This window comes from Oncorhynchus clarkii, chromosome 16 (genome assembly GCF_045791955.1).
Source record: "Oncorhynchus clarkii lewisi isolate Uvic-CL-2024 chromosome 16, UVic_Ocla_1.0, whole genome shotgun sequence".
Classification (NCBI taxonomy): domain Eukaryota; kingdom Metazoa; phylum Chordata; class Actinopteri; order Salmoniformes; family Salmonidae; genus Oncorhynchus; species Oncorhynchus clarkii.
The window spans coordinates 30,079,629-30,367,986 of NC_092162.1; the positions used below are offsets into that span (position 1 = coordinate 30,079,629).

A 288,358-nucleotide genomic window follows, 5' to 3' on the forward strand; every position below is an offset into this window, starting at 1 on the left:
TTTAATAAACAAAAAATGTGCTTTGCTTCTAAGCAAGGACATTCTTAAATGACCCCAAACTTTTGAATGGTAGTGTATACCAGGAGATGTGCCAGGCCCGCCACGTCTGTTGACTCATCCAGCTGGTTTGAGAATTGAGTATGCCTACGAGGCTGAGCTGGCCAGCACTTCTTTTTCTCAGGGAGTCCATTTATACACCTCCCCTGCTTTTAACTTACTATTTATAAATCAGCCATTGCTTTAAAACCATCCTAGCTCCGTAAAGGTTCCATCATAAGACTTCAAACTCACTATTAAAGGGAAACTCCAGTCTCACTTGAATAACATCTAGCCTAGTTTAAATCTGGTGTTTCTAAGGTCAGTTCTCTGAACAGGAAATAAGGCCTAAACTGGCTAGCCCTTCCATAAATAATACCTCAGAGGATATAGATTGCACAAGTTTCTGACCTTCATCACATCGCTCTAAGCCAGACAGAGGGTGTTAGATGTTCAGGGTTGGCTCAGTGCCATTGTCACCCATGACAGTATGTAGCATTTGGCAGCGTCAATTAGCCTGGTCCTCAGATGACCAGACAGATTTTTTGCGAAATAACTGAGTTCTAAGACTTATTTGCAAATAATGATCAACATAACATTAATGTGTAGGACATTTACTGTATTACAGAGAAGAATATCAGGTATATTTTGCTCCAGAGAAGTAGCTCATTGTTCCCTCGTTGGTGCAGACGCTAGCCTAGCATCTAACTAAAGTTAGCTAGATTTCAAGCTAGCCAGGTTTCCTTAGCAGCTTGAGGAGTAAGAGTAGCCTACGTTACTTCCATGACCAAAGCTGGTGGGAGTACCGTTAAGGGCAGTGGTGTCTCGCTATCACAGGTGAAGGTTCTTTTGTTGAGTTGTTACGAGAAATACACTACATGACCAAAAGTACATAAGACACACACTTGGCAAACATCTCATTCCAAAATCATGGGCATTAATATGGAGTTGGTCCCCCCTTTGCTGCTATAACAGCCTTCACTCTTCTGGGGTGGCTTTCCACTAGATGTTGGAACATTGCTGCGGGGACTTGCTTCCATTCAGACACAATAGCATTAGGGAGGTCGGGCACTGATATCAGGCGATTAGGCCTGGCTCGCAGTTGATGTTCCAATTCATCCCAATGATGTTTGATGGGGTTGAGGTCAGGGCTCTGCGCAGGCCAGTCAAGTTCTTCCAAACCGATCTCGACAAACCATTTCTGTATGGACCTCGCTTTGTGACTGGGGTGAAACAGAAAAGGGCCTTCCCCAAACTGTTGCCACAAAGTTGGAAGCACAGTATTGTCTAGAATGTCATTGTATGCTGTAGCGTTAAGATTTCCCTTCACTGGAACTAAGGGGCCTAGCCCGAACCATGAAAAACAGCCCAGACCATTATTCCTCCCTCACCAAACTTTACAGTTGGCATTACAGTTGGCATTGGGACAGGAAACATTTTCCTGGCATCTTCCCGAACTCGGTAGAGTGTTGCAGCAGAGGACAGACAATTATTACATACTACAGCACTCGGCGAACCCATTCTGTGAGCTTGTGTGGCCTACAACTTAGCGGCTGAGCAGTTGTTGCTCCTAGAAGTTTCCACTTCACAATAACAGCACTTACAGTTGAGCAGGGCAGCTCTAGTAGGGCAGACATTTTACAAAATGACTTGTTGGAAAGGTGGCATCCTATGATGGTGCCACATTGAAAGTCACTGAGCTCTTCAGTAAGGCCATTCTACTGCCAATGCTTGTCTATGGAGATTGCATGGCTATCTGCTCGATTTAACACACCTTTCAGCAAAAGGTGTGGATGAAATAGCCGAACCCACTAATTTTAAGGGGTGTCCACATACTTGCGTGCGTGTATATTGCCTCTGCCATTAGCTATCTTGATGCAGTGACATTTTTATAAACATTTTTAAGCTGGGGAAGTCCCAGTCCCTATGTAAACAGACATTGATTTCACATAGGCCTAACTAACGAAAAGGCTATACTTTGAAGTGTGGTCCGCTGTCAAAGTAGCCAACTTGGCTGCCGAGTCACCACAGTGGTACCAAAGTTTTTATAAGTAGCCCAAGATAGACCAGAGCCTGTAGTTTCCAATGGGAGTAAATTAATTCTAGTGGGCAGAATAAACAAGGTGGGCAGAGCCAAGCACGAGCTAGTAAGATCCTATAGGCACGTTCTAGCATTTATTTGCATATTTCTATTAGGGAACACCTACTCTGAAGTGCCTTGTGCAGCAACTCAATTCGCCCTTGCACTCCTAAACAGCGAAATGTATAGAACTTTAGCAAGGGTAATGTCTACAAAACGCAGTCCACTCTGTTACAGATTATAGTTTAGAGAACAGAAAACTGTATGGAGATCAAATGTTTCATAAATGAGAAAATGTGCAGAATTTCAGCCAAAATCCATCTCGCTCAATCTTCTCCCACTGCAGGCCACTGTGATTCCTCGCATCACCATATTCAGTTGTAAGCGAAAACGCAAACCGGATGCTTTAGATTTTAACATCCGGTGAAATATCTGGTTCATTGTTCCATCTGCGGTGGTAACACAGATAGAAGAACGATTTAAAGTTTTTGGGGGTGCTACCGGCGTTAGCTAGCTAGTAAGGTTAGCTTGATGTGCTTGACTAGCTAACGTAAACAATATGTTTAACTATGAAGTTGTAAACCATGTGTCAAATAACATGCCAAATATTTAACTACATAAAGTTAGCTATGTGTCTAGCTAAAATGATGTGATGGCTAGCTAACGTTAGATAGTGGACTCTTTGCTATGGAAAATGGCTGGCTAACAGTTAACTAGCCAGCTGTCAACGACGAGGCCTTCACAAAGGACAGTAAAATAAAGTTGACCCAGCGATTTTACAAATCAACATTTACCATGAGAGAAGTTCCCCTTCTCATTTTTACAATGACGGCTACCACAGCGGTATCCGTCATCGCCCCCGAAATATTCCACTAATGTGTAGGACCTACCCGCTGACATATCCGACAATAGATTTGCAGCAAACCACCTGGCGTTTTTAGGAGCAACAGAGCGAGCTGAGCGTGAACACCATAGAAGACCGAAATGATTACAAAGATGGAAAAGGCCTATTGCACCCGTCTCCTAAGGAGTGGGAATGCACCTTAGCACTATAATAAACATATTACAGTATGGATAAATTAGAGTACTCGGTCTCTACTTTTGTTTGATGTTCTAAATCAATAGAGTCCCGAGATTCAAGTTCAATTATTACATTTTCCACAAAGAGGAAGAACCCATAGTGGTTTATTGTATATGTACAGTAACAGAAATATGTAAATGCAGTATATGAGGATATTCCAAGACGGAACCTGAAAACTGTTTACTTGAACAAAGATTATTATACATCAGAGCCCATCATTCAGAATTATTAAAAAAAATATATGGCTGTGAGAGTAAAACAGGCAGGGATGTTTGTGAAGTCCAGTTTTCCAACTAACCTTTTTCAAACCTGTTTTGAGCAATGTTTTCCTCGGGACCAAACACCAAGTGTGCAACTCTATTGTCCGGACCTAGTAAATAGTCTAACTGTATTTGCATAATAATGGAATTCAATCTAAAGGGAGCATGAGGTTGACATGTGCTCAGTGTCATAGGGGCAGATAGAACAGTTTGTGCTGACATGATAACTCACGTGATTTTAATAACAATGCTCTATCCTTTTTCTCTGACACATAAAAGGCTCTGGGATGAGGACAGGCCTGTCCTGTTGACCTCCACAGTCATGATGGGTAAGGTAAGCAGAACATATAATTTTCCAAAGAAAAAAACATTACAGACCGCCTTTTCAAGTCTATTGCCGTTCCATTTCAGATTTAGTCATGAGTTTTGGCTGAAATCATAATTGTAGTATGAGCCCAGATTTTTTTTTGCCTGGTTCTAGATCTGATTGTGCTGTATAACCAACTCCTGTGGCCATTGTTTGGCATGACATCGACAGTGACAATAGGTGTTGGTGAGACGGCACATTCAGATCTGGGACCAAGGCTAGGAAAATAGGTGTTCTTCTATCCTTTGTGCCATTCTCAAATATATTTGCAGAGTCAATTTAATGTGTAAATCCAAACACAGGGGTGTTTTTCACCCAGAAAGAAGGTTCTAAGCTAGTTTGATTAAAATGTAGAGATGTGCTTCTGCCTGTATTCCCATTAACTTTAGAAGCTCTCTATTCAGATCATCTTCTACGAGGGCAGGAATTTTGAGGGACGCCACTATGAGTGCAGTGGTGACTGCACTGACATGCACTCCCACTTCTCCCGATGTAACTCCATTCGAGTGGACAGTGGGTGCTGGATGGCCTATGAGAAGCCTAACTTTTCTGGGTACCAGTACATGCTGACAAGGGGGAAGTACGCTGACCACCATCGCTGGTCCGGCTTCAACGACTGCATCCGCTCCTGTCGCATAATCCCAGCTGTGAGAACAGCTATATCTTCACCGTCATGACACAACATAACACAAACAAATGCTCTTGAATCTGTTTTACCTTTGTAAACATTTATAACAGCTGGTATAAGTGTGACATGGTTATAGGCAATTGACTTGACACAAACCAATATTTAGGAATGTTTGTAGGAGGTATGCCTACAAAGTTTTTTTGCGAGCCCAACCCAACATTGCAGGAGATATCTTTCAGGTGGAAGCTGTCAGATGTTCTCAGATTCAAGATTCCCATAAGCTTACATCAGCTGTCATGACTGTTTACAACAGCTGTTACTTAATTAATTATGACAATATTCTGTGTAGCTAGGGAGTTCATGTGAAGTTTCCCAAACTTTCCAAGCCTTCATACAACATTCAGGCCTAAAAGTCTGACATTGAAAAAACATTATTTCAGTTCTATGAAGTGAATCAATTTTCTCATTGCACAGTACAATGGAAACTACAGGATGAAGATCTTTGAGAGATCAGACTTTGGGGGAAAGATGATGGAGCTGAGCGACGACTGCCCCAACCTGCAGGACCGCTTCCACCGGAGAGACATTTCCTCCTGCAATGTTATGGAGGGCTACTGGATCCTCCACGAGCACCCAAACTACAGGGGCCAGCAGTACTTCCTGCGCCCTGGCGAGTACAACAAGCATAGTGACTGGGGCAGCATGAGCTCTACCATTGGCTCGGTGCGTCGCGTCACAGAGCTGAAGCAAAACAACCAATAAAGCGGTCTCTAGATCGCTCCGTCTAGCCAGGCTAGATCTGTCCGACAGCCTGCAGAAGTCTATACATATGTAGAGGGGATGCCAACATGAGTCAATCTCAGAATATGGTTGATATCAGGGAATAAGGGGATTGTCCTTTAGTAATTAGACCACTTACTGAGAATATGGCTGGGCTGAAGAAAGCAAGCAGTGGATTGGAATCCTGGTGTAGATTTGTATACAAGAACATTTAAAGGGCTTTATGCAGACAGTCGTCAATTTATACATACCATTTCCTCACATTGAATAATAAACCAGTGGACTGAAGGGACAGTATATTTAATTGTGTCACTAATGCAGCAGCAAAGACAGTTGCAATTTCTTTCAACTGAGCCTGCTTAAATTGGTGTTTTTTAAAACATTATTCTGACCTATATCGAAACACGTGAACTTCATGTGTCTATGACAAAGTAACTTTGTTAACTGTAGCACTGTTTGGAATATAACAAAATCTTACTGTATGTGGTTTGAGACAATTCAATGTTGGTGTGTTGACGTTCACTACAAGTAAATCAAGTTTGAGCAAATCAGGTATCAATCACAATAATTATTCATATCAACAAAAATATTTATCTCACTGTGATTGTGAAACAAATGTGATTGACAACATCAAGTACCTAACTGTACATCATATTTATTATTCAAAGAATCTGTGGCATGAGGAACCAAAGATAACAAACTTTCACTATGGACCTGTACTGACACCAAACATGTGACCATAAACATGAAAAACAGAAGGGGAAAAAAGTTTATATATAAAAAAAAATGTCAAATCAAATAGGGCCAGTAACCAATCATGATTACAAATGATTTTACCATAAACATTTGAGTGGAGGGGGAGGCACAAATTGCACAAAATGTCCAACCTCTGTGGTCACTATACAAAACATTCTGCCGAGACCTAGTGCAGGGGATTGTCAGACACACACGGTGAATGGATATATACACTGAACAAAAATATAAAAACGGGGCATGTAAAGTGTTGGTCCCCTGTTTCATGAGCTGAAATAAAAACTCCCAGAAATGTTCCATACACACAAAAAGCTTATTTCTCTCAAATTGTGCACAAATTTGTTTACATCCCTGTTAGTGAGCGTTACACCCTTGACAATATAATCCATCCTCCTGACAGGTGAGGCATATGAAGAAGCTGATTAAACAGCACGATCATTACACAGGTGCACCTTGTCCTGTGGAAAATAAGGCCAACGCTACAGAGGTCTCAAGTTGAGGGAATGTGCAATTGGCATGCTGACAGCAGGAATGTCCACCAGAGCTGTTGCCAGATATTTGAATGTTAATTTCTCTACTATAAGCTGCCCCCAACATTGTTTTAGAACATTTGGAACTACGTACAACCGGCCTCACAACCGCACTCCACGTGGAACCACACCAGCCTAGGACCTCCACATCCGGGATCGTCTGAGATCAGCCACCTGGACAGCTGATGAAACTGAGGAGTATTTGTCTGTACTAAAGCCCTTTTGTGGAGAATTTTTTTTTCTTTCTGATAGGCTGGGCCTTGCTCCCCAGTGGGTGGGGCTATGCCCTCCCAGGCCCATCCATGGCTGCACCCCATCCCAGTGGGGTGCAGCCATGGATGTCATGTGAAATCCATAGATTGGGCCAAATAAATGTATTTCAATTGATTGATTTCCTTATATGAACTGTAATTCAGGAAAATCGTTGCGTTTAGATTTTTGTTGAGATAAATATGTGTATATATATACACACACAGTACCAGTTAAAAGATTGGACATACCTACTCGTTGAAGGAATTTTCTTTATTTTTACTATTTTGTGAAGACATCAAAACTATGAAATAACACATGCACATGTAGTAACCAAAAAAAAAGTGTTTAACAAATCAAAATATATTATAGTTTAGATTATTCAAGGTAGCCACCATTTGCCTTGATGACAGCTTTGCACACTCTTGGCATTCTCTCAACCAGCTTCATGAGGAATGCTTTTCCAATAGTCTTGAATGAGTTCCCACATATGCTGAGCACTTGTTGGCTGCTATTCTTCACTCTGCAGTCCAACTACAGTCCGTGGTTCGAATCCAGGCTGCATCACACCCGGTCGTGATTGGGAGCCCCATAGGGCGGCGAACAATTGGCCCCGCGTCGTCCGGGTTTGGCTGTGGTAGGCCGTCATTGTAAATATGAATTTGTTCTTAACTGACTTCCCTAGTTAAATATCTATATTTTTTAAATTATAATAAATAAAAAGTACAATCATAAAAACCATCAAATGCTTTGAGGAAACTGGCTCATGAGGACTGCAACAGGAAAGGAAGATCCAGAGTTACCTCTGCTGGAGAGGATAAGTTCCTTCAAGTTACCAGCCTCAGAAATGGCAGCCCAAATACCAAATAAATGCTTCACAGAATTGAAGTAACAGAAACCTCAACTGTTCAGAGGAGACTGCATGAATCAGGCCTTCATGGTTGAATTTCTGCAACGAAACACCTACTAAAAGGACACCAATAAGAAGAAGAGACTTGCTTGGGCCAAGAAACATGCAATGGACATTAGACCGGTGGAAATCTGTCCTTTGGTCTGATTAGTACAAATTAGGTTTTTGGTTCCAACCGCTGTGTCTCTTAGACTGCAGAGTGAAGGAAAAGCAGCCTTCAAGACTGTTGGAAAAGCATTCCTCATGAAACTAGTTGAGAGAATGCCATGAGTATGCAAAGCTGTCATCAAGGCAAAGGGTGGCTAATTTGAAGAATCTAAAATATATTTAGATTAGTTAAACTTTTTTTTTTTTATTAATACATGATTCCATATATGTGTTAGTATTGAGGTCTTCCCAATTATTATACAATGTAGAAAATAGTAAAAAATAAAGAAAAGGTCTGTCCAAACTTTGGACTGGTACTGCCTGCATGTACAGTTGAAGTTGGAGGTTTACATAACCTAGTTTCAATGACTCCAACCTAAGTGTTTCAACCACTCCACAAATATCTTGTTAAAAAAGTTTTGGCAAGTCAGTTAGGACATATACTTTGTGCATAACAAACATTTTTCACTTATAATTCACTGTATCACAATTCCAGTGGGTCAGAAGTTTACATACAGTAAGTTGACTGTGCCTTTAAACAGCTTGGAAAGTCCAGACAATTATGGCATGGCTTTAAAAGCTTCTAATAGGTTAATTTACATAATTTATGTCAATTTGAGGAGTACCTGTGGATGTATTTCAAGGTCTACCTTCAAACTCAGTGCCTCTTCGCTTGACATCATGGAATAATTCATCCTTGGGAGCAATTTCCAAATACCTGAAAGTACCACGTTCATCTGTACAAACAATAGTACGCAAGTGTAAACACCACGGGACCGTCATACCGCTCAGGAAAGAGACGCATTCTGTCTCCTAGAGATTAACGTACTTTGGTGCGTAAAGTGCAAATCAATCCCAGAACAGCATCAAAGGACCTTGAAGGTGAAGGTGCTGGAGGAAACAGGTACAAAAGTATCCACAGTAAAATGAGTCCTATATCAACATAACCTGAAAGGCCGCTCAGCAAGGAAGAAGCCACTGCTCCAAACCGCCATAAAAAAGAAAGACTACGGTTTGCAACTGCACATGGGGACAAAGATTGTACTTTTTGGAGAAATGTCCTGGGGTCTGATGAAACAAAAATTCAACTGTTTGGCCATAATGACCATATATATATGTTTGGAGGAAAAAGGGGGAGGCTTGCAAGCCGAAGAATACCATCCCAACCGTGAAGCACGGGGGTGGCAGCCTCATGTTGTGGGGGTGCTTTGCTGCAGGAGGGGCTGGTGAACTTCACAAATTTGATGGAATCACAGGGAATGGAAAATTATGTGGATATATCGAAGAAACATCTCAAGACATCAGTCAGGAAGTTAAAGTTAAAGGGTCTTCCAAATGGGCAATGACCCCAAGCATACTTCCAAAGTTGTGGAAAAATGGCTTAAGGACAACAAATTCAAGGTATTGGAGTGGACATCAAAGCCCTGACCTCAATCCCATATACAATTTGTGGGTAGAACTGAAAAGGCGTGGATGAGCAAGGAGGCCTACAAACCTGACTCAGTTACATCAGCTCTGTCAGGAGGAATGGGCCAAAATTCACCCAATTTATTGTGGGTAGCTTGTGGAAGGGTAACCGAAACGTTTGACCCAAGTTAAACAATTTAAAGGCAATGCTACCAAATACTAATTGAGTGCATGTAAACTTCTGACCCACTGGGAATGTGAAAAAATGAATCCTTCTCTCTACAATTATTCTGACATTTCAAATTCTTAAAATAAATTGGTGATCCTAACTGACCTAAAACAGGATTATATGTCAGAAATTGTGAAAAACTGAGTTTAAATGTATTGGGCTAAGGTGTATGTAAACATCCGGCTTCAACTGTATGTATATCTTCACACACACACTACATGACCAAAAGTAAGTGGACAACTGCTCGTTGAACATCTCATTCCAAAAGCATAGGCATTAATATGGAGTTGGTCCCCCCTTTGCTGCTGTAACTGCCTCCACTCTTCTGGCAAGGCTTTCCACTAGATGTTGGAACATTGCTGCAGGGATTTGCTTCAATTCAGCCACAATAGCATTAGGGAGGTCGGGCACTGATGTTGGGCAATTAGGCCTGGCTAATTGCAGTCTGCGGTCCAATTCATTCCAAAGGTGTTCGATGGGGTTCAGTTCAGGGCTCTGTGTAGGCCAGTCAAGTTCTTCCACACCGATCTCAACAAACCAATTATGTATAGACCTGGTTTTGTGCAAGGTGGCACTGCTGAAACAGAAAAGGACCTTCCCCAAACTGTTGCCACGAAGTTGGAAGCACAGTATCGTCTAGAACAGGGGGGTGGGGGGGCGCGTAATCTGCCCCCCGGAACGTCATTCCAGCCCGCAAGACATAAAAATTCTCCAATTTCGTGGTATCCAATTGTTAGTTATAGTGTTGTCCCATCGCTGCAACTCAGGAGAGGCGAAGGTCGAGAGCCGTGCGTCCTCCGGAACACGACCCAGCCAAGCCGCACTGCTTCTTGACACAATGCCCGCTTTACCTGGAAGCCAGCTGCACCAATGTGTCGGAGGAAACACCGTACACCTAGCGACCGTGTCGCAAGAGCGCGATGGGACAGCAAAATCTCAGCCTGCCAAACCCCCTCCTAACCCAGACCACACTGGGCTAATTACCACGAACAGTGCTTGTGCAGACGTGCTTCAAGAGGCAGTTTGGAACTCAGCATGGAATGTTGCAGGACAGAAGATTTTTACGTGTGAGGCCTACCACATCGCGGCTGAGCCGTTGTTGCTCCTAGAAGGTTCCACTTCACAATGACAGCACTTACATTGCTCTAGCAAGGCAGAACGTTGACGAATTTCCTTGTTGGAAAGGTGGCATCCTATGACGGTGCCACATTGAAGGTCACTGAGCTCTTCAGTAAGGCCATTCTACTGCCAATTTTGGGCTATGGAGATTGTATGGCTGTGTGCTCGATTTTATACATCTGTCAGCAATAGGTATGGCTGAAAAAGCTGAATCCACTCATTTGAACAGGCCTCCACATACTTTTGTATATATAGCGTACACACACACGTATACTTTGACCATTTTGCTTTCCTGTGCAACCGTTCACCACCTCTTCATTAATTTCCAGGTCATCTTAATGCTTTACACGCTCCGACACTGTAGCAGATACAAAACAGCCTCCTGCTGCTTTCATGTATGTGGTATCTGAAAGTGGTTTGTTGACCCCCACAGTCACATACAGATCCATATATAAGGTTGCAATTTAAGCCCTACTCATAAAAATGAACTTTAAGGTTTTCACTTCCCACTTTACATGACAGTTCCTGTATTGGAGCGTTCTGTGACTGACTGTGGTTCCTAGCTGGGGAATCTCTGAGGAACAGGGATGTTCTCATGAAGGTACTTCATACTGCCCGTCTCTGAGAACTCTGCCACTGTGTGCCCCTCACCCCGGAGGACCCACTTGGTGGTCAGCAGCCCCTCCAGACCCACTGGGCCCCTCGCATGGATCCGAGCTGTGCTGATGCCAACCTCCGCACCTGCAACACCACAATATGGATCAGGATGTGCTGGTCTAGACACTTTATAATAACTGTTTATCATGAATATGAATTAATAATCTAACAGATAAAATAAAAAACTGTACTCAACATGAATACACATTTATAAGCATTATAACAAACTAAGCATTACAATTCATAAGTATACAACATTTATACATTTTTAAAAAGCATTTATAACTAGATTTACTGTTATATTTTTGTACAATAAAATTATTTGTACTCACCAAGACCAAATCTGTATCCATCAGCAAAGCGAGAGCTAGCGTTCCAGAAAACACAGGCACTGTCCACCTGCTGCATGAACTGTTCAGCTGTATTCTCTATGCAGAAAAACATTACAATATATATTATTCTAGGAAGCAGTTAGTGCATTTTAAATAATTTGACATCAACAACACTTTTTTGGAATCCTATAGTGTAAACATAAATGTATTTTGTTGTAAATAAATGCATGGTAGGCCTATACACTAGGACAGGACAACATTGGAACGTTGACATGCAGTGCTACAGAACTCATTGAAAACGGTGTTTTTATTTTATTTCACCTTTATTTAACCAGGTAGGCTAGTTGAGAACAAGTTCTCATTTGCAACTGCGACCTGGCCAAGATAAAGCATAGCAATTCGACACATACAACAACAGTTACACATGGAAAAAACAAATAACAAATCAATAATACAGTAGAACAAAAGAAAACAAAAAGTCTATATACAGTGTGCAAATGAGCTAAGATAAGGGAGTTAAGGCAATAAATAGGCCATGGTGGCGAAGTAATTACAATATAGCAATTAAAAACTGGAATGGTAGATGTGCAAAGAAGCAGGACAAATAAATAAATACAGTATGGGGATGAGGTAGGTAGATAGCCCATCTGTAAACAGCCCATCTATGTACAGGTGCAGTGATCTGTGAGCTGCTCTGACAGCTGGTGCTTAAAGCTAGTGAGGGAGATATGACTCTCCAGCTTCAGAGATTTTTGCAATTCGTTCCAGTCATTGGCAGCATAGAACTGGAAGGAGAGGCGACCAAAGGAGGAATTGGCTTTGGGGGTGACCAGTGAGATACAGTGGGGCAAAAAAGCATTTAGTCAGCCACCAATTGTGCAAGTTCTCCCACTTAAAAAGATGAGGCCTGTAATTTTCATCATAGGTACACTTCAACTATGACAGACAAAATGAGGAAAAAAAATCCAGAAAATGACATTGTAGGATTTTTAATTAATTAATTTGCAAATTATGGTGGAAAATAAGTAACTTGCACAATTGGTGGCTGACTAAATACTTTTTTGCCCCACTGTATACCTGCTGGAGCACGTGCTACGAGTGGGTGCTGCTATGGTGACCAGTGAGCTGAGACAAGGCGGGGCTTTACCAGGCAGAGACTTGTAGATAACCTGTAGCCAGTGGGTTAGGCGACGAGGATGAAGCGAGGGCCAACCAACGAGAGCGTATAGGTCGCAATGGTGGGTAGTGTATGGGGCTTTGGTGACAAAACAGATGGCACTGTGATCGACTGCATCCAATTTGTTGAGTAGAGTGTTGGAGGCTATTTTATAGATGACATCACCGAAGTCGAGGATCAGTAGGATGGTCAGTTTTACGAGGGTTTGTTTGGCAGCATGAGTGAAGGATGCTTTGTTGCGATATAGGAAGCCGATTCTAGATTTCATTTTGGATTGGAGATGCTTAATGTGAGTCTGGAAGGAGAGTTTACAATCTAACCAGACACCTAGGTATTTGTAGTTGTCCAGGTATTCTAAGTCAGAGCCGTCCAGAGTAGTGATGCTGGACGGGCGAGCAGGTGCGGGCAGTGATCGATTGAATAGCATGCATTTAGTTTTACTTGCGTTTAAGAGCAGTTGGGAGGCCACGGAAGGAGAGTTGTCTGGCATTGAAGCTCGTCTGGAGGTTAGTTAACACAGTGTCCAAAGAGGGGCCAGAAGTATACAGAATGGTGTCGTCTGAGTAGAGGTGGATCAGAGAATCACCAGCAGCAAGAGCAACATCATTGATGTATAGAGAAGAGTCGGCCCGAGAATTGAACCCTGTGGCACCCCCATAGAGACTGCCAGAGGTCCGGACAACAGGCCCTCCGATTTGACACACTGAACTCTATCAGAGAAGTAGTAAACCAGGAGAGGCATTCATTTGAGAAACCAAGGCTGTCGAGTCTGCCAATAAGAATGTGGTGATTGACAGAGTCGAAAGCCTTGGCCAGGTCGACGAATACGGCTGCACAGTAATGTCTCTTATTGATGGCGGTTATGATGTCGTTTAGGACCTTGAGCGTGGCATGACCTTGAGCGTGCATTCATGACCTGCTCTGAAACCAGATTGCATAGCGGAGAAGGTACGGTGGGATTCGAAATGGTCGGTAATCTGTGTGTGTGTGTGTGCATTGCAGGATTTGCTCACCATTATCTGTAACAATGACATCTGTGTGGGAGCTGCCGTATTTGTGGATGTGGTCCACGGCGTCCTGCATACTATCCACCACCTCAATGCAGCACTCCAGGTCCCCGTACTCTGTCCTCAGAGACTTCACCTCAGATGGGCTAAAAGTCAGGTAGGAGGCAAATCTGGGGCCTGCATGGATCTTCACCTGTGGGATGACAAAAGACATTACATTTTCAATGATGACTTTATTTGACCATGTACACATCTCTACTGTGTAGTTAAAGGGACATAACATTTCAAATCAAAGCAGGATGTGCGCATACAGTATCTCAACATTAGAATACTTTTTACCAATATCCCATTAAACTGACCAGGTAGATGCTTCACCGATTTAAATAAAAAAGACAGTAAGCCTTCCCCCTTACAATTGGTCAGATAGGGTGGCAAGGTACTACATGAATAAGTTATTGTTGGAAAAATGAACTATTCTGCTGTGGGGTTCTCCGGTAAATGTATTTGTGAATGGCTGCTTTAGAGACGACAATGCTTTGGATGACAACACTAAAAGGTCTAACAGAGTGTTGGCCCGGTCTCTCCATTTATAAATTATGTCTCTATATAGTGTGTTAATGCTCTGGATTATGTAATGTCTGTCATCTGTATAAGTTACTGAACAAGCCACAGTATGAGTATTGTCTACATGGAGAGATGGTGGGTGTATGCACGTCTCACCTGTTCCACTCTAAGCATATCTATAATCTGGTCAAACAGAGGTGTCCTCAGTAGATCTCTGTGGAGGAGTAGGGTCTCCATGGCATTGCAGGCCGCAGGGTAGTCACATTTAGAGTCTTTGACTGCAGAGAGAACATTTATTAGACTACCGTTCACTTAGAGCAGGTATTCCCAGGGGTACGCGCAATGCCGTATGGGGTACACCAAATAAAAATGTGATGCACATAAAAAAATACAAATATTTTTTTAATTCACATTTTCAAACAGTACATTTTTGTATTTTCCAACGGGGCTATACATTTGGGTGAGTTTTTTTTCCCCCTCGCCTAATTAGCCTCATTTCACTGCCAAAAATTACATTTAAAACCACCTAGTGTAGAGCGAAATAACATAACGTCAAATACAGGTAGCCTAGTCAAATAATTAACATCCAATCACATTAACCATAACTCTCCAGCAGGAAACCTGAACTTTAGCGCAGACATTTAGAAATGAAACATGACAATTTGAAAAATAAGCAACGGGAGTTTGAGTGAGAATAAAGACCACTTTCGAGTAGTAAGACGTATAAAAGCAACAGACCATTAATAAGAAGGGGCTAGAAGCATCTTATATGGTGAGCTACCGAGTGGCTAGGACAGGCAAGCCCCGTACTATTGTAGAGGATTTAATTATTCCTGCTGCCGCGGATATGACTGGGACAATGCTGGGGGAATATCCTGGCAATGCCTTCCTCAAACAACACTTTCATGATGCATCAGTGACACGGCAGGAGATGTTTTGAAACAATTACTGCTTTGCATACAAGCCAGTGAATTATATGCGCGAAAGCTGGATGAGTCAGACGTGGCGGGCCTGGCACAGCTCCTGGTATATGTCCGTTACGTTTATGGGAGGTCAATTAAGGAAGACATCCTCTTCTGCAAACCACTGGAAACGAGGACAACATGAGGATATTTTTAAAGTACTGGACAGCTTTGGGCCATCAAATGGACTTGTGGTCAAGATGTGTTGGTATGTATACTGATGGCGCAAAAGCCATGACAGGGAGACATAGTGGAGTGATAACGCGTGTGCAAGCAGTTGCTCCCGACGCCACTTGGGTACACTGCAGAATCCACCGAGAAGCTCTTGTTGCCAAGGGAATGCCTGACAGCTTGAAAGACGTTTTGGACACTACAGTGAAAATGGTTAACTTCATTCGGATAGGGGGCTGCATTTTCACTTTTGGATGAAAAGCGTGCCCAGAGTAAACTGCCTCCTACTCAGTCCCAGATGCTAATACAGTGGGGCAAAAAGGTATTTAGTCAGCCACCAATTGTGCAAGTTCTCCCACTTAAAAAGATGAGTGGCCTGTAATTTTCATCATAGGTCCTGCCTTGGCAAATCACGCTGTTAAGACACTGATGCCCTTTGCAACCACGTACCTATGTGAGAGTGGATTCTCGGCCCTCATTAGCATGAAAACTAAATACAGGCACAGATTGTTTGGGGAAAATGATTTAAGACACTCTCTCTAATACAACCCAACATTGCAGAGATACAGTTGAAGTCCGAAATTTACATACACTTATGTTGGAATCTAGAGGTTGACCGATCAGCACGGACGATTTCAAGGTTTCATAACAATCGGTAAACGGCATTTTTGGACGCCGATGATGGCCGATTACATTGTTTTTGCATTATTTAAACCAAATTGAACATGTTTCATTATTTATTTGAGACTAAATTCATTTTTATGTATTATATTAAGTTAAAATAAGTGTTCATTCAGAATTGTTGTAATTGTCATTATTACAAATATATATAAATAAAAAGCATCCGATTAATCGGTATCGGCTTTTTTTGGTCCTCCAATAATTAACGTTGAAAAATCAGAATCGGTCGACCTCTATTCGAGTCATAAAAATTCGTTTTTCAACCACTTTACAAATTTCTTGTTAACAAACTATAGGTTTGGCAAGTCGGATTGGACATCTACTTTGTGCATGACAAGTCATTTTTCCAACAATTGTTTACAGACAGATTAACTCCAGTGGGTCAGAAGTTCACATACACCAAGTTGATTGTGCCTTTAAACAGCTTGGAAAATTCCAGAAAATTATGTCATGGCTTTAGAAGGTTCTGATAGGCTAATTGACATCATTTGAGTCAATTGGATGTGTACCTGTGGATGTATTTCAAGGTCTACCTTCAAACTCAGTGCCTCTTTGCTTGACATCATGGGAAAATCAATAGAAATCAGGCAAGACCTCAGAAAAATGTGTAGACCTCGACAAGTCTGGTTCATCCTTGGGAGCAATTTCCAAATGCCTGAAGGTACCACGTTCATCTGTACAAACAATAGTACGCAAGTATAAACACCATGGGACCATGCAGCCGTCATACCATGCGTTGTCTCCTAGAGATGAACGTACTTTGGTGCGAAAAGTGCAAATCAATCCCAGAACAGTAAAACGAGCCTTATATCGACATAACCTGAAAGGCAGCCCAGCAAGGAAAAAGCCACTGGTCCAAAACCACCATGAAAAAGCCAGACTACGGTTTGCAACTGCACATGGGAACCAAGATCGTACTTTTTTTTTCTCTTCCGATGAAACAAAAAAAGAACTGTTTGGCCATAATGACCATCGTTATGTTTGGAGGAAAGAGGGAGATGCTTGCAAGCCAACGAACACCTTCCCAACAGTGAAGCACGGAGGTGGCAGCATCATGTTGTGGGGGGGCTTTGCTTCACAAAATAGATTGCATCATGAGGAAAGGAAAATTATGTGGATATATTGAAGAAACATCTCAAGATATCAGTCAGGAAGTTAAAGCTTGGTCGCAAATGGGTCTTCCAAACGGACAATGACCCCAAGCATACTTCCAAAGTTGTGGAAAAATGGCTTAAGGACAACAAAGTCAAGGTATTGGAGAGGCCATCACAAAGCCCTGACCTCAATCCTATAGAAAATGTGTGGGCAGAACTGAAAAAGTGTGTGCGAGCAAGGAGGCCTACAAACCTGACTCAGTTACACCAGCTCTGTCAGGAGGAATGGGCCAAAATTCACCCAACTTATTCTGGGAAGCTTGTGGAAGCCTACTCGAAAAGTTTGACCCAAGTTCAACAATTTAAAGACAATGCTACCAAATACTAATTGAGTATATAAACTTCTGCCTCACTGGGAATGTGATGAAATAAATAAAAGCGGAAATAAATCCTTCTCTCTACTATTATTCTGACATTTCACATTCTTAAAATAGTGGTGATCCTAACTGACCTAAGACAGGGAATTTTTACTAGGATTAAATGTCAGAAACTGTTTAAAATGTATTCTGCTAAGGTGTATGTAAACTTCCTACTTCAACTGAATGTGCATCCTTTCAAACACACCCTTCTCATTAACCTGTGGTGAGTTTGTTCCTCAAAAATGGTGAATAATAAGGTTTTATATGTAAGATGGCTAAATAAATAAAAGATCATTATATTATTATTTGTGCCCTGGTCCTATAAGAGCTCTTTGTCACTTCCCATGAGCCGGATTGTGACAAAAACTCACACTCATTCTCATGTTTAATAAATGTATCGTAGTGTGTGTGGCAGGCTTACAATGGCGGCAACATTTGAGAGTGCGCTGACCCTGATGCTAGAGGGGGTACGCAGCTGGAGGTTGAATGTTTGAAGGGGTACGAGACTATAAAAAGCTTGGGAACCACTGACTGGGTGTATGAATGACTAATGAATGAGTACATAATTTAATGTAAACTAAAGCCGTCTGCTGGTTTTTAAGACCTAGACAACCAGCTGAGGGGAGTTCCTTACCAATCATGACCTTAATTCATCAATCAAGTACAAGGGAGGAGTGAAAACTGGCAGACACTGCCTTCTGCAGAACGAGTTTGACACATGCCCTAGACGCAAGGACTGACAGTTGATGACATCCACAAGATAGCTTCACCATAAGTTGCTTATAAACAATGAGGTAATGAAGCACTCACTGATGTCAATAGCCTTTTCGATGCAGGCCTCAGAGTCGATGTAGACATGGCAGATGCCCTCACTGTGTCCCAGCACAGGGATGCCCTTGGCAGCTCTCTGGATGTCTCTGACCAGCTGGGATGAGCCTCGAGGGATGATCAGGTCTATCATCTTATCTAGTCTACACAGGTCCTCCACCTCCTCACGGGTACTCACCTACATGTTAATAACATACTTTACTATGATGCCAACTAAAATCATATGTACCTACAACAGGGCTGGGGTCAATTCCATTTTAATTCAGTCAATTCCAATTATCTTCTCATAGAGAAGGATTGAGGAAAATGTGAATTTCTAATTACGTCCTAAAATGACTGAATTAAAATAGAATTTACTCCAGCCCTGACCTACAGTACAAATGTACTGTTGTTCACACCACACAAATTATTTCTCCTATCTGTAAAGTATCTAATAAAAGTGTTATGCATAACCTAAAACTCAACTCCTGCCTCAAATGTCCCATTGATTTGGATCAAGCTCTTACCAGCTGAATAGCATCCTTCACCCCGTGGATAGAGAGCGCCTCCTGGGTCAGCTGATGCAAGATACGGTTGGTGTTGGCCGCTTCTTTTCCCCCCTTCAGTAACAGAGCATTTCCACTGGCAATAGCCAGAGCTGACACCTGTATTTCATATCGGTACAAGTCCATACGACACTTCAGTCACACATCAGTACTATCATGTCTCTGAAAATAAAAGACAATAGGGTGGAATCTCAAATCAACCCTTAGACCATATGTCCTGTGTACTTAAAATCTGTGTAAATCTGAGAGGATGTGAGGCCTCCCGAGTGGCGCAGTGGTCTAAGGCACTTTTGCAGTGCTGATGTGCCACTACAGCCTCGGGTTCGATCCCTTAGACCATATGTCCTGTGTACTTCAAATCTGTAACTGTGACACCCATGGGGCAGCTCACAATTGGCCCAGCGTTGTCCGGGTTAAGGGAGGGTTATGCCGGCCGCGATTTCCTTGTGTCATCGTGCTCTCAATCAAATCTTATTGGTCACATACACATATTTAGCAGATGTTATTGCGGGTATAGCAACTGCTTGTTGCGGGCTGGGCGCCTGCAAGCTGAATCCGGTCGTCAGTTGGATGGTGTTTCCTCCGACACATTGGTGCGGCTGGCTGCGGGGTTAAGAGAGCAGTGTGTCAAGAAGCAGTGCGGCTGGGCAGGGTTGTGTTTCGGAAGACACGTCTCTCGACCGTCGCCTCTCTCGAGTCCGTAGGGGACATGCAGCGATGAGACAAGATCGTAACTACCAAGTAGAAAAAGGGGGTTAAGAAAAAGGGGGTAAAGTAAAACAAATGTTTAGATAACTAATAAATTAGAGAGGATTTGACAAATGTAAACAATATGGTAATAGCCCATTAGAGAGCAAGGTGAAGCGATGTTAAAGTTTCACCATATTGCTTATTTTCCAATCAAATCCTCTCAGATCTCCACAAGTGCCTAGGGTGAAGGGTCTAGGGGTCCATTTGGGATTGGACCCAGGATGAGCCTTGTGGTTTAGCAGCATGGCCACCATCAGGTGACTGACCTGAGGAAGGCAGTCGGGTCGGGACTCAAAGATGACCAGCAGGACCCCGATGGGCACAGTGATCTGTTCGAGCTCCAGGTTGTTGGCGACTCTGGTCCTGCGGAGCACCTGCCCCACGCTGTCCCTGGACGATACAGCAATCTGACGCAGGCCTATGGCTAGGCTGTTCAGCTTCGATGTGGACAAACTCAACCTTGCCAGCAGGGGTTGGGAGAGACGGCCTAGAGGGAATCACACTAAAATATAACACCAACATTCTTATGGCTTTTATCAATTGCTGATATCGACAGACAGCTTCTGTCAGCAATATTAACAATATCTGGTATGATCCTAATTTGTGAGGCCATTGTGACCTGATGAAGCTACATTGAGTACCTGATGATGCTGCAGTCTCCATGTCTCTCTTGTTGGCACTGAGGATCTCATCCTTCTTCTCTGTCAGCAGGTCAGCCAGACGGCAAATTATCTCTCCTCTCTGGTTGAGTGTGAATGAATACAGACGTCTTAAAAAGATTACTAAAGTACAGCAGAGATAGATCACACATCAGCTCAGATGGGCACTCTGTAACCAGGCCAGTCAGTATAGCTCGGCACAGCTCTGTAGTGTGAAAAGGGTAAAAAAGGGAACGCTCACCTCATCTGGGTGAAGAGTGGCCAGAGTCCTGCCTGCCTGCCTGGCCATTTCTGTCTGCTGCTCCACAGTGGGACCTGTGTGTCACATCCCACAACAACATGAACCTGAGTGGGGCATCTCACCAACTGTTTCAGTGACACTTTATAACCATTTTCATACATGAGCCATTATAAATGCTTTTTGAAATGCTTATAAATCCTTTATACATTATTATAAATGTTACAAATGCTCATGAATTGTAATGAACTGCATTTTTACAAATAATATAGTTAATTAATGAGTGTAACTACTGCTTCTAATCTACTGTAGGTTGGAGTTTATTTCTCTACAAAGGTATCAGTGACTCACCAGCAGGCTTGACCTCAGAGAAGAATGTGCCCACTTTCTTTCCCTCCACTATGTCTGTGATGACGTGGCCCGTGACTTTGGGGTCGGTGCCATTGGCAATGACGACCGACGTGCCACCCTGAAGCGCCCACAGAGCAGACTTCACCTGGGTGAGACATGGTTCTAATAAACATTTACAATGAAACATACCCCGTACAGCCTGTGGAGGGTGTGTCCCCCATCTGGCCCTGGTTCCTCCCTAGGTTTCTTCTATTTAGGGAGTATTTCCTTCCCTCTTTCTTTCTGCTTGCTTTTGACTTTAGGGCCTTAATCCGAGTTACTGTAAAAGCACTTGTGACAACTGCTGATGTAAAGGGTTTTATAAATGAAATTGATTGATTGATTAAACCTTCTTTCAAACAGCCAACCACACTATTTTAATACTTGGAGTGTAGCTGGTGGTTGCTTGCCACTAACCTTTGCCTCCATGCCCCCAATGCCCACTTTGGACTTTGAGCCATATCTGATAGACTGCTGGTCTCCGGGGTAGAAGATATCGATGAGTTTAGCGTCATCTGTTCCTGGGGGGCTGTCATACAATCCTGTGGGATACAACATGGTCAACGCAAATACTTTTTATTTTAGCTGAGAGTAAATGAACAACAACGTAGCTAATTTCGAAATGCATTACATACCTTCAACATCAGATAGAGCAATAAGAAGGTCTGCTTTCATTTCAACAGCCAGTCTTGCAGCCAAGCTGTCGTTATCCTTGATGTGTATTACCTAAAAATGCAAGAAAAAAACATAAAAAAGCATGACCCCATTTAATACATGCAAACAGCTCATCATAGCCATGTATCATAACTATGCAATGTACCCTAGCCTAGGATGTCATTTTAAAGTAAGAGCAGCTTGCTGTATAAAAACTTGCTACAATAGGCCCCTCTATACTAGCATTGGCTCTGACTTCAACATAAGTCATATACTAACTTCCACATTAGCCAAGTTTTCACTTAGGTTTGCATTGGCATCAATGGAAGACTAAGTGGAAGTCCAGATTCGCCCCTCAGATGCATGAAGCAGTACTAATAAAAGTAGAAATCGTCAAAGCTAATTACATATATTTTCAAACAAATGCTAAACCAAAATGAAATATTTGTGTGGGTGGAGAAAGTAAAAGAAAATATATGCCTTATGTAATAAACCATCACAACCACACTACGCATTCCCAGCATGCCCTTCACAAAGTACCCACATTTACCCCCTGAAGGTCACTGTTTGGAACAGGGGGCGGTACAACTGCGTCATTGGTGTTGATGATGGGCACTATGTTCATGCGCAGCAGCTCGTGGAGGGTGCTGTTCAGGTTGCGACGCTTCTGCTCATCGTGGAAGTCGAGGTTCGTCACAAGGATCTATTGAAGAGGTATACGAAAGATCTCAGTATGAGGGTTTAACGTAGGCATATAGTAATTCTAAAAACATGTACTGGGGCCAAGCTTCCTACCATCCAAAACCTCTATACCAGGCAGTGTCAGGGGAAGGCCCTAAAAATTGTCAAAGACTCCAACCACCCTAGTCAGATTGTTCTCTGCTACCGCACGGCAAGCAGTACCGGAGCGCCAACTCTAGGTCCAAGAGGCTTCTAAACAACTTCTACCCCCAAGCCATTAGACTCCTGAACATCTAATCAAATGGCTACCCAGACTATTTGCATTGCCCCCCTCCTTTACACCACTGCTACTCTGTTGTTATCATCTATGCATATTCACTTTAATAACTCTACTTACATGTACAAAATACCTCAACTAACCGGTGCCCCCGCACATTGACTCTATACCGGTACCCCCCGTGTATATATAGTCTCGCTATTGTTATTTTACTGCTGCTCTTTAATTACTCTGTTACTTTTATTTCTTATCTGCATTTTTTTAAACTGCATTGTTGGTTAGGGGTTCGTAAGTAAGCATTTCACTGTAAGTTCTACATTTGTTGTATTCGGCGCATGTGACAAAATAACATTTGATTTGTCAATATAACTTTGGCTAAGAAAAGGAATAGAAAAACAATACATGAATGTAGTGACATCAGACACTATGCAATTCCATCTGCAAAGAATGATACAGTAATTATTTTGTATGTGTGTTTGTACCTGTGCAGTGCAGGTGCTGTACTGGGTGAACATAGCTTCATACAGAGCCATCAAGCCACTCTGTCCAGCAGCTGCACACGCCCGGGCCTCCAGAACTGGAAGTGACTGAAGCGCAGAGAAATAGAAATCATTAGTAAAAGCCAATATGCCAATAGTTATTGATCTATTGTCATCCAATCTGTTGTGAGGAGATTTGGTATACCATTTCTTTGAGTTGGTTCTGTCCAGAGTGCAAGGCTTGTCTGACGCTCTGAGATAGCAGGATCTCGTGTCTCAGTCTCTGCCTTCCGAAAGCAACGGCCCCACTGGTGACAATCATCATCTCCCTGCCTTGGTTCTGCAGCACGGCCACCTAAGGGACAGACAACAATGAGCTCTTCTTACACACCACTTAGTGTAAGTGTTCTCTAAAGACCCACCAAACATGTAACTGAACATTACCTCAGCAGTTTCTCCCCTTAAATTTTAGAAGGTACCTTTTAATGACAATCAAAACCCACATAATCATGTCTTCAATTACAATATTCTGGAGTCTTCTATTTCTACATTATTTCTGGTTCTCATTAGTAGTTCCTGGTCATTACAACTTATGTAATTAATGACCGGGTTGTGACCTCACCTGCTCCACAATGGAGGCGAGACGCCCGAGGGCCAAGCCACACTCATCTCCCCGCGTCACCACAGCACTGCCCAATTTCACCACAATGCGCTTGGCCTGTCTGAGCTCACTGCGGTGCGCTGCTGACTTCCCAGGAGAATGGGTGACAGGGACTGCAACAGATAACAGGACATTCATTTAACACCAGTCATGTTCATTAGGGTACACCGTAGCAAAACATTACGCAACGAAAAACAAAAATGAAAGTTTCTTAGTTCAGACAGTACCCTCATATTTAACTTGTTTGCTTCCGTTTCATGCCTACTGAACATGACCCAAAATAACTTTATCCAAAACGTACTGAACAGCAGTTCTCGTCGTAAACCTTGGGTTGTCTGACAACAGCATATGTTAGGCTATTATATGGGCATACATCTGAGACTGCCAAAGAGGTGTGTTAAGCGCCAAGTGTCATCTGTAGTGGGGTGCACCAGTGCAGTGTGTTTTGGAATGGTGGAATGGGGTTGGCTACTTACACTTGGTTTGGGACACTGCCCTGGCAAAGCGTGGGCAAACATTTGCTTGCAGGCTCCTGGAACGTAGACTGGAACACAAGGCCAGCCTCTGCAACATCATGGCAATTTGATCTGAGGACAGTACACAGCTATTTATAAATCAAAATAAAGTGGGCATCCTTTAGGCTGAAATACAGGTGTACATCTGCTTGAGAGTATGCTAAACCAAATTGTCTCGTTGTAGATTAATTGGTAGAAAATAGCTTGGTGCACCAATTGTTGTCAACAGTCTAAAGCGCTGAAGTTAGCCAGCTATACTACACACAACAAAAATATAAAATGCAACATGCAAAGTTTGGTCCCATGTTTCATGAGCTGAAATAACAGATCCCAGAAATGGTCCTTTCGCACATAAAGCTTATTTGGTGCACAAATTTGTTTACATCCCTGTTAATGAGCATTTCTCATTTTCCAAAACAATAAATCCACCTGACAAGCGGCATATCAAGAATATGATTAAACAGCATGAGCACTACACAGGTTCCCCTTGTGTTGGGACAATAAAAGGCCACTTAAACATGCAGTTTTATCATACAACACAAAGCCACAGATGTCTCAAGTTGAGGGAGCATGCAATTGGCATGACTGCAGGAATGTCCACCAGATCGGTTGCCAGACAATTGAATGTTCATTTCTCTACCTCCGTGTTTTCGAAAATTTGGCAATACCTCCAATCGGCTTCAGAACCGCAGACCACATGTATGATGTGTGGGCCAGCAGTTTGCAGATGTCAACGTTGTGAACAGAGTGCACCATGGTGGCAGTGGGGTTATGAATGGTATAAGGAAGGTTAAAACTACAGACACAATTGCATTTTATCAATGCATAGAAATACGTCTGTGGTATGTCTGGGTATGTCTGTGACCAACAGATGCATAGCTGCATTCCCAGTCATGTGAAATCCATAGATTAGGGCCTAATTTATTCATTTCAATTGACTTATTTCCTCATATGAACAACCTCGGTAAAGTATTTGAAATTGTTGCGTTTATTTTTGTTCAGTATAGTTAGTTGTGTTTTTTATTTTTTACTAAGGATTGATAGCTGTAGTTACAGAAATAGTGCAAATTCAGTGCACACTGCTTATCCTACGACTAGCTAGGCTGGGCATAGACCTCCACCGTCGCGTGGCTTGATGTGGCCAGCCAGTAATACACGTGACCCCTTGACCGGTTCGTACTTAACACTATATATTCAGGCTGCAAATGTTTCGATTTCCTCAGCAACTTTACTTAATGACGAGAAAACTGGGGGGGACGACAAAATATGCGATTAACGTTACTACAATATGGCCGCTTCTAGCGGACGTTAGCTACTAGCTGACTAGCTGACTAGCTAGCGATAGACTAACGTTGAGGTAGGCAAATAGAGAATCAAAATAGAGAATTAATTCAAAAGATGTCTCACCAACAGTCAGTACTTATAAAAGTCGAAGGTTCCCGCTGCAGAAAAATTGACAACTGCTGAGCAAAGACACGTCGTCAGATTGCCACATCCACAGGCAGCCATAGACCGTGTTCCCGAAACGTGTGGGTTGTGTTGTGAACAACATAACCGTGAATCAGCGGTTCGCTTTCAAAATAAAGGTACCCCATTGAAAGTAATGCAAACAGATACAAAAATGTTGAATCATCCAAGAGCCATAGTTAAGGATGTACATAGCAATATGAATGTCCGATAAGACTGAATGGTGAGGGGATTTCTCACGGTTAAAGTCCCGTTATAAGAGCTACGACGCTAATATTTGTGTAGTCTTTAGAATTGTAATCTATGTGTAGCACTGAGTAAAATAATACATGTAATGGACCCAAAACCCATACAGTAGCTTGCAATATGAGTATGCCCCCAATGCAATTCTGAAGTCTAATACATCCACAGTGCCATTTCAAGATGTTTTACTGTCTTTTGATGAATCCAGTGGTGGTCTGTGCCGTTTAAGGTTAGGGTGGATGATACATTTTTTTATGAGCACAGACTTATTTATATTACAGCATATGGGATGACTGTCAATCATATTCCAATCACCCAGCTCAATGTAACATTGATAGGTTTAGGCTACTGATACTCGAATTTGCCCTATAACCCCTCATGAGGTTGCTACAACCGAGCCTACAAATTAAAGTTTATAACGTAGGTGCACAGATCGAAATAAAAATTGGAGTAATCAAGGTGACAGAAAGTGAAACAGTAAATACCACCTAGCACACTCTTGCCTACATCTTGCTGAACTAGGGTGTAATCATTAGTCCAAACGTTACGTTTTGCAACTAAAACGAGAGATACTATTGGACAAATTCAGGTAGGTCCATTCCAGTTTCGCTCCATTTGCTTCCGTTTAAAAAACATTTCTCAACTGAATTGGCTGAATGAACACTCCCCTGATCACCCATCACATCTACGCTCTCCTCCTCTCACATTTTCCCTTCACTTTTGGAATTCAATGCACAACACAACAGTGGTCTGATCAGGTGAAAAAATTATCTACACACAGCCTACATTGTTATCACCATATTAGCTAATGTCATAGTCAACACATAGCTACTAGAACTAACGTGTTAGTAAACTCACAATCTATTCCATTTATAAAATCACGCAGTACAGTGTAAAGCAAGAAGTTTAGCATTTACACAGATGAGCCCCAGAGGCAATAAATTAATAAAACCAAAAGCCTTACCTTGACTTGGAAGAGTTGGAGTAACTTGTTTCAGGAAACTAGGCGTATGTTACGGGTCAATACTTCACAGGAGAGCCATTTGAACGAAAACCTTTTTAACTTAATGAAAATTTGTTTTTTTTTGTAAAAATGCTTTGTGGAACATGTGAACTTTCATATTCCTTAGTAACAGGCTTGTATGCCATCTGTAAATACAACTATAATTGTTAAATTACGAGCCTAGTTGGTTAAGCCACAGAAAAAGTCAGCAACCTTCCCACTAGGCATGGGGGGGCAGGTAGCCTAGTGGTTAGAGCTTTAGGCCAGTAACCAAAAGAATGCTCGAGCTGACAAGGTAAAAATATGTAATTCTGCCCCTGAACAAAGCAGTTAACCCACGGTTCCTAGGCCATCATTGTAAATAAGAATTTGTTCTTAACTGACTTGCCTAGTTAAATGAAGATTAAATAAAAAAATAGAAAGCCATGATTGGCTGAGATAATGAGTGGGCGAGAGACGAGTTCAGATTGGTCTGCCATTCTGGCTTCTGCATATTTGAGCAGCTCAGTATGTGTATGTAATCCAGTCTAATGCATATTTTGCAGAAATTTATAGCGTAGTAGAACTGCATCAGTGTTACTCTCCACTTTCTGGAATTAGAGTATGATAGCTAAGGAGATGGAGAAAACACCTGTCTCCGGATTACATCTTCAAACTCAGGGCAACCATGGCACCCGTGACAGGGAGAAGTGTCCATCCATGATGTACAATACCAGTCAAAGTTTGAACACTCATTCTAGGGTTTTTTCTTTATTTGTACTATTTTCTACATTGTAGAATAATAGTGAAGACATCAAGACTATGAAATAACATATATGGAATCATGTAGTAACCAAAAAAGCGTTAAACAAATCTAAATATATTTTATATTTGTGATTCTTCAAAGTAGCTAGCCTTAGCCTTGATGACAGCTTTCCACACTCTTGGCATTCTCGCAACCAACTTCACGAGGTAGTCACCTGGATTGCATTTCAATTAACAGGTGGGCCTTGTTAAAAGTTTATTTGTGGAATGTCTTTCCTTCTTAATGTGAGTGCGCCAATCAGTTGTGTTGTGACAAGGCAGGGGTGGTAAACACAAGATAGCCCTTTTTGGTAAAAGACCAAGTCCATATTATGGCAAGAGCAGCTCAAATAAGCAAAGAGAAACGACAGTCCATCATTACTTTAACAGGGATTGGGCTGGCTGTGGTCTGTCCTGGGGCTACACTGGGCTTTAGCACTGCTGTAGGCTTCTCTGGACCTGCTGAGGGTTTGACCGGTGTTGGTTTTGGCTTGGGAGTTGCAAAAGTGGGCTTGGGACCAGTAGTCGGCTTGGTACCAGCATCTGTAAGGGCCACAGCTGAAAAATGACATGGGAAATTCAATTGAATACAGCTTCAGTTATCCCCTCGGGATAAATTATTAAGGCCTCTTGTTAACTTGTTGTCCATACAGGCAGTGGTCAGAGATATGATATTTAAGGCTGACCTGTGGGCTCAGCACACCCCCTGACGTCACAGTGATCCCACAGCAGCTTCTGGCCTCTTCCTATGAAGCACCATGGCTGAGTGTCAACATCTGTGTTTCTGGACCAGAGTCAATGCACAACAGTGAACAGTTGTGGGTCTATGCAACAATGTGTTTAAATGTGAGAAAGTATATAAGGTGTCTTTTTATACAAATACTCTATGTATTGTGTGACAAATGTATTTATTTGTCTTAAAGGCAATTTAAGTGTTGGAGTGCTGTTCTAGGATCAGCCTCCCCGTCCATATAATCAAAATAATTATTATCTAAAAGGCAAAATTTATCACATATCAGTACTGATACTCTGACACTCATAGTGAATATGTGACCTGACCTGAAGATGTTATGAGGGCCCAGTCCATCGGCATCCTCAAAGTCATTGAAGGGATCAGCGCCTTTCTCCAGGATAAAATGGGAGTTCCAGTGGAGACATTAATCTCCATCGTCTGTCTAACTCACATTGACGCGATACGACATCCTGTCATACTTGAGCTTGTAACAGTTGTCGTGACTTTTACTTTAATTTATCTGATGACTGTTATTTATCTGATCAACTAACTATGCTTAATTGTTACCCAATTAAATTAATCATGTAATAATTAACTCATTAGGATTTGGGGCACCACGAGAGTGGTTCTTTAAAGGGTTACCTTCTCCCGAATTTAACTCTAGAGGTTTTTACCTATCACATCCATAAAACAGTAAATGTATGAATCATAAACTCGTATCATATCATCATTCTGAACAGTCGTAACCTCCTGCGTCTGCAAAAAACCCAGCCTTATGATTCAGTACTACACAAATTGGTTTCATTATTTATTTCCTAGCTAACAAATTGATGAGACAGAATAAACATACACACTTAATACATGAGAAAAGGTCCCTAGTGGACTGACATAACATATGGTGGAGGGAGAGAAACAGACACTTATTGTTGATACATTTGTGACCCAATTCATGAAACTAGGCATATGTCGCAAGTCACGACTTCACAGGAGAGCCGTTTGAACGTAAATATTTTTTTTAATCAAAATGCATTTGTTGGCAGAAAAGCCTTCTTGAACATGTGAACTTTCATGTGCCTTAATAACAAACGTGTATGCCATCTGTAAATATGAATACAAATGTTAAATTACGAGCCTTGTTGGTTGAGGATCAAGCTTTGAAATCAATTAAATTATAGTATGATAGCTAATGCCGTACCCTAACTGGCCACGCGCCATCATGCGCCAATTGATTTTTTCCCCCCACAACAAACGCGATCACAACACGCAGGTTAAAATATAAAAAAAACTGAACCAATTATATTAAACATTAGACATTTAAGGCAATTTAGCTAGCTAGCTTGCTGTTGCTACCAAATTTGTCCTGGGATATAAATGTTATTTTACCTGAAATGGACAAGGTCCTCTACTCCGACAATTAATCCACACATAAAACGGTCAACCAAATCATTTCTAGTCATCTCTCCTCCTTCCAGGCCTTTTCTTCTTTGGACTTATATGGCGATTGGCAACTAACTTTCATAACGTGTATTACCACCACTGACCTCCGTTCATCTTCAGTCACCCACGTGGGTGGGTGGCGCGTGGGGAGGAGGAGATGAGATGGCGCGTGGGTATCCGCTTCTATAAACCAATGAGGAGATGGGAGAGGCAGGACTTTCAGCGCAATCAGCGTCACAAATAGAACTGACTTCTATTTTAGCCCGTGGCAATGCAGACGCTAGTTGGCGCGCGAGCAGTGTGGGTGCAATAATTGAATTTTGCAACGCGAGCGCACGCAACGCAAGCGGTGTAGTCAGCATGTAAAGAGATGGAGAAAACACCTGTCTCCGGATTACATCTTCAAACTAAGGGTAACCGTGGTATGGCATTCCTGACAGGGAGATGCATCCGGCATCATGCATGATGATGTATACAGGTAAGATAGTCTAGCGTTAGCTAGCTACATTTTCAGATATTACACGTTTCTAATTTTGACAGAAAGTGTACTGTTAGCTGGCTGGCTCCTTAGCTGACGTTATTACTTGTTTCCCAGAGCCGTTTGCTTTTCTAGTTAGAGCCTAATGTTAGCTAGCTAACATTGGACCTGGTTGGTTAGCTTCCAGCACTGTGGCATTGTTGGCACTTTATTTATTGTTGTTTAACTAGCTAACGTTAACTGGCTGGCTCATTAGCTAACGTTACATGACATGTGTGATCTTAAATGTTGTTCATTATTTACCTAGCTAGCTATATGTCTTATGTCTTAAGCTAAAGTGTACTGTTAGCTAGCTAGCTAACGTTAGATGGCTGGCTCCCTAGCGGACGTTATTATTTGTTTCCCAGAGCTGTTTGCTTTTCTAGTTAGAGTCTAGTGTTTGGCATTGCTGGCACTTTGTTCATTGTTGGTAAACTAGCTAACGTTAGCTGGCTGGCTCTTTAGCTAACATTACGTGACGTGTGTACAACACCCACTGAATATGGCTGGTGTCAGTAAACATCTGAAAAAAAGCGTAATGAAATTGTTGCCAGCAGAGCTGGTTAGGCTGTTTTCATGTTATTGAGAGGTAAACTAAGCATCAGCCAGAGCATCAAGTGTACGCTCCGAGAGTGAAACCAGATGGGTGGGGCTAAAGCATAAGAGGGTGTGATACCAAAACATTCAAAGGCGATTTTCTCAAAAGTGAGTTTATAAGTTGATCAACTTTCAAATCACCATTACTTTCCCATTGTTCCTCTGAGTCTCTACTTTTATCCAATGTAAAAAATCGAATTTCACATTTGAATCCAGGTGGTGAGTCACATTTTAGGAACTATTCTCACAGTAATCATTATTTTGCACATGAACTGCCGCCCGTTTGGAGTAAGAAATCATGAATGCATTTACTTTTAAATGTCTTCGTTCGCCGTGGATCTCTGTTGGAACCAGCTCTCCTTAGGAAGGGTGTTGGGCCTTTCAGCGGCACGGTTGTAAGGCTCTGATTGTCCAAAAGGGGTCACCCCTCCCCAGTCTTCTACTGTTGTTCACTCTGGAAGATGCTCGTTGGAAGATAGGCTAGCCAGCGGTGTTGACGGTTCCCATTGGTGATACTAGTAGTAGAATACAGTGATTCGAGAAGAGTAGTAGAATAGGATGGTTTGAAGAGTAGTAGAATGGTCCTACTTAAATTCATTTTTCTAGATATTTAACTAAGGACAGCTAATCAGCCGTACTGTGATTGTCCGGGAGGCGAGCTTCTTGCGTCTTTCGGGGCTTGGATACCTACTGTGCAAATTTTATAGAAGACAAATGATCTCTTAAAATCACATTCTTATCTTAACAAAAATACTTAGAAAATGTTTCATATTTCATATACGAAGTATAGGATGGAGACTTTGTACATGTAGTGTATACTGTATATACAGTATTTCCTTTATAACCTTTAATGACATCACAAAATAACAACCTATATGACATTATTATTATTTAGATTACCACTGACCATTCCCCACGTTCTTATGTTAGAAATATTGTTCCAGTATTCGCTTTAGAATGTGGTAGAGTTTCGGGTAGACAAAGGAACATTCCTGCGTGGATTTGGAGAGGGATGTTCTCTGGATTTCCTCTCCTTTAATCTACAACAGGGCGGAAGGTGTCAACCCTCCACCAGCTCCCTCCTCTCCCCCTCTATGGGTGAGAGAGAGTCTGGTTACTGTCATCCATTGCACAGCTGATCTGACCCATTAGGATCCTCACAGGACAGTCATGACAGTCTCCCTCTGGTAGGTTCAATCTTGGAAGGATTCTGCAAGTTGAAATTAACACAAAAATGACAACAGGATGTCCTGGTTTGTGGATCATCGTGGTTTACCCTGGTAGGATTTCTGCAAGCTGCAGACCACCACAAGAATGGCCAGGGGATGTCCTGGTTGCGGATCGTCGTTCTGGACCCATCGTCCGGTTGTCCAGGCTGGTGGATCTAGGCAGTAACTTAGATAGATGTTAATAATGCAGAACACTCAAGCAATACATCATTACATTTCTTCTCCAAATGAGTGGCGTTGTGGCACTAACTAGTGGTTGTATGGGGAACTTGTTTGTGGCAGTATCACTTCCTAAGTGTCAAAGAAAATGAAACAAAAATGAATAAAAATACAGAGAAAATATATACAAAATATAGTTACTACACCCTAATTATCTAATTGGACCATATTCTATATACGTCCACGGTCTTGCTAAATTCCATTTTCATGGCATTTTATCTAATGTCACATCTACAGTACAGCGACTCTACTTAGTGGTGTGTTGCTGAGGGCACTATCGTAAATTGGTAACTACATGATAAGTCTACAGCTGTAAGGCATTAGCTTCGGACAGTCTACAGGGATGACCTATGGACCCCTGGGAAGAAATTGGTGATTCATGTAGCTGTGGAGTCAAAGGGGCGTCAGGGTAAATGTTAAATTTTACCAGGGCTGGTATTTTGCTCGTACCCTTAAGTGATCCTAGTATAAATCCTCATTAAATGTTCCATTGTGCATGTGTAATTATGCTTAGACAAGCGCACACGCTAAGGTAAAGAAAACCAAGTATCCTGGTAAGCTGCAACCTGTTCAGAATGAGTCTGACGTCATCAGATCATTTCCATGCCAATGACCAGTAAGTCAGTAAGAATTGGTGCCGACCTTAAAACCTGTTGTGACTAGGGGGCAGTATTTTCATTTTTGGAAAAATAATGTTCCCAAAGTAAATGGGATATTTTGTCAGGACAAGATGCCAGAATATGCATATAATTGACAGCTTAGGATAGAAAACACTCTAAAGTTTCCAAAACTGTAAAAATATTGTCTGTGAGCATAACAGAACTTATATTGCAGGCGAAAGCCTGAGAAAATCCAATCCGGAAGTGACTCATGTTTTGAATGCTCTGCGTTACGATGCGTCCCTATTGGGCTATCAACCAGATTCCCTTTTCTACGTATTCCCCAAGATGTCTACAGCATTGTGACATAGTTTCACGCCTCTATGTTGAAGAATACCCGTAAGCGGCTCCATTGCGCAAGTGGTCACCTGATGGCTCTCAGAGTGATTCTTGCGTAAAATACAGAGGTAGCCATTCTTCCTCTCGCTCCTACTGAAAAACCAATTGTCCCGGTGGATATATTATCGAATAGATATTTGAAAAAAACCTTGAGGATTGATTATAAACAACGCTTGCCATGTTTCTGTCGATATTATGGAGCCAATTTGGAATGTTTTTCGGCGTTGTCGTGACCACAATTTCTGGTCGATTTCTCAGCCTAACGTGAAGAACAAACGGAGCCATTTCGCCTATAAAAATAATATTTTGGGAAAAAAGGAAAATTTGCTATCTAACTGGGAGTCTTGTGAGTGAAAACATCCGAAGCTCATCAAAGGTAAACGATTTAATTTGATTGCTTTTCTGATTTTCGTGACCAAGTTACCTGCTGCTAGCTGGACATAATGCTATGCTAGGCTATCGATAAACTTACACAAATGCTTGTCTTGCTTAAGCTCTAAAGCATATTTTGAAAATCTGAGATGACAGGGTGATTAACAAAAGGTTAAGCTGTGTTTCAATATATTTCACTTGTGATTTTCATGAATAGGAATATTTTCTAGTAATATTTATGTCCGTTGCGTTATGCTAATTAGTGTCAGATGATGACAATGATCCCGTTCACGGGATTGGAGTTACAACAAGTTAAGCCATATGCCAAGGGGACCTGTAGTGGTTTTACTACAAGTCAATGTGTCTTACACCATTCTAGTGGCGATAGGTATGAAGGAGTCTATTTCATAGATATGTTATCCACTAAGTGATCATGGTGATCATGACTTCAATAACTTTCCTCCTGAATGGAGGGTTCTATTTATTAGCGGCTTGTGTGTTAACCATCAGAAGAGTGTTTTGGAGATTCACTTCCACGTGTTGCAATCTGAGTGACTACTACATCCTCTGTCGCTGTTATCAAGGGCAATTTGAATTGTTAGGTCTCTAACCTTCTTACTGATTGTGGCTGGACTGATTGTTGCTGGCATTGGTACTGGTTCCCAAGGGGACCAGCTATCCTACCGATTTATTCCGAAATGTTATCCTACCGGAACACATGATTAGAGCAATTTACTAGTTGCATTGTAGTTGAGACTGCACATGGCAAGGAATGATTATTGTTACAATTTTTGGGGGGAGAGATGGAAAGTCCACTGGACTTCTTTTACGACCAGTGTGGGACACCACAGTGATATCTCAGATATATTCTAAGGTTATCCCCATCGAGGGGCTTGTCCACTCCTCTCTGTTATCATGGGGAAGTTTACAACTTGATTTGTTTCCTGATCGGGCGGCTACGTACATTGTTATATGTAGTCTCGACCCCCCCACTGGCCTCGATGAGGCTCATCATGGGCCTGGGCTAGTATTTCTCCCTTTTGTGTTTCGGAACCTCCCCACCAGTGATTGTTGTTGGTGTCCGGGGCACAAACACAAAAGGTCTGACCCTTTGTACGAGTTGCCAGCAGCTGCGTTGTTAGTAGATTAGCTATAACCTTTCAACCAAATCTCCTGGTGTTTGTGCTTCAAAAAGCTCAGTGACTGTCATGGCCTGCCATTCACCACAGCGTCCTTGTGTGGCAAGCATTCCAGTACCTGCAAACTGAGACGAGGATATCTTTCTGCGATATCACACAGTGTTTCACCAGTGTGAGTCATCCGGTCAGTGGCGTGACTGATGCCGTTAGTTTCACTGTAAGGAGTTTCAGTCCCCCTTAAAGCGGAAAATTTATCATCGGAAGCAGAGACCAGTCTGAACATTGATACATTATTTCCTGAGACTGCCGTGGTGCTTGCGGAAGTGTCTGAAGAACAAGAAGTTAATCTTAGCTACAGTATCGCATGACTCCAAGGAGGAGGGAAGTTGCTCACTCACAGAGACTACTTGCTCGAAGTCATGAGAAGAATAGTCAATCAAATTTGAATGTGACAAGATATCGTAATATCCGCTTGAATCAGATTCTGCAAAGAGGTTTCGAAGCGTCTTTTTCCCAAGGGGTCCTTTCGACAGATACTCCTTGTGGATGACTTTGTTTCACCCAGCAAATTACTTGTGACTATACTTAGCGAGATAAAATGATCCATCAAGTCTGCTCCGAGTAGCAGGTGTTCAGTTTCGAGGCTGGTAACATACACAGGGTGAACAAGCGATACGTTTTTAGAAGTGATGATTCAGCATGAGTCGCATTGGGAGAGTCAAAGTTTAGTGTCGCATCGTTTTGTTTTTAACCAACGTTTAGCTGGATGCAAAGCCCTTTTGAGATCATTGAACAATGTTTGAGAGATGAGCAATATTGTCGAGCCTGAATCAATTAGCGCATCATGGATTAAGCAGTCCTCCAGGACTGGTCAATGATTTGATTATCATTGAAACCTTTGTTAGCCTTGTTACACTTTGTGTGGGTTGGGTGCAGGAACATAGTGATCAGCTTGATTGTTGCGGTACCTATGTGGTTGGCCACGTTCTTTATAGTTATTTTGACAGCATGGCTATTGGTATCGTGGTTTCGTGGTAGAGACCGTTGTTGTGTGACATCTCTCAACACTCCTATTGTAACGATTCTCGTTGGTGGAAGGAGAGGAAGACCAAAATGCAGCGTGGTAAGTGTTCGTCATATTTTAATTAAAAAACTGAACACTACACAAAATAACAACGAAGAGAAAACGAAACAGTTCTGCCAGGCGAACAGACACTAAACAGAAATTAAACACCCACAACCAAAATGGGGAAAACAGGCTACCTAAGTATGATTCTCAATCAGAGACAACGAACAACACCTGCCTCTGATTGAGAACTACTAGGCCAAACACATAGAAATATAACAACATAGAAAAAAGAACCTAGGCTACCCACCCCAACTCACGCCCTGACCAACCTAACACAAAGACATAAAAAAGGAACAAAGGTCAGAACGTGACAGTACCCCCCAAAGGTGCGGACTCCGGCCGCAAAACCTGAACCTATAGGGGAGGGTCTGGGTGGGCGTCTGTCCGCGGTGGCGGTTCTGGCGCAGGACGTGGACCCCATTCCACCATAGTCTTTGCCCGCTTAAGTGGTGCCTTTGGAGCGGCGACCCTCGCCGCCGACCTCAGACTGGGAACCCTTGCAGCGGGCCCCGAATAGATGGGAGACTCCGGCAGCGCCGGACAGGCGGGAGACTCCGGCTGCATCGTAGTGGAGGGCGACTCCGGCAGCGCCGTATTGGAGGGTGACTCCGGCAGCGCCGTATTGAAGGGCGACTCCGCCAACTCCGGAGTGAAGGGCGGGTCCGGCAGCTACTGACTGACGGGTGGCTCCGGCCGCTCCTGACTGACGGGCGGCTCCGGCAGCTCAGGACAGACGGGCGGCTCCGGCAGCTCAGGACAGACGGGCGGCTCCGGCAGCTCAGGACAGACGGGCGGCTCCGGCAGCTCAGGACAGACGGGCGGCTCCGGCAGCTCAGGACAGACGGGCGGCTCCGGCAGCTCAGGACAGACGGGCGGCTCCGGCAGCTCAGGACAGACGGGTGGCTCCGGCAGCTCAGGACAGTCGGGCGGCTCTGGCAACTTAGGACAGACGGGCGGCTCTGGCAGCTCAGGGCAGACGGGCGAACCTGGAGGGAGGAGATGGAGAGACAGCCTGGTGGAGCCTGTGGCAGCCCCACGCACCAGTCTGTCTCTCCGTCTCCTCCCTCCAAGTTCGCCCGGGCTGTGGGTGTGCACTGGAGTTCTGGTGTATACCACTCTCACCTCTCCCTTAGGCTCAATGCCCACATTCGCCCGGCATGGGCGGAGCGCTGGCATAGGACGCACTGCACCCTCCCAGTGCCCCGGAGACACAGCACGCAGAGCCGGCGCAGGATATCCTGGTCCGAAATGGCGTACCGGAGACCAGATACGCTGAGCCGGCACAACACACCCTGGCTGGATGCCCACACTTGCATGGCACTTGCGGGTGGCTGGCCTATAGTGCACCGGGCTATGAGCGCATACTGGCGACACCGTGCGCTTGGCCGCATAACACGGTGCCTGACCAGTACTGCGCTTCCTCCGGTAAGCACGAGGAGTGGGCTCAGGTCTCCAACCCCCCCCCCCCAAATTCTTTGGGACTCCCTTTCGTGCCTGTCGCGCTGCCGCGCTACCTCCTTATATCGCCGCCGCTCAGCTCTCGCTGCCTCCAGTTCTTCCTCGGGGCGGCGATATTCCCCAGCCTGTGCCCAGGGTCCCTTACCGTCTAAAATTTCCTCCCATGTCCATGAGTCCAGAGAACGCTGCTGCTCTATACCACGCTGCTTGGTGCTTGGTTGGTGGGTATTTCTGTAACGATTCTCGTTGGTGGAAGGAGAGGAGGACTATAACAACATAGAAAAAAGAACCTAGGCTACCCACCCCAACTCACGCCCTGACCAACCTAACACAAAGACATAAAAAAGGAACTAAGGTCAGAACGTGACACCTATCCCTGATAACGCACCCCCTACCTGGAGTGAGTACTCCTGTTCAATGTTCAAAACCGAGATGCCAGGGCTCTTAGCGTGGCTCACTTTTGATGCCTCAAAAGCTGTGCTCACAAGCTCTCTGAGTTTTGAGATTGGCAAACCAACGTGGGCTGTAGGGCCCAAGTAGTTAATGAAGTTGAGGATACATGTTCGACAGAATTTTTTCGTCGCAGAACCTCTGAAATCTATTTTCAAAGCCGTGGCAAGTTTCGTATAGTGTCTCGTATAATGTCTCCGTGTCATTTGGCTTCCCTGGAACGGGGTCAAAGGTGTGGAGGTTTTTGCCGATTTTGTCATGGTGTTCCTTGCAAAGTGCGCAGAGAGGGTTGGCTTCATCCTGTGGGGAAGTATGGGCCGAAAAGCCAAGAGGAGAAGCCAAGCTTTGGCATTGTTGGCAAGGAGGCGACATATTACTCTGTGCCGAATGGCCAAGAGGAAAAGACTGAGGGACACCTGAGAGAGGCAAAGTCTGAAACCTTCTATCGTCTACACTCCTTTTTGTACCGAGCTCCAGTTGCGATTTTGATTGGGTAGGGTAGTCATGCTGTAGCGCGTGACTGTTCTGGAATTCCTCCAGATGGTACCTAAGGGTGGTATTCTGCTAAATCGCAGGGTCCACTTGGGTGCTTAGAGTACTTATTTTAGACATGTGAGTGTCGCAGTTGCTCCTTTCGGTCTCATACTTATCTGTCATGGTTTGCAGGTAGAAGTCTTGAGTGCGGAGCAAGAGATTCAGTGATGAGATGTCCTCCGCTTGCTTAGAGATCATTTTGTTCACCTGGGTTCTCTCATCGTTCATTTGGTCAGCGACTTCAATGAGTTCAGCGGTTTAGTCATCCAACTTGGTTATTGTGTTCATAAGCTGATCGTCTTTGGTCTGCAGCATTTGGACTAGAACATTATTGCTTTGAATGTTGTTTATCAAAACTGCATGCATTCTATCAAGTTGCGCGCCCCTGTTCATAGATAACTCAACAGATTTATCTAGTTTGAGGATTGTGTTCCTGCAGAAGATGATTTTGTTGAAGAGTTTGTGCTCGTTCGTCATCATAAGGTTTTGCTATTTCTTTTAAATGTTCCGTTTTCAAACACAGTTCCTTGGATAGCGGTATTTTCCCCTTTACTGCGGTTGTCATTAGTTTCCTGGTTCTCTCCACCTGTCCCTTCATGTCAACCGTGTTTTGCTCGTGCTTCTGCTGTGGTACTGGAACAATGTTAATCTCTGCTGGCGGCCATGTATCAGGGCTGAACTGGAGAGAACCTTTACAAGGCTTGCGCCCCGCCTCCCACCGGGGTCCATCCATTAGCACTCATGGAGCTCACCCACCCTCTTTATGGAAGTAAATCGCTACCAAGAAAGCCACCTTCATAAAGAGGTGTTTCACGGAGGCAGACTACAACGTTTCGAAAGGCAGCTTTGCCAAAGCTGAAAAGACCACATTCAAATCCTAGCTCGCCATTGACCAGGTCCTAGCTGGTCGCAGGCGGCGAACCCCCTTCATAAACCTGGAGACCAAGGGATGGCGCCCCACTGGCATGTCCATCCACCCCACATGGCAAGCAGATATAGCAGGCAAATACCCTCAGTGTAGAGGCTGCTAAGCCTTCATCCAAGCGAGACTGCAGGTATTGGAGGACATACTGTACCCCACATGACTCAGGCACCACCTCAATACCAGTGCACCAAGAGCAGAACAATCACCAGCTCAACTGATATGCCGCGGTTGTATCCGGTGCCCTTGCACTCTGAATGGAGTTCATTACACCCTCCTGTAGTCCTAACATGGACCATTGGCATCGTTCAGTGGCCAAGCCCACCGACTGAGACAGCAGGTCCGGTCTCAGGGGAAGTAGCCAAGGTGTCCCAGACAACAGGGACAGGAGAAGGCTGAACCAGGCTTGTCTGGGCCAGTATGGGGCCACCAAAAGCAGACGATGCTCTGCCATGCTGGTCCTGTCCAGCACTGCCTGGAACAGGGGAAAAAGGGGGGAATGAGTAAAGCTCCAGCCTGCGCCAATCGTGAGCCAGAGCATCCAAGCCCAGAGGCCCAGGTGGCTCCGACATGGAGTACCTCAGGGGGAAGTGCGCATTGTCCAGGGAGGCAAACAGGTCCACCTGCGCCCTCCTGAACTTGCTGCATCACCTGGGGATGTCGGCTCCAGTCCCAAGGTGGCGGACCCTCCCTTGGGAGCATATCCGCTGCCACATTCAGGATGCCAGGTACGTGCGCTGCGCGTAGAGACGCTAGACATCCCTGAGCCCAGAGAAGGAGCTCACATGCCATAAGGAGCTCACATGCCATACCATGTAGGCGGTGGTACTTTAGTCCACCCTGATGGTTGATGTAAGCCAATACTATGGTGTTGTCTGTTCTCACCAGGACATGTCTTCCCTTCAGATGTGGAAGGAAAGACTGCAGGGCCAGCAATACAGCTCGGAGCACTCGTGTATTGATGTGCCTGCCGCTCCAAGGGGGTAGCCAACATCCTCTGACCGACCTGCCCTTGGGTGGCGTCTGTGCTGACCTGTGCTGACCAGCTCCCGGCAGCACATCCTCAGCATCTCCACCCCACCTGAGAGAAAGGGGTCACAGCGCCACCTCAACAATACCATGAGGCACTGTGTGGTCATCCGCAGCTGGCGGTGACAGTTGCGCTTCGGGTGCAGCCAGTGGGAGTTGAGTCACTGTTGAAGAGGCCGGAGATGGAGCAGGCCCAGGGGAATCAACAATGAGGCCTCTGTCAGCAAGCCCAACAGGCTTTGGCAGGTTAGGGCGGATACCACCCGCCCCTGTCAAAAGTGATCGAGGCAAGGTGAGATTGCCTGAACCCTTCTGGTGGACAGGCGTGCTCTCATGAGGACTGAGTCCAGCTCCATGCCAATGAAGGCCACCCTCTGGGTGGGCGTCAGACGACAGTTCTTGTCGGTTACAGTAATACCCAGCCCGCCGATGTGGGTCAGGAGCATGTCTCTGTCTGATAAGAACTGTGTCCTGGTCAGGGCACAAATCAGTCATTCGTCCAGGTAATTGAGAATCAACACTTATTGAAAGTGCGGGGTGCCAAGACCCGTTCCTTCGAAAGCGAATCGGAGGTACTGCCACTGAGCTGGGTGAACAGGAACATGGAAGTATGCAACCCTCAGGTACAGCGTCACAAACCACTGGTCCCTGGACACGGCCTGCAACACACGGCTGGGGACAGTATGTGGAACCTCAGTAACTTTAAGTACCCATTGAGGTTCAGAATCGGTCGAAATCCTCTGTCTCTTTTTGGGACCACAAAATAAGTGGTCAGAGTGGGGTGTTCTCTCATTATGTGTCTGGAAGTAGATAGCAAGCCAGCCAATGTTAGCCAGTTAGTTTGGGTGCTTCACTACTGTGAGGTCAGAACGTTCTGATCAACCCTACTCATCGGTTATAGCGTCCAGTGTGCGCTCTGAATGCTCCGAGAGCGAAACGCTCTGAAGAATGGACAATCTGACAGCACAGTTGCAGTCACCAAAGCTCTGGATAACATAACCGCCTAACCAGCTCTGCTAGGGCGAGTAATGTTGAGTGAGCTGTTCTCTCATTTGTGTCTGGAAGTAATTAGCAAGTTAGCTTGGGTGCTTGATTGCTGTTGATAGTACAGAAAGCTTGGATCAACCCTTAAAGAGATGGGTGGGGCTAAAGCTTAAGAGGTTGTGAACGATGCCGAAGGGGTGTTGACAAAGAAGGGCTCTCCAGTAGTAGTTCCAAAACATTCAAAGGACATTTTCTCAAAAGTGAGTTTACAAGTTTATCAACTTTCAAAGCAAAATTACTTTCCCATTGTTCCTCAACTGTAGTGTATGATATACCATTTTGTCTCTACTTTTGGACATTTTCTCAAAAGTGAGTTTACAAGTTTATCAACTTTCAAAGCAAAATTACTTTCCCATTGTTCCTCAACTGTAGTGTATGATATACCATTTTGTCTCTACTTTTATCCAATGTAAAAAACGCAATTTAAAATGTTGCTACATAAGCCCGATTTGAGCCTATCGGTCACATTTGTGAATCACAAAAGACAAAAGACATTGGTTTGATTCATTCTGAAAAGTGCCACATTCAGTTATTCAAGGGAAAGGGGATACCTAGTCAGTTGCACAACTGAATGCATTCAACCGAAATGTGTCTTCCACATTTAACCCAAGAGGTGCGTGGGATGCCTTAAACGACATCATCGGCACCCGGGGAGCAATTGTTGTTGGGGGTTAACTGCCTTGCTCGAGGGCAGAATGGCAGATGTGTTGTTATTAAGCCTACTGACTGTCAATACTGATAGTGGCTAATATTTAACACAATAGAAATAGGAAACAGAGAAAGTTAATTAATTATTATAATTAAGATATTCAAGAGGGCCCATCCCTGCAAGTTAAAAGGCTGTACAATTAAAATTCTGCATAATGCATTTCATACTCTTTAATGTGACAAAGTTGATATATCGATATACTTAATTTTGTTGCCATATGACTGGTTTCACAATTGTCTCCAGTGATTATAAGATAAAATATATCTAAAACAAGTATCATTAATATTTACAATCCCCTTATCCAAATGGATTACTAATTTACCTAGCTCTTTTCAATAGCTCTCATGAAATTGTAAATTACACTGCATGGAGAATGATGTTATTTCTATCGGAAAATATTAAGTAGATACTTTTTCCTCTTGCGTAAAGGTGGCTGAATTATTAGGACATTAAGTCGATGTGAGAATATGGCATATCTATAGACACCTCTGCCACACCTTCATTAGATATTAGATATCCACCCAAAAAGAAAAGCAGGTGAATAGTGTGCTATTCTCATGCCTAAGTTCAAGGTCAGAATACGTGTTGAGAGAAAATCGCTTAAAAAGGGAATCATCCCCTTTGAGTATCATAAGGAGCAGAGTCAGCATTCTTGGGCATTCTGGATAGAACTAGGAGTTGGAGGTGCGTTACAGATCAAAATTGGTTTGGCGTTCGTACCGTTGTGGTCGTGACCTGGGCACAATGCCAGGTGGAGACAGTCCTTGAACGCCCCCACACAAAACGAGAACAGAGGGGTCATGCTGTCCGCCCCCAGGAAAGACACTAGGCCCGCTGGGAAACTACACAGGACCCCAATACGGCTTAAGTGTTTCGTGACAGGCAGCTGGTGGGGCACCCCACCATGCCAGGCTGTGTACTCCCCGTCAAAGAATTCCATGGCCCAGGAGTCAGAGCCGCGACCCAGCCAGCAGTCCTCGGCCCGGCCCTTGCGGGAGATGGTGGGGTAGGTGAGGCCCAGCTCCCAGTAAGTCTTCCCAGCCACATCTATCTCCCAGTAGTGACGCCCGGAGCTGAAGCCCTGCAGGCTGATCACGTTGAGGGTGGTGTCAAAGCGTCCTGGGAGCTCTGGTAGTTCCTGCCAGGTGTCTGTGTAGGTGACACTGTCACCTTGCAGGGAAATGACCAGCTTGGGGTGTGCTGTCTCTGGGTCCAGGGACACCTCTGTAGAATCTGTTGACAGAGGTGTAATTTTCCCATGAGAAAATACTATATTTAAAATACTATATTATAATTGGCTGGATGTTTCAAGGCATAACCACTTTCAAGGCATAACCAGTTTTAATAACATGCAGCATGTTTTTAAGTACAAAAACATGCTGTATGTTATAACGGCTTACCTTCACTTATAAATTATAGATGTAAGAAATGTATCCATAATGAAATACACTTTTTGAATTGTTTTAGAATTTCTACAGTATTCTGATAGACCACTAGGTGTAGAGGATCCATGGTACAAAAAGATCCTGCCTATCTCTCCACTTCCAGTTGTACTTAGCTATGTTTCCATTAACCTGTCCAGTAACTTTTTTTTTTGACATTTAGAAAGATTGCATTGAAAATAGATGCAACAATTGCCTGCTACGGTGCGTTTCCATTGAACTATCTTGTGTCAATAAAAACAGCTGGATGTAATGATGTCACCCCCCCCACGAAAGCCACATTTGACATATTCTAATAATTCTCATGTGCCAACGTATCGTCACGGTCCATGCCATGGTGAAACTTGCACTCCTGTAGATCTGAAATAATTGGATCATGAAACTTGCATCTAGCCAACAAGAAAAGCAAGAAGAAGTAATTCAGATATTATTGAAAGTCAGGACAATCCTTGTCCTGCAAAGAAACATATATATTTTTTTATAGTTTACAGCAGTATACATTTAGAATGAAATGTGGAGTGGATCTTTATAATTACATGATGGCATCATGTATTCCGAATACCTTAAAAATGATTTGGCAATCATCATTTATTTGAAAAACTGTTTCAATCATTATTTGTCGCAATAAAGAAACTTAGACAAAATAAAAATCCCCCCTGTCGAATGGATACAAATGTTGTATCTTTAGAAAATGTCTCCTATATCTGCCGTTTACATTACACATGTTGCAAAGATTTGTTTTGCGACATTGCTTTTGTCGAAAAAACCTGTGTCAATGGAAACCTGCCTAGTGACATCATAGCATTTTGAGATTTAAATCATAAAGTTGAAAGATGTCATGGATTACTAAGGGTACTCACAGCTCTTGATGAGTCTCTTGGTAATGGGGGTCTGGGAGTGGATGAGTAGCAGCATATTGTTGGTGAGGGTGAGAATTTGGTCAGCTTTAGGCTCATCCAGGTTCACTTTGCTTGGGTCTGTCCTGCTCAGCAGATCCATCACTCTGGGTGAGAGAGAGGACAATTACCAACATTTAAAGCCTGGTTTCATAGACTAAATGTAACATAGTAAATGTAAATCAAATCAATCAAATGAGTATGATATGTTACGTTTGGTATGGTTAAATAAGACAGATGGTTACTTAAGGCAAAAACAAAAGTAGGGTGGATGGGTTGGCGTATAATGCAAACATCTAGCAACTGAAAGGTTGAGAGTTTGAAATCTCATCACAGACAGTTTTAGCATTTTAACTAATTAGCAACTTGTCAACTACTTACTACTTTTTAGCTACTTTGCATGTTAGCTAACCCATCTCCTAACCCTAAACTTAACCCTTTTAGCTAACCCTTCCACTAACCTTAACCCTTTCACATAACTCCTAAACTTATCCCTAACCCCTAGCCTAGCTAAATTTAACTAGCTAGCTAACGTTAGCCACCTAGCTAGAATTCGTAACATATCATACATTTTGCAAATTTGTAATATATAACACAATTGTAATTCGTAACATGTCATACGAAATAGGTAATGGACATCCACAAATTAATACATACCACGCCATTCGAAACATATCATACTAAATTGAATGTTCCGGATATACATACAGAATAATATGAAATGCTCTGAGACCAGGTTGCCATTTACTGCAGTGGCTCTCACATGAACAGTAGGCAGGTTTCCATTGACCCAAAAAGACATGTGTAATGGAAACGGCAGATATAGGATAAATGTTCTAAAGATTGATAACATTTGTATCTGTTCAACAGGGGTGGATTTTTCTTTAGTAGAACTTTATTGCGACAAATGATGGAAACTGTGTTTTTCGAATAACTGATGATTGCCGAATGAATCATTTTGAAGGTATACGTAATTATAAAGCGCCACTTCACATTTACTAAATGTCTACTGCTGTAATGGCTTTCCTCCTCTTCGTCTGAAAAGGAGAGGCGAGAAGGATCGGAGGCCCAATATGCGGCGTGGTAAGTGTCCATGGTATTTATTTAAACACATAAACTGAACACTCCATGCAAAAACAATAAACTCTACACTCCATACAAAAACAATAAACGTAACGTGAATAACCGAAAACAGTACCATGTGGTGTAAAACGAAAACAATCACCCACAAAACAACAGTGAAACCCAGGCTACCTAAGTATGATTCTCAATCAGAGACAACTAACGACACCTGCCTCTGATTGAGAACCATACTAGGCCAAACACAGAAAAACAACCTAGACACACAAAACATAGAATGCCCACCCAACTCGAGTCCTGACCAACTAAAACAAACAATTAACACAAATACTAGGATCAGAACGTGACAACTGCTTGCAAAATCACATTTTTTTCAAGTATATAAATAATGTTTCTTTGCAAGAAAAGGATTGTCCTGACTTTCAAAATTCCTGAAATTCTTGAAGGTATATTTGTCAATTATTGCATTCTGTCCATGCTGGCTTTCGCAGGCTACTTGAGACATGAAACAGATAGGTGGGAGGGCATACAGGCTGTCTCCAATTTATTAATGCGCAATTTGCCTAAATTGGTAATGGAAATATTTCAATTTATGATCAATAATGATGATTGTAAACATCTTTGTCAATAAAATGATTTATATAAAATATATGTGCATGCGGTATTAGAAACAACAAATGTATTTGGATCAAATTACATACCTGCCTTCTATCTCTGTGTCCTAGAGTCGATGTGGAGGAATAAAGAGTGATAGTGAATACAACAGCATCAATATCAATTAAATTAGTTTATGTTGAATAGAACTGAAGAGCCAAATCACCATTGTATCAGGCAGAATAATGTCCTTCTGGGCCAGCTCAGTGGTGAGCCTGGCCAGATCCTGCTCTATCTCCTGGATGATGATACAATTATTTTCCATCAGGTCCTCCAGGGCTGTGACTGCAGCTCTCTCCTCCATCTCCAGCTGGGTCAGAGTTATCCTGAGGTCCTCATTCAGAACCCTCTGGATGTCCTCATACTTCTTCTTTATACTCGCCTTCATCGCTGAGGACTTTTTCTGGTTGTGGGACACAGAACCAGTCAATGCGAAAGTCATTGCAACATTTCACATCTTAGAGTTTATATGTTACCATGTTGTGCATGTTTTTCACCACAAATAGATGCCATAGAAATATAAATGTCAGATGTGACCATAGAAATATAATTACTAGAAGGGCCAAAGCCCCTCAGACAACTTCAATTTGACTGGAACACTCATGTGTGCATTCAATATGTCTGACATGTTATTGTGATGCTTGTGACCTCTGTTCACACAGATGAAGCCCTGTGCTGTTTACTTACAATGATTTCAGTTTGCTTTGCACTTAGTTTCTTCATTCGGAGCTTCACAGCCTCTCTTTGCCTCTTCAGACATTCCTGGTGCTTCAACTGCATCTCCTGAGGAGTGAAAAAAAAGTAGCACACACCTGATCCTGAGTCTTCATCTTCAAGGCCTTACTCTAAGTGAGATGATCAGTTATACAAATGAAGAAAAGCTGACGTAATTGCAAAGGGAAGTTGTAATAAACCAAAGACTTCTAGTCCTATGTCAATGAGCCTTAAATCAATATAGACTACCTGGCACTCTTTAACAATACCACGCTTCTAGTTTCACAAGCTCAGGTACTAGAGTATAGTGGGTAGGGTTGTGTCCTTAGAAATACGGGGATGGCCCATTCAATGAGCCATATTGGGTGTACCCATGAGGGTGCAGTCAAATTGCTGTGGTCTGAGGGGATTGTCCTTTCTAGTTATTATATTTATATGGTTATGTCAATGAGGCCCTTCATTCTCCCCTAGAAAGTATTCACCTTGACTCCACAGGTACATTATCCATTAAGGAAAGGGGGTTTTCGAGTCAGTTGTACAACTGAAATATGTCTTCCACATTTAAACCAATCCCTTTGAATCAGAGAGGTGCGGGGGGCTTCCTTAATCCACATCCATATCGTCGGCACCTGGGGAACAGTGGGTTAACTGACTTGCTCAGGGGTAGAACGACAGATTTTTACCTTGTCAACTTGGGGATTTGATTCAGCAAACGTTTGATTTACTGTCCTAACGCCCTAACCACTAGGCTACCTGCCACCCCATTATGTACCTGTAGGCTGCCACTCAAAAGAAGAAGAAAACAACCCCAGTAAGAAATACATACATAGTTTAAGTGATAATAAATTCTGTATCAACAGGAAAAGAAAACCCTCCCCATACCACCCCTTCCACATGGGCCTGAAAGCAAAGAACATAAAAATATAAAAAAATAGGTATATTTATATATATACCCAGCACAAGTCAAAAGTTGGGACACACCTACTCATTCATTCAAGGGTTTTTCTTTATTTTTTTACAATTTTTTACATGTAGAATAATAGTGAGACATCAAAACTATGAAATAAAACATGGAATTATGTAGTAACCAAAAGTGTTAAAAAAATCAAAACATATTTTATATTTCAGATTCTTCAAATTGGCCACCCTTTGCCTGGATTACAGCTTTGCACAGCCTTGGCATTCTCCCAACCAGCTTCACCTGGAATGCTTTTCCAACAGTCTTGAAGGAGTTCCCACATATACTGAGCACGTGTTGGCTGCTTTTCCTTCACTCAGCGGTTCAACTCATAACCAAACCATCTCAATGTAGGTGACAGGTAGCCTAGTGGTTAGAGTGTTGGCCTGGTAACCAAAAGGTTGCAAGATCAAATCCCTGAGCTGACAGGGTAAAAAGCTCTTGTTCTGCCCCTGTTCCTAGGCTGTCATTAAAAATAAGAAATTGTTCTTAACTGACTTGCCTAGTTAAATAAAGGTAAAATAAAAAAATTGGGTTGAGGTTGGGTGATTGTGGAGGACAGGTCATCTGATGCAGCACTCTTGGTCATATACAGTGCCTTGCGAAAGTATTCGGCCCCCTTGAACTTTGCGACCTTTTGCCACATTTCAGGCTTCAAACATAAAGATATAAATCTGTATTTTTTTTGTGAAGAATCAACAACAAGTGGGACACAATCATGAAGTGGAACGACATTTATTGGATATTTCAAACTTTTTTAACAAATCAAAAACTGAAAAATTGGGCGTGCAAAATTATTCAGCCCCCTTAAGTTAATACTTTGTAGCGCCACCTTTTGCTGCGATTACAGCTGTAAGTCGTTTGGGGTATGTCTCTATCAGTTTTGCACATCGAGAGACTGAATTTTTTTCCCATTCCTCCTTGCAAAATAGCTCGAGCTCAGTGAGGTTGGATGGAGAGCATTTGTGAACAGCAGTTTTCAGTTCTTTCCACAGATTCTCGATTGGATTCAGGTCTGGACTTTGACTTGGCCATTCTAACACCTGGATATGTTTATTTTTGAACCATTCCATTGTAGATTTTGCTGTTTTGGATCATTGTCTTGTTGGAAGACAAATCTCCGTCCCAGTCTCAGGTCTTTTGCAGACTCCATCAGGTTTTCTTCCAGAATGGTCCTGTATTTGGCTCCATCCATCTTCCCATCAATTTGAACCATCTTCCCTGTCCCTGCTGAAGAATAACAGGCCCAAACCATGATGCTGCCACCACCATATTTGACAGTGGGGATGGTGTGTTCAGCTGTGTTGCTTTTACGCCAAACATAACGTTTTGCATTGTTGCCAAAAAGTTCAATTTTGGTTTCATCTGACCAGAGCACCTTCTCCCACATGTTTGGTGTGTCTCCCAGGTGGCTTGTGGCAAACTTTAAACGACACTTTTTATGGATATCTTAAAGAAATGGCTTTCTTCTTGCCACTCTTCCATAAAGGCCAGATTTGTGCAATATACGACTGATTGTTGTCCTATGGACAGAGTCTCCCACCTCAGCTGTAGATCTCTGCAGTTCATCCAGAGTGATCATGGGCCTCTTGGCTGCATCTCTGATCAGTCTTCTCCTTGTATAAGCTGAAATTTTAGAGGGATGGCCAGGTCTTGGTAGATTTGCAGTGGTCTGATACTCCTTCCATTTGAATATTATCGCTTGCACAGTGCTCCTTGGGATGTTTAAAGCTTGGGAAATCTTTTTGTATCCAAATCCGGCTTTAAACTTCTTCACAACAGTATCTCGGACCTGCCTGGTGTGTTCCTTGTTCTTCATGATGATCTCTGATCATCATGGTGCATTTATACGGAGACTTGATTACACACAGGTGGATTGTATTTATCATCATTAGTCATTTAGGTCAACATTGGATCATTCAGAGATCCTCACTGAACTTCTGGAGAGAGTTTGCTGCACTGAAAGTGAAGGGGCTGAATAATTTTGCACGTTCAATTTTTCAGTTTTTGATTTGTTAAAAAAAGTTTGAAATATCCAATAAATGTCGTTCCACTTCATGATTGTGTCCCAATTGTTGATTCTTCAGTTTTATATCTTTATGTTTGAAGCCTGAAATGTGGCAAAAGGTCGCAAAGTACAAGGGGGCCGAATACTTTCGCAAGGCACTGTAGCCCTTACACAGTCTGGAGGTGTGTTTTGGGTCATTCTCCTGTTGAAAAACAAATGATAGTCACACTAAGCGCAAACCAGATGGGATGGCATATCACTGCAGAATGCTGTGGTAGCCATGCTGGTGAAAACTAAAGGACAGATTTACACCTGTCGAATGTCCATTGCTTGTGTTTATTGGCCCAAGCAAGTCTCTTCTTCTTATTGGTGTCCTTTTGTAGTGTTTGTTTTTCAGCAATTCGATCATGAAGGCCTGATTCATGCAGTCTCCTCTGAACAGTTGATGTTGAGATGTGTTGAGATGCATTTATTTGGGCTGCAATCTGAGGTGCAGTTAACTCAAATGAACTTATCCTCTGCAGCAGAGGTAACTCTGGGTCTTCCTTCCCGTGGCAGTCCTCATGAGAGCCAGTTTCATCATAGCACTTGATGGTTTTTGTGACTGCACTTTCAAAGTTCTTGACATTTTCAGGATTGACTGACCATCATGTGGGACATGTAATGATGGACTGTCTTTTTTCTTTGCTTATTTGAGCTGTTCTTGCCATAATATGGATTTCATCTTTTACCAAATAGGGGTATCTTCTGTATACCACCCCTACCTTGTCACAACACAACTGGCTCAAACGCATTAAATAGGAAAGAAATTTCACAAATTAACTTTTAACAAGGCACACCTGTTAATTAATTGAAATGCATTCCAGATGACTACTGCATGAAGCTGGTTGAGAGAATGCCAAGAGTGTGCATAGCTGTCATCAAGGCAAAGGGTGGTTACTTTGAAGAATCTCAAATATAAAATATATTTTGATTTGTTTAACACTTTTTTGGTTACTACATGATTCCCTATGTGGTATTTCATAGTTTTGATGAGGTGAGATCACCTTACCTGTTACTTCTAGTTATTCTGAACAGAACAGAGCCGGTATTGCCTGTTATTACTATGGCTGAGGGATTGGCATATACTGTAGAATTTGAATCATATTAATGAAAACAGAGCCAAGTACCATGTCACAAAACCAGCCAAAGATATGACAATTCTAGTCTATCAAAAGCTTTTTCTGCATCGAGAGATAGAAGTGCCCAAGGAGCTTTGGTTTCTGATGAAGCATGTAAAATATGTATTAGAAAATAGTTTAATATCTGTGTTTATCAAAGAAAGAGGGTGATGAGAGAACTGAATGGTTTTTACCTTTTAAAGAAATTGCTAAATTAGTCCTGCATTTACATCCCTTCCAAAATGAACCTTTGTGAACGGCTGTGTTAATCATTGCAAGTATGACGTAATTGGTTCCACATTTTTAAATAGACCTCAGGAGGTACCAGGTGATTTACCTTTATTCATGTTATCCAATGACCTTTTGAGTTCATGTAGAGAGATTTAGGCTCCCAGCAAGCCGGCTTCGTCAGTTGCGAGAAGAGGAGATATCTTTTAAAAAGGACTTGATCTGGCTTGGTGTTTGATTTACAATCAGAGGTGTACAATTCTTTATAGAAACTGGATAATTTTTGGTTGATTAATTTGGATTCAACAGTTGCAATTTTCACTAATTGATCATTAATGAAAAACTTGTTAGCCAATAGACGACTGGGTCGATTACCATGGAAGTAATGGTTAAGTCTAACCCGAAGGATGGCAAATTCTCCTCTCTGTCTTGTCAATAGATTTAGTTATATATTTTAGTTCTCTTCTGACTTTGAAGAAAGTAGTTGTTACCTCGTCTGAAAAAAGTGTTTGTTGACAACTTTTCCAATTCTGATATCTTCTTTATGATTCATTCCACCCAGATGCAAATGCAGTTGCATTTTTTTGTTTTTTTAAACCTTTAATGGCGTCCCATAAAAATCAGAGGATCAGATTTAATTTTTGTTAATCATTATAAATTCAAATTGTACAAAACGTAGGATTTTGTACTAAGGAAGCGTTAAAGTGCCATCTTGTGGTTATTTTAGGAAATTATGAATCTGTCAGAAGCATGATGATCAGATAGACTCATATGTCTAATTTCTATTTTCTTGATTAAAGAAAATAGAGTAGATTCTAGTAGGTTGGGGAGAATGTTTTGTGCCTGTTTGAATAGAAAGTGTGCTCTTTTGCTTCAGGGATATGAGCTCGCCAGGCATCAAGGGTTGTAATCAGAGAGCATATGTTGGAGAGCCTTGGTTGCTTTTGGCTTGTAGTTGGTCTTATTAGATTCGTCCCGCATATCCAGAATGGCATTCATGTCTGTCCTGATAACCAGTTGGAATTCAGTTAATTCTAACAATAAGCTAACAGAAGTTATTATCCAATTTGATACATAGATATTTAGCAATACTGTATTTCCTCCATTCATACCATACTTTAAAACTATAGGCCTATTATAAACCTGGGTGTTTGTGTATCAGTATGTGTGTGTTTGAGAGAGAAAGAGACAGTTCCATGGGTGTCTGCCTCTTTATTGGCTGAAGTCCAGGAAGTCAACGGAACACACTGTCTGATTTGTTCCATCAAACTTGACAGGAGAGTCCTCATATTACATTACACACTGTAGTTCCTTGAACAACATATATGAACCACAGTGTTTATTATAGTTTAATAGCTGAGAGGAGAACAGGTAAACTACTACCTTTGGAGTAGCCGAGGATTAACATACACAGTGATTTAAAGCTTTATTTTTTGCTTATATTTTAGTACAACAAATGGCAGTGTGGGTTTCATTTATAAAACAGTCATTTCAAATAGTATTTCATTTTTATTTTTTTACATTTAATGTGTTTGTTAGTAAAATAGGAATTGCTACTCTAATGGGAGCCTGAGAGGCGAAACTGAGTCGAACTCATTTGGCATCAAACCAAAGAAAACAGACTGAAACAGGGAGGGACTACTTGGACTCGTCCAATAACGAAGGCTCATTTCTGTTTTCTGTTGAAATGCAGTTTAAAATGTTTTCCGTTTCATGCCCTAAAGAATATGACCTGGATCTATACGTAAACCACATTATATTGTTTTGAATAGCAGCTTTTCCAGACTCTGATGCCAGTGAGAGTAACATAGTTAGGAGCTTAGGCTAGCTGGTATGTACTAGGGCCATAAAGAAATGGCAAGACCCAATATTTCCCATGATGAAGACAACCATTTGATTTGACTTGATAGCCCAAATAAGGGCAAACTGACCATTGACATGTGAAGCTGACAGACATTCAATTTTTGCATGTGAACAGCATGTTTCATATGGTGCCATGAAATTCTACTAACAAAGTTCCACAGGAATCAACAGCAACAAATATGAGGAAACAAGCAGGTCAAGGAAAGCAGTTCCATTCAAAGCAAAGCCAGAAATTAAAACAAGCGCAGCAATCAAAAAGAACATGACTTAATTCATAATTCTTTCTAATTTTTGAACATGGAAGAAATTGTTTTATTTTCTTTCCTTGTAGCCTTTCAAATGTATCTATTAGTAATCATATCATGTATTCAGTCTGCAGAGGAGGCATCGTGAAAAAAGAAAGAAGAGTCCATTGCCTTCTTGAACATGTCAGAAAAAAAGATTGACAAAAATCGAAACAAACCTTACATCTATATTACAGTGTAAAAGTAGAGTGCTATCTGAAAGGATGGGATGAGTGCATTCTGCTCTGACTGCTAGAAGAGATTGGCCTTCTTTTTCATGTTGTTGCGTTTCCACAGTGGAAGCCTGTCAAACTCCTGGATCTCCATCCCAAAGATGTCAAAGAACGTTTCTGGGGCTAAGTGGCGCTAGAGTGAGAAGAGAGGTTGAGAAAAGAAGGAGGGGAAGGGGGGATGTTGTGGTTAACATTTCCGCTCCTATATGGTCATTGAAAAACTCAAGAAGCTATATGGATCTATGGATTCTGTACTTTCCTTGCTAAGTATTTGTGTAGCATTCATGCACACACATGCAGAAATCAAATGATACCTCCAGTCTTGTTCTGTCCACCTCCCTGGGCAGTTTAGCTCGCCCTCTACTGGTTATCATGAGCATTTCATATGGTACAACCTTCAAAAGGGAGACACTCATCAGTAAAGGATGTCAATACTGAATTAAGCTTCAAAAGGAGATTGTTGAAAGATGGACCCTTGGGCCACCAAAACGGACTGAGGACCCAATTCAATCAAAATTGGATACTAGGTTTTAAGATACAGTGCACTCGGAAAGTATTCTGACCCTTTGACTTTTTCCACATTTTGTTACAGCCTTATTCTAAAATGGATTAAATAAAACATTTTCCACATCAATCTACACACTAAATACCCCATAAATCAAAAACATTTTTTTTTAAATGCTTGCACATTTATTAAAAATAAAACATAAATACCTTATTTACATAAGTATTCAGACCCTTTGCTATGAGACTCAAAATTGAGCTCATTGATCATTCTTGAGATGTTTCTACAACTTGGAGTCCACCTGTGGTAAATTCAATTGATTGGACATGATTTGGAAAGGCACACACCTGTCTATATAAGGTCCCACAGTTGACAGTGCATGTCAGAGCAAAAACAAAGCCATGAGGTCGAAGGAATTGTCCGTAGAGCTCAGAGACAGGATTGTGTCGAGGCACAGATCTGGGGAAGGGTACCAAAACATTTATGGAGCATTGAAGGTCCCCAAGAACACAGTGGCATCCATCATTCTTAAATGGAAGAAGTTTGGAACCACCAAGACCTTTCCGAGAGCTGGGCACCCTGCAAACTGAGCAATTGGGAGAGAAGGGCTTTGGTCAGGGAGGCGACCAAGAACCCTATGGTCTCTCTGACAGAGCTCAAGAGTTCCTCTCTGAAAATGGGACAACCATCTCTGCAGCACTCCACCAATCAGGCCTTTGTGGTAGAGTGGCCAGACAAAAGCCACTCCTCAGTAAATGGCACATGACAGCCCGCTTGATGCTTGCCAAAAGGCACCTAAAGGACTCTGACCATGAGAAACAAGATTCTCTGGTCTGATGAAACCAAGATTGAATTCTTTGGCCTGAATATAAAGTGTCACGTCTGAAGGAAACCTGTCACCATCCCTACGGTGAAGAATGGTGGTGGCAGTATCATGCTGTGGGGATGTTTTTCAACGGCAGGGACTTGGAGACTAGTCAGGATCGAGGCAAAGAAATGGAGTAAAGTACAGAGAGATCCTTGATGAAAACCTGCTCAGGACCTAAGACTGGGACGAAGATTCACCTTCCAACAGGACAACGACCCTAAGCACACAGCCAAGACAACGCAGGAGTGGCTTCTGAATGTGCTTGAGTGGCCCAGCCAGAGCCCGGAATTGAACCCGATCGAACATCTCTGGAGAGACCTGAAAATAGCTGTACAGCGACGCTCCCCATCCAACCTCAGAGCTTGAGATGATCTGCAGAGAAGAACGGGAGAAAGTCCCCAAATACAGGTGTGCCAAGCTTGTAGCATCATTCCCAAGAAGACCCGAGTCTGTAATCAGTGCCAAAAAAACAGTTTTTGCTTCGTCATTACAAGGTATTGTCCGTAGATTGATGAGAGGCAAAAAAACAATTGAATCAATTTTACAATAAGGCTGTAAGCAAAGGGTCTAACAAAAGTTCTTAATATTTTCTGAATACACTGTATATCCAAAAAGGGGAGTACATGAATCCACACATTCATCGCTGCAGACAACGCATTATCATATTTGAGATCCCACGGAAACCAGGTATCCAAGTTTGATTGGACAGGGCATCGTTTTTACAGTTATAGCATGTTCAAAACTGATAGTCTTGACTGAGACAGGGGAACACTGGGTAGGGACAACAAGTGTGACAGGAGATTGTGAGTGAGGGCTGATGGGGCTATAGACCCTGGGAGCTCAACTATAAGGGTATCAGTTGGTGGGGAGGTGCATGATGCCATTATCGTTGTGTAGGTACGTGCATTACTGCGCTCATTATTACCAAAACATCTACAATGAGTGTACAAAACATTCAGAACACCTGTTCTTTCCATGATATAGACTGAACATGGGAATCCAGGTGAAAGCTATGATCCATTATTGATGGTCACTTGTTAAATCCCCTTCAGTGTAGATGAAGGGGATGAGACAGGTTAGAGAAGTATTTAAGCCTTGAGACAATTGAGACATGGATTGTGTATGTGTGCCATTCAGAGGGTGAATGGTAAGACAACATATTTAAGTGTCTTTGAATGGGGTATAGTAGGTGCCAGGTGCACCGGTTTGTGTCAAGAACTGTAACGCTGCTGGGTTTTTCATGCTCAACAGTTTCCTGTGTGTATCAAGAACGGTCCACCACCAAAGGATATCCAGCCAACTTGACACAACTGTGGGAAGCATTGGAGTCAACATGAGTGAGCATCCCTGTGGAATGCTTTTGACACCTTGTATAGTCCATGCCCTGACGAATTGAGGCTGTTCTGAGGGCAAGGGGGGGGGGGGGGGGGTGTATATCAGTTAAAATGTGAATATGTTGGAATATCTGACCAGACAAGATTAGGCTTACAGATCGACATTTTCAAAGAACTGTGGCCCTAAAATAATGTTAAGTTACAAAATAGATACAGTACGGGTTAAACAATTTGTTTAAATGAAATTGTCAAGTCATAGATCGAGTCATGGGAAGCAGCTATACTGTGGGATTTACAGCAAACGTATGTTAGGCCCAGTACACAAACACACCTAGATGAGATCGATTGAAATTTAGAGGAAGAGTTTTGCAAGATCTTATTGAAATGCTCTAATAAGCAACCAGGGGAGTTATTTGTGCTTTTTTTCCCGCCCTCTATCTGATCAACTCATAGTAGTCAAACCAGTCATGAAAATCCAACAATGAAGGTGTCTCTCCTTCATTAAGTTGTATCAAAGACACATTTGGTATTGGATTTTCCACTGTATGTTACATACAGTCTGTATTGAAGCCATGTGCGAATGAGCATGGAGAAGCCGGCATGCTAAGCGAGAGGTGACTCAGTTCACTAGCCCCTGTCTAGACTGCAGCACAGCCATAGCCTCATGGGAGATTTAGTACTTTAGAGGGGCTGCCTTTGGTTACAGGAACCCATGAAGGGACTGACTACCAGCTGCATACTGTAGGTAGTTAGTGGTGATATGAGACACCAATCATATACAGTTGAAGTTGGAAGTTTACATACACTTAGGTTGGAGTCATTAAAACTAGTTTTTCAACCACTCCACAAATTTCTTGTTAACAAACTGTAGTTTTGGCAAGTTGGTGAGGACATCTACTTTGTGCATGACACAAGTAATTTTTCCAACAATTGTTTACAGACAGATTATTTCACTGTGTCATAATTGCGGTGGGTCAGAAGTTTACATACAATGAGTTGAATGTGCCTTTAAACTTCTTCAGGCTAGGGTCTATTTTTATCCAGTTCCCGTCTGACTGACGTGCCCAAAGTAAACTGCCTGTTACTCAGGCCCAGAAGCCAGGAACTGCATATAATTGGTACCATTGGATAGGAAACACTTTGAAGTTTGTAGAAATGTTAAAATAATGTATGAGACTAAAACACAATTGATATGGTAGGAGGAAATCAAAAGAAAAACCAACCAGGATTTTTTTTGAGAGCCATGCTCTTTCAATGGAAAGTTATGGGTCCTATGAAATTCCAGCTCCCGGATTGCAATTTCTATGGCTTCCACTAGATGTCAACAGTCTTTGTTCAAGCTTTCAGGCTTGTTTCTTCCCAAACAAGGAAGAATTTTGAGTTTTGGTACTGGGAGTCAGAGTTGGAAATCAGTCTGTGTGTGCACGACAGAGGACGCACACTTGCTAATTTTACTTTTCTATTGAACAAACTTCTTTCCGGTATGAAATATTATAGTTAAATTACATTTTAGGGTACCTGAGGATTAAATAGAAATGTATTTTGACTTGTTTTAACAAAGTTTAGGGGTAGCTTTTTGTATTCCTTTCTCTGCATGTTGAACGAGTGGACTACTCAAAACGATGGCGCCAACTAAACTGACTTTTTGGCATATAAAATATTTTATCTATCAAAACAACCATGCATGATGTAGCTGGGACCCTTGGGATTGCAAATCAGAGGAAGATTTTCAAAAAGTAAGTGAATATTTAGTTGCTGTTTGTGATTTTACGAAGCCTGTGCTGGTTGAAAACAATTTTGATGTGGGCGCAGTCCTCAAACAATAGCATGCCTTCGCTGTAAAGCCTATTATAATTCGGACAATTCTGTTAGATTAACAAGAATTTAAGATTTTAACTGACATAAGACACTTGTACATACCTAGATGTTTAATATTCATAATATCTTCCAATTTCACCGGAAGTTGTCAACAGGTGTCCCGCTGGCGGGACGCCTATCCTCGAGAGGTTTTAAACAGCTTGGAAAATTCCAGAAAATGTCATGGCTTTAGAAGCTTCTGACAAATGATGTCAATTAGCCTGAGTCAATTGTAGGTGTACCTGTGGATGTATTTCAAGGCCTACCTTCAAACCCAGTGCCTCTTTGATTGACATCATGGGAAAATCAAAAGAAAATCATCCAAGACCTCAGAAAAAAAATTGTAGACCTCCAAAAGTCTGGTTCATCCTTGGGAGCAATTTCCAAACGCCTGAAGGTACCATATTCATCTGTACAAACAATAGTACGCAAGTATAAACACCATGGGACCATGTAGCCGTCATACCGCTCAGGAAGGAGACGTGTTCTGTCTCCTAGAGATGAACGTACTTTGGTGAGAAACGTGCAAATCCATCCCAGAATTGCAAAGGACCTTGTGAAGATGCTGGAAGAAACAGGTACAACAGTATCTATATCCACAATAAAACGAGTCCTATATTGACATAAACTGAAAGGCCACTCAGCAAGGAAGAAGCCACTGCTCCAAAACCATCATAAAAAAGAAAGACTACGGTTAGCAACTGCACATGGGGACAAAGATTGTACTTTTTGGAGAAATGTCCTCTGGTCTGATGAAACAAAAATAGAACTGTTTGGCCATAATGACCATCCTTATGTTTGGAGGAAAAAGGGGGAGGTTTGCAAGCCAAAGAACACCATCCCAACTATGAAGCATGGGGGTGGCAGCATCATGTTGTGGGGGTGCTTTGCTGCAGGAGGGACTAGTGCACTTCAAAATAGATGGCATCATGAGGTAGGAAAATTATATGGTTACAGTGGGGCAAAAAAGTATTTAGTCAGCCACCAATTGTGCAAGTTCTCCCACTTAAAAAGATGAGAGAGGCCTGTCATTTTCATCATAGGTACACTTCCTCTATGACAGACAAAATTAAGGAAAAAAAATCCAGAAAATCACATTGTAGGATTTATAATGAATTTATTTGCAAATTATGGTGGAACATAAGTATTTGTTCACCTACAAACAAGCAAGATATCTGGCTCTCACAGACCTGTAACTTCTTCTTTAAGAGGCTCCTCTGTCCTCCACTCGTTACCTGTATTAATGGCACCTGTTTGAACTTGTTATCAGTATAAAAGACACCTGTCCACAACCTCAAACAGTCACACTCCAAACTCCACTATGGCCAAGACCAAAGAGCTGTCAAAGGACACCAGAAACAAAATTGTAGACCTGCACCAGACTTGGAAGACTGAATCTGCAATAGGTAAGCAGCTTGGTTTGAAGAAATCAACTGTGGGAGAAATTATTAGGAAATGGAAGACATACAAGACCACTGATAACCTCCCTCGATCTGGGGCTCCACGCAAGATCTCACCCTGTGGGGTCAAAAATCCCAGAACCACACGGGGGGAACTAGTGAATGACCTGCAGAGAGCTGGGACCAAAGTAACAAAGCCTACCATCAGTAACACTACGCCGCCAGGGACTCAAATCCTGCAGTGCCAGACGTGTACCCCTGCTTAAGCCAGTACATGTCCAGGCCCGTCTGAAGTTTGTTAGAGAGCATTTGGATGATCCAGAAGAGAATGTCATATGGTCAGATGAAATCAAAATATAACTTTTTGGTAAAAACTCAGCTCGTCGTGTTTGGAGGACAAAGAATGCTGAGTTGCATCCAAAGAACACCATACCTACTGTGGGGGGTGGGGGTGGAAACATCATGCTTTGGGGCAGTTTTTCTGCAAAGGGACCAGGACGACTGATCCGTGTAAAGGAAAGAATGAATGGGGCCATGTATTGTGAGATTTTGAGTGAAAACCTCCTTCCATCAGCAAGGGCATTGAAGATGAAACGTGGCTGGGTCTTTCAGCATGACAATGATCCCAAACACACCGCCCGGGCAACGAAGGAGTGGCTTCGTAAGAAGCATTTCAAGGTCCTGGAGTGACCTAGCCAATCTCCAGATCTCAACCCCATAGAAAATCTTTGGAGGGAGTTGAAAGTCTGTGTCGCCCAGCAACAGCCCCAAAACATCACTGCTCTAGAGGAGATCTGCATGGAGGAATGTGTGAAAACCTTGTGAAGACTGACAGAAAACGTTTGACCTCTGTCATTGCCAACAAAGGGTATATAACAAAGTATTGAGATAAACTTTTGTTTATTTTCCACCATAATTTGCAAATAAATTCATTAAAAATCCTACAATATCATTTTCTGGATTTTTCTTTCTCATTTTGTCTGTCATAGTTGAAGTGTACCTATGATGAAAATTACAGGCCTCTCTCATCTTTTTAAGTGGGAGAACTTGCACAATTGGTGGCTGACTAAATACTTTTTTGCCTCACTGTATATTGAAGCAACATCTGAAGACATCAGTCAGGAAGTTAAAGCTTGGTCGCAAATGGGTCTTCCAAATGGACAATGACCCCAAGCATACTTCCAAAGTTGTGGCAAAATGGACAACAAAGTCAAGATATTGGAGTGGCCATCAAAGCCATCACAATTTGTGGGAAGAACTGAAAAAGTGTGTGCGAGCAAGGAGCCCTACAAACCTGGCTCAGTTACACCAGCTCTGTCAGGAGGAATGAGCCAAAATTCACCCAATTTATTGTGGGGAGCTTGTGGAAGGCTTACCAAAACATTTAACCCAATTAAGCAATTTAAAGGCAATGCTACCAAATACATATTGAGTGTATGTAAACTTCTGACCCACTCGGAATGTGATGAAAGAAATAAAAGCTGAAATAAATCATTCTCCACTATTATTCTGCCATTTCACATTCTTAATATGAAGTGGTGATCCTAACTGACCTAAGACAGGGATTTTTTACTCTGATTAAATGTCAGGAATTGTGAAAAACTGAGTTTAAATGTATTTGGCTAAGGTGTATGTAAACTTCCGACTTCAACTGTACCTCCTGTTATCGGTGCCGAGGTTTACCTCACTATTCCTTCTATTATATCACCCAATGTTTGCGGTGGCTCCGATGTGCCAAGCTCACTTGAAGCTCTCTTTACTGACTCAGCATATTTGTTTTTGTAGCGTACACATTTTTGTAGTAAAGTATAAATTCAAAAAAACTTGGAATGTCAGTCAAATATACTAATAAGGATAGGGCACATACATCAGGTAAATTCAAAATCTTTATAAAGAAATTATAGGAAAAAAATAAAAGATACTTGCTTTTGTTTCCAACATATTAGGCATAGACACTCCCCTGTCCATTCTTGTTACTGCAGCACTGCCATCCCTAATGTGCTACAGGATAGAACATACAGTACACACACACACACATGTAATATAGTGGTATGGAACTGAGATATATCTACCATCGCTATCTACTACTATCCCAGCTACCGTATCTTATTCCTATCATATAGAGCAGCATACTGGTACTTATGGTCACTGCAGTACTTTTGTCTTTCGGTAATAGGTCATGGCACTCAAAGATTGGCACTCTTTTAATACAATTACTATCAATAGCATCTTAGGTTACCTACACTTGTGACACCTCGACCTCACAGTGAAGCACTGTTACAGTTTAAAATTGAATATGTAAATAAATGAGACATTTAGTGACAACTGGAGACATTTTGCAACAATAAAACAGGCAATGATACAAAGATCATTCTACGTTGCATGTACAGTACAGTGGTTCCATCTAGTCACAGTGAGACTGAACATGTCTGAGCAATGTTGTATGTGGTCCTTGACAAGAACATGCAGGGTCACTGCAATGCATTCACTACAGTTTGGGATAGCTAATAGTGATGCAGGCATTTATCAGGAGTGGGTTGACATTCAGGATAACATGAAGTTTGTGACCCTAGGTATAGAGTGAGCAAACGCATGCAAAATGAAATTGCATAATGAAAGATATTTGTGGATAAGCAAATGAGCGACATACCTGAAACTCTGCAAGACAACATGGGACAGAAAATGAGACTCAGTTAGATTTTCCTGTACTATTTAAATCTGAAAGATATACATTATTTCCAAATCTGACTGTTCAATAATTGGGTCGCTTATTTACAATGTATTATCAGTTAAAGGTACAATCAAATCAAATCAAATCAAATCAAATCTGGGAGGGGTTACATTTCCCAAGCCCCATTCCTCAACTGTATATCAAAAGTAGTGTCATTTTGCTGAAAAACAAATTTCTAGATTGTAGTTTTAAGAATATTGAAATTGTATGTAGATGTAGAAGTAGCTGTGAACACAACCACAGCTGTATTTGTTGAGCAACACTCACCTCTTCCTCCCCCACACATGTTGCCATGGCTGTTGTAAGGAGTGAAATCTGCGGACTGAGGCTGTATGGGCAGAGACAGTATTGTAACAGCGATCACATGTGTCTATGAACAATATGATCAACAACACTTTGTCAATCAAAGCCTATAAGGGGAAACCATCCACATTAATCAATAAGTTCGATTTTAATGTTGGAGTGAATAAATAGTTGTGATATCTGATATGTGAAGCATCTGATCTTACCCTGTGTAATCCATTCCGTCCATAACCAGGCAGCGATGAGGTTTTGGAATTATCTGAAAAGTTGAAACTAAAGTAAGCATAATTTCGATGAAACATCTAAGATCGATTTGGCTGTCCAATAGTTTGAATGGTTCATGCTGTTTATTTGATAGGGTTGCTTTTGAGGTTGGATCTGACCAGGATATTATGTATTGGTGCACACCATATCAAAAGGTTTCAAAACGTTTTGCGGCAGAAAACCAAAACATTTGTGTTTGTTATGTTAATAGAGGTAGGTATTGAGAGGGTTGGAAGATGCAACCATCACTCTTATTAACTACGTCCTTAAACATCTTGAGGGAAGTAAGACCCATGCCAAACTACTATCTGTTGACTTCTCTTCTGAAGTTAATTGTATACAACCGCTAAGCAGAGGCTTTTGTCCAATTTTGATCTTGATTTTAACATACAGTACAGTAGTCAGCTGGTTGATTGACTTTAACCAACCGAACTCAAAGGGTGAGAGTCAACGGTTCCCTATCTGGCACAGTATCCTCCTGGGGGTATGTCTTTTCCCTCTGTTGTTAGTATTGTGCACTGATGATCATGACTCTAGGCATACCATTACGTTTGCAGATGACTCAGTTATTGGGAGTCATTTACCGGATGAAGAGGTGAGCCATGGCCCAGTGGTGGAGTATGTTGGATGGGGTGACCGCTCCTTTTAAGAACTTAATGTCAAGAAAACCGATGATATCGCTATTGATTTCCGGAGGAGCTTCCTGACACCAATGCAGACTGATGGTGAGCCAGTGGGGATTGTTGATCAATACAAATACTTTGGCACTTCCCTTGACAGCAAACAGAGTTGAGGCTAATGTGGAAGCTATCTGTGAGACGGGAAATCAGCACCTGTTCTTCCTGAGGAAACTCAGCAGTTTCAGGGTGGATAAGAAGCTGATGACCATCATTTACAGATTGTTAATTGAATCCATTTTAACATTCAATATGATCTGCTGTTTTGGTAATCTTAGGGTAATAGGCTGGATAACAATTTATTTATATTTCACCTTTATTTAACCAGGTAGGACAGTTGAGAACAAGTTCTCATTTACAACTGCAACCTGGCCAAGATAAAGCAAAGGGACAAAAACAACATAGTCAATAACACAATAGAAAAATCTATGTACAATGTGTTCAAATGAAGATGAGTAGGGAGGTAAGGCAATAAATAGGCCATAGAGGAGAAATAGTTACAATTTAGAATTAACACTGGAGTGAGATGTGCAAGTAGAGATACTGGGATGCAAAAGAGCAAGAGGATACATAATATGGGGATGAGGTAGTCGGGAGTGTCATTTACAGATTGGCTGTGTACAGGTAGAGTGATCGGTAAGCGGCTCTGACAGCTGATGCTTAAAGTTAGAGGGAGATATAAGACTCAAGCTTCAGAGATTTTTGCAATTCGTTCCAGTCATTGGCAGCAGAGAACTGGAAGGAAAGGCGGTCAAAGGAAGTGTTGGCTTTGGGGATGACCTGTGAAATATACCTGCTGGAGCGAGTGCTACGGGTGGGTGTTGCTATGGTGACCAGTGAGCTGAGATAAGGTAGGGCTTTACCTAGCAAAGACTGAAAGATGACCTGGAGCCAGTGGGCTTGGTGATGAATATGTAGTGAGGGCCAGCCAACGAGAGCATACAGGTCACAGTGGTGGGTAGTATATGGGGTTCTGGTGATAAAACGGATGGCACTGTGATAGACTGCATCCAATTTACTGAGTAGAGTGTTGGAGGCTATTTTGTAAATGACATCGCCAAAGTCAAGGATCGGTAGAATAGTCAGTTTTACGAGGGTGTATTTGGCAGCATGAGTGAAGGAGGATTTGTTGGCAAAATAGGAAGCCGATTCTAGATTTAATTTTGGATTGGAGATGCTTAATGTGAGTCTGGAAGGAGAGCTTACAGTCTAGACAGACACCTAGATATTTGTAGTTGTCCACATTCTAGGTCAGAACCGTCCAGAGTAGTGATGCTAGTCGGGCAACAATCGGTTGAAGAGCATGCATTTAGTTTTACTAGCATTTAAATGCAGTTGGAGGCCACGGAAGAGGTGTTGTACGGCATTGAAGCTCGTTTGGAGGTTTGTTACCAGTGTCCAAAGAAGGGCCAAATGTATACAGAATGGTGTCATCTGCGTAGAGGTGGATCAGAGAATCACCAGCAGCAAGAGCGACATCATTGATATATATAGAGAAAAGAGTCGGCCCGAGAATTGAACTCTGTGGCACATAGAGACTGCCAGAGGACCGGACAACAGGCCCTCCGATTTGACTCACTGAACTCTGTCTGAGAAGTAGTTGGTGAACCAGGCGAGGCAGTCATTTGAGGAACCAAGGCTATTGAGTCTGCCGATAAGAATGCAGAGATGAGAGGCTTGGCCAGGTCGATAAAGACGGCTGCACAGTACTGTCTTTTATCAAAGGCAGTTATATCATTTAGGACCTTGATCGTGGCTGAGGTGCGCCCGTGACCAGCTCAGAAACCAGATTGCATAGTGGAGAAGGTACATTGGGATTCTAAATGGTTGGAGATCTGTTTATTAACTTGGTTTTTTAAGATTTTAGAAAGGCAGGGCGGATATACAGTTGTTTGCATACACTTAGGTTGGAGTCATTAAAACTCGTTTTTCAACCACTCCACAAATCTGTTGTTAACAAACTATAGTTTTGGTCGGTTAGGACATCTACTTTGTGCATGACACAAGTCATTTTTCAAACAATTGTTTACAGAGATTATTTCACTGTATCACAATTCCAGTGGGTCAGAAGTTACTTACACTAAAGTTGACTGTGCCTTTAAACAGCTTGGAAAATTTTAGAAAATGATGTGATGGCTTTAGAAGCTTCTGATAGGCTAATTGACATCATTTGAGTCAATTGGAGGTGTACCTGTGGATGTATTTCAAGGCCTACCTTCAAACTCAGTGCCTCTTTGCTTGACGTCATGGGAAAATCAGAAGAAATCAGCCAAGACCTCAGAAAAAAATTGTAGACCTCCACAAGTCTGGTTCATCCTTGGGAGCAATTTCCAAATGCCTAAAGGTACCACGTTCATCTGTACAAATAATAGTATGCAAGTATAAACACCATGGGACCACACAGCCGTCATTCCACTCAGGAAGGAGACGCGCTCTGTCTCCTACAGATGAACGTACTTTGGTGCGAAAAGTGCAAACCAATCCAAGAACAGGGACCTTGTGAAGATGCTGGAGGAAACAGGTAGAAAAGTATCTATATCCACAGTAAAACGAGTCCTATATCGACATAACCTGAAAGGCCACTTAGCAAGGAAGCAGCCACTGCTCCAAAACCGCCATGAAAAAGCCAGACTGGGGTTTGCAACTGCACATGGGGACAAAGATTGTACTTGAGAAATGTCCTCTGGTCTGATGAAACAAAAATAGAACTGCTTGGCCATAATGACCATCGTTATGTTTGGAGGAAAAAGGGAGAGGCTTGCAAGCCGAAGAACACCATCCCAACCATAAACCACAGGAGTTGCAGTATCATGTTGTTGGGGTGCTTTGCTGCAGGAGGGACTGGTGCACTTCACAAAATAGATGGGAAAGGAAAAAGATGAGGAAAGGAAAATGATGTGGATATACTGAAGTGACATCTCAAGACATCAGGAAGTTAAAGCTTGGTTGCAAATGGACAATGACTCCAAGCATACTTCCAAAGTTGTGGAAAAATGGCTTAAGGACAACAAAGTCAGGGTATTGGAGTGGCCATCACAAAGCCCTGACCTCAATCCCATATAAAATTTGTGGGCAGAACTGAAAAAGTGTGTGAGAGTCAGGAGGCCGACAAATCTGACTCAGTTACACAGGCTCTGTCAGGAGGAATGGGCCAAAATTCACCCAACTTATTCTGGGAAGCTTGTGCAAGGCTACCCGAAGCATTTGACCCAAGTTAAACAATTTCGAGGCAATGCTACCAATGGGAATGGGAGTGATGTTGTGTGCTGCAGGGCCTGGGTTAACCTATACATCAGCAGAGGAGCAGAGGAGGAGTAGGATAAGGGTACGGCTAAAGGCTATAAGAACTGGTTGTCTAGTGCATTCGGAACAGAGAGTTAAAGGAGCAGGTTTCTGGGCACGGAAGAGTAGAATCAAGGCATAATGTACAGACAAGGGTATGATAGGATATGAGTACAGTGTTGGTAAACCTAGGCATTGAGTGACGATGAGAGGTTTTGTCTCTTGGGGCACCAGTTAAGCCAAGTGAGGTGTAGCCGAGTGATCATAGTGTCCAATGAGTAGCAATAGATGAGTCAGGGAGCCAGATTCCGTAGTCGCTGCTACGCTAGGCGAGCTGGAGTCATGGCGATTCGCAACGGAAGAGCCTGTTGAGACCACCTCGGACGGTTACGTTGGCAGGGGCTCCGTGTCGGCAGTAAAGGTTCCAGGCCAATTGGCAAAATAGGAATTGTAGCCCAAGAATTGGCTGGTGGACCTCTTTGGCTAGCCGGGAGATGGGCCTAGCTCGAGACTAGCTCCAGGCTAACTGGTGCTTGCTTCGGGACAGAGACATTAGCCAGGAGTAGCCACTCGAATAGCAGCTAGCTAGTTGCGATGATCCGGTGTAAAGGTTCAGAGCTTGCGGTAGGAATCTGGAGATGTGGCAGAGAAAAAGCAGTCCGATATACTCTGGGTTGATATTGCGCTGTGCAGACTGGCAGGAATTGATCGGGTTGAGGCTGGCTGATGTCCGAGTTAACGGTGAGGACCGTAGATGGGAAGTGAGATTAAAATATATACGAAGAAAACAATATATACATGGGACAGGACGGGACAAGACAGACACACGTCTGACTGCTACTCCATCTTGGAAGTGTCACGGGATCCTTCCTGGGAAGGAGAGGAGGACCAAAATGCAGCGTGGTTTGTGTTCATCTTGATATTTAATAAAGAAAACACTGAACACTGAAACACACTATACAAAAACAATAAACAAAATAACGATCGTGAAGCTAATGAGAACTGTGCTGACACAAGCACTCAACATAGACAATCACCCACAAACAAACAGTGAAACCCAGGCTACCTAAGTATGATTCTCAATCAGAGACAACTAATGACACCTGCCTCTGATTGAGAACCATACTAGGCCGAAACATACAAATCCCCAAATCACAGAAAAACAAACATAGACTGCCCACCCCAACTCACGCCCTGACCATACTAAATAAATACAAAACAAAGGAAATAAAGGTCTGAACGTGACAGTACCCCCCCCCCTCCCCCCCAAAGGTGCGGGCTCCGGCCGCAAAACCTTAACCTATAGGGGAGGGTCTGGGTGGGCGTCTGTCCGCAGTGGCGGACGTGGACCCCAATTCACCATAGTCTTAGTCCTCCTCATTGTCCGCCTCCGTGGCTTCCTAACCACGGCAACCCTTCTAAATGACCCCACTGGACTGAGGGGCAGCTCGGGACAGAGGGGCAGCTCGGGACAGAGGGGCAGCTCGGGACAGAGGGGTAGCTCCGTACTGGCTGACGACTCTGGCAGATCCTGGCTGACTGGCGGCTCTGGCCGATCCTGGCTGACTGGCGGCTCTGGCCGATCCTGGCTGAATGGCGGCTCTGGCCGATCCTGGCTGAATGGCGGCTCTGGCAGATCCTGGCTGACTGGCGGCTCTGGCAGATCCTGGCTGACTGGCGGCTCTGGCAGACCCTGGCTGACTGGCGGCTCTGGCAGATCCTAGCTGACTGGCGGCTCTGGCAGATCCTGGCTGACTGGCGGCTCTGGCAGATCCTGGCTGACTGGCGGCTCTGGCAGATCCTGGCTGACTGGCGGCTCTGGCAGATCCTGGCTGACTGGCGGCTCCTGGCTGACTGGCGGCACTGGCGGCTCCTGGCTGACTGGCGGCTCCTTGCAGACTGGTGGCACTGGTGGCTCCTTGCAGACTGGCGGCACTGGCGGCTCCTTGCAGACTGGCGGCTCTGGCAGATCCTGGCTGACTGGCGGCTCTGGCAGATCCTGGCTGACTGGCGGCTCTGGCAGATCCTGGCAGACTGGCGGCTCTGGCAGATCCTGGCTGACTGGCGGCTCCTGGCTGACTGGCGGCACTGGCGGCTCCTGGCTGACTGGCGGCTCCTTGCAGACTGGCGGCACTGGTGGCTCCTTGCAGACTGGCGGCACTGGCGGCTCCTTGCAGACTGGCAGCACTGGCGGCTCCTTGCAGACTGGCGGCTCTGGCGGCTCCTTGCAGACTGGAGGCTCTGATGGCGCTAGGCAGACGGGTAGCTCTGGCAGCGCCGGACAGGCGGGAGACTCCGGCAGCGCTGGAGAGGAGGAAGGCTCCGGCAGCACTGGACAGGTGGGAGCACCTGTAGGGAGGAGACGGAGAGACAGCCTGGTGTGGGGGGCTGCCACCGGAGGGCTGGTGCGTGGAGGTGGTACCGGATAGACCGGACCGTGCAGGCGCACTGGAGCTCTTGAGCACCGAGCCTGCCCAACCTTACCTGGTTGAATGCTCCCGGTCGCCCTGCCAGTGCGGCGAGGTGGAATAGCCCGCACTGGGCTGTGCAGGCGAATCGGGGACACCATGCGCAAGGCTGGTGCCATGTACACCGGCCCAAGGTGACGCACTGGAGACCAGATGCGTAGAGCCGGCTTCATGGCACTTGGCTCGATGCCAACTCTAGCCCGGCCGATACGCGGAGCTGGTATGTACAGCACCGGGCTATGCACCCGCACTGGGGACACCGTGCGCTCCACCGCATAACACGGTGCCTGCCCGGTCTCTCTCACCCTCCGGGAAAGCACAGGAAGTTGGCTCAGGTCTCCTACCTGGCTTCGCCATACTTCCTGTGTGCCACCCCCCAATACATTTTTGGGGCTGCCTCTCGGGCTTCCTTGCCAGCCGTGTTCCCTCGTATCGCCGATTCCTCTCTCCGGCTGCCTCTGCTCTCCTAGCTAGCTCCACCTGTTCCCATGGGAGGCGATCCTTTCCCGCCAGGATCTCCTCCCATGTGTAGCAACCCTTTCCGTCCAAAACGTCATCCCATGTCCATTCCTCCTTGCGCTGCTCCTGCTTCCGCTGCCTGTCACCACGCCGCTTGGTCCTGTTGTGGTGGGTGATTGTCTATGTTGACTGCTTGTGTCAGCACAATTCTCATTAGCTTCACGATCGTTATTTCGTTTATTGTTTTTGTATAGTGTGTTTCAGTGTTCAGTGTTTTCTTTATTAAAATTCAAGATGAACACAAACCACGTCGCATTTTGGTCCTCCAATCCTTCTCGCCTCTCCTCTTCAGACGAAGAGGAGGAAGACCGTGACAGGAAGTGGTGTTGTGAAATAAAGTAGCAGCATCAGGTTGAAACATTCATGGACATTTAGCTAGCTAGCTTGTTGTTATTTTACCCGAAATGCACAAGGTGCTTTTTTTCTGGATCGTTGTTGAATTGGGACCTATTTTGAGTCACAAAATCATATGTTCTCTAGGTGCATTACCGGTACTAACTGGACACGAGTTTATGCTCCTAAAAACCAATGAGGAGAAGGGACTTTCAGCGAGTCAAGTATCAAAAATAGAACCTAGTTCTATTTTAGTGCCTGGCTACGCAGACACTCGTTGAATTGCGCAAACTTATTAACGCGGGCGGTATGGTCAGCATGTTAGGCACAAGTCAGACTCAAGGTGCAATCCATTCGGAGAGACTCACAGCATCCCTTATATGATGAATTTACAATGCTTCCCTCAGAGGGCAGATACAGGCTGCCTAAGTTTAAAACAAACAGGTCTAAACTGTCATCCCAGCTGCTGTCAGCTTCCACAAACAAACTGTATCGTGTGCTGTGTACAGATTGCTGTATATACTGGTTTTGTTTTTGTGTAAATGTATTGTTATGTGCTCATTGTGTTTTGTTAGCTACGTGCTGCAAAATGAATTGCACCTCAGGGATAATAAAGACTACTCTATATATAGAGGTACTATTTCAATTCGATTCTGATCGCTTTCTTCAATTTGGTGCCTAATGAACACCACCATAATTTACAGCTCTTTTGATGTGGTTCTTCTAAACAATGTGCTAATTACTATATGGTGAGGTTGGTTAGAACATACCTCCATCACAGTTCGTCTGCTGGGGATCATAGCGCTGAGCTGATTGGCTGCGTTCCCTGATCTGCTCCTTCTCATTCTCCTCCTTCATTATCAGCTTCCCCAAACCAGACTGGATCTGTGGACCCACAGAACATTATGGTAAAATGTAACTTAAAGAGAAACTGTCTATAAAAAGCAATACATCCTTTTGAAAACAGCCTACGTGGCATCAATATGAGTCAGAAACAGTTATTCTAGTATGTACAATGTAATAAAGTGTAAATAAGATAATTTGGGTCATAGTCAGTCTTGTCTAAAACGAAGTTTGGAACATCCGTGTGACACAACGGGTAAATGAAGGTTGGGTTTTGATTTGACGTACATTTATATTTGCCCACTAAGATGGGGTGAACAGCTGCGGTGATTGCTCTCTATCCAATAGCATAGATAGAGACAGACCTGCCCAGCAGCCTGACTTTGTTTACATAAGACAACAAATTGCACATTTTCTACTTGAGAAATACTGCACCAAACACCTTAGTTAGATGTCCATTCTGTGGATATTGAGTAAGTGAAATAAGCTTCTGCGTCTACAGTGCCTCATGGGGGAGACAAATCATTAACCAAATGCGGAATCGGTCAGGAAACACACCCCCAAGACCGAAATCTCGATTTTCAAATGAGCAACAGAAAAATACACATGCCAAACGGCGTGATCAGTGCCTTTTTAAAGCCTGTAGGTATAATGCATTATGATCAAGTTATAACGCACTATAACACTTGTCCTGAGCACGTATGACCATCTTCTGTTTTTTGATCTCATAATGATCCTTACTAAACACCAGATATTTTGAGTCAGTTAAAATATTGAAACATAACGTAGTGTAAACATTATTATGAGACAGTATGAAGGCTTGATCATGCTTCGAAGCAATATACCTGCAGGAAAAACGTTTTTCAAACATACTGTACAATAGTAGGGCAGAGCTGCCTATCTGGGCCAGTGTGTGTTTGTGGGAACAGGTTATTAATTAATGTGCCTTCTCTAACCTTGTTGATATGCTCCTCCTGGAGCTGCTTTCTCTTCAGGGCCTCCTCTTCCTCCTCTTCCCTAGACCATCTCCTTCCTCCTTCTGATCCTAGGAGTAGCATACACAACCCACGAATAAGCCAACAGAAAAACATGCAGGCACACTGACACACAGGTCCATATCTATCAAGGCACAAGGTGAGACACAGATGCAGACTCAGGAGGCAGATGGTTGGAGTCTTACAATGTTTATTAATCCAAAGGGGTAGGCAAGAGAATGGTCGTGGACAGGCAAAAGGTCAAAACCAGATCAGAATCCAGGAGGTACAGAGTGGCAGACAGGCAGAAAGGTCAGGCAGGCGGGTACAAAGTCCAGACACAGGGTCAAAGGGTCAAAATCGGGAGGACTAGAAAAAGAAGAATGCAAAAAGCAGGAGAACAGGAAATCCGCTGGTTGACTTGGAAACACACAAGAGGAACTGGCACAGAGAGACAGGAAACACAGGGATAAATACACTAGGAAAAATCTGCGACACCTGGTGGGGGTGAAGACAATCACAAGGACAGGTGAAACAGATCAGGGAGGGACACCCCCCTCCCCCCAGGGACGCCTCCTACCTGGGCGCATACCTGGCTGACCGGGGTGTCGGCGGTGGAAATCGGCGATGAGGGCCGGGTCCAAGATCTCTTTAGCAGGAACCCAGCACCTCTCCTCCAGGCCATAACCCTCCCAGTCAACCAGGTACTGGAAACCCCTGCCCCGAGGTCGAACCTTCAGGAGGCGTCTCACCGTATACACTGGCTGGCCATCGATTACCCAGGGGGGCGGGATGGGCCTGGAAACAGAAGACAAAGGACAGTGAGACACAGGCTTAATTCTGGACAAATGGAAGGTAGAGTGGATTTGGAGTATCAAGACGGACAGCAGTGGAACTCACGACTCTGGAGATGGGAAAAGGACTGATGAACCGGGGAGACAATTTGCGGGACTCTACCCACAGGGGCAGGTTCCAAGTGGAAAGCCATACCCTCTGCCCAATGCGGTAGCGGGGAGCTGGGGTCCGGCGACGGTGCGCTTGTCGACGATACCTGGAGTTGGTCTTGAGAATTGCCGCCCTGGCTCTTCTCCAGGTACGTCGACAGTGTCGGACAAACATCTGGGCCAGGGGTACGCTGACCTCCTGCTCTTGTTCCGGGAAGAATGGAGGCTGATACCCCATGGAGCACTCGGAAGGGCAGAGTCCCGTGGCAGAACAGCGAAGGGTGTTCCGGGAATACACCACCCAGACTAGTTGGCTCCAGGTAGTGGGATTGGTTGAGACTAGGCATCTAAGTGTGGTTTCCAGGGCTTGGTTGGCTCGCTTCGACTGACCATTGGTTGGGGATGGAATCCGGATGAAAGGCTGGCCGATGACCCAATAAGGGTGCAGAATGCCTTCTAGAGCTGAGACGAGAACCCCGATCAGAGACCATGTCTACCGGGAGTCCATGGATCCGGAAGACATGCTGCACCATAAGCTGAGCCATCTCCTTGGCAGAAGGTAGTTTGGGGAGAGGGATGAAATGGGCAGCCTTGGTGATTAGGGAATGGTAGTGGCTGCAGGAGGCCAGAAGGAGCTTGCCGTGGAGTCTTGTTTTGAGCACACACTGGGCATGCGGCAATGAAGGCAGAGATGTCAGGAACCATTGTGGGCCACCAGAAGCATTGTCAAAGGAAAGCTAGTGTACGACAGGACCCTGGATGACAGGTCAGCCTGAAGAAATGAGCCCATTCCAGGACCGGATTGGATTATGGACAAACAGCCGGTTTGCCGGGCCCCCTTCAGGTCCAGGCTAGGAGCGTTGTGTCTCGCGGACCAGGTTCTCAATACCCCAATCCAGTGGCAGCAAAGCAGCAAAGGTAGGGATAATGGTTTCAGAGGTCAAGGGTGTGGCAGAGGAACTGTATAAGCGGGAGAGGGCTTCAGGCTTCACATTCTTTGACCCTGGATGGTAGGAAATGGTGAAGTTAAATCTGGTGAACATGAGGGCCACCGGGCCTGCCTGGAGTTGAGGCGCTTGTCTGTATGGAGATATTCCAGGTTTTTATGGTCGGTCCAGACCAGGAATGGCTGTTCTGCTCCTTCCAGCCAGTGCCTCGACTCTTCCAACGCCATCTTCACGGCCAGGGGTTCATGGTTGCCAACATCGTAGTTCCTTTCAGCAGGATTGAGACAATGGGACAGGAAGGTACAGGGATGAAGCTTCTGGTCCTGCGCAGATTGCTGGGACAGGATGGCCCCCACTCCAACTTCTGAAGCATCCACTTCCACCACAAATTTAAGCGAGGGTTCTGGATGGATGAGGATGGGTGCTGTTGTGAACCGATGCTTCAGATCCACAAAGGCTTTGTCGACAGCTGGAGAACATTTAAACGGAACCTTGGGAGAGGTGAGTGCCGAGAGGGGAGCCGCCAGGGTGCTATAGTCCCGAATGAAACGGCAGTAGAAGTCTGCAAAACCAAGAAACCGTTGCAACTGCACCCTGGAAGTTGGGTGAGGCCAATCCACCACTGCTTTCACCTTTCCAGGATCCATCTGAACATTTCCCTCATCAATGACATATCCCAGAAAGGTGATTGACGAGCGGTGGAACTCACATTTCTCGGCTTTCATGAACAGTTGGTTCTCCAGGAGGCGCTAACGGACCTGTCTGACATGAACATGTTCCTCTGCGGATTGGGGAAAAAAACAGGACGTCGTCAAGGTACACAAACACAAACTGGTTAAGCATGTCCCGAAGCAAGTCATTGATAAATGCCTGGAAAACATTGGGGGCGTTGGTGAGTCCAAATGGTATGATAATGTCCACTGGCTGTGTTGAAGGCTGTCTTCCACTCATCCTCCTCGCGTATCCGAACCAGGTGGTAGGCATTACGAAGGTCCAACTTGGAAAATATGGTGGCCCCCTGGAGAGGTTCAAACTCAAACACTGAGGAGAGGAGAGGTAGGGGGTAGCATTTCTTGACAGTAATGTCGTTAAGTCCCCGGTAGTCAATGCATGGACGCAGGGTCTTGTCCTTCTCCACAAAGAAAAGGCTGTGCTGATCGGAGGCAGTGGGAATGGCAAAAAGGACTCCAACCGAGAATGGAGCTTGTGGTCTAGTCAATCACAAGATTGTGCTTTTGAAGCCAGGAAAATCCCAAAACAACTGGAACATGGGGAGATGCAATGAGGAGGAACTGTATGGTCTCACTGTGGTTACCAGAAACTCGTAATTGAATGGGCACAGTACTATGGGTGACTTCCCCTAGAGAGTGGCCGTCCAGTGCACTAGCATCCATGTGAACAGAGAGAGGCTGAGTGGGAATACCATGCTCCGAAGCAATAGTGGCATCCATAAAACTTCCATCAGCCCCAGAGTCAATGAGCACTCAGAGACTTAGATTGGTCTCCCCACAGTACAAGCACAAAAAAAGGTGTGCAGGTGATGGGAATTAGGGAAATCCCAGTCTGACTCACCATGGTGCTGGTACCCATTAGAGACAAGGGTTTCCTAATAGGGTAGCTATAAAAATGTCCTGCCCCTCCACAGTACAGACAACAGTTACTGTTCATCCTCCGTGAGCGTTCCCCAAATGATAACCTAGCTCTTACCAACTGCATAGGCTCAGGAGTATCCAACTCACCCATCGTAGATTCACGAGAGGTCTCGGGTGGCTTCGAATCCTCTCGGAAGAGAATTCCCTTGGAGGTGTACACACTATAGCGGGTGCACGAGTGTGCCCGAGACCAGACCTCCTCTCACTCTTGCGTTCCCTTAGGTGTCCATCAATTTTAATGGTTAGGGCGATAAGGGAGTCAAGATCCATCGGCAATTCCCGAGCAGCTACCTCATCCTTTACCTCAGATAATCCGTGCAAAAAAGTATCGAAAAGAGACTCCGGATTCCAGGCCCTCTTGGCGGCCAAAATGCGAAAATCAACCGCGTACTGGCTGTCTTTCTCCCAGAAACGGGAGATTCAAATACCTTTCTCACTTCTGCCAAATTCCTCCAGATGACCACAAATGGCAGATTGTTGCTCCCAAACTGCCATAGCCCAGAGGAGCGCCCTTCCCGACATTAGCTTAATAATATACACCATCTTTGATCTGTCTGAAGGAAACAAAGATGGCTGTAGCACAAAAATAAGCTAGCACTGAAATAGAAAACCCCGGGAGGTACTAAGATTCCCAGAATATCGCTCCGGAGGTGGTAAGCAGGGTTCTCGGGGAGCCGGGATAGGCTGTACAAACTCACTACAGATAAGGGAAAAATTACTGGGTGATTGTGGTTTTTCCAGAGTTGACAGGCAACCTCTGAGCTAACTCCCCGATTTGCTCCATAATAGCCTTTAACCCATGGTCATGGCGTACCGTCAAGGACCTGAGCCCTTCCAAATGGCCCTGTACCAACTCCTCATTTCTCCTAATGATAACTTCATGCAGGTAGACCGCGTGGCAGAGCTGGTCCAAGTCTGCTGGGTCTGTCATGGCCAGTTAGTACTATCAAGGCACAAGGTGAGAACCAGATGCAGACTCAGGAGGCAGATGGTTGGAGTCTTACACTGTTTATTCATCCAAAGGGGTAGGCAAGAGAATGGTCATGGACAGGCAAAAGGTCAAAACCAGATCAGAATCCAGGAGGTACAGAGTGGCAGACAGGCTCAGGGTCAAGGCAGGCAGAAAGGTCAGGCAGGTGGGTACAAAGTCCAGAAACGGGCAAGGGTCAAAACCGGGAGGGCTAGAAAAAGGAGAATGCAAAAAGCAGGAGACCGGGAAAACCGCTGGTTGACTTGGAAACATACAAGATTAACTGGCACAGAGAGACAGGAAACACAGGGATAAATACACTAGGGAAAGTCAGCGACACCTGGAGGGGTGGAGACAATCACAAGGACAGGTGAAACAGATCAGGGCGTGACACTTATCACTGTGTGTGAACTACGGACATCTTGACCAAGGAGCAGTGCTAGAAACAGTAAAATGAGACTGTCCAAAACTATAACAGAATGCATAATAGAATGCTTCCATCTGTGGTCATCACATTCACAAAAGTACTGTCCAGGATTTTTAAATGGATTTACAAAAGTACTGTAGGATTTATCTTTCCAGCCATTTCAGTGGGATTGAAGAACAGGAGTGTGGGAGAACACAAATGAGAGACATAGTTGACTAGACATAGACAACACCAGGGCAGTACAACTACTCAGCTGCACTGAATGTTAATGGAGACATTACAACAGTCTTCACAAGATGGACTTTCTACTATTAGTTTAATACACAGAAAAACAGTGTAGGAAAACAGGTTAGTTTGAGACCAGTCTCAGTTACAGTAGCTCTGTCCAAGTAATTTGTGAATGGTGTAGAGACAGGTAACAGTCAAAATAAAGGAAACACCAATATAAAGTGTCTTAATAGGGCGTTGGGCCACCACGAGCCGCCAGAACAGCTGTAATGCGCCTTAGCATAGATTCTACAAGTGTCAGGAACTCTATTGGAGGGATGCTACACCATTTTCCATGAGAAATTCCATCATTTGGTGTTTGGTTGATGGTGGTGGAAAACGCAGGCGCCGCTCCAGAATTGACCATAAGAATTCAATTGGCTTGAGATCTGGTGACTGAGACACACACAGCCCCTTCAACAACAGAAAATACTAAAATTATAATGTGCAACTGGGCATTTTATACATGACCCTAAGCATGATGGGATGTTAATTCCTTAATTAACTCAGGAACCACACCTGTGTTGAAGCACCTGTTATCAATAAACTAAAAGTGGTTCCATTATTTTGGTAATTACCTGTATATCAATCAATTGATTGATTGTATAGGTAGCTGTAAACGAAAGTAAAACTGGTAAGCAAAAAGTGACATGACGCCAACAACAACAGCCTTTCAAGGAGACACTATTCAGCATCAGCAAAAATAATTGTAAAAGTCTCTGTTCCAGAGTCAAATTCTAGTGAGAGCAGGGATGCAATAAAACTTAGTGGTGGGGTTAAGCTACAAGTGCATAAAAGTGATATTCTGCCCTATTCATAAAGAACCCCAACCACTACATCCTAGACACTTGTTGAAATCTGAGAGAATATGACAGAAATTATACCTAGTCTATCAGAGTGAGCTATTGGCATATTGCTCAAACCTATCAAATCCTCTTGGTTCTCCACAAATGTCTAGGGGGTAGTGAGCCTCTAAGGGGTGGGAGGTAGGGCAGTGCAAGCATGCTCATAGGGAGCCTACTGTACCTAAGGCAAACAGGGCCAGGGAGAGAGCGCAGGGGGACCAGTGGTCGCTCTTGCTCGGTGACGTGTCATCCAGAGGGGGGACATGGGCAACAGGAAACGTAGCGGATCTGATGATTTCATCAGCAGACTTTCTTTTTGGTGCAGGTGAATCTAGGTTGGAAACCAGGGGAACTGGACTATCAGTGTCTGAGTATGTCCTTTGAAACACAGCTGAACATTTCAACATCTGTCTGAAATGTTGTGTGACAATCTCTACACGGTAAAGATCAAAGTAATCCCGCAACCTTACACTTACGCTTGTACCTAATTGTACATAGATTATATACAGTGCATTCGGAAAGTAGTCAGACCTCTTGACTTTTTCCACATTTTGTTACATTACAGCCTTATTCTAAAATTGATTAAATTGTTTTCCCCCCTCATCAATCTACACACAATACCCCATAATGACAAAGCAAAAACTGTTTTTTATACAATTTGCTGTTTTTTTAATAAAAAATAAATAAAATACAACACATTTACATAAGTATTCAGACCCTTTATTCAGTACTTTGTTGAAGCACCTTTGACAGCGATGACAGCCTCGAATCATCTTGGATATGACGCTATAAGCTTGACACACCTGTATTTGGGGAGTTTCTCTAATTCTTCTCTGCAGATCCTCTCAAACTCTGTAAGATTGGACGGGGAGGTTTGTTGCACAGCTACTTTCAGGTCTCTCCAGTGATGTTAGATCAGGTTCAAGTCCAGGCTCTGGCTGGGCCACTCAAGCACATTCAGAGACTTGTACCAAAGACACTCCTGCATTGTCTTGGCTGTGTGCTTAGGGTCGTTCTCCTGTTGGAAGGTGAACATTCGCCCCCGTCTGCTGTCCTGAGCGCTCTGGAGCAGGTTTTCATCAAGGATCTCTCTGTACTTTTCTCCGTTCATCTTTCCCTCGATCCTGAATATTCTCCCAGTCCCTTCCCGCGGAAAAACATCCCCACAGCGTGATGATGCCACCACAATGCTTCACCATAGGGATGGTGACAGGTTTCCTCCAGACGTGAAGCTTGGCATTCAGGCCAAAGAGTTCAATCTTGGTTTCATCAGACCAGAGAATTTTGTTTCTCATGTTCTGAGAGTCATTTAGGTGCCTTTTGGCAAACTCCAAGCGGGCTGTCATGTGCCCTTTACTGAGGAGTGGCTTCTGTCTGGCCCCTGATTGGGCCTGATTGGTGGAGTGCTGCAGAGATGGTTGTTCTTCTGGAAGGTTCTCCCATCTCCACAGAGGAACTCTGGAGCGCTATCAGAGTGACCGTCGGGTTCTTGGTCACCTCCCTGACTAAGGCCCTTCTTCCCAGATTGTTCAGTTAGGCTGGGAGGCCAGCTCTTGGAAGAGTCTTGGTGATTCCAAATTTCTTCCATTTAAGAATGATGGAGGACACTGTGTTCTTGGGTACCTTCAATGCTGCAGACATTTTTTGGTCTGTGCCTCAACGCAATTCTGTCTCTGAGCTCTACGGACAATTCCTTCGACCTCATAGCTTTGTTTTTGCTCTGACATGCACTGTCAACTGTGGGGCTTTATATAGACAGGTGTGTGCCTTTCCAAATCATGTCCAATCAATTGAATTTATCACCGGTGGACTCCAATCAAGTTGTAGAAACATCTCAAGGATGATCAATGGAAACAAGATGCACTTGAGCTCAATTTCAAATGTCATAGCAAAGTGCCTGAATAATTATGTAAATAATGTATTTCTGATTTTTATTTTTAATACATTTCCAAAAATGTTCTCTGTTTTCGCTGTAACGTAACAAAATGTGGATAAGTCAAGGGGTCTGAATACTTTCCAAATGCACTGTAGATAGTTGTTGTGTGCACCGCTGCAGGGGTGCTCCGTCCTAGGAGTTCAATGTTACAATGAAATCTTGAAAGATGGTTCAGGATGGCAACTTAGGCCTCGATGCAATCAGATTGAGCGTTAACCCGTGTTGGACGACATCCGAATTGCGGATGTTTTGGCGGTGTTGGTGAGCGGCTACTCTTGTGTGTCAAGAACCAGTCCCTTCCTTATTATCCCTACTGCGTTAGAAGTTCTAAACGGCAATATAAATTGTAGGCTCTTATTGATGATAGAAATAATGATAGGTTAATGCATGTTTCCATGTTAATTTGGATGGGGGGGATTTATAACTTATCAGTGTAATCGAGGTGTAGACAATAGAAGATCACGCATTTAAGTGTTTGAACTTGTAACACGGCTGCGTGGGATTTGTCTGAAATAAAGTTGGATGTGGTTTCGCTGTATCCAATGGCAGTGTCCATGATAAGGTAACGCAAGGAGCCGTTTGTTGATTTGACAGCTCTAACGCAGTTCCACCTCAGTCACCATTAAAACAACCTCCATGCAGAGGTCGGCTAGCGCGGATCTGATAAAATCTAGACCTTATTTCCATTAAATATTTATTAGTGTTTCGAAGCATACTCATTTGTAAATGCACCACTAGTGGGGAAGGAGCAGGCTTCAAAACATGTCAGGATTAAGCATTATTGAAGGGAATTAAGTTGCCATCCTGAAACTTATTTTTAGATTTTTGTATATGATGTAGGCTCACATGCCTTGATATTTTGCTTAGGCGTTAGATGCTCAGAAGAGAGACTTCAAACAGTATTGACACATTGGAGGTGGTTACAGTAAGGTGGTGTACAATCAGAGATCAACGTGGTGATCACACGATTTCAATCCAAACAAATAAACCATAATTGAAAGGACCCTATACCTTTAAAAAGGTTAGGTGCTGCTTTGTATAGCTAATAATGATGTGCGGATCAGGTGTTTGTTCACCTACACCCGCCCGCAAATTGTTAATAACACATTCGCAACCGCCCGACTATATGTGATAGTGAAAATCTGAGGCTTGCACCCGACCCTAACCCGTAAATATAGAAAATGCATTGTACAGTCAAAGATGTCTTTACTTTTTTTTTGACATTTTTAGATAGGCCCATGTTTCTGCTTATAATTTCAAACATTTTGGTTGGCTATTTGTTAGTCAACTTGTCTATAATTAGATACATGCAGCTTCTCTTCGGTCATTCGTTTTTGCCCTAGAAGACTAAATAAACCCTATGTCAAAAATCACTAGAATGAATGCTTCAATCTAGTTGACATCGGTAAAGTTTGTTTTCTCTTTCATCTCCGCAAAGATGTTTATAGGGACTGAAGAGAAAAAGCACAAAAAAAATAAAAATGGGAAAGATCTTTCGTGCTAAATTTCCAAATTACAACAGTTTGACCAGTTTTAAGGAAAGTCAAAGCTGTTAAAATGACCCAACATGTTTTTGATAAAATTTCAGTTTGGCTTAGATACATATTTTATGTGGTTGAAACCCTCAGCTTTTAGCCTACATTTTCTATATTAGCGGGTAAGGGTCAGGTGTGGGCCTCAGATTTTAACTTTATCACATATAGTCGGATTGCGGGCAGGTGAACAAACAGCTGATCCACACAGTATTTAATGACCCTAAACCCGCCCCGCAGATATAACCGCGGGGACTGAGGGTTATGAGTCAACCCGCGCATCAATAAGCTAAGCTTATCGATTTGTTATAGCCAATGAGGCTCATGACACTATTTGGGAATAATAGTATCAGTATAAGTATTCATAACAATAATGATGCTGTTAATGCTGGTGAAACCAGGTCGGGGAGAGTTAATGTACCGTGTTGTTTGTAGATGGGTGGTTTCCTGTAAATGTTGATCCCCTGATCTGAAAGGATACAGGGAGAAAGACAAAACTCAGTCTTTTGCATTTCATGTATACGTATCAAACACTTTTCCTGTGACACAGAGGGCATTGTGAAATGACCAATGAAAAATACCACAGAAGTAGGGTGTCTTCACAATCACACACTGTAAACCAATAAACATCAGCATTTACATTAAAATTTACATTAAAATCAATTATTATTTTATACAGAGAGTCTTATATTTGTGATGTGTCTGGTGAAAAGAGCACACTAAGTGCCAGCATCCTTTAATGGAATGAATCAAAAGCATTATTGAAATGGAAAAAGTGGTAGACAGAAGTGGTGAGAGAGCGATAAGAGAGAGATATAAACGATCTCATGTGACCAGTAGCAGTGACAGTGACAGGGTGCGCTCCGTGTGTCTCGTACCTGGGAGGTGGAAATGTTTAGGGGTCAGAGAGAGAGGCGGAGTGACAGGCCGGCTGTCTGGCCTTTGGGGTATAGGGGAGCTCCGCCTGCTATGTGGATCAGTGCCTCCAATGAGAAGAACCAAGAACAAAACATAAGCAGGGCAATGATACGGAAAACATAAGTTTGGAAAAAGCTAATCTTGCAGAGCCAGACGAGGGACTATTGCATATAGCTGTAAAGTCTGGCATGTGAGATTAGGATAAAGCATAAAAATGGACGCAAGGAGATTGAAAGAGTAATCTAATTTTGAGAATTATTGAATAATCCTGTGTTAGCAAATCAGTTAGTCACACTATGGAGCTCAGTTACATCTAGAGCTGTTACGGTATTACTGCCACATCGGTGGTCACGAGTCATGACGACAGTCAAATTCCATGTGACCGTTTAGTCATGGTAGCTAGGCTTCTCCAAATCTGCGCTCTGATGCCGCTGATGGTCATTAGTAGCCTACCAAACTTTCTAACTGCAAGTCGCTAATGGCCTGGTACTCAGCGCTCTATATAAGCAATAAGGCTCAAGGGATTTTATTACCAAAGTCCGCATCACTGGCTTGCATGGAAGCCAGGAGATGCTAAATGTGTTTATGTTAATTAATGGTCAATTACCATAGCCTAGTGTATCCACGGCAGGTAGCCTAGTGGTTAGAATGTTGGACCAGTAACCGAAAGGTTGCTGGATCGAATCCCTGAGCTGACAAGGTAAAAATATGTAATTCTGCCTCTGAAAAATGCAGTTAACCCGCTGTTCCCCGTTAGGCTGTCATTGTAAATAAGAATTTGTTCTTAACTGACTTGCCTAGTTAAATAAAGGTTCAACTAAAAACATATTTTTTTTTTAAATACAGTGAGACTGGCAGTTATTTGCATGACAATAACCGGCTGATGAAATGTAATGACAGACCTAGTTACATCCTGTATCCATGAGGTAATACAAGACCTATCACTAGCATGCAGCCAGAAATAATGGACATTGATCATTAAACAGGCAGAATGCCAGTAACATTTAAGTGCATGCATGGCCATCACCACTGCCAAATACAAAAACTCAGAACAAAAATAAAATATGACATGAACCAAAATGTCCAGAGGTCCAGTAAAGGTCTCTGGACACTTGGTTGGTGTAAGTGAGCTGGGCTGCATGTCTATGTCATCTTATGACTTTGACAGCAGATGAGACGTCTCTAGCTTGGTCCCAGATCTCCTTGCCAGCCTATGGTCAGTTGGCAAGAAAAGCACAAACAGATTTTGGACCAGGTTACTCAGCTTCTGACAGCCGTTTTACATCAAATGTGCATGGCTACAGTATATAGGGGCTGTAGAGGAGGGTAGGAACATGAGTTAAGCCATAGAGTCTGAGGCAGTAAGACTTGAATGAGGTGACATAGCTTGCCTGGGGAGTGGGGACAGTGACGGGACGATGGGGTCTAAGGCCCTGTCTTACCTTGGCTATGGGGAAAGGAGTGGTGTCTGAAAGGTGAGGTGGGACGGGAGTCACTATGGCTGGAGGAGCCAATACTGTTACTACACAGGGCGGAGCAGAGCTTCTGCATGCCTGTCAAAGCTTCTGCAGGGGAGAGGGAGGGCAGGTGGGACAGAGCCGTTGGGGAGACATCATTAAGATGATGTGGAGGGGAGTTGGAGGAGGAAGACCGAGGTGTGGATGGGAAAAGGGAGTGAGACAGTCGGTAGACACACCATCACAGATAGACACAAGGAGGCAGGGAGGGAGGACCGTAGGAGGGAAGAGTTAGAGGATAGGTAAGAGAGGAGACAGAGCCAGTGGATACACACCACCACAGTTAGGGAGGGAGAGGAGGTGAGGTGAAAGAGGGTGAAGAAAAGAAGGAGAAATGGGAGAAAATCAGAATCATGTCAAAACTAGAAATGAAGAAACTTCAAACGAGGAAGAAGGATTATTTGAGTGAGATGGGGATAAGGAAATTGGTATTATCTCTACATTAAAGTGGAACTGACAGCATTTTAGCAATATGAATGACACATTTTTCTATAATTTTTTTTTACAAGCGAACACTTACATGGTCATTTTCACATTTTCATACTTTCATAGAATGTTTGGGAATGACATAGAGGCAAGGCATTTGTGAAAATTTGATAGCAATATAGAGTGGGAAAGCAGATGTGCGTTTGGACAATTAACAGACATTGCGGTAAATAAAAGCTAATAAAAACATCTGTCTTGTCCAGGACCGGACTCAGACCGGTGCACCATAGTCTGTGCACCACACAGACCGGTGCACCATAGCCAATCAGAGCTACAGTAGGCCTATATGCAAATAAGCCATTACCCACATGGGCCTGCCATCATTCACTTTGAACTGGACTGTGTGTTCACAGGCAGTAGCAACAGTGTGACTTTAGATAATAAGAAAGCATTTGCCAAAAGCCACAAAATACATGTAATACCCTTGTTAGAACCAAGTATTTCGTTTATTTGTTATAATTAATCGGTCATGTATAAGTGAATAGGTTGGTTTACTTTTAAGTTTAAGTTTTGACCAATGAGGTCTCTTGTTAATAAGCTGTGGCCAATGGGAGTGGACCTTGTTAACGGAGGGCCTGGGAAAAAAGAGAGGGAGGGAGACGTTGAGAAAAGGATGGGCATTACATTATCACCGTTGGTGAAGAAAAATGATAAAAGAAGACAATAAAAATAGAACAAAACCCATACCTGCCGAGTTTTGAAGGGAAATACCGAATTTATTTTATAAGAGGGTTGTTATAATTTTTGTTAAGAAAGACTTAGTAAAGACTGAAGCTACCATCTCATCGTGGAAGTATTTGGCAGCCTTGAGGTTAGCCTAGCATTGTGTGACACCGAGAGAGAATTGCTAGGGAAAGATTAACAAGTTCATGTTTCCATGGGATATCGGTTACTGCGAAGGAGTACTGTCTGCATTGATAGCTTGCTGTGGATCTTGTGAGGAAACCTTCACGGAACTGCCATACTTCGCTGAGGGAAGAGTAGTGAGTAACCACAGCGGTTGCTTTGGGACTTTATGTGCGTCGTCATTTTTTTTTAGCGCCAACAGGTTAAGCAAGCTCAAAATCATTTGGAAATGGGTTGTGCACGACTCATTGGCGTTTATTATTTTTATTTATTTTGATGTGGTGCTTTGAAAATGTAATAATGCACATCTTGAACCTTATGTATGTTGCCTTGGTGCAGTCATTTCCTGTTTAAATTTAATTTAATGCATGGGAAAGCATATCCTTATACAATAACAAAAATCTATAGTCATTCTATCTGAAGTTAATACCCTAAGTTGTCATCACCCTAGATAGTTTACAATAGGGATTCTTATTGGAGATGTCCTTCTCACCTAACATCCCATGCGGTTGAGATATTCTATGTAATGTAACATTGTGAGAGTCAAATTCGAGCCTGGTGAGAGGGTTACATACATATTTGCAGAAATCCATGTGAAAATACCACAGTCCTCTTACATTTGGAAACTTTACAGTCCTATTGATCAAACAACCACGAACAGGTAGGCTATCTATCTCTGTTACGTATGCACATCAACAACAGCAAGATCAACAACTAATGCTAGCAAGAGTGAGATTCGCTCAAATCCAACAAGGGAACAGTAGATAAACCCTCTCAAACCTTTTCGGCATGATAAATGATGGGAAAAGCAGCCTGCTCGCCTTTCTGCAGCTTGCCTGCCAATGCATGCTTGTCCCAACCCACATTTTGAGTCATTGAGAGATATGCTAACTGTGGATAACAGTTGTTCAAGTTCAGCATAGCTACCTAGCAAAGTGATTCACATTTCTTGTTAGCTAACCAAATGACACCTACATCTCAAGCTGTAGACAACAAAAAACTATATGGGGTGGGCACTCACCCACTCGTCCAATGACATGACATCCTCCCAGCAGCTAGCTAGCTAACGTAAGGCTCCGTGTTTTCAGCTTGCTAAATAAAAGCTAGCCTATTAGCCACATTATGACTGGCTTGTGATCATTGCAACAAAGCCTCCTTAACTCATGCCGCCAAACTTACCCTAGTAAAACTGACTATCCTACCGATCCTCGACTTCGGCGATGTCATCTACAAAATAGCTTCCAATACTCTACTCAGCAAACTGGATGCAGTCTATCACAGTGCCATCCGTTTTGTTACCAAAGCCCCTTATACCACCCACCACTGCGACCTGTATGCTCTAGTCGGCTGGCCCTTGCTACATATTCGTCGCCAGACCCACTGGCTCCAAGTCATCTATAAGTCTATGCTGGGTAAAGCTCCGCCTTATCTCAGCTCACTGGTCACAATAACAACACCCACCCATAGCACGCGCTCCAGCAGGTATATCTCACCTCCTTTGGCCGCCTTTCCTTCCAGTTCTCTGCTGCCAGTGACTGGAACAAATTGCAAAAATCGCTGAAGCTGGAGACTTATATTTCCCTCACTAACTTTAAACATCAGCTATCTGAGCAGCTAACCGATCACTGCAGCTGTACATAGTCCATCTGTAAATATCTCACCCAATCTACCTCCCTCATCCCCATATTGTTTTTTATTTACTTTTCTGCTCTTTTGCAGACCAGTATCTCTACTTGCCCATCATCATCTGCTCATTTATCACTCCAGTGTTAATCTGCTAAATTGTAATTATTCCACTACTATGGCCTATTTATTGCCTACCTCCTCATGCCATTTGCACATGCTGTATATAGGCTTTCTTTTTTCCTATTGTGTTATTGACTGTACGCTTGTTTATTCCATGTGTAACTCTGTGTTGTTGTTTGCGTTGCACTGCTTTGCTTGGCCAGGTCGCAGTTGTAAATGAGAACTTGTTCTCATCTAGTTTACCTGGTTAAATAAAGGTGAAATAAAAAAAAAAAAAATAAAAATAAAAATTGCCCTTGCTAGTTTGATTGTATTGACATTCCCAGTCTTCTTTACATTTGTCAGATTTTGCCAAAATATTGATTCATTGAAACTGAAACAGTGTTTCCCGAATGGCTAGAGGCAGCAAACAATGTACCAGGACAGCTGTGATTTAGAACCTGATAGCAATATTTGTTGGACTACCAAGAAAAGTATTGGTGAATAATATGAATCATGCATTGAACTGCATCCATCTATTCTGCCAACATGCATTACTCTACGTCATGGATTTTCTTGTCAAATATAATCTTTTTTTTTTTTTTTTTTTTAACATAAACTGGGGATTTTATATTTTTGACTGATGTTATGATTTGTTTGTCTGTTTGTTTCAAATCTGCAAAGGAGTTAAAACACTCAGTTCCACTTCAATAATAAATATTTAATTATTAGATTATACACCATGTTATAGCATTTATAGGCTGTCATTGTAAAAAATAATTTGTTCTTAAATGACTTGCCTAGTTAAATAAAGGTTAAATAAAATAAAAATAATACAAATAAATATAATGGCTTATTCATGACAGTTATTATAAAGTGTTATCAGAGTGGTCAGTGAAGAGTAAAGATATTGGAGGACAGCAACAGAGCAGCTGCAGTGGGAAGTTAAGATTAAGGTGGGGTTAAGAAAGAGTGACAGGCATGAATGATACTCCTGTGAGATGTGAACAAGTGGTATTATGTTATTGTTAAAATAGTCAAGGAAGAGTGTTGAGGCAGTGCCTACTGTACATCTCAGACTATTTTAAATGATTTTCAAATTACTTTTCTGTGTAACCTGTAAAGACTAACAATACAAACCATACATGCATGCATGCGCGCACGCACACAAAGATGCGTTCGCACACACACCTCTCACCTGGTCTGTGAAAATGCTGTGGTGAGCGTGACAACGGGGTGTAACTATGACGATTGTAGACAGGTGAGCCGATGGAGCCCTGACTGGTAGACCTCTGAAGGATGCGTTCTCTTATGTCATAGCAACTCTACAGGGACAACACAGTTACATCACCTGTCAATCACTATCAACCCATAGTCAAGAGCTTCCTTTCTTTGTAATTCGATCTGAACGTTTGCAGCTAAACATGTACAGTGTATTACTGTGTAAGGCAGTACCACCTACAGCAGATGGTGTAGGTGACATGTTTCTTGAGGACTGAAAGAGAAAAAAAATTGTGTCTTTTTTTCAAGCTAACTTAATCCTTACCGTAAGCAAAGAAACGCCATACAACATACTTTAAGCACACACCAACACTATGTTATCATCAATGAGAATAGTTGGTGGTTGTCTTACCTTGTCATCTGGCATGGGGGAACGCTCCCTTCTCGCAGTATGGAGCTGTAGACACAGAAAAATTACTGAGCACTCTCGTGTCAATAATAGGTTTCCTTTATAAGGGTGAGTTTGCCATGAAACTGAGTGTGTCAATAACACTACACTTTGGATGCTTGAAAAAGTGCTGTATAATTATAATGTATTATTATTACTAAATACGAAATGTACACAAAGTGTTTGCCTTCCACCCTGCAACAACGTATATATTTATTGCCTGACACATGACTCTCTGGGGGGGAGAGATGGAGAAAATGGATATGATTTAGGATAATATAATTTATGCATCACAGCTGTTTTCTTTCAAACCAATACTTACCCGGCACAGCTTGCAACTTCAGAATGAACATTTCAACATGATGCGTCACACACGCACAAGCACATACACGGTCATGCATGGTTGCATGCTAATTACCTCTCCCACACTCTCCTTCCTCTCCTCCCTCTCATCAAGGGACAAGGTGTACAAAGGCTCGTAGGTAATCAGATCAGGGCGGTCTATATCATAAATGGCTTTGACTTTGGGAATGGCAGCTAGGTCCCTGTATTCAAGGATCTCATTGTCTACTTTTGCCTAGGGACACAGACAGACAGATAGACAGATCGATACATACATAGAGACAGAGCGAGAGAGGTTATACATGACTAAAAGCACACCTCTACTAGCCAGTATTAGGGCAGCTAAAAAGTTCCTCTATAGACCCTGACCACTGGGGTTGCAAAAAAACAACAACCCCAGTTGTCAGTGTCTATAAAGGAACTATAAAAGAGTCTGATAAGCATAGGGCTCCTTCCACTTTAGATGTAAGGCTGAACAGAAAATGTATGTATCGGTAAGAATAAGGTCTACGACTAACATGCTGACCAGACCGGACATTTCGCGTGCACGAGCATTGCAAAATAAATGTACACATACATGTTATTCAATCATACTGCTCGCGAGCGTCTGCGTGGCCAGGTGCTAAAATAGAACTTGGTTCTATTTATGACACTCAACGCGCTGCAAGTCCTGCCTCTCCCATCTCCTACCCACGTACCATATCCTCATTGATTTTTAGGAGCATATACCCATGTGGGTGATTGCAAGATGAACTGAGGTTGACATTCCAGTCGGTTGTGGTAATGCACTTTTAAAGTCCAAAGAAGAAGAAGAAGCCTGAAGGAGGAGCAATTACTATTCTGTGGATTAGTCTGTGCTTTTCTGGTAAAATAACAACCCAATGTTTATATCCCAGGACAAATTAGCTAGCAACAACAAGCTAACTAGCTAAATTGCCATAAATGTTTATTGCTTTTCAACCTGTCCCAAAATGTATATAATTGGTTCAGAGTTTGTTCAATTCAACCTGCGTGTCCTGATGGTGTCTGGTGTGGGGGGACAAAAACAACATGCGTGCAATGCTACACGCGATCTGGTCAGCATGTTAGACAAAGTTTACACATGGAATGACAATTTATCTTAAGCTTCCCTAGGGATGTGGCCTATAAAAAATATAAGCAGTACATCCAGCCCAGTATGTGTGTGAGTGTAGTTGTATGGTAGACAGAACTCACATATATGGTATGACCTGGTGAGCCATGTATGCTTGAACCAGGTCTGGAACAGATACTCTCGGATGACGACCTTGAAGGCTGCAAGAGGAGAACAGAAAAGGAAGTCAAGACAACATCCCAACAACCTCTTGATGAGTTTTATAGGTGTTGGATCAAAGTTGCTACAGTATTGTGTTCGCCTCAATTTGCAAATGAGGAATGAAATTTGTCACTCAATCACTGCTTCATCAAAAGGAGGGGGAAATAAGAATTCATCATTTTAAAGAACTTGTTCTTAATTAACTCGCCTGGATAAATAAAGGTTCAAGAAAGAAAATACAGTTTAACACCTAACTTTGTTTTTGAAATTCCACCACATTGTAGCATGACAAGTAGATTCAATCTTGAAATAAAATACAAACACATTATCTTGCAATGACGTCATTAATTTGCCTCTTGCAAAGTGAATGAGGGCATTTGCATTGTGACTTAGTAATATCCTTAACACTGTAAATACCACATGCATTCCCATGGGAAATGCACTTCAGATGGAAACAGTCCTGAATTCATGTATTGATTGACATGAATAATGTTTTCACAACCACATGGTTACTATAAATGGAGGCTTTGTAAAGAGTTTTAGGGTGAAAACAACCATCACTATATATCGTTTGATATGTATCTTCATGGTTCAAATTACAGGGGTGGTTGGGTGCCCCCATAACAAATCGGGTATCCTCAAGAGACATTGGGCATCCCCAAAAGTTAATGTATAATTTGAACCATTTTTATGTCGACTTCTCAAATATTTCCTTGTCTTTAGCCTTTACTCTTTCCACATGAGTGTGTCTGAGAGAGGGGGCTGTGCTGTTCCTCCTCTCCAACGTGACTTAGATGGAGCCCATTCAGCGGTCCAAGTCACAGCTCACCAGGGATGGTGTCAATTCCATTTCAATTCAATCAATTACGGAAATAAACTGACATTTTAATTCCAATAAAAAAAAGATCAATGCTTTTCAATTGGAATTTCAGTTAATTCAATACCTCATGAATTCACTGAAATTAAATGGAATTGTCCCCAAACCTGCAGCTCACACGCACACAACCACTACAGAGTGAGGGACACACACTAAATACAGAGGTAGACATAAGACGGACAAAGATTAAAGGGGAGGTGTCTGTAGGTGTCTGTGCAGCCTAGAAACACATTTTAGCCGCCTAAAAACCAGTAACACAGACACAGCCAGTCTCAGTTTGCTCCTTACCCGTTCCTTTTAGCCCCAACTCTTTGATTTTTGCAGATCTGAGAGGTCTGGGTAGGTATAGGCTGTGTAGTGGTGGAGCTTCCACCATACTCTTCTGTAGGGCTGCATCACCACCTGTTACGGAAACTGCATCGCCATCAACCACATGGCTCTTCAGAGGGTGGTGCATCACGGGGGAACGCTGCCTGCCCTCCAGGACATTTACAACACTCAGTGTTGAAGGAAGGCCAATAAGAACTTTATTAAAGACCTCAGACACCCAAGCCACGGTCTGTTCACCCTGCTACCATCTAGCAGACAGAGACGGTACAGGCGCATCAGCCGGGACAGAGACTGAGAAACAGCTTTTATGACCAGGCCATCAGACTATTGAACAACCATCACTAGTACCTGTCTGGTACTCAGTCCTGCACATTGAGACTAATGCCCCATGTATAAAGTCATTGAATGCTGGTCACCTCATTCATTTAATATACTGTTGTTTACTCACTCTGTCTGTATATACTGTATTCTCGACATAGCTCATCCTAAATATACTGTACCAACTACTGTACATACCATTATCTTTTCAAAATTATATATTGTCTATAGCCACCACGTATTTACAGTATATTCTCAAACATGCTCACTCTAATATATCTACTTTGGATTGTTATTTCTTGATTTTTTGTTTTGATTTTTTTTTTGTATTTGTGCATTTACGAGACATTCTACTGTACTATTGGAGCTAGTAACATAAGCATTTCGTTGGACCTGCTATAAGACCTACAAATCTGTGTAAGCGACCAATCAACTTTGTTTTGATTTATTACTTACACATCTGCACACATCGAAGGTTTAAGTCCAATGGGAAGGGGTATTGGGAGCAAATTGGGACTGGCTGACAACAGAAGAGACACTTGAACAATGCAAACAAGGTCAAGGTACAAGAGGTCATTCATGTCTAGATAGATTCCTACCTGTTCCCTCTGTTGCTCCTCTGTTCTGGTTGTGTTCTTACAGCCAGGGTGCCACACAGTTGATCCTGTGGAACAGAACAGAGACAGATGGTCTTAGAGAACAAAGACATCCAAACCTAACCTGATCCCAGATATGTTTGTGCTATCTTGCCAACATGTATGTTCAAACATAAAAGTTGGCTAAACAGCAGATCTGGGATCAGCCTAAACCAACCCAGCTATACTGTAATAACACTTAAAATGCTTCAATCATAATGTCAGCCCATTTAGCTACTTACCTTGCAGGTACATCTCTTCTCCTTCTGTGAACATCTGGTTGCACCTGCTGCATCGTGCACAGCTGGGATGGTAGTGTTTGTCCCCTGCCTGGAAACAACACACACACACAAAACACACACAGATATCATTAAGGACTGGAATATATGACCCACCTGAGGCCATGCAGACTCACTATTCCATCCAGGGCATGGTTTAGTGTAATGTCCAGTGTATGTACATTTCTTTGCAAGAGCAGTCAAGAGACATTTACATTACATCAATGTAGTATACAAACTGTATACAGTTAACTGATTAAATCAACCTTTCATTCACCCATTAATCCAGGCACACTACCAAGGGTTCACTGTCAAGCGTGATCATTCATCCTGCCTTCAAATATAGGAGCGGTCTTCCCTTTGTACAGTACTTAAGTCAAAAGTATCCTCCCCTGAAACTGCATAATGAGGTGCTTTGCATACACAGCGACATTTCACTAATGCATTTAGGAACGGGACACTGTCCAGAAGAGATAAATACCCAAATGGAGCAGCAAACAGCCTTTACCAACCACCCTTCCCACTCACCAGCACTCTAACAGACAAGTGTCACGGATATGGGGCTATGGCCTGGGAAATGTGTCTTTAACCATCCCTGTTGGATCAGGACCACCTTCCACATACACACAAACTGCACTAATCAAAACTCTAGTATCGATGTGTTTACACAAAAACAATTCATATTTAGCAGAATTGTGAAATGCTCTTATGTAATCTCCTGATTAATCTTCTGCACACACACTCTGTAATGGTCAAATCCCTTGGGAATGGAAGAGTAGCAATAGCTCCATTTCATCAGTGTATCCAGAATTGAACAAAGCAGCATATCTGTCTGCCTCAATGTAAGTGACACAAATCCTTCTGCTTGCCCACTCTCTCATCTGCTGCTGTTATTCCTCTCTGTCTCTCTCTCCCACTCCTCTCTCTCTTTCCTGCCATAGCAGGTGTCAGCATGTCTGCAGACAGAGATGCAATCAGACTATGAGTTATGGGAAATCAAATATTTGGATAATGTCACTGCCTTCCAGGCTTACAGTAATCGTGTCATAAGGCTTCTCTTGGTGATAGATAATAGGAAAATGTCTCATCCCTCTGTGTAGCCAGTGGATAAACAAGGCTAAAACACTCATAACCCATTAGTGAGGGCCCATACCCAGTAACACTCATTGGCCTGAATGGCATATTGTCTGCAGCAGCTAAGGCCATTCTCAGAGCACAATGTAATCGTGATAATAAAATGACTCTTTAAACATTACATGTCACCTGTTGCTAAAGAGGATCTGAAAACTTAGAAAACCAGAAGGGTCTAATATACCCCATGAATACTCTCTCATTTACTGTATTGTCAAAACAACTCTGATTTTCAGGGTCACTTCCCTTCAGGTAAAAGTAGGTATTGGAAAAATAGTAAAGGATACACAGAGAGAACAGAACATACTGAAATGTATATCAAACAATAAGACCAGACTAATGCCCCAAATAATAATTCAAAAATAAAGAAAACAATATTCAGAATGCAATTTACTTTAAAATATCTATGCCCAGAGAATCAAAAACGACATAGTTCACTCACCACATAAATAATGAAATACAATAGAATCTGGAAATAAGTTACTGAACACAAAATCATATACAGTTGAAGTCGGAAGTTTAAAACTCGTTTTTCAACCACTCCACAAATGTCTTGTTAACAAACTATAGTTTTGGCAAGTCGGTTAGGACATCTACTTTGTGCATGACACAAGTCATTTTTCCAACAATTGTTTACAGACAGATTATTTCACTTATAATTCACTGTATCACAATGCACATGGGTCAGAAGTTCACACACTAAGTTGACTGTGCCTTTAAACAGCTTGAAAAATTCCAGAAAATGATATCATGGTTTTAGAAGCTTCTGATAGGCTAATTGACATCATTTGAGTCAAATGGAGGTGTACCTAAGGATGCATTTCAAGGCTTACCTTCAAACTCAGTGCCTCTTTGCTTGACATCATGGGAAAATCAAAAGAAATCAGCCAAGACCTCAGATAGAAATTTGTAGACCTCCACAAGTCTGGCTCATTCTTGGGAGGTACAAAAGTATCTATATCCACAGTAAAACGAGTCCTATATTGGCATAACCTGAAAGGCTGCTCAACAAGGAAGAAGCCACTGCTCCAAAACCGCCACAAAAAGCCAGACTACGGTTTTCAACTGCACATGGGGACAAAGATCGTACGTTTTGGAGAAATGTCCTCTGGTTTGATGAAACAAAAATAGAACTGTTTGGCCCTAATCACCATCGTTATGTTTGGTGGAAAAAGGGGTAGTTTGCAAGCCGAAGAACATCATCCCAACCGTGAAGCACGGGGGTGGCAGCATCATGTTGTGTGGGTGCTTTGCTGCAGGAGGGAATGGTGCACGTCATAAAATAGATGGCATCATGAGCTAGGAAAATAATGTGCATATATTGAAGCAAAATCTCAAGACATCAGTCAGGAAGATAAAGCTTGGTCGCAAATGGGTCTTCCAAATGGACAATGAACTTACGCATACTTCCAAAGTTGTGGCAAATTAAGGACAACAAAGTCAAGGTAATGGAGGGTCCATCACAAAGCACTGACCACAATCCTATAGAAAATTTGTGGGCAGAACTGAAAAAGCGTGTGCGAGCAAGGAAGCCTACAAACCTGACCCAGTTACACCAGCTCTGTCAGGAGGAATCGGCCAAAATTCACCCAACTTATTGTGGTAATTTTTACTAGGATTACATGTCAGGAATTGTGAAAAAACTGAGTTTAAATGTATTTGGCTAAGGTGTATGCAAACTTCTGACTTCAACTGTATAAACATGTATTTCTAGTACTTATAGTACCAATCAAAAGTTTGGACACACCGACTCATTCCATGATTTTTCTAAGTGTTTTACTATTTTTTACATTGTAGAATAATAGTGAAGACATCAAAACTATGAAATAACACATATGGAATCACGTAGTAGCCAAAAAAAGTGTTATTATATATTATATTATATATTCAAGATTCTTCAAAGTAGCCACCCTTTGCCTTCATGACAGCTTTGCACACTTGGCATTCTCTCAACCAGTTTCATGAGGTAGTCACCTGGAATGCATTTCAATTAACAGGTGTGCCTTGGTAAAAGTTAATTTGTCGAATTTCTTTCCTTCTTAATGCGTTTGAGCCAATCAGTTGTGTTGTGACAAGGTAGGGTTGGCATACAGAAGATAGCCCTATTTGGTAAAAGACCAAGTCCATATTATTGCAAGAACAGCTCAAATAAGCAAAGAGAAATGACAGTCCATCATTAAGTTAGAACATGAAGGTCAGTCAATACGGAAAACTTCAAGAACTTTGAAAGTTTCTTCAAGTGCAGTCGCAAAAACCACCAAGCCTTATACTGAAACTGGTTCCCAGAAGGACCGCCACAGGAAAGGAAGACCCAGAGTTACCTCTGCTGCAGGGGATAAGTTCATTAGAGTTAACTGCACCTCAGATTGTTGCCCAAATAAATGCTTCACAGAGTTAAAGTAACAGACATCTCAACTACGTGAATCAGGCCTGCATGATCGAATTGCTGCAAAGAAACCACTACTAAAGGACACCAATAAGAAGAGACTTGCTTGGGTCACCTCTTCTTTTTCTCTTTCTCTCTTTTTCTCTCGGTTTGGCATGTGGCATCTTGTTCGGGTTTGTCCTTCGTTTAATTACTTGTGACAGTGTACCAACCTGGGTGATACTCGTATTGCGGTGCTGAGGGTTGGTTCTAGTTGTCTTTGTCTTGGTTTGTCCACCGGTACTCTCCCGGTTTTTGTTAAGCCCTCAGGCTCCACGCCTACCCTTGCCAAGATCGAGATGCTTTGTATGTTTCCCTCGTGCGGACTTGCAGCTCTCCCCGGTGACGCAAGGCGTACCACGTTTATCTCCATGGTGAACAAGCTATGCAAAGTAACTAACTTAATGAGAGTTGACCATTGCAGGACTAAGTACTAAGTTGCTAAACATACTTCCCTTACATCCTGCCAACTTGAACCCCAACAAATAAGCAAGAATAAGCTTATACGTGGCGTGAGTTTACAGCCGACCCACACATGTAAAGCTAGGACTAAGCTATAAACAAGTGTGAGTTCCCGTGCTCTCCTCGCACTGTCAGGCAGTTCACACTCCATTTACATCTCCTATACTTCAGATAGTGTATGACTCAAGGCAGATACTGTAGGTATGTAGTAATCTTGAGTATTATACAGTATTGCACAGTGTGTACTATAGACATAGTATATTACACTCTTGGCTTAACATTTCCAACTTTGGATGACTCGTGGAGAGCGGTATAAAGCAAACAGATACAAACATCCATTGAAGTATAGTCAATGTGTTCACAGAGATGGATCATTTTTACATACGGTAGCCAGGGAGAGGTGAGGAGGGTAATGTGATTAGTCTAGATCGGTTGTCTCCAACCTTTTCTTTCAAAACTCTAGCTTTGATAACAAAATGTATCAGATGGTGTAGCACTTTCGAGGCACAGCTAAGCATACATTTTAATAATTTGCAAATAATTATCTGTTGTATTTTACTGGACTGGTGGTACCTGCATCTAATGGTCATGGTGCTTTCATGGTGCTGGGAACTCTGGGGAAAAAGGTAAAATCATGAAGTCAGTGATCTTCAGGTCGGAAAGTCGGGCCTCTAGAAAGATGCCAGAGTATCCGACTTGGAATTCCGAGTCGGATGACCCTTCAAAACGATTTTTTCCAGTCAGATCATTTTTTCCCCCCGGTGTTCCAGGTTGTCTTGAACGCATTAAAGTTGGAAATCAGAGATTTCTGAGTTCCCAGTTGTTTTGAACACGGCATTACTCTCAGCAGAGGGAGGGAGAGAGCAGCAGAGGATCTGCCTCTCAGCTTCCCTGCTCTCTCCTTTCTTTCCTCTTCATTAAAATAAAAACACAGGTCTATCGATACACTTGGCTAATCATTCATTGCAGCTGCAGCGCGAGTGGAAGTAGGGAGGAGTGTGTTTTATGTTTTATGATTAAAGCTATCCGATTGGCCAGAGCATTAAGCGCACTCGATTTAGACACAGATCTCCCCGTCTGCCAGGTAGTTGAAGTGTCTTTTCAGACAAATTAAACGGTTTAAAATGGGAACACTTTGCCTACCCGGTTGCCTTGTCTTCTGAATCAAGTGCACCTACCGCAAACAGTTAAATTCAATTTTATTTTAAAGGAATGAAAGCCTTTATCGTTAGCTTTTCTACAGAAATGTTTGGTGATCGTCTAGGAATGCCTTGACTGGTCTAGATAGAACACCATTTCTTAATCCTGGTCCTGGGTACCCAAAGGGGGGCACATTTGTTTTTTTTTGCCATAGCACTACAATGCCGATTTAAATGATCCACTTATTATCATGTGTTGATGATTTGAATCAGGTGTGTAGTGCTAATGCAAAAACAATATATCTTCCTCCACTGTCCCACACTGGGCACAAACCAGTTATCCTCTGCTCGCAAACACACAACTGTCCTCCTTGACAACGTACCAACAGTTTGAGCCACAAATTGGATGGCTTCATCCGCAACATTTCAAGCTAGCTGCAGAGTGAGCTTACAGCACATTCTTAACACTGTTACACGTTTGTATGTGATCACGTATTAGTATAAGTCTGCGATTCCTCTCGTGACCCATCTGCCCTCAGCACTACTCATTCATGTCACCTCTCTCTTAGACCATGGTACTGTACTTGTACTCTTGCCTTCTTTCCCTTGGACCTATTCATCCAAGACAGGCCTCTCCAGATGAAAACTGAGGGGGGAGAGAGAGATAGATTGACATTAGAGGGTGACCGATTAGATCAGCATGGCCAATTAATTAGGGCCGATTTCAAGTTTTCATAACAATCGGTAATCTGCATTTTTGGACGCCGATTATGGCCTATTACATTGCACTCCACGAGGAGACGAGGAAACTCCAGTTTGGGCCGCCTGGCTCTTTGCGAACTGTGTGAAGACCATTTCTTCCTAACAAAGACCAGAATTTTACATAATTATGACATAACATTGAAGGTTGTACAATGTAACAGCAATATTTAGACTTATGAATGCCGTATTTCACTGAAAGAATAAACGTTTTGTTTTTGAAATTATAGTTTCCGGATTTGACCATATTAATGACCTAAGGCTCGTATTTCTGTGTGTTTATTATATTATAATTAAGTCTATGATTTGATATTTGATAGAGCAGTCTGCCTGAGCGGAGGTAGGCAGCAGCAGGCTCGTAAGCATTCATTCAAACAGTACTTTCCTGTGTTTGCCAGCAACTCTTCGCAATAATGCTTGAACCGCTCTAGGTCGTGGATGTTATCGTTTGGGACCGCACCGGTTATGGATCGTATGAATTAGTAGCAACATTGTTGCGAAGCTTTGACATACAAACCAACAAACCATCAGGTGATCAGACAGTACAAGCTGAAGACAACAGCTAAGATCTCTCTTGTTCTCTTTCTCTTCCCTCTATCGTTCCAGTGCTTTACCCTGCAGCAGGCTTTCTATTTTTCAAATGCACTTTCCACTGATGTTCATTAGAGCTGGATTATTATTGTCCTGTCGGAAGTATTTGGTTTGGCATTTTAGTTAAAAGGGAGACTGCTTGCAAGTTGAGTATTGTTATTTGAACTGTATTGAGGTGGAGTGTACTAATGACCTGTGGCCGAAAAGATTGTGGACATTTTTTTAAGGCCTTATTTTGTCTATGAACACCCCCCACATTCATACCCTTTGCACTCCTCCACTGGAAGGTAATACAGAATATTGCAAATCCTCTGTTGATGACTGGGTTCTTTCTTCTAAATTGTTTCAATGAAGTTGCTGTTCAATTGCTCTGCCATTGTTATTATTGTATGAGGTGTTATTGGTGGGGTTACCCCTGTGCTGTGACGTGGGTTTATAGGTGTATCTTTTCTTTTCTCAGGCTTTCACAGGCTATACTCTAGGCAGTCTCTTCTGCTGATGTGTGTGGGTCGGGTAGTGGTACTCTCTCTATTCTACTCTTTTTTTTTTTTTCCCCGGCATGGTTAATGCCTGCCTGGCGCCCAAACAAAATCTTTCTTTACCCCTCTCTAATAAATACCGCTACAACGTTTACTTCTCCAACACTGTTTTTGCATTATTTAAACCACATTGAACACGTTTGATTTATTTATTGGAGACTAAATTGATTATGTATTATATTAAGTTAAAATGATTTCAGTATTGTTGTTATTGTCATTATTACATGTATATAAAATTGGCCCATTAATTGGTATTGACTTTTTTTGGTCCTCCAATAATCGGTATCGGTTAAAATCATAAATTGGTCAACCTCTAATTGACATGGTCTTATCAGTAAGGCATACCAGTATAAATACAGGTATTCTGTTTTGAAATGGGGTGCTTGTCGAAGCAAGGAATGCAAAACTAAACATTATAAAAGACATTGAGGAGCTGAGGGGAGGATTTTCATATCTACATGGAGAGGAAGCCATAGGTGGAGTTGACTCCGTACGTCTCCTAGCTGAATATCTCACTGGCATCCCAGCCATTAGACTAACACAAGCCATTAGACTAACAGAGAGATGCACGGGAATGGTGGTAAGTGTGTGTGTAACCAGAGTGGTATACTACTCAGGCTTTTATAAAGCTATCGAGCTTGTTAATGTCACATTCCAGGTCAGGTTTCATCCATACTACGACAGTGGATATTGCTTGCCCGCCTGCCGTTAACTCTAGCAGGCTTGTAACTGCGTATGCATTTTGCACATGGCTAGTCGAATGAAGAACTCTTCTTCATTGAATCCATGGGCGAGTCAGCGCCACATTTTTATTTATCAAAAAATCTTATTGAAAGAAAAGTTATCTTGCAAATTCAGCAGGCTATGGTGTGAAATAGGCTTTTAAAAGTGACATCTTTATCTTATTAATTTTTAATGCAGTCTTTGGTGTGGTTATCAATACACTATCACCTTTTCCCCACTCCAATTGCTCCTATCTGTCGGACTGCTTGTTGCGTTGTGACTATTGACATATAATCCATACAAGGGTTTTGGAATCATTTATCCTGGCAATTTGACTTGCTTGGTTAAACGTTGAATTTAGCGGTAGTAAGTAGCCACCTAGCTAGCTAAATTCAACGTTTAACGTTGTTAGCTTAACAAACAGAACAATGCATAGAATGATCTGCACAAAAAGTCAACCAAGCAAGGTCTATTAGTTGACTAACCTACATTAGTCTAGCTAGCAAGCTAACGTTAACAACAGTCACTGCCCAGAGACAGTTTCAAGAAACAAAGCAACAACTTTTTACCTTAGATAATTCTTACCTTAACAGAATAGCTAGTTAGTAGTGATGTTACGTTTGATACTGGAACTCCGAGGCATGCGTTGAAATCACTAAGAAGCTAACTTCGAAGCAGTGTGCCTCCTTCGTGTGGCTTTTCGGCAGACTAGACACTGTTGCGTATTGCTGCCTTTCACAGTTCGGAGTGTACATTTTCGTCACCCCAAAAAAAGGGGGAAAGGGAAAAACTTTGCACCACCATTTAACACTATCCCCCAAAATCCACTACCGCATATCGCTACATTGCCCCTAAACCAGGCCATTGGCCTGGGAGGATGGAACCCCTTCTCTCAAACGTTCCTGTCGATCTTCTACACAAAAATCTCTCACACCCAAATATTTCTCTGCTGCTGCAACAACCACATCTATCTTCTTTGATTTCCGCTCCATTAGTGCAGTGCAGTTGATCACCATGGCTATAAACACAAGAAATCCAACCTTACTAAAATCATCCTCTCTGGCTCCTTTCTTTTCAGGCCTACTCACCGGGGGCCTCCCAATCGACTCACTCACCCTTGGGCTATTTTCTACTCTCTTCACTGCCTCAGCATAGGCCACTTCCTGCCCCACTCAAATTCTGGCAATCTCAACTTTACTCTCTCTCTCACAGGGCACTTCGGATCCCCAGCTTCATGGGCATCCCACAGTTAACACAGGGCTTTCTCTATTCCAACTGTACACTTCCTCTAATTATGCCCTCCTGCACATTTCTAACATTGTGGGACCTCCCTTCTACACACTGCTGCAACATGTCCGATTCCTTGGCAACTAAAGCACCGAAGCGGGTTCGGAACATAAGGCTTAACAGAATAACAAATATAATCTAACCTGACATTATCAGGATGAAACTCTGTGTCAAAGCTCAACAAGACAGTCTTGCCATTGCCACTAGGTTTACGTCTCACTAAATGGCAGGCTTCACAAACAAATATTCCTTTTAATTTGATCCACCACTACACTCAACGCTACCCCACAAAGCACACCACAGGTTGACCCCGGGCCGCGTGACTCGAAGAACATGTTTCCTCGGAGTCGGATAGACAAAAAAATCGAAACAATTCCACTTCTCAAAATGCCGCCACCTACTGTACTATAGTCAATCACACCATACAGACTAAATTAATTAAAAAAAACATGCATTAAGAAAAGCTACCCTCCTACCTAATCCTGTACTACTACCATTTAAAAAAAGCCCTACTTACTATCTTCTAACAAACTCTCTCTTCCACATATCGGTACTTACAACAACACATCTTCACGATTTCATCAACCATACACTCCATACACCAGGCCTTTTCAACTATATTCTTCCAGGGGCCAGATGTAAACACGTTTAATTGCAGGGAGGACAGACATTTTCCACGTGTGATTATTCTTCGGAAGAACTGTATAAAAAACAGAAAAGCAACGAGCACGCACACACCAATAAAGCACTTTTATTAAAGGAAACAAACATGAGTCAAACAAATTTGATAATCATTGAAAAGGAAAATGCTAATTAATTTTGTCAAAATTTAAACATCTATTTAAAAGCTCCTTAAAAGTAATTGGGTAATTTTAAAATAATCAAAAAACTAAGCATCGCAGTTAATAATACAGAGATATGTAAAATCAGGTAATGCCAAATTCCAGACTGAAGGAAGTATGCTTTGAATTAATTTCCCTCAGTCATTAGGTGCATTTTGTCACACTCCCATCTAACGAGTCCTTGTGAGCATCAGAGACGAAAACAGAAGGCACGTACATGTTCTGACAGTCATAGCTTTCAGGAATGGGGTCATAATATTTTGTAGCTTAAAGCGTTTAAACACTAGAGCCCAATTCGACATACCACATATTCGCTTGAAACCCAGGGCCGGCACCAGAACAAATCATTTGGAAAGTCCTTTGATTTCCATAGGCGGGCACGTTTTTTCTTGAGACCTCCTTTGTGCATGGGCTGGCGCCCATAAAGACCATAGGCAGCTGGGGAGTTTTTCAAGATTGGAGAAGCTTACAATTTGTCCCGATCTGCGTGCCAGTTATGACTATTTTTATATGCGCATTTCCGTGGAACAGTTTAATTTGAATTGTTTTTGTTTGTCAAAATCATTGTCACGTGGTTAATCATAAAAATCTGAAGTACAATGATGTATCTAAAAGTTAAATTTCAATTATGGCGAGAACATCAGCCTCTGCCATATGGACACGGTGATACACTGTGATCCATTGGCGGCTAAAGAAATGAGAGCATAGAACTCAGAGATTGCCTATAGGCAAAGGCAGCAGTAGGCCTATAACTTCCATTGTCAACTAAGGAAAATACATAGGCCTAAAGCCCAAAAATAAAAACAGTAGAATATATTGGGTTCTTTCAATCACATTAATCTCTGTGACTCCCTTTCTCTGTCTTGACTTTAGTTATTGCTAGTGAAGCGCTACGTGTCAAATCATCCCTGGGTCCTGCCCAAAGCAGGTCGCTAGCGAACTTGCCACATTGAATCAACTAGCCTATTCCGGGCCTTCCGAAATTTCTGCGGTAATTAGTTTGGGACAGTTTTTAAATTATGTTTCCACTGGATGTATGATATCATCAGATCAGAGTATTTTGCTCTTGGTGATTATTGAGGCCCGGAGGGCTGGAAAGGTTTTTTGAAATACTGAGGAACTATCAAATCGCAATGGATGTTACACAAGTTAACGAAGTCTGTTTTTTTGAGGCGAAGAAAACATGACCGAGAAGCTCAGGTGTACGTGGTGAGTTAAGACAATCAGACATTGCCAAATGGCCACTTTCCTACATATGCATGTATTCTGGAGAGAGACACCATATCTTTGCCACACACCACTCTTCTTGATGCAACATAAGTTATACTCGAGACACATTATCTTCACACACATTTTAGACGCTTTTCACTGACAACCGCAACTCAATCAGCTAGACTTATTGCCAGGTGCACTATCCAAATGTCAGGCTTCCCATTTTTAAAGAAGCTAATGATCCTCTGTGGCTAAGTCATGCTCCCTGGTGAATAATTTTGAATAATTTTGCTTAGACAAGAGTAATTATATAATTTTGGCAAAACATCAATTTACTTTATGTAACGGTCTGAGTGTAGTGGGTGAGGAGTCAGGCGCAGGAAGCAGAGAGTTCAGGGGAGTGCTATTTTAATGCACTGAATAAACGCTGAACATAAGCCAACCCTCACAAAAACACAGGGCGTACTGAACAAACAAATGCCCCAAACAGGGGGACTTAAACTGTCCGGGGAAAAACCCACAAAATGGGAAAACACAAAACCCAATAGACGTGCACACAAGTACACCAAACAGACGATCACAATAATTAATCTCGCACAAGGAACCCTGCGGGCCGGGTGACTAATAAAGCCTACTACCTAACTCAAAACAGGTGCACACAATCAACACATAAGGAGGGGGAGGAAATAATCAGTAGCAGCTAGTAGGCCGGCGACGACGACCGCCGAGCGCCACCCGAACGGGAAGGGGAGTGTCCTTCGGTTGGAGTCGTGATACTTTAGGGCAGTCCAGCATCCTAACTGTGCACTGTGCAACCGGCAATTTTACTTTCCAATTCGCTAGAGGCGGAAACCAGATATCTGTATATAATGACGAGATGTCTCCGACCTAATTTATTTCCTTCTTAATGCATTTGAGGCAATGAGTTGTGTTTTGACAAGGTAGTGGTGGTATACAGAATATAGCCCTATTTGATAAAATACCAAGTCCATATTGATGGGTTCTGAGTTCTAAATGTGAAAATATGAAGTATCCTTATCCATGACAGAGGGAGAGAGGCCAATGTAGAACGTTTACATTATGGGGAGGAGTGAGGAATTTGGAACCGAGGGCAGATGAGGTGAGGAAGAACCGATATCTCTAAGGTTCTGTCTAGCAACGGAGATGTATTGGCTGTTCAGATGTGTAGAAGGAGACTCAGCATAGGAGAAAGGGTTAAAAAGCAGTACTTGTGCGAATATGTTTTTCGTCTGTTCAGCTGTCCAACCCTTTGGGTGAATAAACTTGGTTTGAGCATTTATAGTTCCCCGTCAGTTCTTACCTAACAATATTATGTCAAGAACAGCTGAAATAAGCAACGAGAAATGACAGTTCATTAATTTAAGACATAAAGGTCAGTCAATCGGACAATTTCAAGAGCTTTAAAGTTTCTTCAAGTCGCAAAAACAATCAACCGCTATGATAAAACTGGCTCTCATGAGGACCGCCACAGGAAAGAAAGAGCCAGAGTTACCTCTGCTGCAGAGGATAAGTTCATTAGAGTTACCAGCCTCAGAAATTGCAGGCCAAATAAATGCTTCAGAGTTCAGGTAACAGACACATCTCAACATCAACTGTTCAGAGGAGACTGCGTGAATCAGGCCTTCATGGTCGAATTGCTGCAAATAAACCACTACTAAAGGACACCAATAAGAAGAGAATTGCTTGTAGAAGGTAGTTACTAAATTGTTAGTAGTTACTATCTTGTCTCATCGCTACAACTCCCGTACGGGCTCGGGAGAGACGAAGGTCGAAAGCCATGCGTCCTCCGAAACACAACCCAACCAAGCCGCACTGCTTCTTAACACAGTGCGCATCCAACCCGGAAGCCAGCCGCACCAATGTGTCGGAGGAAACACTGTGCACCTGGCGACCTGGTTAGCGTGCACTGCACCCGGCCGGCCACAGGAGTCGCTAGTGCGCGATGAGACAAGGATATCCCTACCGGCCAAACCCTCCCTAACCCGGACAACGCTAGGCCAATTGTGCGTTGCCCCATGGACCTCCCGGTCGCGGCCGGCTGCGACAGAGCCTGGGCTCGAACCCAGAGTCTCTGGTAGCACAGCCCTAGACCACTGCGCCACCCGGGAGGCCCATGGGGATGTTTTTCAGCGGCAGGGACTGGGAGTGTAGTCAGGATCGAGGGGAAGATGAACAGAGCAAAGTACAGAGAGATCCTTGATGAAAAATATATTTTTATTTGCTTACTACATGTGTTATTTCATAGTTTTGATGTCTTCACTATTATTCTACAATGTAAAAATAAAGGAAAACCCTTGAATGAGTAGGTATGTCAACTTTTAATTGGTACTCTATTCGTAGTCCATGTATCTGATGCTGTCTGGCCAGAAAGAGTATGTCATGCATACTCTTTTGGACCAGACAGCCTTAGATACATGTTCTAAGGCTGTTTCAGCGGCAGGGACTGGGAGAGTAGTCAGGATCGAGGGAAAGATGAACGGCGCAAAGTACAGAGATCCTTGATGATAACCTGCTCTAGAGCGCTCAGGATCTCAGACTGGGGCGAACGTTCACCTTCTAACAGGACAATGACCCTAAGCACACAGCCAAGACAATGCAGGAGAGGCTTCAGAACAAGTCTCTGATTGTCCTTGAGTGGCCCGGACTTGAACCCGATTGAATATCTCTGGAGACACCTGAAAATAGCTCTGCAGCGACACTCCCCATCCAACCTGACCGAGCTTGAGATGATCTGCAGAGAATAGGAGAAACTCCCCAAATATAGCTGTGCCAAGCTTGTAGCGTCATACCCAAGGCTGTAATCGCTGCCAAATGTGCTTAAAAAATGCACGGAGTAAAACATCTGAATACAAAAAAGTTCTACAAATTCTAAACCTGTTTTTCCTTTGTCATTATGTGTAGATTTATGAAGAAAAAAAGATTTCATAAAATGTTTAAGGCTGTAACGTAACGAAATGTGGAAAAAAATCAAGGGGTCTGAATACTTTCCGAATTCACTGTATAAGTTATATTGTATAATAATCAATGAGTGTAAATCATTTAAAGTTTTAAAAAATGATGACAGATTGACGCTTTAATATCAGAACTGCCGGAAAACGTGTGGCGAGACCACATTTGCCCATTACTTCTCACCGCTTTCAAAGAAAGCATCAGTACCGACCGGGCCAGTACTCTGCACATTTTTGCATTCCAGTTCAACATTTACCTGATCTGTCAGTCTACATTGAAAACTACATGTACAAAAGTTGTGCCATTTGTATTTGAGCAATATAATTGGATGTTCATTCCAGCACCACTACGTTCCCGCAAGTGACAACTTCTAGATCACTTGAGCATCACAGAAATTGAATTACATTAACACAGCACGCGCTAGCTGTCCTGAGTAAAAAGAAGCGCCCATCAATCTCGCTGAGTTGATTTATTTTAGGGAAAGTGATTTACAAAAGTAAACCTTCAATAGTGAACATACTGGCAATATGCTGGCTACTGTTGATAGTCTACAAAAAAGCTAAAAAAAAACACTTCAGCATTTCTCTTGTCTAGCCTACTGTAGCCAGGTCTTTTGGAATGAAGTTCTCTTTAAAGGGGCATCGTCCTATTTTGAGATGTGAAAGAACTGTTCTCAAAATGACATTTTAGAAACAAAAATGAATGCAATTAATAAACTCAGCAGAAATGCCTTTCAAAGATAATTCGGAAAAATCCAAATCACTTCACTGATCTTCATTGTAAAGGGTTTAAACACTGTTTCCCATGCTTGCTCAATGAACCATAAAAACTAAATGAACATGCACCTGTGGAACGGTCGTTAAGACACTAACAGCTTACAGACGGTTGGCAATTAGGGTCACAGTTATGAAAATTCAGGACACTAAAGAGGCCTTTCTACTGACTTTGAAAAACACCAAAAGAAAATGCCCAGGGTCCCTGCTCATCTGCGTGAGCGTGCCTTAGGCATGCAGCAAGGAGGCATGAGGACTGCAGGACTGCAGAGATTGCAATAAATTGCAATGTCCGTACTATGAGACGCCTAAGACAGCGCTACAGGGAGACGGACAGCTGATCGTCCTCACAGTGGCAGACCACGTGTAACAACACCTGCACAGGATCGGTACATCCGAACATCACACCTGAGGGATAGGTACAAGATGGCAACACCAACTGCCCAAGTTACACCAGGAACGCACAATCCCTCCATCAGTGCTCAGACTGTCCTCAATAGGCTGAGAAAGGCTGGACTGAGGGCTTGTTGTAAGGCAGGTCTTCACCAGACATCACCGGCAACAATGTTGACTATGGGCACAAACCCACCGTTGCTGGACCAGACAGGACTGGCAAAAAGTGCTCTTCACTGACGAGTTGCGGTTTTGTCTCACCAGGGGTGATGGTTGGATTTTCATTTATCGTTGAAGGAATGAGCGTTACACTGAGGCCTGTATTTGGAGGTCAAGCGTCCGTCATGGTCTGGGGCGGTGTGTCACAGCATCATCGGACTGAGCTTGTTGTCATTGCAGGCAATCTCAACGCTGTGCATTACAGGGAAGACATCCTCCTCCCTCATGTGGTACCCTTCCTGCAGGCTCATCCTGACGTGACCCTCCAGCATGACAAAGCCACCAGCCATACTGCTAATTCTGTGTGTGATTTCCTGTAAGACAGGAATGTCAGTGTTCTGCCATGGCCAGCTAAGAGCCCGGATCTCAATCCCATTTAACACGTCTGGTACCATTTGAATAGGAGGGTGAGGGCTAGGGCCATTCCCCCAAGAAATGACTGTGAACTTGCAGGTGCCTTGGTGGAAGAGTGAGGTAACATCCCACAGCAAGAACTGAAAAATCTGGTGCAGTCCATGAGGAGGAGATACACTGCAGTACTTAATGCAGCTGTTGGCCAAACCAGATACTGACTGACTTTTGATTTTGACCCCTCCCCCCCCTTTGTTCAGGGACACATTATCCATTTATGTTAGTCACATATTCGTGGAACTTGTTCAGTTCATGTCTCAGTTGTTGAATCTTATGTTCATACAAATATTTACAATAAAAATAAAATAAAAATAAACGCAGTTGACAGGGAGAGGATGTTTCTTAAACAGCTTCATAATAACCAAAGGTGATGGCAGGTTGTCATGTTCTGACCTTTATTTCCTTTGTTTTGTATTTATTGAGTATGGTCAGGGCGTGAGTTGGGTGGGCAGTCTATGTTTGTTTTTCTAGGATTTGGGGATTTGTATGTTTCGGCCTAGTATGGTTCTCAATCAGAGGCAGGTGTCATTAGTTGTCTCTGATTGAGAATCATACTTAGGTAGCCTGGGTTGCACTGTTTGTTTGTGGGTGATTTTCTATGCTAGTTGCTTGTGTCAGCACAGGTCTCATTTGTAGCTTCACGGTCGTTATTGGTTTATTGTTTTTGTATGCAGTGTTCAGTACTTTCTTTAATTAAATATTCACTATGAACACATACTACGCCGCATTTTGGTCCTCTGATCCTTCTCGCCTCTCCTCTTCAGATGAAGAGGAGGAAGACCGTGACACAGGTAGCCTAGCGGTTAGTGTTGGGCAAGTTGTTCGAATTCATGAACTGACAAGGTGAAAAATCTGCCAATGTACCCTTGACCAAGGCACTTAACCCTCATTGCTCTAGGGTTGCTGTTAATAATGGCAGACCCCACACTCAGGGAGAGTTGGGATATGCAAAAAACATATTTTCATTTCACACATGTGCATTAATGTGAAATAGTGAAATAGGCCAAATATAAGCCAAATATAAGCACCAACCAAATGATTTTATTTATTTTTTATAAATATAGCATATTAATAACTGCATATAGAGAAAGCAAGCCAAACTATAGGCCCTGCACGACTCCAATGCATGACTCCAATGCATGTCCGGGCCAGTAGATTTTTGTCGAACTGGCCTGGTTGTGCCAGCGAGGAAAAAAAGTTAGCGTCGGACCCTGTCAGAGTGTACGAATACGATCCAGAGGTTTACCTGACTAGGCCATGAGATGAGGAAGAAGTCCATGTTTAGCTTCAAAATAGAAAATCAAATTGTATTTGTCGAATGTGCCGAATACAACCTTACCGTGAAATGCTTCCTTACAAGCCCTTAACCAACAACGCAGTTCAAGAAATAGAGTTATGAAAATATTTACTAAATAAACTAAAGTAAAATAACGCAATATAGAGTGCAGGGGGTGTTGGTACTGAGTCAATGTGTGGGGGTGTAGGTTAGTTGAGGTAATTTGTACATGTAGGTAGGCGTAAAGTGAGTATGCATATATAAATATCCAATAAATGTCGTTCCACTTCATGATTGTGTCCCACTTGTTGTTGATTCTTCACAAAAAATACAGTTTTATATCTTTATGTTTGAAGCCTGAAATGTGGCAAAAGGTCGCAAAGTTCAAGGGGGGCGAATACTTTCGCAAGGCACTGTACCTTGGCCATTTCCAATCTGAGTAGGCTTCTGTGTTAGGCTATGTCAAATGTAGGGTTAAGGAGCGCTTTTGCGGCCATACACTGAACAAAAATCATAATTTCATGAGCTTTAGTAAAAGATACCTAAAATGTTCTATATGCACAAAAGTCTATTTCTCTCACATTTTGTGCACAATTTTTTTACGTACCTGTTAGTGAGTATTTCTCCTTTGCCAAAATAATCAATTTACCTGACAGGTGTGCCATATCAAGAAGCTGCATGATCATTACACAGGTGCACATTGTGCTGGGGACAATAAAAGGACACTCTAAAATGTGCAGTTTTGTCACACAACGCAACAGATGTCTCAAGGTTTGAGAGGGCATGCAATTGGCATTCTGACCTCAGTAATGTTCACATGAGCTGTTGCCAGAGAATTTAATGTTCATTTCTCTACAATAAGCTGCCCTCTAATGTCGTTTTAGAAAAATTGTCAGTACATCCAACCGGCCTGACAACCGCAGACCACGTGTATGGCAAAGTGCGAGGGAGTAGTTTGCTGATGTCAACATTGTGAACAGAGTGCCCCATGGTGGCAGTGGTGTTATGGTATGGACAGACAAAAGCTATGGACAATGAACACAATTGAATTTTAGCAATGGCAATTTGAATGCAACTCATGTTTCAGCATGATAATGCAAGGCCCCAAGTCACAAGGATCTGTACACAATTCCTGGAAACCGAACATTTCCCAGTTCTTCAATGGCCTGTGTACTCACAAGACATGTCACCCATTGAGCATGTTTGTGATGCTCTGGATCGATGTGTACAATTCCAGTTCCAGCCAATATCCAGCAACTTCACACGGCCATTGATGAGGAGTGGGACAACATTTCACAGGCCACAATCAACAGCCTCATTATCAATATGCGAAGGAGATGTCTCGATGTGTAAGGCAAATGGTGGTCACACCAGATACGGACTGGTTTTCTGATCCACGCCGCTACTTAAAAAAATATATATATATCTGTGACCAACAGATGTTTATCTGTATTCCCAGTCATCTGAAATCTATATCTTAATGAATTTATTTCAACTGACTGATTTCCTTATGAACTGTTACTCATTCAAATCTTTATTGTTGAATGTTGCATTTATATTTTTCTTCGGTATAGATTACACCTAGTCCTGAACTAGAAACTAGGCTGAAAATTTTCCATTGATCTTGGTTTTTAGTCCAGGACTAGGTTTAATCTGTGTCCAGGAAAACATTCCCATAATGTTTAAATTAGTGGAATCAGATTGTCTTGCATGAAAAAGCAAGTTTTCATTACCAAGTAATGGAGAATGTATTAGGCTGTTTGAGAGGAGGCTTGAAGGTTTGAGTACATCTGTTGTTGAAGTACATTAGATCAATAAAGCTACATTATTCTAGCAGTAGCCAAGCAGCTTATGCTGAAAAGTCTTGTTAGTGCATAGGTCAAATTTCCTGTATTTTTTAGCTTTAGACAAAAGCTAATATTTTTTATTTAAAATGTAATTTCAATTGAGAATATCTACAAAAGAAATTGACCCACCCTAATTGATAGTGTTTCAGGTGACATTACTCACACAGTAAGCATACTTCATCTTATTTATTTCTAACCAATATCAGTATCATTTCAACTAACCTGTGTTGGGGAGTAGTGAACTACATGTAGTTCAACTAGTAATTTAGCTACATTTTGCAGTAGCTTGGTGGTAGTTGAACTAAATTCAAATCTAGGTAGTGTTTACAGCAGTTTTTTTGTTTTGCCATGTAGCGTTGTAGCTAACAACTGGAACTACACACTCCTTTTTGGGAAATAGAAAATAAAATGTGGGTGATGTAGACAATATTTCCTTTCTTTTTCAGCATCACCCATGTCTAATTCTCACTTGAAACAAAGTTTTTGTATTTAATATGCTAAAATACACATTCTGTTAACATCTTACTCCAGAGTTATTTATTCTTGCAATTTGTAGTCAATGACGCATCTGATTTAGATATGATAATTTATTACGAAGTTGTCCTCTTCCTATGTACTATGTATTTTTTATATATATATATATATTTTTTTTTAGGGGTGGATCAGCTTAATATTGCTGAAATAATGTTGCTTCCATCAATGTAATTGTCTGCATCCTTTCCAATCCTCCATATATGTTTTTGGTAAATGTATATATCCATATACATACACGCATGCATACATGTACACATATATACATACCTACTTTTTACCTACATACACATACTTTTTTTCAGAATATACCTTTATTATTCCCCGCAAACCCTACCACCCTTCCCCCAATTGGAGAAAACCAATAAACACTTAGGCTTCTACATTCAGTTTATATATCTTATACACATTTTACAGACACAATCTATTTTACAATAGTTCTTTTTTGTTTGTTTTTAGCCCTTCCTCCATTTCTGATTTCCATCCAGTTTGATTTCTATTTGTAACTGTGCTATTTCACAAAAGTTCTGAACCTATATACATTTTACAGACCCCGTATGTTTTACATTGGTTCTTGTTATTTGTCCCACCCTTCAGCTCCATTCAACCCCTCCCATCAATCTATCAACATCATCCATTTTGGATTTCTATTTGCCATATATTTTTCAACTGTACAATGATGCTTCACAAATGTATTGAACCTTTCTATTCTCATAGCTTCTACAGATTGTAAATTAAAAGTACATATTCTTGCTAAAAAAAATATTAAATTATTGACTGACTGGCTTCTCAAATCACCCAGTATTGCTATCTGCAGCATTAGTTCTAGGCAAGTGTTGCAATTCTTCAGCCATTCCTGGACCTGTGACCAAAAATTAGCTACATATGGACAATGCCAAAATAAATGATCTAATGACTCTGCCTCCTCACAACAGAATCTGCAGATCTGGGAAGATTGTATCCCACATTTATATAACATTCTATTGGTTGCAAGAATTTTTGTATAGTTATTTAAATTGAAAAATGTGAAGTTTTGAAACTGGTGGTGTTTTGCGTATCAATTCATAAACCATGTGCCATGGAATGGGTACATCGCAAATCTCTTCCCAACTATTTTGCAATTTATATGGCACAGCTGTCAGTTTTTTGGTCTTTGAATGAAATTGGTATGTTTTTATTTATCACACTTTTCTTTAACCTTTTATGTTCTTTAATACAGGGCCGACATACAAGTTCCTTACTTTTTTCCCCTTCTACTTGCCTCTTCCATTTTTGTGATGATGCTGCAATCAATTGGTTGTAATTTTGGGTAGAGCAGACATTTCCATATGTCTGTGTGACATAACTCCACCAGTCCTATTTATGATATCATTCCCCAAAATTATACCTTTTTAAAAAAATTATTTGAAAAATGTTTTTTTTTTTTATCGATTCGTATATTTGAGTTTAACCACAATATTTCTGATATTATTTGGTCTGTCTTTTCAGGTGGATTACAATGAAATTGCAACCAACTTTCTAAGGCTTGTTTAAAAAATAATGATATTTTGGAGATAATTTCCTTTTCAAACAACCGAAAGTGAGCAGGTGTAATCTGAATAAAGAGAAAAATGCCCTTCTTGAACATAGCATGAGACATTCTTATAAATTTACTAGAGAACCAGTTTGGATTTAAGTATAACTTTTGCATGACTGAAGCCTTTAGTGAGAGGACTAATGCTTTAATATTTAATAATTTCTGCCCTCCGATTTCATATTCGTTATTTGAATAGGCACTTCAATTTTGTCTGGCTTGCCGTTCCAAATACAATTGAATATTTTTTGTTCATATCATTTAAAAAGCAGGTCACTAAGGTGTAGGCAAAACCATAAGCAAATAGGTCAACTGTGATATGACTAAAGAGTTAATCAGGGTGATTTTTCCACAAATAGACAGGTATTTTCCATTTCATGGTAGCAAGATCTTATCTATTTTTGCTAACTTTCTATAAAAATGTAATGGCGTGAGATAATTTATTTTGGGATTTGTATACTGAGTATGTCCACATCTCCGTCAGACCATTTAATTGGTAAACTACATGGTAATGTAAAATTAGCATTTTTTTGTGATCCAAAACTTATCGTAATTTGGTTTTAATCCAGAGAGGATAGCAAAAGTATCTAGGTGTCACGTTCTGACCTCTATTTCTGTTGTTTTGTATTTATTTAGTATGGTCAGGGCGTGAGTTGGGTGGGCAGTCTATGTTTGTTTTTCTATGTTTTGGGGCATTTCTATGTTTTCGGCCTAGTATGGTTCTCAATCAGAGGCAGGTGTCATTAGTTGTCTCTGATTGAGAATCATACTTAGGTAGCCTGGGTTTCACTGTGTGTTTGTGGGTGATTGTTCCTGTCACTGTGTTTGTTGTCACAGGATAGGACTGTTTTGCGTTTTCACATTTCTTGTTTTTGTTAGTTTGTTCATGTGTAGTGATTTATTAAAACATGAATAACCACCACGCTGCGCTTTGGTCCGCTTCTCTTCCTCCTACAGACGAACGCCCTTACAGAATCACCCACCGCAACAGGACCAAGCGGCGTGGTAACGGGCAACAGCGGCACAAGGAGGAATGGACTTGGGATGATGTGTTGGACGGCAAGGGTTGCTACACATGGGAGGAGATCCTGGCGGGAAAGGATCGCCTTCCATGGGAACAGGTGGAGGCAGCGAGGAGAGCAGAGGCAGCCGGAGAGAGGAGCCGGCGATATGAGGGAACACGGTTGGCAAGGAAGCCCGGGAGTCAGCCCCAAAAATTTCTTGGGGGGGGGCTAACAGGGAGTATGGCTACGCCAGGTAGGAGACCTGAGCCAACTTCCTGTGGTTACCGGGGGGCTAGAGAGACCGGGCAGGCACCGTGTTATGCTGTGGAGCGCACGGTGTCCCCAGTGCGGGTGCACAGCCCGGTGCGGTACATTCCAGCTCCGCGTATCGGCCGGGCTAGAGTGGGCATCGAGCCAAGTGCCATGAAGCCGGCTCTACGCATCTGGTCTCCAGTGCGTCTCCTTGGGCCGGCTTACATGGCACCAGCCTTGCGCACGGTGTCCCCGGTTCGCCTGCATAGCCCAGTGCGGGCTATTCCACCTCGCCGCACTGGCAGGGCAACCGGGACCATTCAACCGGGTAAGGTTGGGCAGGCTCGGTGCTCAAGAGCTCCAGTGCGCCTGCACGGCCCGGTCTATCCATCACCACCTCCACGCACCAGCCCTCCGGTGGCAGCTCCCCGTACCAGGCTGTCTCTCCGGCCCATCCTTGCAGGGGCTCTCTCCTCTCCAGCGCTGCCGGAGTCTCCCGCCTCTCCGGCGCTACCAGAGCCTTCCTCCTCTCCAGCGCTGCCGGAGTCTCCCGCCTGTCCGGCGCCGCTGCCGGAGCCTCCCGCCTGTCCGGCGCCGCTGCCGGAGCCTCCCGCCTGTCCGGCGCCGCTGCCGGAGTCTCCCGCCTGTCCGGCGCCGCTGCCGGAGTCTCCCGCCTGTCCGGCGCCGCTGCCGGAGTCTCCCGCCTGTCCGGCGCCGCTGCCGGAGTCTCCCGCCTGTCCGGCGCCGCTGCCGGAGTCTCCCGCCTGTCCGGCGCCGCTGCCGGAGTCTCCCGCCTGTCCGGCGCCTCTGCCGGAGTCTCCCGCCTGTCCGGCGCCTCTGCCGGAGCCTCCCGCCTGTCCGGCGCCTCTGCCGGAGCCTCCCGCCTGTCCGGCGCCTCTGCCGGAGCCTCCCGCCTGTCCGGCGCCTCTGCCGGAGCCTCCCGCCTGTCCGGCGCCTCTGCCGGAGCCTCCCGCCTGTCCGGCGCCTCTGCCGGAGCCTCCCGCCTGTCCGGCGCCGCTGCCGGAGTCTCCCGCCTCTCCGGCGCTACCAGGGCCTTCCTCTTCTCCAGCGTTGCCGGAGCTTCCCGTCTGCCCAGCGCCAGCTGAGCTTCCCGTCTGCCCAGCGCCAGCTGAGCTTCCCGTCTGCCCAGCACCAGCTGAGCCTCCCGTCTGCCCGGCGCCGCCAACGCCGCCCGTCTGCCCAGCGCCGCCAGTGCCGCCCGTCTGCCAGGAGCCGCCAGTGCCGCCCGTCTGCCAGGAGCCGCCAGTGCCGCCCGTCTGCCAGGGGCCGCCAGTGCCGCCCGTCTGCCAGGAGCCGCCAGTGCCGCCCGTCTGCCAGGGGCCGCCAGTGCCGCCCGTCAGCCAGGGGCCGCCAGTGCCGCCCGTCAGCCAGGGGCCGCCAGTGCCGCCCGTCAGCCAGGGGCCGCCAGTGCCGCCAGTCAGCCAGGGGCCGCCAGTGCCGCCAGTCAGCCAGGGGCCGCCAGTGCCGCCAGTCAGCCAGGGGCCGCCAGTGCCGCCAGTCAGCCAGGGGCCGCCAGTGCCGCCAGTCAGCCAGGGGCCGCCAGTGCCGCCAGTCAGCCAGGGGCCGCCAGTGCCGCCAGTAAGCCAGGGGCCGCCAGTGCAGCTGCCCCTCTGTCCAGAGCAGCTGTCGCCCCTCTGTCCAGAGCAGCTGTCCCTCTGTCCCGAGCAGCTGCCATCGCCCCTCTGTCCCGAGCAGCTGCCATCGCCCCTCTGTCCCGAGCTGCTGCCATCGCCCCTCTGTCCCGAGCTGCTGCCATCGCCCCTCTGTCCCGAGCTGCTATCGCCCCTCTGTCCCGAGCTGCTATCGCCCCTCTGTCCCGAGCAGTTGTCCCTCTGTCCCGAGCAGCTGCTTCACCTCTGTCCCGAGCTGCCCCTCTGTCCCGAGCAGCCCCTCTGTCCAGTGGGGTCATTGAGAGGGGTGGTCATGGTGAGTAAGCCAGGGAGGCGGACAATAAGGCGGACTAAGACAATGGTGAAGTGGGGTCCGCGTCCCGCGCCAGAGCCGCCACCGCGGACAGACGCCCACCCAGACCCTCCCCTATAGGTCAAGGTTTTGCGGCCGGAGTCCGCACCTTTGGGGGGGGGGTACTGTCACGTTCTGACCTCTATTTCTGTTGTTTTGTATTTATTTAGTATGGTCAGGGCGTGAGTTGGGTGGGCAGTCTATGTTTGTTTTTCTATGTTTTGGGGCATTTCTATGTTTTCGGCCTAGTATGGTTCTCAATCAGAGGCAGGTGTCATTAGTTGTCTCTGATTGAGAATCATACTTAGGTAGCCTGGGTTTCACTGTGTGTTTGTGGGTGATTGTTCCTGTCACTGTGTTTGTTGTCACAGGATAGGACTGTTTTGCGTTTTCACATTTCTTGTTTTTGTTAGTTTGTTCATGTGTAGTGATTTATTAAAACATGAATAACCACCACGCTGCGCTTTGGTCCGCTTCTCTTCCTCCTACAGACGAACGCCCTTACACTAGGTCCTCTGAGGCCGTGGAGAGATTCTAATTGTGGTTTTAAGAGAACATGAATCATCAGCATACATTGACACTAGTTTTTAAGACACATATTTCTAATCCCTTAATATTATTGTTTGATCTAATTTTATCAGCTAACACTTCGATGGCAATAATAAATAGATATGCCAATAGTGGACAACCTTGTTTTCCATCTCTAGATAGTTTAAAACTTTCTGAGATGTAGCCATTATTTACTATTTTACACCTAGGGTTAATATACATAATTTCAACCCATTTTATAAGAGATTCCCCCAAAATTAAAATATTCTAGGCATTTATATATAAACTCCAGTCGTACTTTATCAAAAGCCTTTTTAAAATCAGCTATGTAAACCAGGCCTGGTGTCCCCAATATTTCATAGTATTCTATTGTTTCCAGGACTTGTCTTATATTATCTCCAATGTATCGTCCATGTAAAAAACTGTCTGATTAGGATGAATAATATCTGACAATGCTTTATTAATTCTATGCGCCAAACATTTTGCTAGGATTTTTGCATCACAACACTGAAGTGTAAGAGGTCTCCAATTTTTTTTAAATGGACTGGATCTTTATATATAGCATTTGGGTCCTGTTTCAGTAATAATGATATCAGAGCTTGTCTGATAATCTACCATTTATATAGGAGTGGCTAAAACATGTTATTAATGGTCCTCTGAGTATATCAAAACATTTTTGTATACTTCCACTGGTATGCCATCCATCCCTGGAGTTTTCCCATCCTTAAAGGCCCCAATTGCATCAATAAATTCCTCTGTCATTTGGCCTTCACATGAGTCTTTCTGTACAGATGTTAATTTTACATTATTATTAGGAACAAAATCCATACAATTCATTTTAGTTAGTGGAGATGGAGGAGACTGAAACAAAAATATATTCTTAAAGTACTTCCTCTTTCAAAATATCATTCAGTGAATCATGCGTGACTCCATTTGTAACAAGTTTGAATACATTTTCTTCGGTAGCATTTCTAAATTGAAGATTGAAAAATAAGTTTAATTTTCGTCAACAGGTTTATATAGTTGTGAAAGAAGGGAGTGTTTCATAGTTTACAACCAATGTCTGTTCACTTGGGCGGGGCCTCTGAGTGAGCAGAGTTTACGCTATGACAACCAATTCTCTCCTTTAGAAGCGAAAACTACATTTCATCTTTTCACAAATAGTTTAATATTAAACATTTAAATTTCCCAACATTTCCATGTGAATCTGATAACTAGAATGTGTAGACTTTCCCAGATACAGTTTGTCGTCCTATCATCAGTAATAATGTCTCAGACGCCAACTGATCTGACATCATATTCATTAAGTACCAAAGCATATTTCCAACCGGTTGGATTACTGAAATATGGTTCCGGCGGTGGATATTTATGGGGGTCATAAACCTCCCCCAATAGGCCAACGTCATGACACCCCTTTTGAATTTCTTTACCCACCCCCAGTCCATTTTCCACAAAACTTAATCTAAAATTGTTGAATGGGTTTCCTGTAAACAATATATATTATATTCCTTCTCTTTGAGCCAGGTAAATACTGATCGCCTTTTCTTATTATCTGCTAGGCCATTACAATTGTAACTGGCTATACTTATTTCACCACTTACCATTATGAGACACAATTTTCAATTTTATTTATCAAAATATATGTTTGTAAACGTATCATTAAAAAGTAACATGATTGAGTGTCTATGATATTTGCATTGCTACTAAGTAAATTAGTGGTCCCCACTATTCCACCTTCTAAAAGCCCTCCTCATCCTGAGGTGGGTTGTCATCCCAATGCCCGGCATACACCCCCCCCCCCCCCCCCCCACCACCCCGTATCCCATAGCCCTGAAAAGACTGGGATCCATCCTTCTGCCATTTACAGAACAGAATTAGATCAAATGCCAAATGCATTTCCATCTCCCTCACCTCGATTTGTATTATATATAGCCATAAAAATATATATATTTTAAGAATCTTGTTTCTTATTTTGCATAATTTGCTATTCATATTTGTAGTAATGTAGACCATTTATGGAAAGGATTTTACCTCTCACCAGTCTCGCCATTATCAAAATTACATTATCACAAGCAATTATTATATTAGCAAACAATTGTTGTGAATCATCCTTTATTGTCCCTAACATATTTTACTCCTTCGCAACAGTTGTGGGATACACACATACACACTTAACCCTTTCCCCCCACACAACCATAGGCTCACATTCTCAACAGTTGCACCATCCCAGAGCCCAACTCAAGAAAGGTCTCGATTTACAGTTGCAGCAAGTAAGGCTTCTCTCAGAACGGTGATCTCCTTTTTAAGTTCATTCATTCACATTCACCGCCGATATAGAATATTACGTTTTTATCTTGAGGTGCTCTACATAACTTTGTTCAGTCCGCCAATACCTTTCTCAGTCCCGCCTCCTCCTCTCTCTCCTCTCACATGATGAATGTTAGGTGATTGGTTTACCTCCAGCACTTTGCCTGTGATAAACTGCTGGCATGCCTCGCACTGGACCCCAAAATGGATCTGGTAGTCCTTCTCACAATAGGGTGCGCCATCCCTGAGCAAAGAGATAGGAGAATACAGAAAGACTGCATTAGAATAGGATAAAATAGAATAGTATATTTCACTGTGTCTGCAAGTATGTTGTGTGTATAAAATAATAGAATAGTGGGTTTTACTTTGTCTGCAAGTACACTGTGTATTTCATTATGTGTGTAAGCATTTCATGTGTATAATAGTTGTTAGACTTACTTGCTGATGTACTCCCCAGTGAGGACTTTTTGACAGGCCTTACACTTAAAGCAGCCCAGGTGCCACTGTCTCTCCAGTGCTAAGAGAGCCTGACCATTCTTAATGTCTCTACCACAGCCCGTACAGCCTGTAAAACACACACACGCACAAACAATAGTTTTCATCTATTCAAAACCTATACGCTAGATGGTGGCAGAGGGTCAACAGCCATGGCTTATTAATGGGTGTTTCAATCTTCCGTTAAGGTATATTTAAGTGATAATGCTGAGAAGCCTGTGTTTGTTGGATATATTGGCACCAAAGCCCATCTCATTCCAAACAGACGAGAACGGTCTAAGGGTATGTTGTTCATAGCCTGTTTGTGTTATTTCTAAGTTCACTTGTAATTAGGCTACTGGAAAACAATATTATAACAATGACTTCGTCTCGGGCCTAACACCCATGCCAATATATCCAACAAACACCGGCTTCTCGGGCATTATCGGGCATTATCACTTAATTACCAAAAGCTTATCCAGGCGATCTACAAAGAAATAAATCACCTCTTCCTAAGCTCCCAGTCATGTCATAGGATCCCAGTGTCATCCCATGACATGTGTGATGACACACTGAGTATAAAGAGCTTGAAATGATGACATGAGGAGAATCAGCACCCTTATTTATGGATACCCCTGTATATAAGCTAACTGGCAACACAGAGAGAAACCAGGGTCGTGTTCATTTGACACCTAACAGAAGAAAACAAACAAACAGGAAATCACTGCCTGGACTTGGTACACTCAGCTCTTTTTAAAGTTCCAATGCAGCCTTTTTTAATCTCAATATCAAATCATTGCTGTGTAACAATTCGCGTTATGCATGCCCACTAGCCTATGTATTTCGGCAAAAATTACAGCTAGCCCTTGATTACCAGTATTACGCACTCATCATCTTTGATACAATAGCTAGCTAGCAAGCAGGAAAAGCTTAAATTGTCAGCCAAACAAATCTTATATTTTTATTAGTACCGTTTGTTATATATTTTTGTTCCATTATAGCCTAACCTCAAATTAGTTCAAGCAAGGTTTTTTACAATTTTACGACATGAAGGTAGCAGTACAGCTGAGCATTGCTGTGTCCCACTGTGTGCGACTTCCTCCAAGATATATGTTGAGCTTTCACACCTGCACTGGAAAATTTGATGTGAGATTCAACATCACCTCCCATACAAGGGTCTGCAGCTGCCACTTCCAAAGTGATGACTTTATCGAGCCTTTAACCCCCACTGGACGTTGGCTACTCAGGAAGGGAGCTCTCCCCACCCTGTTCCAGTGGAATGACTATTAAGTTACAGTGCCAAGACCTGGGGTATGGCAAAGGAGAGAACAACCAACTTATGAGCTGGCTCAGGTGGATGAATGACTTCCTCCACCTGTATCATGATTATTGTTCAGCTGCTGACCTGGCACTGGAGCAAGGCAAAGATCTTCATAAGGAGGTAGAGAAACTGAGGAGACATTAAGGACACAAATTAAGTAAAAACCAACATAAATAAATACTTTGTTTAATAAAGGCTTTAAAATGTTTGCACAAAAGTATTGCCTTGATCTTTGTTGTAGGTAACAATAATATTTTCTTTTCTCATCATTCCTTAATTTATCTAAATTTGTCTGGTGTTATTTTGTTGCCCTGGTGGCAGTAAAAGGATCTTGTGTCTTACGCCTCGATCACACCGACAGTGTCATTGCGTTTTGGAACACCAGAAGTACATTCATTTCCAATGGAACACTGTGTTTGCTTTGCAGCATTGCGTTGCAGTGTGTTCTGTGTGGTGCATACTGTACGTTGGATTTGTACAGTATGCATCAAATTGTGTGCGTCGATGAGTTGACAGAAATGGTAGCAGAATGTGAATGTTGAACTTTTGTGGTACACATATCCAGGTGATGCTGAGTACCATTTTGCGCAATGATGCTGTAGGTGTTATTGACGCGTTATATACTCCTGGGTAGTACTTCCCTCTGGAGGCAGTAATAGCACCTAGGATTAGATATAAATTACGTCATTCTTCTCATTCATCATATTTCCCACTTCTGACATATACACTCACAGGCGAGTTTCTTAGGTACACCACCCCGTTCACGAAAATGCATCGCATGACAACAAGTTCAGTTTACTTGAGTGGCCTACACAGTCCCAAACCTCAACCCAATAGAGCATCTTTCGGATGACAGAACGGGCTGTTATCAGCGTGAATGTACCACCGTCCAATCTGAACCAACATCCCTGTGGAACATTTCCGACACCTTGTAGAATGACCCAGTACTATATGGGTGTACCTAATAAACTGAGTATAGGTTTGCGAAGTATGCCCACCTAATGGCCTCCCGGAAGCTCATCGAACCGGCATCCCATAACATGGTACGTGTGACCATAGCAAGGGCAGCTGCAAAGAGGAATGAGGTCACACTACTTGAATTTACTATTTACCAGGAAATGCAGTGGTAATCATCAAAGCTACAACTGACCTTAGACAAACACAGAAGGGCTAAATGCCACTTTGACAAGCTTGATGCTACTTGAATCTACTTTAAGCCATTAAACCAATCATGATAATGAATCTTTTAGGGAGGGAAGATACATCATAAACCTATAACAGTGAATCATTTCTGCCCTCTGGAGGGTTGATCATTTTAGTTATAATTTAGCATTTTCATGCATCATAATCCTTTTTTTTTCATAATCCTTTTTTTCTGCAGTCCATATACATGTTTTCCTTTTCATGACCTATCTTTCACTGAGTCTGAAGTAGAGGGATCCAGCCCACAGATTCAACATCCACCAGTCGACTGTGAGATGCATCGTAACAACATGGGGCGACTTTCTTTACACAATTCTTGGGTCAGTGTGTATCTGGATGTCCAAGGAAGCAGTCAAGGCTCACCTGCGAGAGGAATTTAAGGAATACACAGACACACGTGGTGATTAGCAACACAACTCTGTGTAGTCTAACACGATCTTCTCTCCTGCTTCAGAATGAAGTCCCACTGCACTTTCAAGGTGATGATTGGCATGGCACCACATAGTATAGGGCTGCAACAAAGGTGTTTGCACTGAGGTTCTGTAAGTGACAAGGAGATCCTGAAGCAGTCGGGTATCGTGCCTGTGCTGAAAGCAGAGATAATAATCGTGGACGACTGTGTGCCCTGCAAGGTCCTACGACCGGATTTCCTCTCAGAGGGTACAGATGCCAGCAGCAGAAGTCAAGGAGACGCAAGCCATTGCTCAGATGAGGGTCCATGTGGAGCGACTGATTCGCAGAGTGAATGAGGACAAGCTGTTTGACATGGTCATCCCTCTCTCCATCACTGGGCGCATCAACCAGCTCTACACCGTTGCCTGCCTCCTCGTCAACTACCGGAATGGGCCCTAGGTCAAAGCACTGGCAAAGGACTAGTGATGCTGTCAATTTCCGTACAATTAGACTGGTAACTGATTGCCCTGTTTTTGCCTCTGATTCAAGATAACGGTGCATTCGGAAAGCATTCAGACCCCTTCACTTACTTCATTTTGTTACATTTTTTTATTATTTTTATTTCACCTTATTTAACCAGGTAGGCTAGTTGAGAACAAGTTCTCATTTGCAACTGCAACCTGGCCAAGAAAAAGCAAAGCAGTTTGAAACATACAACAACAGTTACACATGGAATAAACAAAAATACAGTCAATAATAGAGTTGAAAAAGTATATATACAGTGTGTGCAAATGAGGCAATAGATAGGCCATGGTGGTGAAGTAATTACAATATACCAATTAAACAATGGAGTGATAGATGTGCAGAATATGAATGTGCAAGTAGAGATAATGGGGTGGAAAGGAGCAAGATAGATAGATAAATCAATACAGTATGGGGATGAGGTAGTTGGATGGGCTATGTACAGGTGCAGTGATCTGCGAGATGCTCTGACAGCTAGTGCTTAAAGCTAGTGAGGGAGATATGAGTCTCCAGCTTCAGTGATTTTTGCAGTTCATTCCAGTCATTGGCCGCAGAGAACTGGAAGGAAAGGCGGCCAAAGTAGGAATTGGCTTTCGGGGTGACCAGTGAGATAGACCTGCTGGAGTGCGTGCTACGGGTGGATCCTGCTATGGTGACCAGTGAGCTGAGATAAGGTGGGGCTTTACCCAGCAGAAACTTGTAGATGACCTGGAGCCAGTGGGTTTGGTGACGAGTATGAAGCGATGGCCAGCCAACGAGAGAGTACAGGTTAGTGGTGGGTAGTATATGGGGCTTTGGTGACAAAAAGGGTGGCACTGTGATAGACTGCATCCAATTTGCTGAGTAGAGTGTTGGAGGCTATTTTGTAAATAACATCGCTGAAGTTGAGGATCGGTAGGATGGTCAGTTTTACAAGGGTATTTTTGGCAGCATGAGTAAAGGATGCTTTGTTGTGAAATAAGAAGTTGTTTCTAGATTTAATTTTGGATTGGAGATGCTTAATGTGAGTCTGGAAGGAGAGTTTACAATCTAACCAGACATCTAGGTATTTGTAGTTGTCCAGAATAGTGATGCTGGATGGGCGGGCAGGTGCTGGCAGAGATCGGTTGAAGAGCATGCATTTAGTTTTACTTGCATTTAAGATTAGTAGGAGGCCACGGAAGGAGAGCTGTATGGCATTGACTCTCGTCTGGAGGTTAGTTAACACAGTGTCCAAAAGAGGGCCAGAAGTATACAGAATGTTGTTGTCTGCGTAGAGGTGGATCAGAGAATCACCAGCAGCAAGGGCGAGATCATTGATGTATACAGAGAAGAGAGTCTGCCTGAGAATTGAACCCCGTGGCACTCCCATAGAGACTGCCAGAGGTCCGGACAACAGGCCCTCTGATTTGACACACTGAACTCTGTTTGAGAAGTAGTTGGTGAACCAGGCGAGGCAGTCATTTGAGAAACCAAGGCTGTTGAGTCTGCCGATAAGAATGTGGCGATTGACAGAGTCGAAAGCCTTGGCCAGGTCGAAGAATATGGCTGCACAGTAATGCCTCTTATCGATTGCGGTTATGATATCGTTTAGGACCTTGAGCGTGGCTAAGGCGCACCCATGACCAGCACTGAAACCAGATTGCATAGCGGAGAAAGTACAGTTGGATTCTAAATGGTCGGTAATCTGTTTGTTAATTTGGCTTTCGGAGACCTTAGGTTAGGTTAGGACATACTGTATAGGTCTGTAGCAGTTTGGGTCTAGAGTGCCTCCACATTTGAAGAGGGGGATGATCGCGGCAGCTTTCCAATCTGGGAATCTCAGACGATATGAAAGAGGCTAGTAATAGGGGTTGCAACAATTTCGGCAGATAATTTTAGAAAGAGAGGGTCCAGATTGTCTAGCTCGGCTGATTTGTAGGGGTCCAGATTTTGCAGCTCTTTCAGAACATTAGCTATCTGGATTTGGGTGAAGGAGAAATGGGGGAGGCTTGGGCGAGTTGCTGTGGGGAGTGCAGGGCAGTTGACCGGGGTAGGGTTAGCCACATTACAGCCTTATTCTAAAATTTAGTAAATTGTTGTTTTTTTTCTAATTAATCTACACACACTATCCCATAATGACAAAGCAAAAACAGGTTTTTGGAAATGTTTGCAAATTTATAAAAAAATTAAAAACAAATAGCGTTCAAAAGTTTGGGGTCACTTTGGGTCCTTGTTTTTGAAAGAACAGCAGATTTTTGTCAATTTAAAATAACATCAAATTGATCAGAAATACAGCTTACAGATGGTAGGCAATTAATGTCACAGTTATGAAAATTCAGGACACTAAAGAGGCCTTTCTACTGACTCTGAAAAACACCAGAGAAAGATGCCCAGGGTCCCTGCTTATCTGTGTGAACCTGCCTTGGGCATGCTGCAAGGAGGCATGAGGACTGCAGATGTGGCCAGTGCAATAAATTGCAATGTCCATACTGTGAGAAGCCTAAGATAGCCCTACAGTGAGACAGGACGGACAGCTGATCATCCTCGCAGTGGCAGACCACGTGTAACAACACCTGCACAGGATCGGTACATCCTAACATCACACCTGCGGGATAGGTACAGGATGACAACAACTGCCCGATTTACACCAGGAACGCACAATCCCTCCATCAGTGCTCAGACTGGACTTGTAGGCCTGTTGTAAGGCATGTCCTCACCAGACATCATTGGCAGCAACGTTGCTTATGGGCACAAACCCAATGTCGCTGGACCAGACAGGACTGGCAAAAAGTGCTCTTCACTGGCGGGTCGGACTGAGGTTATTGTCATAGCTTGCAATCTCAAAACTGTGCTTTACAGGGAAGACATCCTCCTCCCTCATGTGGTACACTTCCTGCAGGCTCATCCTGACATGACCCTCCAGCATGACAATGCCATCAGCCATTCTGTGTGTGATTTCCTGTAAGACAGGAATGTCAGTGTTCTGCCATGGCCAGCGAAGAGCCCAGATCTCAATCCCATTGATCATGTCTGGGACCTGTTGGATCGGAGGTTGAGTGCTAGAGGCATTCCCCCCAGAAATGTCCGGGAACTTGCAAGGTGCCTTGGTGGAAGAGTGGGGTAAAATCTCACAGCAAGAACTGGAAAATCTGGTGCTGTCCATGAGGAGGAGATACACTGCAGTACTGATTGCAGCTGGTGTCCACAACAGATACTGACCTTCTTTTGATTTTGACCCCCCCCCCCTTTGTTCAGGGACACATTATTCAATTTCTGTTAGTCACATGTCTGTGGAACTTGTTCAGTTTGTTTCAAGTTGTTGAATCTTATGTTCATACAAATATTTACACGTGTTGATGAAAATGAACACAGTTGACAGTGAGAGGACGTTTCTTTTTTTGAGTTTAGTTGAATATCTGGGGTATCAGCATTTGTGGGTTCGATTACATGCTCAAAATGGCCAGAAACAAAGATCTTTCTTCTGAAACTCGTCAGTCCATTCTTGTTCTGAGAAATGAAGGATATTCCATGCGAAAAATTGCCAAGAAACTGAAGATCTCATACAATGCTTTGTACTACTCCCTTCACAGAACACCGCAGACTGGCTCTAACCAGAATAGAAAGAGGAGTAGGAGGCCCCGGTGCACAACTGAGTAAGAGGACAAGTACATTAGAGTGTCTAGTTTGAGAAACAGACGCCTCACAAGTCCTCAACTAGCAGCTTCATTAAACGGTACCCGCAAAACACCAGTCTCAATGTCAAATGTGAAGAGGCGACTCCGGGATGCTGGCCTTCTAGGCAGAGTTCCTCTGTCCAGTGTCTGTTCTTTTGCCCATCTTATTTTTTTTTTTATTGGCCAGTCTGTTATGGCTTTTTCTTTGCAACTCTGCCTAGAAGGCCAGCATGTTCCAAGTCTACAGCCTGTGTTTAACAGCTACCTTCAGACCCTCTCTTCAAAATAAATTGCATTATGTTGGCCTGCACTCAACTATTTTGTCCAGTGTTCTCACTAACAAACCAACATGTTTCCCCAAAATATTGCTGTACTTATTACTGAATACTTTATATTGGTTACTAGTATTTTACAGAGTTCTGGTGGTTATCACAGACAATGGGTTACACACATCATATGAACTCAAATAAATTGTTTGGTACATTTTTTTTAGTATTTGAGTTTAAATATTAGTTCAATGTAACTACAGTACTGTAAGTATAGTGGAGACAGAGGCTACTTACAGTTGGAGTCGATGAGGTCTTTGCCAGGTCCTGGGGACGTGGGCTGGACACAGTACTGACACAGACAGTCTTTGCCATTGAAGGTGACCCTATCCCCAGCAGGAAATGGTCGTCTGTGGGAGAGACAGAAAGATACATGGACTAATGATCAGACACCAGACGGATATAGACAGATGTGTAGCACGGGTCACATTAGGGTACATCAGTTTGGGAATATTCAGTGTATTGATTAACAGTGTATGATGAGGTGAATGTGTGTCAGCATTGTTGGAGTGAGCAGATTAACCCATTTGAAGACCAACGCAATCAATGCAGACGAGGATGCAGGCAGGATGATAAGAGTAAAATGAATGTGAACAATAAGAGTAATGAGATGGATAATGAGTAATTCTGCTAGCTCTTGACCAGGGCTCCTTTGAAAAGGAGATTCTTACTTGCAGATGGTGCAGACAAAGCAGGCAGGGTGGTAAGTCTTGCCTAGGGCAGTGACCACCTCTCCCTCCACAAAGTCCCTACAGCCGTTGCAGCGTGTACCGTGCATTCGCTGGTAGTCCAGGGTACACAGGTAGTCTCCATTTTTCATGAAGAAGCCTCCGTGAGCCAGGTCACAGCCGCACACTGCAGGGACGCAACAGAAGTCAGTAAGTCATGCTATTCATCTATCCTCCTTGCATCCATATATATATATATATATATATCTATCTATATCGCCGTTGTAAATGAGAACTTGTTCTCAACTGGCCTACCTGGTTAAATAAAGGTGAACAAAAAAAAATATCCATCCAATCATCTGTGGTAGAAATACAACATTATGTTAAGCACATTACTTTTATATTAGAATGTATTCCTATTTCCATTCTCACTGCCTTTTTCTGAGATGAGCCTCTGAGGTTTAACACTAACAGTCGATATATGATGGTTTGGTGAGAAGACATGAGCAGTGTCTGTGAAATTATGATCTGTCTGCCAGAGTGAGGAGAACCCTCCCTCTAGGTTATTAATGAATACTGGACTTCATAAATTTAAGGGAAGGACCTAGTGTCCCATGTTGTATTAGTAGTTTTGGATATACAAGTAGTAAATGACCTAGAGATGGATATTTGGCACCATGTAAATATCTTGTAAATATGAGCACACAATGTACCTGTGTATAATTTCACATATGTTTTTTGTTACGAGGACTGAGGATGACTATAAAGAGTTGTTTCCGAACCCTGCTTATTTGGGCTTTAACGGTCACCCAATGGTGTAGAGTAACGCTCCATTACTGCACTAATTATTCATAAAGTTTGATGGTTTTGAGGAAATCTGAAAATCCATTTGTTGATCTTCCATGTGTACGACTGCAGGAATGTGTGTTTGTGTCTCCATTTGACAAAGGGTATGACAACAAAACAATCCAAAAAATAAAATGCCAACACCTCTGTGGATATGTAAGGTTAAGTATTTGTTGTATTTCCAGAGACAAGAACAATATCTTCCACCTTCAAATAAATCAATTATTAAGATGCCCCCTCCTGGGGTCTTCCCCTATTGGATTGCTAGCACTGCTGTATTTTGCACTTGTAAATAATGTATTATTTTTACACATGTATGTCTTGGGATGTACACTAGTGTCTATTAATAACAAACTGTTGTAGCCCTTTCCTGCAGTCAATGACCAAATACACCCTCTTCTGTTATTTATATTTTTAATTATTTCATAATTAATAAAGCTTATTTAAAAAAAACTGACAAATTCAGTGTTTCTATGTCGAACTGTTTTGCTATATTTCAGTCTTCTGTGATGTATATAAAGTGTAAAATTGTGATGCTAATAAAAAACGTAATACATTTCAACTACAGTGGGGAGAACAAGTTTTTTATACACTGCCGATTTTGCAGGTTTTCCTACTTACACAAGTATGTAGAGGTCTGTCATTTTTATCATAGGTACACTTCAACTGTGAGAGACGGAATCTAAAACAAAAATCCAGAAAATCACATTGTATGATTTTTAAGGTGTAGTAAACAAAGAAAAAATAATTATTAAGAGGGAAAACCATGGGTGGAGTAGGCATTGTGGTGCTCATGTCATTTTCCTTTCATTATACTCTGAAAGTGATTACACAACATTATTATACGCCAGCAGAGGGCCTGTGCTACTTCTCCCCACATCCTATTCATCCACCTCGGTGGAAACGACTTGGAATACAGCAAGGTGAATTTAATGGTGGTCATCCAAATGTTTTCCGGGACAACGGTGGTTCCGTAGGGGTGGAGTGCATCTGACAGATGAGGGCAATGCTCTCCTCTGTAGCAGCAAGATGGAGAAGGGTGTAATTGCAGCCCACAATTCAGGGCATTCTTGCATGTGGAATGCCCACATTCCTGCACCCGAGGAACCCCTCTTCATACTTCTATTGATCCATTTTTACGTTCGGACTTTTTAAGCTAGTTACACAGGCAGGAGCACTCCAGTGCAATAGGTGGCGGTAATGCACCATAACGTTGGATACCAACCTCCTTTAAACCCCATAGAAGAAGAGGTGGGGGCAACAACGCCGGTAGGTGGCTAGCTAGCTAGGACAACGGTAGTCCTTACTGGCTCACCTTAGTTGGCTAGCTAACTGGCAATAGTAGCCAAGGATGTTAGCCATCTTATTTGTGCTTATTACACACAGGTGTCAAGTGTCAAGGCCAACAGTTTACACAGATGACTTCATCCATGTGAAAAACCTTCCATAGCAAAATATAGCTAGATTCCTTTCCTTGTAGTTTGCCTCTAATCCAACTGGTGTTAGCTGGGAACTAGCACTGTTGCTGTGCAACCCAAGTGCTTTGTTCCAGTTTTAGAACTCTTGAGATTCAGCTGAAAATATGTTAGCATTGTCAGAAATGCTACGAAAATGTAGCACATCATTGGTTCTCAATGGACGGAAATGTGAGATCGATAAATTAATAATGTAATAAAAACTGTTGCACCTACAAACGTATTCAGTCCAAATGGATCCAAGTCTAATTGTTACCTTATGGACGCTGTAGCCTCGTTTTAATCCGCCGTCTAGAATTTGAGCTAAGTTTGTGCAAAAAATTGTCTGACGACTCTAATGCTAATGACCCTGTCAAAAAATACAGTATAGTGGTTCTCGGTAACTTCTGAACTGATCATGACGAGAGGTGGGGAGTGTGTTGTGTGGGTTATCGTCATTGGAGACGACATTGTGATGTGACATGATGGCACACAAGAACGGTCAGTGACATCCCGAGTCATTTTAATATTTCTATTTGCTATGGCCTATTTCAATAAATATGGTATACCGAATGTAGTCTAGACAGAGCGGAGAATTCCACCAAAGCAGAGAAAAATGTCCCGTCAGAAAATACATCTCTCGGGCTTATTCGGACACTTCCTAACTTTCTTGTGTTTAGCTGTTTAAAAAACAGAGACTATATACCCTTCTCTCTCCCTTCGAAAGGTTTTGACTATAACTTGGGGCTATATGCTTTCATCGTTTTATCCATCGAACAATGAATTAATCTGGAGTTACATCTCAAAAAGTTGTTTGCATAGCCTAAAAACATAAGGTAGCAAGGGGACTAATAATAAGAGAACAAACAACATCAATAGCCGATAGAAAAATCATTGTGAAGTTTAAGCAGAGTGCAAAATATACAGTGCATTCGGAAAGTATTCAGATCCCTTCACTTTTTCCACATTTTGTTACATTACAGCCTCATTCGAAAATTGATAAGAAAAATATATATTTAATCCATCTACACACAATACCTCAATGACAAAGCGTAGATCCTTTGCCATGAGACTCAATTGAGCTCAGGTGCATCCTGTTTCCTTTGATCATCCTTGAGATGTTTCTACAACTTGATTGGAGTCCACCTGTGGTAAATTCAATTGATTGGATATGCTTTGTAAAGGCACATGCCTGTCTATATAGGCCCCACAGCTGACAATGCATGTCAGAGCAAAAACAAAGCAATGAGCTTGAAGGAATTGTCCGTAGAGCTCTGAGACAGGATTGTGTTGAGGCACAGAACAGGGGAAAGGTACAAAACAAATTCTACAACATTGAAGGTCCAAAAGAACACAGTGGCCTACATTGTTCTTAAATGGAAGCATCATGCTGTGGGGATGTTTTTCAGTGGCACGGACTGGGAGACTAGTCAGGATCGAGGGAAAGATGAACGGAGCAAAGTACAGAGAGATCCTTGATGAAATCCTGCTACAGACTGGCGTGAAGGTTCACCTTCCAACAAGATAATGACTAAGCACACAGCCAAGACAACGCAGGAGTGGGACAAGTCTCTGAATGTCCTTGAGTGGCCCAGCCAGACCTCAGACTTGAACCCGATCGAACATCCCTGGAGAGACCTGAAAATAGCTGCACAGCGACGCTCCCCATCCAACCTGACAGAGCTTGAGAGGATCTGCAGAGAAGAATGGGAGAAACTCCCCAAATACAGGTGTGCCAAGCTTGTAGCATCATAGCTAAGACTAGAGGCTGTAATTGCTGCCAAACGTGCTTCAACAAAGTACTGAGAAAAGGGTCTGAATACTTATGTAAATTAAATTATTTTTTTGCAAAAATTTCTAAAAACCTGTTTTTGCTTTGTTATTATGGGTTATTGTCTGTAGATTGATAAGGAGGGGAAAACAATTTAATCCATTTTGTAATAAGGCTGTAACTTAACAAAATGTGGAAAAAGTGGGGTCTGAATACACTGTACCTTGACATTTGGGGGTCTTTATGCTTTAAACGGGACATCCTGTTTGTGCAGGCCCTTACACTTATTTTTATGGGCCTAATGGTAAAGACATGTAATTTAACACAACACAATCTTTTGTTTTGATTCGTCCAGTTGTAGTGCGCTATTTTGCGCTATAGCTCAACGCTGCTTTTAATTTTCTTAAAAATTAATTGGCGGTTGGCCAATAAGGGGCAATACCATTGTACATAACCACAATGGGACAACGGTTGACATCACCCAACCCTATATTGTACTATGCTACACTGAAAAGAAAGTGTCAATAATCTGAATCCCAATATTGCCCATATGAGGAAAGTTCATTCCAGAACATCAAGGTTCCTTCGCTGACAATTTACAGATATTGCTTATTGTATTTGTAATTCTGCATTCCAATTGGCCTCCATTACTTATTTAGTGCAGTATTTTTGACCAGGTCCCATGTCAATGTAGCCTACATAAACTCATCCTCACTCTGAATTGACTTTCACATACAGCTTAGTTACTTTCAACTAAAGTTAGTTACATTCAACTAGTCAATGTTATTTAGGTAGTCTACGCAAATGAGTATGGACGCTGATCAATGTCTAAATGTGTTGACCTGATATCTCAGTTGAAACGAACACAGCTTGTTTCCAAAGCTAAGCAGGGTACATAGAGGTAGGTATTTGGATGGTAGACTTGTTCTCACTGAAATACAGTACATTATCGCTCATTATCTCTCACTGTTCAGGCAGAAATCATTGGACTGTGGCTTCACATTCTATTTCAAAATACCTCTTTATTTAGGTTGATAGTATGACGTTGTTTCAAACATAGGAGAGAAAAAAGAGGAAACCCACACACTGCTCTTGATAGTATCACTGCTCTTTAATAAGCTTTACGTATCGGCCTCGCAGCCTTCGTCAGAGCTTTATGTTTTATGTATCGGCCATGAGGCCCCTAAATACTGTAAGATCTGGTGCAACCAAGTACCTTCAGAAGTCACATAATTAGTTAAGTCAACCTGTGTGCAATCTAAGTGTCACATGATCTGTCTCATGATCTCAGTATATATACCCCTGTTCTTAAAGGCCGCAGAGTCTGCAACACCACTAAGCAAGGGGCACCATGAAGACCAAGGAGCTCTCCAAACCAGTCATGGACAAAGTTGTGGAGAAGTACAGATCAGGGTTGGGTAAAAAAAATATCCAAAACATTGAACATCCCAAGGATCCATTTTCTAAAAATTGAAAGAATATGGCACCACAACAAACCTGCCAAGAGAAGGCCGCCCACCAAAACTCACAGACCAGGCAAGGAGGGCATTAATCAGAGAGGCAATAAAGAGACCAACGATAACACTGAAGGAGCTGCAAAGCTCCACAGCGGAGATTGGAGTAACTGTCCATAGAACCACTTTAAGCCGTATACTCGACAGAGCTGGGCTTTACGGAAGAAAAAAATAAGCAAATACATTTGGTGTTTGGCCAAAAGGCATGTAGGAGACTCCCCAATCATATGGAAGAAGGTACTCTGGTCAGATGAGACTGAAATTGAGCTTTTTGGCTATCAAGGAAAATTATATGTCTGGCGCAAACCAACAACTCCCCCCAAGACACCATCCCCACAGTGAAGCATAGTGGGGGCAGAATCATGCTATGGGGATGGTTTTCATCAGCAGGGATTGGGAAACTGGTCAGAATTGAAGGAATGATGGATGGCGCTAAATACAGGAAAATTCTTGAGGGGAACCTGTTTGTCTTCCAGAGATTTGAGACTGGGACAGAGCTTCACCTTCCAGCAGGACAATGCCCCTAAGTATATTTCTAAAGCAACACTCGAGTGGTTTAAGGGGAAACATTTAAATCTCTTGGAATGGCCTAGTCAAAGCCCAGACCTCAATCCAATTGAGAAACTGTGGTATGACAAAGATTGCTGTACACCAGCGGAACCCATCCAATTTGAAGGAGCTGGAGCAGTTTGTCTTGAAGAATGGGCAAAAATCCCAGTGACTAGATGTGCCAAGCTTATTGAGACATACCCCTAGAGACTTGCAGCTGTAATTGCTGCAAAAGGTGGCTCTACGAAGTATTGACTTTGGGGGGTGAATAGTTAACCACACTCAAGTTTGCATTGTTTTATTTCTTGTTTGTTCCCCAATAAAACATATTTTGCTTCTTCAATGTGGTAGGCATGTTGTGTAAATGAAATGATACAAACCCCCCAAAAATCTATTTTATTTCCAGGTTGTAAGGCAACAAAATAGGAAAAATGCCAAGGGGGGTGAATACTTTTGCAAGCCACTGTAATTAAATCTAAAATTCAACCACCCACTTGAATTACATTTCTATTTGGAATTTAACACCATTTCAATGGTTACATAGTTCTGATGATTTTGTTGAAATTATATTGATGAAACAACCTGTTAGTCAAGTTAAAGGAAGACTCAGCAAAATGACGTTGCCATAGCAGATATTGAGATGAGTGAGATGCAAGACTTCGCTCAAACACACAGTATCTACGCATGTGCACGGGTTCACTTCAAGCTGTTCACATTGTGATAGCCACTCGACCAAAAACAGCAATGAAGTTGAGCCTCATGCTTTAACGCTCTTAGTTGTTGCGGAAATTTACCTACTACGCTGTTTACTTTCTGCATTTATGCCATATAACTGAATCTAAGTCCATGTATATAAATTGAAGTTTTACCCTAATTTCAATGTTTACAACACTGGTTGAAATTAGATGAAAACAATACTGGTTAATGACTTTTTCAAATCCAATGTATTTACCATGATGATTCCACATCACAATACATTGACAAATTATGTTGAAACAACGTTGATTCAACCTATGTGTGCCCAGTGGGAATTGAGCCTGGGGACGAGGTTATCTCCAACTAGGAGTGTCACAACTGCCACCATTCACTTAATGAATGACAGTTAAACCTCAAGGTACTTATCTTGGACCAGCAGCTCTGCATACTCAAAATAGACTATCTGTGGCTGGGGATTTACCATGGCCTGTTAGTTCTCAGTCAGTCAGCACAGCCCAGACCGCTACAGTCAATACAGCCTGCTGGTCGTCAACAGTGTGAAGGAAGATCTATGGCCCCGCACACACTCAGGTTTCACAATTGGATGTACAACTGATTTTTTTTGTTGATACAATAGAGAGTAGGTCTGCACAAAAATCTTTACACAACCATTGTGTGGTGTCTCCACAACGTTTATGTAATTATTTGTGTGCAGCTCTGTTGTATGAAAACAGTTGCGTCAAATGCTGTATACATCAGTGGTAAAAACAATGTGTGGGACTAGATCATCCATGGCTCTCCAACTAGTCTCTTTCCAACAGACGTCTTAAAGCAGCACGCTCTGAGACTGCATGCAAGGCTACTCCCTACCAGCACCTATACCCAGATATCCTTACATGGCTTTAGTCAGTGGGTTTGATGATTTCAAAGAGGAAGTTCGATTGCCCATATCACTCCCATAGATTTTTAGCTAGCGGTTTGTATTGGTTGTTTTCGGTGGTCCCTTAACCTAACATCAAGTTGTAAAACCCTGAACTTCCTCTTTAAATGGTCCAACCACAGAGGTCTGAGAGGACCTATGGTGCTGTTGTATTTCTATCTGTTGTAGGATCTGATCAATTACCATTGACCTATATCCCATCATGGGTCAGCTCCCTGTTATCCTCAACTTGAAGATCACTGATCTGTTATTATGTCACAATATTATGTGACCTATTACACTTATATTGCACTTTGTTTTGCATATTTCATTAGTATGCAGAGAGGTTGAGTTGTATAAATGTGACAGAATAACAGTTCTGTGTTTAATAAAACTCTTTCAGTTTAAAGAGACAGTGTTTTGGCAGGTCGGAGACAACTTAATTATAGCCATACAATTACCATATGAGTAATGTACAATTACAAAAGAGAGCATAACAAAAGTCCTACCGCATTGGAAAAAGCCAGAGAACTGAGGACTAGGAGCCTGGGACGGTTCAATGCTTGAGATAACTAGGTCTAATCGTCCTTATGCAACGAGCCACATTCAATCCCAGGGATGAATAGGACAGAGAGAGAGAATAACGTTTAATTGGTTGGATCAAGGCTCAGAGTTGCGGGTGTGACAAGATTAGTTCTTTACCAAATCGATTTCAGTCAGAGGTACAGTATATGTGTGTGCCAAATGACATCCTATTCTCTAGTGCACTACTTTTGACCAGAATCTAAAGGGCTCTGGTCAAAAGTGGTGCACTATGTAGGGAATATGGTGCCATTTGGGACACACAGATATTTAATTGGTCCTCAGACCACCTCATCTAAAGTAGGTTTAGGCCACACAGGCCAGGCTGGTTTGCATGCCAGGTAACGGTGTTTGGCGTTATCATGGCTTGTGTTTGACTCCCTATGTGAGAAGCTGCGAGTTATAAACCATTCGTATTTGAAAGTGAAATGCATGCACAGTGCCAAGATTAGCTTTTCTCTGAGCGCAGCATGCAATGAGTTCCTTTATAGACAGTCACGCACAAATACCATGTGGGGTTTGTGTCCTGTGTCTGTGTGTACGTGGACACGTGTGCATGTGAACAGTATTTGCATGTGCAGGAGTGGCACTGTGGGAGTATGTTACAACCAATTTTTCTGGAGACAACACATCAGAAAGTACTCTATCACAGAGATCTCAATAGAGCCATGCACACATTTTTAGCATAATGAGTATGTCTGGCTGACATACGTGTAGGAGGGAGCATGTTGCAACAACAATGCAAATTAAGTTAAAGTGGGTGTCCCAAATGGTACCCTATTCCATATATAGTACACTACTTTTGGCTAAGGCTCATAGGGCTATGGTCAATAGTAGTGCACTGTGAAGGGTTTCAACTGTTTCAACAAGTTTCAACTGTTCTGCCTGCGGCTATGGAATCCTGACCTGTTCACCGGATGTGCTACCTGTCCCAGACCTGTTTTCAACTCTCTAGAGACAGCAGGAGCGGTAGAGATACTCTTAATGATCGGCTATGAAAAGCCAACTGACATTTACTCCTGAGGTGCTGACTTGCTGCCCCCTCGACAACTACTGTGATTATTATTATTTGACCATGCTGGTAATTTATGAACATTTGAACATCTTGGCCATGTTCTGTTATAATCTCCACACGGCACAGCCAGAAGAGGACTGGCCACCCCTCATAGCCTGGTTCATCTCTAGGTTTCTTCCTAGGTACTGGCCTTTCTAGGGAGTTTTTTCTAGCCACCGTGCTTCTACATCTGCATTGCTTGCCGTTTGGGGTTTTAGGCTGGGTTTCTGTACAGCACTTTGATATATCAGCTGATGTAAGAAGGGCTATATTTGAGAGACCTAAGACAACATGGCATGGTAGCAACACATGACAACAACATGGTAGCAACACAACATGGTAGCAGCACAAAACATGGTACAAACATTATTGGGCACAGACAACAGCACAAAGGGCAAGAAGGTGGAGACAATACACCACGCAAAGCAACCACAACTGTCAGTAAGAGTGTCCATGATTGAGTTTTTGAATGAAGAGCTTGAGATAAAACTGTCTAGTTTGAGTGTTTGTTCCAGCTTGTTCCAGTCGCTAGCTGCAATAAACTGAAAAGACCCAGGGATGTGTGCACTTTGGGGACCTTTAACAGAATGTGACTGGCAGAACGGGTGTTGTATGTGGAGGATGAGGGCTGCAGTAGATATCTCAGATAGGGGGGAGTGAGGCCTAATACCCTGACGACACTGCTCGCATCGCGTGAGCGAGCATTGCAAAATAAATTTAGAAATCTATGTTATTAATTTACTGCACCCACACTGCTCACCCGCATCAGCGAGCATCTGCGTTGCCAAGGGCTAAAATAGAAGTCCTTTCTATTTCTGACGCAGATCGCGCTGCAAGTCCTGCCTCTCCCATCTCCTCATTGGTTTATATAAGCAGGTACCCACGTGCCATCTCCTCATTGGTTATTCCCCCCTGGGTGATTGAAAGACAAACTGTTTTGCCGGTTGTCGTGGTAATACTATGAATGTTTAGATGCCAATCACTATATAAGTTCAAAGATGAAAAAGCCTGGAAGGAGGAGAGATGACTAGAAATGATTCGGTTGACCGTTTTATGTGTGGATTAATTGTCAGAGTAGAGGACCTTGTGCATTTCAGGTAAAATAACAACCTAATGTTTATGTCCAAGGACAAATTAGCTAGCAACAGCAAATTGCTAAATTGCCATAAATGTTTAATGCTTTTCGACCTGTCCCCAAATTAATGTCATTGGTTCAGAGTTTGTTTTGATATTTTAACCTGCGTGTCGGGATCGCGTTTGGTGTAGGGGGACAAAATAAATGTATGCACGATGGCGCACGTGCGCAGCCGGTTTGGGTTCCGTGTAAGAGTGTTTTATAAATTAACATCAACCAGTGGGTCTTGCAATGGGTTTACAGAGTTTACAGAGTATAGAGTGCAGTGATGCTTCCTATAAGGGGCATTGGTGGAAAATCTGATGGCCGAATGGTAAAGAACATCTAGCCGCTCGAGAGCACCCTTACCTGCCGATCTATAAATGATGTCTCCGTAATCTTTTTTATTTATCTAATTTACAACTGCGACCTGGCGTAATCTAGCGTAGGTAGGATGGTCATTGAATCAGGGTTAATTTGGCAGCTGGGGTGAAAGAGGAGCGATTAACATAGAGGAAACAAGTCTAGATTTAACTTTAGCCTGCAGCTTTGATATGTGCTGAGAGATGGACAGTGTCTAGCCATACTCCCAAGTACTTGTAAGAGGTGACCATCTCAAGCTCTTCACCCTCAGAGGTATTAATCACACCTGTGGGGAGAGGAACATTCTTCACATGACCTTTGTTTTGAATGTGTTCAGAACAAGGTTAAGGGTAGAGACACTAAGAAAGCTTGGTTGTAAAGCATTTAACACAACATTTGGGGAGGGGCGAGCTGAGTAGAAGACTATAATTTGCATATAAATTGATGAGAGAGCTTCCTACTGCCTGAGCTATGTTGTTGATGTAAATTGAGAAGAGCGTAGGGCCAAGGATTGAGCCTTGGGGTACTCCCTTGGTTTTCTGACTTTATACACTACACTCTTTGAGAGAGGTAGTTAGCAAACCAGGCCATAGAACCCTCAGAGACACCAATACTCCTTAGGAATGGAAGGGTCTACCATATCAAAAGCTTTGGCCAACTCAATAAAAATAGCATCACAATATTGCTTAAAATCAAGGGAAATGGTGACATCATTGAGGACCTTTAAGGTTTCAGTGAAACATCCATAACCTGAGCGGAAACCAGATTGCATACCCGAGATAATAGTATAGACATTGAAAGCCAGTCAGTTGATTATGGACAAGTTTTTTTTTAAACTGGGCAAAATAGGCCTATAACAGTTAGGATCAGCTTGATCTCCCCCTTTACATAAATTACGAACCGTGGCTGCCTTCCAAGCAACAGGAACCTTCCCAGAAAGGAGAGACAGGCTTGGCGATGATATGGTCAGCAACCTTAAAGAAGAAAGGGTCTAACCATCTGACCCAGATGTCTATTGGGGGTCAAGTTTTAGGAGCTTCTTTAGCACCTCAGACTGCCTGCAGGGAGAGACTTTGTTGCGGGGCAGAGGACAATGAGGGAAAATCATCAGGCATAGTCGCATTAGACGGGGTGGGAGATGAGGAAATATTGGACGGGCAAGGAGGCATGGCTGAGTCAAATAGCAATCCTGACTTAATGAAGTGGTGATTAAAGAGCTCAGCCATGTGCTTCTTGTCAGTAACAAGCACATCATCAACTTTAAGGGTCATTATTAGTTGTGAGGAGGAGGGTTTATTCTCCAGGTCTTTAACTGTTTTCCAGAACTTCTTGGGGTTAGACCCACAGAGAGAACTGCTCCTTAAAGTACCTAACTTTGGCCTTCTGGATAGCCTGAGTGCACTTATTTCTCATTTGCTTGAACGAGAGCCAGTCAGCCTGAGTATGGGTGTGCCAAGCCTTTTGCTAAATGCAATTCTTGAGGTGGAATAACTCTGCAAGATCACGGTCGAACCTCGGGCTGAACCTGTTTTTAATTCTAATTCTCTTTATGGGGGTGTGTTTGTTATCAAAAAATATCAAAAAAGAAGGTCCATGCTGATTCTATACCATTTTACAGAGGCCAGTTCATGAAGGAAGGCTTGCTCATGAAAGTTTTTTTAGCAAGCGTCTATGACAAATCAGGACAGGTCGTTTCACTGAGCAGCCATTACGAACACAGGCTGTAAAACAGGGATCACTAAGGTCATTACAGAAAACACCAGACTGATACCTATCACGATTATTTGTGAGGATAACATCAAGGAGAGTAGCCTTTTCTGCGTGTTTGGAGTCATTCATTATGGAGTCCCATTGCTTTAGGACTTGGTCAGGTGGTTTAAGCATGTCCCAGTTTAGGTCACCTAGCAGGACAAATTCAGACTTAGTGTAAGGGGCCAGGAGAGCGCTTTTAGGGCAGTAGGATCTGATGACCTGGCTAGCTAACTAACTAATTGGTAGTCTCGCTTTCCGGACTCAGTGCGCTCCATCCCCTGTATGAGATGATACAGCAGCTGTGGGAAAAGAGTAACTAATTGGATGATCAATCTGTTTACTATCAGATTCACATCAAGGCACTTGTCACCTTTACACAACATGGGATAACAGGCCATCACACAGTGTAGTCCTCTGGAACTTGGGTGAAGAAGCACAGACTGTGATCCATTGGGAACAGACGGCTTTAGTGACTTTGCACAGGGCTCACACTTGGGGCAGGGCTCACACATTAGTGACCAGACAATTTCAATGGAAGGAGGAGACAAGGACAAACAGCGACTTAACGGTCGCCGATGAGAGGACTAGCAACCATAATTGAAAATGTCCTAATATTATTCACTTCTGTGACACAACCACACGACAGTCGATCGGGAGAGGGAAGCTTGTGCTAGCTAGCTTTGACATTGGCTAATAGTGCTGAGCGATCATTTTTGGATTCTTAAACAAGCAATTCACTGACATCGGTTAAATTTTTTGTGAGCTCAATGCATAGTTTCTCTAGAGTTAAAACAGATCAAGCCCAAACTGTGATGTAGTGGGGAGTTGGTTTCCAACAGGCCAATATTCCAAATAGTTTAGAGCAGAAAATGTGGTAATTAACTACAATAACCATAATCCATTGTGCACACACTTGTCCGGTCTGTGTGTCTTTCACACCTGCTAAATAAAAGAGACAGAAGAATGCAGGATCAAGAGGGATAGAGATCAGTTGCTGCTCATGGTATGTCTACCTGAAAATACTTGATCTACATGATTGATAGTTGGTATTCAGCAGTCATAAAAGTATGCCTTATTTACTTAGAAAAACTACTAAAATAGTGATTTAGTCAGACAGCATAGGCAGCAGCTCAATTAAGATGAGATGAGGAATTGGAAATAAAGAATAAAGTAATCAAATAAAACAAATGTAATATACACAACTTAAATATTTTATTAAAGTAATTCTGCATTTAGACTAGGGACGCAAAACACTTCATACTATTTGGTATAGCGGAACAAGAAAGCAAGAAAGAGATTGATGGCAAAACCAAGCCTACACGACGATATGCATTGCTATGGGGATTTCAGTAAACGAACAGTGCAAATTAACATCCGGTAGAAAACAACGCTACAGTAGAAGGCAAAAGTTTAAATGAAATTAAATCTCATTTTATTTGTCACATGCGCCGAATACAACAAGTGTAGACCTTAAAGTGAAATGCTTACTTACAAGCTCTTAAACAACAATGCAGTTAAGAAAATACCTAAAAAAAGTAAGAAATAAAAGTGACAAATAATTAAAGAGCAGCAGTAAAATAACAATAACGAGGCTATATACAGCGGGTACTGGTACAGAGTCAATGTGCGGGGGCACCGGTTAGTCGAGGTAATTGAGGTAGTATGAACATGTAGGTAGAGTTATTAAAGTGACTAAAAGAGAGTAGCAGCAGCGTACGAGTGGGGGAATGGGGGGAGGGGGGGGGGGGAATGCAAATAGTCTGGGTAGCCATTTGATTAGATTTTCAGGAGTGTTATGGCTTGGGTGTAGAAGCTGTTTAGAAGCCTCTTGGACCTAGACTTGGCGCTCCGGTACAACTTTCCGTGCTTTAGCAGAGAGAACAGTCGATGACTAGGATGGGCCTTTTAGGGCCTTTCTCTGACACCGCCTGGTATAGAACTCTAAATTACTTGAACTCTGGCGGGAAGTTCCGTCTACTGTGGCAGCTGACGGCCTTTACCGTTGTGCTCTCATTGAAAACAAAAAAAAATATTGAATAAATTTTTTTTTTAAAACGTATGTTTAAAAAAAGAATCGTACCGAAACCAAACCGAACTCAAAAAGCACTAATCCCTCAGCACTATTGTCTAACAACACAACTGCCATCATGCATGCTGTTTGAAGGCTACACTCACCCTGGGAGAGCTCAATGACTTGAATATGGATTATCGCTAAATCGGAGTCCCCCGTTACTGTACTTAGACCCTCAAATGATCTCCAGGGTTTGGTACTGTACTTACCTTTACAGGTGAAGCACTTCAGGTGGAAGTGCTTGGACTGGACCCGCAGCACCTCACCCTTACATGGCTCCCCACACTTGTAGCACTGAATCAGAGGCTTCTCATTGGAATGGTGTGTGTCCTGCGCATGTGCCACTAGAATAGAACAGAGATAGACATGAACCACTATAATCACACACATTATAGGTCTGGTTTCCCGCACACAGACTAATCCTAGACTTAGATTTAGAAGCATGTATAATGGAGATTCTCCATGTATTATGCTTTTTAGTCCAAGCGTGTAAAGCGTCTCAGTGCTAAAAGTGCTAGATCCAAAAGGCAAAACTGATCCTACATTAGCACTCCTAGATGCTTTAAGAATACGAGTCCTTGACTAGGCTAGGGCTGGGTGATATATATATATAAATTAATTCAATTAATTTGAATTTACACTACTGTTCAAAAGTTTGGGGTCACTTAGAAATGTCCTTGTTTTTGAAAGAAAAGCACATTTTTTGTCCATTAAAATAACATAAAATGTAGAAATACAATGTAGACATTGTTAATGTTGTAACTGACTATTGTAGCTGGAAATTAACTGACTATTGTAGCTGGAGATTTTTATGGACTATCTACATAGGCATACAGAGTCCATTATCAGCAACCATCACTCCTGTGTTCCAATGGCACGTTGTGTTAGCTAATCCAAGTTTATAATTTTGAAAGGCTAATTGATCATTAGAAAACCCTTTTGCAATTATGTTAGCACAGCTGAAAACTGTTGTCCATTAGAGTGTCTAGAAACAGACGCCTCACAAGTTCTTAACTGGCAGCTTAATTAAATAGTACCCGCAAAACACCAGTCTCAATGTCAACAGTGAAGAGGTGACTCCGGGATGCTGGCCTTCTAGGCACAGGTGCAAAGAAAAAGCCATATCTCAGTCTGGCCAATAAAAATAAAATATTAAAATTGGCAAAAGAACACAAACACTGGACAGAGAAACTTCAGTGCTGTTTACGCTGTGCACCTTCCTACTCACTCAGACACCCCTCCACCTGCCACCCACAACACAGATGAAAGATCACTTCTTCCTCTCTGACAACAAGCAGTTTTAGCTCAAGAATACCAAAGTAACCTGTTTAAATGACAATTACCTGTAGCACTCACATCTGTAGCCATGAAATGCTTTGAAAGGCCGGTCTTGGCTGACATCAACACCATCATCCCAGAAACCCTGGACCCACTCCAATTCGCATACCACCCAAACAGATCCACAGGATCCTGGACTTCCTGATGGGATGCCCCCAGGTATTTTGTATTTATTATGGATACCCATTAGCTACTCTTCCTGGGGTCCAGCTAAATTAAGGAAGTTTATACAATTTTAAATACAATACATTGACTGTGTGTCCTCAGGCCCCTACCCACCACTACCAAATATAAAGTACAAAATCCATGTGTACCTGTGTGTATAGTGCGTATGCTATCGTGCATGTGTGTGTGTATGCATGTGTCTGTGGCTATGTTTGTGTTGCTTCACAGTCCCCACTCTTCCATAATGTGTTTTTTTGTATCTGTTTTTTAAATCTAATTGTAATGCTTGCATGAGTTACTTGATGTGGAATAGAGTTCCATGTAGTCTTGGCTCGATTTAGTACAGCACCTTCCATAGTCTGTTCTGGACTTGGGGACTGTGAAGAGACGTCTTGTGACATGTGCATGGGTGTCCGAGCTGTGTAGTTCAAACAGACAGATCGGTGCATTCAACATGTCAATACTTCTCATAAATACAAGCATTGTTGAAGTCAATCTCTCCTCCACTTTGAGCCAGGATAGATTGACATGCATATTATTAATAAGTAGGCAACAACACATTTGCCGTGCTTACTTCTCTCCTGTACTACCCATTCACCTACAACTATGTGTCCACACCATCAAGTTTGCTGACGATGCAAAGGGGATAGGCCTGATCACTGTCGACTGATCGTGGACCAGAGGAAACGGAGGGCTGAGCACACCCCCATTCCCATCTATGGGGCTGTAGTGGAGCGGGTCAAGAGCTTCAAGTTCCTCAGTGTCCACATCACTAAGGATCTATCATGGGAAAAACACAACACGGTTGTGAAGAGGGTACAACAACACCTCTCCCCCCTCAGGAGACTGAAAAAAATTTGCCATGGGCCCTCAGATCCTGATAAAGTTGTACAGTTGCACCATTGAGAGCATCTTGACTGGCTGTATCACCGCTTGGTATGGTAACTGCTTGGCATTCGACCTGTAGTGCGGCCGGCCCAGTACATCACTGGGGCCAAGCTCCCTGCCATCCAGGACCTCAATACCAGGCGGTGTCAGAGGAAGGCCTGCACGGCAAGTGGTACCGATGCGGTCTGGAACCAACAGGACCCTGAACAGCTTCTACCCCCAAGCCATAAGACTACTAAATAGTTAGTCCGTGTAGCTATTTGGTTTTTTTGCACTACCTTTTTTGACTCATCACATAAACTGCTGTTACTGTTAACTATCTGCCACTTTATTCCTAGTTATATGTACATATTATTGCGAATTTTTCAGTACATAAAGTGCCTTGCGAAAGTATTCGGCCCCCTTGAACTTTGCGACCTTTTGCCACATTTCAGGCTTCAAACATAAAGATATAAAACTGTATTATTTTGTGAAGAATCAACAACAAGTGGGACACAATCATGAAGTGGAACGAAATTTATTGGATATTTCAAACTTTTTTAACAAATCAAAAACTGAAAAATTGGGCGTGCAAAATTATTCAGCCCCTTTACTTTCAGTGCAGCAAACTCTCTCCAGAAGTTCAGTGAGGATCTCTGAATGATCCAATGTTGACCTAAATGACTAATGATGATAAATACAATCCACCTGTGTGCAAGTCTCCGTATGAATGCATCTGCACTGTGATAGTCTCAGAGGTCTGTTAAAAGTGCAGAGAGCATCATGAAGAACAAGGAACACACCAGGCAGGTCCGAGATACTGTTGTGAAGAAGTTTAAAGCCGGATTTGGATACAAAAAGATTTCCCAAGCTTTAAACATCCCAAGGAGCACTGTGCAAGCGATAATATTGAAATGGAAGGAGTATCAGACCACTGCAAATCTACCAAGACCTGGCCGTCCCTCTAAACTTTCAGCTCATACAAGGAGAAGACTGATCAGAGATGCAGCCAAGAGGCCCATGATCACTCTGGATGAACTGCAGAGATCTACAGCTGAGGTGGGAGACTCTGTCCATAGGACAACAATCAGTCGTATATTGCACAAATCTGGCCTTTATGGAAGAGTGGCAAGAAGAAAGTCATTTCTTAAAGATATCCATAAAAAGTGTCGTTTAAAGTTTGCCACAAGCCACCTGGGAGACACACCAAACATGTGGAAGAAGGTGCTCTGGTCAGATGAAACCAAAATTGAACTTTTTGGCAACAATGCAAAACGTTATGTTTGGCGTAAAAGCAACACAGCTGAACACACCATCCCCACTGTCAAACATGGTGGTGGCAGCATCATGGTTTGGGCCTGCTTTTCTTCAGCAGGGACAGGGAAGATGGTTAAAATTGATGGGAAGATGGATGGAGCCAAATACAGTACCATTCTGGAAGAAAACCTGATGGAGTCTGCAAAAGACCTGAGACTGGGACGGAGATTTGTCTTCCAACAAGACAATGATCCAAAACATAAAGCAAAATCTACAATGGAATGGTTCAAAAATAAACATATCCAGGTGTTAGAATGGCCAAGTCAAAGTACAGACCTGAATCCAATCGAGAATCTGTGGAAAGAACTGAAAACTGCTGTTCACAAATGCTCTCCATCCAACCTCATTGAGCTCGAGCTGTTTTGCAAGGAGGAATGGGAAAAAAATTCAGTCTCTCGATGTGCAAAACTGATAGAGACATACCCCAAGCGACTTACAGCTGTAATTGCAGAAAAAGGTGGCGCTACAAAGTATTAACTTAAGGGGGCTGAATAATTTTGCACGCCCAATTTTTCAGTTTTTGATTTGTTAAAAAAGTTTGAAATATCCAATAAATGTCGTTCCACTTCATGATTGTGTCCCACTTGTTGTTGATTCTTCACAAAAAAATACAGTTTTATATCTTTATGTTTGAAGCCTGAAATGTGGCAAAAGGTCGCAAAGTTCAAAGGGGCAGAATACTTTCGCAAGGCACTGTATGTTGCAATTATTTATTTCAGAAGGAGCCAGAAAAACTAGTGCACTAGTTTTGTGCTCTGGGTCATTAGACACCATTAGACCTGGCGGTTGGACACAAATGTTGTTATTCCTGTAACTGTTATGGCCAACTATGTGCTGTTGCTATGGTTATACCTCTTGTTTTTTTTCCAGAACAGGGGTGTCCCTTTCAGAGGAGTTAGCATGATGGCATGTATTGGTTATTCTTGTAGAGGGCCAAGGTCTGTTACTATGTTCCTACATGCATGAAACTATTTCTGTGACTCTACAGGTTCAATGTCCTAATATGAAGGCAATATGATAACAGTGGCTAAATGCCAGAGGTGATGAGCCATTAAGAGGATTTACTATGAGTATGACGCAAGGAGGATAAATGTATAAGAAGCCTGTGCCAAGACTGGAAGGGAGTTACTTCATGAATTAGCTCAGTTTTTGTTATATTGATTAATAAAAGTCTATTTGAACACACCTCAGAGGTAGGTCACCGAGGAGGTCTCTCCCAATTTGACGAACCAAATAAATATTGGGAACTTTTGAGTTCAATGAAATGCATGCTAAATATTGGGGGTAAAATACAGCTTTTGAGCTTGCAACCGTGAATATAAGTATAGTAATTTGTGTATGACCATTGGAGAGGGAGAGTTGTGTGCACCATCTGTTTTGACTGGTTCAGTTGGGTGGGGTTATTCATCTGATTTGTTCAGATGGTTCATCTGACCAGTTGTTCAGACTGGTTAAGTCGTGACTATGTTGTCTGATTTTGTTTGGCCGGGATATGTTTGATTAGACCTGTGTGAGTTGCGCGCAAACTCAGCCCATTTGTCTGATTCAATTGGTCCTTGTCAGCGGGTCATTCAATTTGTCTGGCTCACGCAGTCACTCAGCTGGGGAGGGTGATCGGTCTTTTTCAAGTTATCTGTCTGCCCTGTTGACAGGTCTGTTCAATCTAGTTTGAGGTGACAATTGTCCATATGCATGGTCGAATAAAATTAAAGAGCGCTTATCGTGTCGTGGAAGTGAATCAATGAGGACAGCCAGAAAGTGAATTGGAAATGGCAAATTAAAATCCTGTATACTCAGGTGAAAGATCATTTAGGAAAGTGTCGCTTAGGAAAACGTGAAAAATCACTTAGGAAAGTGTAAGAGAAATACTATTAGATTACGTATCGTGTTGAGGGAGTGTATCGATAATTAATTAAATAAATGCAAATCCGGTATACTCAGGTCGCTTAGGAAAGCGTGAACGTGAGTGTGACAGTTCTCTGCTGTTGTGGGACAAAAGGTTGCGTGCCTCTCTTGGTCTGACGAAGGGGACGCAACCAGTTCTGCACTAGGGGAAGTGAATGTGATTGGTACTGTCACGTTTGTCGCGTCAATGAGACCAAGGCGCAGCGTACATTTTAATTTATTAAAAGAATGAACACTGAACAAACTAACAAAATAACAAAACGTGAAGCTATACAAACAAGTGCTGACAGGCAACTACACATAGACAAGATCCCACAAACACCAAAGGGAAATGGCTCCCTAAATATGATCCCCAATCAGAGACAACGAGAAACAGCTGTCTCTGATTGGGAACCATATCAGGCCAACATAGAATACAAAAACCCCTAGACCTACAAAACCCTAAACATACAAAAACCATAGACAATACAAAAACCCTAGACAATACAAAAAACTAGCGTACCCCCATTAGTCACACCCTGACCTAGCCAAAATATAAAGAAAACAGAGATATCTAAGGTCAGGGCATGACAGGTACATAAATACCCATTGAAGGAATATGATACTAGAAGTTTGAACAGTTAGGAGAAATTGTCAAATACATGAACAATATAGTAACTTCGTAATAAATGTTGAGACGATATTAGCGATTGCCTGGTGAGACCATTAAATTGTGTACTGCTAAGTGGATGAATATACAGTCTATAGAAATTGTAAGTAAGAATATACTCAAAAAGAGAGAACAATTATAAAAAACGATAAATGGGTAATTACCAATAGTCCAAGTACAATAATAGAGAAAGAAAAATATATAAATAAAAATCTAAATGTTATGGCTTGAAGAGATCGTTAACGTTTTTAGCCCTGGATCTATAGGGAGTAATATAAAGAACAAGATAAGGTGTTTTAATAAGGGAATAGCACAAAAAATGAAAATAGGGAGTAAATACGTACAGTGGGGAGAACAATTATTTGATACACTGCCGATTTTGCAGGTTTTCCTACTTACAAAGTATGTAGAGCTCTGTAATTTTTTTCATAGGTACACCTCAACTGTGAGAGACGGAATCTAAAACAAAAATCCAGAAAATCACATTGTATGATTTTTAAGTAATTCATTTTATTGCATGACATAAGTATTTGATACATCAGAAAAGCAGAACTTAATATTTGGTACAGAAACCTTTGTTTGCAATTACAGAGATCATACGTTTCCTGTAGTTCTTGACCATGTTTGCACACACTGCAACAGTAAACATAGACACTGACTCAGCCTATGCACATGGAGTTTGCCACTTATTTGGAGCTGTGTGGAAACAAAGAGGATTTAAGAAAAGTGATGGAACCCCCATACAACATCACGTACAAATGGTAAAATTAATGACATAAATGAAATTGATAAATTAAAAAAATGTAGAACTAGGAATAGATATAGCCCTTGGTTCACTCCAGACCTGTCTGCCCTTGACCAGCACAAAAACATCCTGTGGCGTTCTGCATTAGCATCGAATAGCCCCCGTGATATGCAACTTTTCAGGGAGGTTAGGAACAAATATACACAGGCAATTAACCTTTTTGGGATAGGGGGCAGCATTTTCACTTTTGGATGAATAGCGTGCCCAGAGTGAACTGCCTCCTACTCTGTCCCAGATGCTAATATATGCATATTATTATTATTATTGGATAGAACACACTCTGAAGTTTCTAAAACTATTTGAATGATGCCTGTGAGTATAACAGAACTCATATGGCAGGTGAAAACCTGAGACAAAATCCAACCAGGAAGTGGGAAATCTGAGGTTTGTAGTTTTTCAACTCAGCCCCCATTGAATATACATGGTGATATTAGTTATGTTTCACTTCCCAAGGCTTCCACTAGATGTCAACAGTATTTAGAACCTGTTTTGAGGATTCTACTCTAAAGTAGGAGCTCATAAGGGCTCTTTAAGTGAGTGGTCTGGCAGAGTGCACAGCCTCGGTCTGGCGCGCTCACGTGAAAGGTAGTTACGTTCCACTTCATTTGTACAGACAAAGGAATTGTCCGGTTGGAACATTAATGAAGTTTTATGTTAACAACATCCTAAAAATTGATTCCATACTTAGGTTGGCATGTTTCTACGGGAATTCATGGAACTATTTGAACTTTTCATCCGACGTTCGGCGTGACCTGAACGCGCTTTTGGATTTGTTTACCAAACGCCCTAACAAAAGAAGATATTTGGACATAACTGATGGACATTATCGAACAAATCAAAACATTTATGGTGGAACTGGGATTCCAAAGGTAAGTGAATATTTAAAATGCTATTTCTGAGTAATGTTGAATACCCAATATCTTTTTGGCTGCTTTGTTGTCTAAAGGCTGTACTCAGATTATTGCATAGTTTGCTTTCTCCGTAAAGTTTTTTTGAAATCTTGCATTAAGGAGAAGTTAATCTAAAGTTCCATGTATAATAGTTGTATCTTTATCAATGTTAATTATGAGTATTTCTGTAAATTGATGTGGCTCTCTGCAATATCAACGCATGTTTTAGAACTACTGAACGTAACGCGACAATGTAAACTCAGATTTTTTTATATAAATATGAACTTTATCAAACAAAACATACATGTATTGTGTAACATGAAGTCCTATGAGTGTCTTCTGATGAACATCAAAGGTTAGTGATTGGTTTTCTCTCTATTTCTGCTTTTTGTGACTCCTCTCTTTGGCTGGAAAAAATGGCTGTGTTTTTCTGTGGCTTGGTGGTGACCTAACATAATCATTTGTGGTGCTTTCGCTGTAAATCCTTTTTGAAATCAGACACTGTGGCTGGATTAACGAGAATTTGATCTTTAAAATGGTGTGAAATACTTGTATGCTTGAGGAATTTTAATTATGAAATTTTTGTTGTTTTGAATTTGGTGCCCTGCAAATTCACTGGCTGCTGCGGGGGGGTTCTACTGTCCTAGACAGGTTCAGATAGCTAAGGCTAGCTTTTTCAAACAGAAATTTGCATCCTGTAGTACAAACTCAAAAACGTTCTGGGACACAGTAAAGTCCATGGAGAATAAGATCACCTCCTCCCAGCTGCCCACTGCTCTGATGCTAGGAAACACTGTCCTCACCGATAAATACACTATAATTGAGAATTTCAATAAGCATGTCGTCTCTACGGCTGGCCATGCTTTCCACCTGGCTACCCCTACTCCGGTCAACTGCCCGGCACCCTCCACAGCAACCCCCCAGGCCCCCACCATTTCTCCTTCACCCAAATCCAGATAGCTGATGTTCTGAAAGAGCTGCAAAATTTGGACCGGGCTAGACAATCTGGACCCTCTCTTTCTAAAATTATCTGCCAAAATTGTTGCAAGCCCTATTACTAGCCTGTTCAACCTCTCTTTCATATCGTCTGAGATTCCCAAAGATTGGAAAGCTGCCACAGTCATCCCCCTCTTCAAAGGGGGTGACACTCTAGACCCAAACTCCTACAGACCTATATCTATCCTACCCTGTCTTTCTAAGGTCTTTGAAAGCCAAGTTAACAAACAGATTACCGACCATTTCGAATCTCACCGTACTTTCTCCACTATGCAATCTGGATTCAGAGCTGGTCATGGGTGCACCTCAGTCACGCTCAAGGTCCTAAACGATATCATAACAGCCGCGACATTACTGTACAGCCGTATTCATCGACCTGGCAAAGGCTTTCGACTCTGTTAATCACCACATTCTTATTGGCAGACTCGACAGCCTTGGTTTCTCAAATGATTGCCTCGCCTGGTTTACCAACTACTTCTCTGATAGAGTTCAGTGTGTCCAATCCGAGGGCCTGTTGTCCGGACCTCTGGCAGTCTCTATGGGGGTGCCACAGGGTTCAATTCTCGGGCCGACTCTCTTCTCTGTATACATCAATGTTGTCGCTCTTGCTTCTGGTGATTCTCTGATCCACCTCTATGCAGACGACACCATTCTGTATACTTCTGGCTCCTCTTTGGACACTGTGTTAACTAAGCTCCAGACGAGGTTAAATGCCAGACAACTCTCCTTCCGTGGCCTCCAAATGCTCTTAAATGCAAGTAATACTAAATGCAGTGGCGTGCCGTGGGCCTGGGCCTTCAGTGTGGTCCTACACAGTCCCACCCGAATGAATCCCTCTTATTACCATCATTATGATGCCATGGCTCTGGACACTATACATTTAGACAGAAACGCAGTATAACCAGGCGTTGCGTCGCACCCAAAGCAGTTTCACCGTGATGATAAAGACACATAACTATTCACAGAAAATAAAAGAAAGAAAACAAATAATTTGCAACATAGGCTATTTGCCATTTGATTTTGTTAATATATAGGCTATTTAATATTAACTAAATAAAATGTGAAACATACATACACATTTAATAAAAAATTTAATGTATTGTATGCCTACTCACCAAAGACTGATTATTTGAACACAAAATCCATCCCCCTTTCTTTCCTCAAGAAGACTTCAATGACTCTGTTGTACAGTCTATCTGTGCGTTTTAGTTTCACCAATAAGTCCTTTTCTATCGACATGGAGGCTAATGCTGAAAGCCGAGTCTGTCCAGTAGCATTTCTGGAATACGTTTTGATTCGCTTTAAGGTCGAGAATGACCGCTCGACAGAAGCCGTGGACACAGGGATAGTCACTGTCACACATGCCAATGTGTAAAGTTGCCCCATGTCCTCATTCAGATTTTTCTGCTTAAGGAAATCAAGGAGATCAGAGGGACTTTTCCCTTCAAAATCAGTCATAGCATACATTACAGTCAGTTCTGTTTTTAGCTTGGATAGGTCGAACAGTGTTCCTGTGTTCCAGTGTTCCTGTCCTGTGACTCTCTATTAAGCTGGAGAAGGCTGTTTGCGGGAATTTTTTCCGGTAGGTCTGAAAGTGCTGGGGGTCCAGGAGGGAGAGAAACATACATTTTTCATGGTCTTGAAACCTGTTTCGTATCTGGCAAAGAATGTTGTCCAGAATATTGCTGTGGTGTTGTTGGTAGTATGTGCGAGGGTCTCCTTGTGCTGAGCCTCTGCGTGCGCTGGGTGAACTTGAGATGCGCTCTGTCTTCGTAGATTTGACTGAACCTGCGCCTCTCTTGCTCAATTGTAATAATAGGCATTCCCAGCAGTACAGTTTGCAGTGCTTCTCGGAGCCTGTGAGCCATTGATAGCGCTCGTAGTTGGAACTTTGAAAGTGGCGAACGAACCCCTTTCCCGCCTGTGACAGGCTTTGTAGCGTCGGCGTCGGCCGACCTCTCCTTACAATGTCTAACTTTTCTTGAAAAGTTTATCTTGAGAATGGCGTTATAATTATATCCTCGACCAAATCGATATCTTCTCCTCCTTCCGCCATTGTGGGTTGAAAAAAACAGCTTAGTAGTACGCAAATTAATTTGTTTATCAAACTCAGTTTCCTAGTTCTGAGGTTCTGCATAGACCTGCCCATAGGACTTGCCTCTCAATATTGGTAATCCAATCAAAAGACGTGCATGCTGTGTAACACTGGAGCCAGCCAGCAGGCGTACAATAGCCAACTCTAAAGCTGATTGGTTGACACTAAATTGTTTATTTCCATTCACTTTAAGCTACAAGCGCCCACACTGTTGATTCTGAAGGCCTGAGGGCAGATTTTAGACCCCTGGCAACACATAATGGCTGAATATGATTGGATAAAAGATAAAGACCAGCCCTCCAAATCTCAACCTGGGGCTGGAAGCAGTGCAACCAAGAGGAAAGCTATGAAATGAAGAGTATAACTCTTACTCTGAGGAATAATTTAATACATATTTGTGGGAAAATATATTTAAAAAAAAGTATATTCTGATGATGTTTAGGCCAGCAGAGAAGGCCTTGCTGGCCCTGACGGCCCACCACTGACTAAATGCATGCTATTTAATCGATCACTGCCCGCACCTGCCCGCCCGTCCAGCATCCCTACTCTGGATGGCTCTGACATAGAATACGTGGACAACTACAAATACCTAGGTGTCTGGTTAGACTGTAAACTCTCCTTCCAGACTCACATTAAGCATCTCATCAAAATTTAATTTAGAATTGGCTTTTTATATCGCTACAAAGCATCCTTCACTCATGCTGCCAAACATACCCTCATAAAACTGACCATCCTACCGATCCTCAACTTCGGCAATGTCATCTATAAAATAGCCTCCAACACTCTACTCAACAGATTGGATGCAGTCTATCACAGTGCCATCCGTTTTGTCACCAAAGCCTCATATACTACCCACCATTGCGACCTGTACACTCTTGTTGGTTGGCCCTCGCTTCATACTCGTCGCCAAACCCACTGGCTACAGGTTATCTACAAGTCTCTGCTAGGTAAAACCCCGCCTTATCTCAGCTCATTGGTCACCATAGCAGCACCCACTCATACCTGCTGGAGTGCGTGCTACATCTCACTGGTCACCCCCAAAGCCAATACCTCCTTTGGTCGCCTTTCCTTCCAGTTCTCTGCTGCCAATGACTGGAACTAACTGCAAATATCACTAAAGCTGGAGACTCATATCTCCCTCACTAGCTTTAAGCACCAGCTGTCAGAGCAGCTCGCAGATCACTGCACCTGTAAACAGCCCATCTATCTACCTCATCCCCATACTGTATTTATTTATTTATTTATTTATCTTGCTCCTTTGCACCCCAGTATCTCTACTTGCACATTCATCTTCTGCACATCTACCATTCCAGTGTTTAATTGCTATATTGTAATTACTTCGCCACCATGGCCTATGTATTGCCTTAACTCCCTAATCTTACCTCATTTGCAATCACTGTATATAGACTTTTTGTTTTCTTTTTTCTACTGTACTATTGACTGTATGTTTTGTTTATTCCATGTGTAACTCTGTGTTGTTGTATGTGTAGAATTGCTATGCTTTATCTTGGCCAGGTCGCAGTTGCAAATGAGAACTTGTTCTCAACTAGCCTACCTGGTTAAATAAAGGTGAAATAGAAAAATAAATAAATGATGGCATTGATGTATCCTACCAGACTAGCGATAGTAAAATGCCAGGAAAATAAAAAAGGAAATGACTTTGTTGTTTAAGGGAATTAATGTGACTGATGAAGCGGCGAAAAAGGCATCTAAATGCACAATTCCAATTTTAACAGCAATCCATGTGGCACCAAAGAGGGGCAACCAAAGATGACAGGGGATTTTGGAGATCCCATGAAGGGGACATAGTGGCACCTACTATATTGCTTAATTAGCTTATTACTGATGGGCATGGGTTGGACCATTGCACAAGGGGGAGGTGATAAGAAAGATTAAAAAGCAAGGCTACTGGTCACCATACCTACAGGCAATGGTGGATGAGGCAATAGCGAATTGTGCTCAAAATAATGTGCGGAAATAATGTACAGCAATTTGAGTCAGTTGAAATGTTAATACATAGAGGCTCATACATGCTTCTTCACTGCCTTCTTCACCACTACTTCTGTGTGGGTGATTCGTTTCAGTTTGTCCATGATGCAGACACCGAGGAACTTAAAAAACTTTCCACCTTCTCCACTACTGTCCCGTCAATGTGGATAGGGGGCTGCTCCCTCTGCTGTTTCCTGAAGTCCACGATCATCTCCTTTGTTTAGTTGACATTGAGTGTGAGGTTATTTTCCTAACACCACACTCCGAGGGCCCTCACCTCCACCCTGTAGGCCATCTCGTCGTTGTTGGTAATCAAGCCTACCACTGTAGTGTCGACTGCAAACTTGATGATTGAGTTGGAGGCGTGCATGGCCACGCAGTCATGGGTGAACAGGGAGTACAGGAGAGGGCAGAGAACGCACCCTTGTGGGTGCACACTGAGACGGAGATATTGTTACCTACCCTCACCACCTGGGGGTTGCCCGTCAGGAAGTCCAGGACCCAGTTGCACAGGGCGGGGTCGAGTTTGGAGGGTACTATGGTGTTAAATGCTGAGCTGTAGTCGATGAACAGCATTCTTACATAGGTATTCCTCTTGTCCAGATGGGTTAGGGCAGTGTGCAGTGTGATTGCGTCGTCTGTGGACCTATTGGGGCGGTAAGCAAATTGGAGTGGGTCTAGCATGTCAGGTAGGGTGGAGGGGATATGGTCCTTGACTAGTCTCTCAAAGCACTTCATGATGACGGAAGTGAGTGCTAAATGATAGTCATTTATTTCAGTTACCTTCGCTTTCTTGGGAACAGGAACAATGGTGGCCTCTTGAAGCATGTGGGAACAGCAGACTGGGATAAGGATTGATTGAATATGTCTGTAAAACACACCAGCCAGCTGGTCTGCGCATGCTCTGAGGACGCGGCTGGGATGCCGTCTCGGCCGGCCGCCTTGCGAGGGTTAACATGTTTAAATGTTTTACTCACGTTGGCTGCAGTGGAGAGCCCGCAGGTCTCCTTCCTGAGCGGTATGATAACTGCGTGGTCCGATGGTGTTTATACTTGCGTACTATTGATTGTGCAGATGAACATGGTACCTTCAGGCGTTTTGAAATTGCTCCTAAGGATGAACCAGACTTGTGGAGGTCTACAATTTTTTTTCTGAGGTCATGGCTAATTTCTTTTGATTTTCCCATGATGTCAAGCAAAGAGGCACTGAGTTTGAAGGTAGGACTTGCAATACATCCACATGTACACCTCCAATTGACTCAAATGATGTCAATTAGCCTATCAGAAGCCATGACATAATTTTCTGGAATTTTCCAAGCTGTTTAAAGGCACAGTCAACTTAGTGTATATAAACTTCTTACCCACTGGAATTGTGATACAGTGAATTAAAAGTGAAATAATCTGTCTGTAAACAATTATTGGAAAAATGACTTGTGTCATGCACAAAGTAGATGTCCTAACCAACTTGCCAAAACTATAGTTTGTTAACAAGAAATATGTGGAGTGGTTGAAAAACGAGTTTTAATGACTCCAACCTAAGTGTATGTAAACTTCCGACTTCAAGTGTATATTTCTACCAGTAAATGTGTGCTTTCATATTGTTTTATTTGGCAAATGAGGTATAAGCGGGATAAATGCCTCTGTTCTGTCCAAAATGAACTGCTGATGCTGATGCTGCATTGTCCATTGTTTCCATTATACCTGTAGGATGAATTACCAGGCATTCTCTGTGTAATAAGCCAGGGAACTATCACAACAGATACGAATCACTTAGAGAAACACAACACACCTCCACATTTGAATGTGGAGGTGTGTTGTGTTTCTCTAAGTGATTCGTTTCGAATTGTTTCTGACAAAGGAACACCTTCAGAAAACCTTGAGCAAACATTCACTTTTCCTTCAGTTTCTGATGTAGGAACATGTTCAACAAATGCTGTCAATCCATCCCAAATGAAATGTCACAAAGACACTGTAATTCTGTGTTTCATATGCTACAACACACTTCAGGAATATTCATGACTTGACAGAAATCTATTCCAGGTGGGTCTGGATCTGAATTTAAAGTAGTGGGGATGACATTGTAAGAGAGAGATCACACCCATTCATGGTTTAAGAGATGGGATTAGAAATGAAGGCAAAAGAAAGGAGCAATTGAGCGTGGGCAGAGGGAGGGAGAGAGCATGAGAGGGAGAGGAAGTGAGAACAAAAGAGAGAGAGAGAGACACAGGAGGGAGGGCGTCTGTCTCCCTCATGTTCCCAATATGATTCCCACAGAGATGTGGTTATCCCTAAATGACAAAGGTGTTAGACAAAAGTGGCAGTGAACTGAGACTAACAGCAGTGGTGGTGAGGGCTCAGTACTCAGCACTCTCAATGTGACATGGCACCTCAGCACTGGTATTTAACTAAACAGCACCTTACTGGAACTAAGGATTAATGAATACTCCAAACCAACTGAAGAGTCTTGCAAGGTTTGGTTCTGGGTTCTGAGATTTAACCAACTGTGACAATATTACCTCAGGAATAGTGAATATGCAGGGAAAGCCCAATATTGTGACGGTGCTATCCCTAAAGTAAGTCTAACTGTTTATACCATGCTCTTACTGAGAAATTGCTCAGTAGCAGCCACTATCATAACACTACAGCACACTCTACCCTCTAGACTATAAACTACTGCATTGATATCTTAGTCTATAGAGGATGTGACTGTAAGATCAGATCAGAGAGCTGTACTGCCTCATCACTGGAAGATCAAAGGATAGACGGGACTATGTACACTGGGCACGTTCAGCAGGGCAGAACATTGTATAACATTCAGATATAAATATGTTACCTAGATTAAGGAGTCATGTCCACTCTATTTAGGAAGTACTATTTGCATGGTCCCACAGGGTCTGCCTAATGAACGTGGCCCTGATCATCACCCAGGCCTCCCCTCACACTCACAGCACACAGCCTGCAGTGCTTTAGGACTGATACAAGACAACAGACAGGCGTAGCCCCCAAATCCATGCTCGTAGGGGAACAATAACCACTGGAGCATTCCCAGGCTCATCACACTGAGACGGAGGCTGCCTTCTGCCATACAAACCACCTACCACAACCCCAACCCTCACCTTCACCCGTTTAAAGGAAGCCTCCGCGTATGCAATAATAAAGGCTGGAGATGATGAACAGGGAACTGGAGAAGGCCAAATGTTTATCACCCCGGGGACACATTTTCCCATTACGTGTGCACAGGCAATATCAGTGTGTGTTATTGATGGAAGGAGAGGGAAATGGCTGATGAAGCCTCCACTCTCATCCTGTTTGGGGACCTCCAGCTTTAACTTCCTATTTGCTACTCTCTTAGAAAAAAGGAGTTACTTAAAACCATAAAGGGTTCTTCGGCTATCCATTTTGAAAACACTACTACTATTTTGTGCATTTTAGAAAGAATGCTCTCAGACAAAAAGGGATGACCCAGAAAAAGGGTTCTCTGATAACCCTTTTTCTGGGTCAACCCTTTTTGTCTGAGAGCATTCTTTCTAAAATGCACAAAATAGTAGTAGTGTTTTCAAAATGGATTGGGAATATGATAACGCCAAAAATTAAAAGGAAATGTTCTAATTAGCATATTTTCACTCCACTGTTTTTTTAAAGTCTGAGACTGAAAAGACTGCTTCCTATGGAGCCTAGCAGAAAAACAGGACCCTTGAGTTGTGTTTGGGACACTCCACTGAAAATATATATAAGATACAGAACATACAAGACAGACACAAAGTGTTCACCCATAAAATCATTTCATTCAATGGGGGCTGCAGGGTATTCTAGTGGTTAGAGCATTGGACTAGTAACCGAAAGGTTGCAAGATCGAATCTCTGAGTTGACAAGATAAAAATCTGTCGTTCTGCCCCACTGTTCCTAGGCCGTCATTGAAAATAAGAATTTGTTCTTAACTGACTTGCCTAGTAAAATTAAACAGTTTATGAAAATAAACTCAGCGAAAAAAGAAACGTCCCTTTTTTAGGACCCTGTCCTTTCAAAGATAATTCGTAAAAATCCAAATAACTTCACAGATCTTCATTGTAAAGAGTTTAAACACTGTTTCCCATGATTGTTCAATGAACCATAAACAATTAATGAACGCGCACCTGTGGAAAGGTCGTGAAGACACTAACAGCTTACAGACAGACGGTGGGCAATTAAGGTCAGTTATGAACATTCAGGACACTAAACAGGCCTTTCTACTGACTCTAAAAAGCACCAGAAGAAAGATGTGTGAACATGCCTTAGGCATGCTGCAAGGAGGGATGAGGACGGCAGATGTGGCCAGGGCAATAAATTGCGATGTCCGTACTGTGAGACGCCTAAGACGCGCTACAGGGAGACAGGACGGACAGCTGATCATCCTCGCAGTGGCAGACCACGTGTAACAACACCTGCACAGGATCGGTACATCTGAACATCACACCTGTGGGACAGGTACAGGATGGCAACAACAACTGCCTGAGTTACACCAGGAACGCACAATCCCTCTATCAGTGCTCAGACTGTCTGCAATAGGCTGAGAGAGGCCCAGACTGAGGGCTGGTAGGCCTGTTGTAAGGCAGGTCCTCACCAGACATCACTGGCAACAACGTTGCCTATGGGCACAAACCCACCGTCGCTGGACCAGACAGGACTGGCAAAGAATTCACCTGATCACTCTTAATTACATTCTGGAGTATATGCAAATTGCCATCATACAAACTGAGGCAGCAGACTTTGTGAAAATTTATATTTGTGTAATTCTCAAAACGTTTGGCCACGACTGTACATACTGTAATAAACCTGGTAAAGTGCCTAATTCCTTACATAAGGGAGAGCAGGCCATGTCCAGACTTTCTCTGTGACCGCAAGTACTCATTAACTCTGTCTTTAGTGCTTTTCGGGTTGCATCAGTCATGGATAGAAACTTCTGAGATTAAGGATGAAAACCCAGAGGTTCACTGGTAAGCCACATTTGCTTCAGGATCCATCCCAGTTGGTATTCTGTGTCCACTCGTGGTATCTCACCTCGGTTACACATCCTTGGAATAGCAGAATAGCATAACAGTCCGGACGGCCCTTGCTGTGCCTGGTGAACAGTTGGTCAAGTTCTGTTGTCAGAAGAGGAATGGAAATGTCAGGGTAAACCGATGACCTGACAAACCCGCCAGGTATGTTGACTCTGCCTGTCGGAGGTGGAGTTCCAGAGCTCACAGGTGTACCTGGCATGGATTGTGACTCATAAGACCTACACCACATTACTCAACACTAGTGAGCAATACATTTAGAACATTGAAACACAATAAAATCAGTATTGAATTGCAATATACAGTACAAGTCAAATGTTTGGACACACCTACTCATTCAAGGGTTTTATTTATTTTGTATTATTTTCTACATTGTAAAATAATAGTGAAGACATCAAAACAATTAAATAAAACATATGGAATCATATAGTGACCAAAACGTGTTAAACAAATCAAAATATATCTTATATTTGAGATTCTTCAAAGTAGCCATCCTTTGCCTTGATGACAGCGTTTTGATATTCTCTCAACCAGTTTAACCTGGAATGTTTTTCCAACAGTTTTGAATGAGTTATCACATATGCTGAGCACTTGTTGGCTGCTTTTCCTTCACTCTGCGGTCCAAACCATCTCAATTGGGTTGAGGTCGGGTGATTGTGGAGGCCAGGTCATCTGATGCATCACTCTCCTTCTTGGTCAAATAGCCCTTACACAGCCTGGATGTCTGTTGTGTCATTGTCCTGTTGAAACACAAATGATAGTGGGACTAAGCGCAAACCAGATGAGATGGCGAATCACTGCAGAATACTGTGGTAGCCATGCTCGTTAAGTGTGCCTTGAATTCTAAATAAAATCGCAGACAGTAACACCAGCAAAGCACCCCCCACATCACACCTCCTCCTCCATGTTTCACGGAGGATACCACACATGCGAGATCATCCGTCCACATACTCTTGCCGTCTCACAAAAACACAGAGGTTTTTTTTTATTTTATTTTATTTTTTTTATTTCACCTTTATTTAACCAGGTAGGCTAGTTGAGAACAAGTTCTCATTTGCAACTGCGACCTGGCCAAGATAAGGCATAGCAGTGTGAACAGACAACACAGAGTTACACATGGAGTAAACAATTAACAAGTCAATAACACAGTAGAAAAAAGGGGAGTCTATATATACATTGTGTGCAAAAGGCATGAGAAGGTAGGCAAATAATTACAATTATGCAGATGTAAAGGTAGAGATATTGGTGTGCAAAAGAGCAGAAAAATAAATAAATAAAAACAGTATGGGGATGAGGTAGGTGAAAATGGGTGGGCTATTTACCAATAGACTATGTACAGCTGCAGCGATCGGTTAGCTGCTCAGATAGCAGATGTTTGAAGTTGGTGAGGGAGATAAAAGTCTCCAACTTCAGTGATTTTTGCAATTCGTTCCAATCACAGGCAGCAGAGAACTGGAACGAAAGGCGGCCAAATGAGGTGTTGGCTTTAGGGATGATCAGTGAGATACACCTGCTGGAGCGCGTGCTACGGATGGGTGTTGCCATCGTAACCAGTGAACTGAGATAAGGCGGAGCTTTACCTAGCATGGACTTGTAGATGAGCTGGAGCCAGTGGGTCTGGCGACGAATATGTAGCGAGGGCCAGCCGATTAGAGCATACAAGTCGCAGTGGTGGGTGGTATAAGGTGCTTTAGTGACAAAACGGATGGCACTGTGATAAACTGCATCCAGTTTGCTGAGTAGAGTGTTGGAAGCAATTTTGTAGATGACATCACCGAAGTCGAGGATCGGTAGGATAGTCAGTTTTACTAGGGTAAGTTTGGCGGCGTGAGTGAAGGAGGCTTTGTTGCGGAATAGAAAGCCGACTCTTGATTTGATTTTCGATTGGAGATGTTTGATATGGGTCTGGAAGGAGAGTTTAGAGTCTAGCCAGACACCTAGGTACTTATAGATGTCCACATATTCAAGGTCGGAACCATCCAGGGTGGTGATGCTGGTCAGGCGTGCGGGTGCAGGCAGCGAACGGTTGAAAAGCATGCATTTGGTTTTACTAGCGTTTAAGAGCAGTTGGAGGCCACGGAAGGAGTGCTGTATGGCATTGAAGCTCGTTTGGAGGTTAGATAGCACAGTGTCCAAGGACGGGCCGGAAGTATATAGAATGGTGTCGTCTGCGTAGAGGTGGATCAGGGAATCGCCCGCAGCATGAGAAACATCATTGATATATACAGAGAAAAGAGTCGGCCCGAGAATTGAACCCTGTGGCACCCCCATAGAGACTGCCAGAGGACCGGACAGCATGCCCTCCGATTTGACACACTGAACTCTGTCTGCAAAGTAATTGGTGAACCAGGCAAGGCAGTCATCCGAAAAACCGAGGCTACTGAGTCTGCCAATAAGAATACGGTGATTGACAGAGTCGAAAGCCTTGGCAAGGTCTATGAAGACGGCTGCACAGTACTGTCTTTTATCGATGGCGGTTATGATATCGTTTAGCACCTTGAGCGTGGCTGAGGTACACCCGTGACCAGGTTGGAACCAACAATCTAAAAATTTTAGTCATCAGACCAAAGAAAATATTTTCACCAGTCTTACGTCCATTGCTCGTGTTTCTTGGCCCGAGCAAGTCTCTTCTTATTATTGGTGTCCTTTAGTTGTGGTTTCTTTGCAGCAATTCTACCATAAAGGCCTGAGTCACACAGTCTCCTCTGAACAGTTGATGCTAAGATGTGTCTGTTACTTGAATTCTGAAACAATTATTTGTGGCTGGTAACTCTAATTAACTTATCCTCTGCAGCAGAGGTAACTGTGGGTCTTCCTTTCCTTTGGCGGTCCTCATAAGAGACATTCATCATAGCGCTTGATGGTTTTTGCGACTGCAATTGAAGACATTTTCAAAATTCTTGAAAAGTAATGATGTAATGATGGACTCGTTACTTATTTGAGCTGTTCTTGCCTTATTATGGACTTGGTCTTTTACCAAATAGGCCTATCTTCTGTATACCACCCCTACCTTGTCACAACATAACTGATTGTCTCAAACGTATTTAGGAAAGAAAGAGATTACACAAATGAACTTTAAACAAGGCACACCTATTTTTTAAATGAATGCATTCCAGGTGACTACCTCATGAAGCTGGTTGAGATAATGCCAAGAGTGTGCAAAGTTGCAATCAAGGCAAAGGGTGGCTACTTTGAAGAATCTCAAATATAGTGTTTAACACTTTTTTGGTCACTGTATGATTCCATATTTAATTTAATAGTTTTGATGTCTTCACTATTATTTTACAATGTAGAAAAGAATAATACAAATAAAAAAAACCTTGAATGAGTAGGTGTGTCCAAACATTTGACTGGTACTGCATATTGCAATTCAATACTGTGATTTCCTTGTGTTTCAATGTTCTAAAAGTATTGCTCACCACATTTTATTTTTTATTTTTATTTCACCTTTAACCAGGACAGCTAGTTGAGAACAAGTTCTCATTTACAACTGCGACCTGGGTAAGATAAAGCAAAGCAGTGCGACACAAACAACAACACAGAGTTACACATAAACAAGCATACAGTCAACATTACAATAGAAAAAAAAGAAAGTCTATTTACAGTGTGTGCAAATGGCGTGAGGATGTAAGGCAATAAATCGGCCATAGTAGCGAGGTAGTTACAATTTAGCAAATTAACACTGGAGTGATAGATGAGAAGATGATGATGTGCAAGTAGAAATACTGGTGTGCAAAAGAGCAGAAAAGTATAAAAACAAAATGGGGATGAAGTAGGTTGATTGGGTGGGCTATTTACAGATGGGCTATGTACAGCTGCAGCGATCGGTTAGATGCTCAGATAGCTGATGTTTAAAGTTAGTGAGGGAAATATAGGTCTCCAGCGATTTTTGTAATTCGTTCCAGTCATTAGCAGCAGAGTACTGGAAGGAAAGGCGGCCAAAGTACGTTGGCTTTGGGGATGGCCAGTGAAATATACCTGCTAGAGCGTGTACTACGTGTGGGTATTGTTATCGTGACTAGTGAGCTGAGATAAGGCGGAGCTTTACCTAGCATCGACTTATAGATGACCTGGAGCCAGTAGTCTGGTGACGAATATGTAGTGAGGGCCAGCCAACTAGAGCATACAGGTCGCAGTGGTGGGTGTTATAAGGGGCTTTGGTAACACAACAGATGGCACTGTGATAGACCGCATCCAGTTTGCTGAGTAGAGTATTGGAAGCTATTTTGTAAATGACATCGCCGAAGTCGAGGATCGGTAGGATAGTCAGTTTTGCGGGGGTATGTTTGGCGGCGTGTGTGAAGGAGGCTTTGTTGCGAAATAGGAAGCCGGTTCTAGTATTAATTTTGGATTGGAGATGTTTAATATGAGTCTGGAAGGAGAGTTTACAGTCTAGCCAGACACCTAGTTATTTGTAGCATATTCTGATCCACATATTCTAAGTTAGAACCGCCCAGAGTAGTGATGCTAGTTGGGCGGGCAGGCAGGTGTGGGCAGCGAACGGTTGAAAAGCATGCATTTGGTTTTACTAGTGTTTAAGAGCAGTTGCAGACCATGGAAGGAGTGTTGTATGGCATTGAAGCTTGTTTGGAGGTTAGTTAACACAGTGACTAAGGAAGGGCCAGATGTATACAGAATGGTGTCGTCTGCATAGAGGTGGATCAGGGAATCACCCTCAGCAAGAGGGACATTGTTGATATATACAGAGAAAAGAGTCGGCCCGAGAATTGAACCCTGTGGTACCCCCATAGAGACTGCCAGAGGTCCGGACAACAGGCCCTCCGATTTGACACACTGAAATCTGTCTGAGAAGTAGTTAGTGAACCAGGCGATGAGAAACCAAGGCTATTGAGTTGGCCAATAAGAATGTGGTGATTGACAAAGTCGAAAGCCTTGGCCAGGTCGACGAAGACGGCTGCACAGTACTGTCTTTTTTCCATGGTGGTTATGATATAATTTAGTACCTTGAGCGTTGCCAAGGTGCACCCGTGACCAGCTCAGAAACCGGATTGCACAGCGGAGAAGGTACGGTGGGTTTCGAAATGGTCAGTGATCTGTTTATTGACTTGTCTTTCAAAGACTTTAGAAAGACAGGGCAGGATAGATATAGGTCTGTAGCAGTTTGGGTTTAGAGTGTCACCCCCTTTGAAGAGGGGATGACCGCGGCAGCTTTCCAATCTTTAGGGATCTCAGACGATATGAAAGAGAGGTTGAACAGACTGGTAATAGGGGTTGCAACAATGGGGGCGGATAATTTTAAAAAGAGAGGGTCCAGATTGTCTAGCCCAGCTGATTTGTACGGGTCCAGGTTTTGCAGCTCTTTCAGAACATCTGCTATCTGGATTTGGGTGAAGGAGAAGCTGGGGAGGCTTGGGCAAGTAGCTGCGGGGGGTGCGGAGCTGTTGGCTGGAGTCGGGGTAGCCAGGAGGAAAGCATGCCAGCCATGGAGAAATGCCTATTGAAATTCTCGTGGATTTATCGGTGGTGAAAGTGTTACCTAGCCTAAGTGCAGTGGGCAGCTGGGAGGAGGTGCTCTTATTCTCCATGACTTTTTAGTGTCCCAAAACTTTTGGGAGTTAGAGCTGCAGGATGCAAATTTCTGTTTGAAAAACCTAGTCGTTGCTTTCCTGACTGACTGCGTGTATTTGTTCATGACTTGCATATCGCATATCGCAGGGACTACTTGCATATCGCGGGGACTATTTGATGCTAGTGCAGTCCACCACAGGATATTTTTTTTGCTGGTCGAGGGCAGTCAGGACTGGAGTGAACCAAGGGCTATATCTGTTCTTAGTTCTACATTTTTTGAAAGGGGCATGCTTATTTAAGATGGTGAGGAAATTACTTTTAAAGAACGACCAGGCTTCCCCGACTGACGGGATGAGGTCAGTATCCTTCCAGGATACCCGGGCCAGGTCAATTAGAAAGGCCTGCTCGCAGAAGTGTCTTAGTGAGCCTTTGACAGATTTGAGGGTTGGTAGCTTGACCGCGGACCCATAGTGGATGCAGGCAATGAGGCAGTGATCGCTGAGATACTGATTGAAAACAGCGGAGGAGTATTTGGAGGGCAAGTTGGTCAGGATAATATCTATGAGGGTGACCATGTTTACAGATGTAGGGTTGTACCTGGTGGGTTCCTTGATAATTTGTGTGAGATTGAGGGCAACTAGCTTAGATTGTAGGGCTGCCAGGGTGTTAAGTATATCCCAGTTTAGGTCACCTAACAGAACGAACTCTGAAGATAGATGGGGGGCAATCAATTCACATATGGTGTCCAGGGCACAGCTGGGAGCAGAGGGGGGGTCAAAAGCAGGCGGCAACAGTGAGAGACTTATTTCTGGAAAGATTCATTTTAAAAATTAGAAGCTTGAACTGTTTGGGCATAGACCTGGAAAGTATGACAGAACTTTGCAGGCTCTCTCTGGAGTAGATTGCAACTCCTCCCCCGTTGGCAGTTTGACGGAAAATGTTGTAGTTGGGTATGGAAATCTCTGAATTTTTGGTGGCCTTCCTAAGCCAGGATTCAGACATGGCAAGGACATCAGGGTTGGCAGAGTGTGCTAAAGCAATGAGTAAAACAAACTTAGGGAGGAGGCTTCTGATGTTAACATGCATGAAACCAAGGCTTTTTCGGCTACAGAAGTCAACAAATGAGAGTGCCTGGGGACACGCAGAGCCTGGGTTAACCACATCATCAGAGGAACAGAGGAGGATGAGGGTACGGCTAAAGGCTATCAAGACTGGCCGTCTAGTGCGTTGGGGACAGAGAATAAAATGAGCAGATTTCTGGGCTTGGAAGAATAGGTTTAGGGCATAATGTACAGACAGGGGTATGGTGGGGTGCAGGTACAGTGGAGGTAAGCCCATGCACTGAGTGATGATAAGAGAGGTTACATCTCTGGACGCGCTAGTTATGCTTGGTGAAGTCACAGCATGTGTGGGATGTGGGACAAAGGAAGTGTCTGAGGCATGTTGAGTGGGATTAGGGGCTCTACAGTAAACTAAAACAATGATAACTATCCTAAACAACAGTACAAGGCATATTGACATTTGAGAGACATAAAGCGAGGCATAAAAACAGTCACAGGTGTTGATTGGGAGCGCTAGCTAAGACAACAACAGCTAATCAGCTAAGACAACAACAACAGGTAAAATGGTGATGAATGGGTAGAGAGGGACAGTTAACTACACACAGGGCCTGTTCGATAAACAAAAATGAACAAAATGGGAGTACCGTGATTATTGAACAGTCCAGCAGGCATCAGCTATGTAGCCAAGTGATCATAGGGTCCAGTGACCAGCAATAGATGGAGCAGGGAAGCCGCGGGGTAGTTGTTACTACGCTAGCATGCGGGAGACACAGCGATTAAAGTTAGCAGGCCGGGTTTAATAGAAACTTCTGCTTCGACGTCCGGCAAAGGCCGGTTGAGGGCACAGCGGATAGCTGACCAGTCTTTGTGGAATGGCAGGGTGCCGTGTCGACAAAGGGTCCGGGACAGATGGCGAAAGAGGTATTGTAGTTGTAGTAGTTTCGTTTGCTAGCTGGGAGATGTGTTTGGCTCGCGGCTAAATGGTGCTAGCTTCAGGGCAGGGGCATTAGCCACTATAGCCACTCGGTAGCAGCTAGCTAGCAGTGATGATCCGATGTAAGGGACCGGATCTTACGGCAGGATCCGGTGAAGTAGAGGAGTTCAAGCCGTGTTGGGGTAGGGTCCGGGAGGTGATCACTGAGTAGGCCGGGATGTGGGCCTGGCTCAGGGCTAGCTTCAGGGCTGGGTCACTCGGTGGCAGCTAGCTAGCTGTGATGATCAGGAGTAAAAGTCCAGGGCTTACGGCAGGAATCCGGCGTTGTTGTGAAAAAACAGTCCGATGCTGGCAGGCTGGCAAGTAATATCCAGGCTAAAAAAGGTAAAGGTCACTAGCAGTGGCTGACAATGACTAAATACCTAATAGCTAAATTAGCTGGTTAGCTTCTGATGGCTAGCTTCTGATGGAGGTTCTGGCTATAAGGTATATAAAAAAAGCGGATCCGTATCACATTGGGTGAGGCGGGTTACCGGAAGGTATATTTAATTTAAAAATGTAAAAAATATTTACAAAAAAGACGAAAAGAGAGAGAGGATGACAAAACCACGTCTGCACTGCTACGCCATCTTGGATAAAATATGTCTTCTGCAGAGGGACAAGAAAGAGCCATGAGAAAATGAGATTTGATCAGTCATGGAAATAATAGTGATGAAAACAAATTGGCTACGTATATTAAAGGAAGATGGAAAACAAGCTTTGAAGGAAGAATACTGGAGTTTTGATGCAGATACATCCAACTTGCGCAAAAACAATATATATTTTTTATGCATATATATTTTTTTCACATTGCTACAGGGATGAAGGCTTTTTGAGTATTCACTCTTTTGAGAGTTTTCCTCACGTCAGCCTCAGAGAGTGAAAGCACCTGATTGTCCGGAGCAGCGAGAGTCTTCCAGGATGGCTCGTTATTGTCTGCCTTGAATCGAGCATAGAATGTGTTAAGCTCGTCTGGGAGGGAGGCATCGGTACGCAAGCTTGCGTGTGTGGATGTGTGTTATGGTGTGGGTGTGGTTTACTTTTCATCACACAAACATAACAAGATGTCCTTAAACTTCCCTCTTATAAATATGTATGATTTGATTCACAACCCCTACCCCCATCCACCCACCAGCCCCTGCACCATCTTCCTAGACAAAGCACTTCAAACATTGGGGGGGAACGTATCTCCCTCTACCAGGCCCCCAACCCCTGACAAACTAATCCCTCGGGACCTAACACAGAATAATGATTGTTTCTAAATGGCTGGCTGTCATAGACCAGAGAGTTATTGTTGTTGGGGTGTTCTAACTAACACAGGTACCTGCCATATACTGTATGAACGCAGAATGACTTTCAATTTACCAGCTGGTGGTACATACCGTGTGTAGGGACAAAGCCTGTCTTTTAAATATGTGCCAAGTGTGTAATGTATAATTTTTTTATTCAGGAGGACTGTGTCCAAAACTATTTTCCCCCTATTCGATTTCAAACAATACAAATCCTTGTGTCTGAAATTCTTTAAAATGACATTATAAATGCATGGTTCTCTCCATCTGAAAGACAGTCCATTACAGGATCCAAAATCAGACCCAAATGTAGGCTATCTTTTCTATTTAGAATTTTGTGTCACATTTCCTATAATAATCAGAATAGTGGTTCAGTTTTAGCACAGAGCAAATGGCAATAGTGAGGATGATTGTCACTTAGGAGATAGAGAGAGATACAGATGGAGAGAGAGGCACCGTCCAAAGAGGAGGCACTACTGCATTGTCTGCAATACTCTGCAAAATCAGAGATGCTGGGAGAGGCATTAAAATATAAAAGTGAATGTGGTGATGATACACATAACCCCATAGGTTATCATTGATCCAACATAAGATTAGATACAGAGACTGTACAGTGCACGCACACAGACACACACACGCACTACTGAGACATACAAAACTGAAGCAAACACTAATGATGTGATGGGGTAAAGAGGACAAATAGAATGATCTACTTACTTTGAGCCATCTCCTCGGGTGTATGTGGCATACCCTGTAAATTGTCAAGTATATCTAGAGCATTCTTAGTTTAATAGGGAAATCCAACAACAAGTACGATCACTCTGAGTGTAGTCATTGTTTAACTTATTTTTTCATGTGCCACACATTCAGCTCAGACACCAAAGCTCAGTGGGTCTCAGATAGACCATGTCATGTGGTCTGTTTGTCGGTCTGCCCGTCTGATTTAGTGGTTCATGGCAAGCTCATGAAAAAACATGCAGGCCGTATAGTACCACAGTATGAGTCATAATACCCATAAAACCTAGCGGTCAAACTGAAATGCTTCCAATTGTTTTTTTCACCATTCATTTTTGCCATAGGGGATTTTAGAAAGACTTAAAATAAGTGACTTGTTTCACGAAAATAAGCGTATGTCGCACATCATGACTTCTAAGGAGAGCCATTTGAACATGAACGTTGTGTTTTTAATCAAAATGCGCTTTTGGCAGAAATGCATTCTGGAACATGTGAACTTTCATGTGCCTAAATAACAAACTTGTATGCCATCTATAAATATGAATGAAATTGTTAAATTACGAGACCAGTTGGTTTAACTGCAGAAAAAGCATGGAACATTCCCACTAGCCATGATTGGCTGAGATAATGCACTCATGTCGAGAGATGAGTTCGGATTGGTCTGCCATGTAGCAGGCTTCTGTCTCTGTTACACACACATACACAACTGTTACTGTCTGTTCATACACTCTTAGAAAAAATGGTTCCAAAAGGGTTATTCAGCTGTCCCCATAGGAGAACCCTTCTGGTTCCATGTAGAACCCTCTGTTAGAGCCCTGCATGGGCATACATTTCAAGCCCGAGCCCTACCCATGCCTACTCATGGCGGCTCTCTGAGTCTAAGTATCCATAGCAACGGCTCCGCTTGGGCTGCTCTGCTCAATAAAGAGACATGAGAGAGCAGTTGCTACTTTTCGTCAGTCTAAACTCCGACAAAACTCAAGGAACATTATTATTTTATGTGAAATAATCTCTTATGTTGTATTTTTTATGAGGTTGAAGCACTTCTGACACCATGTTATGATCTTAGTTAGATATGATTGTACAGAGCACTCGCAAATTTCTTGGCTTCAAAATGTTAGCAATCAATTTAGTTGTACCCGAACCCTGACCGTATCATAGTTATTGAGGAAAAAGCAGGCCTTACCCAGGCCTAACCCGATGTATAATGTCGGCGCCCATCGGGCTCGGTTCGGGGTAGCAGAGCTCTACCCTCTGTGGAAAAGGTTCTAACTGGAACTAAAAGGGGTTCTTCAAAGGGTTTGCTTATGGGGACAGCTGAAGAACCCTTTTAGGTTCTAGATAGAAAAAAAGTGCTAAGAGTGTATGATTTAAAATAATTTATTGATATGACTAACGTGATGATTGTGATGCATTTACACTGACATACACACACGGACACAAACACACACAATCACCATACACATTTACATAGATACAAGCATGCAGGCACACAGACCCAAACACACATTTACATTTTAGTCATTCAGCAGACACTCTTATCCAAAGCGACTTACAGTTAGTGCATTCATCTTAAGATAGATAGGTGAGACAACCACATATCACAGTCATAGTAAGTAAATGTTTCCTTAATAAATAAGCAAAGTCAATGCTAGTAGGAAAAGTCAAGTGGTAGCTTCTTTTTTTACACACACATACAGTGCCTTGCGAAAGTATTCGGCCCCCTTGAACTTTGCGACCTTTTGCCACATTTCAGGCTTCAAACATAAAGATATAAATCTGTATTTTTTTGTGAACAACAAGTGGGACACAATCATGAAGTAGAACGACATTTATTGGATATTTCAGACTTTTTTAACAAATCAAAAACTGAAAAATTGGGCGTGCAAAATTATTCAGTGCCACCTTTTGCTGCGATTACAGCTGTAAGTCGCTTGGGGTATGTCTCTATCAGTTTTGCACATCGAGAGACTGACATTTTTTCCCATTCCTCCTCGAGTTCAGTGAGGTTGGATGGAGAGCATTTGTGAACAGCAGTTTTCAGTTCTTTCCACAGATTCTCGATTGGATTCAGGTCTGGACTTTGACTTGGCCATTCTAACACCTGGATATGTTTATTTTTGAACCATTCCATTGTAGATTTTGCTTTATGTTTTGGATCATTGTCTTGTTGGAAGACAAATCTCCGTCCCAGTCTCAGGTCTTTTGCAGACTCCATCAGGTTTTCTTCCAGAATGGTCCTGTATTTGGCTCCACCCATCTTCCCATCAATTTTAACCATCTTCCCTGTCCCTGCTGAAGAAAAGCAGGCCCAAACCATGATGCTGCCACCACCATGTTTGACAGTGGGGATGGTGTGTTCAGGGTGATAAGCTGTGTTGCTTTTACTCCAAACATAACGTTTTGCATTGTTGCCAAAAAGTTCAATTTTGGTTTCATCTGACCAGAGCACCTTCTTCCACATGTTTGGTGTGTCTCCCAGGTGGCTTGTGGCAAACTTTAAACAACACTTTTTATGGATATCTTTAAGAAATGGCTTTCTTCTTGCCACTCTTCCATAAAGGCCAGATTTGTGCAATATACGACTGATTGTTGTCCTATGGACAGAGTCTCCCACCTCAGCTGATCAGATCTCTGCAGTTCATCCAGAGTGATCATGGGCCTCTTGGCTGCATCTCTGATCAGTCTTCTCCTTGTATGAGCTGAAAGTTTAGAGGGACGGCCAGGTCTTGGTAGATTTGCAGTGGTCTGATACTCCTTCCATTTCAATATTATCGCTTGCACAGTGCTCCTTGGGATGTTTAAAGCTTGGGAAATCTTTTTGGATCCAAATCCGGCTTTAAACTTCTTCACAACAGTATCTCGGACCTGCCTGGTGTGTTCCTTGTTCTTCATGATGCTCTCTGCGCTTTTGACGGACCTCTGAGACTATCACAGTGCAGGTGCATTTATACGGAGATTTGATTACACACAGGTGGATTGTATTTATCATCATTAGTCATTTAGGTCAACATTGGATCATTCAGAGATCCTCACTGAACTTCTGGAGAGAGTTTGCTGCACTGAAAGTAAAGGGGCTGAATAATTTTGCACGCCCAATTTTTCAGTTTTTGTTTTGTTAAAAAAGTTTGAAATATCCAATAAATGTCGTTCCACTTCATGATTGTGTCCCACTTATTGTTGATTCTTCACAAAAAAATACAGTTTTATATCTTTATGTTTGAAGCCTGAAATGTGGCAAAAGGTCGCAAATTTCAAGGGGGCCGAATACTTTCTCAAGGCACTGTATTTCACACTTGATACATATTATGGTAGGACATGGATTGATTTTAGTAAGAAATAGCTCTCTATGAATGAGGCCACGGCAGATAACTATGGAGTGTACCTTTTAACCAGTTGCCATGGTTACAGTTGCAGACTGATGAGTGTGTGTGCAGTCCAACTGGGGCTGCTCGGCGCAGTATAGATCCTTACCACAGGAGGTTGGTGGCACCTTAATTGGGGAGGAAAGGCTTATAGTAATGGCGGGAACAAAGTAAATAGAATGGTATTGAACTCATCAAATGATACCATTCCATTCCAGCCATTATTATGAGCTGTCCTCCCCTCAGCAGCCTCTTGTGACCTCTACACTAGTGCTCCACTTTCCACTGTACACAAATGTACATCACCTTACCACAAACTCACCACTCAAACTGGCCATCAAGCCATTAAATTAACTGTTTTGCCAGGAAAAGCATCACTGTCCAACCCAAATACCAACAGGCATATTTCAGCATAAGGAACTGTACTGTATGTTTGCGTAAGTGTCTTTATCAGCAGAGCGCTACGCTTCAGATAACTCCTTGACAGCAAAAAGAGATCTTCTAACCCAGGGCTCTCCAACCCTGTTCCTGGAGAGCTACCCTCCTGTAGGTTTTTGCTCCAACCCCCGTTGTAACTAACCTGATTCAGATTATCAACCAGCTAATTATTAGAAACAGGTGCCCTTGATTAGGGTTGGAGAGAAAATCTACAGGACGGTAGTTCTGCAGGAACAGGGTTGTAAGAGCTCTGTTCTAACTATTGTAGATTGGTTATGCTTTGGAATGCTCCTTCAAAAAAACAATCCTTACAAAATTTGGTTGCTGATTACTAATACTGGTCACCAACTTACATCAGCAATACATGTACAATGTAACATTCAAACCAGGACAGATCCACAAAAACACACTGCACATCAGAACCGACTGCGGACAATAATGCTGACAAACAAAAACCACACAGACACAGCAACTACAATACGATTCAGTTACCTTTTTCTTTCACCATGACCATTGATATCCAGGTAAAAGTGATCAGAAAATGAGGGGTGATATGTAAAAAATGTGTCCAGGGAGATGGTGTGTCCTTGAGTGAAAAATTAGCTATGCAAGCTAGACAGAGGTGAAACATGCAGTAGAAAATCTATTTTCCGTAATTCAATACGGCAGCATGGGGTATGCCTTCTGCCAGCCTATTTTCTACCCCCACTTCCCCCTCACACTCCCCTTGTATCCCCCTCCCCTCGCTCATCACCTCTGTTGTGTTAGCCCTCTTCTCAGTGCAGTGTCTAGGTGGCAGCTGCTGCCGTTTTACAATTATATGACCGACCGGCTCGATTCGGTCTTATGTAGAAACATTTGAAGTGGTGTTTTTTACATTGGATAAAAGTTAGAAAATTATATCATACACTAAACTTGAGGAACAATGCGAAAGTAATTCTACTTTAAAAGTTGATCAACACATACTGGAGAGGTCTTTGTCTACACCCATTCAGCATCGTTCACACCCTCTTAACCTTTAGCCTTATCCCGTTAAGGATTCACATATGAGGCCATGCGCTAAACAACAGAAGATTTCAAGACTAAAGGCTGGTTTATACCATGGGTGTGTTCATAAATTTAATCTGCAGTGTTTTCTGGGCGTTCGTAGACTCAGAGTGTTGTCAATTTGTAAATTCAGAGCGTTTCGCTCTGGCCAAAGAGTAAGGTTGATTGGAACAGCAGCAGTCAAACACCCAAGTTAACTGGCTAATGTTTGCTAGCTTGCTAGCTATGTCCACACACAAATGAGAGAACAGCTCCTTCTGACCATTTTACTCGCCCGAGCAGAGTTGGTTAGGCTATTTTTATGTTATCCAGAGCATTGGTGACTGCAACTGTGCTGCTGGTAACAATCTAATCATGCTTTTTTTTAACCAACTTTTACTGACACCGGCCATATTCAACGGGTGATGAGCAGTTCTGCTCTCTGACACACTCAGACGAGAGTGCTCTGACATTTTGTTTATACATATACAGTTGAAGTCAGAAGTTTACATACACTAGTTTTTAAACCACTCCACAAATTTCTTGTTAACAAACTATAGTTTTGGCAAGTTGGTTAGGACATCTACTTTGTGCATGACACAAGTCATTTTTCCAATAATTGTTTACAGACAGATTATTTCACTTTTAATTCACTGTATCACAATTCCAGTGGGTCAGAAGTTTATATACACTAAGTTGACTGTGCCTTTAAACAGCTTGGAAAATTCCAGAAAATTATGTCATGGCTTTAGAAGTTTCTGATAGGCTAATTGACATCATTTGAGTCAATTGGAGGTGTACATGTGGATGTATTGCAAGTCCTACCTTCAAACTCAGCGCCTCTTTGATTGACATCATGGGAAAATCAAAAGAAATCAGCAAAGAACTCTGAAAAAAAAATTGTGGACCTCCATACTTCTGGTTCATCCTTGGGAGCAATTTCAAAATGCCTGTAGGTACCATGTTCATCTGTACAAACAATCGTACGCAAGTATAAACACCATGGGACCATGCAGCCGTCATACCACTCAGGAAGGAGACGTGTTCTGTCTCCTAGAGATGAATGTACTTTGGTGTGAAAAGTGCAAATCAATCCCAGAACAACAGCAAATGACCTTGTGAAGATGCTGGAGGAAAGAGGTACAAAAGTATCTATATCCACAGTAAAACAAGTCCTATATCAACATAACCTGAAAGGCTGCTCAGCAAGGAAGAAACCACTGCTCTAAAACCATCATACAAAAGCCAGACTACGGTTTGCAACTGCAACACTTTTTGGAGAAATGTCCTCTGGTCTGATGAAACAAAAATAGAACTGTTTGGCCATAATGACCATCATTATGTTTGGAGGAAAAAGGGGGACGCTTGCAAGCCGAAGAACACCATCCCAACCGTGAAGCACAGGGGTGGCAGCATCATGTTATGGGGGTCGTTTGCTGCAGGAGGGACTGGTGCACTTCACAAAATAGATGGCATCATAAGGTGGGAAAATTATGTGGATATATTGAAGCAACATCTCAAGACATCAGTCAGGAAGTTAAAGCTTGGTCGCTAATGGGTCTTCCAAATGGACAATGACCCAAAGCATACTTCCAAAGTTGTGTCAAAATGGCTTAATTCAAATTTGAGGTATTGGAGTGGACATCACAAAGCCCTGACCTCAATCCCATATAACATTTGTGGGCAGAACTGAAAAAGTGTGTGCAAGCAAGGAGGCCTTACAAACCTGACTCAGTTACACCAGCTCTGTCAGGAGGAATGGGCCAAAATTCACCTACCTTATTGTGGGAAGCTCGTGGAAGGATACCAAATACGTTTGACCCAAGTTAAACAATTTAAAGGCAATGCTACCAAATTATTTAGTGTATGTAAAACTTCTGACCCACTAGGAATGTGATGAAAGAAATAAAAGCTGAAATAAATAATTCTCTCTACTATTATTCTGACATTTCACATTCTTAAAATAAAGTGGTGATCCTAACTGACCTAAGACAGGGAATTTTTACTAGGATTAAATGTCAGGAATTGTGAAAAACTGAGTTTAAATGTATTTGGCTAAGGTGTATGTAAACTTCTGACTTCAACTGTAGCTAGCTAGCTAAACAATTAACCATAATCCCAACTCATGACGTTACTACCCTGCATGAATTTGCAGGTTCAATGTTAGCTAACATTAGGCCATAACTAGCCATACAAATGAGATATGAATAATATTACTACACAGATCATACATGTAATGTTAGCTAGCTAGCGAGCCAGCCAGCTGACGTTAGCTAGCTAGCTAACAGTACACTTTTAACTTGAGATAAAAAATACTTTGACAAAATTAGAAAACGTTTAATATACTTTGACCCATTTTTTGTGATATCCAATTGGTAGTTACAGTCTTGTCCCATCACTGCAACTTCCCTATGGCTTCGGGAGAGGCGAAGAGAGCCATACGTCCTCCGAAACATGATGCGAACAAGCCGCACTGCTTCTTGACGCACTGCTCGCTTATCCCGGAAGCCAGCCGCACCAATTTGTTGCAGGAAACACCGTCCAGCTGGTGACCGAGGGTCAGCTTGCAGGCACCTGGTCTGCCACAAGGAGTCGCTAGAGTGAGATCGGACAAGGAAACCCCAGCCAGCCAAACCCGGACAACACTGGGTCAATTGTGCGCCACCTCATGGGTCTCCCGGTCACGGCCGTTTGTGACACAGCCTGGGATCAAACCTGAGTCTGTCGTGACACCTCAAGAACTGCGATGCAGTGCCTTAGACTGCTGCACCACTAGTGAGGTCAAGCGAGACTATTTTACTTGTATACATGGATGAACACTTCTCCCTCTCTGTCACGGATGCCAAGGTTGCTGTTAGTTTGAAGATTAACTCTGCATATTTTTATTTTACCTTTATTTAACCAGGTAGGCTAGTTGAGTACAAGTTCTCATTTACAACTGCAACCTGGCCAAGATAAAGAATAGCAGTGTGAACAGACAGCATCAGAGTTACGCATGGAGTAAACAATAAACAAGTCAATAACAGAGTATAATTTTTTTTTTAACGAGTCTATATACATTGTGTGCAAAAGGCATGAGGAGGTAGGTGAATAATTACAATTTAGCAGATTAACACTGGAGTGATAAATGATCAGATGGTCATGTGCAGGTAGAGATACTGGTGTGCAAAAGAGCAGAAAAGTAAATAAATACAAACAGTATGGGGATGAGGTAGGTAAATTGGGTGGGCTATTTACCGATGGACTATGTACAGCTACAGCGATCAGTTAGCTGCTCAGATAGCAGATGTTTAAAGTTGGTGAGGGAGATGAAAGTCTCCAACTTCAACGATTTTTGCAATTCGTTCCAGTCACAGGCAGCAGAGAACTGGAAGGAAAGGAGGCCAAATTAGGTGTTGGCTTTAGGGATGATCAGTGAGATACACCTGCTGGAGCGCATGCTACGGGTGGGTGTTGCCATCGTGACCAGTGAACTGAGATAAGGCGGAGCTTTACCTAGCATGGACTTGTAGATGACCTGGAGCCAGTGGGTCTGGCGACAAATATGTAACGAGGGCCAGCCGACTAGAGCATACAGGTCACAGTGGTGGGTGGTACAAGGTGCTTTAGTAACAAAGCGGATGGCACTGTGATAAACTGCATCCAGTTTGCTGAGTAGAGTATTGGGAGCCATTTTGTTGATGACATCGCCGAAGTCGAGGATGGGTAGGATAGTCAGTTTTACTAGGGTAAGTTTGGCGGCGTGAGTGAAGGAGGCTTAATTGCGAAATAGAAAGCTGATTCTAGATTTGATTTTGGACTGGAGATGTTTGATATGAGTCTGGAAGGAGAGTTTACAGTCTAGCCAGACACCTAGGTACTTATAGATGTCCACATATTCTAGTTCGGAACCATCCAGGGTGGTGATGCTAGTCGGGCATGCGGGTGCGTTCAGCGAACGGTTGAAAAGCATGCATTTGGTTTTACTAGCGTTTAAGAGCAGTTGGAGGCCACGGAAGGAGTGTTGTATGGCATTGAAGCTCGTTTGGAGGTTAGATAGCACAGTGTCCAGGGAAGGGCCAGAAGTATACAGAATGGTGTCGTCTGCGTAGAGGTGGATCAGGATATCGCCCGCAGCAAGAGCAACATCATTGATATATACAGAGAAAATAGTCGGCCCGAGAATTGAACCCTGTGGCTCCCCCATAGAGACTACCAGAGGACTGGCCAACATGCTCTCCGATTTGACACACTGAACTCTGTCTGCAAAGTAGTTGGAGAACCAGGCAAGGCAGTCATTAGAAAAACCGAGGCTACTGAGTCTGCCGATAAGAATATGGTGATTGACAGAGTCGAAAGCCTTGGCCAGGTCGATGAAGACGGCTGCACAGTACTGTCTTTTATCGATGTCGGTTATGATATCGTTTAGTACCTTTAGCGTGGCTGAGGTGCACCCGTGACCGGCTCGGAAACCAGATTGCACAGCGGAGAAGGTACAGTGGGATTCGAGATGGTCAGTGATTTGTTTGTTGACTTGGCTTTCGAAGACCTTAGATAGGCAGGGCAGGATGGATATAGGTCTGTAACAGTTTGGGTCCAGGGTGTCTCCCCCTTTGAAGAGGGGGATGACCGCGGCAGCTTTCCAGTCCTTGGGGATCTCAGACGATATGAAAGAGAGGTTGAACAGGCTGGTAATAGGGGTTGCGACAATGGCGGTGGATGGTTTCAGAAATAGAGGGTCCAGATTGTCTAGCCCAGCTGACTTGTACGGGTCCAGGTTTGCAGCTCTTTCAGAACATCTGCTATCTGGATTTTGGTAAAGGAGAAGCTGGGGAGGCTTGAGTGAGTAGCTGGGGGGGGGGGGGGGGGGGGGGGCTGTTGGCCGAGTTTGGAGTAGCCAGGAGGAAGGCATGGCCAGCCGTTGAGAAATGCTCGTTGATGTTTTCGATTATCATGGATTTATCGGTGGTGACAATGTTACCTAGCAAAAGTGCAGTGGGCAGCTGGGAGGAGGTGCTCTTGATCTCCATGGACTTTACAGTGTCCCAGAACTTTTTGGAGTTAGAGCTACAGGATGCAAATTTCTGCTTGAAAAAGCTGGCCTTTGCTTTCCTGACTGACTGCGTGTATTGGTTCCTGACTTCCCTGAACAGTTGCATATCGCGGGGACAATTCGATGCTATTGCAGTCCGCCACAGAATGGTTTTGTGCTGGTCGAGGGCAGTCAGGTCTGGAGTGAACCAGGGGCTAAATATATTCTTAGTTCTGCATTTTTTGAACGGAGCATGCTTATCTAAGATGGTGAGGAAGTTACTTTTAAAGAATGACCAGGCATCCTCAACTGACGGCATGAGGTCAATATCCTTCCAGGATACCTGGGCCAGGTCGATTAGAAAGGCCTGCTCGCAGAAGTGTTTTAGGGAGCGTTTGACAGTGATTAGGAGTGGTCATTTGACTGCGGACCCGTAGCGAATACAGGCACTGAGATCCTAAAGACAGCGGAGGTGTATTTGGAGGGCCAGTTGGTCAGGATAACTTCTATGAGGGTGCCCTTCTTTACAGATTTAGGGTTGAACCTGGTGGGTTCCTTGATAATTTGTGTGAGATTGAGGGCATCTAGCTTAGATTGTAGGACTGCCGGGGTGTTAAGCATATCCCAGTTTAGGTCACCTAACAGAACAAACTCTGAAGCTAGATGGGGGGCGATCAATTCACAAATGGTGTCCAGGACACAGCTGGGAGCTGAGGGGGGTCGTTAGCAGGCGTTAACCTGTTGGATCTCTAGGGGCGCTATTTCATTTTTGGATAAAAAACTTTCCGTTTTAAGCGCGATATTTTGTCATGAAAAGATGCTCGACTATGCATATTCTCGACTATGCATATATGAAGTTTCAGAATCTGCAAAGATATTGTCTGTAAGTGCCCCAGAACTCATTCTACAGGCGAAACCAAGATGAAACGTCAAACAGGAAATGAGCAGAATTTCTGAAGCTCTGTTTTCTAATGTCTCCTTATATGGCTGTGAATGAGACAGGAATAAGCTTAGACCTTCTGCCGTTTCCCCAAGATGTCGGCAGCATTGTGACGCATTTGTAGGCATAATATTGGAAGATTGACCATAAGAGACTACATTTTCCAAGTGTCCGCCTGGTGTCCTGCGTCGAAATTGGTGCGCAAAGCCAACTGCAAGTATTTTTCCATTTGATTGAGAGGAGAAACCATGCTTCCACTAACGATATATCATCGAAGAGATATGTGAAAAACACCTTGAGGATTGATTCTAAACCACGTTTGCCATGTTTTCAGTCGATATTATGTGGTTAATTTGGAAAAAAGTTCGCGTTTTGAGGACTGAATTTTCGGGGTTTTTTTGTAGCCAAATGTGATGTACAAAACGGAGCTATTTCTAATACACAAAGAATCTTTTTGGAAAAAACTGAGCATTTGCTATCTAACTGAGAGTCTCCTCATTGAAAACATCCGAAGTTCTTCAAAGGTAAATTATTTTATTTTAAGGATTTTATGTTTTTGTTGAAATGTTGCGTGCTGGATGCTAACGCTAATGCTAACGCTAAATGCTACGCTAGCTAGCTACTTTTACACAAATGATTGTTTTCCTATGGTTAAGAAGCATATTTTGAAAATCTGAGATGACAGTGTTGTTTACAAAAGGCTAAGCTTGAGAGATGGCATATTTATTTCATTTCATTTGCGATTTTCATGAATAGTTAACGTTGCGTTATGGTAATGAGCTTGAGTCTGTATTCACGATACCGGATCCGGGATGGGGAGATCAGAGAGGTTAACACTTATTTCTGGAGAGATGCATTTTTAAAATTAGAAGTTCGAACTGTTTGGGTATAGACCTGGATAGTAGGACAGAACTCTGCAGGCTCTCTCTACAGTAGATTGCAATTCCACCCCTTTAACAGTTCTGTCTTGATGGGAAATGTTGTAATTTGGGATGGAATATCTGAATTTTTGGTGGCCTTCCTAAGCCAGGATTCAGACACGGCTAGGACATCAGGGTTGGCGGAGTGTCCTAAAGCAGTGAATAAAGCAAGCGCCTGGGGACACACAGGGCCTGGGTTAACTTCTACATCACCAGAGGAACAGAGGAGGAGTAGGATGAGGGTACGGCTAAAGGCTATCAAGACTGGTCGTCTAGTGTGTTGGGGACAGAGAATAAAAGGAGCAGATTTCTGGGCGTGCTAGGATAGATTCAGGGCGTAGTGTACAGACAAGGGTATGGTAGGGTGTGAATACAGTGGGGGTAAACCTAGGCATTGAGTGACAATGAGAGAGGTTGCATCTCTGCAGGTGCCAGTTAAGCTAGGTGCGGTCTCCGCATGTGTGGGGGGTGGGACAAGGGGGCAATCTGAGGCATGTTGAGCAGGACTCGTGACTCCGCAGTAAAACAAAACAATGAGAGCTGCCCTAAACAACAGTATACAAGGTATATTGACGTTAGATAGAGGCATAAAAGCAATCACAGGTGTTGATTGGGAGAGCTAAGACAACAGCGGGTGAGACAACGACAGGTAAACAGCTAAGACAACAACAACGTGTAAATGGCGATAAATGGGCAGAGAGGGTCAGTTAGCTACACACAGGGAGGGCCTTAGTTCGAGGCTGGCTCCGACAGATAAAAAAAAACTAAAGTACTGTGTTAATGAACAGTCCAGCAGGAATCAGCTGTGTAGCCGAGTGATCATAGAGTTCAATGAGCAGCAATAGATGAAACAGGGAGCTGTTCGGTAGTTGATTACTATGCTAGGTGAGCGGGAGACACGGCATTCAGGAAGCTAGAGGCCGGTTGAGAGCACACCGGCCGAATTACGTCAGCAGATCAACAGACCAGTCGTGATGGATCGGCGGGGCTCCATGTCGACCAAGGGTCCAGGCCAATTGGCAAGAGAGGTATTATAGTTGGTGTACTTTGTTTGCTAGACAGGAGATGGACCTAGCTCGAGGCTAACTGGTGCATGCTCTGGACAAGGGTGTTAGCCACAATAGCCACTCGGTAGCAGCTAGCTAGCTGCAAATATCCAGTGTAATGGTCCAGAGCTTGCGACAGGACCATTGCTGTTTTCTCTCCGCCCCATGGCAAAATGTGTAGAATTGCAGAAAACATGCTTTAAATGGTCCAATGCAGCTGTTCTTTTTAATCTCAATATCAAATAATTTATGGGTAACAATTAAGTACCTTACTGTGATTGTTTTCAAAGAGCAATTTCTCAAGCAAGATTTTTGCTGTCTGGGAGTGGTCTAGATGGAAAGAAATGTGCTGTTATTGGCAGAGAGGTTTGTAACGCTTTCATAATGATATTAACTAATTTACCTCATGATGTCTGTCACAATGGAAGGCCAAAACTCCATCCCACCAAAATAGGCAGACATTTCAGGCGGCCTTTTCAAACAGCTCTTACAATAAAAGGGCATTCTCATCATGCTCATTATTTCAGAGTATTATTCCAGCCACATAGTGTGGAAATATATACTCACCAGCCAGTTTATTAGTTACACCCATCTAGTACTGGGTCGGATCCCCCTTTGCCTCCAGAACAGCCTGAATTATTTGGGGCATTCTACAAGGGGGATGTTGATCTATTCTGAGGTGATGGCATCGCACAGTTGCTGCAGATTGAACGGAAGTACATTCATGCTGCAAACAGCCCGTTCCATCTCATCTCAAAGATGCTCTATTGGGTTGAGGTCTAGCGACTGCGCAGGCCACTCAAGTAAACTGAACACGTTGTCATGTTCCAGGCAATGTTTTTCCACTCCTCAATTGTCTAGTGTTGGTGATCACGTGCCCACTGGAGCCACTTCATCTTGTTTTTAGCTGATAGGAGTGGAACCAGATGTGGTCATCTGCTGCAATAGCCCATCCATGACACAGCTTGACGAGTTGTGCATTAAGAGATGCCGTTCTGCACACCACTGTTGTACTGAACCGTTATTTGTCTATTTGTAGCCCGCCTGTTAGCTTGCACAATTCTTGCCATTCTCCTTTGACCTCTCATAAACAAGCTGTTTTCACCCACAGGACTACAGCTGAATGGATGTTTTTTGTTTGTCGCCCCATTATTGGTAAACCCTAGAAACTGTCGTGCGTGAAAAGCCCAAGAGGGTGGCCGTTTCTGAGATACTGGATCCTGCGCACCTGGCACTGACGATCATACCACATTCAAAGTGGCTTAGGTCATTTGGGGCTCCCGAGTGGCACAGTGGTCTAAGGCACTGCATCTTAGTGCAAGAGGCATCACTGCAGTCCCTGGTTAAATACAGGCTGCATCACACCCGGCTGTGATTGGGAGTCCCATAGGGCAGCGCACAATTGGCCCAGCATTGTCTGGGTTTGGCTGGGGTAGGCTGTCATTGTAAATAATAATTTGTTCTTAACTGACTAGCCAAGTAAAATGTTCAATCAAACAGAAACTGAATGCCTGGATGTCTGCTTTATATAGCAAGCCACATCCATGTGACTCACAGTCTCTACTCCCCATGGCAAAATGTGTAGAAGTGCAGGAAATGTACTTTACACCTTCATTTTCTTCTCTCCACCGTCAAGAGGGGGGGGGGGGGTTCTAAAATGATCAGGCATTACAAAACAGAGATTGTCAGCCATTAGAAAAAGCAGTCTGGGCATTATAGCTCATGTGATAAGAGTGAGTTAGTGATCATGCATACTTTCAATCTGAAGTGCATCCTAAATGGCATCATTTTCCCTATTTACTGCACTACATACAGTACCAATTGGCCCTGGTCATAAGTAATGCACTAAAATAGGGAATAGCCTGCCATTTGGGACAGAGTTATTCTAGTCTTATGCCCCCCATGTAGTCATCCTTTTCTTGATGTAAACTGCTTTTCAGGTTGAGAAGACATCCTAACCATATTAATCAACTGGTCTCTGTTATAACCAGGTAAAGAGTTCTTAGAATGTCAAGACGTGATATTTGGGTTGTTTAATGGTTAGATTACCAGATTACAACCACCTAAAGAAATGTTTCTGTCTGTCAAATATGTTGACTAAACGTCTTCAACCAGTTTACAACTGACATAAAATACAGTAGTTCTCCCCGCGTTGGCTAGATGTGCATGCCTACTTAAAGAAAACACTGTACACTACCAAGGATAGACCAACAAACAATCCGTTTCAACTGATCAACCTAAAATCCAGAGAACACAGGGGAATGTTTTTTGGAACTTCAATGCTCAAACATCAAGGCCCTATGGGTCCTGTTCAGAAGTAGTGCATTTGGGATGCAAACCATATCTCATAGCCTGGCATTGGGTCAGTGGATGAATAATATCTGGCTAGTCCTCATGCTCACTGTAATCCTGATGTAAAGCACCATCTCGGTTCCTTGCATGGCAAACTGAGGCCCCTTTCCCTGCATAATTTTGATATTACATACGTTTCGAGCAATTCATTTTTGACTTCTCTGCAATAACACTTTGTTGGAGTCAATAAGATATAATTGCGTGACACACCACAAACGTGGATTTGCACACACACACACACGCCAGTAGACAGATATTTACATTTGAATCATTTAGCAGACGCTCTTATCCAGAACAACTTACAGTTACAATTAGGGTTAAGTGCCTTGCTCAAGGGCGCATCGACAGATTTTTCACCTAGTTGACTTGGGGACAGACAGACAAGATAGATTCTCCCTGCCGGCACCTCCTACCCCATACCATAGCCCTATCTGGTGCCAAATTGACAAGTCTCTCATTCAGATAATAGTTAGGGTTGAGGTACGGCAGCTGCCAAATGTACACTTTAGGGATGAGGTAGACCACCTCAGCCACGTGCCCGTCCTCGATGATGGACATGCGCTTGAATGAGTTTCTACTTTTGATGCTTGTGGGGCGGTCCACAGACTGTTGAGGGTAGGCATGTTGCCCGGCTTCCCCTCAGCCTTCCCACAAAGCAGGGTGCAACATTAAGTACAATTCAGACAGAATCCTAGGATGGCTCTAAGCTCTACAAGGACACTTCAAACCTCCACTGTGGAAGACTTTGACAAAAACGTAGGGACAGGCCTAAAAAATATCTCGGAGCTATGAACATGTCAGACATCTACCATCCTGTATCATGTAAAGATCCAAAGACAGTGATATACATTTCCAAAAGAATCTCATCATGTAGATCTCCTTCAAGTGTTGAAATATGGTTTTCATGTGTTCGTATGCGGGGCGCAGTCCTCAGATAATCGCATGGTTTGCTCTCGCCGTAAAGCCTTGTTGAAATCTGACACAGCGGCTGGATTATCAAGAAGTTAAGCTTTATTTATTATTTTGATATATTGTGATTTTATGAACGTTAAATATTTATAATACTGTCGTTTGAATTTCATGTTCTGTAATTTCACCGGATGTTGGACGCTACCGTCCCACCTGACAGACTCGGGAGAGGCAAAAGTCGAGAGCTGTGCGTCCTCTGAAACACAACCCAACCAAGCAGCATTGCTTCTTGACACAATGCCCACTTAACCTGGAAGCCAACAGCGACCAATGTGTCGGAGGAAACACCATACACCTGGCGACTGTGTCAGCATACACTGCGCCCGGTCCGCCACAGGAGTCGCTCGTGCACGATGGGACAAGGACATCCCTGCCGGCCAAACCCTCCCCTAACCCGTACGACGCTGGGCCAATTGTGTGCCGTCCCATGGCTCTCCCAGTCGCGGCCAGCTGTGACAGAGCCTGGACTAGAACCCAGAATCTCTAGTGGCACAGCTAGCACTGCGATGCAGTGCCTGAGACCACTGCGTGACTCGGGAGGCCCTTGTTCCATTTTAAACCACTATTGTTTTCACTATATATTCTATCTCTTGGTGATGTCATTTGGAAAAACAATGTCAGAAACCTTTTGTCCAAAAATGATGCAGAAAAGCTAATCCATGCTTTTGTCACTTCTAGATTAGACTGATGCAATGCTCTACTCTCCAGCTACCCAGATAAAGCACTAAATAAGTTAGTGCTAAACACGGCAGCTAGAATCCTGATTAGAACCCAAAAATGTTATCATATTACTCAAGTGCTAGCCGCTCTACATTGGCTTCCTGTTATGGCTAGGGCTGATTTCAAGGTTTTACTGCTAACCTACAAAGCATTACATGGGCTTGCTCCTACCTATCTCTCCGATTTGGTCCTGCTGTACATACCTACATGTACGCTACGGTCACAAGATGCAGGCCTCCTTATAGTCGCTAGAATTTCTAAGAAAACAGCTGGAAGCAGGGCTTTCTTCTATAGAGCTCCATTTGTATGGAATGGTCTGTCTATCCATGTGATTGACGCAGACTCAGTCTCAACCTTTAAGTCTTTATTGAAAACTCATCTCTTCAGTAGATCCTATGATTGCGTGTAGTCTGGCCCAGGGGTGCGAAGGTGAACGGCAAGGCACTGTATTGACAAAATGCCCTTGTTGTCTATGCCTGGCCAGATCCCCTTTCTCCACTGGGCTTCTCTTCCTCTGACCCTATTACTGGGGCTGAGTCACTGGCTTACTAGTGCTCTTCCCATGCCCTACCTAGGATGGGTAACTTGAGTAGGTTGAGTCACAGACATGATCTTCCTGTCCTGTTTTGCACCCCCTCCGGCTTGTGTGGTGGAGAAGATCTTCGGGGGCTATACTCAGCCTAGTCTCAGGGTAGTAAGTTGGTGGTCTGTTGATATTCCTCTAGTGGTATGGGGGCTGGTTTTTTTTTTTTTTAACTCCACCCAAAGTGGGTGGAGTTATATCCTGCCTGGTTGTCCCTGTCTGTGGGTATCGTCGGATGGGGCCACAGTGTCCCCCGACCCACCCGTCTCAGTCTCCAGCATCTATACTGCAATAGTCTGTGGCACGGGTCTAGGGTCAGTCTATTATATCTGGTGTAATTTTCCTGCCTTATCTGGTGTCCTGTGTGAATTTAAGTGTAATCCCCTTAATTCTCGCTCTCTCCCTCCCCTCTCGGAGGACCAGAGCCCTAGGATTAAGCCTCAAGACTACCTGGCCTGATGACTGCTGGCTGTCCCCAGTCCACCTGGTCATGATGCTGCTCCAGTTCCAAATGTTCTGCCTGTGGCAAGGGAACCCTGACCTTGTCCCGGACCTGCTGTTTAAGACTCTCTCCCTCTACCACACCTGCTGTCTCTAACTGAATGCTCGGCTATGAAAAGCCAATATACTCAAGAGGTACTGACCAATTGCACCCTCTACAACCACTGATTATTATTTGACCCTGCTGGTCATCTATGAACATTTGAACATCTTGAAGAACAATCTGGCCTTAAATGGCCATTTACTCTTATAATCTCCACCCGGCACAGCCAGAAGAGGACTGGCCACCCCTCAGAACCTGGTTCCTCTCTAGGTTTCTTCCTAGGTTCCTGCCTTTCTAGGGAGCTTTTCCTGCCCTCCGTGCTTCTACATCTGCATTGCTTGCTGTTTGGGGTTTTAGGCTGGGTTTCTGTATAGCACTTTGTGACATCTGCTGATGTAAAAAGGGCTTTATAAATACATTTGATTGATTGATAGATGACAGCATATCAATCACTTGCACTTCTAGAGGCCTTAAAAAAGGCTTTGAAATTGGCAGCAACTACAGGGCCAAACAAACCAAAAGGACATGGCAAAATTCTCAACCATTAAAGGTTAAGGTTTGCTTATATTGATAGGGCACTATTATCACATAGGAGGCAAATTGATACAGGACTCTCACAAACGGGTGCGACAAACAAAGCCTCTTACAAGTCACACCTCAAAATATGTTAATGAGAGAAAAACAACAGTACCATGCACTAGTGCTCCAAAAAAAAGATGGTACTGTAACGTACTGTATTTTGTGGAGTGGAATTACAGCACCATTCAAAATACAGCAATTGTTTCACCACAATTTACAGTATGCTCCAGTAAAACATTTCACAGTATTTACTGTTATTAATACATAAATGCATCGTATAAATTACAGTTTTCCTTTACGGTGTGTCATTGCCACACTCATTGGCTCTTGCACCTGATGGGTGCTCTGGGACAGTGATGTTAAAAAAGAGCCATGCCACTGGTCACAATAATTTACTGGGACAGGTCGCATTAAGAATATTAATAACGGCATCATGCTTTTGTTCTGATATTAGATTTTCCATTACACTGCAGTTTCCGATTTGCTCCACAACCATTCATGGATGAGTCTGTTGTTCACGATCAAGTCTGTCCAATTAAGGTTGTGGAATTGTGAGGTTTACAATATTAGAATAGAACTAAACCCTCTGTCCTGTCTTGTCTATTAAATACCATTAAATAAATAATTGTCTTAGTAAACTCTCCGAATAGGATCACAGAAATACAGTTGAAGTCGGAAGTTTACATACACCATGGCCAAATACAATTAAACTCAGTTCTTCACAATTCATGATATTTAATCCTAAAAATTCCCGGTCTTAGGTCAGTTGGGATCACCACTTTATTTTAAGAATGTGAAATGTAAGTAGAGAGAATGATTTATTTCAGCTTTTATTTCTTTCATCACATTCCCAGTGGGTCAGAAGTTTACATACAGACAATTAGTATTTGATTGGCATTGCCTTTAAATTGTTTAACTTGGGACAAACGTTTCAGGTAGCCTTCCACAAGCTTCCCACAATAAGTTGGGCGAAATTTTGGCCCATTCCTCCTGACAGAGCTGGTGTAACTGAGTGAGGTTTGTAGGCCTCCTTGCTTGCACATGCTTTTTCAGTTCTGCCCACATATTTTCTAGGTCAGGGCTTTGTGAATGCCACTCCAATACCTTGAATTTGTTGTCCTTAAGCCATTTTGCCACAACTTTGGAAGTATGCTTGGGGACATTGTCCATTTGGAAGACCCATTTGCGACCAAGATTTAACTTCCTGACTGATTTCTTGAGATGTTGCTTCAATATATCAACATAATTGTCCTTCCTCATGCTCCCATCTATTTTGTGAAGTGCACCAGTCCCTCCTGCAGCAAAGCACCCCCTCAACATGATGCTGCCACCCCCGTGCTTCACGGTTGGGATGGTATTCTTCGGCTTGCAAGCTTCCCCTTTTTCCTCCAAACATAACGATGGTCATTAGGGCCAAACAGTTCTATTTTCCTTTTAATCAGACTAGAGGACATTTCTCCAAAAATTACGATATTTGTCCCCATGTGCAGTTGCAAACCGTAGTCTGGCTTTTTATGGAGGTTTTGGAGCAGTGACTTCTTCCTTGCTGGGCGGCCTTTCAGGTTATATAGGACTTGTTTTGCTGTGGATATAGATAATTTTGTACCTGTTTCCTCCAGCATCTTCACAAGGTCCTTTGCTGTTGTTCTGGGATTGATTTGCACTTTTCGCACCAAAGTACGTTAATCTCTAGGAGACAGAACCAGTCTCCTTCCTGAGCGGTATGACGGCTGTGTGGTCCCATGGTGTTTATTGTCTGTACAGATGAACGTGGTACCTTCAGACGTTTTGAAATTTCTCCCAAGGATGAACCAGACCATTATTTTTCTGAGGTCTTGTCTGATTTCTTTTGATTTTCCCATGATGTCAAGCAATGAGGCACTGAGTTTGAAGGTAGGCCTTGAGATACATCCACAGGTACACCTCCAATTGACTCAAATTATGTCAATTAGCCTATCAGAAGCTTCTTGTCACGACTCCTACCGAAGGTGGCTCCCCTTCCCGTTCGGGTGGCGCTCGGTGGTCGTCGTCACCGGCCTACTAGCTGCCACTGATCTTTTCCTCCCCCTCCTTGTCTGTTTATTAGTTACACCTGTTGTTAATTAGGTTTATTAGTTGGGCTTTATTAGCCAGCCGGCCCACCTGCTGGGTGTGCGGGATTGTTTTATCTGTACTCGTGTACACGCCTGTAAGTCACGGTTGTTCGTGTACATGAGTTATTTTCGGGACTGTTTAGTTCCCCTGTGTTTTGGGGCATTTGTTTTGAGTGGCGTCTGTTTTCACCTGGTTGGTGAATAAAGAAGTAGCGCTACTCTGAACTCTCTTTCTCCTGCGTCTGACTCCTTCCTCCACTACACCCCGGGCATTACACTTCTAAAGCCATGACATAATTTTCTGGAATTTTCCAAGCTGTTTAAAGGCACAGTCAACTTAGTGTATGTAAACTTCTGACCCACTGGAATTGTGATACAGTGAATTATAAGTGAAATAATCTGTCTGTAAACAATTGTTGGAAATATTACTTGTGTCATGCACGAAGTAGATGTCATAACCGACTTGTCAAAACTATAGTTTGTTAACAAGAAATATGTGGAGTGGTTGAAAAAATGTGTTTTAATGACTCCAACCTATATGTATGTAAACTTTCGACTTCAACTGTATGTTAGGAAGTTCAACATCTATTACATTCTATAACAACTGATGTCATTCTCCGAGGCTACACCCCATAGGCATTCAGGATTTTCAAATGGACAGTCCAACGGTCCACCTTTAGTATTGCATGGTTTTCCACTTTTGCCAGCGTATTGTCCAGGAAACTATAGTTTTTTAACAAGGAATTTGTGGAGTGGTTGAAAAACGAGTTTTAATGACTCCACCCTATGTGTATGTAAACTTCCGACTTCAACTGTATAATAGATGCATAAACATGCGCGCGCGCACACAAATAAATAAAGGAAATTATAATAGGTTCACTTGTTCAGTTACATAGGGCGGCGCACAATTGACCCAGCATCGTCCGGGATTGGCTGGGGTAGGCCACCATTGTAAATAAGAATTTGTTCTTAACTGACTTGCCTAGTTGAATAAAGGTTCAATAAAATAAAAAACGTGATTCAAGTTAATTGTTTATTTATAGTGTGCATTATTTCTAGTAAAAACAAAGTCCAATACCATTGGACCTTATCTTCCTACATGCTGAGTGGTTATATGAGATGTAAAGTAGCCAGGTTACACTATGCTCTAAATGTTCAATTTAGCAGGAGCTTTTATCTAAACCCTGTGTGCATACATTTTCATTATGTATGCAGTGGTGGACAAAGTATCCAATTGTCATACTTGAGTAAAAGTAAAGATACCTTAATAAAAAATGGCTCATGTAAAAGTTAGTCACCCAGTAAAATACTACTTGAGTAAAAGTGTAAGGTTTTAAATATACTTAAGTATCAAAAGTAAATGTAATTGATCAAATATACTTAAGTATCAAAAGTCAAAGTATAAATTATTTCAAATTCCTTACAAAAAGTAAACCAGACAGCACCATTTTCTTGTTTTTTAGCCAAGGGAACACTCCAACGCTCAGACATAATTTACAGATAGCCAGGGGAACACTCCCGACACTCAGACATCATTTAAAAACGTAGCATGTGTGTTTAGTAAGTCTGCCAGATCAGCGGCAGTCTGAATTTTCCAGTCCTGCTAAGCATTCAAAATGTAACGAGTACTTTGGTACTCAGGGAAAATGTATGGAGTAAAAAGTACATTACTTTCTTTAGGAATGTAGTGAAGTAAAAGTTATCAAAAATATAAATAGTAAAGTAAAGTACAGATACCCCCCCAAAAAACCTTAAGTAGTATTTTTAAGTATGTTTAGTTAAGTACTTTACACCACTATGTATGTGATCCCTGAGAGAATTGAACGTACAACCTTGGTGTTGCTAGTCATGCTTTTACCAACTGAGGCACAGGACCACATTGATTCAAGTCACAATTACATTGGTTACAACAACTTGATTACAAATTGAGCCATATTAGCAGCATTACTTATATTCTGTTACTTTGCAGGTCACATTTGTTGCCTCTACTTCATTAAAACCATAAACACACACACACACAGCCTCGGGATTAGGGGGATATAAACTATGTAGAGGGTCTTGGATCTTGTAATCTTGAAACCATTTAATGTTTGGGAAAAATGTATTATCACTAAGATTCCCAAAAAAGGATTTATAATAGAAGGAAAAACATCCAGATATAGCAGATGTCCCTCTACAAGCCCCCTTCTTTCATCCATCTTTGGATTTGCGTGAGACTTCATGAATTAAAGATGATACCTTCCATCTACTTGATTAAGGACTGGATTTTCCTTCCTAAGCCACATTTAGAAAATCATCAGGCTCTCCCGGTGAGAGGTAATATGCGAGATGAACAGGCAAAGAAATGTAACCATTTTCCTATCAGTATGAATTGAGCAGAACCTACAGAGAGACACACTTATAGGGAATGTAGATTTAAAATGATTGAATAGGGCAGGTAGTCTAGCGGTTAAGAGCATTGGGCCAGTAAGCGAAAGGTTTCTGGTTTGAATCGCCGAGCCAACTCGGTGAAAATCTGTTGATGTGTCCTTGAGCAAGGCACTTAACCCTAATTGCTCCTGTAAGTCGCTCTGGATAAGAGCGTCTGCTCAATGACTAAAATGTAAAGATGAACTATACGCTTTTTGGTGAGTAAGGTGAACCATTTTCAATTGAACACATTTACTGACGCGCTACTGCTACCTGCACAAACTGAACACAGTCACTTAAGGTCACACACACACACACCACTTCTATATAAACCAATATAACATTTTATTAATGCTCTCTTATAGTAACACTGTCCACAAAACAGATACAGTAAACACTGCAAACATCTACCTTACACTACCGACTTGAAAGCTTTTGAAAATCATGATACAAGCGAGGATGAAGACAGAGCAGGAACAGACTCTAGAGGAGAACTAGGGCTTATTACTGCAGAGAACTAGGGCTTATTACTGCTTATTGAGCATTTTAATACTGACAATGTTTTATTTATCGGTCTATTTCTCACCCACAAATCTATCCTACATCAATTTCTCACACATCCAATGTACAGTAAAGAGACCAATAAAATGTAGATAAACGGATATGGCATGATAAAGAATAAGGCAGAGGACACACGCACGCACGCACGCACACACACACACACACACACACACACACACAGGCTGGTGATCTATGCTAGCTCTGTTAGAGGGCAGGCTGGTTAGTTCTGCTGCAGTGGGGCACGGCCCTGCTCGTCCCTGCTACCCTATTCTACCGTCTATCTGTGGGTGCAGCTAGCTACACACCCAGTCAGCCCGGCACACATCGATACTCACACAAACAAATACACACCAAGACACACACTCTCACAAACACACCATGACTAGACACAAAAGACAACATTCCTATGTCATCCTAGACAACCGGATCGTTGAGAGAAATTAATGTCATATATACTCAGTCATTGGTCTGTTCCTTCCAACCCTCCTCCACACTGTACAGGACAACCACCCCTCTCTGTTACCGTCCAGTCCGAAGCAGGAGATGATTTTCTGGGAATAGTTGCAAAGCCCACCATCGTTGGGAGGATGCTTGTGCTGCTGCACCGAACTCCTCTCCCCCATCTCTTCTATACACTCACACACACAGTCCCGGCACTGCTTTCAATCCTTCCTTCCTCTTCTCATCAATAATGCAGCCTCTTGCATAGAGTCACACACAGACACCAACAGTCACACACAAGCCAAATGCACTCACACACATGCAGAGAAAAAAATTTAGAGGTGAAAGGGTCTTCATGCTGCTGAGTGTGAGCAGGCAGCCCTGTCCTATGGTCAAACTTTGGAGAAGCCAGGGGATTGGGTTACTGCTGCGGTGCTGTGCAATGCCTTCCAATTCAGCACCGACTGTGTCGGACAGATTCTGCTGCAGTGCAACAGGTAAGTAGGGCGAGCTTGCTGGCCCTTCCCAGAGGAAGGGTGGTGCTTTGGACCAGAGGAAGAGTAGTGCAGGGCGGGAAGGTAGACAAGAGGACATCCCTGACTATTCTACCAGGGAAACTTCTCCATAGGCCAACAGTGTGGTGAACAGCTTGAAAGCATACGAGTTGGCTGTGGACAGAACCATCTACAAAATATGTCTCTGGCTCGAAATATTACCTCCAGTGTCTTTGACTTTGACTAGAACACACACAGTGCATTCAGAAGATATTCAGACCCCTTCACCTTTTCCATATTTTGTTACGTTACAGCCTTGTTCTAAAATTGATTAAATTGTTTTTTTTCATCAATCTACACACAATACCCAATGATGGCAAAGCAACAACAAAAAACTGAAATATCACATTTACATAAGTATTCAGACCCTTTACTGAGTAGTTTGTTGAAGCACATTTGGCAGCGATTACAGCCTTAAGTCTATTTGGGTATGACGCTACAAGCTTGGCACACCTGTATTTGGGGAGTTTCTGCCATTCTTCTCTGCAGATCCTCTCAAGCTGTGTCAGGTTGCTGCACAGCTATTTTCAGATCTCTCTAGAGATGTTCGATTTGGTTCAAGTCCGTGCTCTGGCTGGGCCATTCAAGGACATTCAGAGACTTGTCCCAAAGCCACTCCTGCGTTGTCTTGGCTATGTGCTTAGGGTCATTGTCCTGAGGTGAACCCCAGTCTAAGGTCTTGAACGCTCTGGAGCAGGTTTTCTTCAAGGATCTCTCTGTACTTTGCTCTCTCTCGATCCTCAGTCTCCCAGTCCCTGCCGCTGAAAAACATCCTCACAGGGATGGTTCCAGGTATCCTCCAGATGTGACACTTGGCATTCAGGCCAAAGAGTTTAATCTTGGTTTCATCAGACCAGAGAATCTTGATCCTCATGGTCTGAGAGTCTAGGTGCCTTTTGGCAAATTCCAAACGGGCTGTCATGTGTCTTTTACTGAGGAGTGGCTTCCATCTGGCCACTCTATCGTAAGGGCCTGAGAGGTGGAGTGCTGCAGAGATGGTTGTCCTTCTGGAAGGTTCTCCCATCTCCACAGAGGATCTCTGAAACTCTGTCAGAGTGACCATCGGGTTCTTGGTCATCTTCCTGACCAAGGCCCTTCTCCCCCGAATGCTCAGTTTGGCCGGGCGGCCAGCTCTAGGAAGGGTCTTGGTGGTTCCAAACTTCTTCTATTTAAGAATGATGGAGGCCACTGTGTTCTTGGGGACCTTCAATGCTGCAGACATTTTTTGGTACCCTTCCCCTGTGGCTCGACACAATCCTCTCTTGGAGCTCTACGGACAATTCCTTTGAACTCATGGCTTGGTTTTTGCTTTGACATATACTGTCAACTGTTGGACCTTATATAGACAGGTATGTGCCTTTCCAAATCATGTCCAATCAATTGAATTTACCACAGGTAGACTCTAATCAAGTTGTAGAAACATCTCAAGGATGAACAATGGAAACAGGATGCACTTGAGGTCAATTTCGTGTCTCACAGCAAAGGTTCTGAATACTTATGTATTTTTTTTTATACATTTACAAACATTTCTACCAACCTGTATTTGCTTTGTCATTATGGGGTATTGTGTATTGATTGACGAGCGGAAAAAAATATTTGAATCCATTTTAGAATAAGTCTGTAACATAACAAAATATGGAAAAAGTCAAGGGGTCTGAATACTTTGAAGCAAAATGGTCAATCGTTTATTGGCTAATATTTCCGATTTGGTCTGTGTGCATGCAGCCTAACTCAGCTAGGGCTTCAGAGAGAGACGGGTGTGTGCCCCAAATGCCGTCCTATTGCCTACATAGTAGTGCACTACTTTTGACCAGAGCCCTATGGGCCCTCATCAAAAGTAGTGCACTATATAAGGAATGGGGTGCCATTTGGGAGGTAACCGGCCGTTAAATTAACTCATAACGATTGGCTGGTTGAACACTGAACACGCTTTAAGCGATGCTAATCACATCTGCATACTATGGGAGGGGGCCTAACAGAGAGCTCTGAACTGCATCGATCCCCAATAACAGAACATTATAGCCTGTATGCAGCCAGGCACACATTAGAGATGTGGAGATCAAAGAGCTCCTTCAATACAGAGTCAGCTATTCTAGGGAAACCCAGATAATAAATGGCTGGGCATGCTTGCTGTGAGTCTGTGTCTGTATCTGGGTCGTTCCACGAAAAGAGTACCTTTGTGTCCCTTTTGTTGTTGTTGTTTTTTTAAATGTGCACCAATATTGAATCCAACATGGAGAATTCAATCAATAATATTTTTACATTAATAAAGGCTTACTAAATTGCCAAAATACAGCATTGGGACATGTTCCTCGGTCAACCCGGTGTCACTTTTAGGAAGATTTCGTACAAATAATTGTAAAGCCTTAGTACATCATTTAAGAACAACCCTGTTATGTTAAGTGAACTGAACTCTCGTTTTAACATGGTGAAACTATTCCTTTTTAAATATTGTCAAAAAGAAACATTGAACATCTAATAGTCAAATCATAGTGTAAAAGCAAGTGAGCTGGTTCTACTCTTTTTTTTTGTCATTTTATGTTTTGTGGTAGAAAACGAGCGGTTCGAGCTTAAAACGTCAACTCTGTTACCCATAGATAGACAGGCTAGAAATATTTGAGCTATTTCATTTTTGTGACGCTTGAATTCAATTGCCACTCCCTGTTGCACACAACAAGCTTCCATTCCCCCTGTCACAAGGGGATTTATGGCTGATTTAAGATCAAATCGTCAACCCTGTTACGGTCATCTCATTACTTTAATTGGCACTTACTAGAGTTTTTTTTTTATTAAACCTCTTGAGATAGGAAAAAGTTATTTTTATTAAGTTAAGTACACTTTTTATGAAGTTACTGTACACTCCTCAAAAGGCACAGAATTAGTGGAACGACCCATCCCACTGGGCACAGACATCTATTTAACATACAGTCCCAGTCAAATGTTTGGACACACCTACTCATTTGAAGTTTTTTTTTTACATTTGAAGTTTTTTACATTGTATAATAGTAGTGAAAGACATCAACACTATGAAATAACACATATCAATCATGTAGTAACCAAAAAAAGTGTTAAACAAATCAAAATAGAATTTTAGATTTTATATTCTTTAAAGTACCCGCCCTTTTCCTTGATGACAGCTTTCCACACGCTTGGCATTCTCTCAACCAGCTTCACCTGGAATGATTTTCCAACAGTCTTGAAGGAGCTCCCACATACGCTGAGCACTGCTTTTCCTTCACTCTGCGGTCCAACTCATCCCAAACCATCTCAATTGGGTTGAAGTCGGGTGATTGTGGAGGTCAAGTCATCTGATGTAGCACTCCATCACTCTCCTTCTTGGTCAAATAGCCACTACACAGTGTGGAGGTGTGTTGGGTCATTGTCCTGTTGAAAAACAAATGATAGCCCCACTAAGCGCAAACCAGATGGGATGGAGTATTGCTGCAGAATGCTGTGGTAGCCATGCTGGTTAAGTGTGCCTTGAATTCTAAATAAATCACTGACAGTGACACCAGCAAAGCACCCTCACATCTCCTCCTCCATGCTATTGGCCAACGTGCAATCACTGGAGAATAAACTGGATGAGCTCTGTTTGAGACTATCCTACCAACTAGATTTAAAAAACTGTAATATCTTGTTTCACCGAATCGAGGCTGAATGATGACACAGATAATATACAGTTGGCTGGGATTTTCGTGCATTGGCAGGACAGAACAGCTTTGTCCGGTAAAACAAGGGTTGGTGGTGTGTGTCTATTTGTCAATAACAGTCTGTTACATCTGGAGTGTTTATCCTGTCTAATCTGGTGTCCTGTGTGTATTTAAGTAGGCTCCCTCTAATTCTCTCTCTCTTTCTCTTTCTCTTCTCTCGGAGGACCTGAGCCCTAGGACCATGCCTCAGGACTACCTGGACTGATGACTCCTTGCTGTCTGTCCCCAGTCCACCTGGTCATGCTACTGCTCCAGTTTAAACTGTTCTGCCTGCGGTTATGGAACCCTGACCTGTTCCCTGGAAGGGCTAACCTTTTCCCGTACCTGCTGTTTTCGACTCTTTCTCTCTACAACACCTGCTGTCTCTAACTCTGAATGATCGGCTATGAAAAGACAAATTACATTTACTCCTGAGGTGTTGACCAGTTTCACCCTCTACAACCACTGTGATTATTATTATTTGACCCTGCTGGTCATCTATGAACATTTAAACATCTTGGCCATGTACTGTTATAATCTCCACCCGGCACAGACAGAAGAGGACTGGCCACTCCTCAAAGACTGGTTCCTTTCTAGGTTTCTTCCTAGGTTCCTTTCTTTCCAGGGAGTTTTTCCTAGTCACCGTGCTTCTACATCTGCATTGGTTGCGGTTTGTTTTTTTTGGCTTAGTTCTTATATAGTGCTTTGCAACATCTGCTGATGTTAATAGGGCTTTATAAATACATTTGATTGAATAACAGCTGGTGCGTGATGTCTAATATTAAGGATGTCTCAAGTTACTGCTCGCCTGAGGTAGAGTATTTCATGATAAGCTGTAGACCACATTATCTAGAAAGAGTATTTTCCGTTGCCGTCTATTTACCACTACAAACCGATGGTGGCACTAAGACTGCACTCAACGGGCTATTTAAGGCCAGAAGCAAACAAGAAAATGCTCTTCCAGAAGTGGCACTCCTAGTGGCCAGGGACTTTAATGCAGGCAAACTTAAATCCATTTTCTCTCATTTTCTACCAGCATGTGCAACCAGAGAAAAAAGACCACCTTTAGTCCACTCACAGAGATGCATACAAAGCTCTCCCTCGTCCTCCATTTGTCAAATCTCACCATAATACTATCCTCCTGATTCCTGCTTACAAGCAAAAACTAAAGCAGGTAGTACCAGTGACTCACTCAATACAGAAGTGGGCAGATGACACGGATGCTACGCTACAGGACTGTTTTGCTAGCACAGACTGGAAAATGTTCCGGGATTCATCCAATGGCATTGAGGAGTATACCACCTCATTCACCGGCTTCATCAATAAGTGCATCGATGACGTAGTCCCCACAGTGACCATACGTACATATGTCAACCAGAAGCCATGGATTACAGGCAACATCCGCACCGAGCTAACGACTAGAGCTGCCGCTTTCAAGGAGCGGGACACTAATCTGGACACTCATAAGAAATCCAGCTATGCCCTCAGACAAACCATCAAACAGGCAAAGCATCAATAAAGGACTCAAATGTAATCCTACTACACCGGCTCTGACGTTCTTTGGATGTGGCAGAGCTTGCAAACTATTACAGACTACAAAGGGAAACCCAGCCGCGAGCTTCCCCAGTGACGCAAACCTACCAGACAGACTACATGCCTTTTATGCTCGCTTCGAGGCAAGGAACACTGAAGCATGCACGAGAGAACCAGCTGTTCCGGAAGACAGTGTGATCAAGCTCGCCGTAGCCTATGTGAGCAAGACCTTTAAACAGGTCAACATCCACAAGGCCGCAGGGCCAGACGGATTACCAGGACGTGCATTCAGAGAATGCAAGGACGAACTGGGAAGTGTCTTAACTGACATTTTCAAAATTTCCTTGACCGAGTCTGTTATACCTACACGTTTCAACCATAGTCCCTCTGCCCAAGAAAGCAAAGGTGACCTGCCTAAATGATTACCGCCCCGTTGCACTCACGTTGGTAGCCATGAAGTGCTTTGAAAGACTGGTCATGGCTCACATCAACAGCATCATCCCGGAAACACTAGACCCACTCCAATTGGCATACCGCCCCAACAGATCCAAGGATGATGCAATCTAAAATGAAACTGGTCTTCTTTAGACTAGTTGAGTATCTAGAACATCAGCATTTGTGGGTTTGGTTACAGGCTCAAAATTAAACAAAGATCTTTCTTCTGAAACTCGTCAGTCTATTCTTGTTCTAATAAATGAAGGCTATTCAATTTGAGAAATTGCCAAGAAACTGAAGATCTCATACTCAGAACAGTGCAAACTGTCTCTAACCAGAATACAAAGAGGAGTGGGAGGACCCGGTGCAGAACTGAACAAGAGGACAAGTACATTACAGTGTCTAGGTAGAGAAACATTGAGAAATGTTTGAGTACCAAGACTAGAAAACCATACCACGGGGAGCATTGTCTACACAGCTGGAAATGGTTAAACTCTGAGACTATCGATCCCTATAGAATAAGAGCAAATCTTAGATACTAATTACTAGTCTGCAGCTAGAAATTATGTAAACCTGGGATATGAATACTGACAACCACCGAAACATCTAGTCTAAGAACAATGGATGCCTGACGTATCCATTACAACAGACACTACCAGGAGCTGCCGATAGAGCAACCACCATTAGTAGCCAGAGACTCTCTGATGAACTGACTCTCCCGCAGATGGACTGACGATTCCAACAGAGAAGACAACAACAACATATGGGCATAAATATATTGATTGCAATTATTCCAGAATGAGCGAGCGTTCATCTGCAAAGGATTCGCATTTCAATTAATATAATTCTCCACTGTGTGTAGTGATCCATTTAGTCTTTCCCGCTCTCTCAGTCCACACCCCCTTCCCTTTGTCCACCAAGATGTCATATCGATTTAGCCCACTAGGGGATCTTCCTGTGGCTGGATTAACGAGAATTTGATCTTTAAAATGGTGTAAAATACTTGTTTGCTTGAGAAATGGTAATTATGAGATTTTTGCTGTTTTGAATTTGGTGCCCTGCACTTTCACTGGCTGTTGCGGGGGGAGGTTCCGCTAATTCCCCAGTCCAAGACAGGTTAACCGCTTCTACCCCCAATCCATAAGACTGCCGAACAATTGATCAAATGGCCACCCAGACTATTTTACACTGCTCTTCCTCACTGTTTATTATCCATGCATAGTCACTTTACCCCTACCTCGATGTACAAATTACCTCGACTGTACCCCCACACATTGACTCGGTACCGGTACACCCTGTACATAGCCTCGTTATTGTTATTTTATTGTGACATTTTGTATTTATTTTTTTAACTTTAGATTATTTAGTAAATATTTTCTTAAATGTATTTTCTTAAAATGACATTGTTGGTTCAAAATGAAGGGCTTGTAAGTAAGCATTTCATGGTAACGTCTACACCTGTTCTGATCTACCAATCAAAAAGGCAGTAACTGCTCATAGCGTGGAACTGAGAAAAATTGCTTTTATTTACCCTGGTTTCACAGTAACTTTATGTAGTTACTTTTAACATGACCCCCATTATTTCAAAAACACAATACACTAGAGGCATGATACTTGTCCACATGATTAAACACATATTTAATGTAGCAAAATTTACATTAACTCATTTTCGAACTGTCACGCCCTGATCTTAGAGAGCCTTTTTATATCTCTATTTGGTTTGGTCAGGGTGTGATTTGGGTGGGCATTCTATGTGTTGTATTTCTTTGTGTTTGGCCGAGTGTGGTTCCCAATCAGAGGTCTGTCGTTGTCTCTGATTGGGAATCATACTTAGGTAGCCTTTTTCCCACCTATGTTGATGGATCTTGTTTTTGTACAGCTCTTGTAGCCTACGGAACAGTACGTTCGTTTTGGTTTTACTTTGTTATTTTGTTGCTGGTTCTCATTTAATAAAGATAATGACCACAAATTACGCTGCGCCTTGGTCTCCTTCAAACAACGGACGTTACACAAACCAAAAGAGCAGTTACTGCCTTTTTGCTTGGTAGGGCAGTGTTGTAATCAGCGCATGTGAACAAATAAAATTTGATTCCATTTTTTTTCTGTTGAATTGTAAACAACTGGTATGTCCTAGAAACGTCCTTACAGTGTATGTTGTTTCTATATAAATATTGTCAATCTACCTCAAATATTATTTTCTTACTAAGTAAAATCCTTAAACTGTTACTTTGTTTCCCGGTCTCACCAACAGTATATAGATATTTTTCTCACCGAAATGATTTGTTTAAGCTCAGGCCAAAATCATGGATAAAGCATGGTATAATCATATACAGTAGAGGTCAAGTTTAATTTATTTTTTTATCTTGTCTCTGTCCAGCTCCAGCTCTTCTACAGGACACACAACATTCAGTATATCTAATCAGAATCTCTAGCAGTAACAGTTGGAGGTAGTTTACGTCATCTGTGTCAAATAATTGCAATCGCCCTCAAATCCAGGACAAACGCCCACTTGGGGGATTAAAACCTGTTCACTGTGAAACCTTTAACCTGCGGACACTGGTCCACATTTCTCCAAAATATTGGTGACTGATAAGCAAAGCAATATACTGTATTTATATTTTCCAAGTTAAAATAACTCCTGATACATTTAAATTCAAATGTGTTAAGAGTGGGAAGCCTGCAGCTATTTATTACTAGTTATAAGCATGTATGAAACTTTGTCTTATAAGGTTTATAACATTATAACAAAAAAATGTATGTTAGCTAGTCAGGATCATTATGAGATGATAAGAAAACATAATGCATTATAAATGCATAACAATGTGCAATACCTACAGGCTTTAAGTGAAGGGTTACAAAATGTTTGATTCCACTTATGTGTATTGTTGTTCCTGTTATTTAAGTGGGTGGCACTCAGTTGTTGTGTTGTAGTCAGCTTGCCAGGTAACACTGGGAAATGTAAAGACAGATGAGTCAACGCATCACAGGCGAACAGGGTGAAGCCGCAGAGCCAGCTCATAGAGAAACAGCACTAAAATCAGTCAAACAGTGGGGTTGTATTCATTAGGCACTAGAAAGAAAACACAAAACAGGGAGAACCTACCTGAACTTGTTCGATAAGAATAGCTAATTTTCCTTTTCACAACGCTTTGCTATGTTTTGAAACGGTGTGCACAAATGAACACAACCCAAACAGCTTCTCTTCACTACATAGGCTGTTCACTGAGAGGAAGAACAGTGCATTTGGAAATTATTCAGACCTCACATTTTGTTATGTTACAGCTTTATTCTAAAATGGATTAAATTGTTCCCCCCCCCCCCCCCCCCTTATCAATCTACACACAATACCCCATAATGACAAAGCAAAAACAGGGTTTTAGAAATTGACGCTACAAGCTTGGCACACCTGAATTTAGGGAGTTTCTCCCATCCTTCTCTACAGATCCTCTCAAGCTCTGTCAGGTTAGATGGGGACAGCTATTTTCAAGTCTCTCCAGAGATGTTCTATCTGGTTCAAGTCCGGGCTCTGGCTTGGCCACTCAAAGACATTCATAGACTTGTCCCGAAGCCACTCCCTTGGCTGTGTGCTTAGGGTCACTGTCCTGTTAGGAGGTGAACCTTCGCCCCAGTCTAAAGTCCTGAGTGCTCTGGAAGAGGTTTCAATCAAGGATGTCTCTGTACTTTACTCCAATTATCTTTCCTTTTATCCTGACTAGTCTCTCAGTCCCTGCCGCTGAAAAACATCCCCACAGCACGATGCTATCACCACCATGCTTCTCCATAGTGATGGTGCCAGGTTTCCTCCAGACATGACACTTGGCATTCAGGCCAAAGAGTTCAAGCCTGGTTTCATCAGACCAGAGAATCTGGTTACTCATGGTCTGAGAGACCTTTATTTGCCTTTTAGCAAACTACAAACAGGCTGTCATGTGCCTTTTACTGAGGTGTGGATTCCGTCATGCCACTCTACCATAAAGGCCTGATTGGTAGAGTGCTGCAGAGATGGTTGCCCTTCTAGAAGGTTCTCCGATCTCCACATAGGAACTTTAGAGCTCTGTCAGAGTGACCATCAGGTTCTTGGTCAACTCCCTGACCAAGGCCCTTCTCCCCGGCTTGCACAGTTTCGCTAGATCAAGGAAGTCTTGGCAGTTCCAAACTTCTTCCATTTAAGAATGATGGAGGCCACTGTGTTCTTGGGGGCCTTCAATGCTGCAGACATTTTTTGGTACCCTTCCCCAGATCTGTGCCTCAACACAATCCTGTCTCGGAGCTCTACGGACAAGTCCTTCGACATCATTGCTTGGTTTTTGGCTTTGACACGCACTGTTGGGGGGGGCCTTATATAGACAGATGTGTGCCTTTCCAAATCATGTCCTATCAATTGAATTTACCACAGTTGGACTCCAATCAAGTTGTAGAAACATCAAGGATGATCAATGGAAACAGGTTGCACCTGAGCTCAATTTCGAGTCTCATAGCAGGTGAAATGGGGATCCTAATAAAATACAAAAAAATAGCAAAGGGTCTCCTTATGTAAAAATGTCTAAAAACTTGTTTTCGCTTAATCATTAAGAGGTATTGTGTGTAGATCGATAAGGAAATTGTTTATTTAATCCATTTCAGAATAAGGCTGTAACATAACAAAATGTGGAAAAAAAGTTAAAAGGACTGAATATTTTCCGAATGTGAGGAAAATACTCTACAACGTACAGAGGAATTGACAAATGAAGATGTGTGCTGTTTGTCATTGTCCCCCAGCAAAGATAACCCCTCATGAGAACAACAGTTTTTGTTCAGCCCAGGATGGTTCCCCATCAGTCATCCTGTTTCCTAGCTGATTCTTTTACTAAGCAATAGGAAGTAAAACGCTGAATTACATGAGTTTGTTAATCTTACTTCTACCCCCTCCTTTTTTGAAAATTCTGTTAAAAATCGCGCAACTTTTCAGCGTCCTGCTACTCATGCCAGGAATATAGTATATGCATATGATTAGTATGTGTGGATAGAAAACACTCTGAAGTTTATAACAGATTTATAACAGACTATAACAGATCGTGTGTTTCATTGAAAAACGCAAGAAAAACTGCTCTCTGAAAGCAAAAAATAATTTCCATAAGTCACTTCCACCAGTTGTTAAAAGAGAACAGAATTTAATGGGAATCTGCCTGCAATTCATACAAATTCCGCACGATGGCGCCATTGTCCTAATTTTCAATTGAATTAATTGTTGGAAAATCCATCTATCTGACCTCCATTTTCCCAGTCTTCACCCGGATGCAGTTGAGGGAGATATCAGATGGCATTGTTTTTGAAGAGACATCGCCCTGTAATCATTTTGATAGATTATAAACGTTTACTAATACCTAAAGTTGGATTACAAAAGGATTTCGAAGTGTTTTGTGAAAGTTTATCGTCGACTTTTTTAATTTTAAAAAATTACGCAGCTTTTAAAAACGATGATTTTTTCTGAATGACACAACTTCCATACAAAGCTATTTTGGGTATATATGGACCGATTTAAACGAAAAAAAGACCCAATAGTGATGGTTATGGGGCATATAGGAGTGCCAAGAAAGAAGCTCGTCTAAGGTAATGAATGTTTTATATTTTATTTCTGCGTTTTGGGTAGCGCCGGCTATCGCAAAATCTGTTGTTTACGTGTCGAGCTGGCATTTTGGGGGGTGCATGCTATCAGATAATAGCTTCTGATGCTTTCGCCGAAAAGCATTTTAAAAATCTGACTTGCTGGCTAGGTTCACAACGAGTGTAGCTTTAATTCAATACCCTGCTTGTGAATTTTGATCAAAGATTGAGTTGTAACGAGTACATTTAGCATTTAGCGTAGCGCATTTGCATTTCCAGGGGCATACTTGGGACGTCTGCGTGTCAAGTATTCTCAAGAAGTTAAAGGGACAATCTGGGATTTTAATTTTTTGGGGGGGGGGGAAATTTGCCAGGGCAGAGAAACACGAGACTGAACATCACTCAACTTTCTAGTTTTCCCCTTTAGTTAACACTATCAATGTTTCCCTCTACTGTGGGAATTGCCAATATTACCCACTTTTAATACAACACACCAAAAGAAATCGAACTATGCAAGAGATTTTCTTGTAGGCAGAATGCACCAGAGTAGGATGCTATCGCATTGACATGCAGGACTAAGCCATACTCTACAGACCAGTGCGGCATAACCAATCAGATCTGCAGTATCCCTCTATGCAAATAGATCATTGTCATATATGGATCTGTGCCATTCACTTTGAACTGGACTGTGTTTACAGCATGACTAGTTGGGAGTAGATAAGCATGTTTTGAGATCAAAGCAAGAGCTGCAGGTAGCCACGTGTGCACATTTGTTAATATTCTTTGCTAGTAAGTGAGTTATTATCCCAGTTATAGCAAAAAAAAATGATAGTCAGCAATGGGGAAGTAGTTGCTTCCTACAAGAGCACAACACTTTTGCTTTTCAAAGATGGCTAGAAATGCAGGTCAGGTAAAGAGCATTTTTTCTGACTTAAATGGGCAGTGTTGTATTTTGAGACAGGCTTGAATAAGGCAGAGGGTAGCATAATTTGTCTGGTTGTAATTATAGTATGGGAATAATAATGAACTTTGTTTTGTAAAGTGGTTTCTTGCATCAAACCAAACATTCAGTCACCTCCTTGTCTGAATGACAAGTGGATAAACAGGTTAATGTCAAGCCCTTCATATTTTTTTCCAAAGGTCTCACGGAATGTAGGCCTACATTGAACACCAGACATTGGCTGCTATTGTAGGCTGAATGATAGAACAGCTATTTCCATGTTACTTTGGGATGCATTTTTGTCCATTGTTTTTTATGGTCAACTAAAATGTAAATGGTAGGCCACACTGATAGGCCTACATTATGATCAAATAGCCACAGTAGCCTACTTGGCCACTGTTATAACTATAAAAGTGGGTACAGCCTCGGTGTTCACAGTAAATGCGCTCCAGAAGTTGCACAGAATTTTCACAATGTTCAAGTTTGCGCTCAGCAGACCCGACATTTGCTCAGTCCCGAAAAAATTGAGGGAACATTGGTTACTGTGCCATCAATTTACATTAAGAAATGCAATAACTAGTTTATTGAGTGAAATAATGAACATGGCTATTCAAATGATAGTTTTATTGCACATTCATTGATCAATTTCTTCTGCTGAAGATGTTTGCAAGAGAGTTTAGTCTATGTTTGACGAACCTCCTTGGATGGGCACACAGGGCTCAGGACTTTTCTGGAAAGAAATGTTGTCTACCTCCATACTACAGGTGTTTCATCCCCGAAATATAATCACTACATGTTTATACCATATTAAGACATGAATGTATTCAATATAATGGCAGGGTTTCATCCAGTAGGCTATGCACCTATGAATGTCTAAAAAGTCACACATACAGACAAAAAAAAAAAACATTCCAGGCACCGCCATATTCAACATGGTGAATTGAGGTTGTGCAAATTACAGAGCAGTATGAGCCTTTTTTATTCACAATTTTTTGATTGACTATAATAAACAGTTTATTATAGTCAAACAGCCTTACCGTAACTGTTTTCTTTACATCTGTAAGATTATGCATGAAATGATTTGCCCTGGCTGTCTGCAAAAGTGTATGTTTACTGATTAGGCTACTATGGTATGGTATAGGCAACTGTAGAAATTAATGAACATGCACCTCTGGAATTGTCATTAACAGATTACAGACGGTAGGCAATTAAGGTCACAGTTACGAAATTTCAGGACACTAAATAGGCCTTTTTACTGACTCTGACAAACACCAAAAGAAAGATGCCCAGGGTCCCTGCTCATCTGCGTGAATGTGCCTTAGGCATGCTGCAAGGAGGCATGAGGACTACAGATGTGACCAGGGCAATAAATTGCAATGTCTGTACTGTGAGATGCCTAAGACAGCACAACAGAGAGACAGGATGGGCAGCTGATCGTCCTTGCAGTGGCAGATCACGTGTAAAAACACCTGCACAGGATGGGTACATCCGAACAACACCCCTGCGGGACAGGTACAGGATGGCAACAACAACAGCCCGAGTTACACCAGGAATGCCCAAATCACTCCATCAGTGCTCAGACTGTCCGCAATAGGCTGAGAGAGGCTGGACTAAGGGCTTGTAGGCCTGTTGTAAGGCAGGTCCTCACCAGACATCACCGCCTATGGGCACAAACCCACTGTCGCTGGACCAGACAGGACTGGCAAAAAGTGCTCTTCAGTGACGAGTCACGGTTTTGTCTCACCAGGGGTGATGGTCGGATATGCGTTTATTGTCGAAGGGATGAGCGTTACACCGAGGCCTGTACTCTGGAGCGGAATCGATTTGGAGATGGAGGGTCCGTCATAATCTGGGGCGGTGTGTCACAGCATCATCGGATTGAGGTTGTTGTCATTGCAGGCAATCTCAACACTGTGAGTTATAGGGAAGACATCCTCCTCCCTCATGTGGTACCCTTCCTAAATGTCTCCAGCCATACTGCTTGTTCTGTGTGTGATTTCCTGCAGGACAGGAATTTCAGTGTTCTGCCATGGCCAGCGAAGAGTCCGGATCTCAATCCTATTGAGCACGTCTGCGACCTGTTGGATCGGAGGGTGAGGGCTAGGGCCATTCCCCCCAGAAATGTCTGGGAACTTGCAGGTGCCTTGGTGGAAGAGCGGGGCAACATCTCACAGCAATAACTGGCAAATCTAGTGCAGTCCATGAGGAGGAGATGCACTGCAGTACTTAACCTGTCTGGGAACCACTCGCCAACAGCCAGTGAAATTGCAGGGCGCCAAATTCAAACAACAGAAATCTCATAAATCAAATTTATCAGACATACAAGTATTAGGCACCATTTTAAAGATACAATTCTCGTTAATCCAGCCACAGTGTCTGACTTCACAGTGTCCGATTATGTTAGGTCACCACCAAGTCACAGAAAAACACAGCCATTTTTCCAGCCAAAGAGAGGAGTCACAAAAAGCAGAAGTATAGATACAATTAATCACTAACCTTTGATGATCTTCATCAGATGACACTCATAGGACTTCATGTTACACAATACATGCATGTTTTTTTTTCGATAAAGTGCATATTTATACCCAAAAATCATATTTTACATTGGCGTGTTATGTTCACTAGTTCCAAAACATGCAGGGATTTTGCAGAGAGCCACATCAATTCACAGAAATACTGATAATAAACATTGATAATAGATACAACTATTATACACGGAACTTTAGATAAACTTCTCCTTAATGCAACCACTGTGTCAGATTTCAAAAAAACTTTACAGAAAAAGCATACCATGCAATAATCTGAGTACGGCGCTCAGAGCCAAAACCAGCCAAAGAAATATCTGCCATATTGTGCAGTCAACAGAAGTCAGAAATAACATTATAAATTCACTTACCTTTGATGATCTTCATCAGAATGCACTCCCAGGAATCCCAGTTCCACAATAAATGTTTGATTTGTTCGATAAAGTTCATATACCTCCTTTTGTTAGGGCGTTTGGTAAACAAATCCAAACGCGCGTGCAAGTCCAGCGGAAAGGTCGGACGAAAAGTCCAAAAAGTTATATTACTGGTCGTAGAAACATATCAAAAGAAGTATAGGATCAATCTTTAGGATGTTAACATAAATCTTCAATAATGTCCCAACCGGAGAATTCCTTTGTCTGTAGAAAAGCAATGGAACGCGAGCTAACTCTCTCTTGACCGCGCGTCACAAGCCCGTGGCTCTCTGCCAGACACCTGACTCATTCCGCTCTCATTCAGCCCCCCTTCACAGTAGAAGCCTGAAACAATGTTCTAAAGACTGTTGACATCTAGTAGAAGCCTTAGGAAGTGCAACATGACCAATATCCCACTATCTTCAATAGGGGCTGAGTTGAAAAACTACAAACCTCAGATTTCCCACTTCCTGGTTGGATTTTTTCTCATGTTTTGGCCTGCTATATGAGTATATCTGTTATACTCACAGACATCATTCAAACAGTTTTAGAAACTTCAGCTTGTTTTCTATCCAATACTACTAATAATATGCATATCTTAGCTTCTGGGCCTGAGTAGCAGGCAGTTTGCTCTGGGCACGCTTTTCATCCAAAAGTGAAAAGGCTGCCCCCTATCCCAATGAAGTTAATGCAGCTGGTGGCCACACCAGATACTGACTGTTACTTTTGATTTTGATCCCCCCTTTGTTCAGGGACACATTATTCAATTTCTGTTAGTCACATGTCTGTGGAACTTGTTGAGTTTATGTCTCAGTTGTTGAATCTTGTTATGTTCATACAAATATTTACACATGTTAAGTTTGCTGAAAATAAACACAGTTGACAGTGAGAGGATGTTTCTTTTTATGCTGAGTTCATTTTGAACTGTAATAAATGCTGCACTTAGTAGCCCTTTCCTGCAGTCAGATGACCTCGTGGCCTCATGGGGGTGCAATGTTATTCATAGAAACATAATGTTTATTAGGAAATTATGTTAAACGGTTTCAATGTATTTCAGTCTTCTGTGAAATAAAGTGTAATATGGGGATGCAAAATCTAAATGTCATACTTTGCAACTCTATATCTGATATGGTACCGGTGTCTTCTTTTTTAAGTCCATAAGCAATGTGTGTGAGGTGTTTTATTTTATTTCAAAGTAGATTTGTTTAGCACTACCAAGAAACACTCATTACAGCGATAAACTGTGAATTATTTTTCAAAATACAAAATAAAACAGCCTTTTACACTTGGATTTGGAGCTGAAAGTAATTCATATTAGCAGTCAATATCAACAAGGGATATATCATATCACTATGCATAGCTGTGGGAAGTAGGGTTGATGAGAGTGCTGCAGCACCCCCTGAAAAATAAAAAAATTAAAATGTAACAATTGAAAAAAATGCCACAAAAAATGTTTTCACAAAAGTAGTGCACTGGGCCTTTACTAGTCCCGTATAAGTGGAACGATATAGCCATATGTAGCCCCCCCAGCTGTGCATGTGCTGCATATGGCTACTGGTATCCTATCATGAAGTGTATTTCAATCACGTAGCCTACTCCCGCAGGATGACAGTACCTCTCTCGAATTCATCCGAGATAACAAAATCTGACATATGTTTTTCCTGTCCAGAATGAGATGACGGCTTTTGCAGTTAGTGCGGTATTGGATAGGCTACTCACCTTTTGCAGACATGTCCGGTAGCCACCTTCTCGAGGGAACAGTTCTAGTGGATCCTAAAGTGCTGCTTTGGAGAGGCCATTAAAATACACTATTTTCCCTGTGTAGGCTAGGCTACACTAGACCGTATATAGGCTTGTGGGCTTGGCGCAGGAAACAGTCCTGCGCGATGGAGAACATGGTAGCGGGCAGCAGGGCGTGTCCTATTAATAAACACAGTACCTCTCTATTTTTAAGTTAAAAACACAAATGTGAAATAGGTCTTGGCTTTTGGGTGAATTGTGGTCTTAAACTCTGGGACGGGTATAGATTGTATTTGTGTTACAGTGACAGCCCCCACTCGGGCACCTTTCTCAATCTCATCCAGTAGTCCCTCGTCCAGTTATTTATTTTAATTCACATTCATATGTATGGTCAGGAAAAATCCTGGCCCTTATGAAGTGCTATAATAGAGATGCACAACTGCACAAAACTACTTGGAGATTTCACTTTTTATTGATTGCACCTTTCACAAGATGTTGAGTAGGCTTGTAGGCTTATAGCATATACCAGTTGTGTTCTTGCTACCTGCTCTAACGGAAGTAGGCAGGCTACTTCTATTGGAATTTCATTTTCGTATGTTAATGCTTCATTTAGGCCTACCTGAAAATGCTATTGAAGAAACCTTTTATTTACTTCAGACTATTATATTGCACATACTAGGCCCATACTAGCCTACTTTTTCTGATCCTTTTTCCTACATAAGTGATTTTGTTTTGTGGATATAAATATTAATATTCTGTAGCCTATGCCTTATGTACTCACTGTTATCTAAAGTTTCAAGCTGTTTTAGAGGGGTTTTTCTCCATCTGTACGTGACCTACTGTGTGTGCTCACTTTTCCACATATTTTTATGGTTAGGCAATTTCAAAAACTAAAAAAGACACGAGTGTTTTGTTGAATGTTTTGTTGAATGTTGAGAAAGTTGGGTGGCTCGGTCGGGTTGTCACTAGTTACCCCAGACACAAAGTCCAAAGCATCGTAAATATTCATGAAAACAAATGTGCTTTTTTTGTCCTCATTTAAGGCTAGAGTTAAGGCATAAGGTTAGCAGTGTGGTTAAGGTTGCAGAAATTGTAGAAATAGGCGGGGTTTAGCTATAATTATGACTTTGTGGCTGTGGTAATTAGTGACGACCCTCGCGCCAACAGCACGTCTTGGACCCTGTCATTCTTATTTATGGATGCATTGGGGTATGAGTACACCTGGATATTTATTGATCTATTTTTATTTAACCGTTATTTCTACCAGGTAAATTGACTGAGAACACATTCTCATTACAGCAACAACCTGGGGAATAGTTCCAGAACAGAAGGGGGATGAATGAGTCAATTGGAAGATGGGGATGATTCAAATAAAATAAAAAATCATCTCCTTTGTCTTGCTCACATTGAGGAAGAGTTTGTTGTCCTGGCACCACACTGCCAGGTCTCTGACCTCCTCCCTATAGGCTCATAGTTGTTGGTTATCAGACCTTTTGTGTCTGTTGTGTAATTGGCAAACTTAATGATAGTGTTGGAGTTGTGTTTGGCCACGCAGCCGTGGGTGAACAGGGAGTACAGTAGGGGACTAAGCACACACCCCTGAGAGGCCCCAGTGTTGAGGATCAGTGTGGCAGATGTGTTGTCTACCCTTACCACATGGGTGCGGCCCGTCAGGAAGTCCAGGAACCAGTTGCAGAGGGAGGTGTTTAGTCCCAGGGCCCTTAGCTTAGTGATGAGCTAAGGGTGTTGGGCACTATGGTGTTGAACGCTTTGCTGTAGTCAATGAACAGCATTCTCACATAGGTGTTCCTTTTGTCCAGGTGGGAAAGGGCAGTGTGGAGTCTGTTGGGGCAGTATGCGAATTGGAGTGGGTTTAGGGTATCCAGGAGGATGCTGTTAATGTGAGCTATGACTAACCTTTCAAAGCACTTCATAGCTACCAATGTGAGTGCTACGGCACGGTAATCATGTTGGCAGGTTACTTTCACTTCCTTGGCACATGAACTATGATGCTCTGCTTGAAACATGTAGGTATTACAGACTCGGTCAAGGAGAGGTTGAAAATATCAGTGAAGACACTTACCAGTTGGTCCACGCATGCTTTGAGTAAACGTGCATGCTTTGTGAATGTTGACCTGTTTAAAGGTCTTGCTCAAATCGGCAACCGAGAGCATTATCACACAGTCGTCCAAAACAGCTCATCCTCTTGTGCATGCTTCAGTGTTATACCTCTGGTTGCACCTCTGGTAAAACCAATTTAAGTTTGCCTGCATTAAAGTTCCTGGCTACTAGGAGTGGCGCTTCTGGATGAGCATTTTCTTGTTTGCTTATGACCTTATAGAGTTGGTTAAGTACGGTATTTGTGCCACCATCGGTTTGTAGTGGTAAATAGATTGAGTTACAGTCTGTCTGAGAATGTCCATACAATCAAACTAGCAAGGGCAATGATCCCAATTCAGGCATAACGTAGCTAATGGGCTAGCACACGTGTCAAAAAAGGCCCAGGGGCCGAATAGGACACAAAAGCGACTATAAAGGAGTTAACAGTTGAGTCATCTACTTCATGAAATTACAGCCTGATACACTCGAATCAGTGAATTCAATTTAAACTGTGCTGCTGTCGTGTGTCCCGTTTACGGTGCACAGTGGAGGGAAAGTGTACAAACAAACACCACAGTCCTAGCTAGGCTACTAAAATGTTGCAGTCTGGCTTTGGTTTTTAAAGCTGGACAATGAATAACCAAAAAACAAAACCTGCAACAAAACAACATGCAAAAGAGAAACATGTAGGCCATTTGGGCCATAGCCTAGGCTGGCTACTCAACTACAATACTTTTTGAGTGCACCATACAGCAATGCTGCATTCAACGCACCAGTGATCCATGCAGTGCTAAAAAAAACATGTTTTAAGTTTAAATGTTACAAACCTATAGCTCTGTTTTTGTTATTTGGAGTTACTAAATACTTTTTGATTAGGATCGCAGCATATTATTCATCTGCAAGAATAGCAGCAAAGGCTTGACAAATATTATTTACCACTTTTGTTTTAATATGTTAAAATGCTACTGTATATACAGTATCCTATGTACATAACTGGACATTCTAAAGAACCATATTATTTCTAATAAAACAATGGCCAGTTTGGGTCGCAGTTGCACGTTATTTTGGCCAGTGCTGTGATTGAATTTGACACCCCTGCGCTAGCGTATCTACTTATGTAGCAAGGTAAAAACATTGAACTTGCATTGCAAGTTTAGGAGGTGCTGTTCAGCAACATGATGGTTGTCGGGTAAGGTGTCATCATACTTCCTGAAAGGTAACCTCAGAATGTAATGGCCCTCCTGTAACTTGACAGAATCATTCATTATCTTCATAAACCTTTTGTCTTCCACTGAAATGTTATATTTCTCCTCGTAGGACTTCTCATTGAAATCTGTATTGTATTGACTTATCAATATCTATTCCAGATTTGAAACAGATTCTGCTAGCTGCAACAGCAGGACGGCTACTCTTGTCCTCATTATTATGGCTTCTAAGGGGACCATTGACAACCCACCCCAGTAGGGTCCTCACAGCATATGGTCCATTTTCACAGCTATTAACCACCTCCCATGGTTCCATGACCTTCGGAGCGTTGGATTCCTTTCAACATCTCCACTTCTGAATTAATTTCAGGAATCTTTATATTACTCAGGTAAGGCCACTTGGGCAGGTCTTTCTCTGTGGTGATGTTTTCTGTACTCACTGGCCTGTTGTTCTGTGTGTAGACTTCAGGTAATTCCATCAACTCGGAAATGTCCAATCCTCTGATAAAAGGAAAGTTGATGCACACCCATGTTATTTGATTCATGGTCTTCAATACCATTTTAGCTCCTCTTCCTGTGATGCCAAAATGTGTCATCAGTCTCTCTATGCAGAATGTGGCTGTGCTTCTTGGGTCTAGGAAGGCGTATGTCTGGATAACCATGTTGCCTTTACTGTGCTTTACTGGTACAACAGCAAGTACACTTTCTTGGTCCCCCGGCCCCGGTATGCCCATGTGTTCAGAGAAACCGGTGCACTGCCCACTGGTGCTTCTGATGACTGCTCTGCTGTTCCTCTGATCAACATGAGTTTGGTTACATACACCGCCTATTGCAATCTCTTGACATGTGTCCACTTGACAAGCCACCAAAACAAATTCCCTTTAGGAAACCAATCTTCTCCCTGTGGCTCATTTTCCTAAATTGTGGACACAGCTCCAATTTGTGACCGCCGTTACAGAACAGACATCTGATGTATTGGGTTTGGGGGTTTTCTGTGAAGATGACACGCTGGTAGCAAAGCTAATCCTGTGGATTTGTGAATAGACGTGTGAATGAGACTTGACTGTGGCCTTTGATTATTGCCTCTGGATCCTGTAGGATCTTGAATATAACCGAACACTGGATGTGTGGCTATTCTCACTTCTTTTTCAATGAACAGGATGAGATCAAGGAGTCGAGCACACCTGCCATGGCGCTGCTCCTGTAACTCACAAGCAACCAACCTCCACCTCTCCCTGAGCTTGTAAGGAAGTTTCAGGATGATGTTCTTTAAGCTGGAGGCCAGATCCAACTCATCCATGTCTTCCATCTTCCATTGCATTACAACAACCTCTGAGGTATAATGCATAAGCCTGTAATGTCTTGGAGTCTTCAGATTTGATGCTAGGCCAGCTAAAATCCTTCATCATGTATACATTGGCAATCTTGTATTCATTACTGTAGTGCTCCTTTAATAAGCCCTTGGCTATCTGATAGCCCTTATCTGGAGCCATATGTTGGCAGCTCCTAACTACCTCTCGAGCCTGTCCTCTGGTGTAGTGTTCGAGGAAGTGCAGTTTGTCTTGAAAAGCTCTATTCTCTATACCAGGTATTCCCAAACTGGGGTATCCGTACGCTCAGAGGTATGCGCAATGCCGTCGGGGGTACGCCAAGTAAAAATCCGATTAACTTTTTTTTTCACATTTTCAAACAGAACATTTATATTTTCCAACTGGGTGAGTTTTTTTCCCCCTCGCCTGAGTACCCTCGTTTCAGTGCCAAAAATTTAATTAAACCATCTAGTGTTCAACGAAATAACAATGTCAAATACAGGTAGCCTAGTCAAATAATGAACATCCAATCACATTAACCATCACTCTCTCGTGGGAAACATTCACTGTTGCGCAGACATTTAGAAACAACAAAAAAAATGTATTCCTTTTTTATTTCACCTTTATTTAACCAGGTAGGCCAGTTGAGAGCAAGTTCTCATTTACAACTGCGACCTGGCCAAGATAAAGCAAAGCAGTGCAACAAAAAACAACACAGAGTTACACATGGGATAAACAAAAGTACAGTCAATACAGTAAATCAGGTATATACAGGTCGCAGTGGTGGGTGATATATGGGGCTTTGGTGACAAAACAGATGGCACTGTGATAGACTGCATCCAGTTTGCTGAGTAGAGTGTTGGAGGCTATTTTGTAAATGACATCGCCAAAGTCGGGGATCGGTAGGATAGTCAGTTTTAAGAGGGTATGTTTGGTAGCGTGAGTGAAGGAGGCTTTGTTGCAAAATAGGAAGCCGATTATAGATTTAATTATGAATTGGAGATGCTTAATATGAGTCTGGAAGGAGAGTTTACAGTCTAGCCAGACTCCTAGGTATTTGTAGTTGTCCACATATTCTCAGTCAGAACTGTCCAGAGTAGTGATGCTAGTCGGGCAGGCAGGTGCGGGCAGCGATCGGTTGAAGAGCGTGCATTTAGTTTTACTAGCGTTTAAGAGCAGTTGGAGGCCATGGAAGGAGTGTTGTATGGCATTGAAGCTTGTTTGGAGGTTTGTTAATTAACACATTGTCCAAAGAAGGGCCAGATGTATACAGAATGGTGTCGTCTGCGTAGAGGTGGATCAAGAATCACCCGCAGCAAGAGCAACATCGTTGATATATACAGAGAAAAGAGTCGGCCCGAGAATTGAACCCTGTGGCACCCCCATAGAGAATGCCAGAGGTCTGGACAACAGGCCCTCCGATTTGACACACTGAACTCTATCTGTTAAGTAGTTGGTGAACAAGGTGAGGCAGTCATTTGAGAAACCAAGGCTGTTGGGTCTGCCGATTAGAATATGGTGATTGACAGAGTTGAAGGCCTTGGCCAGGTTGATGAAGACGGCTGCACAGTACTGTCTTTTATCGATGGCGGTTATGATATCGTTTAGTACCTTAAGTGTGGCTGAGGTGCACCCGTGACCAGCTTGGAAACCGAATTGCACAGCGGAGAAGGTACGGTGGGATTCAAAATGGTCAGAGTGATCTGTTTGTTAACATGGCTTTTGAAGACTTTAGAAAGGCAGGGCAGGATGGATATAGGTCTGTAACAGTTTGGGTCTAGAGTGTCACTCCCATTGAATAGGGGGATGACCGCGGAAGCTTTCCAATCTTCAGGAATCTCGGACGATACAAAAGAGAGGTTGAACAGACTGGTACTAGGGATTGCAACAATGGCGGCGGAAAATTTTAGAAAGAGAGGGTCAAGATTGTCTAGCCCAGCTGATTTGTACGGGTCCAGGTTTTACAAAATAAGCCACTGGAGTTTTTTGAGCAAGAATAAAGACAACTCGAGTAGTAAGACATGTATAAAAGCAACAAATACCATTAATAACAAGGGGCTAGAAGCGTCTTATATGGTGAGCTACCGAGTGGCTAGGACAGGCAAGCCCAATAGTATTGTGGAGGACTTAATTATTCCTGCTCCTGTGGATATGGCTGGGACAATGCTGGGGGTAAAGGCCAAAAAAACTATACAGACAATGTCTTCATCAAACAACACTGTTTCACGACATATCAGTGACATGGCAGGAGATGTTTTGAAACAATTACTGCTTCGCATACAAGCCAGTGAATTCTATACATTACAGCTGGATGAGTCAACAGACGTCGCTGGCCTGGCACAGCTCCTGGTATATGTCCGTTACGTTTATGGGGGGTCAAAAAAGGCATTTTCTGATTAAAGCTCCTCCACTAGCACCATGTCGCCCCCAAACACAACGCTATCTGCAGTGGTATAATTATCTTCAGCCATATTCCCTCAATAGACTATCACAATATATATTTCGATATGCTACCATGAACATAGATCAATAAGCGATCCGGTGCACTGCCGTCCTTTAACAGTGTCACTATATCATTAATATTCACTCTTCAATGAATTAGGAAGAGGATATGGAAAATTGAATTCTATGCATTCATTCCTTTGTCCAAATAAGTCACTCTAATAGCAAACTTTCCACTACTTTGAATACATGATAAATGTAGCCATACACTTAAATGTACCCATTAATCAATCCAAAAGTTTGCTACTTTGCATAATAACAAAGTGCATCTTTTCTACTCCGTAGTCTTGAGGTAGCGCGAGTCCCTTGTTCATTGCTTACCCATCTTTCCAAACAATCCAGTTTTTCAATTCCATCTTAGTAAATGTAGTGCCAAAATGTTACAATATAAATTGTCCCAATACAATTTTCATTCTAATCCTTTAGCCACAATGGAGAGTGGTGAAATGTTAGTCTTGACGCATACAAATCCAATGTCCAGAGTTTGATTTAGGTTGAAAAATAAAAAAAGACAATTGTTGGAAAAATTACGTGTCATGCACAAAGTAGATGTCCTAACCGACAAAACTAAACTAACCGGCAAAACTATAGTTTGTAAACAAGAAATTTGTGGAGTGGTTGAAAAATACGTTTTAATGACTCCAACCTAAGTGTATGTAAACTTCCTACTTCAACTGTATGGAGCATAATGTACTTAGTTTTATTCAGATTTTCAACTACTGGTGACAAATCATGCATTCCGATTATTGCATAGATTGTAATGGACGCCTATAAAGTGTATAAAAAGTTTTTTTGACAGTTGTACTGATTATAAAGAGCTAATGCTAAGCTATTTGGCAGCTATGTGTGGCACCGTGTTTTTTGACATTATTAAATGCATTCTGGGTGTCATGTAAAAGACTGTCAGACCAAAGATGTTATAACAAAATGAGGTGAAGGAATGGTTCACTCATCTTTTGAGTAAACTTCGGGTAAAGAATGAAGGGAAGTGAGTGATCGTAGATGATACATCCCCTTCAAAATGCATACTGCAAACAGACCAAACTCGTCTCCGCTTATCTTTGGTTGATGCGTCAAATAAACATTAGAGATTAATGAACAATTTCCACATTAAATTGTGAAGAGACGAAGTGCCCTGTACCCAACTTTCAAAAGGCTCCGAGCAGAATGTTCTTCTAGTGGTCGATAAATTGTATGTAAACAACCAAATGTTCAAGGACTCAAAGATTACAACGTGCTGAAGTAGTCCCCGATACACATTTGCACCTCATTACACAGGACAATTATGGATACATTTCTTTTATACCTTTTTTCGTAGTATGAAACTGTGGGCTATGTGGACTTCTGGTAATGAAAAATGGGTATGATGAATTTATCATTTTTGTATTTAGGCAATATTTAACTTAAAATCAGGTTTTGATTTAGGGGAAGGCGAAGATGGGTAAGGCGGAGCTTTTTCAATTGTTGTTTGTTTATTTAATTTGAAGATTGCACAGGCAGTACATTCGAAATACCAAGATTGGCCTAATTGTAGAGATCGGGTATATTATGATTTATAAGCAGTTATATAGTGCGGCCCTTTTTGGCGGATGTGAATCGGAACTAATAGAACTTACGATAAAAAGTAATAAATATGAATAGGTCTAATGTAGGGGTAGGATAAAGGATTATATAATTAAAAACCTGTCTAGGTTCTCTACTGGAGTAGGCCTATACGATCCTAAAATAATTAGTGTCATCTTTTTACATTTAAAAATTAAATCTCAATATAAAAAATGGAAAGGACATATTATTTTTCCGATAGACAAGACATGCTGCACCATAAGTTGGGCTGTCTCTTTGGCAGAGGGTAGCTTGGGGAGAGGAATGAAGTGGGCGGCTTTGGAAAAGCGGTCCACTACTGTCAGGATGGTGGTGTTGCCATCAGATGGGGAAGACCCGTGACAAAGTCCATGGGATATGAGACCAGGGACAGTGAGGAACAGGCAGTGGTTGAAAAAGACCAGCCGGGGGCTTGCCGAGAAGTCTTGTTCTGCTCATAGATCGTGCAGGCGGCGACAAATACGAAGACGTCTGGGACCATGGTAGGCCACCAAAATCGTTGCAGAATAAAGGCCAGGGTCCAACGGGAGCCCGGGTGGCAGGCAAGCCTGGAGGAGTGGGTCCCCTCCAGGACCGAGGAGCGGACAGCGTCAGGCACAAACATCCGGTATACCTCTCCTTAATGCAACCGCTGTGTCAGCTTTCAAAAAAACTTTACGGAAAAAGCAAACCATGCAATAATCTGAGATGGCGCTCAGAAAATAAATACAATTATCCGCCATGTTGGAGTCAACAGAAATCAGAAATCACATTATAAATATTCCCTTACCTTTGACGATCTTCATCAGAATGCACTCCCAAGAATCGTAGTTCCACAATGAATGCTTGATTTGTTATACTGCAACGCTAGGGTGGGACAGAACAACAGGATATGGAGCGGGTTGCTGGGTAGACATGGCGTTTGCCAGGTCAATGAGAACTGCATGAGACTGCTAACTATATGCCCAGCAAGATCTCATTGTCACTAATACCTTGTTCCAGCAGAAGAACAAACACAGTTGAAGTCAGAAGTTTACATACACTTAGGTTGGAGTCATTAAAACTAATTTTTCGGGCCTCCCGGGTGGCGCAGTGGTTAAGGGCGCTGTACTGCAGCGCCAGCTGTGCCACCAGAGAATCTGGGTTCGCGCCCAGGCTGTCTTAACCGGCCGCGACCGGGAGGTCCGTGGGGCGATGCACAATTGGCCTAGCGTCATCCAGGTTAGGGAGGGTTTGGCCGGTAGGGAAATCCTTGTCTCATCGCGCACCAGCGACTCCTGTGGCGGGCCGGGCGCAGTGCGCACTAACCAAAGGTTGCCAGGTGCACGGTGTTTCCTCCGACACATTGGTGCGGCTGGCTTCCGGGTTGGATGATGCTGTGTTAAGAAGCAGTGCGGCTTGGTTGAGTTGTGTATCAGAGGACGCATGACTTTCAACCTTCGTCTCTCCCGAGCCCGTAAGGGGAGTTGTAGCGATGAGACAAGATAGTAGCTACTAAACAATTGGATACCACGAAACTGGGGAGAAAAAGGGGTAAAATTAAATTAAATAAAAACTTGTTTTTCAACCACTCCACATATTTCTTGTTAATAACAAACTATAGTTTTGGCAAAATGGTTAGGACATCTACTTTGTGCATGACACAAGTCATTTTCCCAACAATTGTTTACAGATTATTTAACTTATAACTTTAACTCACTGTATCACAATTCCAGTGGGTCAGAAGTTAACATATATTAAGTTGACTGTGCCTTTAAACAGCTTGGAAAAATTCCAGAAAAATATGTCATGGCTTTAGAAGCTTCTGATAGGCGAATTGACATCATTTGAGTCAATTGGAGGCGTACCAGTGGATGTATTTCAAGCCCTACCTTCAAAATGCAGTGCCTCTTTGCTTGACATCATGGGAAAATCAAAAGAAATCAGCCAAGACCTCGTAAAAAAAATGTAGACCTCCACAAGTCTGGTTCATCCTTGGGAGCAATTTCAAAACGCCTGAAGGTACCACGTTCATCTGTACAAACAATAGTACACAAGTATAAAAACCATGGGACCATGCAGCCGTCGTACCGCTCAGGAAGGAGACGCGTTCTGTCTCCCAGAGATGAACGTACTTTGGTGTGAAAATTGCAAATCAATCCCGGAACAACAGCAAAGGACCTTCTAGATGCTGGAGGAAACGGGCACAAAAGTATCTATATCCACAGTAAAGCGAGTCCTATATCAACATAACCTGAAAGGCCGCTCAGCAAGGAAGAAGCCACTGCTCCAAAACCTCCATAAAAAAAGCCAGACTACGGTTAGCAACTGCACATGGGGACAAAGATAGTACTTTTTGGAGAAATATCATCTGGTCTGATGAAATAAAAATATAACTGTTTGGCCATAATGACCATCATTATGTTTGGAGGAAAAAGGGGGAGGCTTGCAAGCTGAAGAACACCATCCTAACCATTAAGCACAGAGGTGGCAGCATCATGTTGTGGGGGTGTATGCTGCAGGAGGGGCTGGCTGGTTCACTTCACAAAATAGGTGGCATCATGAGGCAGTAAAATTATGTTAAAGCAACATCTCAAGACATCAGTCAGGAAGTTAAAGCTTGGTCTCAAATAGGTCTTCCAAATGGACAATGACCCCAAGCATACTTCCAAAGTTGTGGGAAAATGGCTTAAGGACAACAAAGTCAAGGTATTGGAGTGGCCATCACAAAGCCCTGACCTTAATCCTATAGAATATTTGTGGGCAGAACTGAAAAAGCATGTGCTAGCAAGGAGGCTAGAGTTGATACATGCAGCTATTATTGTTCAGAATGTCATAAATCGATATAATTAAATCTATCGGTAAAGTTCTGTCATCTCCACTTCTTTCGCGGAGAAGAGAGGGACCGGGGAGAAAATGCAATAATAAAAATATACAAAAAAACTTTCCCTTTTTTTGTGCAAAATGTCCAAATTTCATTAGTTTGACAGTTTGTAAGGAAATTGAAAGCTGTGAAAACTCCACTTTGTCTGCCTATTCCCAAAAGCATTTGGCAATAGGCGGGTAGGCTATTTGGTACGCATATAGTTATGCCCGAAAGCTTATGCTTATGCACTAATGCCAGAGCCTCAAAATAATGACAGAAAAACCTCAATGTTGCACAAGAATGATACATTTATGGATTTTTTTAATGTATTTTCTCTTTATTCAACCCGCCCGCCTCCCACCCTTCATCCACATAATATTTCATGACCCTATACCCGCCTATACCCGCAGGGACTGCGGATTATGAGTCAACCCACACATTACTAGTGCGTGTGTGTGTCTAGAGTCTCTAGGGTTGGGTCAACCACAGATCCATACTGAGTCCAACTCCAGTCCTGGTCCTGCATCAGAGATAGATAGGCAAGGGGTAAGTCAGGATACACACATATAGCGCCCCCCCCACACACACACACACACCCAAGTCTCGTGGACGCACCATGATATTGCATGTTTTGTCCTGTGAGGTCTCCTGCAGTAGAGAGGTCAGCTGACTCAGGTAACGCTGGTTCTCATCCAGTAGGTGGCATACTGACTCACTGAGAACATGAATGGTGCCAATGTGTTATTTAGTCATTTCTTACTCTTTGGTAGAACTGTAGAGGGTGGTTTTAGAGATCATATTACATTACTACGTTAGTTACTTAGTATGGTCTTACCTGTGTGTGTGTCTTAGTGGGTTCATGGTGAGAGGAGGGGGACTAGAGGCGTCTGAGCTGGGGGTTAGAGAGTTGTGACTGCCATTCTGGGCCTACACACAAAATAAAATGTAAAATATAGTAAAGACCCGGGTTGTAGTCGGATTACAAAAAAACAAACTAATCAGTTACATTATCAGCAAAAAACGTGTAAATAGATTCCAGTTACCTTTGAAAATCTATTTGATTACTTCACCGATTACTTATAAAAAGTTTGAAAAAAAAAACCATACATTATGACACTTTTGGTTCTCAATTACATTAAAAAAAAAAGGTGCTATTAAGTTTGTTCCATTGAGCGAGTCTGACCACATGTCAGAGACCACTATGATGACACACCAAATGTGTTTGATGGATCCTTTTTTTGTCTTCTTATGTCTCGAGGGGAAAGTAATCCAAAAGTAACTGAAAGTAATCAGATTATGTTACAAAATTTTGATAATCCTAAAGATTACGATTTGGACAGGTAACTAGTTACTAATGGATTACATTTAGAAAGTAACCTTCCCAACCATGTAATAACACTGTACTGCTGGTGTTTGTTGGGCTGTTTTCTTCTAAACAGGAGTTGTGTGTTTGTGCACGTGTTTACTTACACAGGCAATCTTGAGCAGGTGCCAGAACTCTCTCTGTCTCTTCATCTGCATAGTCATGACTGCAGCCTCTGCTGCCTTGATGCTTTCCACTGCCCCCTCTAGCTTAGGAAACAATGCTACAATACGACACTTACACTCCAAGATCTTACTAGAAGGAACCAGACGGAGGGAGAGAAAGAGAAAAGGGCTTACTAGAGGGAGGGAGAAAGAGAGAAGGGTGTAGGTGTACAGGTGTGTGCATGTGTACTTGAGGCATGTGTACCTGAGGTGTGTGTACAGGTCTCTGAGGATTCGGTCCTGGTTCTGGACTGTCTGGACAATGGTCTTCACCATTTCTGAACTGTCACTGTAGCCATGAGGGGGGTCTGGACCTGCGCACACACACACGCGCACCCACACAAAACCAGTATAGCCAATGAGAATCCACATTCTCACAGACACACCTCTACCAGCCTATAATAGATCAGTATTGTGCTGAAGTGGTTCTACTCACTCTTGCATTTGGCCTTCAGCTGCTTGTAAAGTTCAATGGCCTTCTCCTCCCTGAAACCACACACACATATTTATTTACAAAACGATACTTTGTCCATTTCATGGAAATACTTTAAAAAGCTGTAGAATTATGTGAGACACCTACAGTTGTTCCATGATGTCAGCTTGTCTCCTGGCAAACGGACTCCTTTGCAGCTCCACGATCTCAGAGTGGAGACACACTATCTCCTCATCCAGATAGCCCACCTCTGATACCTAACACACACATACAGGTGCATGCACACAGACACCGAAGCTATGCCATCAAATGCTTCTCTCACAGTCCAATACATGCTAGCAGAAGCTGTTGGTAGAGTAGACAGCCGTCATACAAAACTATATAGTATAGTACCTGTGTAAAGGCATCAGCTTTCTGTTCATTGTCCTGCCAGGCTTTCAGCATCTTTTCAGAGGCTACAGGTTTGGTCAGAGTTCAGAAAACAGTCAGTAACACACACACACACACACACACACACACGCACACGCACACACACACGCACACACACAGCTTACAGATGCCAGTGTCTCTCTGCTGGTCGTAGTGCTGTAGGTCTTGTTGTATGCTGGTGGTGAAGAAGGCCAGTTTGGCTCTGAGCTGCTGAGACTGGCTAAACAACACGTTCTTATACCGCGTCAGGTTGGTGTTGTAGCGTAGCAGACTCAACCTACATGTGCACAAACACACAAGGTTGAGAGTGAGGGCAGAAAGGCAAGCATCAAATCAAATCAAATTTATTTATATAGCCCTTCGTACATCAGCTGATATCTCAAAGTGCTGTACAGAAACCCAGCCTAAAACCCCAAACAGCAAGCAATGCAGGTGTAGAAGCATGTGTGTGTTTGTGCCATGCCTATGTGTGAGTGTGTACAAGTGTGTCTGTGCCACGTGTGTGTGTGTGTGTGTGTGTGTACCTACATGGCAGCTCTCTGTCCCTGGTACAGTCTGCTGTAGTCCCCTCTCAGACCACAGACATAGCTAACAGCCTCTCCCCACACCTTCCTTAGAGCAGCAAGAGGCAGCTGGGTCTTCGTCTCCCTCACTAACACACACATACAGCGAGGAAGAGTTCACATTTGGACACAGAAGCAATATGACATCATACATAGCAGGGCGACTTCCTGCTTACAGACATCAACTTCAATATAATTGTAATATTGTTCCCAGACATTTACTGTATCTGCACTTTGTTAATAGCCTGGGGATGAGGTTAACATAATTGAATTTTGTCCAGACTTGCTATTAGCTTTTCCCAATGTTTACCCTGCATCAAGGAATACTCACATTGGGAAGAGCATATAGTGATAGTCTTGGCAGATTTTTAAGCCTACAGTACCTATGGAGTTGTTAAATTGTGAAGCCTACCTATGGGGTTGTGTAGTTGTGAAGCCTACCTAGGAGGTGGGGCTGGGTGGTATACCGTATTTTACAATATACAGTTATTGATGCAATGACTGGTTTGGGTTTCTACTTTATCTTCCATAGTGGTATTTAATGTTAGGTTTGTTAAATGTAATACGCCGTGTGTAACGTACATTTTTATAATATACGCTTTCTACATAGATCAAGCCCCGCCCCTGTTACTCAAGGAACGCATGTTGTTGTTACTCGACCAGGACACACTTGCGTTCAGTCTGCATGGTCAATGCAGAACATGCAACAATGTTGATGACAACCATGCTGTTTCCACTTTGCGTCTTACTATAAATCCACTAGACCTCTATAATTACAATATCTGCAAACTGCTAGTTTGTCTTTTCTAAGCATGTTGTGCATAAATCACGTTAGCCGCTAATGCTAATAGGTAGCTAGCTAATAAATGTACTAAGTCGGAGCAAACATAGCTAGCTAATACAGCCTGATACCAATTATGGTGTAGGCCAAAATCAGCATGTTGTTTGTGTAACAGTATCTTCTAAACCAAAGAGGATTAGGCGAAGCAGGAATAAGTTACCTACATGAAGTAGCTAAGAGAAAACATTAAATGTAGCCAAAGACTATAGGGTCCCGTAGGAAACATTGACTAACACTTTGGTTCCTACCGTGTCACAATAACTCCTCCCTGGCACTTTAATTCATTGTCATGTCAAACAGAGTATTTAAAGTGCCTACTATTATATTCGAACTACAGAATTAAAAATCATCATATTTCCATGACTTCAATAGCTCACCCAAGTGTTTTAATCTAAATCGAAAGTCAAATCTCAACTACAACATTTGGTAAAACCCTTTAAAAAAAAAAAAAAGTTTTATAAATCATGCTGAGATTTTTTGCCAATATCTTGTAGCCCTACGTGGCAGTGTGGAGATGATCTCAAGTGAGCAGGAAAACAAATACGAAAATGCAGAACATTTGTTTAATTGAACAATATAAAACAAATCAGAATGGAGGAAGACCCATTGAAATCACTTAGAATGTATGTGTTGCCACCCTAGGGTCAAAATTTAGAATTTGTATTATTCAAAAACATAAAATACCGCAAAAATGTGGAAAAATACAGTGAAATTATATTTTGGCCAAAATCGCCCAGCCCTACCTAGAGGGTTGTGTAGCTTTGATGCCTACCTATAGTGTAGTTGTGATGCCTACCTATGAAGTTGACGCTGTCAGGCAGGGGTCGGGCAGTGAAAGGTCCAGAGTATTTAGTCAGACTCTTATCAAACAGGTAGACTATGGCGTTGTCCCAGCCTCGCTAGAGAGAAATGAAAACATGTCAATGTGTGTGTGTGAGCGAGTGAGTGAGTGATTTGATGTGGGTGTGTACACTACCGGTCAAATGTTTAAGGGCTTCTACTCATTCAAGGGTTTTTCTTTATTTTTACTATTTTCTACATTGTAGAATAAGTGAAGACATCAGAACTATGAAATAACACATATGGAATCACGTAGTAACCAAAAAGGTGTTAAACAAAAATATATTTTATATTTGATATTCTTCAAAATAGCCACCCTTTGCCTTGACAGCTTTGCACACTCTTGGCATTATTTGAAGAATCTCAATTATAAAATATATTTATATTTTTGGGGTTACTACATGACTCCATATGTGCCATTTAATAGTTTTGATGTCTTTACTATTATTCTACAATGTATAAAATAGCACAAATAAAGAAAAACCTTTGAATGAGGTTTTTGAACGCCTGCCCTAGAAAGGTAAGTTACCCTCTTAAGTCTACCCCCTCCTTTTTCGAACATTCTGTTAAAAATCACGCAACATTTCAGCGTCCTGCTACTCATGCCAGGAATATAGTATATGCATATGATTAGTATGTGTGGATAGAAAACACTCTGAAGTTTCTAAAACTGGTTAAATCACGGCTGTGACTATAACAGAGCGTGTGTTTCATCGAAAAGCGCAAGAAAAACTGGTCACTGAAAGCTCAAAATAATATCCATGCGCCACTTGCATGTATTGTTTAAAGGACACCAAATTAAATAGGGCCTCAGAGGCAATTCCTACAGATTCCACACGATGTCGCCATTGTCGTCATTTTCCTGAGAGTTATTTCTTAGTCAAACAAAGGAAAGACATTCAATTTCTTCCGGTCTCCGACAGGATGTTTTGGAGGAGAGATTTGACCATGATTTGAAGACGTGGAGCTATTGAATACACATCGCCCCGTGATCATTTTGATAGATTATAAACGTTTACTAATACCTAAAGTTGGATTACAAAAGTATTTCTAAGTGTTTTGTGAAAGTTTATCGTCGACTTTTTTAATTTAAAAAAATGACGCAGCGTTTTGAAACAATGTTTTTTTCTGAATTACACAGTTTCCATAGATGGCTATTTTGGGTATATATGGACCGATTTAATCGAAAAAAATACCCAATAGTGATGTTTATGGGGCATATAGGAGTGCCAAGAAAGAAGCTCGTCAAAGGTAATGAATGTTTTATATTTTATTTCTGCTATTTGTGTAGCGCCGGTTACGCTAATTATTTTGTTTACGTCGCCTTCAGGCATTTTGGGGTGTTGCATGCTATCAGATAATAGCATCTCATGCTTTCGCCGAAAAGCATTTTAAAAATCTGACTTGTTGGCTAGATTCACAACGAGTGTAGCTTTAATACCCTGTATTTGTGTTTTAATGAACGTTTGAGTTTTAACGAGTACATTTAGCATTTAGCGTAGCGCATTTGCATTTCCAGGTGCCTACTTGAGACGTCTGCGTCTCAAGTAGGATCAACAGGTTAAGTTTGCTGACGACAACAGTGGTAGGCCTGATCACCGACAACAATGAGACAGCCTATAGGGAGGAGGTCAGAGACCTGGCAGTGTGGTGCCAGGACAACAACCGCCCCTCAATGTGAGCAAGACAATGGAGCTGATCCTGGACTACTGGAAAAGGAGGGCCAAACATGCCCCCATTCACATCAATGGGGATGTAGTGGAGCGAGTCGAGAGTTAAGTTCCTTGGTGTCCATATCACCAACAAACTATCATGGTCCAAACACACCAAGCCAGTCCTGAAGAGGGCATGACAACACCTAGTCCCCCCCCAGGAGACTGAAAAGATGTTGCATGGGTCCCCAGATCCTCAAAAAGTTCTCCAGCTGCACCATCGAGAGCATCCTGACCGGTTGCATCACTGCCTAGTATGGCAACTGCTCATCATCCGACCATAAGGCTCTACAGAGGGTCCAGTACATTACTGGGTCTAAGCTTCCGGCCATCCAGGACCTACAGTACCAGTCAACAGTTGGTTACTACATGATACCATATTTCATAGTTTTGATGTCTTTACTATTATTCTACAATGTAGAAAATAAAAAAAATAAAGAAAAACGCTTTAATGAGTAGGTGTCTAAACATTTTACTGGTCCTGTATATACACTAGGCGGTGTCAGAGGAAGACTCCAGTCACCCAAGTCATAGACTGTTCTCTCTGCTACCGCACGGCAAGCGGTACCGGAGTGCTAAGTCTAGGTCCAAAAGGTTCCTTAAAACCTCTTGATACTAGCCATCCCGGATCCGGGATCGTGAATACAGCCTCAAGCTCATTACCATAACGCAACGTTAACTATTCATGAAAATCGCAAATGAAATGAAATAAATATGCTAGCTCTCAAGCTTAGCCTTTTTTTAACAACACTGTCATCTCAGATTTTCAAAATATGCTTTTCAACCATAGCAAAACAAGCATTTGTGTAACTACATTGATAGCTAGAGTAGCATTTAGCGTAGCATTCAGCGGGCAACATTTTCACAAAAACAAGAGAAGCATTCAAATAAAATAATTTACCTTTGAAGAACTTCGGATGTTTTCAATGAGGAGACTCTCAGTTAGATAGCAAATGTTCAGTTTTTCCAAAAATATTCTTTGTGTAGGAGAAATCGCTCCGTTTTGTTCATCACATTTGGCTTCCAAAAAAACCCGAATTTTCATCCAAAAATGAAATACTGCCCCCAGAGGTTCAAGAGGTTAAAACCTCTTAAGTCTACCCCCTCCTTTTTCGAACATTCTGTTAAAAATCGCGCAACTTTTCAGCGTCCTGCTACTCATGCCAGGAATATAGTATATGCATATGATTAGTATGTGTAGATAGAAAACAGTTTCTAAAACTGGTTAAATCACGGCTGTGACTATAACAGATCGTGTGTTTCATTGAAAAGCGCAAGAAAAACTGCTCTCTGAAAGCTAAAAATTATTTCCATGCGTCACTTTCATGGGTTGTTATAAGGGCACAAAATTAATTATCGACCTGCATGCAATTCCTACAGATTCCACACGATGTCGTCATTTTCAAAGGAGTTTTTTCTTGGTAAATCCAACTAACTGGATTCCGTTTCTTCCGGTCTCCACCAGGATGTTTTGAATGTGCACATTGGCAGCCATTGATTTGAAAACGAGGAGCTATTGAATATACATCGCCCTGTAATCATTTTGATAGATTATAAACGTTTACTAATACCTAAAGTTGGATTACAAAAGTATTTCGAAGTGTTTTGTGAAAGTTTATCGTCGACTTTTTTAATTTAAAAAAATGACGCAGCGTTTAAAAACAATGTTTTTTTCTGAATGACACAGCTTCCATAGAAAGCTATTTTGGGTATATATGGACCGATTTAAACGAAAAATAGACCCAATAGTGATGTTTATGGGGCATATAGGAGTGCCAAGAAAGAAGCTCGTCAAAGGTAATGAATGTTTTATATTTTATTTCTGCGTTTTGTGTAGCGCCGACTAAGCTATATCTTTGTTTACATCGCATTCAGGCATTTTGGGGTGTTGCAGCTTCTACCCCTAAGCTATAAGACTGCAGAACAATTAATCAAATAGCTCCTCGGACTGTTTACATTGACACCCCCCTTGTTTTTACACTGCTGATACTCGCTGTTTATTCTATGCATAGTCACTTTACCGCTACTTTCATGCATGTACCTGTACCGCCACATATTGACTCAGTACCGGTACCCACTGTATATAGCCTCGTTATTGTTATTTTATTATGTTACTTTTTATAAACATTTTTACTTTATTTACAACATTTTATCTTAACTCTTTCTTGAGTAAGCATTTCATGCTAAGGTCTGTTGTATTCGGCACATGTGACAAATACAATTTGATAACATATATATTGAAATAGGCTATAGCAAATAGGAATAGGCAAATTACTCAGAATGCCACTTGTGTGCTGCCCTACAAGAGTCTGTTTTTTACTGAGCTGCGCCAGTCAAGTTTAAATAGGCTAAACCATTGTCTGTCACATCCCAATGTAGTCACCATGATGACTGTCAGTCATAGATGATGCTATTGTCATATTTTCCAACCCTTGTGTGTGTGTGTCAGACCTGGGTTCAAATACGTGCATTTGATTATTTGTTATTAGGAGCCTGTCAACTTGAAAAGTTTTAGGGTCATTAACAATGTTCCCTCTTAGCTGCGGGCTAAGAGCTCCCCTGCCGGCAGAAGAAATATCAGCTCCCGCAGAGAAACATGAGATTGAACTTCAGTTTTCCTCTTTAGTTAACACTATCAACGTTTCACTCTACTATGGGAATTGTGCTCAAATAAACTCAATATTAGCCACTGTCAATGTAATGAACTATGGAAGACTTATACAAAACTGTGCAAGAAATGTACTTGTACGCAGAGCGAATTGGACTATGATTGTATTGTATTGACATGCCTGTACTCTACACAGACCGGTGGGTCATAACCAATCAGAGCTGCAGTAGGCCTATATGCAAATAGACCATTGTCATATATGGATCTGTGCCATTCACTTTGAACTGGACTGTGTTTAAAGCATGAGCGGTCACAAGTAGATGCTCTTGTTTTGAGATCAAAGCAAGAGCTGCATGTAGCCACCTGTGCACATTTGTTCATATTCTTTGCTAGTTAGTGAGTTGTAGTTATTTCTAGCCATTTTGAATTTCAAGTCAGGTAAAGAGATTTTTTTTAAAGTGGCAGTGTTGTATTTTGAGACAGTCTTGAATAAGCTAAATAGCCAATAGGCAGAGCATGCTGCTTCTGATTCTCTGTAATAATGGTATGGGAATAATACTACTTTATTTTGTAGTGGTTTCTTGCATCAAACATTCACCTCCTTATCTAAAGGACAAGTGGATAAACAGGTTAATGTCAAGCCCTACATATATTTTTCAAAAGTCTCATGGAATGTAGGTCTCCATTGAACACCACACATTTGCTGCTACCGTGGGTTGAACGATAGAGCAGCTATTTCCATGTTAAAATTTAATGGATGCCTTTTTCTCCATTGTTTTTAATGGTAGGCCACTCTAGTAGGCCTACCTTATGATCAAGTAGCCGCAGTACATTTCTTGGCCACTGTTAAAACTAACTTAAACCAGGTACAGCCTCAATGCTAAAATTAAACACGTGCCGGAAGTTGCACAGAATTTTCACAACATTCAAGTTTGAGCTCACATACCTGAAATTTGCTGGGTGTTGATTTTTGTTTTTAGAGGAACAATCTTCTCATGGACAAATTTGTTCTTATCACAATAGTCCCTAAAGTGTTTGAGAAATATATCCAAAATGTCAATATATTTGGCGCGTTTGATCCAGAAAAACACCGGTTCCAACTTGAGCAACGTGACTACAAAATATCTCAAAAGTTACCTGTAAACTTCGCCAAAACATTTCAAACTACTTTTGTAATACAACTTTAGGTATTTTTTAAATGTAAATAATCCATTAAAATTGAAGACGGGATGATCTGTGTTCAATACAGGAGGAAAACAAACTGTAGCATGCTTTCTGGTCACGCGCCTCTATCTAACAGTACACTTCAAGTGACCCTCGTTCAAGATGGCCGTAATTCTTCATTACACAAAGGAAAAACCTCAACCAATTTCTAAAGACTGACATCCAGTGGAAGCGGGAACTGCATGAAGGTCCCTTAGAAATCTGGATTCCCAATGAAAACCCATTGAAAAGAGAGTGACCATGCTGAATGGTTTGTCCTCAGGGTTTCAAACAGTACCAGTGAGAAACTTCAGAGTGTTTTCTTTCCAAATCTAATAATATGCATATCTTATCTTCTGGGGATGAGTAGCAGGCAGTTGAATTTGGGCATGCATTTCATCCGGACGTGAAAATACTGCCCCCTGTCACCAAAAAGTTAAAATTAAGATATGTGTAGTTATTTGGATTTTTACTAATTCTCTTTGAAAGACAGGGTCCTGAAAAAGGGCCGTTTCTTTTTTTGCTGAGTTTAGTTTGCATTGCAGTACATAAAATGTGGTGAGTAGTTGACTGAGAAAGAGAAAGTTGAACAGTTTTGAACAAATTCATTCCTTTAATAATGAAGCGAGAGCTAGCTATATTTCATTTTTTTTTTCACTTAACTATCAAATGCAGCTAGCTAGTTTAGCCAACTCAAACAGAGAGGGATGTGTTAGCTAGCTGGCTATCCAGCAATGACACACATCCAAGTCAAGATAAGCTGCTTAACTACTTGCTGACTGTGCACTGTACTTAATGATTGTAGCAAGTTTACTAACGCCTTAGTTCTAGTAGCTATTTTGACTATGACGTTAGCTAATATTGTGACAACGACGTAGGCTGTGTGTAGCAGTTAGCAGTTACGATATGAAGGTTTGGCTTGGAAAGTTGCCTGATCACAGATAGCTGATGTGTTGTGCACTGAAGTATACACGCAAAGGGAAAAGGTGAGCGAGCGGAAGAAATTGTGTAGATGCGAGAAATAATTATTCAACGAGCAAAATGAACATGCTGTTTGTATGTGGCTGCTATGAAAGTGAACAGTGTTTGTGTATGATCAGGGGTCTAATCATTCCACCAATTCTGTTGAAAAAAAAATCTTAAAACGGAAGCAACTGGAACGAAACAGGGATTTTGTCCAATAGAAAGTCTTGTTTGTAACTGTTGGACTAATGATTACACCCTAGATCAGCTAGATGCAGGCGAGAGGATGCAAGGCGGTATTGAATGTGTCACTGTCACCTTGATTACTCAAATTTCTCTTGACCTGTGCACCTGCGTTGTAACCTTTCATTCATAGGCTTAGTTGTAGAAACATCATGACGGGTATAGGGACAATTGAAATATCATGTTGTGGCCTAAACCTATCGATGTTACATTGAAATGGGTGAATAGAATAAAAATGACAGTCATCCAGTAATATAAATAATGCCATGCTCATTAAAAAAAGCAATTGTCTTCCATCATCTTAAACGTCACTGACGGCCACTGCAATACACTAACGCAAAAATAATATCATAACAAAAACCATGAGTCAAATTGACCCCTGAATTGATATATAAACTCAATACATGAAGTCATGACTAAGAATGATTACCTGCTGCATTGAAAGATTACTTGCTGCAGCCAAACTACAGCACTAGACTAAACTTCACTTCTGTCATCCTTCTGTTATTGAGAGATAAACATGGTAAAGATTTCACTGATTATCAAGCTATCTTAAGATGAATGCACTAATTGTAAATCGCTGTAAATATGAGTCTGGTAAATTACAAAAATGTTAATGTAAAATGTAATCGAAATACCCTAAATAGTATTTGAACCCGTCTGGTGTGTGGACGCACGAGCTTGTACCGGTCCATCAGGGAGGCAATGCGCTGGTGGTCTGCGAGGGTCCAGGGAGACTCCAGTCTCCAACAGCAGCTCCTGGCTGAGCGGAGGGATGTGTGTGTGGGTGTGTGTCTCCACACGCTGCTGCAGGGAGTGTAACCCCTCCTCACTGCCAAGGACGAAGGAGTGGAGCTGGGCCGACGTCATGTCCAACACATGCATCACCTAGAATGCACACATATGCATAATTGTATGGATTTGTTTGACAAGACCATTAGTCACATCAATTTACAAGAGGCTCATGTTACTATCCAATTAATAAGATTGAACTGTCCCTTGCATTCAGGCTGAATTTGCTAGTGACGAAACCACTTGCTAAGTTGTTTTCAAGCATTGCAGTGTGTACCTTCATGTTGAGTATGTTCTGTAGGGTAGTGTAGCAACAGGGTGTGTGTGTGTCACGGTCTGTCACTCCTCCTCTTGTCGCAGGGTCCCACAGCAACAGCATCTGTAGCAGAGATTCCACTGGCTCTAACAGGGACCTACACACAGACACACGAAAAAGTACAATTTTCCTCACATAGAAAAAGGTAACACATTGAGCAAAAACAAAACAACATTTTAAATAGACGGGATCACAAGTTCCGAAAACTGCTGCTAATATAATGCAATAATATACTGTACATTCCATTTAGCAGATGCTTTTATAGTCATGCGCATACAGTAACAGTCAAAGGTTGACACACCTACTCATTCAAGGGTTTTTCTTCATTTTGACTATTTTCGACATTGTAGAATAAAAGTGAAGACATCAAAACTATGAAATAACACAAAGGGAATCATGTAGTAACCAAAAATACATTTGAGATTATTAAAAGTAGCCACCCTTTGCCTTGACAGCTTTGCACACTCTCGTCATTGTCATGACAGTCCCGTGAGGATCCAAATAGGTCAGATCAGGGGACTTGTGGGGATTAACAACTCATGTCCTGTTGTAAATCAAGTTGAGAAGATTCAGGTCTCCCTCTCCAAATTCACCAACGGAAAGTTACTTTGTTTCAAGAGACTTTTCCTGCCGAAACTCTAACATGTTCAAAAGCTAATACTGCTCTGTCATAATCCACTCACAGATACACACACCTCTCCATCAGGCTTGGGGCTTGCTATCAACATGAGATGCAACCCTCCCCAACAAAAAAATAGATGTTTTCTGAAAGGGTCGTAGGGGAGATAAAGAACCCCCCCAAAAAAATAGAGTTGTGGTTGATATGTACTATTCCATTTCTAAAATATTCAGAAAGATTGTGCTTTCGTGATCTGTAATAAGTTTTACAGAGAGTTTAAAACGGCAAAGCTGACAAATTGCTTTGAGCAGCGCTCTCCCTAGACAGACTGGGGAGAGCAGAGTGGCGACCACCCTACTAAAGCCAAGGTTAGCGGAGTAAATGTTTGAGTAAAACGCCATTCTCCTTGAGTCTTTCGATGCTTGCCACAGTCTTCCCTGTTACCAATTCAGTCATGGTGATCTGCTGCTGCAACTGTTCTGACATTCTCATATGCTTTACTGATTCGAAGTGATTGTCGAATTTCTCTAGTTTCCAAAAACATTTGGAAATTGTTTTGCATGGTCGTTAGCTGTTATTTTTGTTGGCAAATGAGATTTCTGTTCATTGTACTGCCTGTCAGTCATCAACAAATCACCCATCATCTTAGCAAGTGAATACGCTGACAGGCCAGGGAGAAAACTTTGTTGACGAGTTTTTGGATTGGGCCACTTTCCACGGTAACAGTGCAGTAATTGGTCAAAATTACAAACTTGCTTTGATTGGACCCATTTATGTGCTAAAAGGGGATTGGTCAAAATTGCAAGCTCTCGCATAATATGTGCAGATGTGTTGATTTTGCATTGAATTATGCGAGCGCAGAATACTGGAGGGACTGAGAAGAGAATTGTTTTACATAAACTTTGCAGTGACAAGTCACGCCCGAGTGAGGTCAGAGAGCGTGTCAGCCTGACGAAAACGCAATTTCGAACAAAATGATGGGGTTAAGAATTAACATTCCAGAACACAAAAGTGTGAAGCTGCAGCTACACGTTTAAAGTTGTTTGAACTTTGAATCTCAACACGAGGTAGAGACTATAAACTCACCTCCTGGACAATCACTGGTACGGCTGATTACTTAATGCAGCTAAAGTATATTCGAAAGCGAATTCAAGTAGGACCATCCTACTATTCTGCTCAAACCATCGTATTACACTACTCTCATCACCCCACTGGGAACCATCGACCTGTCTGGCTAGCCTATCTTCAAAGAAGCATCTTCAGGAGCAAATGGAAGGAAAATAAACTAAGTAGTTCTGTTCAGGACTACGAGACAAGTCACCAGATACCGGACAACTACAAAGAAGGACAACAGTATTAGACTTTGTTGGAACCATTTTGGACAATCAGAGCCTTACATGCGTACCGCAAAAATGCCCAACTCCCTTCACAAGGCGGCTCTGTCCACCGAGAGAGATCCAAAACATTTCACATACAGTGAGGCAAAAAAGTATTTAGTCAGCCACCAATTGTGCAAGTTCTCCCACTTAAAAAGATGAGAGGCCTGTCATTTTCATCATAGGTACACTTCAACTATGACAGACAAAATGAGAGAAAAAAATCTAGAAAATCACATTGTAGGATTTTTAATGAATTTATTTGCAAATTATGTTGGAAAATAAGTATTTGGTCACCTACAAACAAGCAAGATATCTGGCTCTCACAGACCTGTAACTTCTTCTTTAAGAGGCTCCTCTGTCCTCCACTCGTATTAATGGCACCTGTTTGAACTTGTTATCAGTATAAAAGACACCTGTCCACAACCTCAAACAGTCACACTCCAAACTCCACTATGGCCAAGACCAAAGAGCTGTCAAAGGACACCAGAAACAAAATCGTTTCAATAAGCGCTAAGATGAAACGACCGCCACAGGAAAGGAAGACCCAAGAGTTACCTCTACTGCAGAGGATAAGTTAATAAGAGATAACAGCACCTCTGATTGCAGCCCAAATACATGCTTCAGAGTTCAAGTAACAGACATCAACATTAACTGTTCAGAGACTGCATGAATCAGGCCTTCATGGTCGAATTGCTGCTTATGAAACCAATACTAAATGACACCAATAAGAATAAGAGACTAGCTTGAGCCAAGAAACACGAGCAATGGACATTAAACCAGTAGAAATCTGTCCTTTGGTCTGATGAGTCCAAATTTGAGATTTTTGGTTCCAACCGCTGTGTCTTTGTGAGACGTAGGTGAACGGATGATGTCCCATGTGTGGTTTCCACCGTGAAGCATGGAGAAGGTGGTGAAATGGTGCTTTGCTGGTGACACTGTCAGTGATTTATTTAGAATTCAAGGCACACTTAATCAGCATGTCTACCACAGCATTCTGCAGCGATACGCCATCCAATCTAGTGGGACTATAATTTGTTTTTCAACAGGACAACGACCCAAAACACACCGCCACACTATGTAAGGGCTATTTGAGCAAGGAGGAGAGTGATGGAGTGCTGGATCAGATGACCTGGCCTCCACAATCACCTGACCTCAACCCAATTGAGATGGTTTGGGATGAGTTGGACTGCAGAGTGAAGGAAAAGCAGCCAACAAGTGCTCAGCATACGTGGGAACTCCAAGACTGTTGGAAAACTATTCCAGGTGAAGCTGATTGAGAATCCCAAGAGTGTGCAAAGCTGTCATCAAGGCAAAGGGTGGCTACTTTGAAGAATCTCAAATATAAAATATATTTTGATTTGTTTAACCCTTTTTTGGGTTACTATATGATTTCATGTGTTATTTCAGTTTTGATGTCTTATTATTCTACAATGTAGAAAATACTACAAATAAAGAAAAACCCTGGAATGAGTAGGTGTGTCCACACTTTTGACTGGTACTGTACATCTTATGCATGGTGGCCCAAAGAATCAAACCCGCAATCCTGGCGTTGCAAGCACCATGCTTTACCAACTGAGCCATACAGGACCACTATGAGTGATGTGTGTGTGCATGTGTACCTGCTCAGATTGTTGGGGTAGGGTAGGTGTGTAGAGAATCTCACTTCTCCATTCATATCCTCTACAGCCATGATGTCCTTGGGACCTTTGTTGCGCACTTTATTGGTCCTACACACACACACACACACTTTTACTGGTTCTACAAGAACATACCATTATTTGCCTTCTATTTTAGTGACAGACACACACTCACCACTGAACCGGCTGCATGTTGTGAAGGAACGGGCGGAAGCCACAGGTACACTCAAAGATCATGGTCCCAAAACTCCAGTAGTCCACTGACACAGTATAGGGTTTATTCTCAAACAGCTCTGGAGCCTAACATGCGCACACACGTAACACACAATTCCCATTGGAAATAGATTCAAAAGCATATATTGTCAGTGTATAAAAAACGTTTTGGTCTCACCAGGTACTGCAGAGTTCCGACGAAGGATGTACAGAGACTGCCCTGGTCCAAGTCTTTAGCGTAACCCAGATCTATGATCTTATGGACAAACTAGACGAGAGATAAATAGAAAGAGGGAAAGATAGGGAGGAGAGATGGACAGCACCAATACTTATTTGAGTTTCCAAATACCTGTTTGTGTGTGTGTGCACTCACCTTCCCACTGGTCTCCTGCAATACGATGTTCTCAGGCTTCAGGTCCCTGTGGATGATCTTATTCTCATGGAGGTACTGGATACCAGACCCTGTGTGTACAATAATGATACATTACCTAAAATGAAAAGAAACTCCCAAATGGTGCTTGCAAAGTATCAATGTACCAGCCTCAACTGGAACCAAACAGAAGTGAATGGGCCAAAACAGGGGGACCAATATCTAAATAAGCAACACTTGTTTGTTAAAAAATGTTTTGTTGCAAAGCATTTTGCTTTAGTGTACACTAATGAATACACCCCTGGAAAGCAACCTCTAGAATGAATGAGTGTATTTCACTATAAAGGGCTAGCTTACCAACATGGCTGAGTAGAGAAAGGACTTGACTCTCCTTCAGTCCACAGCAGTTCTCTGGCTTGTTCAGCAGCTACAGGGATCAGGAAAAACAGTCACATACAATTCATTGCCTTTAGAAAGTTTTCCCACTACTTGATTTTTTCCACATGCAACAAAATGGGATTCACGTGGATTTAAATGTAATTTTTTGTCAACGATCTACACAAAATACTCTGTCAAAGTGGAATAAAAATGTTAAAAATAAAAATTTAAATGGAAAAAAAAATAAGTATTAAACGCAGAGTCAATACATGCTAGAATCACGTTTAGCAGCTGTCTTTCTGGGTATCTCTCTAAGAGCTTTGCACACCTGGAATGTACAATATTGGTCAAGTTGGTTGCTGTTCATTGCTAGAAAGCTATTTTCAAGTCTTGCAATAGATTTTCAAGCCGATTTAAGTGAAAACTGTAACTAGGCCACTCAGGAGCATCGCAACTCCAGTGTATATTTGGCCTTGTGTTTTAGTTAATTGTCCTGATGAAATGTGAATGTGTCCCAGTGTCTGAACCAAGTTTTCCTCTAGGATGATGTCGGTGCTTAGCTCTATTCCATTTATTTTCATCCCCCCCAAAAACTCCTTAGTCATTGCCGATGACAAATCTACCCAACATGATACAGCCACCACCATGCTTGAAAATATGAAGAGTGGTACTCAGTGATGTGTTGGATTTGCCCCAAACATAAGGCTTTGTATTCAGGACAAAAATACAATTTCTTTGCCACATTCTTTTGCAGTATTACTTTAGAGCCTTACTTAAAACAGAATGCATGTTTTGGAATATTTTTATTCTGTATAGGCGTCCTTCTTTTCACTCTGTCATTTAGGAGAAAACTCTACAATACTAACCTATCACAGCCATTGAACTCTAACCGATTTAAAATCACTATTGACCTCATGGTGAAATCTCTAAGCAGTTTCCTTCCTCTCCGGCAACTGAGTTAGGAATGGCGCCTGTATCTTTGTAGTGACTGGGTGTAATGATACACCATCCTAAGTGTAATTAATAACTGCGTTATGCTCAAATGGATATTTCATGTCTGCTTTTAAATTTCTTTACACATCTACCAATAGGCGCCCTTCTTTGAGGAGGCATTGGAAAACCTCCCTCATCTTTGTAGTTGAATCTGTGCTTGGAATTCACTGCTCGACTGAGGGACACTAGAGTTTATTGTATGTGTGAGGTACAAAGATGGGGTAGTTGTTAAACATGTTTACTGCACACAGAGCGAGTCCACGCAATGTATTATCTGATTTGTTAAGCAGAATTTTACTCCTGAATTTATTTAGGCTTGGCATAACAAATAGTGAATACTTATTGACTCGAGACATTTCAGCTTTTCATTTTTTATTAATTTGTAAACATTTCTAAAAACATAAAATGTGGAAAAGGGGTACATTTTTTTTTAAAAACATTTAATAATTTGACCCCTTTTTCTCCCCAATTTTGTTTAGTAGCTACTATCTTGTCTCATCGCTACAACTCCCGTACGGCCTCCGATACACAACCCAACCAAGCCACACTGCTTCTTAACACAGCGCACATCCAACCCGGAAGCCAGCCGCACCAATGTGTCGGAGGAAACACTGTGCACCTGGCAACCTTGGTTAGCGTGCACTGCGCCCGGCCCGCAACACAGGAGTCGCTGGTGCGCGATGAGTCAAGGATATCCCTACCGGCCAAGCCCTCCCTAACCCGGACGACGCTGGTCCAATTGTGCGTCGCCCCACGGACCTCCCAGTCGCGGCCGGTTGCGACAGAGCCTGGGCGCGAACCCAGAGTCTCTGGTGGCACAGCTGGCGCTGCAGTTTTATAGCGCTCAATGACCCTTAACCAATGTGCCACCCGGGAGGCCGGGGTATGAATACATTCTGAAGGTACTGTACACATGGCATCACTGCAGTTGTGTGTATGTGTGCACGTGCGTGTACCTTGCGTAGGTCTCCTCTAGAGCAATACTCCATGGCCAGTAGTGGCAGGTCATTGAGCGCTATAAAACTCATCTCCACTGGAACCTCCCTGGCTCTCACCACATTATCATGGCTCAACCTGAAGAGGCAAGGAGACAAGATAGGAGTCAGGAGTCGAGGAGACAAGACAAGGAAGTAGGACACAGGAGAAAAGGACAGAGAAGGTGACAGTCAAGAGCAGCAAAAGATGATCTATAGTTACTGTACACTCTATCCATGGGATCCCTGTGTTTATGCTTCTATGGAGTAAATCTGTTTGAATTCAATCACCTTTTGACAGCATCCCTTTAGATTTAAACAAAACTTTCCATACATGTTTGCCAATGGAAGTTGTCAGAAAGTGACATATTGGACATAAATGACAAAACATTCAGGAGACAAAAGGTGCTCAAAGTTGACCCATTTTGCATATCCCACCATACCATGAGACATCTAATGGTCTTCATCACTGGAAAATATAAAGGGTTCAGTTTGATTTCATTTTAAAGCTTACCGAGTTGTCAAACTATGACAATTTCTTGGAAATAAAATGTATTCATAAAAAAAATGGATTGTTTTTTACTTTTAAGGTCAATTATACAGGGTGGGTGTTATTTCAATCAGAAATAGAATTCATAGAATGGATATTAGCCTTCAGACAAGGTCTGTTACAGTGACCAGCTGTCACGAGTCATGAAGGCAGTCAAATTCCAAATAAATAAATACAAAAATTGGCGGATTAATCGATACCGGCTTTTTTGGTCCTTCAATAATCAGTATCGGCGTTGAAAAATCATAATCGATCGACCTCTAAATTAGAATAATAGTGAAGACATCAAAAATATGAAATAACACATATGGAATCATGTAGTAACCAAAACAGTGTAAAACAAATCTAAATATATTTTATATTTGATATTCTTCAAATAGCCACACTTTGCCTTGATGACCGCTTTGCACACTCTTTTCTTTCATTTTGACTTTGGCACAAATGGAAATGTGGCACTGACTGACTCCCCCATGGCTTGACGTTTTTAAGCATAGTCTCAATGAAGAGTTCGGCATTCGACTAGCCATGTACTACATGCAGTTACAAACCTGCTAGAGTTAGCGGCAAGCGGATGAGCAATATCCACCGTCATACTACGGATGCAGCCTGAATGTCAAGCTGGTTAGATTTAGAAAACCCTGAGTAGATCTAGCTTTCTTTGTAGGATACCTCTCTGGAGCGCCAGGTAAGGTGGGTTTGCACTTTGAGGTTTTATTGGTCCCATTTTTTTCATATCACCTTTATTTAACCAGGTAGGCCAATTGAGAACAAGTTCTCATTTACAACTGCGACTTGGCCAAGATAAAGCAAAGCAGTGCGACAAAAACGAACCAGATTTACACATAGGATGAATGAACGTACAGTCAATAACAAAATAGAAAAATCTGTATACAGTGCGTGCAAATGACGTAAGGAGGTAAGGCAATAAATAGGCCAATAGCAGCGAAGTAATTACAATTCAGCAATTTACACTGGAGTGATATATGTGCAGCAGGCAAGTACAACTAAAGTATTTGAAATTATTTTAAATAGTATTTGAGCCCAGTTCTGACAGTGTTTGTGTGGTTATTACTAGATGTGTAGATGTGACACTCACTTCTTCATAATCTGTATCTCTCTACTCCAGCGTTCTCTGTTCTTTGAGTTCAGCTCCAGACGACACAATTTCACTGCTATCTTCTCTGATGTCTCCTTCACACACACACACACACACACTCCTGCTGAGCATCTCAGAAGATAATGTTGTTTGAGACTTTCATCTCCATATGGCTTTATGTGTATGTGTAGTCATATGATCCGGACTCACCAGGTGCTGGTACAAGTAAACGTGTCCAAACCCTCCGGTCCCCAACTGCTCCTTCAGCTCCCACAGCCCACACACTTGGCTCTGTTTGACCGGGACTTTCTCCATCCCTCTCAGCTGTGGAGGGCTCGAGAGTGTAATATGTCAGTTACCCTGGACAGAATGACTTTCACGTGACATTTGCTGTGAAGCCTCCGGAGTAGTCTCCAACTGGAGTGTGCAGGACTTTTTTTCAGCCCTGCACTAACACAACAGATTCAGCTATGACGCTTCCGACCATGTCTAGTTGATCAGTTCAATCAGAATGTTTTATCGGTTTTATCAGATGTGATAGTGTCAGGCTAGTAAAGGCCTTCTCTAGCGCTCCAACAACTCTGCAACTTTTTATTTACCAAGGCAGGAAGGCTGACAGAACAATACAATTGTTAGATATGCCTATATGCCCACAACCATGCCGTGTCCTAGTTCCACAGTGGACCGGAGTGGCTAGCTTGCCAGGTGAAGTTCGTAAAGCAAGACGTAAACAAAGTAGCTAGAGCTGTCCTGTCAAAACTCTTTCACTAACGCGTTAGCTAACGTTACTAGCTAGCCAAATGGCACTAGCGCTGAATACAACAATAAAACCATCTAGAACAAATAACGGAAAGATATAAAACACCGTTGATAGTAATTCATTTCTAGATTAATTAGCTACCGGTATATTTGTTCCACGCTAAAATGAAACAAAGTGGTAATATTAGCTATATCCTAAGAGTCAAAAGCGGCTGCTGTTGCTTCTTCTTCGATGAGTTTTAACGGCGGTTAGCATCCAATAAATGTTGCATTACCGCCACCTACTAGACTGGAGTATAACTCCCTTATACTTTGCTTGAAAAAATATAAATAAACAAATACCCTATCATCTACAGTGGTTCCCAAACGTTTTATAGTCCTGTACCCCTGCAAACATTCAACCCCCACCTGCAGGCACACTCTAGCACAAGGGTCAGACTCAGCGCATTCTCAAACACACACACACACACACACACACACACACACACACACAATACAATACATTTATTGAACATAAGAATGAGTGGGAGTTTGTCACAACCAGGCTGGAAGTGACAAAGAGCTCTTATAGGATCAGGGCACAAAAAATAATATAATAATCAACAATAAATGTTGCTCTTTATTTAGCCATCTTACATATAAAACTTGATTTGTTCATCAAAAATTGGGAATAACTCACCACAGGTTAATGAGAAGGGTGTGCATGAAAGGATGCACATAACTCTGGAATGTTGGGTAGTATTGGAGAGAATCTCAGTCTTAAATCATTTTCCACACAGTCTGTGCCTGTATTAAGTTTTCATGCTAGTGAGGGCTGAGAATCCTCTCACGTAGGTACGTGGTTGCAGAGGGCATCAGTGTCTTAACAGCGCGATTTGCCAAGGCAGGATACTCTGAGCACAGCCCAATCCAGAAATCTGGCAGTGGTTTCTGATTCAATTCCATTTTCACAGAACCGCTTGTTGCAATTTCGATGAGGCTCTCTTGTTGAGATATCAGTAAGTGGACTGGAGGCAGGGCATGAAAGGGATAATGAATCCAGTTGTTTGTGTCATCCATTTCAGGAAAGTACCTGCGTAATTGCACACCCAACTCACTCAGGTGCTTCACTATATCACATTTGACATTATCCGTAAGCTTGAGTTCATTTGCACACAAGAAAATCATACAGTGATGGAAATAAATGTCCTTGTTAATGCAGACAGACAAGAGCTCCAACTTCTTAATCATAGCCTAAATTCTGTGGAGAGTCCTTGTAATCCTAGATTCAGATCATTCAGGTGAGAAAGAACATCACCCAGATAGGCCAGTCGTGTGAGAAACTCATCATCATGCAAGCGGTCAGACAAGTAGCAGTACTACCACTAGAGCTGGTATGTGTCTCTATGGACACGGGCCTTACTTTTGTTAACCATAAATCAATTTTTGAGCAAACAGAATGAGCAGTAGCTATGTTTGGCTACATACGGACCGTTAGTGGAATTCCCACGAGAGAGTAACGATTAATGTGATTGGATGTTAATTATTTGACTAGGCTACCTGTATTTGATATCACATTGTTATTTCGCTGAACAATAGATGGTTTAATTGTATTTTTGGCAGTGAAACAAGGCTACTCAGGCGAGAAAAACCCTTACCCGAATGTATAGCACCGTTGGAAAATCTAAATGGATTGTTTGAAAATGTGAAGAAAAATAAAAAATTGTTTTAAAGCGTTTTAAATCAGGTTTTTATTTGGAGTACCCCTGAAGGCATTGCACATACCCCAGTTTGGGAATACCTGATCTAACACATAACTGACAAAAAAATAAATAATAATAAAATAATACGACCCTACTCCACTATTTAAATCTCTTTAGTCATACCTCATGCCAACAACCGGAAAGGATTGGACAACAACTTGTAACTCTTCTGATGTCAAGTCTAGCACAACCAAATACAGTGCCTTGCGAAAGTATTCGGCCCCTTTGAACTTTGCGACCTTTTGCCACATTTCAGGCTTCAAACATAAAGATATAAAACTGTATTTTTTTGTGAAGAATCAACAACAAGTGGGACACAATCATGAAGTGGAACAACATTTATTGGATATTTCAAACTTTTTTAACAAATCAAAAACTGAAAAATTGGGCGTGCAAAATTATTCAGCCCCTTCACTTTCAGTGTAGCAAACTCTCTCCAGAAGTTCAGTGAGGATCTCTGAATGATCCAATGTTGACCTAAATGACTAATGATGATAAATACAATCCACCTGTGTGTAATCAAGTCTCCGTATAAATGCACCTGCACTGTGATAGTCTCAGAGGTCCGTCAAAAGCGCAGAGAGCATCATGAAGAACAAGGAACACACCAGGCAGGTCCGAGATACTGTTGTGAAGAAGTTTAAAGCCGGATTTGGATACAAAAATATTTCCCAAGCTTTAAACATCCCAAGGAGCACTGTGCAAGCGATAATATTGAAATGGAAGGAGTATCAGACCACTGCAAATCTACCAAGACCTGGCCGTCCCTCTAAACTTTCAGCTCATACAAGGAGAAGACTGATCAGAGATGCAGCCAAGAGGCCCATGATCACTCTGGATGAACTACAGAGATCTACAGCTGAGGTGGGAGACTCTGTCCATAGGACAACAATCAGTCGTATATTGCACAAATCTGGCCTTTATGGAAGAGTGGCAAGAAGAAAGCCATTTCTTAAAGATATCCATAAAAAGTGTTGTTTAAAGTTTGCCACAAGCCACCTGGGAGACACACCAATTATGTGGAAGAAGGTGCTCTGGTCAGATGAAACCAAAATTGAACTTTTTGGCAACAATGCAAAACGTTATGTTTGGCGTAAAAGCAACACAGCTCATCACCCTGAACACAACATCCCCACTGTCAAACATGGTGGTGGCAGCATCATGGTTTGGGCCTGCTTTTCTTCAGCAGGGACAGGGAAGATGGTTAAAATTGATGGGAAGATGGATGGAGCAAAATACAGGACCATTCTGGAAGAAACCCTGATGGAGTCTGCAAAAGACCTGAGACTGTGACGGAGATTTGTCTTCCAACGAGACAATGATCCAAAACATAAAGCAAAATCTACAATGGAACGGTTCAAAAATAAACATATCCAGGTGTTAGAATGGCAAAGTCAAAGTCCAGACCTGAATCCAATCGAGAATCTGTGGAAAGAACTGAAAACTGCTGTTCACAAATGCTCTCCATCCAACCTCACTGAGCTCAAGCTGTTTTGCAAGGAGGAATGGGAAAACATTTCAGTCTCTCGATGTGCAAAACTGATAGAGACATACCCCAAGCGACTTACAGCTGTAATCGCAGCAAAAGGTGGTGCTACAAAGTATTAACTTAAGGGGGCTGAATATTTTTTTTTTGAGCTGCCACCTCAATTTTCTGTGATTTACGTTCCATCCCTGCAGTGCAGATGATAACCATTGCTATAAATATCACAAGGCTGCAGGGCCAGACGGATTACCAAGACGTGTACAGCGAGCATGCACTGACCAACTGGCCAGTGTCTTCACTGACATTTTCAACCTCTCCCTGGCTGAGTCTGTAATACCAGCATGTTTTAAGCAGACCACCATAGTGCCTGTGCCAAAGAACACTAAGGTAACCTGCCTAAATGACTACCAACCCGTAGCACTCACGTCTTTAGCCATGAAGTGCTTTGAAAGGCTGGTCATGGCTCACAGCAACCCTATTATCCCAGAAACCCTAGACCCACTCCAATTTGCATACCACCCTAACAGATCCACAGATGATGCAATCTCTATTGCACTCCACACTGCCCTTTCCCACCTGGACAAAAGGAACACCTATGTGAGTATGCTATTCATTGACTACAGCTCAGCGTTCAACACCATAGTGCCCTCAAAGCTCATCAATAAGCTAAGGATCCTGGGACTATACACCTCCCTCTGCAACTGGATCCTGGACTTCCTGATGGGCCACTCCCAGGTGGTACGGGTAGGTAACAACACATCCGCCACGCTGATCGTCAACACAGGGCCCCCTCAGGGGTGCGTGCTCAGTCCCCTCCTGTAATCCCTGTTCACTCATGACTGCACGGCCAGGCACAACTCCAACACCATCATTAAGTTTGCCGATGACACAACAGTGGTAGGCTTGATCACAGACAACTACGAGACAGCCTATAGGGAGGAGGTCAGAGACCTGTCCGTGTGGTTCCAGGACAACAACCTCTCCCTCAACGTGATCAATACAAAGGAGATGATTGTATCACTTTGTCTTGCAAAGACTCAACATCAAATCTCAAAAGAACAGACAATGACTTCTGTTTCACCATTCAAGAAACCCTGTCTGTGTTGCACCAAACGACAAGCATCACAAACATCGGGAATCTTCCTCTTCAGTTGGTCACCTTTTACTACTACCCCAGTAATCACTCCTTTCCTTGAGAACAAAACAATTCACGTTTCTTGCCCACATTCGTTTTACGCTGAACGCCTTCTCCCTGTGACCAGCAGAAACAAACAATTATCACAAGACTACTTCTGGTTACCCTCACCAATTCCACAGCACCCAACTCTGTTTTCACCCACCCTGAAACCACAAATGGAACAGCCAAAAGGCAAGGATCTTCCAAAAACTTCACTCCTACTGTCACAGACTCATCTTTATCCTGACCCTCGGTGTAAGCCTCAGGCTCCGAGAACTTCACTAGACCTACCACCTCTGAGACTTCGCCCTCATTCACTTCCGTTTCTCCTCCTGTCTCCAGCTCACTCTGAGTACACTTTCTACCATTCGTCTTTAACAAACCATCTCCCTTTTTTCCACCATTTTTAACCAAAACCAGCTCACCCTCTTCCTCTCTCTCTCTTTAGACCTCCTCTGCCTCTCTTTTTCCCTTCATTCCTCCTCCGTATTCCAAGTATACGTCTCCTTTTGATAATACTGCACTTCTCCTGACATACATCTTGTTCTTGCCTTCTCAAGGGACTGCACTTAAACGGCTGTCACAATCTCCGTACAATCAGCACAAACTCCTCGGGATGTAACGCTCAACAGTGGATCCCACTTATAAAGCAGCTGCTTCGTCTTGATGTTCACCTTTATCAAAAGATTCCCTCAAGGGGCCTCCCGAGTGGTGCAGCGGTCTAAGGAACCACATCGCAGTGGTGAGGCGTTACTACAGCCCCGGGTTCGATCCCAGGCTGGCCGTGAGGGTCTCCAGGTCACAATTGGCCTAGCGTCTTCCGGGTTAGGTTTGGTCAGCCGGGATTCTCTTGACCCATCACGCTCTAGCGACTCCTTCAAACTGACTTCTGTCTCCAGCTGGACAGTGCTTCCTCTGACACATTGGTGCGGCTGGCTTCTGGGTTAAGCGAGCAGTGTGTCAAGAAGCAGTGCGGTTTGGCTGGGTCGTGTTTCGGAGGTCGCATGACTCTCGCCCTTCGCCTGTCCCGAGTCCGTAGGGGAGTTGCAGCGATGGGACAAGACTAACTACCAATTGGGGAGAAAAGGGGTAAAAGTAAACATTTTAAAAATAGTGCAAAAGAAAATGTTTTGTTGATCATAGTTATTCAGCAGTTAAAACAGGTTAATATGCCCCACCAACATTAGGCAACTGTACAGAAAGCCAGAGGGGCATAGCGGGCACAGGGGCACGAGCCCTCTCAGATTTGTCCTGTTAAACTTAAAAATATATATATTTTCTCTGTAATAGTACCAGCCACCTAGCAAATTGGCAGATTGGGAACTACTTATAACTAGCTTCCAAGAAGCCACTTCAGGCTATCAATCAAGTTAGAGGAGCTAGTTTGTCGAACTACAGTTAACAGCAAAAATAAAGGAAACAAAGTGTCTTAATAGGGCAATGGGCCACCACAAGCCAGAACAGTTTCAATGCACCTTGGCATAGATTCTACAAGGGTTTGAAACTCTATTCAAATCAAATCAATTCAAAATCAAATGTATTTGTCACATACACATGGTTAGCAGATGTTAATGCGAGTGTAGCGAAATGCTTGTGCTTCTAGTTCCGACAATGCAGTAATAACCAACGAGTAATCTAACCTAACAATTCCAAAACTACTACCTTATACACACAAGTGTAAAGGGATAAAGAATATGTACATAAAGATATAAATGAGTGATGGTACAGAACGGCATAGGCAAGATGCAGTAGATGGTATCGAGTACAGTACATACATATGAGATGAGTAATGTAGGGTATGTAAACAAAGTGGCATAGTTTAAAGTGGCTAGTGATACATGTATTGCATAAAGATGCAGTAGATGATATAGAGTACAGTATATACATATACATATGAGATGAATAATGTAGGGTATGTAAACATTATATTAAGTAGCATTGTTTAAAGTGGCTAGTGATATATTTTACATCAATTCCCATTATTAAAGTGGCTGGAGTTGAGTGTTGGCAGCAGCCACTCAATGTTAGTGGTGGCCGTTTAACAGTCTGATGGCCTTGAGATAGAAGCTGTTTTTCAGTCTCTCGGTCCCTGCTTTGATGCACCTGTACTGACCTCACCTTCTGGATGATAGCGGGGGATATTCGAGGGATGTGACACTATTCTTCAATGAGAAATTCCATAATTTGCTGTTTTGTTGATGGCGCCGCTTCAGAATCTCCCATAAGTGTTCAATAGGGTTGAGATCTGGTGACTGAGACCACCATGGCATACGGTTTACATAATTTTCATGCTCATCAAACCATTCAGTGACCACTCGTGCCCTGTGGATAGAGGTATTGTCATCCTAAGTATTATGGAATGTTCATTGCTTAACTCAGGAACCATGTGTGGAAGCACCTGCTTTCATTATACTTTACATCCCAAATTTACTAAAGTGTTTCCATTATTTTGTCAGTTATCTGTATCTTCGCTGGCATTTCTGTTGACAAGGTTGGTAGACTTTAGAAAAGCAAGCAATAACCAGTGCTTAACTGGAGCCTGATCCTGCCGGAACAGGATCCGGCACCTCTACGTTTTGGACTGTTTAGTTCAGGGACCTATTTGGCCGAATCTGGTACCTCTCATGGCATGAAAAATAATTGAATAACATAAAAATGTTGAATAAAAGCAATCAAAGTTCATTTGGTTTGCCTCTTCATTAATTGTTAATTGTCTCCCTCTCTCTGCTCTGATAGACATGAGCCTGCAACTCATCTCTCCAGCGTTGCACTTCATCAAATCAAATCAAATGTGTTTATATAGACCTTCGTACATCAGCTGATATCTCAAAGTGCTGTAGAGAAACCCAGCCTAAAACCCCAAACAGCAAGCAATGCTGAAGCACGGTGGCTAGGAAAAACTCTAGAAAGGCCAAAACCTAGGAAGAAACCTAGAGAGGAACCAGGCTTTGAGGGGTGGCCAGTCCTCTTCTGGCTGTGCCGGGTGGAGATTATAACAGAACATGGCCAAGATGTTCAAATGTTCATAAATTACCAGCACAGTCAAATAATAATAATCACAGGCAGAACAGTTGAAACTGGCGCAGCAGCACGGCCATGTGGACTGGGGACAGCAAGGAGTCATCATGTCAGGTAGTCCTGAGGCATGGTCCTAGGGCTCAGGTCCTCCGAGAGAGAGAAAGAAAGAGAGAATTAGAGAGAGCACACTTAAATTCACACAGGACACCGGATAGGACAGGAGAAGTACTCCAGATATAACAAACTGACCCTAGCCCCCCGACACATAAACTACTGCAGCATAAATACTGGAGGCTGAGACAGGAGGGGTCAGGAGACATCATTTTCATCATTTACTTCTTAGTAGATACATTGAAGTACATTTGCCAAAGTTAAAGAACTGCTGCTGTCAGTTCAGAAACAGCCTACTACACCATGAACATGCCCATTATTTAGCCACAGAGGATCAATAGCTTCTTTTTTTAAATTGCCTAGCTGTGGGTTGTGTGTATCCTAATAACAAGGCATAGCCTACACTTGGAACAAGCATGGCAAATATGTCAGTGAACAGCATGTATTAATTAAAAAAGCTTCTGGCAAAGTCTCCAGTCAAGTAAAATGATGTAGAATTGCATGAAATGTGGCTACAAAAATGTTCCCCATGTGTAAGGGCCTCCACTATACTGCTCCATGCCAGTACACAAATGTGATAATATGCATGCAATGCTTTATTATAAATAAAAGTTTCTTTTCTCATGTGTTCTGGTCTTCCCTAGGCTATCCCCCTTTCACGCTCACTTCTTGTTAAGCCACCTCCCGATTTACTAACTAAGCACAAAAAAATATAAAGCTCAAGCTGTATGCTTAGATATTCCTGAAAAATAGACATATTTTGGACATAGCTGATTCAGGTGTTTAAAAAAAATGCTACATTCTCAAACTTTCGGACCCGGGGGGGGTTACACTAGCCCCCCTCCGGACCACTCCCAATTTTGGGTTGCATGACACCCCTGCAGAAAGACCTTCAATAACTGAAATAAGTAAATATTTTAAATTATGAGAATAATCAGAATAACTGATACCTGACATGGTGGTGTAGCAGGAAGATTGGATCACCATGAACCAAGAGGTTGTGAGTTCCCAGGTGAGGACATGTTGAATAACAATTACTGAATTCATGCACAACATAATGTGTGTTAATTATGTTAAAAGCACTGTGTGTGTCCCCCTAACCTTACCAACAGACAAAGAGCTATGAATGGATCAGCGGTTCACCAATCAGGGCTTTGATTGGGTCAGTGATGAGTTATGAATTTGTTTGGACACATTTATGTCCTTGCAACGTTCCCATAAACGTATCTAGGACATTAATATATTATGTTCTGAGAACATGGCAACCAAGTTCTGTGTATGTTTGATGGGACATTGATGGAATATTCTCCTAACACACAGAAAACTGGACACATTACCGTAATTTCCGGACTATAAGCCGCTACTTTATTCCCACGCTTTGAACCTCGCGGTTTATACAATGACACGGCTAATTTGTGGATTTTTTCCGCTTTCACAAGATTCATGCACCGTCACTGAGCACCATCACATAATGTGACGTATATCGAGCGCGCTCAAACTTCCCATCATTCTGATCACAGAAGTAATTTTGTCACCCTCATCATGGCAAAGACACGGAGAAATGCATATGATGCAGCTTTCAAGTTGAAGGCGATCAATCTGGCTGTTGGAAAAGGAAATAGAGCTGCTGCACGGGAGCTTGGCCTTAATGAGTCGATGATAAGACGTTGGAAACAGCAGCGTGAGGAACTGACTCAGTGCAAAAAGACAACAAAAGCTTTCAGAGGGAAGAAAAGCAGATGGCCCAAAGTATTTGCAGCCACTCAACATCAGTGTAAATCGTGCATTTAAGGTGGCGCTCCGTGTTCAGTTTGGAGGCTTAGATGACAAGTGGGGAGAAATCCTTCACTAAAACGGGCCGCATGCGAAGAGCAACTTATGGTCAAGTCTGCCAGTGGGTCCTGACAGCGTGGAGCATTGTCATAAAATCCACTATCATCACTGGGTTTCGAAAGGCTGGACTGCTGCGTGTTGAAGGGGCAGCATGAGCTCAGCGGGGAATTTGCCTCCGGATGAAAGTGATGAGAGCGACAATGAAAACGATCCAACATCGGATGAAGCAATTCTGAGGCTATTCAACTCCGACACCGAAGGAGATGACTTCAGTGGTTTCAGTGCACAGGAGGAGGAAGATAGTGACCAATGACTTTCTTGGTAGGCTACTGTTTAATTTCTGTTATAAGCCGTGTTTCGTTAAAGCCTATTTATTTTTGTTACAAGCCGTGTTTCGTTAAAGCCTATTTATTTTTGTTACAAGCCGTGTTTTGTTTAAAGGCTGTGTAAAGTTCATTTGTTTCAATGTACCGGTAGGCACCTGCGGCTTATAGACATGTGTGGCTTATTTATGTACAAAATACATATTTTTTTTATAATTCAGTGGGTGCGGTTTATATTCAGATGCGCTTAATAGTCCAGAAATTACGGTAGTATTCTTTCAACTTCATAATTTAAACATTATTATCTTAAGTTCTGAGAACAGGGTAACCATGTTCTGGATCAGTTCTATTTTACATTACGGCAATGGTCTCTTGGAAACATTCCTTGCACATCATGGCAACATTCCTATGAAAACATTAGTTAATGACCTAATGAGACTCATAAGGTAACGTTTTCTAAAGTTCTGGGAACATTTGTTGTAAGCTGGGACGCTGGTATGATACGAGTGTCATTGTTAACTCATTGTTAAGCATGGGTATAGTTAACTATACCCATGCTAGGGAGAACGTCAAAGCCTACTCACTGGCACTAATAGAAACCAGGACAAAACGACCCCACGTTTGTGTTTTTCCATTGAGTAGGCTACAGCCCATATGCCAGTCGCATCAAATCGATTGTATTGAAACATCCTCAAAAGCGATCCAAATCTATGCAAGTTCACACCGTTGACCCTTAGCATTTGATTTCACTGTGTGCGCACTCTAGCCGATTCCATTATGCACAGCATGAAGCTAACCAAGAAGCTTGACACCATAATGGCAATTACAAGTGTGGCCACGGTGTACATTGTAACACATGACAAACCCCCCCAAAAATTACCACCCAAGAACAGGTAAAGAATTAAAAATCCAAGGATACATTAGTTGTAGCACCACAAATGTTATATACACTACCGGTCAAAAGTTTTAGAACACCTACTCATTCAAGGGTTTTTCTTTATTTTTACTATTTTCTACATTGTAGAATAATAGTAAATACATTAAAACTATAAAATAACACACATGAAATTATATGGAATAATGGATATTATTGGATATCAGTGAGACATCAGAGAGACATCAATTTTCCAGCACAACCATATAGGCTATAGGGATAGGCTGTCATAGTCCATACAGCCAACGGGATTTTCAGCGCATCAGGGGTGTACGTTTCATTAATGACTCATGGTGTAATTGTAACGACAAACAGGAACTCAAGTCCTTTTGTTCACCTGACCTAGAATTCCTCAATCAAATGCCGACCATATTATCTCCCAAGAGAACTCTCCTAGGTTATTGTTACAGCTGTGTGTATCCCCCCGCAAGCGGGTACCAAGAAGGCCATCAGGGAACTTCACTTAACTTTATGCAAACTGGAAACTATATATCCTGAGGCTGCATTTATTGTAGCTGGGGATTTTAACAAAGCTAATTTGAGAACAAGGCTACCTAAATTCTATCAGCATATTGATTGCTGTACACGATGAGTAACACGCTCAACCATTGCTACTCTAACTTCCACGATGCATACAAGGCCCTCCCCCGCCCTCCTTTTGGTAAATCGAATACGGGGACTGGGATATGTTCCGGGTAGGCTCAGATAATAACATTGACGTATACGCTGACTGGGTGAGCGAGTTTATAAGGAAGTGTATAGGAGATGTTGTACCCACTGTGACTATAAAAACCTTCCCTAACCAGAAACCGCGGATTGATGGCAGTACTCGCGCAAAACTGAAAGCACGTACCACCGCATTTAATCATGGCAAGGCGACTGGAAATATGGCCAAATACAAACAGTGTAGTTATTCCCTATGTAAGGCAATCAAACAAGCAAAGTGTCAGTATAGAGAAAGTGGAGTCACAATTCAATGGCTCAAACACGAGACATATGTGGCAGGGTCTACAGACAATCACAGATTACAAAAAGAAAACCAGCCCCGTCGCGGACATCGACGTCTTGCTTCCAGACAAATTAAACAACTTCTTTTTGGACTTTGAGGACAATACAGTGCCACCCACGTGGCTCGCTACCAAAGACTGTGGGCTCTCCTTCTCCGTGGCTGACGTGAGTAAAACATTTAAAACATGTTAACCTTCAGAAGGCTGCTGGCCCGGACGGCATCCTTAGCCGCATCCTCAAAGCATGCCCAGACCAGCTGGCTAGTGTGTTTATGGACATATTCAATCAATCCCTACACCAGTCTGCTGTCCACACATGCTTCAAGATGGCCACCATTGTTCCTGTTCCCAAGAAATCTAAGGTAACTGAACTAAATGACTATCGCCTCATAGCACTCACTTCTGTTATCATGAAGTGCTTTGAGAGACTAGTCAAGGATCATATCACCTCCACCCTACCTGTCACCCTAGACCCACTTCAATTTGATTACCGTCCCAATAGGTCCACAGAAAATACAATCGCCATCACACTGCACAAGAGGAATAGCTATGCAAGAATGCTGTTCATTGACTACAGCTCAGAATTCAATACCATAGTACTCTCCATTAAGCTTGAGACCCTAGGTCTTGACCCCACCCTGTGCAACTGGGTCCTAGACTTCCTGATGGGCCGCCCCCAGGTGGTGAAGGTAGAAACAACATCTCCACTCCACTGATCCTCAACCCTGGGGCCCCACAAGGGTGCGTTCTCAGCCCCCTCCTGTACTCCTTGTTGACCCACGACTGCATGGCCACACACGCCTCCAATTCTAGGACACCTATAACACCCAATGTCACAGGAAGGCCAAAAAGATCATCAAGGACAATAACCCAACGAGCCACTGCCTGTTCACCCCGCTTCTATCAGAAGGCTATGTCAGTACAGGTGCATCAAATCTGGGACAGAGAGATTGAAAAACAGCTTCTATTGCAAGGCCATCAGATTGGTAAAACAGCCATCACTAGCACAGAGGCGCGGCTGCCACTTTAAGAATGTTTACATATCTCGCATTACTCATCTCATATGTATATAATGTATCCTTCACTATCTATTCTTTACTACCTTTTGCACCTTAGCCTCTTGTCACTGCTCATACATATATTTTATACTTATATACTCTTATCGCATTCCTTTACTAGATTGTGTGTATTAGGTTTTGTTGTGGAATTGTTAGATATTACCTGTAAGATACTGCTGTACTGTCAGATCTAGAAGAATAAGCATCTAGAAGCATAAGGATTTCGCTACACTTGCAATAACATCTGCTTACCACGTGTATGTGACCAATTAAATTTGATGTGTGCAACAAAAGTTCAACTTTCACCTTCTGCTACCATTTCTGTCAAGCCATCTACGCAATCTATACAATTTGATGCATATGTTTGATTTATCCAATGTATGCACCACACAGAATGCACTGCAACTGCCTCTGCAACTCATTGCTGCATTGTTCCATTGGAAATGGATGTATCAAAAAGCAACAAAGCTGTAGGCATTAGGCTGATACTATTTGTAATAAAAACATGGACTGCTATTATAAAAGCATGGACTGTACTATGGTGCGCCACTATATAGAAGACCAAGGTAAAATGGGTTTTGTATTGGATATTCACAGGACATTAGGTTCTCTTATTAATAGCTATTGAACCAAGCATGCCATGACTATGATAGTGATATATTCAGAATCGGGGGAGGATGGACAATAGCTCTTACACAAAGCGTTCCATGACTGTGACAACGATACACTGAGTATACCAAACATTAGGAACGCCTTCCTAATATTGAGTTGCACCCTCTAATTTGCTCTCAGAACAGCCTCAATTCGACGGGTTATGGACTACAAGGCATTCCACACAGTTGTGTCAAGTTGGCTGGATGTCCTTTGGGTAGTGGACCATTCTTGACACACATCGGAAATCGACATTTCTACAGGCAAAGGAATTGTCCGGTTGGAACATTATTGAAGATTTATGTTTAAAACACCCTAAAGATTGATTCTATACAATGTTGACATGACAGTTTGACATGTTTCTACGGACTGTAAAGGAACTTTTTGACTTTTCGTCTGGACCGAGTGATCGCGCCTCATGGATTTGGATTTGTGAACTAAATGCGCAAACAAAAAAGAGAGGTATTTGGACATAAATTATGGACTTTATCGAACAAAACAAAATGTGAAACTGGGATTCCTGGGAGTGCATTCTGATGAAGATCAAAGATAAGTGTATATTTATAATGCTATTTCTGACTTCTGTTGACTCCACAACATGGAGGATATCTGTATGGCTTGTTTGTGTGTCTGAGCGCTGTACTCAGATTATTGCATGGTGTGCTTTTTCCAAAAAGTATTTTGAAATCTGACACAGTGGTTGCATTAAGGAGAAGGGGATCTAAAATTCCATGCATAACACTTGTATCTTTTAGCAATGTTTATTATGAGTAATTCTGTGTATTGATGTGGCTCTCTGCAAAATCACCGGTTGTTCTAGAACTACTGAACATAACTTGCAACTGTAAACTGATATTTTTTTATATAAATATGAACTTTATCGAACAAAACATGCATGTATTGTGTAACATGAAGTCCTATGAGTGTCATCTGATGAAGATCATCAAAGGTTAATAATTAATTTGATCTCTATTTCTGCTTTTTGTGACTCCTCTCTTTTGCTGGAAAAATGGCTGTGTTTTTCTGTGACTAGGTGCTGACCTAACATAATCGTTTGGTGTGCTTTCGTCGTGAATACGTTTTGAAATCAGACACTGTAGCTGGATTTACAACAAGTATATCTTTAAAATAGTGTAAAATACTTGTATGTTTAAGGAATTTTAATGATGGGATTTCTGTTTTGAATTTGACGCCATGCAATTTCACTGGCTGTTGGTGAGGTGGGACGCTACCATCCCACATATCCCAGAGAAGTTTTAATGTGTTCTGAAATCTGTTGTGAAATGCTTTGCAAGGTCTTAAAATTGTATAACTGCCTTAATTATAGCTGGACCCCAGGACAAATAGCTAATGGGGATCCATAATAAATTCAAAGGCACTTAAATCTCATCTTGCCCATTCACCCTCTGAATGGCACACAAACACATTCCATCTCTCAAGGCATCAAAATCCTTCTTTAACCTGTCTCCTGCCCTTCATCTACACAGATTGAAGTGGATTTAACAAGTGACATCAATAAGGGATCATAGCTTTCACCTGGATTCACCTAGTCAGTCATGGAAAGAGCAGGTGTATTTAATGTTTTGAATACTCAGTGTATATTCTGAGGTGGGAGGATGGACAAAATCCACCGTTTATATACAGTATATAATAATTTAGTCAGCCACCAATTGTGTAGGTTCTCCCACTTAAAAAGATGAGAGAGGCCTGTCATTTTCATCATAGGTACACTTCAACAATGACAGACAAAATTAGAAAAAAAATCCAGAAAATCACATTGTAGGATTTTTTTATGAATTTATTTGCAAATTATGGTGGAAAATAAGTAAAAATATATTATCTCATGCCAGATTTGTAAAGTAAACACCTTTTGGAAGGAGTGAAAAAAAAATACTAAATTCCATCCAAAATGGGTGGCAGTGGTTAAGAGCGTTGGTCCAGTAATCAAAAGGTCGCTGGTTGGAATCCCCGAGCCGACTAGGTAAAATGTTTGTCTCCGTGTCCTCGAGCAAGGCACTCAACCTAAATTGCTTTGGATCAGTCGGCTAAGTGACTAAATTGAAAAAGCATAACTGTCCATCAATTTCTATGCCCAATCAATAAGGAATTTAGAGTGATTGTAAGAACACAATGTCCTAATGTTTACATTTAGGCAGATTCATGTCTTTTTACCTGTGTTTTTATATATTGTGTGACACATTTTATGTATGTTTCTGCATACTCTATGTCCCTGGTCCCTCTCTGTAGGCTCACGTCCAAGGGGCCATGCAGGGACCCCACCACCAGGGCCAACACGGCCACCCACAGGTAGTGATGCTCCAGGCCCCGCCCCCCCAGCACGGCCTTAGACAAGTCTCCCAGCACCCCCAACACGGCCTCCAGCAAGGGGCCCACCAACACTTCCACATAGGACATCCACAAGGTATGAAGGTTCCCTAAGCTTGTATTAGTGCAGAGAAGGGAACCAGAGTGTTATACTAGGGGGTGCGACATTTCCGTAGTGCAAAAATACCGGGGTTTGGGAAGTCAATGGTAGAAGTGAAAAATTCATCCTTAGTTGTTAATTTTCTCTAAAATCTAAAGACACACCTGGATTTGATTAAACGCGGGGTAAGAGTAAGCCGGTCTGGTCCGGCGTCCCTGCAAAATAAATAGTGGGGCTACGCCGTATCCGGTAAAACGTGAGCCGATCACAATTAATACAAAATACCAAGAAAACTAGGCTTTTACATCACTATTTTACATTACCGCATGAAATGAGTGAATTAACTTCAAACCAGGTGGTATACGCTCCAACTTGTGTTGTGGTTCGACGTGAAATGGCAGAGATGAGTGGCCGAGATCGAGACGACGCGGAGGTGAGTGACAGACGTGCGCGGAAAACAGTGGATGCAATTCAATTATACAATCGCTGAATGTCATTACAATAGGCATACAGTACCAGTCAAAAGTTTGGACACACCTACTCATTCAAGGGTTTTTCTTTATTTTTACTGTTTTCTACATTGTAGAATAATAGTGAAGACATCAAAACTATGAAATACCACATATGGAATCATGTGGTAACTAAAAAAAGTGTTCAACAAATGAAAATATATATTATATTTGAGATTCTTTAAAGTAACCTCGATGACAGCTTTGCACTCTTGACAAACCTAAGCACACAGCCAAGACAATGCAGGAGTTGTTTTGGGACAAGTCTCTGAATGTTCTTTAGTGACCCAGCCAGTGCAGCAACGTTCCTCATCCAACCTGAAAGAGCTTGAGAGGATCTGCAGAGAAGAATGGGAGAAACTTCATAAATGAAGATGTGCCAAGCATGTAGCGTCATACACAAGATGACAAGAGACTATAATCACTGCCAAAGGTGCTTCATCAAAGTAAAGGGTTTATGTAAATGAGTACTTATGTAAATGAAATATTTCCAGTTCTATTTTTGCTTTGTCATTATTAGGCTGTAACGTAACAAAATGTGGGAGAAGTCAAGGAGTCTGAATACTTTCCGAATGCACAATTATATAACATTGAGGTCCTTGAAAATTACAATTAATTTCTCGAAAAAGTCCCTTAAAGTTCTTGAATTTGACTTTCCAATGTTAACTTCAGATAAATACTCAACGTTTCATTTAGAAAAGATCTAGTCTTTATGAACCCTGCTTAAAGTTAAAGGATATATAATTGTTATATATATAGATGTTGTTGTATAGGTTGAGTTATGGGCTAATTTGAATATATTCACTTTTATATATTCCTCTAAGTACATGTGGAACTGCATTAAAATCCTTTTTTATTTTTGTTTCAAAACATTTAAGATCATATATGAAATTAATTGGGATTCAATTGGGATTGCGTGTCTCATACCAGTAAGAAATTAAATCTACTTTCACCCCTGATTCAATGTCTTAAGTAGCTGAACATGTCATTACTATAACCTTGTGAAAGTTACAAACTGACACGTTTACATTTGTCAAAAACTATAGCGAATAAGTGCCTTTTCATTTGACGGGTTTGCACATGCACAGTTCAGAGCGACTCCGTTGGACCCTAGGATGTGTTTTTGTATATGAGTTTAGCTGCCATGACATCACCTACAAGCATCATCTGGGATTTCTATTGGAGAAGCAGTATCTGGACTTCTTTGCATATACAGTATATATAATTTTTTTTCTGCTTTCAATCTTCAATAGCTCTTACATAAAGTGTGCCATTACTATGACAATTATACATTTGTAATTTTATTTTGACTCAAAATATTTAATTTCTATAGTCAGGGCACGCTTTTTGTAAGAGCTATTGAAGATTGAAAGCTAAAATAAATAAAACATTGCGTCCATCCTCCCCTGACTCAGAATATACACTACATGACCAAAAGTATGTGGACATCTGCTCGTCGAACATCTCATTCCAAAGTCATGGGCATTAATATGGAGTTGGTCCCTCCTTTGCTGCTATAGCCTCTACTGTTTTGGGAAGGCTTTCCACTATATGTTGGAACATTGCTGCGGGACTCCTCCAACACCTGTCCATTTACATAACTCTGTAACCCTCCCCAGGATGGACTATGAGCATTAAAATCCCCACACCACATTAACTGTCTCCTATCTTGACCTTCTATATTCTCAATGGCCAGCAACTCTAGTCTCTTACATGGGTTGTAAAAGTTCACTATTACCATATTCCCCCCTCCCAACCACACCTCTACCACTACGTACTCCTGTTCAACTCCCTCTGCCACCCTATCTCTACGGACTGCAACATAACCTTGTAATACAAAATCAAGAGTAGGTTTAAGCCATGTCTCCTGTCGATATACTTTATCAGGTTTGGCTGGTAACTCAAGATTCTGAACTCTTGCCCATTAGCCATCAAACTTCTGTAATTCCATTGAACGATTAAGACCATAATGAAAATTAACCAATATATGATTCCTGGCTGAACTGATTCTCAATCTTATTGTGGTCATCCTGTACATTTTCCCATGTCAGTCCTGTGATCCCAAGACACTTCACTGCCTGCTCCACTATAATCTGTATCTTCTTAGTCTTTGACTGTTATGTCTCTGTGCAATTGATTGCTGCTGTCACAAATGTAACAACCTTCCTCATTTCTACTACCATTCTTGTGTTCTCCCCCATTCTGCTCCCTACATCACCCTCAACCTGCATCCCAATCTGTCCTGGAATACTTGCTCTTCTAGGTGCCTTGATTGTTTCTGTGTGAACTACCTTCACTGCTCCTGCATTCTCAATGTTTTGCTCACTCCTCACCTACTGCACTTCCACCAGTCTTTTCATCACTGAACAACCCTCATACGCCACACTATGGGCATCCCCACAGTTACAGCACTTTAACTGGACCCAGTCTCCTCATTCCCCCATATGCATGTTCTCCCCCACACTTCCTTTTGCCTTTACACACTGCCGCCACATGGGGTTTTAGCAACAATGGTTTCGGAACATATGCTCACACATAGTAACTCATAAACCCTTTTCCTGGCAATACCATATCCTCCAAGTTCAGTAGCACTGACAAGCTATCCACCTTCTTCCCATCTCTTATCATCTGGAGGCTCTTTGCCTCAATAAGTGGTCCTTTATTTCTTGCATGTTAAAACCTGTTATGGCTGCAACCCTTTGTTCTCAATTTCCGCCTGAAGACATACCCAAATCTAACTGCCTGTAGCTCAGCCACAGAGGCAAGGATATGCATATTCTTGGTATCATTTGAATGGAAACATTCTGAAGTTTGTGGAAATGTTAATTGAATGTAGGAGAATATAACACAGTAGATCTGGTGTAAGAAAAGAGAAAGAAAGATAAAGTTTTCTGTTTTTTATTGTTGTAGTATCATCTTTCACATGTACTAGAATAGCCACACAGTCAGATAGGATGCTGGAGATAATTTTGATGGATAACACAAGAGGGCATCTGTAGGTGTGCAAAGTTTGAGACTGATAACTTCAGGAATGGGTGAGCTACATGACATTTAGCATGAAGTCACCCAGGTGTCCCACACAAGTTGCCCAAATGTACCCAAGTGGCCGAATTGGTGAAATTACCTATAACTATATACAGCAGTGCAAATAACTATATACAACATATTAAAAAGCAATTCTAACACACACACAAAAAAATGTTTAAAAATCGTCATAATATTTTGCTGCCTGTGCCATGTCCCATAGCAGTCTCTTTCTGATGTAAAGCAGAGGCAAACTGAACAAGTGGTGCATTTCATGCGACACAGAACACAACGACGCCTCCATGCTGTGCCCTTTTGGCTCTGAGGCACAGTCATGCCTGCAGTAATGAACTGTGGCATATGAACACCACTGGGGGCACAGGTAGAGCGGGCAGCTTGCCACTGGGGCCTCCCAGTCGGAGTCGCTATCACTGTGAAAGAAAATATAAAAAAAGATTTGTATTGTATGAGCCTTTTATCATCACATAAAATAAACAGATATGTATTGATTGTATAGAGCAGAGGGAACAGTCACTAAGGTGTTCCATTCAACTCCGGCCATTGTTGTGTGTGTGTGTATATATATATATATATATATATATATATATATATATATATATATATATATATATATATATATATATATATATATTTGGGTGTGTATGTATATATATATATATAATATACAGTGCCTTGCGAAAGTATTCGGCCCCCTTGAACTTTGCGACCTTTTGCCACATTTCAGGCTTCAAACATAAAGATATAAAACTGTATTGTTTTGTGAAGAATCAACAACAAGTGGGACACAATCATGAAGTGGAACGTCATTTATTGGATATTTCAAACTTTTTTAACAAATCAAAAACTGAAAAATTGGACGTGCAAAATTATTCAGCCCCCTTAAGTTAATATTTTGTAGCGCCACCTTTTGCTGCGATTACAGCTGTAAGTCGCTTGGGGTATGTCTCTATCAGTTTTGTACATCGAGAGACTGACATTTTTTCCCATTCCTCCTTGCAAAACAGCTCGAGCTCAGTGAGGTTGGATGGAGAGCATTTGTGAACAGCAGTTTTCAGTTCTTTCCACAGATTCTCGATTGGATTCAGGTCTGGTCTTTGACTTGGCCATTCTAACACCTGGATATGTTTATTTTTGAACCGTTCCATTGTAGATTTTGCTTTATGTTTTGGATCATTGTCTTGTTGGAAGACACATCTCCGTCCCAGTCTCAGGTCTTTTGCAGACTCCATCAGGTTTTCTTCCAGAATGGTCCTGTATTTGGCTCCATCCATCTTCCCATCAATTTTAACCATCTTCCCTGTCCCTGCTGAAGAAAAGCAGGCCCAAACCATGATGCTGCCACCACCATGTTTGACAGTGGGGATGGTGTGTTCAGGGTGATGAGCTGTGTTGCTTTTACGCCAAACATAAGGTTTTGCATTGTTGCCAAAAAGTTCAATTTTGGTTTCATCTGACCAGAGCACCTTCTTCCACATGTTTGGTGTGTCTCCCAGGTGGCTTGTGGCAAACTTTAAACGACACTTTTTATGGATATCTTTAGGAAATGGCTTTCTTCTTGCCACTCTTCCATAAAGGCCAGATTTGTGCAATATACGACTGATTGTTATCCTATGGACAGAGTCTCCCACCTCAGCTGTAGATCTCTGCAGTTCATCCAGAGTGATCATATCAAACATCAGGTTGGGTATGGAAACCTCCTGGCCCTCTCACTTCGGGGCCCAGCTGGGGTCTTTCCTCTTCATCCAGAGCCACTGAGCCTTCTGCCGCCTCCGATACAGCTTTGATTGCCGAACGCTGGCTCTGGCCCTTAATTCCCAGGTCTCTAAGCAGTCTGGTTGTAGATGTTGCCACAAAACCTCTTGTGCCCACCTCCACTGATCGGACTTCTGTGTTCCAGCCATGATGCCTTGCTTCGGCAGCTAGATCGGCATAGCGCAGATGTTTTCGCTCATAAGCCTCATCTACTGAGTCCTCCCAGGATACTGTGAGCTCAATGATGAAGACCTTCTTGAGCGAATGGGACCAGAGCACCATGTCAGGTCTTAGGGTGGTGGTTGCGATCTCCGGAGGAAACACAAGTTGCCGGCCAATGTCAGCTAGCATTTTCCAGTTGCGGGCCAATGCGCAGCTGGTCTCGCTCTAAATGGTGTAGAGCCGCTCTTCGGTGGTTAAGCCCCTTCGCGGACAAAGGTCGTCTGTAATGGGTGTGATGCTGCTGGGGGTGGTAGGGAGTTGGTGGCAGCTTGCTTGTCCTCCAGGGCGGACGCAAGGTTTTTAAGGACTTGGTTGTGACGCCAAGTGTAGCATCCTTGGGTGAGGCTTGTTTTACACCCTGTGAGAATGTGCCTGAGGTTAAGAAGATTCGTATGAACATGCTGCAACTGGATCTGTAACTTAACCTCATGCGCTGAGCCATGCCGGATCCGGTAGCGTAATCATAGCCTCAAGCTCAATACCATAACGCAACGTTAACTATTCATGAAAATCGCAAATGAAATGAAATTAATATACTAACTCTCAAGCTTAGCCTTTTGTTAACAACACTGTCATCTCAGATTTTCAAAAATATGCTTCTCAAGCATAGCAAACTAGCATTTGTGTAACAGTACTGATAACTAGCGTAGCATTTAGCATTAGCATCAGCAGGAAACATTTTCACAAAAACCAGCAAAAACATTCAAATAAATATTTTACCTTTGAAGAACTTCGGATGTTTTCAATGAGGAGACTCTCAGTTAGATAGCAATGTTCAGTTTTTCCTGAATTATCTTTTGTGCAGGAGAAATCGGTCCGTTTGGGGCGTCACGTTTGGCTACCAAAAAAAACGAAAATTCAGTTATCCAAACGCCGAACTTTTTTCCAAATTAACTCCATAATATCGACTGAAACATGGCAAACGTTGTTTAGAACCAATCCTCAAGGTGTTTTTCACACATATCTCTTCAATGATGCACACTTCCAGGAACGATACTTCGCTGTCTGTATCGCATGGTAAAATTTTTGCAGCTGAGAGTTACGCACCAACGTAGACAAAGGACACCGGACGGGCCCCTGGCAAATGTAGTCTCTTATGGCCAATCTTCCAATGATATGCCTACAAATACATCACAATGCTGCAGACATCTTGGAGGAACGGCAGAGCGCATAAGCTCGTTCACAGCATATTCACAGCCATATAAGGAGACAACGGGAAACAGAGCCTCAAAAATCCTGCTCATTTCCTGGTTGAAGTTGCATCTTGGTTTCGCCTGTAAGATCAGTTCTGGGGCACTCAAAGATAATATCTTTGCAGCTTTGAAAACGTCAGAGTGTTTTCTTTCCAAAGCTGTCAATTCCATGCATAGTCGAGCATCTTTTTGTGACAAAATATTGCGCTTAAAACAAGCACGTTTTTTTATCCAATAATGAAATAGCGCCCCCCTAGCTTCAACTGGGTAAAAAAATATATATATTTTTGAACATCACCAATTTGACATTGTACGATTTCTCTTAAATGACGATAGATAAAATGCTGGTTCTTTTTTATTGACACCGTAGGTTCATTTACTTTGACGTGAAGTGGAAAAATTGTTGCTCTATTTTCATTTTTGACCTTTAATCCCAGAAAAATGACCACAACTCAAAAACCGTTGAGGCCTAGACATCATCTTGTTCGGGGCCAACTGCCCATTATGCCAAACCTATGCTCAGCAAGTTTCATCTTCAAAATATTTTCCGTTTAGGAGATAAGGCCACGTCGTGATTGCTGATGTTTTGTACATTTGCAATATGATTCCATTCGCCATCTTGTGGGATTTACCGGGAGAGCGGAAAAATGACAAAAATTTGCCATTTTTATAAAACGGAAACCCCGAGAGAGTTCATTTGATGACTTCCTGGAAGATCCGGCCCTGACGCACAGCCGACGCCGTCCGCGAATTTTAGAAACGTTGTTGGATGTCTAGTAAGGGACCGTACATTTGCAATGTGGACTTTCTCACTAACCATATGGCAAATGTCAAAATGTTCCCTTAAGGTATGTGATGGACAGTTAGAGGTATTTTGAAAACATGTTCTCAAACACTTGTTTTTCCCAAGTGTAGCAGGTTGTATTTTTGTTTAATGGCGAAGCCATAGAAACAGATAAAAAAATGTAAATTAAAGTTTCAAATATTTTGAATTAATTCCTGAATTATTTTGCTTAGTTTATTTATTGTTTCATTATTCAAGGATTATTTTTATTGGAATAGAAACACACTTCTCTGTGCTGGAGTTCTTTTAAGAGCACAAAAAAATTATCCACCCATGATGGGCTATTAGCAGGATAATAGAGTCTTGCCGAGTTTAGGGACTTTAAATGTATTAATGGATGTAGCGAATTACAGTGTGAAAAAAGATCACTGAATAACAGAAATATTGGAATAAGGTAGGGTAATGAAGGCAACAAATTGTTGCTTACTGAAATACCAAAAGTCAGTCACCCAATTGTTGTAATAGAATTTGATGCAATAGCCTACCTGCATGTGGTCAACTATTTCAGCACTGTTTTGCGCTGCTTTAGGACAAGCATGGGGACTGGTCTTGATAAATCAATCAGATTTTTTCCCCCACTGAATTTCAGGTTTGGGTATTGGTTATATATTCAATTATTATTAAACCTGCATTATAACTGTATAAAAGCCCCTAAGATATTCATTTAGAATCCTCCAATCCTTTACATTTACATAAAATCTACAGGGACTGTTTATTGATCTGCATGTATTTTCATTTAGAAACTCTTAATGAGTTCCGAGAGCCTTGTCATACCAATTATTATTGGATTATTCACCATGGTAATCACTTGTTAAAATAACATTGAACATTATGTGCGTTTGTATTTTTTTAATCGAATTTCATAATATATTTGTACCACTGTTGTGTTTTTATTTACGGTAGTGATGGACAGCTGGAGGCATTTTGAAAACATGTTTTCAAACACATGTTTTTCACAAGATACCTCCATTTATTTACAAAAGGATAGTCTAATAGCTCGGCAAGGTGTGAACCCCCCCCCCCCCACCCAACTTGCAATGTATGCAAAAATGTTACATTTCTAACTACAAACCTAATGCAACCCGCAAAATGTTGGATGATGCATATAATGTACAGTATTTGTTCATCAACATCTTTATGCTTTCGTTAATAAAATAATGATGAAAAAATACTCTTTCAAAATGCAGATGTTTAATATTTCATCTACTTTACATTTCAGCTACATTTTAGTTGCTCCACGACTACGGGTAAAACCTTGCTGAGATTATCAATCTATTTGTTGTATTGTTGTATCATCAGTTTCTCAAGCCAATACGTCTTGATGGCCTTCACCAGTTCATCTTTGCTTGTAGGTTTCACAGAGTTACTGTCACCTTCTGACCTTAGTTCCTTTATTATGTCTTTGTGTTAGTTTGGGCAGGGCGTGAGTTGGGGTGGGTAGTCTTTGTTCTTTTTTCTATGTTGTATTTCTGTGTTTGGCCTGGTATGGTTCTCAATCAGAGGCAGCTGTCGATCGTTGTCTCTGATTGAGAATCAAACTTAGGTAGCCTGTTTTCCCCATTTTGGTTGTGGGTGATTATTTTCCGTGTCAGTGTTTGCGCCATACGGGACTGTGGCGGTTTCCATTTATTATCTTATTCTTTTGTTTTCTGTGTTCAGTTATATTTAATTAAAATTATATTATGGACACTTACCACGCTGCGCATTGGTCCGATCCTTCCTACTCCTCCTCAGAAGAGGAGGACGAAAACCGTTACAGTTATGGATTAATGTTTTCAGTTGATGCCAAACAAGTTTGATCGGGTTTACACCAGGAGACCTACATGTCATGGAATACAATGTAAAAAATGTGCAGCATACAGTAAAGACGAGCAGTATGTTTATTTAAGCATTATTTTTTAGCATTATTAGGCCAACTTTTCAATATTGTAGTCTGATGATGACCAAAGCCCTTTTCCTGAATTGCTCAGTTTAGCCAGGTGGCCAGCTCTAGGAAGAGTCTCGGTGGTTCCAAACTTCTTCCATTTAAGAATTATGGAGGCCACTGTGTTCTTGGGGACCTTCAATCCTGCAGACAGCAAAGCTTTCATCAAGGGAAAGGGTGGCTTCTTTGAGGAATCTCAAATATAAAATCTACTTAGATTTGTTTAACACTTTTTTAGTGACTACGTGATTCCATATGTGTTATTTAAGAAGACTTACTTCGATGTCTTCACTATTATTCTACAATGTGGAAAGTAGTAAAAATAAAGAAAATCCTTTGAATGAGTAGGTGTATCAAACTTTTGACTGGTACTGTATGTACACTACTGTTCAAAAGTTTGGGTTCATTTATATCTACATAGGCGTACCAAGGCCCATTATCAGCAACCATCACTCCTGTTCCAATCGCACATTGTGTAAGCTAATCCAAATTGATAATTTTAAAAGCCTAATTGATCATTAGAAAACCCTTTTTCAATTATGTTAGCTTAACTGAAAACTGTTGTTCTGATTAAAGAAGCAATAAAACTGGACTTCTTTAGACTAGTTGAGTATCTGGAGAATCAGCATTTGTGGGTTCGATTACAGGCTCAAAATGGCCAAAAGCAAAGTACTTTCTTCTGAAACTCATCAATCTATTCTTGTTCTGAGAAATGAAGGCTATTCCATGTGAGAAATTGCCAAGAAACCTTCCTTAAACTCAATCTAAACTGTCCAAATGGAGACCTGCAAGTCTAATTTCAAGGTGACCTGAAGGCTATTTCATGAGCTGGAGGCAAAAAACTAAAAGCATTTCCCCCCCAGGTCAGTAGGAGACACGCGGGACCTCCAGAACCAGCCAGTCCAAAGAGCTGGTCTGAAAATTGCTGGATCTCCAATTAATACATGAGCTGAGGTAGTGTGGGAGTTTCTGAAGAACTGCTTTATATACAAAAAGTATGCTGTATCCCAATGAGGGGCCCTTTTGGTAGTCAGAGACTCCCAGCCAACAGAACTATACAAAATGCAGTGATGTGTACGACAATTGTCCCCAGTGATAAAACACGGTGATAGACTGAATCTACATGCCATAAATACCACTAATTTGTTGCACACGGTACCCCAGAATTTAGTGAGGAATGTACACACGGTTGATAAATGATGCCCCATGTGGTGGATGAGAAGACAGCTTTATAGTCTCTTGGTTGACAGAAACCAGTGTGTGTGTGTGTGTGTGTGTGTGTGTGTGTGTGTGTGTGCACACCTCTGTTGGGAATTGGCACTGATCTCTTTGAACCTTTGGATCAGTGAAGCTGTTTTTCCCAGAAGTGGGGGTAGACACAAAATCCACTGTTTGTCGTCACACCAGAGTTAATGAATGATGGAGGCATCAATGTATTTTGAAGAGAGGGGGGTGGTATTGCTTAAACAACCCTGGTCATTCTTCGATTTTGGGGGATTTTGTGTCCCTCGCCTTGGCAACCATGAAAAAACTTTCAATCGTAAATAGTTATGCATCATACATGTTTTTGTTTATATTGAACTGTTGATTTATGAACATTTGAATATCTTGGCCATGTTCTGTTGTAATCTCCACCCGGCACAGCCAGAAGAGGACTGGCCACCCCTCATAGCCAGGATCCTCTCTAGGTTTTTTTCCTAGGTTTTGGCCTTTCTAGGGACTTTTTCCAAGCCACCGTGCTTCTACACCTGCATTGCTTGCTCTTTGGTGTTTTAGGCTGGGTTTCTGTACAGCACCTTGAGATATCAACTGATGTAAGAAGGGCTATATAAATACATTTAATTTGATTAATTAATAAACATAATGTAAGTCACTTATACTGCAAAACTTTATTTCTATGCAATGTTGAAAGTTCTTTGGACGATCAAACTGGCATAGTGATGAATAGAGTTGTAGTGATTTTTGGGGGGGATTTAGAGACATCTATCTATTATTTTGAATAGTAGAAAGAAAGTATTTAATATATTGCGTGGATCAATAAAATATGGCTATTAAAATACTTTTACCTAATATTTCTTTCTAAGTTTTATGTAATTGGTTTTACCGCCTTGAAAATCACTTATTACAAAGGTTGTAAGGACCTTGAGAATACCCTCCAGGGCAAACAGTTATTGGGGAGCGGTCTTTATTGAATATGTTTTTAGAGTAATCACATCCTTTTAGTATGTCACAAATTTTGGGATTGCGTTAATAATTTGGTAAATCTAAATCCATGTGTCATTGTCATTGAAAGAAAAGTTAAATGTAACTAAATGTAATTGAAAATGTATCTCTGTATCTAAGTAATTATCTATCATGAGAGAGCAATAAACAATATCTAGTAATGAGGTATACTCCAAAAAAGATTCAAATCTCCCCGTTCTGGTAAAATAGCTATAAATTGCTGAGGTGTAGTCTCTTTTGAGGACACAAGCTCAATTAAACAGTACAAATATTATAAAAATATGAAAATATGAAATATTTTATAGGATTTATTTCCTATTCAACAAAACTGTATGAATAAGGCTTGAAATGACTTATATGCTTTCTAAATATAGTTTAATCAAATTATAACATGAGTAATTATAATATTTCACCTTCCTTATATCTGTAAAATACATATTTGTATGCTTACTGTTAGAGAAACTGCATATTTTCAAAAGGTCTCTCTTGATCAAAACTTCTGCCCCCTTCACTGTGAACATCTAAAAGAGCGCTTGGCTTCCTGAACTCGTTAGGAACTCGCCTTTCATCTCCTTTGAGTGTTGTCCGTCTATGAAAAGCAGAAAGTGTTTTTTGTTTCAAATTTATTAATTATTTGAGATGAATGTCTATAAATTGATCTCTGAATGTGCTACAGTGATTAAACCACTCTCTCCTGCTGTCAGTGGCTGTGAAGTAAGGTTCAGCCAGGAGTTGATGGACAGTTGGAAAACAAATTAAATGGTAGGAGGGACATCCCAGCTTCACGTGGTTTCAGATTTCACAGCCTATGTGGGAACCAGGTTTATCGCTCAATGCAATTTCAATCTACGTGTCCACAGATTGATTTATTGGCAAAAATGACGGTCGGAACCAGAACCAGAACCACGTTTAGGGGACTTTACATTTACATGAAGGGTAATGACATTGTGAGCAAAATTATCAATCATGTTTATTTTTTAAAAGGGCTAATGACCTTATACTTGAAAATCTGTGGACTCCATTTAAGAAAATGGGGGGGATTTTTAAAATTTTATTTCCAAAATGCCCAAAAGCCAATGCAATCGAAGAATGACCAACCTCCTACAAAGAGAGGGAGTAGGGCACATGACCTGTGTCTCATCTCTCTCCCTTTCCCTCTCATACACCTAGATGTTTTTCGCAAACTTTCAATAGGCTATTCTTTATATCTGAAAGATATTGCCGGCGACAAAGCCTGTACTTTTACTTCCTGCGACCAACCTAGTCATGATCGCGGTAATGTCTTTAAAAGTCCTGCCAACCCCTCAGTATAAACGTCACCTTACATCTTACTGTCTTTGGCACGCATTAAATAATGACCAAACTTGTCCTCCTCATTATGAAAAAGTATAAACACAAAAACATCAGTCTGACATCGCAGCAGCCTAGTACAAATAGCAACGTTACTTGCTCGATTTTCTTGCAGCAAAGAACCTTAGAGTCGCAAGCTAAATATAGGATATTGAGGTTTTACCAGCAAAAAGATGATTCTGAGATAAATGGCTTTAAAGTTCTAAATGGTGTCAGCAATTTTTATCTTGTATTATTTTGAACTTAACAACATGAATTTGGGTATTTAGAGTACTATATAGGTAGAGAACATAGCCTTGTTCTATGTCAATAACTAAATTTGGACAAAAATGCAGATAGCTTTCACTGTGTCAGTCTAGCAACCCAGGCAACTAAAAGCAACTTTCTCTAGACTCTAGACAATGTTTCGGTTTATTGTTAGCTTGTTAGCTATCTATGTTAGCTTGTTAGCTATCTAGCTGGCTAACCAGCTCATATAATTATCAGAAAATATGTGACAAAGTTTGAATTTAACTGTAGCCAACTTCTTATTCACCATAACAGGAACATTACAAGGTAATTATTTACAAAGAATTTACAAGTATGGCGAGCTGCTAACTTACTGTTGTGAATGTTAAGAAATGAAAGCAGTCCATTTCTGTTTGTTTTAGGGCTTGCTCTCATGTCAGGTTACCAAGACAACGATTGCAACAAGAGGGTCAAAGTTGAATTACTCTTGCTCAGTTGCAGAAAGCAATGGCGTTATAAAAGGTGAATGCTGACAAGAATGTGGTAAAAATGTGACTGCTTGAAAGGGGATCATATAAACAATTCCCAATAAATGTTTCAAGTAACATATGTGAGTTAGGTATCATTCTCTCTCACACACACACACACTCTGTCTCCCTTTCCTACTCCATATGTTTGTAGTTTTACTGTAGTCAGTGGCAGAGAGAACAAACCCCTGCCAGGAGTTATTGTCAATCTAAACCCCCACATTTGGCAAGAGAGGAATAATGAAGAGAAGAGGGGGGGGGGGGTACTGACATAGTAAAACCAGACAGCCTCTTATGTACACTTAATGCCAGTGAAGCAACTAGCACGTACTTGACAAGGGACCAAAGGAAAGAGGCAGTTGAGAGAGTAAGGGAACAAGACAAAGAGAGAGGGGGCTGTCCTTATTTGCTCTTCAGTGTGGGGGTGTAGGGCGCTCGTGGGAGGAGGCAGAAAACAGAGAGAGAGAGAGAGAGAATGAGAGAGAGAGAGAGAGAGAGACAAAGTTAGAGGAACAGAGAGAATAAGTGAGAGACAGGCTCTAAGGCAGTCAGACGAAGAGAGGGGTTGGCAGTCAAGGGAAGCTCAACTCATCTCCAATTCCCTGCTACAGTAAGTGACCATGTGGCTGGGGTGGAATATTGTCTGGCTCGGGGCCCTTCTCATTGGCCTAAATGGGACCGTAGCCTGGGCATCTGACATCCAGCACCACCGCTATGAGGAGTTAGTGCGGGCCCTGTTCGTAGTGCAGAGCGAGTGCCCATACATCACACGGATCTACAGCATTGGGCGCAGTGTGGAGGGACGCCACCTCTATGTATTGGAGTTCAGTGATACCCCAGGCATCCACGAAGCAAGTGAGTGGTCCATTCTTAACTTTACGGCTTTAGAGAGGGCTTGTGATGTTTGGTTAACTTATGGCTTCTCACCTCCTTCAAGGTATGCTACATGATGAGATGATGGATAAGAGCGAGATCATTTTTTATTTGTCATTTGGCAGCCAAGCACCGATCATTGTAGCTCCAGCATAAAATGAAGACCTTCGATATTTATTGGAAAGGAGCATCATGCTCCTCTCATGCACTTTCACCACCCTGTGAAGTTCATCATAAATGATTGAGTCTGTAGCCTAATAAACTGTATGCTTTTCCAATTAGTAGTGGGAGTACCACACAACATAGCATAGAGTGACTGAAAGCTTGATGGTTATTCTATCAACAAATGCACAACCTAGCGTTTCCACTGACATTTGCAATATGATCTGTTTCACAGACTAAAAAAAGATCCACCCTCCAAGTATATATATTTTTTGTCGACATTTGGAAAGTTTATCGACAATTATTCTGTTTCATGGCCTGACATTAATTTTTTTTATCCAACAGGTACTTTACTCACATAAAATGGTTGGATGGAAACATTGTTTGATTGGTTTTCATTTAAGAGTTCTTCTGATATACCCACTTGGTAACGCTTTACCTTAAGTGTACATTAATTAATATGTAACTAAATAGTAATATATGTATTTATAACATAGTAGTTACACGTAATTACTATGTAATTACAGTGTAATAAGGGTTAAGCGGTATAGGTTATTAGTGGAACAAGGACATGCAATTACAAATCAGCTTGTCGGAGGTTATTCCACATGTGTAATTACTCATGATATATTTACATGTCTTATTCCAAATGTAACTAACATGTTTTGTAATTACACTTTTGCAGTCTCCTGTATAGCACCATGTTAACAATGCATCCTATTATTTAACCTTGTTACATGTAACTACATAAGTCACTACCACCAAAATAAGCTAGGCTAGGACAAACGACGCACACCCTATCATTAACTACTGCTTCAGTTATCTTATTTCCATATTATTTGGCTTAAAGGATGTACTGAATTAAATGTAAGAGCAATGTATTAACAATGGATATGCATGCAACTATAATGTACTTACCCAGAAGCAAGCAACTTAATGTAAAGTGAAACACATAATGGTATAACCTTTGTAAATACTATGTACCTGCCTTTGAAAATTTATTTTTTGGTTTATTTCTCTGTCTTAAAAGGTGAAATGTAAGTGAAATGTTGTTCAAAATAATATAATGTGCTGTATAATGTTAATGTAGGTACTCATGAGCAAGTAGCTTCAAGGAAAGTGAAACACAGTAGGGTAAACCTTTTTATTACAATCCCTGGGAAAATACACGTCAATGTAGGATGAACATTGTTTCAGCACCTGTGTAATTACAATGTACTTTCCATGCAATTACATATTTCACAGGAAATATCAAAATGTCAGTTAATACAATGTTGTTATAAAGAAAAGTATCATAACTACAATGTTCCTACACAGGAAGAAGCAACTTAATGTAAATGACTTACTCATGTAATTACAGTACTATGCAGTTACTATGTTACAACGATGGCAGACACTCAATATGGCAGGTAGCCTAGTGCTTAGAGCGTTGGACTAGTAACTGAAAGGTTGCAAGATCAAATCCCCGAGCTGACAAGGTAAAAATCTGTCATTCTGCACCTGAACAAGGCAGTTAACCTACTGTTCCTAGGCAGTCATTGAAAATAAGAATTTGTTCTTATCTGAAAAATACAGTACTTGAGGTTGTGGTCAATGGAATCTATCTCAACCTAGGAAGCATGTTGTTACAGCAACTTTAAGTGTAATAACTATGTACTTTCACTGTTATTAAATATATTGCGGTATATATCAACATTTCAGTAATTATTAGTTATAATGAAAAGTATTGTAATTACAATGTTTCTTAACAGGAACAAGCAATTTAATGTAAATTGAAACGTACTGTGAATTACTCATACAATTATTATGTAGTTACTATGTTACAACGTTGGCAGACACCCTGTACTAGTAGTTGTGATCAATGGGAATCCATCTGAATCTAGGAAACATTTTGTTACAGCACCTTTAAGAGTAATTACTATGTACTTTCAATATGATTAAATGTTTTGCAGGTTTATCAAAATGTGCCATTACAATGTCATTTTAAAGATTAGTATCATAACTACAATGTTTCTACACAGGAACAAGCAACATTTTGATTTAATCATGTAATTAATATGTAGTTACTATGTTATAACGTGTTTCTGTTTGTAGTGGGTGCAGTTTCGTAATACACTTTCTTGAGGGTTGGTGCATAGCCTGTTGATCAGTGATATGTTAGGAAGCAATGGAATCCATAGTCTCACGTTTCATGTGATATCAAAAACATTTTTACGTGCAGTGACCCAAAAAACACTGATAGCAACAAAACATGCTTATAACCCTGTCAAAAGAATGAAACACACTAATTTTAAAGATAACATTGACCCTACTTATGTGACAAACAATATCTGATCTTACAGCTTGGAATTGTTTTGACAAAATATTTCCTCTAGGTGCATGCCAATATACTAATCCAATGTCTTTGAAGTGTTGAGAGAGTACTCCTTTCTTATTTTCTTTACCCAACTAGTACATCCACTCAATAAAATGGAGATGCTTCTTTAAATTATAAACCCTTAGCCTCCAGACCTGCCCCTTTATTGTCTGCAACACCCTTTCAGTGTGTTGTGTGTGACATCCTGTGTGAGGATCCACAAAGTTGTTTGTGTGGTTGACTGTCTGGTGATTGTAACCCAGCCTATTCAGAGACCTGACATACGCAGTCACTCAGAATGTTGGATCCTCTTCGCACATGTCGTCTGATGATAGGGATTAAGTTTGCCTGTGAGCGGTATTCCGCCATTTTAAGAACTGGGCGATTAAGTTTGCCTGTGAGCGGTATCTGCGGCGTCTGTTGTGTTTTACCTCCATCATCCCAAACACCCAACCCTGTCTTCTCCATGTTAACGCCATCCTTCCAGGATTGTACTTAAAATAGGAAAAAGTGCATATCGTTGTTTTATGACAGTGGTTAGTCACGCCTTGAAATAGCGAGGTAAATCCATGGAAACTAGCATAATGTCACTTATGACACAAGCTAAGATCTGATGGTGAAGCCGTATAATGTTGAAAGACCCAAAACATAATCCTAGGAAACATCACTGATGATGTGTCCAAGAGCACTGAAATATGTATTTATCAAATAATTCAGTATATAAAAAATGGGCAAGCCCTCTATTTTTTTCTCCATGTCAGTATATCTACTGAGGAGTACTTTAAAATGGCAACTGATTACCATAAGATAAATATATCAACAAATTATCTCTCAGTTCCCAATCCCAGATAATGAATGTTACTAGATAACTTGACCCAATTTGGAAACCCTTCCTCCTCTTGAACCTCCTCAGGGCTTTGTTGCAGACCTTCAATAATGAGAGGTAAGACAAATGTTAGTGATATAAGACTTGAGTGTCCCAGGGAGCATGACCCTCAACTTCTATAGAAGGGACACCAAAATCAAATTTCACTTGATAGTCCAAAAAAGTATTGAGCTTACACTGTTCCTGTCTCATTTGGCAATCGACTTTAATGGAAGTCTTAACAAAATGACTCAGTTTGAGTGCGTCTGTTATTGCCATTTGCACTTCAGCCTATATTCAGTCTGCAAAACAGGCTTTTTAAAATTCAAACAAATTGAGTAATCAAAGTAACAATTGACAGATTGATTATCAAAATAGGTGTTAGTTGCAGCTCTAAAAACAGTACTCAAAACACAATTGTACTCAAAACACAATTTTACTCAAAACACTCAAAACATAACAGCTTTTACTTTACTTGACTGAATAGTGTAGGCTCACAAGAATAACAAATTAGAGCAGCAGCAGTGGTGCAAGCCTCCCCAGTCGCGCCATGCTGCCCTTGCCGGCCTGCAACCATGACAAGTAACCTAAATTCCTGTGGGGAACACTGGTTGGGATGGTTGGAAAGCAAGCTAATTGTGTAAAATCTTGAACTGCCCCTTTAAGCTGTCCAGTAAATAACACATGAAATATACCAAAAGCCTGATGATTAAAAACACCCTTTTTACATACAGTTTTTAAGTGAGCAAACATTTTCTCAGAGTGAATATAGGTAAACTAAACTGGTGTTTTTTCCAGAGTTAACATTGCTTATAATTCTGTGTTGATCGACAACGGTAACAATGATATTGCACCTCTCACCTTTCTCAGGCGTTTCGTCATTCTTGTCAGGTTCTTTGAGCTCCGTGCAATGGCATCCTCTATCATATCAACATGCCTCAAGTGTAGCCCTCAAGTATTGCCACAAAAAAATTACCAAATCAGATCAATAGCACATGACAGTAGAAACCCAAAACTTTTTTTCATAAATGAAACCCACGATTGGTCCAAGACTCTTGGAAACACAACCTTAGGTTGGAAACACAACCTTAACTTGACCTTAAACCACATTCTCTTCAGCATGTACAAGCCAATGCCATGGAACACTAACTAAAATGTAATTACTTAGCAGAGAGCCCCACACTCACCAGTACCTTGTGTATGGTTGTTATGCTTAATTTTATAGGGTGTTGAAAGAGCATAGACTTTCTATGGGTAACAGCTATTTACAAACAGTGGTCAAAACGCGGTCAAAATGATGTATTTTCTGACCTTGGCAGGTCTACCACTAGCCCAGCTATTTTTTAATCATCAATGGAACATGATGTCATCCCAGTGTAAAAACAAAACAAAAAAAGTGTTAGGGATTTTAGAAAGCCCTTTTGGATAATGCTGTGACTGTGAACCACTTTCCAAAAATATAATTATCCAAAACTCTCTTAGTTTGTCAAATTCATTAACCTACCGATAAAGAAATGTTACGCAGTTCGTAAGTGGAACGAGAGAATGGCTAAACATTGAATCCTTCTGGATGGAGCAGTAGGAGTCTGATGATGCCTCCTTGTTTCTACAAATCCTGCAAGGAAACATGCACATTTAACTCAGACACAGGTGCATGATAACACTAAGTGATAATTGAACTGGAATGTAAGCTAAGTAATTCTATTACATTCCATTCTACTATGCTTATCAATTAACAGTAGCAGTAGGAATACATCCACATTGTTGGAAAAAGGAGAACAACAGCTTTCCAGACAGAGATGAAACATCTTGAGTGGTAGGCAGCAGGCCAAAGGTAGACCAGAAGGGTATGCCTGTCCTAAGGTCTTCACTCGCTCTACACCGGCTTGCAGTCCTGAGTGTCAGAGGAGCTTGAGCCCTTGTAGAAAGACCGGAAATCAAAATTCTCAAGCAGCACAGACACAATTATGAAGTACACTGGCCACTGGAAAGCTTAGATTCTTCTCCATTTTTTAAAATGTTTTCCGGCTGGTGAAATGCCATATGAGTCAATTGTCAGCTCGGCGCCAGTAATGTACACGCATAAAACCTATGAGACTAGCTAACTAGGCTACATACCAGCTCAAGATGAATGTTAGATTCACTGTGCAATCACATATTTAAACATTTCTTATAGTACTCCTCATTTCAAGCTTTCTCAAAGTTATCTAGGCCAATAAATACTGGTTGTAACGTTAACTTACTATATGTATCCATTTCGCACGCATCATTTTCTGCTTGTGGCCACAGATAGGACACCTCACAGATTTCTTGAGCATGACTTTCTTCTGGAGGTATTTGACAACATTTATTTTTTTTGCTGATAATATCACTTAGCACACGAGCCATCAAAATCCTTGTGTCGAGGTAAAAACAGTATTGGATTTGGGTGCGCACTTTAAAAGTTTAAATTTGTATCCAGCTGTTGAAATTGTCATTAAATACCCACGTGTAGGAATTTGTAGTAATGTTACTCAGCAAAAAAAAGACGTGGTTGACACTGGTTCACATGTTATTGAGCGACATCGAGGACAAAAGTGCAGTGACAGTCAATGTTGACCAAGGAGAACCAAGGTAAATAAGTAGTAAGATATGAATGTAGTTAAAATGTAGAATTTAATTTGTGTTGATAATCGTTGGATATCAAGTGAAATCTCAGTGCAAATGAGGCACCTTTTGTGGGACAGTCTGCCGTTAGCAACATAGCTAGCTAGCTAATATTAGCGAAGGACTAGGCGACACAACTGAAATGTAGCTGTTTTACACAAACAGTAGCTAGCTAGTTGTATTTATTTCAAAATACATTTTAAGGCCAAGGCCTCCCGAGTGGCGCAGCGGTCTAAAGCACTGCATCGTAGTTTTGCGGCAACACCACAGCCTGGGGTTTGATCCCAGGAGACCGGGAGTTCCATATGGCGACGAACAATTGGCCCAGTGTCATCTTGGTTAGGGGTGGGTGGCATTACTTGGCTCATTGTGCTCTAGCGACTAATTAAGCGAGCGGGTGTTAAGAAGCGCAGCTTGGCGGGTCATGTTTCGGAGGACACATGACCCGAACTTCGCCTCTCCCGAGCAGGACAGTCCATCATTACTATAAGACATGAAGGTCAGTCAATCTGGAACATTTCAAGAACTTTTAAAGTTTCTTCAAGTGCTGTCTCAAAAACAATCAACTGCTTTTATGAAACTGGCTCTCATGAGGACCACCACAGGAAAGGAAGACCCAGAGTTACCTTTGCTGCAGAGGATAAGTTCATTAGAGTTACCAGCCTCAGAAATTGAAGCCAAAATAAATGCTTCATTGAGTTCATGCAACAGACACATCTCAACATCAACTGTTCAGAGGAGACTGCGTGAATCAGGTCTTCATGGTCGAATTGCTGCAAAGAAACCACTACTAAAGGACACCAATATGAAGAAGAGACTTGCTTGGGCCAAGAAACACTAGCAATGGACATGAGACCGGTGGAAATTTGTCTTTGGTCTGATGAGTCCAAATTTAGATTTTTGGTTCCAACCGGCGTGTCTTTGTGAGATGCGGAGTAGGTGAACGGATGATATCCGCATGTGTGGTTCCCACCATGAAGCATGGAGGAGGAGGTGTGATGGTGTGGGGGTGCTTTATTATTTAGAATTCAAGGCACACTTAACCAGCATGGCTACCACAGCATACAGCAGTGAAACGCCATCCCATCTAGTTTGCGCTTAGTGGGACTATCGTTTGTTTTTCAACAGGACAATGACCCAAAACACACCTCTAGGCTGTGTAAGGGCTATTTAAAAAACATAAACTGAACACTATGAATACAAAAACAATAAACGTGAACAAACCGAAACAGTACCGTGTGGCGAATAAACACAGACACGGATACAATCACCCACAAAACAACAGTGAAACCCAAGCTACCTAAGTGTGATTCTCAATCAGAGACAACTAACGACACCTGCCTCTGATTGAGAACCATACTAGGCTGAACACAGAAAACCAACCTAGAAACACAAAACATAGAATGCCCACCCAACTCACGTCCTGACCAACTAAAACAAACAAATAACACAAGAACTAGGGTCAGAACGTGACATCAATAATGTATTTCAGAATGTATTTTGAAATACATTAAATACATATTCTGATGCATTTAAAATATATTGTCATATACATTCATAAATACATTCCGAAATATATGTGACCCGTTTCAAGACACTAAGCATATGTCGCACGTCACTACTTTACAGGATAGGAATTTGAAAGTTTTTATTTTATTTGACCAAAATAATGTTTTTTGTAGAAATGCCTTCTGGAACGTATGAACATTCATGTGCCTTAATAACAACTTGTATGCCATCTGTAAATATTTATACAATCATTAAATAAGGAGCCTAGCTGGTATAGCTAAGGAAAAATACAGAACCTTCCCGCTAGCCATGATTGGCTGAGATAATGGATTGGCTGGACATGCCGAGAGATGAGTTCAGATTGGTCTGATATGTAGCATGCTTCTGTCTATAACATGAGCTGCTAAGTATGCGTGGGTAATCCTGTCTAACGCAGCTTTTTTGAAAGATATCACAAAGAACTGAAAATGTTTTGTTACTGCTCTCAACATTGCTGCCTTGAAGTTAATAGCGCTATTGCCAAAGCTCAGTAGGAAAACATTCTACCTAACATTACATCTTCAGTGTTCTGTGCATGTGACAAATGCACATGATTCTATTTGATATTGTGTGTATATTTTCCAGAGACGGTAATGGGAAGAACAACCTGACCCGCACCAAAATTAGATTAGGATATATTTTTTTGCTACTACTTTCACCACTTTTAGTCTTGAAATATTTGGTTGTTTACTACACTTTGAATCATTAAAGAGATGGCTGGGGCTAAGGCTTAACCTCTTGAATCTAGGGGGCACTATTTTCATTTTTGGAAAAATAACGTCCCGAAAGTAAACAGCTATTTTCTTCAGGACAAGATGCTAGAATATGCATATAATTGACAGCTTAGGATGGAAAACACCCTAAAGTTTCCAAAACTGTAAAAATATTGTCTGAGTATAATAGAACTGATATTACAGGCGAAAGCCTGAGAAAAATCCAATCAGGAAGGGACTCTTATTTAGAAAGCTCTGCGTTCCTATGCGTCCCTATTGAGAAGTGAATGAGATATCAACCAGATTCCTTTTCTATGGCTTCCCTAATGTGTCTAGTGTCACAATACATAGTTTCAGGCTTTTATTTTGAAAAATGAGCCTGAACGTCAACATTGCGTCAATGGTCAGCTGAAGTCTCTCAGAGTGTTTTGTGTGTAAAGGACAAATGCGGCCATTGTTTCTCTCTATCCTACTAAGAAGCCACCAGTCCCGGTTGATATATTATCGAATAGATATTTGAAAAACACCTTGAGGGTTGATTTAAACAACATTTTCCATGTTTCTGTCGATATTATGGAGCTAATTTGCAACATTTTTCGGTGTTGTAGTGACCTCAATTTCCGGTCAATTTCTCAGCCAAACGTGAAGAACAAACGGAGCTATTTCGCCTACAAAAATAATATTTTTGGAAAAAAGGAACATTTGCTATCTAACTGGGAGTCTCGTGAGTGAAAACATCCAAAGCTCATCAAAGGTAAACGATTTAATTTGATTTATTTTCTGATTTTCGTGACCAGGTTGCCTGCTGCTAGCTAGTCATAATGCTATGCTAGGCTATCGATAAACATACACAAATGCTTGTCTTGCTTTGGCTGTAAAGCATATTTTCAAAATCTGCGATGACAGGGTGATTAACAAAAGGCTAAGCTGTGTTTCAATATATATCAATTGTGATTTCATGAATGGGAATATTTTCTAGTAATATTTATGTCCGTTGCGTTATGCTAATTAGTGTAAGTTGATGATTAGCTCCCGGACCCGGGATGGGTAGTATCAAGAGGTTTAAGCGGGTGTGAACGATGTTGAGTGGGTGTAGACAAGGAAGAGCTCTCCAGTAGGCTTACCAAAACATTCACAAGCCATCTTCTCAAAAGTGCGGTTACAAATTTATCAACTTCCAAAGCAGAATTACTTTCTCATTGTTCCTCAACTGCAGTGTATAATATACAATTTTCTAGCTCAGAACCTCTACTTTTATCTAATGTAAAACACATAATTTCAAATGTTGCTACATAGGACCAAATCCAAGTCGTGGGTCACATATGTTGGAATGTATTTAAAAAGTAGAAAATAAAATTTAAAAAAATCGGTATAGGATCGCTCTTTCAATTTGCATACATATTCAATCTTAGTATCTGCTTTACACAATACAATATTCACATAGCTTTTGATATTGTTTTCTTGTAATTTGAACTGTCACTGAACTGCTCAAAACTGGTAATTAATATAAAAATATTTCCTAAACAGAAACATATAGGTTTCTTCAGTTTGTCCCCATAGGGAAAACCTTTTTGGTACTAGGTAGAACCGTTTGAAGGGTTCTTCATAGAACCCTCTGTAAATGGCTCTTCCTGGGTCTTCCTTGAACCCTCTGCAAAGGGTTCTACCAAGAACCCTTTCATTCTCTAAAGCAAGGTTGTCAAACTCATTCTGTGGAGTACCTAGTGTCTGCAGTGTTCTAAAGGTTCTTCATAGAACCCTCTATGAAGGGTGTAAATCTTTATTTGTATATCTCCCAACGTGTCTTTTGAGTCAATTGTAGAGTAACTGTACCACCAATGAGGGTTTTTTTGTGACATTTGATTGTTTTCAGTCCTGTGGTCTTCACCAAATGATTGCCTAAGTGAATATGTTATCATTAAAATGTAACACTTTATGACAATACATCACATATATCAAAATAACTTACATTGACAGATTAGTTTTACCCTAATACAGTGGTCTGAAACTCATAGTTCGCAGGCCACATCAGGCATGTAAGTGACATTATTCTGGCTTGCAAATTGATGTGGATTGGAATCCAGCCAGAGTGATGATATCCAACAATTGGAACTAAGTCATCCGCAACCTGAATTCAGAATAACTGTCAAGGTAGGGAAGGTTGATAAATCAGACTACCTAAACCATCTCAGTAACGGCTGCAATAAGTACAACTACTAACAGATTGGATTGGTTTAGAAATATGTATGTTATTTATCTTTGTGTGGCATAAGATCAATCAATCAATGAATGCACACGCAAAACCCCAGATATTGAAACAAACAAGCAGATGTAGGGTGTTAAATTGGGACTATATTCTTTCATGATATGCACAGAAAATCATATCAATTTATATTTTCAAAAGGATGAGTCTGGTGTTCATATTTCATGACCTCAGTGGGCTTTTTGAGTTGCCTATGCGCAAGTCAATTGCAAAATAATACACTTGATTTATGTTACATAGCATGCTAAATGTTTCTGATCAGATGTTAGCAAACGAATAGATGAGCTGCCACTTCCACTTATTTGCCCAGCCAGAGATCAAATAACCAAACATACAGACAGCGATTCAGTGAAACAAAATCACATTGATTGATTTTCAGAAAAGTCAAGGGATTTTGGTCAGGATACTACACGAGTGAAGAGCAAAACCTGTTTTACAAGGCTAGCGTAGGCTACATAGCTAGCTAACATGCTAGGAAAATGTTCTTATAACACTGTTATATGAGCAAACTAGACTAAAGATTATCATTGTGAACATTCACCTCAATTTGTCTGATGTTTTACCAGCCTAATTGTAGCCAAATATCATATTGATTGATGTATCTTTCCCAATCTTAACAGTGCTGAAATTATTGTTGACCGCACATTAAATGATTTAAAATGTTTGGATGACTTTGGGAGTTTCAGTAAGCAACAATATGTATGATACATTCCTTCAATGGCATTAGACTACTTTATTCCAATATTTTCGTAATTCTGTGATATTCATTCCCACAGTAATTATTGATTGATCCATCCAGTTGTGGTTAAGAAAACATGCATGCATAGTGGTGGGCTTTGCGAGGTGATTGTCGTAGCGACATGCCTCAGAATGGTTACAGCTTAGTAATAGGTGCTGCTGAGCAACCATCATTATGAAGCATCAAATCTCATGAAAGCATTTCTTATACTGGATTTAGCTACAACAAGCATCTTTTGAGGTTGGTGCAACAGGTGTAAATTCTGATCCCAAAGTCGGACTTAGCTTCGTCTGACCTAGCATTTAAGACCAACTTTTTTACGCACAAATGGTGAAACTAGCCCCAGATGTTTTCGTTTGGTTGGTAGAGTAGAAGAGGATTTTGACATTTTTAAAAGATGACAAGAAGCAGAGAAAGACATGTCCCAATGTCGAAGCAACTACTTCAACCGCTGACAAATGCCTTCTAAGACCCAAATTGCTCTAAAAAAGTTATGTCCCAATTTCCCAACCCCAGGTCGGACCAGATGTCTGGCCCGACCAGATGTCTGGCCCATCTACCAAGATGCACGCACGGCATAGTCTGACAGCGGTAAGATGCATGCTGTTGAGAAAAATAATAAAACACATTGCAAATTGCATATGCTCGATTTGAGACTATTCCTGCGTTTCAACATTCATTCAAAATATTATAAAAAATCTACAATATGATTCTAGAAGAATGCAACTTAAGCAAAGCTGTATTAAACCTTGTTAGTCCAAATCCAACATTGTGTATTTAGGGTTCAAGCAGTGAAACTGGTGAAACCCTATTGTATTTTTTCCTCAGTCATTATTAGGGGTTCAGCAGTGAAGCTGGTGAAACCCAATTGTAATTCTTCTGGTTCATTAGGGGTCCATTCCCCGCTGTCCTCAGATAATCACATGGGGTGCTTTTGCCTTAAAGCCTTTTTGAAATCTGACAAAGTGGCTGGATTAATAAGAAGTTAACCTCTCTAGGGTAGGGGGCAGCATTCAGAATTTTGGATGAAAAGCATGCCCAAATTAAACGGCTTGCTACTCGGGTCCAGAAGATATGATATGCATATAACTGGTAGATTTGGGTAGAAAACACTCTAAAGTTTCCAAAACTGTTAAAATAGTGTCTGTGAGTATAACAGAACTGATTTAACAGGCGAACATCTTTTTTTTTATTTT

At 42.2% G+C, this 288,358-nt stretch overlaps 6 protein-coding genes and 1 long non-coding RNA gene across 10 annotated transcripts in view; 2 read left to right on the forward strand and 5 right to left on the reverse strand.

Moving 5' to 3' along the window:
* Positions 1–3,677: 3,677 nt before the first annotated feature.
* LOC139368304 (gamma-crystallin S-1-like) lies at positions 3,678–5,214 on the forward strand. The gene is made up of 3 exons (XM_071107053.1): positions 3,678–3,791; positions 4,229–4,471; positions 4,927–5,214. The coding sequence occupies exons 1-3, from the start codon at positions 3,678–3,680 to the stop codon at positions 5,212–5,214; spliced, it is 645 nt and encodes a 214-aa protein (XP_070963154.1).
* Positions 5,215–5,516: 302 nt separating this feature from the next.
* On the reverse strand, positions 5,517–25,876 carry LOC139368303 (delta-1-pyrroline-5-carboxylate synthase-like). Of its 2 annotated transcripts, none has more exons than XM_071107052.1 (18): positions 25,725–25,876; positions 24,279–24,389; positions 23,764–23,915; positions 23,347–23,496; positions 23,145–23,249; positions 22,255–22,407; positions 21,686–21,776; positions 21,468–21,592; positions 21,012–21,156; positions 20,664–20,737; positions 20,405–20,504; positions 20,030–20,250; positions 18,975–19,112; positions 18,451–18,646; positions 14,470–14,591; positions 13,756–13,942; positions 11,566–11,661; positions 5,517–11,317 (listed from the first exon to the last, which is right to left on the reverse strand). In XM_071107052.1, the coding sequence occupies exons 2-18, from the start codon at positions 24,376–24,378 to the stop codon at positions 11,136–11,138; spliced, it is 2,337 nt and encodes a 778-aa protein (XP_070963153.1). In that variant the 5' UTR covers positions 24,379–24,389; positions 25,725–25,876; the 3' UTR covers positions 5,517–11,135. The 2 variants fall into 2 exon arrangements, with proteins under 2 accessions (XP_070963153.1, XP_070963152.1); XM_071107051.1 differs by having other exon boundaries at positions 22,249–22,407.
* A 17,096-nt stretch (positions 25,877–42,972) lies between these two features.
* On the reverse strand, positions 42,973–47,181 carry LOC139367553 (probable E3 ubiquitin-protein ligase TRIML1). The gene is made up of 5 exons (XM_071105800.1): positions 47,089–47,181; positions 46,568–46,804; positions 46,449–46,468; positions 44,632–44,774; positions 42,973–43,562 (listed from the first exon to the last, which is right to left on the reverse strand). The coding sequence occupies exons 1-5, from the start codon at positions 47,179–47,181 to the stop codon at positions 42,973–42,975; spliced, it is 1,083 nt and encodes a 360-aa protein (XP_070961901.1).
* Positions 47,182–52,938: 5,757 nt separating this feature from the next.
* Positions 52,939–61,816, reverse strand: LOC139368306 (uncharacterized). Its single transcript, XR_011626944.1, has 3 exons — positions 61,740–61,816; positions 54,164–54,244; positions 52,939–53,982 (listed from the first exon to the last, which is right to left on the reverse strand). It is a non-coding gene; the product is annotated as an uncharacterized lncRNA (long non-coding RNA).
* A 526-nt stretch (positions 61,817–62,342) lies between these two features.
* LOC139368305 (actin-binding LIM protein 1-like) lies at positions 62,343–195,204 on the reverse strand. Its single transcript, XM_071107054.1, has 21 exons — positions 195,105–195,204; positions 143,597–143,731; positions 128,706–128,889; positions 128,272–128,384; positions 120,599–120,725; positions 120,311–120,404; positions 92,927–93,014; positions 92,649–92,713; positions 90,446–90,523; positions 89,307–89,465; positions 88,853–88,897; positions 88,682–88,714; positions 88,418–88,544; positions 84,088–84,210; positions 82,606–82,710; positions 82,149–82,196; positions 72,190–72,278; positions 71,161–71,275; positions 63,054–63,106; positions 62,812–62,872; positions 62,343–62,471 (listed from the first exon to the last, which is right to left on the reverse strand). The coding sequence occupies exons 1-21, from the start codon at positions 195,202–195,204 to the stop codon at positions 62,383–62,385; spliced, it is 2,031 nt and encodes a 676-aa protein (XP_070963155.1). The 3' UTR covers positions 62,343–62,382.
* A 29,061-nt stretch (positions 195,205–224,265) lies between these two features.
* Positions 224,266–245,760, reverse strand: LOC139368307 (inhibitor of nuclear factor kappa-B kinase subunit alpha-like). Of its 2 annotated transcripts, none has more exons than XM_071107055.1 (21): positions 244,867–245,760; positions 244,657–244,751; positions 242,993–243,110; positions 241,023–241,092; positions 240,669–240,757; positions 240,474–240,563; positions 240,258–240,382; positions 240,065–240,172; positions 236,409–236,544; positions 236,027–236,227; positions 228,567–228,669; positions 226,895–227,018; positions 226,492–226,643; positions 226,331–226,392; positions 226,085–226,194; positions 225,941–225,990; positions 225,710–225,818; positions 225,448–225,595; positions 224,813–224,904; positions 224,593–224,692; positions 224,266–224,497 (listed from the first exon to the last, which is right to left on the reverse strand). In XM_071107055.1, the coding sequence occupies exons 1-21, from the start codon at positions 244,969–244,971 to the stop codon at positions 224,420–224,422; spliced, it is 2,265 nt and encodes a 754-aa protein (XP_070963156.1). In that variant the 5' UTR covers positions 244,972–245,760; the 3' UTR covers positions 224,266–224,419. The 2 variants fall into 2 exon arrangements, 1 of the variants encoding a protein (XP_070963156.1); XR_011626945.1 differs by having other exon boundaries at positions 224,294–224,497; positions 225,448–225,591; positions 244,867–245,668.
* Positions 245,761–275,453: 29,693 nt separating this feature from the next.
* Positions 275,454–288,358, forward strand: part of LOC139368308 (carboxypeptidase N, polypeptide 1) — a 158,844-nt gene continuing 145,939 nt past the window's right edge. Inside the window, exon 1 of one of the 2 annotated variants that reach the window (XM_071107057.1) lies at positions 275,454–275,852. In XM_071107057.1, the coding sequence (XP_070963158.1) occupies positions 275,618–275,852 (235 nt within the window). In that variant the 5' untranslated portion in view covers positions 275,454–275,617. The remainder of the gene's footprint in view (positions 275,853–288,358) is intronic. The other variant, XM_071107056.1, reaches the window with a different exon arrangement.

Excerpts from the sequence above, each read along its gene's own strand:
- LOC139368307 (XM_071107055.1), bottom strand. The coding sequence starts at position 244,971 with ATGGAGAAAGTCCCGGTCAAACAGAGCCAAGTGTGTGGGCTGTGGGAG. Across the intron at positions 225,596-225,709 it reads GACCTGTACACACACCTCAG|TAAGATCTTGGAGTGTAAGT; the intron begins GTACACATGCCT and ends GGTTCCTTCTAG. Across the intron at positions 224,498-224,592 it reads ACAAAACATGCAATATCATG|GACCAGGACTGGAGTTGGAC; the intron begins GTGCGTCCACGA and ends TCTCTGATGCAG.
- LOC139368305 (XM_071107054.1), bottom strand. The coding sequence starts at position 195,204 with ATGGGGGAGAGGAGTTCGGTGCAGCAGCACAAGCATCCTCCCAACGAT. Across the intron at positions 89,466-90,445 it reads CACCAGGTCATACCATATAT|GCAAAAGTAGACAATGAGAT; the intron begins GTGAGTTCTGTC and ends CTGTGTCCCTAG. Across the intron at positions 88,715-88,852 it reads CCCCCATGCCAGATGACAAG|TCCTCAAGAAACATGTCACC; the intron begins GTAAGACAACCA and ends TTTCTCTTTCAG.
- LOC139368303 (XM_071107051.1), bottom strand. The coding sequence starts at position 24,378 with ATGATGTTGCAGAGGCTGGCCTTGTGTTCCAGTCTACGTTCCAGGAGC. Across the intron at positions 18,647-18,974 it reads TGAAGGATGCTATTCAGCTG|GTGAGTACCCGTGAGGAGGT; the intron begins GTAAGAGCTTGA and ends ATTAACATGTAG. Across the intron at positions 13,943-14,469 it reads ATATGCTTAGAGTGGAACAG|GTGAAGATCCATGCAGGCCC; the intron begins GTGAGACGTGCA and ends GTCATCCCACAG.
- LOC139368304 (XM_071107053.1), top strand. The coding sequence starts at position 3,678 with ATGATAACTCACGTGATTTTAATAACAATGCTCTATCCTTTTTCTCTG. Across the intron at positions 3,792-4,228 it reads CCACAGTCATGATGGGTAAG|ATCATCTTCTACGAGGGCAG; the intron begins GTAAGCAGAACA and ends CTCTCTATTCAG. Across the intron at positions 4,472-4,926 it reads CCTGTCGCATAATCCCAGCT|TACAATGGAAACTACAGGAT; the intron begins GTGAGAACAGCT and ends CTCATTGCACAG.
- LOC139367553 (XM_071105800.1), bottom strand. The coding sequence starts at position 47,181 with ATGCAGTTGAAGCACCAGGAATGTCTGAAGAGGCAAAGAGAGGCTGTG. Across the intron at positions 46,805-47,088 it reads CAAAGCAAACTGAAATCATT|AAAAAGTCCTCAGCGATGAA; the intron begins GTAAGTAAACAG and ends TCCCACAACCAG. Across the intron at positions 44,775-46,448 it reads GACACAGAGATAGAAGGCAG|AGTGATGGATCTGCTGAGCA; the intron begins GTATGTAATTTG and ends TCTCTCACCCAG.